The sequence below is a fragment of the Gallinula chloropus genome, assembly GCF_964237585.1.
Source record: "Gallinula chloropus genome assembly, chromosome: 1".
NCBI lineage: Eukaryota > Metazoa > Chordata > Aves > Gruiformes > Rallidae > Gallinula > Gallinula chloropus.
This window is the reverse complement of record NC_140085.1, coordinates 208,853,331-209,141,688: the sequence shown is the minus strand read 5'-3', so window position 1 is coordinate 209,141,688 and position 288,358 is coordinate 208,853,331. Positions and strand designations below refer to the sequence as shown.

The window sequence follows — 288,358 nt, the reverse complement described above, 5'->3', positions numbered from 1 at the left end:
CACTTTCCCTCCCTTTTATCCAAGTGCTGTTAAGCTGCACAGGAGCAGAGTATGGAAGAGCCTGACTTTGGCTTTCCTTCATTCCAGCATAACCACTTGGAGTCCTGCAGCCATCCAGAGGTGTGGTGAGCTCCCTGCCTTCCACACCACCAGCTCACTGATGGAAACATGCCACCAGGGCTGGTTCTGCCAGGGCAGGAAGGGGCTGGTTCACACATGCTTCCTCAGACACATTGGTGATGATGGCCTAATGCATTACCCCCAGGGTTCTGCCAACGCTGGCTTCTTCCCAGCTACAGCTAGACCTGCAATTCAGAGAACAGGTGATAAGTGTAGTTAAATTGCTTCTCCTTATTTCCTGAGAACTGAGTTTCTCTTGCTTCCAGCAGAGTTCCCTGCTAGAGGAGATGTCAGCTGAAATTGCAAATATTGATGCTATGGCTGAAAAGGTAAAAGAAATCATTGTGTGTTGGTATTGTCTTTCTGCCCTTGGGAACATGAGAACTTTTCAGTGCTGGCAGACCACTAAGGCTAAGCCTTATGGCATCCCAGCACATGCATCTGCATAAACTGAAGCCCGCAGTCAGTTTGTTTGTGTATGTATGTATGTTTTCCCTGCAAACCTACCTGCTCTCTCACCTGTACTACTCTGAGGAAAGCCTGTGCTTTTGCCTGAGTGCACTGGCTTTGGGTGATGCAGTCCTCCTGCTTGGTCGTGGGTTGGTCCTGCGTCCCAGACAACTCTTGCAGGGCATCTTCCTGTGGACAACCTGGCTTCGTGACGTGGGAAGGGTCCATAGCCCTTCCCAGTACAGCCACATGGAGAGGCATGGGCACCCAGCTCTGAGCCCACAGCGTCCCCCTCACTTCTTTGACAGGCTTATCACATCCACCATGTTCAGAGGTGGTGACTAGCATCTTACTTCATACTGAACACAATTTCTTTCCACCATGTTTGTAACTTCCTGCTGCCAGGAAATTTTGGAAACTTTATTTACTCCCCTGGAATAAATAATAAAACCAATCAGTCTCCATTAACATACAGCACTTCAACATCCTGACATTTATGAGCTCACAGTAGGAGTTTAATTAATTAGGGATGATTCTGCACTCTTCTCAAGGAAGATTGACTTTTTTTGTTTACATTGTCATAAAGAGTCTCATATGTTGGAACACTTGGGAAAATACCAAGGAAATACGCTTCCCTCCCACTTTGAAAATATTCTCCCTCAGCATTTTTGTGTGTTGTTTTTATTATCTTTGCCTCCAGCAAAAACCCTAAGATAGGCATGATTTTCAAGGAGAAGGCTTCTGTGCAAACAGCCTCCAGTGCAGGCTAACAGATTTAACAGAAGATTAAACAGAAGAACGCAATTAATAGGAAATATGAAAATAAAAACTAAGGCTAAATCAATCCTGCCAATATTCTTAGGTCCAAGTTTTAGTTTCCCTCACAGTAAAAGCCTATCTCCCTATGTGCTGCACCCTGACAAATAACTTCAGTCTTAAAAAGTATTCCGGTGTAAAAAAATATCCTGTTCAATACAAACATCACTGTCTTTGAGATTCTGTTTTAAAGAGGTGGGGTGACACTGAAAAGTATGCACTGCAGTTAAGATCAGCTCTGTAGGAGTGTGAGCAGGTCTCTGGTGACAGGAGAGAAAGAACAGGGTAGTGCAGAAAGAATTCAGATTCCTGTCAGCATCACAGTACTGGAGCAGAGCAGGAGCAAGGAGTGTGGGATTCTTCCCAAAGCCCAGACAGCCTTTCCAGATCCAGCCCAACCAACAAAGCCTCTTCTCTTCCTGCTCAGTGCAGTGGAGAGAAACCCTCCAGCCAAACGCAGGGAAGCTGTGGAGCCCTGTTGGGTGGCATTTCCCATCTACCTGCTTTTGTAACGTGTGTAACCCCCGCATGCAGTGCTGGATTAATCTGGCAGTTAAGGGGAAGTGTGAGGCAGTGAAGTGCAGGATGCTGCTGGTGTTCAAGAAATTTAGAAAGAAAAAAACAACCCTGAAAAGTGAAAGCACAGCTTCCAGTTTTTCAGAGAGTCACAACTCCATCTGTGTTTATGGGTATATATAGAAATCAGAGCAATAAGCAGCACCGTCTCCCAGCATAAGAAGTGTCCTGCCCACTGTGCCTCTGTCTATTCTTCCAATAGAGATCAAGAGGCTGATACTTGGAAAGATGCAAGGCTGGTGTGGAGGGGTGTTGGAGAAGTCCATGGACCATCTACTGTGTGCAAGGAGCATGACTGAGGAGCACAGTGGAGAGTGTGTCTCAGCAAGATAAATGGGCATGCCCTGAGCACTGTGCTGGCAGGAGGGCTGCTACCAGTACCTGCTCGAGCACATTTTAAGCTGGCTTAGACGTGTCCGAGCAACTCTGTAGTCAGTGCAACTGCACTGTTACCAGTGTTAAGCTGAGGCATGCACATTAGATTTATAGGCCTGAAATTTCTTTTTGATAGGAAACTCTGATACTGCAGCCTCTGTGTGCCCCTGAGCAAGCGAGTAGGAGCGTGACGTGACACCCCAGTAGCTACAGCACTTACCTCCAGAAAGGAGTTTGGGCATCAAGGTTATTTGTGGTTGTATTCCTTGAGCATCCAAAGCAAGTCATAGCCCATCCCAAGTGAAGGACCCAGGCTTCTGGCATCCCCTGGAGTAGCCCGCCTCAGGGATGCACAGGACACCCACAGACCTGCTCTCCTCCATGTCTCATGGCTTCTGAGGTCCCATCCTCCTACCTTCCTCTTCTGTAGCCTCATGGTTACGAGGCTTATATAGGAGATAGAACATGTGAATGTGAATTCTACTTAGCCAGGGGATGCAATTAGCTGTCTTGAACAATGAAGGTGAAAATGGTTTCAGGAGACATTCTGATCTAACAGATGAACACTGCTGAGAGGCAGAAGATAACCTGCTTCCACTAGTGGCTTTATGCCAAACCCAGCGATCATTGGGAAACCTGTGAACCCATAAACTCATTAATCTGTGAGATGAAACACCCTAGATTACTCCCTGCCAGATAAATGAATTGAATTGTCTGACAGACAGGTCTGAGAAATGGAGCTGGTGGAAAGGACCACCATGCACCTGAGAAGAGGGTGAAGACCTTCTCTTTCAGCAACAGTGGGTCGTTGGATTATCCCCACAGCTAAATCTCATATTTCTGAGGTATCCAGCAGCCACATCCATCCAGCACTGGCATCTGGAAAACTTTCAGGCTGAGCAGAAAGCTTAGTGTGGAACTGCTAAATAAAGATGCAGTTTTTTGGCCTCACATAATTAAATTTTGCCTACATCCCATTTTAGACATCAAAATAGGCTACATTTCTGCATTTGCTTAGTCTCAGATTTGAGACATTGATTCTTATGCTTTTGCTGCTAAATTACAGACTCCCCTAGTTCATGTATAACTACTTTTTGATAAACTGAATAATTTGATCCCTTAAAGTCTCTTACTGCAAGGCATTTTCTCTGATTCTTTTGAGGCTCTTCTCTTTTTGTGGCTTTTCCAATTCAGTATAATTTTCATCCTAAATCTGCTCGGGACAATTGCAGATTACATTTTTGTTCAGTAAAAATTCAGCCAAAACCTAGTGCATCCCTGGAGCAACTTGTTATTCTGTGACTGACAAGGGAGTAGTCTGAATCCACAGTATTTTCCTATTAAGCATATGCACAGTCTTCCTGTACCCGTGCCCCAGTACATATGAATAAGCCAGAAGTAAAACAGCAGTCTGGAAAAGTCTTTGCTTCACAGAGAGGATCTGGTATAAGTTCATACACATATTCTTTTACCAGGTGTTGCCTGGAAAGCTCCTTTTAAATATATTTTTGGGACAGGTGTTACTTTTGACTGTGGCAAATTTGTATAGTCAGACAAAATGATACATGCTCCTCCCAGATTAATAGCTGTGAAAAATCAGCATTTTACCTTTTATTCCTTATTGTCACTCAAGCCAAATTATTTTTCACAAAGTCTGTTTTCTTTAACGATCAAGATACTGCTATTAAAGAAAATGAAAAATGACACCATCATGACAGCAAACAGACATCTGTTCAAGCCAGTGACTCATATTTATGTATGAATGCCCTTATTGAGATAAAAACTGAAAGCATAGCACAAAACCTTGCAGCACAGACAGGATCCCATTCCCAGAAGATGCTGACAGTGTCTTGGCATTCCAGGAGCAAGCCCCATAAAGTAGAATTGATTGTTCTCATTCTTTTGCATTAAGGAGATGGACCAGTTGCTTTCACCCTCTTGTTTGCTGCTCCTTGGTATTTCCTTCCACTACAAGCATTATGTGATATGGTCAATTCTCACTATCTAAACTATGTTAAGCTTTTTATCATGCTCTGTTGGTCTTGTTTCAAGACAACATTCTGAGGCTTACACAAGTCTCTGGATACATTGCATTGCCATCACAGAGCTAGAAGCGGCTGCTCAACTGCAACAGAATTTCCCAAGTCCCCTGGGCTGGAGATGGTGACAGGGATTAAGTGTAATCCCTGCAGTTTTGGGAGAGTTTAGCTTCTACAGGCTGAACTGATTTACTGATGGCAGCTGCATATCTGGAATGAAATAAAACTTAGGGTTCTCTACCTGCCAGCAATGCCTCTGTTCTTGTTCCCCTTAGCTTTGGCTTACTGTCAGGTGTGATTTACACTGTGTACATGTAACCTATATAACCTCAGTGCTGATCAAAGTCAGAGGTAAGTGCCCTCTCTGTGGCCTGGCACATGCCAGGATGCCACGCTGCCCGCTGTGGCACTTCCCCAGTGCCATTACAGCACGGGTTTGACTGTGAATGTAGACAGATTGTTATGTGTGCGTTATCCCCAAGTCAGCTAAAATCCACACATATGTCCAAATCCATGCCAAGCCCTGCTTGGCTATCTCCATGCTAAACCTTTTGCCAGGTGAGAGGAACACATACTTGGTTGGTTTTGGTGTGGTCTGAGACCTGATTTGGTTTTGTACCTACTGCATCAAGGCACTTCACACTGGGAGTGTCGATGTGCTGAAAAGCCAAACCAGACACTTTTAGATGGAAGACTTACTACCTGGCAAAAACAAAGCTAGGCTGATCCCATTACCCTGTGCTCATTACCGCTCTCTCCTAACCCGAGCTGCATCTCATTTGGCCACAATCTGCCTACACACAGCGTGACCCTTATTTAAATTATTTACAGCTAGCCTGACAAATGAGAAATTCTGGCTCTATCTCAGTTATTCATCTGACCAGCAGGCCTCTCAAACCAGCTCTGCAAGCCAGCCAGCCATCTGGAACAGGCAAAGTTCATTTCTAAAGCGTGGGGACAGAGCAGCTTCCGAGCATGGGCTCTGGAGTGCTGGCTCACAGACAAGAACTTCCCTGTGTAAGGTGTTGCGAAATATTTGCAGTTCTGTACTGATTATTCCTTTTAGTCCTTTTTTCTCTCTGAAGTCCCAGTCAGCTACCTCCTTGGTTGGTGAGGATTCAGCCCACCTCTGTAGAACGTTAGTTACATGCAATAAAATGCTTATCTTCATTGCTTATCTGATACTGCTTGTCTTTTTACAAGATGAGTCCACCAGGAATCTATATCAACCCATTTACTGTCTGAAACAAACGTGCAGAATTGAGTAATTAAAATATTGAATGATTCTACTGTTCAGCACTATCAGAAGTATAATTGCAGCCAAGAGTAATTTTGTTCAGTATTTCTCTTGGTACATTTGCTGGGTTTTCTGCAGAGACTTGAAATATTAGCACCAAATTGTCTGAAGCATTTATCTCTTGCCAAGAACCCTATCTGTTCAGACCTAGTAAAACATGTTCCAACATAAGTACTGTGTACTTTATGAAGTCTAAATCAGGTTCTTTATGAAATCAGCATTGGTTATATAACTACTGTGCAGTTTCATTAAATATGGATTATTATAAAGAACATTCTTTTTGGAGAATTTTTCAGGCTCCTTTCCAAGGATAGCAGAGAAAATCTTTCAATCTGATGCATAGGAAGGAAGGAAGGAAGGAAGGAAGGAAGGAAGGAAGGAAGGAAGGAAGGAAGGAAGGAAGCAAGCAAGCAAGCAAGCAAGCAAGCAAGCAAGCAAGGAAGGAAGGAAGCAAGGAAGGAAGCAAGGAAGGAAGGAAGCAAGGAAGGAAGGAAGCAAGGAAGGAAGGAAGCAAGGAATGAAGGAAATATTTATTAATTTTTCATATTTACATGCAGTGCATTTCTGTTTGGGTCATTTGAACCTGCCTGTCTTCAGAGGATATTTGGAGAGGATACTTGGGGACAAGTTAATCTGAATATCCCATAAATGCATTTCTGGGCAGCTTTTTTAAAAGACTCCAATGAATCTGATTATTTTGCAGCTCTTTCTTAAGTTTCTGGGTGACATTTGTATAGTCTGGTCCCGGGTCTGTTCCTTGCAGTGCCAAAGGCTGTGTGCTCCAAGGTCACACATATAAAACAAAAAGTTTTTATAGTAAATAATTTAGTATGTTTTTTTTTCCTCCAAAACGCTCTCCAAACTTTTATGGTCTGACAATTCACACCCCCAATAGACAAATGACTTGTCTTCGCATTCTGTTCCATCTTCTGCTTGGTGGGTTTGTGTATTTGGTTTGTTGGTTTGGTTTTCTATGGCTGGATCTCTTATGCCATCTTCCTGAGACAGCTGATGCTGTGTTTATGATGCATTGGAGCAGCAAAGTATTTCCCTCATCATACTCTCCACTATCTTTCTTCCTTTTTCTCACTGTGGAGCAGGGAAACACTCATCTGGTTCCAGTGCTTGGGAGCTGGATGGATTCACCCACTAGAAGACTGTGTAGAATACTGTAGAAAAGTGTGTATGTATGGACTTGAAACAGGAATCCACAAAAAAATTAGGTTGTTTTCTCCTCCCCCAGCTCAGATCAGCTTCCTACCACTACTTTGAAATGCATTTGTAAAACAAAGTCCTTGAATATTTATGGCCCAAATGGACTAGCAGCCTCTATAAAAAGGTGTGTACAGAGGATACAGGGAGCAGGGCTATCAGGCTGCTTGATGTATAAGCTGTGCATCACTGAGGTATTGTGCATTTGCTACTAGAAGAATTCACATTGTATGGAGAATGTCATTTTTCCTTGTACACTCATTTCTGCCAAGGTCCAGCTTCACAGCAATAACCAGGTTTTAATATTGACTTTCCTGCCCTTAAAAGCCACCTTCTGCACAGCAGTGCAATGGTAGGAGTACTGTTAGGGGCTGATTGAAGGATTCCCAGCAGACTTGGCTTTGTAGGTCAAGACATGGCTATCCTAAATCCAGGTACAAGAAAACAAGAGAAAACAAGGCTAACGATGGTTTACATGATTATGACATCATAATGTCACTAAAGAGCTCACCAAGCTCAGCTCAGCATACAGATGAGGAAAGGAAGAAGGAAGATGTCTAAGGAAAAGAGGAGCTGTAACCTGAATTATAACAGCTCACTGGTTGTCCATAGGCACTAAATAATATCCTATTTACACTATCAGAACTTTAATAGCTGCTCCCTGTTTAAAACTTCTTTTCATGAGTAACTGACTTTTCTGGCTGCAGTAATGCTGAAGTAGAAGCACTTAGTCTGAGCACACTTCAGGTGTCATTTGATAACAAACAGCTAAAAGTATTTGTATCATAGAATCTCCTGGGTTGGAAGGGACACATAAGGATCATTGAGTCCAACTCCTGGCTCCACACAGGGCCAGACAAGTCAGAGCATGGGGCTGAGGGCATCGTCCAGATGCTTCTTGACCCCAGTCAAACTCAGTGCTGTGACCACTTCCCTGGGGAGCCTGTTCCAGTGTCTGACCAGTAAAGAGCCTCTTCCTAATATCAAACCTAAACCCACCCTGTTGCAGCTTCATGCCTCCCTCAGGTTCTATCACTGGTCACCACAGAGTTACTATGTTGTATTAAACCAATGATTCTCAAGGAACGGCAGCATCAAGGTATCAGTTCCAGAAATATATAAGACCTACCCACATAAATCAGATCAAACTTACAGCATATATCAGCATGTCTGGTGTAGCTATGCAGGTCAGAGTGGTGGTTTCCAATGTAAGCTTTCAGTTGGGACAGGAAGAGGTCAGAGTAAATCTCTAATTATTATTTTAGAAGTATCTCAAATAAACATATAATCCATTGTAGAACAACCACTCTACCTGTCATAAATGTGTTATCTCCATGAACATCTACTGATGAACTTAAAGGGTCAGGATTTTTTAAAAAGCATTATGGCAAGAATGAAGAAAAAAGGTATTTACCTACATGTGAGTAGGTATATAGTAAATAAGCAGTATAAGTGTGCTATAGCAAGTTACAAGAGATGGAAAACATAAGTGAAATATTGTTACAACAACAGGATCTTCAGCATGACACAAATAGCATTAAATCAAGAAGAAAACCCCTGCACATGCCCTGTACATACTCTTTCCTATGTGATGCTGTAGTCACTCTTAGTTACCTTAACCTGAAGACAGACTAACCTGTAAGATACAGGATAAAATAAGATCAAGTAAGATAAGGGCTGTTAGCCTGTATTCTGTGGTGCAGAGGGAGATCTGCTGTGGGCTGAGCATAACACAGGGCCATAATTTAATATTCCTCATGTTAATGAGAATATAGCCTGGTCTTCTCCAGAAAGCAAGTTTGCAAGAGATAGAATCATAGAATCATTGAATGTGTAAAGTTGGAAGGGACCTTTAGAGGTCATGTAGTCCCAACCCTCCTGCAGTAAGCAGGGACATCTTCATTAGATCAAGTCACTAAGAGCCCTGTCAAGGCTGACATTGAATATCCCCAGGGATGGGACCTCCATTATCTCTCTGGGCAACCTGTTCAGTGCCTCACCACCCTCACAGTGGTAAGGAATTTTTTCCTATTATCCAATCTAAATCTACCTTTTTCTAGTTTGAAACCATTATCCCTCATCCCAGTTCTCCATGTACTCATGAGCAGTTCTTTCCCAACTTTCTTATAGGCACCTTTCAGGCACTGGAAGGTTGCTATAAGGTCCCCTGGAGCCTTTTCCAGGCTGAACAAGCCCAACTCTCAGCCTACCTTCATAGGAGAGGTGCTCCATCCCTTTGATCATTTTTGTGGCCCTCCTCTGGACACACTCTGACAGGTCCATATCCTTGTGTTGAGGGCTCCAAAGCTGGACACAGTACTCCAGCTGAGATCTCACCAGAGCAGAGCAGAGGGGCAGAATCCCCTCTCTCGATCTGCTGGCCACACGTCTTTTAATGCAGCCCAGGATGCAGTTGGGCTTTTGAGCTGCAGATGCACATTGGTGGCTCATGTCCAGCTTCTCATCCATGAATACTCCCCAAGTCCTTTTCCTCAGGGCTGCTTTCCACCACATCATCTCCTAACCTGTATGGATAACAGGGACTGTCCTGACCCAAGTGCAGGACCCTTCACTTGGCTTTGACCTCATGAGGGTCACCTGGGTCCACTTCTCCAGCCTGTCCAGATCCCTCTGGATGCCTCTGGATGGCATTCTGTCCCTCTGGCACATTAACCTTACCACTCAGCTTGGTGTTATCAGCAAATTTGCTGAGGGTGCACTCATTCCCACTGTCAATATCATTAATAAAGATATTAAACAACACTGGTCCCAGCACAGACCCCTGAGGAGTTCTGCTTGTTACTGTCTTCCATCTGGACTTGGAGCCATTGACCACCACCCTCTGGATGTGACCATCCACCCAATTCCTTATCCACTGAACAGTCCACCCATCAAATCTATACCTCCCCAACTTAGAGAGAAGGATGTTGTTGGGGGCTGTGTCAAAGGCCTTGGAGAAATCCAGATAGATGACATCTGAAGCTCTTCCCTTGTGTACTGATGCAGTCACTCATTGTAGAAAGCCACTAGTTTGGTCAGGCAGGACTTGCCCCCAGTAAAGCCATGCTGGCTGTCTCAAATCACCTCCCTGTCCTCCATGTGCCTCAGCATTACTTCTAGGAGGATCTGATCCATGATCTTCCAGGCCCAGAGGTGAGGCTGACAGGTTGGTAGTTCATTCCTACCCTTTTTAAAAATGACCATGATGTTTTCTCTCTTCCAGTCACTAGGGACTACACCTGACCACCGTGACTTCAAATATCATGGAGAGTGGCTTGGCAACTACATCAGCCAATTCCTTCAGGTCTCTGGGATGCATCTCATCAGGTCCCATGGACTTGTGTACATTCAGGTTCCTCAGATGGTCACAAACCTTACCTTCAAGTACAGTGGGAGGGACTCTGTCTCCCCAGTCCCCATCTTGCAGACCACCACTTGAGAGTGATGAGGAGAGAGGTCACCAGTGAAGACTGAGGCAAAAAAGTTGTTGAGAACCTCAGCCTTTTCCTCATCTGTAGGCACCACTTCACCATCGTTGCTCATTAGGGGGTTACATTTTCTTTAACCTTCCTTATGATGTCATTTAGAAATGGATGGAGAGAGAGCAAAGAAACAGAGGCATTCCTAACTGTTTACAGAAAAGACTTTTACTTTCCTTTAGCAATATAAAGGGTCTTTAAGTAGTTCTAATGGTGATGAAAGGCAGTCTGGAAGTTGGAATAAATTATGCTGCAAACAACTCTTCCTGTAAATGACAATTATGACCTATGTTTTTTCAGCAGTGCTGAATCAGTGCTTCCAGGGCTTCCATGGGGTGTGACACTGACATACTGTGTAAGAAGAGCATGGTTTGCAAGGAAAGAACAAATAAAAATCTCAGAGGTGAGGGGTACCCTCATGATCACTAAATGATCTCCAGAGGTCCCTTCCAAACCCTATCATTCTGAGATTCTGTGATTAAAGAGCAAAAAGTGGAGGGGTCAGCCAGCGTTCGGGGAACAAAGAGGTTTTTCCTGTGTGGGAGGAAAAGAGAGGCCCCTTGGACTCACCAGTGCCTTTGCACTGTAACCCTGACTTTCCCATGTTTGATCCTTTCTCCTTGTGTGGGTTGAAAGCTATGGCAAGGTTGGTAACAAACACATCTCTTATTCTGCCATGCAGAACATTTCTGTCATAGAGCATCACAGTGACCCAAACTCAGCATAAAACAGAAATCAAAGCAAAGAATGATCAATTCTATTCTATACCTCTTTGTCCACACAAAAACCAGGGTGCAGCTCAACCCCTCTCAACCTCCTCCTAGCTTGGAGGTTGTTCAAATGGCAAACGAGCTTTTTAATTTTCACTCAAGCCACTGTTGATTTCCTACAGGTACAAAAGGAGACTCAAGACCTTGACATTTTCTGGAAGTAAAAAGCTGTTATTATCCAAACGAGATCTGTAGTCCCCCAAAATCCCCTGTGTACGTGGGTGAGCATTTCCACTCCTCTCTCCAATGCACAAATGCCCAAGACTTGAGAGTTCAGAAGTGAAAGTTTGCATCTCATTTCAAACATTCACAATTTGCAATGTTAGAAGTGGTCCTTCAGAGATGTTATGAAATAATAATTTGACATTTTCTCTACCCAGTATGCTGCTGGATGCAGACTTCTAATACTTAAGCCTTGCAAAGTCTTGGAACTGGCTTATTTGCCTTTTGGTCTACACTCTACTACTACCCTTTGAATGCTTACAATAAATTTTGTGAAGGGTGGGGAAGTTCTATTCAGGCCTGTGATACCATCACATGTTCTTTGCTGGCTAAACAAAGTGATATGTGCTGTTTGCTGATCTGGGATAAGGCTTACTGGCAGAATCATTGCTCTCTCGGGCTTTCAAGACCCTGATATACTTTCAGATTCTGCAGTGCTAGATTACTTTGGAGGATATTGCTGCTGAGAAGTGAGCATCTAATCTTGGAAAGTAAAGGGATATCACCAGGGAGATGTAAGATCTAGTGACTTTTGTGGCAATCTAAGGCCTATTTTGCATTTTTGCTACTGTAGCAGTAACATATTAGTTATGCTAGTTCTCTTAATTTCTTTTTTTTTGTTTAATACTGCAGACTTCCTGAGACAGGAGAAGGGTTAGTATAAAGGGGTCTTGGAAAGCCTCAATGTTTTCCACTGACAGTGCAGAGCCTTCTGTAAGGAACATATATGCAATTTCACATTAATCACATGTAACCTTCAGTAACTACAGACTTTCTTAAAACAGTCTAACCTTCCTCACACACCTTTCTTGTTCTTTTGCTCCACTTCCTGCTGTTTTTTTGGGTCAGATTTTAGAATTATAGAATGTGTAAGATTGGAAGGGACCTTTAGAGGTCATCAAGTCCAACCCCCTGCCCCCTTCCCTGCAGTAAGCAGGGACATCTTCACTAAATCAGGTTGCTCAGAGCCGCATCAAACCTCACCTTGAATATCTCCAGGGATGGGGCCTCCAATACCTCTCTGGGCAACCTGTTCCAGTGATCCACCCTTATGTTGAAGATATTTTTCCTAATATCCAACCTAATCTCCCTTTTTCTAGTTTAAAACCATTACCACTTGTCCTATTGCTACATGCCCTCGTGAACAGTTCTTCCCCAGCTTTCTTACAGGCACCTTTTCCATCACAAAGTGAATTTGCTTTCCAGTTGTTGGGAAAGTGAGCTGAAGTGACTTGCCCTAATAGCTCCCCAGTTAAGCGTCTGCTTCTAGCAACAGAAAGGCTGTGGAGATTGAGGCAGGGACATTCAGGCAGCCTGTTGTGGTTCACGGCCTTGGGATTGCCTTGGTTTGGTGTAACATGAGACACTCCCACAGCTGCCCTTTCCAAATTCTTTAGAAGTAGTCTCCTGATCTTCAGGGATGGGTAAACCACAGAGGAAAACCACTGCTTAACTAATCGGATTATCAGCTAGCTCACTTCCATGTAATACACATCTAATTTGAGATATTAATTACAGCCTGCACTGAAAGAATATGCATAAGTCTTTAATTACATGGAAGGATGTTAGATCTTCAAATTTGTGGCTGGAACTCTTGTTCCAAGGGCTTAAGAAGCTGGTAATTGCTTGTGATAACCACTTTACCCCGTAAATTGGCTTGGGCCATGTACTGGCAAAGTCCATGGGTGTATGTTGCCAAATGCCACCCAGACAGAACCCAGAAGAGACTAGAATTTTGTAAATTTAATATTTTCTCATAAAGCTTCAATGTTGTCCCAGTTGTTTGTTGTCTTGCACATCTGATTGGCTGTGAGTGAATTCACACAAAACTTTTGCTTTACTCTAAATTGTCTTTATTACAACATCATGTTGTGCACCCTATAATGTGAGTCACTTTATGTTCTGGGCTTAATCAACAAAGGACTATGCACATAAAATGCCAGCATGCTTAGTGCATAGCAAATAAACACTGTATGTCTCATGATTGTCGTCTTATCAAAACTGACAGTGATTTATTTACTAATCCTGTTCGTAACCCCATTATCTCTGAATGGATGCTAATACAATTCTGACGCATGAAAGTGCATTATTTTTAGAACAAATAGTGACAGTTTTGAGGGGAGTATCTGGAATTATTCCTTTGCTAGTTCCTGAATTAATTTGTCACATGGAGAGCTTGCACTTTTAGCAAAACTGGAAAGAAGGGTAGGGATTGAGACAGCTTTATAATGCATTTTTCTGTGCAGGATTGATCTCACTTTAAAGATCCTTAGATAAATCCTTAGAAGCTATTCAAAGAATATTATTTGGAGAGTGAGAAACTGAAAATTTCCCTTGGCATGAAATAATTTGAACAAGATTAAATCTTGCCTCTCAGCCTTTCCAAAGACTTTTTTTTGGCAGTTTGTTATATTAATTTGAAGAAAAAAATTAAATACCCTTAAAACTACTTAGAACTTCCTTGAAGGAAATTGTTGATACAGATCCAATGGGAAGCACACAAATGCAGAGGGCAGAGAGACAATCACAACCCTGAGTAAAGTTGTGCCTGGAGTCTGAAACCATTAGCAGGATGCATATTCTAAAATGAATCCGGTGAACCTCATGGTGAAGGGAGAGTGCCTACATAATTGCATTTTTTACATAGCTTTTCACAAAAGCTTTGCAGGAGGGACTTTTGTAGAAGGTTTCTTCACAAAAGAAGGTCATTCTGAAGTATATCTGATGCATTGCTGGTAGCTTCCCTATGGAGTTTATTCAGTTCTGTAAGTTTGTTCATGGAATTAGTAGTGAGCATCTGTAATAAATACAACGAAATTTTTCTCTCAGTTGCTTTCTAGTTTAAAACACCAGCCTATTTTGCTTCCACATTTGTGAATCTTCTGATTTCATTAGGATGTTGGATGAATTTGGTACTAATTCATGAAACTGATTAAAAAAAATTGAATCATGAATCTGATAATCTATAATAAATTTGATTAAAATTGATGTCACACAGCCTGCAGGTATATGAAAAACTGCAGCGCTCACAGAATATAAATCTGCTTTTAATGGCTGCCTGCAGTTGTCCAACCTTCATCAGTTTAGTCCGCCTAGATTATTATAAATATTTCACTGTTTACTGCTGCACTTCACTGTACTGCTCCAATATGCAACAACGTTCTATCAGCTGAGGAAAATCCCACAGTAAATGTCATACAAGTGACATTAAGACTTCTGGTTTATAGAATCATAGAATCATAGAATGGTCTGGGTTGGATGGGACCCCAAGGATCATAGAGCTCCAAACCCCCTGCCACAGGCAGGGACACCAACCTCCAGGCCTGGAGCTACACAAGGTTGCCCAAGGCCCCATCCAACCTGGCCTTGAACACTTCCAGGGATGAGGCATCCACCACCTCTCTGGGCAGCCTGTTCCAGCCCCTCACCACTCTGTAAAAAACTTCTCCCTAAGATCTAATCTAAACCTTCCCTCCTTTAGCTTTAGTCCATTCCCCCTTGTCCTGCCATTGTCTATCCTTTTAAAAAGTTGAATCCCCTCCTGTTTGTATGTTCCCTTGAGGGACTGGAAGGCTGCAATGAGGTCCCCCCACAAACTTCTCTTCTCCAGGCAGAACAAGCCCAGCTCCCCCAGCCTCTCTTCACAGGGGAGCTGCTCCAGCCCTCTAATCATCCTTGTGGCTCCTCTGAACCCTCTCCAACAGTTCCACATCTTTCTTGTATTGCACCTAATACCTAGACAATTTGAAAGTCCTAGTGAAAATAAAGAGTGTCCAATTTAAGTTACATACCCAAATATCTGCCTAAAAAATCTGCCTAAATAAAAAAAAAGTTATTATACGGAAAATCTTCTTAATTTCTTGAAACATTTCTTGAGACATCTGCCCAGCAACTGCACACCGAAGTTCTTTTCTCAATCCTGCTCTAGCCAAACATTGACCCATTCCTAATCTGCTTTACTGGCAGAAACCTCTCATCCCCATCAGAAACCTGGCGATGGGTGTTGTGTCTCTGACACATTATCTGTTCTACATCCTGCTGTTGGCACAGTACATCACTGTCTTGATCCGTGAGGCCAGAAGTGGCAAGCTCAGCAGAGGAGGAAGAATGAAACAGGTTTCTAGCAATAACCATAGAAAGTTTTCAGCCAATTCAAAATCTACAGAGAACTGTTTTTCTCTGAGTCAAGAAATAATTCGTTTCAGCCTTGTTATAAATACAGCACATTTTCAAAGAAGCAGGAGACCTTAAAATGAAGAGTCTACATTTACCATTAAGCCTTTTATCAGTAATGTGTGGCCATTTAAAAGTAGTTGGCTTCAGTCTCTAAGCCACCTTGTTTTGGTATAGTTTGTGCTTGCTGCCAGAAGTGAAACAAAGAGGAATGGAAATTAGCGTGTGTTACAATACCGCAATTAAATGGTTTCCAGGATCTGGTGTGGTTTCAGAGTAATGCAGATACTCCCACAGCCCCTGGGTCTTCTCATTGAGAGACTTTTGGGAAGCTTTCTTCCCATGGGGATGATTTGAACTGGATTGTTTCTACAGAATATAGGCTGGAAAGAAGGTCTGTACTACAACCTCCTCCTCAAAGCGTCTCCTATGAGAGCAGGTTCCTCGGGGCCTTGCCCTGCCAACCTTTGAATGTCTCTGATGATGGAGATTCTTCCACCTCTCAGTGCAACCACCATCTTCATTGTAAAGCAATTTCTCTGAATTGAGTCAGAATTTCTCATGTTATACCTTGTAGCCATTGCTTCTTGTCCTACTGTGCACCTTTGGGAAGAATCTGTCCCTGTCTTATCTACAGTTTCCCACCAGGCAGTTGAAGACAGCTCTAAGTACTCTTCTTAGCTGTGCCACAGAAAACAGACACAGCACTTCCCTTTTGGACTTCAAGAACCTTTAAGTCACCAATGTAGGGAGGCCGGGGTCAGCCTGAAGGTATTCAGAGACAGCCTCAATATGCTAGGATGTGGCCTGAGGTCAGATAGGAACGGGAATTGCTCTTCAGAGCTTCTACCCAACGTTAAAGCCATTGTGCCAAAAAGCCTGAAGATTTCAGCAACACAGAATAGGGAAAGAAGCAACAGGGAGCCTGCCTCTGTGACCCTTTTCCATTCTGTTTTTTTGCAGCTGGAATAGTTATGAATTTTGCATGGAAAAATTATGGTGTAAAATGCATTAGTACTCTTGGGAACAGAGATTTGTAATCTGTACAGTTGTTAAAACGTATGGTCAGGCTCCTTCCTTTTGCTCCTTCTCTGTGGCCCCATGAATCTTTCCAGCACTTCATGTCTTTGCGATGACCCTGCTATGGAAGGGAGCTAACCGCCGTGAAGTTGGTTGAAGTGTTTGCAAAAACATGTTGTTAAGAAAACATAACGGAGGCCCAGTTAATGTTTCACACACTGCTGTGTAACAGAAATGTGTTATTAATTATCTTTGTCGTGGGACTGATGAAACAGTGACCTTGAAGAACTGTTGTCGTGCTCAGCACTGTACAAACTGAGAGCGGCAGGCAGCTCTGCTCAACCTCATGGGTTTAGAAAAGGAATAGAGATTAAAGATAGGACTCATCTGGCCACTGGCAGATAGATAGATGACTGGTAGACATCATAAAAATTAATTCCCTGCTAGAAATGTCTTTTTCTCTCTAGTGACAGGGGACCTCAAATACTGACAGCTGAAATGAAGCTCGCACTGTGAGAGAGGCAGTATTACAGGGCAGAGCTTACAAGGAGTTTGCAGCAAAAGGCATCCATGTTGCCTTACTTAGGTGGGGGTAAAACACCTAGAAAGGTGAGTGAAAGAAGGAATAACATGGAGGGGGCCAGTACAGAGGAAAGAGAAGCTCTTGGAAGTGTAAAGAGAGGGAGGCTGTGATGGTGGGATGAGAGAGGAGAGGCAGAAAAGGACTAGCTGGTCAATGAAAGATGTAGAGAGCTCCCTGAACATCCAAGTATTTCTGCTTTGGGATTTTTGAGGCTGTCCCTTCAGCTTTGAACACAAAGCTTCCCATCAGTGCATGGAGAGCATTGCTCCAGTTCCCAGACCCCTCTCCCTGCATCTTTCTTTGCCATGTGGCAGTATCTTTGGCTGGGTCCATTCCTTTTCCCTGTTGCCTTGGCTGGTCCTGTAGCTGCCTGTGCCAGCTGCTGCATCATGCTCTTGCTTAGCACCTGTGACTCCATCAGATACCTGGTATCAGGTGTTTTCCTCTCACTGTGTTTTGGTAATAGTCTGCCTTCTGCCTGAGAAGAACAGGGACATGTCTCTTTAGGTTTAGCTGTTGCTTCCTGCATTTAGGTGCTGTAGTGCTGGCAGCACATGGGATTTCTCCCCTTACATCTTTTGTGTCTCCAGCCAGGTAGACTTCAGACAGGGATATCTAGTTCACCCAGTACTGAGGTATCATTAAATGACTCCTGGTTCAATGCACATATGACTTACAGCAATAGGATGGTTTGCTTTGAGACAAAATAGCAATTACTTTGAGCTGCCTGGAGGTACACACCATATCCAAACTAACATTTAAACCTTACCCAAGGAGGGAATTTAAAAACACATCAGTGCACTGTGTTTTAATTGAATCCCTGTGAAAGAAGCACTTGAAATATAGAGCTTGGTACTTAACCCTTGATACGCCAGACTCACAATGCTTCAATAAACCAGAAAACACAAGGAAAAAAGGTGATGGTCCATCCTGAATAAATGTAGCTGGTAGGCAAGGAGTAGGGGAGTAAATGGCTGTACCACAGGTGTAATGGGGCATCACTGCCTGGTCTTCCATCACTGAAGATGATGAAGAACCCAGCTGTGTTTCATGCTGTGTATATATCATTTAGATGCCTAGAGTCCCAAAGAAAGATCTGGGCTGCCTATTCTTCACTGTCTAATCCCTAGGGATCTCTCCAGGGTCTTAAAATTGTAAAATTGTAAAATTAGCCTGGAGAATTCAAGCTGAATGCACTGGATATATATATATATATAAATATATTGTCTTAAGAGAGCAAAGTCAGCCTTTGCTATGGCCAAATGTACACTTAGTTTTGGGAGGTTTGTTTAGAACAGTGGATTTGACAATGATGGATGTTATGTTTTTTCTCAAAGCCTTTGACAGTTCACTGTAAGCCTGGGAGTTTGCTTTACATAACCACAAGATGACTCAATAAATGCCAGCTAATTTCAGAATTAAATATTCACTTAAGGGGCTCAAGGGCACCAAAATCAGCAGCCCATTAGAGACCTTCACAGCAGGACATGTAACACTTTTTCCCTTGACTTTTGTTTTTTAGTAGATGGTCAGGCTGAACTTACTGTTTGCAATGGTGTACAGGGAAGGTGGGTCTGCCCTCCAGATTTGTATAATGCCCCTTCTCCTTATCTGTGCACCTTTTGGAGTTGTGGACTTTTGGTATGCTCTTCACCAGTCAGTTTGCATAACACATCTTTTCTATTGTGCCTTTTATTGTGGAATTGCAGGACTATAAACCACCCCAGAGGATCTGCTGTACCTAATGTGCTCAGAGTGAAACTCTGGTTTCCTACTCTGCTGCATCTATGCATTTATAGCTCCACCACAGTCTCTCCTGTCCTGTGGTCCTGCGTGCCAGATGCAGATGATCTGTGGTCCAACAACCTCTTGCCCAAGCCTCTTGCCCAAGAGGCACCAAGCAGCAGAGAGCCTGCTGAGTTGTGCCACGCTTTGGGATCTGCTCCTTGGTAGGGTGCCATGGTCTGCAGCTCAGAGACACAACCTGCAGGCTCTGTGCTGCTGTGTGACCAGCCTCCCATGCTCCCACCTTCACAGCTTTAGCAGGGACCTAACACGGAGCTGTTCTGGCTCTCTTAGGCCATAACATTCTTTTCCACTTGAGAAACAGAGAAAGACAAATAACACCAGTGAGGCTGAGCAACAGTGAAATACAAGTTCTAGAAGATTTATTTGCTATTTTGTTTTCTTTGGTAATTATAGTAATTACATTTCCCATGTCACATTGCCATCTCGGAGACAGTTCAGAAGACCTGAAATGTAGATCTGGCTGCATTTGAAATACTGCTACATGGGGATTAGGACCGTGTCCTGGAACGAACTTCCAATGGTACTGCTATTTATGCATGGTCCATAAAGGGAAGATGTTTGGAGGATGCTAATCTCTCCTCCCTCCCAGCTTGTTCTGAGCAGGGCTATAGCACAGGGGTGCAAAGTGCTTGTTATTGTCGATTAGCTAATGCTAAGCAGGCAAGTGGGGAACCTGTTCATCTGTAATCAAGCTCAGATGAAAAGCTCCCCGACCTGCAGATGTCTGAAGAAACAGTGTGTTCTCATTCCATGCTGTACCTTGCAGGTGGTTGTAATGCTCTGCCCAGCAGACTACTGCTGCATGGTGTATCATCAGGAATCTTCACTGAACTTGAATGAGACATTTAGAGTATCATCTGCCCTGGGCAGAGGCAAGAAGACCTTTATTACTTTTAATGGCTGGGTTACTATGTCTAACCAAAATATCTTTAATTGATTACATAATTTAAGTCGTCTTCAATGCAGAGTATGAAAGCCAGTTCTCCATACGTTAGCTTCCTACAATCCCTGCAGGGCCTTGATGTTGCATTTCTTTGTAGCCACTTTCCCTCTGGAAATGTAGGGTGTAACAAAGTGTTTTAAGAACAAGAAGGTTTATTTGCGTTTTCTCATACACCTTCACTTCCCACAGATGCAGCAGTTCCAGGCTGAAGTGGTTATGGAGAGACAAAGTAGTTATGGAGGGCCATAAATAACTGTGGTATGTTATCATTGTCTGTCAATATTATATCATGATCTGCCAGTGGATGTGAGGAATGCAAGTATTTTTGGCTCTTAGCTACTGATGCTTGGCTGGTGTCTATCCAGGCCCTGGGAGGGCTGTTCCTCATGTGATTGCTTTCTGCCTGGTTTGACATGACACTGGTCTGCCCAGCTGGGGCTCTCAGCCCCCTCTGGCAGCTCACAGTTCACATCTAGGGCCAGAGTGCAGCTTGCTCTGCCTAAGACATTGCAGGTGTTCCTCAAAATTTGCAGCTCCAGGGGCTGTGAATCAGACAGACTGGATTACAGAGTCCATGTGCCCTTTCCTCAGGATTTCCTCCATCACTGGGAGTAATAAGAACATAAAATCTAAAACAATCCACAAAGAGATGGATAACTAAAACAACATGGCATTACAGGACTGGATGTCTCAAGCTTGGGATAAAGCCAGCTCTCTGAGCAGAAGCCTTTTTCATACCTTTGCCTGGCTCCAGGGCAGAGGAAAAGATGCCTTTCAGTCCTTCCCTTTGACTTAGTTTCTTTTTTCTAGTTGCTACTGGATTTTGCATTTGCTTGAGATGATGATGAGTGTCACATCCCTGGGCTGTAGGCCCACAGTACACATTGAACACTTACACTTCAGCAGATGAGGTGGAAGTGCCACTGGTCATTGCAGAAAGCTGTCCGAGCGACAGGCCAGTGACATGTCATCTCAGCATCACTGAGCTTAGACATGGCCTTTCCAAGCCTGGCTGCCACCCCTGGGCGCCAGGGCTGTACTTGAGCTGCCACTACTGGCATTATTTTTGCTTTCAAGATAAGATAAATAGAGAATTTGACGCTCTGGCACAGTTAAGTCTGATACTTCTCACAAGTGCTAAATTCATTCATTATTTATTATTGTTGCTTATTATTTGTGACGAGCTGGCTTCATGCTCAGCATTTTAATGACTTCTGACTCCTGCCTGCATTGAGTCTTTCAGAAATATGACACAATGGAAAGCAAAGGGTTTTTTTGTTAGTGAGAATTAAAAGATGCTGTGAAGCGAAGATGAAAGGACTGTTGTCACCACCACTTCTGTTTAAAACATGTCCCTGGGTTTAAAATGTGCTGCCAAAGAAGTGTTTTCATTAGCATGAGTACCTGTTTAGGGGCAGTGCTGACTCTGCTACCTGGCAAGAAGGACCCAGCCAGGCAGTTGCAGGCACCTTGGAAATTTCTGATTGCCTGACCACCTCAGGGCACACAGATGAATTGTGAGCCCATTCCTCAAGTTGTAAGTAGGGGTCTGCTTCCCGTTTGCCCTGCTCCCTCATTTCCATTTCTTGATTCTGCAAGACCGCTGTTGTGGAAAATGAGGAGTGTGGATTCTAGGGCCACAAGACCAAGCTGATGGTGGCCTGTGACACTGCTCGTGCTTTCCAATGACAAAAGGCTTTCCTGTGAGCATACTATCAGTGTTGCTTACCCTCTGCAGCAGCCATGTTGCCTCTTCTGCCCTTCTTGGCTTATTACAACTCCCCCCTTGCCATTTTTGAAAGCATGACAGTTTTGCCCTATGAAGTAACATAAAGTGAGAAGATGCTATAGTGGCACATTTGCTTCAGCTCTATTCATGTCTTGTTGAATAGAAAATAATAGGGAAATTACTGATGAGGCACTGATTAGCTGTCTACACTTATTTTACTAATGCTGAGACTACTTTCTGCCTAGCTCCAGACTGTGGAGAAGAAAGGTGACTGTGGGACCCCAGATGGTTTCCAGCTCAAAGCCCTTTTTTGAGTCAGCTGTGGTCTTTTAGCACATCACCATCTAGATGCATCTAGACAAAAGGTTTTGCATCTTTAGTCCCTGTAAGCATAATTAGGCAGGCCTGGATTTACCAGAAATGCCAGAGGGATGTTAATACTCATTCTCTTGCTCCCACCTCTTGTGATTCCACTCCCAGAGCCCTGGACTGGGGACATGAGTGACACCCAGATGGGAACAGGTAGGATTTGAGAGTTCATAGTGAGCCTCCCTTTGTGTGACTAAGGCAATCTTCAGCAGCAATTCTATCTCCAGGACTGTAGCACAAACTAGAAACCAGAGACCCAAAGATAAGTGAGGTGTGTCTCCTGTGATGGGAGTGGATCAGTGCCCTGTGGTTTGGGATTTTGCTGGACTGCAAAGGAAAACTGGGATTCAGCTAACAGAGTCCCTGTCACATCCAGGACTTGAACATGCCTTGTCCCCACCATAGAATCCAGCAGATTCAGGGCAGCATCTGACACTCCTCATTGACCTGGCTGCTTTTCCTTTGTCTTCAGTGGATTTTTAGGTTCTGCCTCATTACACATCAAAAGACCTATATCATCCTTTCATTGACCCAGGCTTGCCCTCGTTCATCCAGGGGCCCTTTCCAAGAGTTTGGGGAAGGAAACCCATGCATGGGAGTTGATGTTTCCCTGTGGCTGAAGGCAGTATTGTCATAAATGTCTGTCCACAGCAAGCCAAATTTGTCTTTCATATTATTCTCTTTCTCTTCAGCGAAGTCCAGTGGTGTGTTCATGAAGAGTTTGAAGATGCTTTCAGCATGCTTTTCCTGACACTTCTTAGGAAACAGCAGGGTGCCAGAGCCCAGTTTCCAGAGAGGTAGCTGTGCTTGCAAAAGTGTCTTCCAATGGATGTCACTGTGTTGCTGTCATTGGAATGACTATTGGTGTTTATAACCAGAACTGAAGCATCTATCTATGCACTGATGTCAAAAAGTGGGGAGCAGTCTTACACTAGAGTATTTGCAAAAGGAATTAGCTCTGTGACTACCCTTCCATTGAGACACTGTACGCCCCCTGTTTTGACTGAGTACACTGCCCTGTGAGTGAGGGCAGGTGGGGGAAAAGCACATTCCAGGAATGGAGTGCTTTATGCCCGACAAATATTTTGTGGGGGCTTAAAAGGGAGGCATTGTCGGGAATTCTTCATCCCATAGAAAGACCTAGAGGTCCAGTCCAGCTCAGAGGTTTGGGTTTTATGCTAACAGGAAGGAGGTTAGCTGGCAAACCCCACACCATTTCCTTTTCTAGGCAGGACCACGTGTTGTCTTTTCTGAAATCAGCAAATACCAGCAAGAAATTCAGGCTATTTATGTCCAGTGTAATAAAATTTTATTTTGAAATGTGCCATTTGGCCTACTTCAAAAGAAGAAGGGGTATTTCTATTTTTAAAATAACTTTAATCTAGTTGTTTAATTTAGAACCTATGGAGTCTCAGAGGGTGATAATACAGTCCTTTCAAACTGGCCTTTTTCACGTCTCAGAGGAATCCTAGGCATATATATAACAGTTCTGTGTACTTTTACCTGAGTCATCATACTCCTACTTGTATTGCTATTTGTTTACTTACAACCAAAACACAAGTCTCTGGGGAAACCATTGCCATAAGCAAACTATGGGTGGTTTTATCTACATCATGATCACTTCTCTGAGGGGCCTGAGCGGTGTAAATTCTCATCCCTGCTGGTAAACACCCCAGGGTGTGCCAAGAAATCCAAAGTAAATGGCACTAAGTTTAGATTTCAAAACAAAGGTGCTTTTTCTCCCTTGTCAGTAGCTGTTTCCCAACCAAAATATTGCTTTCTCTGTGGTTCCCTGTGAATTACATAAAGCACATGCTGAGCTTTTTGTTCAGAACGCTGCCCTGCTACAAATGCTGAAAATGTTGCTTTGAGGAGGCTGAAGTCCTTTTTCAACTGACATTTGGCTGCTGGTTGTAGCACCAGCTTGATTATAACCCAACAGCCACTGTACTTGACTCACTGGCAACTAAATGTGTGGCCTGACGTGACCCACTCTGGGAGAACTGCTGCTGCTTAGCAAAATGGGGTGAAAATATTACTGGGGGCCCCTGCGGCTCAGAGAACGATTCAGGTAAGATTCTGGAGTGAGCTCTGTGAGGCTGAGCTGAGCTGTGGATTTTGTGAGCAGGGATAAGGAGAGAGGCAAGCAGTGCTGGCTGCTCATGGAAGGGAGGAAGATAAAACCCTGATGGGGTACGCCCCAGAGATCACAAGTGGGAGGATGCCCTGGCTTTGCTGACCTTATGGAGCTGTGGAGGACAAGTTTCCAGAGGACCAACTGAACAACAGCGCTGTCTTCACACTGGTGATGTTATCAAACTGCAGGGGTCATCCCCTCTACTAAACTTTTATGATCTGTAAGTGGTTCTGCTTCACCTTCCTTAATAGACTAACATTTCCATTGCACTCAACAAAGTAATTGACTGCCTCCACGTAGGAGTAAATATCTTCTAAATAACACAGGCAATTCAATTTGATTTTGGACTTGCTGAGTGCACTCACACAGCAGGATGTCAGTACAGGTAAGAATGTAAACACAACACCCACAGTGTGGCACCAGTGTCCAAATAAACAGGTTTCTCTTCTAACAAGAGACCACTCTGTTCCCCACACTTGCTCCTGCCCTCAAGTGCCAGCGGATGAGTTGTGGCCCTGTTCTGGGCTATCTGGTCATAGATGATGTTGCCTTGCCTTGCCTTGCCAAGCTCCAAGGGCAGACACCTTGGGAGGCCAGTTCCTCACCACCAACTGATGGCCAGGGGTGGAAAGGAAAATGTGACAGAGCCCATGCAGTAAACTCCAAAATAGCCAACAGTGAGAAGTTGTGTTGAGAATAACATAGCCCTGGCAATCCAGAACAAAAATAATAATCTCTCCTGATTTTCTTACCATCCTGCAGATGGAGTGGACAGCTGCAGTACAACACTGTTGTACTGAAGCTTTCCTGCAGCTCTGAGGTTCAAAGACTTCCCAGAGCAGGTCTAAACCGCTCTTCTCCTCTGGTCCCAGTAGGCTTCCAACCATCCGGGCTGCAGATCAGCCTATGAAGTACCATGCAAAAAGCTCTGTATTTCTTGCCATGGCAAACAGATGAGAGCAAAGGTCAGCAAACTCAGCTTCAGCTGAAGCAAGGAAAAGTGAATTCCAGCGCCATGGGCTCTCCTCTCGGTGCCCTGGCTCCAGCTGCCAGGCACTAAACCCACAGGCTGTGAGCAAGAGATGGCATGTAAAATATGAGAAGTGGCCAAGTTTATTTAATATGTTGGCTTTTCCACTGCTCTTAGCACTGTTATCAGAACACTTAATTTAGTTACATGGAGCAATGTGGAAAAACACCGACAAGCATAAAATAAAGAAGTCACTTCCAAGTAGCTTCCAAATAAACTATTAGTCCCTTTGCATGGCTGGAAATCTAATAAGACCCTGATTACATATAGGACTGATGAGTTTTAAAATATGCTTGGCTTCAGCTTTTATATACATATCACTCAAAAAGCCTTGGGATAGAAAAAATACGAAGTCATCTTGTTAGGACCTCAGTGCTGATACCACTGGGTCTTTGGAGCTGGCTACTCAAAGGTTTGCTCTCCATTCCTACATGGCAGACAAGAAATGGCCAACTCTGTGCTCAGGGGGGCATTTTTCTTGGTCATTCTTTTGGAATGGGACCACTGCAGCTGAAAGATGAATTAATGAGCCCTCCAGTATGCGATAACCCAGCTAATGGAAAATCCCAAATAAGACAAGTCATGTGGAAAGCCCTGGAGATTGTGACAGCAGCCACTGGCTAGGGTCTACAGAGCTCACCAGAGCTGCAGGCTCTACAAGGGTTTATTCTCCTGACTGACATTCCCAGGGGCAGGAGAACCAGGCTTGTCCACATGCTTTGCCAAAGAACAAGTCTTGCTGTGTAGGTGAGAGGACTTATTTAATGGGGACTTAGACAACTTAGCTATGCTTCCCAGAACCACACACCACCTCTGTTCCTCCTGTGGTTGCTTGAATAGTCAGTGCAGCATGACTGGAGAGCACTGGGGACTTGTGAGCTCATGCCAAAACAGCCGAGAACGTGAGAGTGAGCAACAGTCAACTCTTTGCTCTGGTGTTGGCTTGAACCTGAGTATAACCAGGGTGGGAAAGCAGCTGCTCACTGTGTCTCAGACCATAATAGCATTCTGTAGAGACAATGACACATTGTGATTTGCTACCTTCATCATATCTGTAGCTTTTAGACCCTTCATGCCCTAAATGATCTTTCATTGCTAAAACAGTGAAACCCAGCTTCTCCACCAGTCCCTCTCACCTCACCATGTATCCTTGCTGCTTTGTTGCCAGCTCTGGCACTGCTCCGATTACAGAAGAGGCTGATTCAACCCACTGAAACAGCAGAGAATGAAGTCAAGGAAAACAAATCAAGTAGGGAAAAAGAGGAACCTGCAGCTGGAAATCTGGTTGAAGGGAAGGGGAATCAGAGAGGAGAATAGCAAGATGTTAACTTGCTTCCTCTGGAGCAGCAGCAGCAGTCATGTTAGGCTTTTTTTGGGAGACTCTAGCATGGGTAAACCTAGCAGATTCTGGCACAACTCTTTCCAGAGGCTACTGGTGGAGTTGGTATCACAGCTTGGACTGCGTGCAGATACCTCACATGTTTAAAGAACAATGTTTGGGTTCTGATTGACTGATGGATACTGTGCCACAAGAAGCTTGAGCCTGGGGAAGCAGCCAGCTGTGCCTCTCAATACTTTTCATCCAGAAGATTCATGGCTAGAGGAGGAGATTCAAAACTATCTGGCAAGACAGCATGCAAACTGGTCCCTCAACTTGCTGGGCCAGCTGAGCAAGAGACTTGAACACTAGTATGTGAAGACCTTTGAAAGGACTTTTCTTTTTAGAAAGCAAACTACTTACCTCAAAAGGTTATTCCTTCCTGTAAAAAGGACATTTAGAAAGTAGTTTGAATTCACTCCCACAAGTGTTCATCCCTCTTTGAAGCATGACTGGCTACAGCAACCTGCACAGTGCAACAGCCAGCAAGAGAGGACGCAGCATGTCAGCCTGCAGGTATTAGCTACAAAGATAGAAGAGAAAAAGAACTGGCATTCCCAAAATGCTTCTGAAGTAAAGCCAGGGGTGACTGCACCAGCCTGCTGTGATATGCTGGCACTGAGACTGATGTTGGACACTCCCTGAGTTCCTTTCCTCTGCGCAGGAGTATTTCATCAGCCAGTGAGTGCCACCGGGGACGAGGAAGATGACATCAGCGTACCAGGGCTGGGGTGGGAGCTGGTGTAGGCTTGCAAGCAAAACAGGCAAAAGATCACAAGGTGACTTGGTAAATCAGAAGGTGGAATTTAATCTTCTGCTGGCTTTTTTTTTTCCTGATTTTTCTCCTACCAGAGTCCTCTGACAGTGTGTGTAGGCACAAGTATTGCATCATCGGAATACTTGTAGCTAAAAGCTCCCAGGGCCCTGGAGGGCAAAGGAGCTGCACAGGAGCTTTACACAAATTAACACTTTCATGGGAGTTGTTCCTGTCTATGCCAAGAAAGAGCTTCTCTTTGAGAGGAGATGAAAGGTCTCCAGCTTTGTTCAAACCATCCATCTATACTCACCAGGGCTTGTAAAGTATGTGCCGGGACAGATCGCAGGCTCTGCTAGGAAATAGCAATAATGGCTATTGTTAATGGGAGGCTGCAGCTGACCCACGTCAAGATGTTATTGTTCACTGAGCACTTCTTCCCTTTCTTTCCCATCAGGATTCACCCCAGCTCAAGCGTGGTCCCAGTTCATGACTGCACGTTGTGAATGCTCTGTCACTTCTGCGTGAGCCAGTTCATCTCACGGGCTGTAGAAAATTAAACGGGGGTGGGGGGAAGAGTACTCTTTTCTGTCAGTTTATCAAGCTCAGTTGGCTCATCAGATTGTCAGAGGAACAACAGAACTGGCATTTGGTGGAGGTGAGAACCACTGCCCAGAAGGGAGAAAGGAGACTCGCTGCCCAGTTTCAGTGGCAGTGAGCCATCACCTAAGGCACGCACCTTATGAAACCTCACCCACTGATGCAGTGATATAATTGCTCATTTTGTCACTCCCTGGCACAGTTCTGTGAAAATGATCTGAATTTGCCTCAGTTATTTTCATAGGAGATCTTTTCCAGATCGTTCTGAGACTGAGGAGAGAGAGGAGGGACGAAACGTGTGCCACCCTGTCCACAGATCTAAGGAGACAGCAATCATCAGGGAAGTGTGGGAGGTATAAAGTAATAAAAGAACCTCTTAACCCTGGTCATCTGTGGCCTGGACAACATCTCTGGCTGTGGCCAAAGGGTACAGCCAGGCAGTATATTTAAACTTGCTAAAAGATAACTACTGACAAAAACTGCCAGGCAGCCCCTCTCCCCTTCCCACTTGGGTGCCCTCCTGCCGTTTCCCTTGGAGCAGCACTGATGCTTGTCCTGACTCTGTGGCAAGCAGGTCAGGGAGTTAATACAGGGTAAAGCAATCCCACAAGAAGAAAATGAAGATTTTTCTGCTCACTGAGTAAGAAAAATCAACTGATGGTGGAATCAGGCACATGCCAGCTCCGGCATGAGGAGATGGGCTTGAGGACAGCCCTTTCACATGACAGTTGCTGTGGTGCAGCTTCATGATCAAGAGCAAAGACACTGCACTTGTGCTTGGGTTTGAAAACACAGCACCCTCCTCTTTAGACATGGCTTATCTGTTTGCTAAAACCGATACATCCACCACGGTGGTTTTTAGGGCCCAGTAACGTTCAGTAAGGTGATGCCAGGGGACTTCCCATACTGAACCGGGGTACATGTACCAAGTGTAGAAAGGCTGAGGAAGGGAAACAGCCGCAAAATGAGCTCAGTTCATTGCTACGGTTTGGGCAAGGGGCATCCCTTCCATGTGAACAGGCTAAAGACGTGTTTTGTTGTCTGTGTGCAGTCATCCTGGGTTTTGCCTTTGAAGTTTGCAGCCATGTTTTGCGGCCTTTTCTAGAGAAGGCCTCACGGGCCTCACCCTGCTGGTCTGAGCAGGATCCCAAGGAAATGATTCTGTAAACCCTGTTTAGTGCTCGGAGTGCCCAGGAAGACAGCCCTGAAATGGAGGGGAGTGCTCAGCCCCAGCTCTGACAGTCTGCTCTTCCCTCCAGACTCCTGAAATGCTATTTGAGAATCCCATTGGGTGCTGTAAGTCAGTATTACATTCTGTAGGATAGTTCAAGGGCACCTATAGGAAGTTCATGATTTGCATTAAGGGCTCTGTAGTTTCCTGTGTTCCCCCTGCTTTGTTTCGTTCCCTAAGGCTATTGCAGCACCCAAACTTCCCCACCCTACAGTGCAGCCCTTACCAAACAGGCCCACAGCAATGTAAATTGATGCCGAATACGTGGCCTGAATAATTCAGCTTTAAAAATCTAGTTGAAAATCCATTGTCACGCAAAATAGACCAAACAGATAAGAAGCAGGTAATGAGAACAGTCTGCACTTGACCATAAATGCTGGCCAGAATTCAGGGAGGATTAGGTGTTTCTACAGGAACCAGAGCATTTGCAAACATAGCACTAAGCAGCTGCTAATGCGTTGTGCTTGCAGCTCTGGACCAGAGCCTGTTTCTTGTGTTCCTTCACTCCTTCACTTTCTAAAACACCTTTACCAACGGCCACGGGACTTTTCTGCCACCTCTTCTGTAGAGTGGCTCATCTGCAATAGCAGCCCTAGTCAGTGTGTTTCTGCAACTTTGTGTTATCTCATGACATCCTGTGGATGATGTTGCCCAATTACTACTGATCTAAGTTATATTTGTATGATAAAGCAGTCTAATTCTGGTATCATTTCTGAGTAAACAGTCCAAGCAGAGTTTTTGACTCTTTGGTCAAAAACAGATCCAGAAAAAACAAGGTAACCAGTCTTAATACAAACTATATTGTGTATATTTACCAGGAAAGGTATTTCTAGAGTCTAAAAATAACTAAGGAGTCATTTCTAAAAATAACTTAAGAGGATATATACTACTGGTTTTGTGGTTTTGGCTTGGTTTGGGAGGTTTTTTTGGGTTTTTCATTTGTTTGTTTGTATGGTTTGGTTTTGTTGGGTTCTGTTTATGTTTTTTTTTCCCCCAGTTAATACCATATTTAGTGGAAACTGAACTCATTTTCCAAAGAGAGGAGAGACTTTAATACTTGTATTCTTGCTAATAGTGGAGTATTTGTTTTGTAGCTACAGTGTACAGCAATCTGTTTTGCTTCTTGTATGTTTTATGTTTTGTTTTTTTTTTTTACTACTTGGCAATATACTATTCAAAGATGAGTTTTTGAGTTTGTGACAAGTGATTTCATATACCATGTGTGGATGACCACAGGAACTTCAGTCAAGAGTCTTTGAGTTCAGCCAGCTGATACTCCCCAGGTACCAGAATGGCTGCGATGCAATAGCATTTCAGTGGCTTCCAATCTGTAGGACAAGGGAAGAGCATTGTCCCATTTGACTGAGAGAACACAGGCACAAAAAGACCTGGAAGGAAATTTAATATCATGCATCATCTAGAGGAAGCGGTGGCCGCAGTCCCACGGTGCTTCCCACCCATCCGCCTGCGCTCCCTGGCTCTGCCCCCAGCATTTGCACAACTGTAGCGAGGTCAGTTTAAGGAGCTGATGAAGTGACTCCCCTGGTGGCCCCAGGAGCAAGGCAAACAGATTGGCATTTCCACATCCTCTTTCCTTTCTCTCTTCTCTTCCCAAGAATTTTCCCCTTTAAATGACAGTTGAGGAAATGACAAATGACTCTCAGCTACACTCCAGCTCTTGGGGGCAAGGAAAAAGGTATTAAGTTAAGAGCTACTCTGGTTTTTTGGTTTGGGTTTGTTGGGTTTTGGGTGCTTTTCAGAGGGGGGAAGGAAGGAAGGAAGGAAGGAAGGAAGGAAGGAAGGAAGGAAGGAAGGAAGGAAGGAAGGAAGGAAGGAAGGAAGGAAGGAAGGAAGGAAGGAAGGAAGGAAGGAAGGAAGGAAGGAAGGAAGGAAGGAAGGAAGGAAGGAAGGAAGGAAGGAAGGAAGGAAGGAAGGAAGGAAGGAAGGAAGGAAGGAAGGAAGGAAGGAAGGAAGGAAGGAAGGGAGGGAGGGAGGGAGGGAGGGAGGGAGGGAGGGAGGGAGGGAGGGAGGGAGGGAGGGAGGGAGGGAGGGAGGGAGGGAGGGAGGCTGGTCTTTCCAAGCTTAACATAATTAACCCTGCTGAAAGACAAGTTTTCCATAGTAAATAATACACAATTAAGCCCCTTGAAGGGATTGGTGAATAAGGCAGTTTTTATAAGGCAACATGGAGTTAAAACACTAAAAGGTTGCTGGTAAAGCTCTTTTCAACTCCAAATATCAAGGTTTGGGTTTTGTTGCTTTACCCTCACTTCCAGCCGTTTGCAACTGGGGGTCAAAAAAGCCCTTGCAGGACAGCATGGGGTTGTATATGCTGCCACTCTGCTCCCATAGCTTAAATCACCAGCAAAAGGACTAGAAATCTGAATGCAGATCTGTGTCTGTGGCAGCAGTTTGGGTGAGGGGATGCATTAAAACCCATTAAACCCCATGTGATCCCGGCAACACAATTCTCTTTTATCATTCCCCTATCCACTGCCAGAGGGTAAAGAGCTCATCTGCATAGGGCTCATCTCCATAGGACTGGGGAAGCAGAGTCTTCCATAGGCTTTCTCCTTTCTGCCCTCTGCTAATTCTCCCACTATCTGTTGTGGCTTTAAAAACTTTTGTTTTTTTGGGGGAAAACTTTTAGCTTCAAGTGTCTTTGGAGGAATCTGATATGTGAACAAGAGAAAAACACAAAACATTTTGAGGCTGCCCTAAAAGTGCCGAAAGTTTTAGTTCACTTGCGCATTCGAAATGCTCGGTTACCTGAATAATGGATTTTCCCCTTTAACTTGGAAATGCGCTTCCTTCAAAGAACTGTGGAAGTCCTTAATATTAACTGCGGTAATGAAACAACCCCTTGGCCTGGGGTGTGGAGTCGCTAGTGCATAAACATTCACCCTCTTTTATTTCTTCCTTAGACAAATAAACCCCACATAAGCCAGCCTGCTGCAAGCTGGAGAAATCTTTCTCGTAATGAATTGTTTTATGCAAATAGCTTCCGACGGGGGGGGGGGGGGGGGGGGGCAAAAACTTAACATGTGGTTACTATGTCAACAAAGGGTTGGATTTAGGCATTTTTCTCAAGGACCTACGTCTGCAGAAGGCTGAGGGGGGAATTTATGGAGCGTGTTGTGCTGACACTCTTCCAGCTGTTCTTCCCCCTGAGCGCAGAGGAGGCACGGGAACGGCTCCGGGCTGCAGTGGCTCCTTCGGAGACCCCCCAAGTGCTTGGATTGGAGGAGCCGGGGGTCGGCGGGGGGCTGGGGCTGCTCGCAGAGGGAAACCTACGCTGCTCAGAGGGGGCTTGGGGTGTTTTGGGGGAGAACGAGAGCACCCCTGCTTTTCTTTCTGCTGAGCTGTGATCGTCATCTGGGGGTTTTCTTTTTGAGGGGGGGAAGATTTATACATGCAAGCGTCTGTTGTGCTTCCTGAGGAGTCTGCAGAGAGGTAAGAGCTATTTTCTCTAACGAGTTTCCTGCTCTTTCCCCCTCGCTCCCTAAGTTACAAGCCCTGGCCAGCATCCTGGTCCTGTTACATCCACAAGCCTTTGAGCGTGTCTTCCGTCGGGGCTGCTGTGTCCCAAGGTGGGGAAGGGTGGGTTGCATGTGAGGCACCCGGAGCGGTGGCTCTATGGGCAGGCAGACTCAGCCTCCCGAATCTGGAGCTGAGCAGCAGTGACAGGGGTGTTCAGCTCCAGGGTCCCGTGCCACTCCGGCCCTTGGAAATCTGAAAGATAATCCAGTCGAGTGATGCTATCCCCAGCTGGGGTGTCATGAGCACTTGTGGGGTTTGTAATTGCATGAGACAGGTCTTGTGTCTCCATGAGGTCAATCCTGTCTGTATTTGGTCTGGTAAATCAGTTCGGATGGGTGAGGAATGGTAGAAGTTGCTGAGGGGAGTTAGTTCAGTGCTGTCTGGGACATGAGGAGATGTGCAGGGAGCTGCCTGTGTGTAGCTGGAGTTGTTCTGTGTGGGTGCTCCACCACCCTTCTCCCGTGCAGCTGCCCATGTCTCACCCCTCCTTTTCAACACAGGTCTCACAATTCCCCTGCTCCATCCTCCTCTCGTTTGGGTTAGCTTGCTCATGGGATTTTGGAATTCATCGCACAAGCACATTTTTTTACAGTGAAAGTCAAGCCAGTGTGTAGCAGTTTCTGCTTCCTTTACACCCACAAACCCTGAGTCTTAAAAATCTGCTGCCTTCTCAACTCCTGTTACTGGCATCAACAAACTCACTTTAACAGAGACACACAGGGCCTCACGTATCAGACCACAGAAAATCCATCTTAGTGCTCCTGCAGGAAAAGAACAGCTGTGTGGAAAGATCAATAAACACAACCAGTTGCTCCAAGAGTCATAAAATGGAAAGACTCCACAAAATAAAGTGTGTGGCAGGGGACCCTGGCTCCAGACGCTGCAGGAGAAGTCCTGGGAAACACAGTAATTAATGGGAAGCCTCAGACTTGTTTTCTTTCGGTGGTTCCACGGATGAAAATATTTGTTTTAGGAAGGGAAATCACAGGGGTAGGAAGAAATACTTACCTATGCAAAAGAAAAGCTTGTTTACACTTAATGCATTGGAAAATCTGTTCGTGAATGGTTTATCTATGTGAAAATAAAACACAGTGGTGCCAAGGCCAGAGGGACCTCAGGTGAGCTGCATAATTGCTGGCTCCCTCTCTGAGGTCAAAGTGTCTGGGGCTGCATTGGATTTATTCACTCTTTATAATAGACAGGGGGAAAAAACCCAAACTGTGGAAAACTGTATGAAATTTACTGTTTCAGTGAATGTTTCTAATTTCCACCTGCCCTTTCCATGTTACTGTAGCTCTTTGCTCTTTTGTTTAATCTGCATATTTCCCCAAGTTTCCCCCCAGTGCTGAGGAGAGAGGAATCCCTTGGGAACACAAAGCTCCCACTTTCTGTCTCTCTCACCCCTCCATCACCACCCAGAGACCTAACTGCACTCTTGGCAGCTTTCGTCTCCCAACCCCTCCCTCTCCCTGACCTCTTCTGGTGTTGGAGTCCATCCCCATTGCTCTCAAACCTCCCCTAGCCTGGCCCACTCCTGCCCTCCTACCTGTATCCCACTGCTGCTTTCATCAGTGCTCAGGCTCACCAGCCTGCACCCCCTCCTCGCTCTGCCACCACTTTGGGGTCCATCATTTCCCCAGAACCTTCCCTGCACGTACCCCCATCATGACGAGTTTCCCAAGGGATGCCTCAGGCTCCACATGGATGTCATGTGAAAGGGAAAGAGCTACCTTGGATTGTATCTGAGCTCCAGGGCTGGATATGCAGGATTCAAGCAGAGCTCTGAGTGCATTTCATCCACGCAGGCTGCTGGAGACGTGGACAGTGGTTCCCTGCCTCTACAAAGCCTCTTCTCTTTGACATTTCTTCTTGGAGCTTTTTGACAGCTGTGTGCCCATGAACTCAGATCTGGAGGTGTGATTGATGAATTAATTATGCTTTCTAAATGGTTATAAAGCTAAATCCTAAAATTAGAATCATTTGTATTGCGTAGGGGCTTGTATACTTGTGAAAACCTATTGGTAAAATGCAGCAATTTGTACCTCTTCAACTCCAACAGGGATTTGCAAGGGGATTGGAGGGAACAGGTGAGAGCCCAGAGCCCCTCCAGTGCAGGTCACGCTCAGTGCTGTGCGCCAGGGCCAGCGGTCCCTCCTGCCCCTTCCAGCCCCAGCTGAGTGTCTGTGTTTAGGCCTCTCATGGAAACTTGTGGCCCAGCAAAGATGCCCATGTAGTGTGTTGTGTCACTGCAACTGCATTAATAGTTGAATGATCCTGGGTAACTTTCCTATCCTATCCTATCCAAAAGCCTGTGGTCTGCCTTGAGTCTCACTTCTGCAGCCCTTTGCTCACATAGGACCTCATCCAAAGCCCACTGAACCCTGTGTGCTTTGACCCCCAAATGTTTCTTTCCAGCAACACTTTGTGCTCACACACGTGGTCTCCTGAGAGACTGGTCCAGCCCGGTTTTGCTTAGAGAGCAGCATTCCTCTTTCCTCTTTGTATTAGATTTACTCTGCCATTGCCTAGATGCAGAGCAATCACATGAAGCTGTTGGTTAAGAACCGCCGCCACTGATGTCATTCATGGATGAAGACTCTGGTTTTGTGTTTAGTCAGATGTGGTAAGAAACACGGTAGGAACAGCCACTTTCAGTTGCAAATTGTTTTAAATTCTCTAAAGGGATTAGAGAGACAGGGTTGCTATTCAGCAGGGATTTGCAGCAACTGCACAAGGCCTCCTGCTCTGAGCATGGGTGTGACAGTCCTGAATCTGTAGGGAATTGAGTACAGAAATTTCGTTTCTAAGTCCTCAGACTCCAAGAATCCTGCTGCATTTGGGAATGATTTCGAAACTACTCAGGATCAGTTCTGTAAAACCCCACGGGGTAGACCCCAGCTTAGACAAAAGAGCCAAAATTCTCTCTTTAATTCCCTCTCTGATTCAAAGAAACAAAAGTGTTATTGAAAAAAGTCATAACATGCCCTACATGCACAGAATTGTCCTTTTATGTGCTCCTTTTTTTAAAAAAATGGGACTAGCATGGTCTTCACTTGTCAGGAAGCCACAGGCAGAGCAGAGCCCTCACCTTCCTTCCACAGGGAATGAAGCTACACCCTTCCCTTCTGATACTAGGCAGGACTCTAGCCTAAGGGAGGCAAGACAAACCTGAGGTCAGGGTACCTGATGTTAAATTGGAGCTTCTAAAAAGACGAAGAGATGAAGGTACTGATTTTCAGTTGGAGACACAACTGTATTTTAATTGATTGACTGATCTACAATTACAAAGCATCATGCTGTCACCTCATAGAAGCAGGGACACGTCTGTGTAGCATGTGTAACTAACAGTGACATTTTTGGACATTGGCCTATAGAACCCAGAACAGTGATGGAAACATCTGGACCTAACTGGAAAGATGAAAGTCACCAGCCTGTGGTTGTACTGAGTGGTGAAGACACTTACCACACTCTGATCAGGCTACCTTTCTGGGTGGAAAAATATACTATTTGAGCAGAGAGGGCTAATAAGGGAACTTAAAACCATGTTAGTGTTTCCTTCCCCTCCTCTTTCATGCCCTTGGGTGAAGCATATTGGTGGGCATAATTTCTGAAGACAGTTAGATGCCCAGCTTCTCAGGGTGAGCTGGATACCAAGATTTCCTCATAGCCTTTGTAAATCTTTTCCAAAGCCTTTTCCCTTTCAGTGGATTGGCACGATCTGCAAGCAAATCTCAAATGAATGAAGAGCAATCAGACATGCCAAAGTTGTGTGTGACTAATTGGTACTTGTCACAGCTCTTCCAATTTGCAGTTATCATTCCTGTTAGTAGCATTGAGTGTCATCTGTTCTCTGAGGGGCCACAAATCTTGCTGGAGAATCTTGTATTTAATTCCATGATTTTGTTTCCCCTCTCGTAGGAATACTGGCACGTTGCCCTAAGAGGTTTGAAAAGAACATCACCAGTTTACTGTATCTGTTAGCAGTCCCAGTTTCTTGTGCATTTTTTGTCATCTGAATATAACTGTCCCCTAGATTCCAATTCACAAGGAACAGTGTGATTTGCCAATCCTTGATGCCACTCTCTCTCTCTCCCTCTGCAGTTTTCACTTCCAGATCCCTGGAAGGACATGAATGGAACTCATTTCCAAGAGTTTCTGAAGCAGCTCTGATAAACTAACTCTGTTATTCAGATAGCATCTGTTATTCAGATGTTAGCATCTCTTAATGAGTTGGATGAAGAGTTTTCAGGTGGAATATTAAAAGGAAGGGAACAAAGGGAAATTATTTATGCTTCTTAGAACCATTTCACGCGACTATATCAGAAATATATACATTTTGTGACTCTTTCAAAATAGGGGTGCATTATTTTTGTTTGTTCTCTGCTCAATTAGTAAGTCCAAATCTTGGAATTCCTTTTTTTTTCTTTTTTTTCAATTTTTTAAGAAAATAATAGTGCTGCAATTGTGGATCAGCAGAAAGGTAGTCTAGTAGGTTTGTATTTCATGAAATAGTGACACTGCAGTCCATTCAAAGCAAAAATAAGCTTCAAAGACATGTATTTGTGGGAAGATGAAGTATCTAGGAGATGGATGATGTAAAGCTTTTCCCATCAGCTGTGATACAGAAGACTGTCACATCTATATGTGTCCCAGCTGAGGGGAAAAGGTCAAGGTCTGTGAGATGGACTTGAATAAAACCGTAGAGGTTTTTAATTAGAGGATTTTAACAAGCTTCCCAACTAGATGAGAATTACAGCTGTGGGTGAGCTCCTGTGGCAGAATAGGGTAGCAGCAGTTATCTTCATATGCTCCGTGGAGTGTGGACAGCTTTTGAATGGCAGTTGTGGAATGAATCGATTTAGCAGGCTCAACACCCTTTTCTGCAACTTGCAAAAGCAACATCATCTTCAAGGAAATTAGTGTGTACCCTGCACTGTTGGGGCCACAGCCAGCCAGCCTGCCCATAGAGAGGCCTTCAGTTTTATAAAGCAAAATATGCAACATTTAGCCAAGTAAATCCCCACCACATAAAACTAGTAGCCTGAATTGCACAACCCGAATGACTAAAATGCTATTTTAAGTCTTCTCAGTCTGATTTAAATGTGAGCAAAATACTTGACACATTCAACCTCTTAGTAAAGAGAAGCAAAAAGAAAAACCACATGAGTTCTAATCTGCTGATAAGGCTTTTTATTTCTAGACCCGACAGTTTTATCACTCCATGCAGAGCTTTAGTAGCTGGCACCACTCAGTAAAACAATATAGATTATTCTTTTATCCCTGCAGAAAACTGAAAGACAGTTCTCCCCTAGTATATTGTTGAGTTGCAAGATACTGAGACAAGGGTGGAGTCAAAGACTGGACCTGGCTGATGTCATGCATGCTTAGGTCTTACACTGCAATAATCTAAGAATGCTGTGGTGGATGATTATGTACAGACTGGTGCAAACACACATATGTGGTTTTAATGATGGACACCAGGTAGATATATGAGGTAGGTATTGTGAAGGGTATTGCAGTATTCTGGTTGTAAGCATAATATGAATTCCCTAATGGCAGAGTTTAAATAGCTCCTATGAGGGAAGCCCTGTGTGTCTGATTGTGGATCAGGGCATCAGGAGTGCCCCGTTGAGTGGGTCTGTGCTGGGCAAGGTGGAGGCTGGAACAGCAGAAGCTGTTTTGGCTTTTGGGCTGTATTTGCAACTTTTGCGACTTGATGATCTTTTGAGATCCCTTCCAAACCCTAACACTGATTTTTTTGGGACCATCAGCTGAGTCATATTGACCATCCAAGAAGAATGCATGAGGCAAAAGGGCTCAATGATTTTGGCCCTCCACACACAAAGAAAAAACTAAAAAAGAACCAGAGGGGAAATCCGTTTGCTTTGGAGATCTCACCTGAGATGGACATGCCAGGCTGAGAAGCTATAGTGCTAAGGATTATTACAAGTCTGTATCTGTAGAAGAGGTATCTGGTTGTGATGAGTGACTAGGTAACCTAAGGGAAAAAATCCACAGAGAAAAAAACCAGTGCAACATGCTGATTTCCCCCCAGCAGGGAACGGTCTGTCTAAGGAAGAAGCAGGGAGGTAAGTTCTTTGTGGCTCAGAAATCATTATCTCTAAAATGCTTTTTTCTATATTAAAAAAAATGTGCAATAAGGGTGTGTTCTGTCACTCCTGGTCAGAAGAGAGCTCTTAGACTGCGAGACGGGGAGGACTGTGGTGGGCTGACTCTGGCTGGACACCGGGTGCCCCCCAAAGCCACTCTCACTGCCCTCCTCAGCTGGACACAGGAGAGGAAACGTAACAAAAGGTTTCTGTGTTTTGGTTTAGCATAGGATGGGAATTGGTTTAGCATAGGATGGGAATGGTTGGACTTGATGATCTTCAAAGGTCTCTTCCAACCTTGTGATTCTGTGACTCTGTGATTCTGTGATAAGCACGGGGAGAGATCCTTCATCAATTACCATCATGGGCAAAACCGACTTGACTTGGGAATATTGATTTGATTTATTACTAATTAAATCAGTAGGATAATGATAAAGCCAAATTTTAAAAATTTTAAAAACACCTTCCTCCTACCACCCCCTTCTTCCAAGGCTCAACTTTATTCCTGATTTCTCTCCTTCCTCCCCCTGAGCAAATAAGGGGGATAGGGAATGGTTGTTTTTTTAAACCACTTTTTAAATATAAGCTTCTCATATTCTATTCTTCAGTCGTGTGGTATTAGACTGTATTTGAAACCCTCATTAATCATTCTTGCTATTGCATCTGAAAGATCTAATTTTCGTTAATACTCTGTTCTGGGGGAGAGATGATCTTCTGAGAATGTGGCTTTGCTGTTCTCAAAGTATTAACACTATGTATTTTTGTCGTACTGAAGGAGTCATTCCACATATATGAACTGGATTATTTTAAAGGGAAGGAAAACTGTTCCTGGGACTGAACCCCCATATCAGTCAAATACAGGAGTGTTTCAATGGGAGCACAAAACATGGTTTATTTTTGCTTCCCAGATTGTCAGTACATGAAGCCATGCTAGCAGGCAGTAATATGCATTATTGTGATAGGAAGAGTAACTTGCCACACAATTTAAAACCAGCTCCAAGCGATACCGGAATGCAAATTTCAACAGCCAGTTCCCTAAGTCTGGATGTACTTACACTGCTGGCACAGAGTGTTGAATGAATGAGGAAAAGGCCTACATCATTAGGAAGAATTATATGTCTGAGATGTTACTACATGTAAAATTCCTCTGTCTCTTTCCCTTCTTTGTCTTCCTTGTGGGGAACTGGAAGGGAAGAAGAATGCTATAACTCTTGCTAATGAAAAACATCAAAAAGTTTCTGAAAAGTCAGATTTGTCTAAGATTTTCATTCAGGACACCTGCTCTTTGAACCAGTGAGGTTTCTCAGTATTGCTCTCACCAAAGGTACCATAGCAACCTTTGATTTTCAATTGGAATACATTTTGAATGCATTTTATGGGAATATTTTGAATTTACGTAGGGTGACTATAAATGGAGATACAACTGCTTGATTAGTCATTTGGTCTAACAGACCTATGTTTGAAGGCAATAGAAGGTATCTTCATCCACCTACTGTAAGTGGAAATCCAGAGCATGTTTTGCTTTCTGTGCAGACCACGCTGCAGTGTCAGGAGAGAGGCAGCAAGAGAGAACTTTCTAGCAGAGGGGGATATGTGAAGGCCAAGTTTGGCAAGATAAATGAAAAGTTGCAGAAGACAAATCCCAGAAAGAGAAAGGACATGACTACTGAAAGCTAAATGGGAACTGTCCAAAATTACAAGTGGTATGACAGAGAAGACCAGAGCTTTTATGCTCTCCTGAAAGGTTTTGCCCCATTTTTGAATTCTCAAACCTGCTTTATCAAGGCACAGTGACACAGCATGCTTAATGCTCTCTAGGATTTACAGAGAAATAATTATTAAGTCATTAGTTAAATTAGACCCTGAATGCAGGGAGATACTAATAAAAAACAGATTAAACAAAGTATTGTTTTCTTCCCTTAGAGACATATTAATGTCAAACTATCATTAAACAGAAACCATTTTTTTTTCATGGCATTAAAGAAGTCACCAGAGAACTGGAAACTATACCACTCTTGTAAGTATGCATAGAAATTTGCACTTGGGAAGTAGCAAGTGAATTGCACAGTGAAAATGCACAAATTTACTCACATACTTGGTAGATACTTGGTAGATACATGGTATATTAGGGCATTGATCTTGCAGGAGGTTGGTCCTTATGCACAATCTCTTGCAAATCTATGTTCTAATGGTCTTTATAGAAACTGATATATCTATGAAATTTTATAGAATCATAAGATCATAGCATATCCTGAGCTGCAAGGGACCCATAAGGATCATCAAGTCCAACTCCTGGCTCCACACAGGGCCAGACAAGTCAGAGTGTGTAACTGGGGGCATCATCCAGAAGCTTCCTGACCCCAGTCAAGCTCAATGCTGTAACCACTTCTCTGGGGAGCCTGTTCCAGTGCCTGACTACCCTCTCAGTAAAGAATCACTTCCTAATATCCAACCTCAGCCTTCCCTGCCACAGCTTCATACCATTCTCTCAGGTTCTAACGCTGGTTGCCAAAGGCAGGAGATCAGTGCCTGCCCTTTCGCTCCCCCTTGTCAGGAAGCCATAGACCATGATGAGGTCTCCGCTCAACCTCCTCTTCTCCAGGCTGAACAAACCAAGAGATTTCAGCCTCTCCTCACAAGACTTCCCCTCCAGATCCTTCACCATGCTTGTTGCCCTCCTCTGGACACTCTCCAGTATTTTTGTGTCCCTCTTGTACTGTGGCGCCCAAAACTGCACCCAGTACCCGAGGTGAGGCAGCACCAGCGCAGTGTAGAGTGGGACAGTCACCCCCCTGGAATGATCTATAGGCAAAGTTGAAACATTCCAAGAAAATAGTTCCTTATGCTTCTTTCAAGAACAAGTAGAATATTCGACCTTAACTTCCAGTCACACATTATAGTAGTTTGGGGTTTTTTTCCTTAAATCCATCAAATTCAGGTCAAACCTTACTCCAAAATTTATGCAAAATAAAGTTTGCATGCAGGAAATATGAAATCAAGAGAGCTACTGGTTTTCTTATGAACCACTTTAAAAATTAGGAGGTCGGAAGGTATTTTCCCCCAGTAGTTTCTTTTTAATGGAATACATTTGCTTGCTGTATTTTACCAAACATATTTTATGTTATCTGATTATTTTATGCTTGCTAACAGATCTGCCTAGGTTTTTCCTTGTCCAGTTTGCTGAAGTGATTGAGTATGAGGTTCAGATGAAGAGATGAGGGGGTACTCAGCACACAGGAACTGCAGGGAAAGACTGATAGCTACAATGTTAGCAGCTTGTTTATCCTAAGTCCAACCAGCAACAAACCCGGTTACTGCTAGTGAGTATTGTTTCCTCCAAGCTGCCTGTTGGCTCTGAGCAAGAGGAGATGAGAGAATTAATGCTTGGACAATATCATTCGTGTCCAAGACGTCTCTCTCTGTGTTACATCTTTCCTCCATAGTTGAGTCAGTGGGGAATTGTCTGACCTGTGGTTTAATGGAGTCTGTGTGACCACTGTCACAGTCTTCAAGGCTAGACTCCTTGATCTCATCCTGGATTTTTCATGGACAGTTAGAATGTCGCATTTGGCATTTCTGTATTTTTTTTATATATATATCTTTGTGTTATGCAAATGCTTTATGGTCCCTGAAAACATGCTGAGTTTGGTTAACTATGGTAAACAACAAACTGAAGAGTGGTTTAACTACACTGTAACCTGACTTTGCTTCTACGCAGGGCCCGCCTTACATATGCTCCTGGCAGCCAGCACCATTTTTCAGAGGCAAATTTTCCTGCTGCTATGTGCACAGGTAGTGCCAAGAGTTAAAGTGCTTCATATAAAGCCAATTTATTTCTTTCATTCACCCAAAGCACACGACTGGACTAAACTGGTGAACTCCAGCTAGAAGTGACCTTGATTTGCCTACTAGTCATCAGCTGCATCCAGTTAGATTTAATAAGTACTTAATTCTTTATCTTGGTTGGCTTGCTTTATTTGTTTTCCTGATTAAATTAAGGAGTAGAGATTTTAATGAATTAATCATCCCAGTTGTTTCTGGTTTCCTTGAATTCTACGGCTATTGACTAAACTTCCCAGCACAGCTTACGCATTCCAAAGTTCTGCTCTTTCATATGTCCTCCATTTCCTAGGATGAGAAGATAAAGGTGGCTTTTAAGCATGTGGGGCAGTAGAAAATTAAGTCTGTTGAAATGTTCAAAGTTCAGTTGTTCAGCAGCTCACCCAGCTACCCACTTCGGGCGGGACAGATGTACTGCAGCAGCTGCTGAGCTTAACCCACATATTTCATCAGATGCTTCCTTCTTTCTAATGAAGGAAACTTCTCTACAAAAGCTCTTGGATTTATTTTTACCATGCTTAACATTTCCATGATGAGGAGAGTACTTCCTTATTCTTTTGGTTGTTTTTTGGCTAGCTCTTAATTATTGTAATTTCACATTCTGCTTGCATATGGAAGAACTGGAGCAAAGAGCTTCAAGTGAAGCCAGGACCTCTTCCTGCATTAATACTGTTGCAAAGACTGAATTACAACTGAAATGCTTTTTCTAAGAAGTAGATAACGCTGTCTCTGGGCAAAACACGTGAGTAAAATGTTTCTGCAAGTTAACAGACTAAATAAACCAGATCCAGACAATAATAATGATGACGATATGTTAGGTTGCACCAACTAGAAAAATAAAATCAATGCAAAAGTTCTAAAGACAAATCTTGTCCAGAAGACTTGTTTAATATTAAGTTCTTGCCTGATACTATCAATTTGGGGATTGGGTGACTAATAGGAAGAGTTTGTCTGTTTATGATACTAAAAAGTTAATGTTTGAAAGCTGGCTTTTATAAATTATTGGGTCGGTTGTAGGACTTCAAGTTCATTCAGAGCCGAAACATTTTTCCTTTTGTCTTCATCATTTGTCCTTGCTTATGACAAGGGTCAGCATTTTTAAGAACAATGATTTGGAACTGCTTGAAGTAAGCTATTGCCTTGTTCCAGTGTGTTAATCAGGACCTTGTAAATATAAGCAGACTCCCAACAATGAACCAAGGGCTCTGCAGCTCCTTTGGCACGCTGTGTGCTTTTTTGCCATGTTATTAAAACATTGTAATGTTACTGATAGAACAACTTAGCTATTCAGGCATATTGGCTAAATACCTTGTTATTACACTTGTGCAACACACTAGAGAAATGGTTAACATGGAATATGGTACTTCCTGGCCACTGAGAGAGGAACAGTGGATTTTGGGGAATTGGTGGCATTCATCAGTTGGGCTCTGGCTTTTCAGCTTGTAAAAAAGTGGAGTGAGTTAAATACAGAATCACAGAATCACTAAGTTGGAAAAAGACCTTTGAGATCATAGAGTCCAACCATACCTGTCCTCTACTAAACCATATCCCTTTTAAAGATATCTACCTGTCTTTTAAATACATCCAGGGTTGGTGATCCAACCACCTCCCTGGGAGGCCTGTTCCAATGCTCAATAACCCTTTCGGTGAAGAACTTTTTCCTAATGTGTAATCTAAACCTGCCCTGGTGCAGCTCTAGTCCATTCCACCTTGTTCTATCACCTGTCACTTGGGTGAAGAGACCAACACCCACCTCTCTGCAGCCTCCTTTCAGGTAATTGTAGGTGGTGAGAAGGTCTCCCCTCAGCCTCCTCTTCTCCAGGCTAAACATCCCAGTTCCCGCAGCTGCTCCTTGTATGCTACTTGAACTCTGAAAGAGAGCACAAAATATGAGTAGCTTGTGGAGAAGCTAGCAAAAGAGGACAAAACCAGCATGCTTTTAAGGAATGAATTATTTATTTATGATGTATATATTACAATAATTGAGATTCCTAAAAACCAGGAATCTCTGCCTAATGGCACAAGAAGCAAGTATGACCATCATTTAAATATTTGGGCAAATCTGGAAAACTAACTTGCATATCTATACATCCTCATGCCAAATGTGCTCTCCTTTCTTATTCTGTCCTGGAAACCCATCCTTCCTGTTTGTTACTTCACCTCTTTCAACACCTATGTCTGCGGGGCTGGAGGCACCCAGCTATCAGCACCTTTGGCAGGACTCGGTTTTCAAACACATGCAGCATCACCTGGGCAGGAGATTAAAATCAAACCAAAGGGTACACATTTCAAACAGGGTACCAATTAATGATGGTGATTCAGTGAAATATGAATATATGGAAGTCAAAGTATTAGTGAAAACGGAAAGGAAGCAGGAAAATTTATGGAAGAGTGCCCCAGCAGAGTTGGAAAACAGTGTATTCTGTATGCAGCCTTGGAAGGAAGACACTAAACTTCAGATTGCTAGAAGATGGGAAAATAAAAGAGAGGGAATTTTTCTTCTGTATTCATCTTGTTTCTTGTTCCTCCTTAAGCCACCTGGAGACAAGAGTTGGCCTTTTGGTCCAATCTAATGCAGCAGGTCCTACCTAACAACTTTCTCTTGAGAATGAAATTCAGAAATCTGGCTCAAAATCTTGTCCTTGATCTTGCATTGCTTTTTTCCAGTGTGTCTGGTTTTACTGTAAATATTGACATCTCATCTGGTATCTCTTAAAATAGATATATTTTAGTGTATTTTATCAGCTGCACTTTAACCTCAGTGTTAGAAATTCCCTGACCACTGATAGTACTAAAGAGATAATGTCCTTGATGAGGGTTTTAGTCTTCCTTATGAAACAGATTCTCATTATTAAAGACTGCACATTAACAGGTTTTGCTTTTATGGATGTAACCTGTTGCATGTTTTATGCATGACAGCACAATAAAGAGGGAGAGAGAAAATTGTAGGAACCTTTTCATCCTGTTGGGAAGAAATTGTACTTTCAGGGCAAAGGAGAGAGGTGTATTTTGCGTACTGACAGTATTGCTCCCAAGTCCCACAGAGAATATTCCTGTGCTGAGGACTATTAGTACACTGGTTTTACCTTAGCAGCACCAAGGTACTCAGCTCTTGGGCTGAGGAATTAATCTTCTCAAAGGTTTTAAAATATTGTTAAAAATAAACCAGGATCACTTGAAACATCTTTTCAGGTGGTGGCTGTTAATCTGCTCCCTGCTGTATCTAGTGTCCAGGCCTAATTGCCTTGTATGACCTGGTGATGAATTGGTCTTATGAATGGTGCTGTGCCTGGATTACTTTGCAATTGCTAACCTAAATATTTGCAGGGGGGATTACCCTTCTTACAGGGCCTGCTTTGTATTGTGTGGAGTTTAGAGTGACACAGTAACATATAGACATGCCTACTTTTTTCTTCTTTTTTTCAATTTCTTTCCTTGTTTTGGGTTTTTTGAGGGAGGTTTTGGGGGTGTGGGGGTTTTTTTCTTCTTTTTTTTCTTTTTTGTGTTCTGACTATAGCAGAAACTTTGGCATGAGCTGATGGCAAGTGAAGTGTTACTCCATTCTTCTGTATTTTCAATATAATTTCAAGCTAATGAAAAATAGTGGATGAACATCCCTGAAAGCCAACTCTTTCATTTACAGAAGATGTACAGCATGGCAAACATGAGTGAGTGTTCCCTGCATTGGTTTATTAAAACACCTTATAAACTCAGATCACCAGAATGAATTTATTACTCCTAGAAATGTGTTTAGTGTCCAAACCTTCTTATGTTCTTTGCATTGGTTGGGACTGCTTACAGTGGTTGTAAAACGTAGTTTCCATAGAGGGAATGGTCCTCTGAAAACAGATTTTCAGCTAGTAGCAATCAAGGGCAGAAATTTTGCAGCCACCATGAATTCTTCCAGATGCTAAACTATGATGATTGAAATCCTGGTTGCCATGGAGAACTTTAACCATTCCCATGCGTGCCAGAGGGACAACATAGCAGAGCAAAAGCAGTCCAGGAGGTTTCTGGAGTGCATTGAGGATGACTTCCTAATACTGGAAGCCAATGACAAAAGGCACTCTGCTGGAGCTTCTTGTCTTTACAACAAGAAAGGTCTGGTTGAGAATGTAAAGACTGGGAGCTGCTTTGGCTGCAGTGACCAACAGGGATGGAGTAAAGATCCTGAGAGGAACAAACTGGAGAAATAGCAGGATCACAACCCTGGGCTTCATGACAGTGACCTTGGCTTCTCCAGGAATCTACTTGGAAGAAAGCCACTGGAGAACATCCTGGAAAGAGGAGAGCTGGTTAACTTTTAAGAATCACCTCTTCCCCCAAGCTCAGAAACTGTCCAGTCCAACAAGCAGGAAATCAAGCAAAGATTGCAGGATGCCTGAGTGGATGAACAAGGAGCTCCTAACAGAACTCAAACATCAGATGGAAGCTTATGAGAGTGTATAGGCTTTACATTACAGAGTTTTGGCAGTGGGGTGGCTGAATGGCCAGAGAGGGTTCCAGCCAGTTCTACTATGGACTCATTGCAGGACACACCTGAGCCCATCAAGGAAGCTGGTGATGCTCCTGGGAAAACAGGAGCAATAATTATGAAAGGGGCAAAACACTGCACAGATAGTGAGGGAAAATGTGTGAAAAACAGTCCCATGAGCACCAAGGTAAGAGGAGGAAGTGGGGAAGGTGATGCTCCAGATCCCAGGGCAGACATTGCCCTGCGACCCATGGAGACATCATGGTGGAGCAGGTATCCACACTGCAGGCTGTGGAGAGGACCACCCTGGAGCAAGTGGATATTTTCTGGAGGAACTGTAACCCTTTGGGAGCTCACAGACCAAGCAGGTTCTCCTGGCAGGAAGTGTGGCTCGTGCAGGAGCCAATTTGGAGCAGAAGTAAGCCCATGGAGAGGAACCATACTGTAAGAGTTCTTGAAGGACTGCAGCATGGAAAGGGCTCATGCTAAAGCAGAGAAAAAAATGTGAGGAGGAAGGAGAGACAAACTGCAGTGGGCTGGCCAGAACTGACTGCAATCCCCACTTGGGTGAGGTGGGGTAGAAGAGTGGGCAGTGGGCCTACTGCTGAATTTAGCAGGGGACCTGGAGACAAAGGACTTGGAGAAGGCTGCAGTACTCAGTGCTTTCTTCATCTTGGTCTTAACTGGTAATACCAGCCTTCAGCAATGGCAGGTCCTGAGCAGGAATATTTGGAGAAAGGAAGGCTTATCCTCAGTGAGGATCAGTTCAGGGAATATTTAAAAAAAACTGAATGCATAAGTCCAGGGGGCCTGATGGGATGCATCTATAAGGGATGAGGGAGCTGGTTGAGGTCATTGCAAGGCCAGTCACAATGATCTTTGAAAGGTTGTGGTGTCTAGGAGACATTTCTGAGAACTGGAAGAAAGTAAATATCACTCCTGTCTTCAAGAAGGGCAACAAGGAGGATCTGGGGATGTACAGACTAATCAGCCTCAGCTCAGTCCCCAGGAAGGATGTGGATCAAACCCTCCTGGGAGCCATTTCCAAACATATGAAGGACAAGAAAGTGATTGGATGTGTGAAGAGAAAATTATGCCTTATCAACCTGATAGCCCTCTACAACAAAATCACCAGCTCAGTGAACAAGGGGAGAACAGTGAATGACTTTTGATAGCGTCTGTGATAACGTGTTTAGAGACAAACTGATGTAGTATGGACTAGATAAGTGGAAAGTTAGGTGGATTGAAAACTGGCTGAGCTACTGGGTCATAAGACTTGTAATCAGTGGCCTGAAGTCCATCTGGAAGCCGGTCATTAGTGATGTACCTATGAGGTCAGTACTGGGGCAATACTGTCTAATGTCTTCATTAATGACCTGGATGATGGGACAGAGTGCACCCTCAGAAAATCTGACGAGGATACAAAAGTGGGAGGAGTACCTGATACACCAACTAGAGCATCTGACATAGGGTGAGAGGCTGAGAAAGTTGGGACTGTTCATCCTGGTGAAGAGAATGTTCAGGGGGATCTTATTAATAGGTATAAACACCTGATTGGACTGTAGGGGTAAAGAGGATGATGGGACAGAGCCATACTCTTCTCAGTGGTATCTAGTAAAAAGACAAGAGGCAATAGGCACAAACTGAAATACAGGAATTTTCATGTAAGCTGAAGAAGTAATATTTTTTTATGGATAGAGTGGTCAAACACTAGAACAGGCTGCCCAGAGGGGCTGTGGAGTCTCCATCCTTGGAGAGCCAAAAAAGCTCTATTTAAATCCTGACAGGACACAGCATGCTCTAGCTGACCCTGCTTTGAGCAGGGAAGCTGAACTAGATGATCTCCAGAGGTGCATTCCAATGTAAACCCTTCTGTGAATAGCAGGTGCTCACATCTAGCATATAACTCTTGTAGACTCCACCCAGCTGAACATGTGTTCGGTTCCTGTGCTGAGATGTCAGTAATCCAGATATATCTATTTCTCTTGGTCATTATTTGAAACCACTTTGTCATATTTTCAGGCAGTAAGAATTGTTTTGGGGTAGAGAGGGTACTTTCCATTGAGAAGTATCTGCTTTATTTCTGCTTTGAGTTGAGTAGGTAACATACGTCCCAGAATCCCACTGATTTTGAAAAAAAAAGTGCTTTCATAGTTTATAGTATAAACCTGGATACAGCAGAAGAGATGTAGTTCAGTGCAGTACTGCACTTCTACAAATGAGGTGATTAAACCCAGACAGTTCTGATTTCATATAACAGTCTATTGTTCGCTAGGCAGGAACCTCATCAAGATACTTCAACTTCTGACTTGCCTAATTGGACTGGACTTTGATACTAGTCTTACCAGAAAGTTGTGTCATATAGTTCTCTAAACTTTGGTCTGTCTTCTGCGGCAGCATTTGATAGCCTGAGCATAAGGAAGGTTTCATGGACAGGAACACCAGAAACTGCAAGAAGAGACATTTATCATGTTTGTGTTTCTGTTACTTGTTACTTTTATTTTGCTTGTGGGATCTGAATCCTGATCCTTCCACTTGTGAAGCACCTGGAGAGACTTGTGCCACGTAGTGTTATTGGCATTTCAGTTGCTCCTAAAACTTCCAATCATGAAGCAAGATGTGCATTTTATCCTGTTGTTCACTTCACCCCTTCCCCCAGGACCGTGGCCGCAATCGACATTCATATGGCAACATCCTAGATGAGCGGTTGGAGATTAAGAAAATTACTTGGACAATCTTTGCGTAAAGCTTGATAGAAGCAGAGGAAAGTCCCCTTAACTTTAGTGGACCTTGTGTCTGACTCAGAAGGCTTAAAATGGAAAAACCCCAGCTTTGCATGAGAAACGCAGGGCAGTGAGGAGCTTGCTTTCTCCTTTTCATGGGAGGCTTTGAGTGTTAAGTTAAACATTGCAGAGTTGTAAGTTCTGTCCTTATACTCCTGTAGTTAATTTTCTTGACACTGGGATTCCAGCAGAGCTTTCAGCTAAAATGAATGTAACTAATAATTGGGAATTCAATAATATCTGAATTTCAAATTATTGCATGAGACAGATCTGAAGCCTCATACATCATTATAAATTATTAATTAGTTTTCAAAAATTATCTCGGATATGTAAATTTATTATTAAGTAAATTTGTTGGCATTTCTACTTTTCAGAAATTAAATATTTCCACTAAAAATTCTCTTTGTGATTATTCACAGAATGACTCCAAGAAATGTAAGACAGAAATTAATTTCTCTTTGAATTAATATTCTCTTGCATTTAGGATTGCAGTTATTCACCATGTCTTTCTAACTCTAATTCAGAAATAATTGGAGCAGGAAGTTACTATTTCTTCTGGGGAGGAAAAGAGAAGATAAATCACATTCTGGCAGATCTTCTGTTATGTATTACTTTGTCCTGTGTATGGGGATATACAGGAGGGAGCTGTACAAGTCCTACTGACTGGAGAGCCCAAAGCCAGGGGCTTTCCATGTTTTTGTAAGTGATAAATGTGGGTCTTTAGGAGAGTGCAGTTTCTCCCCCTGTACCCCAGACAGCAAAATCAGGGAAGCACGGGTCTGGCATGTATCTGGTTCTTCACAGTGTGTTGTTCAGCCGCTGGGATAACTCAGCTCCACACCCGAGGTGCCTCCTGCACACCCGGTTCCTTTCCCATGGCACTTTGCAGCTCTCAAAGACATAATTACACCTTTGATTTGCCCCTCTTATTTGTAAATGACCAGGCATGACCAGGTATGAGTTTGGCATTTGGTTCTGCTGCTGACACCTGCAAATACTAAAACGGGGTGGTAAAGTTTTGAGGTTGGCTGTTGTTTTCCTTCTTGCATGTGCTGTTCTGGGTGATCCGTTTTGTCCCAGCTGTCATGTGCAGTTTGCTCACAGTAGGCTCCAGCTGGTAATAACCAACTCGCAGTTTACGCAATGTTTAACAAGAAGTCTTTGGCTGCAGCTTTAGGTTATTTCTTCCTTGACTTCCTTTTCCTTTCACCAAAACACTCCCTGAACCTTGGCTTTCATATGGCAAATACGTAGGAATGCTGCCTATGAGACTATTTGGGACTAAGACTTTAATGAAACGCTCCTGTAAATACGCTTGTTTCCCTCTCTTTACACTTATTTTAAGTGTATGTTTAACTGGCTGATTTCACACACCGCTGTGCAGCCCTCTGTTATATATTAACTTGAGACCCTAATCCTGCAAGGTACTGGCTGCCTCTGCATCACACAGTGTCCCAGTGGCGTTTAAGGGCTTACAGGGTGCTCAGCACCTTGCAGGACTGAGCCCTGAACCTGGACAGCAACAGGCTCTTTCGAAAACCAAACAGGATTTCTGGAACAAGGTTCATACTGTACCTGGGCAGTATTTTGTGCTACGTCTTTTCATGCATTTAGATTAAATCTTATCCAGAACAGCAGATCTTGTAGTTAATGGCTGCTGGAAGACATAAACATTTAGGTAGGTATGGTGGCAATTAATTACATTTTACAATTATGGTTGTATTAGTTGTTCCAGTTAAGTGAAAAACCATGACTGAGACTAATATTTAATCTTTTGTGTGTTGGCTGCGGTGTGCTTTGCCCCTCTGTTAACCTGTATGTGGTCTTTAGAGCAGCAGCCAATCTGTGCAGCCCATCTAGCAAAGCCATGTGGGCATTATTCATCACTGCACTTTTTCTCTGAAGCTCCTTTCAGGAGAAGAGCGTGGCATTGGCCTGTGTTGTAAACTCAGGTTCATTTGATACAGAGAAAGTGCTGTAGTATGTTATTTCTAAACAGTTACTCTTGCTGGCTTCTATGCAGATGAAGACCATAATCTTCTGTTGTTTGCAAGGAAAAAGTCAGGACCTGAAAGCTCTAAGAAATGGGTTTGATTACATCTATCACAGAATCACAGAATCACAGAATCTTAGGGGTTGGAAGGGACCTCAAGAGATCATCGGGTCCAACCCCCCTGCCAAAGCAGGCTCGCTATCTCATATTACACAGATAGGCATCCAGACGAGACTTGAATATCTCCAGAGAAGGAGACTCAACCACCTCACTGGGCAGCCTATTCCACTGCTCCGTCACCCTCACTGTGAAAAAGTTCTTCCGCATGTTGGTGCGGAACTTCCTATGCTCCAGCTTACAGCCATTGCCCCTAGTCCTGTCCCCACAGACCACTGAAAAGGGGCTGGCCAAATCCCCCTGCGTCCCAAGTCTAAGATATTTATAAACACTAATTAGGTCTCCTCTAAGCCTTCTTTTCTCCAGGCTGAACAGACCCAGCTTACTCAGCCTTTCCTCATATGGGAGATGTTCCAGGCCCTTAATCATCTTCGTGGCCCTTCTCTGGACTCTCTCCAGGAGATCCCTGTCTTTTTTATACCATGGAGCCCAGAACTGGACACAGTACTCCAGGTGGGGCCTGACCAATGCAGAGTAGAGGGGGAGGATCACTTCCTTCGACCTGCTGGACATACTCTTCCTGATGCATCCCAGGATCCCATTGGCTCTCTTCGCCACCAGTGCGCACTGCTGGCTCATAGCCAACCTGTCATCAACCAGGACCCCCAGGTCCTTCTCCACAGAGCTCCTTTCCAGCAAGTCATCCCCCAGCCTGTACTGATACAGTCGGTTGTTCCTCCCCAGGTGCAAGACTTTACACTTGCTCTTGTTGAACCTCATCTGGTTTCTCCCAGCCCAGCTCTCCAGCCTGTCAAGGTCTCGCTGGATGGCAGCGCAGTGTCCTGCGTGTCAGCCAATCCTCCCAGCTTTGTATCATCGGCGTACTTGCTGAGGGTGGATGCTATACCCTATGATGCTATATCCTATGAGCAAGGAATATTGCTTCCAAAGAGGCATCCCTTTCCCTTCAACACCCAGACATGCCAGGCAAGCAAAGAGCTGCTCTTCAATTTTTGTCCTGGTGTCACCTGCAAAAGATGGTAATTAGGAGCTAAAAACTAAGCCTGAGTTTTGCTTTCAGACATATGCTTAAGGCTGGCCAGAAACCAAGGCACAGTTCTGTTCTAGGGACTCTTGGAGGAGTCTCACCTTAATTCAGGTACTCCTGTGTGTTAATAACTGTATCTTTTGAAAATCACCAATCACGGTGTTGGCCTTTACCCTCACCCCAAGAAGTGAACGAGCAGTGGTGTGGATTGTCACTTGAGGTCGGTGTGATTTTAAGCATGCAATAGCAAAGAATCACATATGTAAAATGTTTGCAGGGTCACAGGCCTGGCAATGTACTCTAACTGAAATTGGGATACGAAATCAGAGCATAAGTAGACTGAGGATTAAGCAACTCGCTGACTGCCACTTCTCTAAGACTAACGGCCATCAAGTTGGCTACTGAGCTTTTCTGGGAAATAAGCAAAAACCCAAACAAAAATGGAAGTTTGAGGAGTCTTTAGTATATTAGAGAGGTTTCTGTGTAATTTGAGTACAATTAGCTAAGCTAGGCACACTAAGTTCAGAGTTGTTTACCCATTAAAAGAAAGTGGGGAAGTAGGTAGAAGTTTATAGGCACAAAAGTGGACTGCTGATGCCAGTGTTTTCCATAACTTTCAGCAAAGGATGAAGGCACCACGTGATTCCATGTAGGAATATTGCAGCAGAAATTAGTCACCAGTACTCAATATCCTCCCTGGGAAAAGAGCTCCTGGTTTAGGGGGAAATGATGCTGGCGGTGGTTGTATGCTAATTCCCTTTCATTACTACGTGTTAGCAAAGCTGTTTAATACTTGCTGTAAAGCCTGGATTTCACTCTCATTTAATACCTGGTTAAATCTGGAATAATAAGCTCTCAAAAGCTTAGAGGTTCCAGTAAAATGAGATTTGGCTAAAAATTATATGTTGGTTTCTACGAGTAACGCTGTGTAGCTTTGGTGCCCTAAGCAAGCAGAGAAGCAAGAGTGGTGAGAGAAAAGAATATATTTTATTAGGATATTAATTATTTAGTGGAATTGTTGCCTCCTACTTCCAACCTTAGGAAAGGCTGCTTTCTCCAGAGACCTTGAACTCCACTTTGTCACCCTTTTCACAGAAGCACAGAATCATCTGGGCTGGAGGGACCTCAAAGTCCATCCAGTTCCAACCACCTACCATGGGCAGGGACACCCTCCACTAGACCAGGTTGCCCAAAGCCCCATCCAACCTGGCCTTGAACACTGCCAGGGAGGGGGCAGCCACAGCTTCTCTGGGCAGCCTGTGCCAGGGGCCTCACCACCCTCACAGGGAAAAATTCCCTCCTAGTGTCTTGTCTTAAATCACCCCTCTTTTAGTTTTCTTAGACTTCATTAGTAAATTTTGAATAATTTCCAGGTGTTTGCATGATGTATTTTGTTTAAATGTTGGAAAATCAAGATGTAGAATGTTGGGCGTGAAGCAGGGTGGCTGCTGCTCAGGCAGCAATAGCTGTGGCTCTGAGGGCTGAACACTGATGAGCAATTGTTTATCAGATGAATGATAGCAGGCTTTCTGATAAATTAAGCCTCTTCTCTTGGGCTGGTACAGCGATGTATAGAATTGACACTACAGTCAGCTGAGATTAGCTTGTGATAAAGGTGTGACTCTGACTTTTTGGCTAAAACAAATATTCTGGAATGCATTTGTCTGTCACTCTTCGGGACTGTCAGGGTTAAAGCTTTCATGTAAATCTTGTCCCCGATAGGAAAATTACCAGATGCTGACAGGGGGTGTCACCAGTGGCTCAGCTGAACATATGCTGCATATGGCTTGGCTGCAAGCGCTGGACAGGGAGGCCCTGCTCCCTGCTGCTCCAGGTGAAAACAGGGTTTTAAAGCAACTGATTTCAGCATAAGGCTAACGGTTAACCACTACACAGTGTTCAGCCTTCCAATAAGACTAAATATCTACTCAATCAGAGATTGCCCAGCCAAAATATACTCAGCATCAAAACTGAGTTAGATGGCATCCTTACTGAGTTATTTAACAAAAGGTGCTTTTTGAGGCACACAGCGATGCCAGTGGCCTCACACTGACATTACTTTTGGGTGTTTTTTGTGGTGAGGCTGGAATTGATGCCGAGTCAAAGCTTGACCATAAAGCAGACTAAAATCTTTATTTACCTTAATGATTGATTTTAATCGCTGAATTTGACACAACGGCACATCATTAAAAAAACCCAACCCAAACCAATTAACCATTTTCTGGAGAACTACTTTCCTTCTTTTTCCAGAGATTGTATTTCCTGTTTATTTCAGAGTGTTTCCTGTTCAGGGTGCTACCACAGAATTTTGCATTTCTTTGTGGCTGTTTAGCAAACCCTCTGCAGGCACCCACCCTGCACCACCAGCCGCACACCCTCCTTATAGAATCACAGAATCATAGAACTGTAGGGGTTGGAAGGGACCTCAAGAGATCATCAGGTCCAACCCCCCTGCCAAAGCAGCTCCCTAGGACATATCACTCAGACAGGCGTCCAGACAGGGCTGGAATATCTCCAGAGATGGAGACTCCACCACCTCCCTGGGCAGCCTGTCCCAGGGCTCTGGCACCCTCACTGGGGAAAAGTTCTTCCCCATGTTGGTGTGGAACTTCCTGGGCTCCAACTTGCAGCCATTGCCCCTTGTCCTGTCTCCACAGAGCACTGAAAAGGGGCTGGCTGATTCCCCCTGCATCCCCTGCTTAAGATAATTATAGACTTTAATTAGGTCCCCCCTTAGTCTTCTCTTCTCAAGGCTGAAGAGTCCCAGCTCACTCAGCGTTTCCTCATAGGGGAGATGCTCCAGGCCCTTAATCATCTTCGTGGCCCTTCTTTGGACTCTCTTCAGGAGATCCCTGTCCTTTTTAAACCAAGGAGCCCAGAACTGGACACAATACTGAAGGTGGGGCCTGACCAGGGCAGGGTAGAGGGGAGTACCACCTGGCACCCTATGGCTTTGAAACACAACACACAGGGAATAAGCTCAGGGCACTTCCACATTCTCCCAGCCCTTTACAATTCACAGTACTCCTGGGCAGCTCCTCAGACAAATTTTAAGTTTGGAGCCATTTCAGGAGTCCCATTGCTTGTGGAAGGAGGAGTTTCCATTCGCCTTCTGCACTTTCCTCCCTGCTTTTGGATGCTTACTTCCACCTCCTGCCCTGCAACAGCTCGGGTGCAGCCAGGGGAGCTGCTTCAAGTCACAGCCTGGCAGGAAAAAGCAGACAGCATGTCCAGTGTCTCTCCCTTCAGGTGATGGCATTCTCTGGGATTGGCTGGAGCCATCGCATCTACCTTCATCTGCAGAGGCCAGGTAGACTGAAGGAGATGATCTGAACAGGAGCAGGTGGTCTATGAGGAGTGACAGCATCTCCAGGTCAGTGTGTGATAACAGGAGAGAGCAAGGCAGCCATTCAGTCCTGGCACAGAAACAGCAAGTTTGCTGAATTGTGCCATGAAAAGCAAGAGGTGGGAAGAGACCTGACTCAGGTATTTAATACTGCCTAGGCAAAACACAACCCTAGGACAGAATTGATGCAAACTGCCTCTCTTTTCATGCTGCAGATAGAAATACAACTCATACCTCGAGCTTGGTATTTTCATTGTGTAGCCCTGCACCTTGAGGGAATGGCTGCTGAGGTTTTCCTTGTTAGATTTTCTTAACCTGAGGTTTAATGAGGTCTTCTTTAAAAGGGGCAGTGTGACTGTCAGAAACTGAAGTGTCCATTTTGCTGTTTGCCACATTTAGGTGAAGGCAGCTCACCAACACAAATTAACTTCTGTAGTAAGAAAATGTGTGATCTTTCGGGTTCAGAGCTATCCCGTGCTCTTGCAAGAGATAAATTATTAGCCAGATCTGCAAACCCCAGTCTAGAAGATTAATGGACCATCATCAAAATAGGCAATTGAGTCTTGAAACAGGCACTTCAGTCTGAACTCTTTTTAAAAAACCTGGACTTTAGGGTCTGTCCTCTGCATGGGTAGGTAATGAATTATTTTCTCAATGTGTATAATTTTTATAGCTCTCACCACTGTAAGCATCAATGTGCCAGAGAAGCATTGATGGATTTGTCCTTGCAGGCCCATAGGTTATAAGGTACTACTCCTATCATCACTTATTTTACACATATGGCACTTAAGCTGAGAAAAGTATGCTGAACTGCCAAGGTCAGAGAGAAACAAAACCCAGAATCCCTCTTCCCCAGCCTCAGTCATAAAGACATCTCTCCTGGCTTAGAAGTTTAATTTTTGGGGGTTTTTTTTCAGATGATTTACTATTACTTTCAGGGCTGGTAAAATCCAGTGGTGTTTAATGCCTTTTCAGAGGAATATTGGTGTATGAGCTGTAAAGGTCTCTTGGGCCACTGATCCCCATTGCAGACAATGATGCAATTTGGTACCTTAGATACAAGTAACTATTTCTCTGGCTAATTAAGTTAGGTTTTCTTCCACGCTGTTATAATAGGAAAACGGTTGCCCAGTTCCAATATTCTGATCTTTAAAAATCTTTTTCTGATTTCCCACCCAAATCTTTATAAAACATGTGTGGAAATACACTAGTAATAGGGAGGAGTATAGACCAGAAAGCACAAGAAATCTTTTCCTTCCTTTGCAGACAGACTGTCAGCTTTGCCACTTTGAAATAGTTTTTAAAAAAACAATAAACAACCCTAAAAAAAACCCCAAACCATCAGAAATCTAGACACAAATAGATGCCAGCCAGTGGAAACCTCTGCTAGCCCAGATGATCATACAATAACTGTTTTTTATAGCATGAATGAGCTGTGACAACTCACTCTATTGCACTCACACCTTTAGTGTGTCTGCATGGCTAACCTGTGCAGCTGCACTATCTTGTAAAGGCAGTCAAACCGTGTTATTTACACCGATTCCCAAAGCCAATTATAATATTATAGATGTCATATCAGGCTGCAAGAGATTTCCTTGGGTATCCTGTTGATAAAAGATCTAAGTTAGCATGTATTGCTCCTTTTAAAGGAATGCTAAGCTAGCCCAAAATGTATAAATTTGTGTGTGTCTGATTCCATGTGCAGACAAACAAGTTTTCAAGTGAGCATCATTGTTTTTTCTGCCTCTTTAAAATCAGGTAACTTATTTCCCTGCCAAAATAAACAGACAGTTTGCTTAAATTTGATCATCCATTCTTTAAAAAAAGTACTCTTGACTTTAGTGTTAATAAAGAAGCTGCTAGCTAGTAACTACAACACCAGGGAAAGAGAGGGAAGACTATTAGTTAAAGGCTTATCATTGCTTTGAAGTTTTCAGGCAGGCTGAATTCAGAGCACGTATTTTATTGAAAAACCCTGGCACGTAAATGTTGTAGCACTTCATTGGTATGCACTTGGTTCAAATTGTTTTCTTCTAGCTTTTCCATTCCACAGGATTCTTGATAAACTGAAAGAAAAAGTAGAAGTTATTGACAAACTAGAAGTAGAATTAGCAAGAAGATTTAAGATATATTTTTTTTTCCTTAAAAAGAAAGAGAAACATGGTGGAGATGGTAATTCAATCTTCTGGCACAAGAAATGTGCCCATGAATGTTAATTTAATTCAGACTGTAACAAAGACAGCAAGTTTGTCATTGTAAAAAGAGACTAAACAAAGAAAAGTATTGATACTAATTGAAAAAAAACAACTGTAAGGTTCTTGAAGCTCATGAATCAAGTCCGCCTAGAAACCTCCACTGATTAAAAGCAAAGCCCCGATGCTTCCCACCCCCCACCCCCAAATGGCCCCAGTTCCTCCTTTTTTAATCTTAGCATCATACTTGTGGCTCTGACCTCATGAACGTATCAAAAGCTGTAATTGTTTGGGGCTTTTTGCCCTGGCCAGCACAGAGTTAACGAAGGTGCCCAGCTGCGCTATCACCAGTTGGGTATTTCTGTTGCATCATGCTGGGACAATTAGTCTGAGACCTGTTATTTTATTATAATAAGCATTAGAAGCAAAATGATCTTATATAACTTCTCATAGCTTCTACTGATGTGGCATCATTCATAATGAAGTCCCCTACCTGCTTCTTTTTAAAAACATTTCCATCCTTTCTAATACCTGATGGACTCTGTACCTCTGTGTTTTCCTGCATCCCTGCTGCCTTCAGTGGAGACAAACAATTTAAGCGAGGGTTGGGTGCTGCCTGTGTTTCCCCCCTAAGCCTAAGGAGTAGAAATTAAATAAACCCATGCCCAGCCCCTCACTATGGCTCAGATGCAAGAATGATCCTCCCTGTCACTCCAGCCCCTGGCCTGAGCAGTGCAAACACTGCAGGTGGTCCTCAGCCCTCAAACTCCTCAAGGGCCTTTCTCTATGTATTTATCCTTACCTTGATTTATTTTGGCCTCCTGGTTGCATAACAAGGAACCTTCATATCCTCAGGTAATTTTGGAAAGACAGTTTTGAATAGAGAGGGTGGGATGGCGGGGTAATTAAGTGGGTGGGGAAGAAGATTGATAAAGAGGTCTTAATAATCACTTTAACATGCTATTATTTCAAGTAAGGAAAATAAATACAGAAGGGCTGTAGGGCCATCAGAGGCTGCAGCGCAGGGTGTGACATAGGAAAGGATGGCAGGTAGAGCAGAGAAGGAAGAGAAAACAAACGGCTGCAGAGTGGGACAATCCCAACTCCCTGAGACTGCACCCTTTCCCCCCAACTAGTCTGTACCACTTCAATGTACATCTATCTAACAGATAATCTAATCTAACAATTTCAAGGAAAAAAAAATACATGGTATAGAATTTTTTTTTGGAGTAATCTCATTTCCTTCCTGATTCTGCCTATTTTACATCTCCACGGTCCTTTTCCTTCCTACATCTTACACTTTGCAAGACCCAAAATAAAGGTGGAATTCAGCCTTCCTAATTGGTAACGGGAAGTCTTCTTTATGCTTAAACACAATGATCTGTTTATGGGAAGCTGCTTTTCTGTGGTACCAGCCATCTCTTCATGTCATGCTGTCTGAATAATGCCTCTTGAGGATGGGGAGAAAGAATAGCATCGCAGTTGGACCCCGTGGGGTTATAAATAGCATTCTAGCAGCCTGAAAGGCTGAAGCCATCATTAAGTTGCATGCAGCTGTAGTGGTGTAGGTGGGTGAGTAAGAGCAACTCGGAGATGGAATAATGGTAACCTGGTACACAAGGGTCATTTTTCATTGATGGCGTCACTCCATCGGGCTATTGTCTTCTCTCTAAATTAGGTCTCTGTGTTTAACAGAGCTGAGCAAGCTCAGCGAACAACTGGCAAAGCACATTCAAAAGAAGATTAGAGGGAGAAACAGTTCGTTGTGCATTGTGATTTAGACCAAATTGTGATAAAACTTTCCTCACTTTGGTCAGTAATTGCCTTTATCAGCAGCAAAGAAATGCAATAGGAACTGGCCTTTCCAAGTAGCATACCACCTTCCTACATAAAGGCAATGATGACTTTCACTGGCCAAATTATGGAGTTAATACAGCAATTTAACCCAAGCAGTCCTTTGAGTGTTTTCCTTAGCAACATGATTCATTCTCTGGAATGGATTTTTTCAGTGCCAAGAGGACAAAGGCTTTGAATTTGGAAATTCCCTTTCAAATTATTATTACTAATTTGTTTGCAGAGATACACAAACAGAAAATTCCTACATTAATTTCACACAGTTTACATATAAACAGATGAAAATAATTAGCAGCCCGCCTCAGTCTGAATTTGCATACACAAACACACTAACTCTTCCCTCATTTCTAAACTGAACAAATTGAGTTCTTGATCCTGCTCCCATGAAGTTGGTGGGGGAGTTGCCTTTAACTTCAATAGATACATGACTCAGCTTAATTCCTCCTGTGGGACCTGTCAATGCGTAAAGACTCCTTGGAGGTTAATTGCTTGCAGGAGAGTCTTTGCCTGGGATGTAAAAGGAAGGTGCAATTTTCAGAACCGGAGCATTAGCTATGTACTGCGGTCTGGAAAAGACACTGTAATTTAAAGCAAAGAGATCTCTTATTTCAGTAATCCTGCATCTTAATAATTAAATTTGGTCACTCATTAATTTAGAGCTTGTTTTAGAGATGCACTTCCTTTGCCATCTTGCCCAACAGCTGTTGAAGTAGGACAAAGGCTTTTATACTTTTTCTGAAATGATTCCTTTTGGCTCTTTTTCTGTACTTCTCTTAAGACCACCTGATTAAAAAAAATTCACTACTTTAAAACAGACTTTTAGAATGTATTTATAAAAGAACCAAGAAAGAAATAATAGAGGTGTGGGAGTGAAAGAAAGGATTTCTAATCTTAGAAAGAATCATTCTCCTTTCGACTTTTCAGATTTTAGTGAGTGACTTTATTACATAAATGTGCCTTTTGCTATTCTGAGAAAGCCAAGAGATGTATCCCTGCCTATTAAAGGTTGGGGTGTGTGTGTGTGTGTGTGTGTGTGTGAGAGAGAGAGAGAGAGAGACGTCCCTCCACCATTAAAACTCAATATTCTTTCTCCTATGCCACATTTTTTGTAATCCTTTCCCACCTGTATTACACTTGGAATAATCCTTCTCATTCCTTGTCACATGCTCATTAAACCTCTTTAAATTACAGACTTAGAGCTTCTAAAACAAGCATTTCATTTTGTTGGTGTGGTGGCCATTGTCAAATCACTATTAAAAATCTCATGCATATACCAATCTGGAATTTATTCTTGGAGTTCTTCTCTTCATAAATTGCTGTACTTGGTGGACTTTAACCATAATGCTGGCACTGCCTCTCAGCCGACTGCAGCCTTTGTTACTCATCTGGAGCCAAACTATATTCGCCTGTAAATAACACAGTGTATAGCTCAGGTTTTCAGAAATACCTATGAAATGGCTATGAGTTTGTTCTTATTTATACCTTTTTGAGTGTTCTCAATGTCAAAGAATACTAATCCTCTCTAGAAACAAACAAGCTGGGAAAACAGCCAGGAGTACCACTTCCAAAGCACCTTTTTTTAATCGGAAATTTGGATGACGTTTTGCTTTTTCAGGACTGTAGAAAAACATTTATATATGAAGAATTAATGTACTGAAACTTCAGTGTGTAACTTTGACAAAACAGTATGGCTTCTTTCTCTTCAAATATTGTAAAGAAACTGGGAAATGTTTGAGTTTATAGACAGAAGAATGATTTACCTTCTTTCTCATGGAAGTCCTGTTGATAAATTTTGCATTGCCTCATGTTACTAAACCTGAATACTACGTACATTTCCCAGCTTTTTTAAAAAAAGGAATAAATTCAGATTAAGAAAATATTTGGGTAATTATCGGTCTCCAATAGAAGAAGTTAATCCTGTTCTCAGACACTCTTTAGTGTGCTGCATCCATGCTTCACTAAATGAGTATGTGGATGCAGAAGGACAGAGTCTGACTCAATGAAACTAGAAGAGCTTGAAGGGGGTTTTACCACAGTACCAGTAGAAAATCTATGACACACACGTCTGGAAGATTAAAACTATAGGATCTAGTTTTAGAAAATTGACAGATGTGTACTTGGCTAAATACTGTTACCTCTGTAACTGCAATTTTCTAGGTATTTCCTTTATTAAATGTAATGGAGTTTAGGAAATACTACATACAGCAATACATTCACTTCATTATCTCAAATGATCTTTTTAGTGTGTCTTTCTAAGGAAATTAAATTCTTGTGAGCACATTGTTACTCTGTCAATACCTTCTTGTGTCATTTCTGCCTCCTCGAGTAGTTTTTAACCGGCTGATCAGCTTCAAATGTATTTTAAAGAAAGGCTCAGTTCTCCAAGTCATTGGAATTTCTTAAGTTTCAGAAACAGTGTTGGCTGGATAAAGGACAGACACAAATTAATGTCCCGGTTCAGCTCAATAGGTTTTTCTGATTTGTCTTTTTGTTCAGCTGGTAGGTGGAGGACATGGGAGGAACTGAGGATGCCCTTCTCTGAGGGGGCTTGTGGATTAAAAAGGATATTAAAAAAATAACATAGTGGATGTAGCTGGGATATTTACAGAAAGGAACATGCAGGAACATAGGAACTTAAATCCATTGAAATTCAGTTTGAATAGTTAGAGGTTTTTAAGCAAGCCCATAATGGTGCTGCTAAAGTCTTCTGGCCATTTCAGTGCCTTCACTGAGTCCCCTTTCAGAGACTTCCTTTTCCCATGGACTGAGGCAGATAATTCTTGTCTGTGCTGATTGGAGAGCTTCCCCCAATTAGTCACAAGCCAACATAGATCACCAGCAATGGTCCATGAGCACCTTCTCCACACTGTGTCAGTGTTTCCAGTCCTAATCTCCATTTCCTCTTTGCTTCCTAGGTCCAACACTATAAAGCAACTACTTTACCCTCTCATTTGAGTCATTCTTCAAACCTCACTCCTTCCACAGGACGTACCAGAAAGCTGAGGTCAGCAAGACCTGAGCTGGTGGCAGGCTGTGCCTGCTGCAGCTGACTGCCAGAGACCTGTGGTCACTCCCAGTGTTTTTTGCTGCCTCATGTGACCTATATCCCTTAAACCCATTTGTTTGCCTCACCCCCTAACTACACCTTGCCTTTGAGAGTATGTCTGCTCTGCTCTCCAGAGAAGTAATTACAGCTCGTACAGTCACACCAGTCTCAGAGGAGAGCCAGTGGGGCTGATGGCCTTCGCTGCTTCTTTAGTTCTGCCATCCACTGTGTGCTGTCCCATTTTTCATTTTGCCTCTTACCTGGGGTCCATTAAAGTGTCTGCAGCTGCAGTCCAAGTGCATTGTTTTTTTAGGCAATAAACTATGTGAGCAAGGACTACTGGGTGATGCAGGTCGTTGTCAGGAGCCATGACATGGGGCTGTAAGATGCCTCACAAAACCTTCCTTGCAGTGCATGAATAGGTTGTGCATACAGTGCTGTTAACTCTGAGGAACAGTGGCAAGCTCAGAAGTTCCCCAGTTTCGGGACTGAAAGCCATCCTGGGAATCAAACATGAGTATCTGGAAGAGCTTGCTGATGGCAAGAATTTCTTTTCCAGCATTTATGTCTTCAAGCTTAACAAAGCAAACCACGCTTAGGAAAACACGCTGATTTCTTCTGCAGTTAGAAATCTGCCCTCAGCCCCACAAGCACAACGGGACCCCAGCCCAATTTAAATACTAATGAAAACAGATTTCTAGGTTGCAGATTGTTTTGTTATGAAATAGACGGCTGGCTACTAAATAGAACTTTGTTGGGGTGAAAAAGAGTGACAGATGATCTGAGGTGGTTCCTCCTCACCCCTTCCCCTCTCCTCCCCCCAATTTCTTTGGGTTTATTAGGAGGATTATTGATGCCGTGTAAGGAAGTGAGTGCCTAACGCTTGAGAAGGGGTGAGAGCTGGTACCCGTGCCGGTACCCATGCCGGCCAGCCGGCAGGACCGTGCTTGTCCTCCGCCCGTGGCAGAAGCCGAGGGCAAGCGGAGCACACGTCTCCCCAAAGGCCGAGCGAGGGGCCAGGCCGGGACGGCACCCGTGAACGTTCTATAAACGGCACTAAACACCACCATCCTTTCCATCGGGGTATCGCCGGCCCGCACGGCAAATGGAAGGGAGGCTCCTTCCAGCAAGCGGCAGCGCTGGTCACACGCCGGGAGTCACTTCGGGGCGGGCAGAGCGGAGCGGAGCACAGCAGAGCAGACCCTGCCTGCGGTGGGTGTGGGGGTGAAAGCCGAGGCGCGGGGGGTTGCCTGAGGAGCCGGGGGATCCCGCTCCGCCCCGCCCCGCTCCGCCCCTCCGGGCCACCGCCCCCGGCCGGCGCTGCCCGTGTGCGCGGCGCTCCCTCCCCCCCCCCCGCCCCCTCTCGCCGCCCTCCGCCCCGCTGCGGTGGCCGCTGCCATAGCGATGCGGGAGCGGGCGGCGGCGGGGACGGGCTGCGGCGGCGGGGTCCCCCGGCTCCCCCCAGGTAAGGGCGCTGCTCCGCGAGTCGCCGCCCGGCAGCGGCGGCACCGCGGGGAAGTTGTAGACTCCGCGCTGGGAGCCGGCTTTGGAATTTCATGTCTTATTGTACTTGCTCTCCAGCCTCTCCCCGCTCCCTTTCTGCATGCTCAGGTGCAGTTTCTCCCGAAGCCGCTTATCTCTGGGGGCTTCTCACCCGAGAGCAGCGGCTTATTATTGTTATACATACATTTTTTTTAATTGTTTTTTTTTTTTTTTTCCCTGCGTGGAAGTCTGCGAGCGGCACAGGAGTACAAGGGGCGGGCCGAAGTTTCGGTGCCCGCCGGGGTTTTTGTGCGGCCCCGGCTGCTGCGGCGGCGGGGCCCGGCTCGGCTCGGCTCTGCCCGGCTCGGTTCTGCCCGGCTCGGCGCGGCCCGGCTCCGCCTTGCAGCCCGGCGGGCTCCCGCTGCGACCCTGTGAATGAAGGGGATTAGAAACAGCGGCGAGGGAGGTTTCAGGCGTCTCGGGGAAATACAGGAAAATCCTTTTATCCCCAGAGGGACAGAGGCTCGCAGAACTCCTTTTAAAGTGCGCTCGGGCGGCAGCAGCCTCCAAACCAGTGGATGCGAGCACCGAAGTTCCGGCGTTTCACCGGGTGGTTGGGGGTTGCCCCTGTGCAGGATCTGCAGCTGCTCCCGGGGCCCGCTCGTTGCTGCCTTACTGCTGTGAAAACCTCCGACAGGCTTTTGCATCTCCCGCAGGGCCTCAGCCGCTGGTCCCCCCGCCTCGCCCGGCCCTCGCCGCTTCCCAGGGGCCGCCCCCATCCATCCCCTCTGGCCTTTGGAACCCCCGCGGCCGCTTGGGTGGAAAGGAGACAAAGAAGGGACTGGGGATATCTCTCTCTCTCTCTCTCTCTCTCAAGCGCATTTTCTCTCCTCGTTTTGGGGGGAGGGTATTTCCCCCCACCCCAAGCAGTGGCAGAACTGTGAAGCCCCCACTGGCCCTTGCAAAGAGAACCGTGCCGTGACCTTCGTTGTAAGGTGGTGCCAGCATGGGACTGGGCATCCTGCTGTAGCATGGTGGTGCAACCACCTGCTTGCTTGGCAAAGACGCCCAGCTGGGGCAGGACAGGCATGGCCGGGGGTCCCCACACAGTTTTCCCAAGCACCAGGGTGTGGTTTGGGCTGCTGGGTCTCCCACACTCAGCTCAAGGGGACATCCCTTATACAGCACTATTCCAGTCAGGGAGGCTCCGATCACTTCCAAATTCAAGTTTTCATCGTGCTGTCAAGACAGCACAGGCACAGGCTGGCTTCTGGCTGTACCAACTTGTGAATCTGGGGAAAACCCCTTTGCTGTGCACTTAGTGTTACTCTTGAGTTTACCTGATCGGGGACAGACGAGACAGTCAAGTGTCATGCAGTCCTCTGTCAGGAGCCAGGGTAGGAAAAAATACATGTGTTTCTTTGCATGTTGCTCGAGGGTTAGGCTGCACTTGATGGACATGCTTATTTTTTGGATGAAAACTTCTTGTGTGTTGGGGCTGAGCAAGAGCTGTGAGGAAGGCAGACTGTATTGCTGCTGTTGGGGGGTTCTCTAAGTGTCTATGTGAATTATAGTTAGTGTTGTAAGTGTGGTAGTCATACTGAATTTATTAGCTCATTAAGCAGTAGAGAAACGAGCACATATATTCTGGTCACTTTAATTGCTAATGAATGCAATTATACATTGAGGGACTTAGGAATGTCTTCTCTGCACTGCAATACACCTTTGTTCGTTGAGAAAGGACTTCATTTCCTGGGTGCCTTTACTTCTTACATCGGGGCTCTTTTAGTTGGGGACTTTGTAAGGAAATGTCTCTCTAATGGTTGGGTTTGTTTTCCTGGTGCAGGCGGTGCAGCCTGAGGATCTCAGCTCACCCAGTGGATGTGAAAGCAAGACAAAACAAAGTGCAGCAGATGAAGGAGAGACAGAGAGGTCAGCTGGTGGAGACAGCAATGTCACTTTGAGCCAGCCCAGCCTCCATCTCCATGCGTACAGCGTCGAGAGTATGACAACGTTTCCCAATGGCTGTGGAAATGGCACCACTGTTACCTGTATAGTTATGGATAATAAAGAGCCCCAAAACCAGACTACCTGTGTCAGCCATAATGGGGGATACAGCACCAGCAACAGTCATGAGGAGGAAATTCAAGAGGATAAGCTTAGCCCTTCCAAAATCATGCGCTTTTTCACCACCCCTCGGAAACGGGCTAATTCCAGCTCCGACAGGCCCCGCTCTCTGGTTTTGATGGGCAACTCATCCACATGGAACGCTCTGTCTTCCATCAGAAAAATGGGATCTTTCAAGAAGTTGAAATCTTCAGTTCTTCAAGGAGTTCAAACGAGGGAATGCTCGGACATCGTAAACGAGAATGGCGTAGGCAAACATGGTTCAAACGGGACGGTGGTGAGAGTTCAGACCAACAGGTATTCCTATGCAGGGCCTCTACATGACTTCCAGAACGCAGTGGATGGTTTATCTTCTGACTGCTCTGATGCAGAGGAGGGCGATGAATCTTTCCTAAGGAACACTCATCGCTCACGCAGCATCAGGCGGGCTTACGGTGCTGGCCGCATAAACTTGCTAGACACGGATAAAGTTCACAACTGTACTAGGCCATCATCACCTGTCACTGCAGAGCCAAAGATCTGTGAAATTTTGGTGAAAGACTCTGAAAACAACAGGATCATTTATCGGAGAAGCAAAAGTTCAGATAACTTGAACTTTCTGAAAAAAAGCTCGTTCAAACGGAAGTCCACCTCAAATCTCACTGACCTCAAGGTTGCAAATGAAAAACAGATGCCAGCAAGGACTGTGAGCGTTACTTCTGCTGACTCAGACAAAACCAGTGGGAACCCTGAGAGGAGATCCAAGCGATGGAAGAGCCCTATCAGGGCAAAGGATTTTGACCGAGTTTTGAAGCTTGTCAGTAACGTTACAGATGCTGCATGGAAGAAGGATGACCCTAAGAGCTCCGCTCCTTCTCCCACTGAGCAGTCCCAGAGAACAAGGTCAAACAGCAGACTGCACGATGACTATTCCCGCAGGGTTTCCAGCAGCACGGATCATGACAGAAAGAGATGCACCACCCCAGTACCTAGTCCAGACTCTTCCTCGCCAGGAACACCTTGTCTGCAAAGCCCCACAGTTGCTCAGGATAAAGAGGCTGAAATGAATGTAGCTGTTGCCGAAGACAAAAGCCTCAGGATGTCATCGAGTATCCCAGACTCTGACAGCTTATCACCCACGCTGAATGACATTAGTCCAATTCCCAATGAAGTGTTTTATTCAGACTTAGATGAACCAAAAGCTACCCAGCAGTTTACACGTGAGGCTGAAAACCTTCACGTTCCGGTCAGGCCGACTACTCCAAAGCCTCAAAGTCCCACTGCAGAGAAGGTCAAGTGCAATATGAATTTCCAGTGCCCAAACCATCACAGCACGTGTTCGCTGAGCTCATCAGAGAGTGAGGAGAGAGCTGACGTACCAGCACTGAAGCTGGGCAGGAATCCTGTTTGCTTCCAGGACTCAGTGCAAACTGTGTACTATGATGATGGAAATGAAGACAGTGGCATAAGCAGTCACTCTCAGCTGAGCCTCAATTTAGCCTCTGGTGCTGAAGAGAAAAAAGAAGAGGTAAGAAAGCAAAATTCTTTAGAAGCTCTCTGTGTGTATACATATATATATATGTATTATGTATCAGGTTTTGTATTTATTAATGCAAAACAATGCAAAGTAACCTGAATACTAATAGCTATGGCAGCTTGTTATTGCTAAAATATGCTGACAGCAATTATTTCCTTTAATATATTCTCTCTGGATGTTGACATCAAATTATTTGTGCATTAATATCAAAGAAAGTTTTGGCAGCAAAGCTATTCATGTGCGTTTTCAAGGGCAGGTTATTGCACCCTGCAGATACACCACCTTGTCACGTGGTCTTGTCAGATTTTACCAGCCTAAGCAGGGTCTGGCTGTGTTTCCTTCCAAGCTTGAAAGGTCTGTAAAGACTCTGTATGGTTTAAAATAGTGTTGATTCAGTCTAAACCACTTTGCCTGTGGAAGCCTTGCAGGGTGTTTTGAGCTTCTCCGGGTGAGGCAGCAGAGAATGGTTTGCTGCTCATTGGGAGAGATACACCGGGGCCAAAATCCCTCTGGATCTGTATGAATATGGAGATCATTTACAAAATAAAGCTGACATATCTTCTAAGTCACCTCACTTGGACCAGAAGTATTTTATGCCTTAGGTATAAGACAGACAAAGGTAATTATTGCAGCCTTTCATGCTGTAAAGTCTTATGAAGTCTGTCAAGCCTCTTTTAAAAGCCTCCATGGTTTTTGCAAACCAACTGTAAATGGTTACAGAACTTCCCAACATTGTCCTTCTGCTGGAGAAAAGTGAGTTTGTTTACTGTGGTGCTTGCAGCTATGCTCAGATTAGAAAAATAAACCCACTGTGTATAAATGTTGGGACTCTGAGGTTATTCCTCTTCTGGAGTCCCTGAGTTGCCACAGTGTCCTGGTTTCAGCTAGGTTAGAGTCCATCCTTTCCAAAACTCCCTTAAGGGCATAGGCAAGGAGACGCTTTCACACTGCCAGAAAAGGAGGGAGCCCCAGCGTGGACGCATGTCAGCGCTATTTCTTGGGAAATTAATGCTGCTCACCTACCATCTAGTGGTGATCTGCCATCACGACCCAAGAGACATCCAGCTTCAGCCTGTCCCTCCCCTTGGCTCCCCACAAACCAGTGCAGTTTTCAAATGACTCTGCACGTTGGGTGGATAAAAGTTGCTGCAGTTGTAGTTTTAATGCCACATTCTGTTACTACATAGCATGCAATTTAAACTTTCTCTTCATACTATAACATAATGTAGGTTAATTGTGAGTGCCTTTTGGTGCTTGCTTCAGTTGTCTGAAATACGGAGTGGCAGCTGGAGGTTTGTGTGGTGGGGCAGACAGACAGCCTGCGATGGAGACCTGCAGGAGGTGATGGAGATGGTGGCCAGGGAATGGGCTCCTTGGGATGCTAGGGCCACAGCCCTCTCCTGAATGGCAGAATAACTGTGGCCACCCAAATAGTGCAGCTGCATACAGACCCTCTCTTCTGATCCAAAAAAACCCCAAAGGTTTTGGAGGTGGTAGCTGTTAATTGGAAGTAGGAGCAGTGCAGGACAGGGTTTACTTCAGTTTTACTATGCAAAGGGTGTAAACTCTGTCTTCTCTTTTTTCCACGCCTGCTACTTACCCCATACACAACCCTAAAGCTGTGGCACTCCAACTACAAAACAGGGTATGATGTCTCCCTGCCCTTTCTTTGGAGGGTTTCATGGCTCACTTCCTCCTCCTGTACAGCATGGTCCACCAGCATCGAGGAAGCTTGCTACCAAAGATACTCCTGCCAGGTTATTTTTATAATTGGAGTTTATTCAGCCTGCAGGCACTTTCATGAATGCCACATACTCACACAATGAGGTCAGCAGGGTTTGAACTTTTGACTACAATTCATTTTTAACTCTACCTTACACCTCAGCATTACAGAACTGCACCCACCCAGCAAGTGGTTCCTGTGAGAGGCAAGCGCTCAGTTCGTTCTCAGTGATCGGCTGAGATGTAATGCCAAGCCATGGAGATCCTGAGTTTCATGCAAAAGCCAGTGTGTGTTCCAGTACAGCCACCAAAATCTCTGTGGCTTGGAGATTTATTTCAGTACAAAGCTTACAAGGTGCTCAGTGGTCAAGGTCAAATGGCTTCTCCTTTCAGGGCTGGCTGCTGTAGCTGGAAGAAAGTCTATTTTATTCCCTTACCTGCTCATCTAGTAGATTAGCTGGTGAAGGAAGTTTGTGGAACTTGGTCCTTCCCTTTATTTTCCCAAATGTGGAAATGAAATAACTCTACCTTGCATTTCGGTGATGCTATAAAGCTGATTTTGCAGTATTCACACAAGGGTGTCTATCTGTTTACCTGGATTGATGGTTTGGGGACTTTTTTTCCCCATGTGGTTCTTGAGAACCTGTTGCTTCTGTCGCTTTGTTGGTTTCACCAAAATGCAAGATTTGGAGTGGAGCAAGGGGGATGTTGGCCTTCTCGGTTGTTGGTCCTGCCAGAGGTTGCTTCCCAGGGAAGAGCTAATTAAGTGCAGCCTGGCTTCATGCCTCAGCTATAGAGGCATGAGTCACCAAAGCTTGTCTGTGACAGCCCAGTCTCTGCTTTATGCCACTGTCACTTGTATTCAATATGTTGCTTTCAAACAGCATCAGTGGATGATTAAGTACAAGTCTGTGTTTGGACTGTTCTCTATAGTCCTTGTTTTCCTGAAGAAGAGCCCTATGTCACTGTAAATAACAGAAACTTAAACTCTTTGCTTTGGACAGGCACCCATCAGCCACTAAGGCTGCCTAAACAAAGCACAGCTCTCAGTTTGTTACAAAGAAGACAAAACAAATTATTTGATATTTTACCTAGTCTTCCACAAGCTCTTAGAGCACCCGATGGCATCTGGCATCACAGCACAACCAGACGTTTTATTACTTAACACCTTATCTGCATGACTGTAGGTGAATGCTCAGTTACAGTGAAGAGGTAACTCCGATGTAATTAGGGTTGAGTCACATTTTGTTTGCAGGCTGTATTTCAGGTGCTCTAAGGCCTGTTGACTCATTTATATTTGTGCCATGCAGAAGTCAGTGGTCCCAACTAATCCACACCGTGCAGTCCTCAGTGCTCAGCTGTAGAGCTGAACTGGTCTTTCCCATACGTGTCTCTGGGCTCCAAACATTGAGCACAGATGGTTAAACTGGGAGCTCTGTGGGTGGGAATAAAGAGAGGATTCAGCTCCATCCTTGCTGTTCATCTTCCTGATTTATTGCTTCATAATGTGTCCTCACTGTAAAGGACCAAAGAGGGATGGCTGGATGTGGTCTTGTTCAGTACCCACAAGGAGCATGCAGCAGCTAGGAGCTGATGATGGGCATCCTTGGTGTCTACCACAAGCACTGAGGATGGGCATCTTTGGTACCTACAGCAAGCTCTTGAGCACTGTGGGGCTCGGAGGTGGCTGGTTTCAAATCTCTGGACTCTTTGGATTTATTCTTCCCTGGTTCTTTTGCATAGAATTTTGAGTGTGGCTCAATTAGCATAATCCATGTAGCTAAAAATGTGCTGAACTGTGAGGAATGGTTAGATAAAGTAAATAAAAGTGGAACTTTAAAAACTAGCTTTACTCCCATGGGGCTTGTGATTTGGAATGAGGACCCAGACTGTAGTGGCACTCTGGTCTTGCTGGTGACAGAGCCTTGGGACAGAGCATGGTAACGGGCTGTCTCTGACAGCAGACTGAGGTTTTGATTAGACCGAGTGACATTGGATTTACACTAAACTCTCTGAACTGCCCTGCAGAAGTCAGGTTATGTTCACACAACATCTCCACCCTTCATAGTTGCTCAAAAACTGACTTTAAGAGTGCTTGCCCAGAGCTAAACTAGAAACCACTGTGCGTTACTACAAACCCAAATTGCAGAACTGATCATTGAAATGATGCAGAAGGCAGCCCTCAAAGAACACGAGTATCTTCCTGTCACAGTAAAAACTTTTCCAACTCTCTGCAGCAGAGTTGTCTGCCATTCAGTACAGTCTGTAATCACAGCTGGCTGTATTCTCTACAAGGAAGAAATAAAACATGGCACTGGTGACAGTAATCTGAATTCCGGGTCAGGTTAAATTTTAGACTGAGTAACTGCAGTGCTGAATAAAACCGACCATTCCTCAACCCCCCTCCCCCATTCCCGGGGTTATTGTCATCTCTTGAAAAGGGTCTGTGGATGCTGAAAGGGGGAGTTCAAAGGGGGACTCCACTGCAATTAGGCTGGGGCAAGCTGCTCCCTTTCCATACTACGTTTGTGCTGCTCTGTCTTTCCACAGTGTCTGATATTTAGTCTGCTGTAGCTCTTTTCTGACACCACAGTAATACCCAGGCTCTGTTCACCCAGGGACTGGGAGTAATGGTACCCCAGTGAGTGGACCATCACTTCTGGCCATGTGATTTTTTACACCGAGCATGGTGTTGCCAGCACTGAAAATCCTTCTCTGTGCTTGCGATGCCCAAATTAAGCACAGGCAGCTGCAGCATTTCCTCTGAGCCACCTGTGTTTCCCCTTTCTGGCATCCGGAGGCTGCTGGGATGCTGAACGAGTTACTGTGGTAGGGTGGGAGACTGGCTGAGCACTGGAGGAGATCAAGCACAGGAGCCTCAACTCTCCAAGCTGAACCACAGCAGCCTGGTCCTTACTCCATGCTTGAGGAAGTAGTGGTTTGCAGACGTAGAGTTGTTCAAGGCAGCTCCACCCCACACAGGCTCCAGTTTGTGACTATTGCTGGGATCTGGCGGTGGCTGGACATGGGTTTGGACTTGGGCAAGGCCATGAGGATTTAAGTGTGGAGGGGGTGGGACCCAGAGGACCTCTGCCTGGAGAGACACTGGAGAGACATGAGGGCCTATGGCTTTTTATGTTTTGCTTTGTTAGCGTAATATTCCACTCTCAGCCTGCAGTTACCATCTGGCTTTTGAGGTTCTCTAATGGATGGCAGGAAGACAGCCAGGAAGAAGTTTCTTGTTTTGCAAAAAAAAAAAAGATTTTTTTAGTTCTGTTACTTGATCTGGGGTGTTCTGAGTCAATCTAGAGATTGGTTAGAGATTTATTTAGGGATTTATAATGCCTATACCTCTTCTAAAAAGAAGTGGAGGATCTGAATACTCCTTTACTATATGCTCCATGCTTGCTGCTCCAGTTCAGATACCGAAATAAAGAAGGGACAGCGCTAGAACATCACCCAGCCAGCCCCAAGTATCAGTCACCAGGAAACTAGTGGAGACAGTTTTCTGGTTTTAGCACACTCACGTTTTTATGTGATTGATGAGATTATTTCTGCAAAGCAAATACATTGCCCTGCAAACTCTCCTATGCCAGTCGGAAATGTTAGCTGATTTGGTTTTGGAAATGAGTTAGAGAGGATGAAGGAAATCCTTGAGGCTGAAGAACAGATTCGGGAGTCATGAGATCCGCTTGTCATTTCCAGTTCAGCTTTATGCTTCCTCTGTGATTTACATGACTTAACTGCTTTGTGTCTGCTCCTTATCTGTGAAATGTGGATATTACGAAGGTGAACTCACTAATCTTGGCAAGGCACGTTGCTGAGAGGGAAAGCATTATGCTTGTTGATAACGATAAGCAGGCTTTCAAGGATCAGGTTAAATGAAGCAAACCTGTATTAACGATGCTGTAGAAATAACATGGCCAAATTTTGTAGGTGGCTCTATCTGTATAGCCTGACCTTTGAATGTGGTTTTTATAGGTGTATTTGTGAGTTAAAACACCACAACTGCTTTGGTGTCAACAGATCCCAAGAGTAGAATTATAGCATTTTTTTCCTGTTTCTAAAGCTTCCAAAGTGAGTGTTTACCACAGTAGTTTGTGTTGCTAATGGGGATTGATTTTGCTGGATTACAAGGCCCAGTAATGTAATTTTACTTTATGACGGTGCATAGTTTTTCCTGCATCCATTGTAGGACCTAGTACTGGCATAGTGCAGAGCTGTTCCTTTAGGGGCTCCCCCTTTGAGGCAGTGTTTTTCAGATTTTTACAGTGGGTCCACCCAATTTTGCAGGGGAGAAGGTAGAAGGAAAGGCAGATTGTCTTGCTAGAATATTTATCATTTCCAAGCACTTACAACTCATCTTAATTTTTTAAAAATATGGCTAAATTTGATGTCTTCTTCTTTCCTTGTTTGTATAGGTATAGATGTTTATGTTTTACATAGTTTTTTCACAGTTGCTTCACAGATCATGCTCTCCTGTCTTGCAAACCACAGGGCGAATAGCACTGTGCCTTCTAGGGATGGATAATCAATCAGTGCATTTAATTGGGGTCTTCTCAAAGGTTAACTAAAACGATGCTAGTGGCAGAGGAGGCAGAGGCATGTAAAGAAAAAACATATAGCACAATTTGCACTTAGTTAGAAAGGAATAGGTGGAAATGTTCTTCCTGTAAGGCAACTGTAGTTAGCAACCGGGCTGCTTTAATAGTTCTGGTTAGTTTGTAAGAGAAGCTGGACACACAGACCGAATGGGTGCTGCTTCCACTGGAAAAGCAATCATTTCCATGGGAACTGTTGCTGTGATGGTATCGCTGTTGGAAATTGTCAGCCTCTTGAATCAACAGGGAATCACTGGGCGCTCATAAAACTTCAGGATCATTTTATAAAATTTGGACAGAAAGCAATAAATATGAGGTTGTGTTGGATCTGGAGTCTCATAATCTCTGTGTCTGCCACAGCAGTTTGCAAATAAAAACACTGATCGTGTCCATGAAATGTAAAACAGGCTTTTGACCTCAGTTAGTAGTGATGATAAATGAACTTCAACTAATGTCGTGTCCGTCCCCCCCTGGTATTTAGCAAGAAGAAAGAGTGCAAAGGTTGCCTTTTATCAGGTGCCTGGATGGAGACACGTTGTCCGGACTTTCACTCCATTAAGTGAAGATGATAAAATAATTTATGACAACTCGGTCATGATCACTTGGCTAGCTTATATGAATTGAAAAATTACTTCTAATATTGCTACTGAGTTCCTAGCATTTGGCAGTTAATGTGTTTTACAGAAGTATCAGCTAATTAATAGTAACCAATTATAAAACTGGGGTATAGCTGTCATTGCCAGCATAAGAAGTTTGTACATTTTTATTTATACTGAGAAACGCACACAGAAATGTGTACTCATATGATCAATGCAGAGAGATATCTACAAGAAATAGCACAAATGCTGTGATTTTCCCCTATACATATTCCAGTTTCTGCTTTTAAGCCTTTTCATTTATGAATTACATAACTGGTTATTGATCACTGAAAATATGAAGTTCTGATGTTCTAAAACTTCACAGCCCACTCAGGATTTTTTTCTAATTTATTCTCAGCCAGAATTATTATCTGTTTCATTTATCACATCTTTGTATAAATTGCATTTGGAAATGAATATGCATTTCTTGCAAAGACCTTGCAAAGATTAGATTTCATCCCCTTTCTCCAGATAAGAAGGCAGCAGCTGTAGTTAAGGAGGTTGCATTTCAGCCAGGCCTCTCAAAAATGCAGAGATAGAAGGACAGAAAAGCAATGCAACTTACTCTGAAGCTAAATTTAAAAAAAAAAAAAAAGGCAGAAGGAGGCCAGTTGCTTTGGTGAAACACAGCTTATGAAATTCCCTTGAACATCAGCTTTCCCAGGGGTTCACGGGCAGCCACAGCAGCCTGCCTGTGTGGCCATGTGGCCCAGCTGCTGCTATGGGAGGGGGAAGGGGGGAGGATGTTCCTTCCCCTGCAGACCAACAAGGCTGGAGGTCCTTGTATCTACCTGTGACTTCCCAGCAGATTGCCAAGGTAAGGATAAAACTTGGGAGAGATTAAAGTGTCCCCTAGGATGAGTGGAAATGGTCTCAAGTTGTGTCAGGGCAGGTTTAGGTTGGATATTAGGAAAAATTTCTTCACCAAAAGAGTGGCCAGGCATTGGAACAGGCTGCCCAGGGAGATGGTGGAGTCACCATCCCTGAGGGTGTTCAAAAAACAGGTAGACATGACACTCCAGGACATGGTTTAATTGGCAGGGTGGTATTGGACTGATGGTTGGACTTGATGACCTTAGAGGTCTTTTCCAACCTTAAAGATTCTCTGATTATATGTAAAACTTCCATGCTCATCTAAATGTATGAAGCATTAATTGTGTCAGTACATTTAGAACATGCAAATGAAATTATAAAAAATCCAGATAGGTAAGGGCAGGGATAAAAATGCCTCAGCAGTGTACACAGGCACCAACGTGTTTATAGAGCAGTGATATCATTTTCTTTAGGGAGTTTGTTGCCATAAACACATTAATGAAATATCAGCCAGGGATTGTTTGACATCATGATGACAGCTGTATGTCAGCCCTCACACGTGTACCAACAGAAGCAAGCTGACCAGCAGCAGGCTGTGTTGGGTCAGATGTATAGTTTGGACATTTTCTGCAGTGGAGGATGTGGTCAGGTTTAGGATGCAGGGTTATTCATGGCTCATCCAACACTGCCAGAAAAAATCCTTCAATGTGATGTCAGGTAGTGGCATTTTTTTGCCATTTCCCTGATAAAATTGCACCCATGTTCCTGGAATGTCATATTCTCCTGGAACAGGCTGCCCAGAGAGGCTGTGGGGTCTCCTTCTCTGGAGACATTCAAAACCCACCTGGATGCATTCCTGTGCGATATAGTCTGGGTGATCCTGCTCTGGCAGGGGGGCTGGACTAGATCTTTCGAGATCCCTTCTAACTCCTAATGTTCTGTGGTTCTGTGATTCCTTGGGCAGTGCTTCCTCTGAAGACCATTTTGGGTGCTGAATTTATCAAATATACACTGTAGCCTGAGTAATACTTGCAGAACTTGGCTCTTGTCTGGCTGTCAAGGCTGAGATTTCAGTGGCTAACCACCTGATGCTGATGTTGCTTACATTGGCATTAATGAGTAACAGGGAATACCAACAGCAGTCATGTGCCATTAAATGTGGCAGGGCTGTATCAGTGCCAGGTGGAGTTGAGTGAGATCATGATCAAGTCCTTGAAGCTTCTGTGCTGGATTGTGAAATCAGCCTGGGCCCAGGGAGAGGAGAGATTTGGTCTGGCTGGACTCAGACTCCACGGTATAGTTGTCTGCCTGGGTTGCTATCCCACCATAGCCTGGTTGGTGTGGTCAGGGGGCCCTGGGGAGCACGTCCTGAACAGCACACCTGAAAGTGGCACCTACAGCTGACCTGAGTTACCTAAAAGTAGCTGTCAAGTGTAATGAGGGTCAGGCATCCACAACAGCTGTGCACAGCTGGGAAGTACCTTGCAGGAAAGCTGCACCTTGCTGGAGTGGGAGATGGGAACTAAGCAGGGTTCTCCACAGTGTCAGGGAACGTGGTTGTAGTCCACCTACTTCTTCTACCTGCAGTCTGGTTTGGCACCTGATTCCTTCCTGTAGTGCTCTGTAGGCTTGACTGACACTCTTTGTTTGGGGGTCTGAACTTGATTGCCTGGACATGAGCACCCAACACTGCTCAAGGTGCCTCAACTGGTGGCCCCTCATCTCCAGGGACTGCTTCTGGATAGCCCACATCTCCTATAGGTCCTGTGTCACACTTACATGATGCATGGTACGTGGAGATAGTTCAGACATTTGAAATGTCCCTGGATGCCTATGCTCAGGCAACACAACTTCACCCCAGATTTCTACAGGCTAAAATGACAGCTTTAGTGTCCAGCTGACATATGGACACCTGCATTAAAGACATCAAAATTCAGATGTGGGAATCTGGAGCTGAGTCCCACCCTAAGAGTGACGTATTACATGGGAACAATAGCAAATAAAACTTTAGCCTGGATCTAAGTAAATGTTTATTTAAAATGGTTGTATTTGTAGATATACTGCTGTCAGGAAAAAGGAAAAAAAATTAAATACACTAATGTACTTAATGTGCTGTTGTAGGAATTCAGCTGTCCAGATGAAGTTTGAATTAGTATAAATTAGTAGAGCTGTTTGTGTTTGCAGACTCAGAAGAAGACTAACCTAAGATGCAGCCTAAAAGACAGGATGAATCATGTTGATGGCTAGCATTGGTGAGCCTGTGCCATCGCTTGACCAGCAGGTGTGAATTTCAAAAAATCCAGCCTGGATTCATCTTAGATCTTTACTACTTGGGAATTGGTTATTGAAATTGTTGACCAGCACTTACAAAGCATGAGTCAGCGCATGACATTATGATTTTCATCTTAAATATCAAGTGCCATGTATATCTCTACTCATGTCTGTAGATGTTTCATGCCGGTAGATATTACCATCAATAACAGTGGAACATAAACCCGATTTCACTTACAATGATTAATTGTGAGGTTATTTGAGGTCATGGGTGGCGTGCCAGTATAAAGCCAATGACAAGTGGAATGAAATTATTTGCTAAGAATTTTTTCATTGATGTCAAGGATCACACTTATGCTTAAGTGACTGCAACACTGGAGCCTATGAGTTGTGTGCTGGATATTTTATTCCTACTAGAAAGTGGTCACTTGATCAAGTCCTGCTTGAGTAGATCACTTAGAGGAATGTGAGGTTATCTCTCTGGTTTCCTCTGATTTTTGCTATGAGAGGATTGCATTTTCTGGTTTTTTAGTATTCTTCAATGCAGTTTATAAATCTAAGCCTAAAAATACACATCCTTCAGCATTGTTTATTGCGCAGCAGAGATTAATCTTGGTGTCATTTGAGTCACTACTGTAGGTGGAGTGCTGCAGAAGCAGAGCAGTCCTCTCTTTGCAAACGTTATTGCTCAAGATAAGGGTGTAAAAAGCAGATTAGGAGATGACATGTGACGTGTCCTTCCCTCGGTCTAAAAGTACAGGAACATGGGGTGAACTTCGCCTGACTGGTTGTGCAGAGAGTGTGTTCACATTTGTAGCTCTGACAGTCAAGACTGCAAAACATGTAAAATGACTCTCATGAGCTCCTTTCTCAGCCACTGCATATGTGGAGACCCTTTACCTGTGTCTGATTCTGAGGTAAGAACCTTATTTAACCTGTGGTTTTGCTGCTCTGACCTTGGAGGGGTTGGTTTCAGGGACAGTTTTGTCAAAGCTGTGTTGGAGCTCCAGCCAGGGAGTCACTTTCTACTCAATTGCTTATACTACTAAATCTGGTGATGAGCTAAAATCTGCAGAGAAGCTGAAGCATGCCTGAGTGACAGGCTTGACACCATAGAAATCACAATTTATGCAAGTGCTTTATTTAGAACAGATTTCACGCTGCAAGTGAAATAATTGAATGTAGAGCAAGGTTGATAATTTTTCATACCTTAATTGCAGTAATCATGTTAAAATGCTGGCTGTTTAATAACTCTGCCTACCAGCTGAGGTGGTTTCACACAGTGAAATCTGTCTTAAGCTGCCTTTCAAATAAAAAGTGAAATCTGCCTACTGTATGAGGTGGCCTTCTAAAAAAGGCTCATTGGACTGGTACTGACCTGGTTGAAAATGTTAGGTAGAGAAGAAGGTGACAGAAGATTAGTCCTCTTTCATATGTGTCACTGTAAAAGGCTGATTCCAGGCTGTATATTTGCTCTGAATATACAATACCTGAAATGCCTTCAGCTAGTCTGAAACTGATGAACAAGATGTACCCAGAGGTAGACAAAATTATGCCTCTCTTTTTTAGAATATTTATTAGCTTTGAACATTGTCTGAAGTTCACTTGGGTAGTCTAAAGATGCCCTAATAAAGATGTAGGCTGACTGTTTTAACTCTACCCTCCCACCTCCAAAAAAAAAAAAAAAAAGGTCTGAGTTAGTCCCTAATTTTCCTAATTTTTATGAGAACTTGGGGCAGGGTTCACTTGCTCAGCAGTGCTGTGGAGTTTGCCATTCTCTCCATGTATACTGCTGTGCAACACAGAAACACCCATTTCCTCTCTCTGTTTCTTTTCTGTTCTTTCTTGAGGAGCAAAGAAAAGCAAAGGAAATGTTGAGAATTTGGAAATGTGATGGAAAAGTGAACATATTTTTATGTGCAATGTTTTTTCTTGAAAACTATTGGGGGGGGGGGGTGCTAGAAAAGTTTGCAGCAGTATTACACCAAATGCATTTAAATCCTTACAGATGTTCCCTCTAGCAAGTATTTCAGTTGAGACTGTATTATTTCCAAACTTGCAGTGCCACTGCAATTATGATACCTGTAGGCATTAATCTCCCAGAGCCAAGTGTGCTGTTACATACGAACAACATCCTCATTTTCCAAGCTTCCTCGCTGAAAAAAATCAGGTTTTCCTCTATTTGCAACTGTAACTTCCCTGAGCCTATAGAAAATTAGCTTCTGGCTTCCAAACTGGATGAGCTCACTCACTCCATTCACACATGGCTGCACAATCTCTGGATCTGACCCACCTCAGTGTGGGAGTGAATGCTGGGAGGGGATGCCACTGCCCCTTTTGGTATCGGTTTGCAGTTACATGGGATTGGCAAACAGTCACACAGCAGCCTTACTGTTTATTTTCATCACTCAGTAGAGGTAAAGCAGAGGGATATCATGGAGGCATACCATGGTTCAGGTTGGATGGGACCTCAAAGTCTATCCAGTTCCAACCCCCTGCCATGGGCAGGGACACCCTCCACTAGCCCAGGCTGCCCAAAGCCCCGTCCAACCTGGCCTTGAACACTGCCAGGGAGGGGGCAGCCACAGCTTCTCTGGGCAGCCTGTGCCAGGGCCTCACCACCCTCACAGGGAAGAATTTCTTCCTCATACCTAATCTAAATCTCCCCCCTTTCAGCTGAAGGCCATTACTCCGTGCCCTGTCATTAAAGGTTTTGGTAGAAAGTCCAGAAACAGTGTGCTGATTGAATTATTTTTAAGGGTGTTACATGTAGCATTTGTGAACAGGAACAAGTCCTGTGAGTGCCAGAGCTGTTTCAGCTGCCTTTCCAAGCCACCATTCAGTGAATTCCGTGTTTATGGTAGGGCCTGTCTACTCCTGAGGTAATAGGTGAGTTTTTAGTGGTATTATTCATGCTTGCCTAAGAGCTGCTTATGCTTGGGTGTTAATGTGACTCAACACAACCATCATGACGTCTTTCCTTTGCAGAGTTACTTTCTTCTGGAACTGTCAATTGCATTTTTTGTATTCATTATGGTAACACTTTCTTTTTAGCAATATTAAGTTGATCTGCCATGTGAAAAATTCAAAAATTGTCAGAAAATTCTGTGGCTTATTTGACTTGTTCACATTTAAAAAGGTTGTTTCCGATGACCACTGGAAGAGGTCCCCATCTCAGGATGAAGACAAGACAGACACACAAAAGGTCACACCAAGGAGGTGGGGCTCTGGAAAAAGGTCTCGTCCCAGGCCTCTCTCAGACTATGGGCAAATGTCGATCAGAAGTTTCTCCATACCAGAAGATGCAGTTGCTGTGGAGTCTCAGAAGACCGACTGCACGGATGGAGAAAATCAGCCAAGACTGGCTTCTGCTGGCTCTGTGATGCAAAGCAATACAGTAGGCTACCACAGAGGGCGAAAAAGAAGACCCATCTCTGTAATAGGTGGGGTCAATTTCTACGGAAGCGGTCCGGCGGAAGAGATAGAAGGTCTGCTGACACAAGTAAGATAAGAGATGTCCTCTCTGCAAACTGCAAAAGACCCTTTCACTTCCTTGTCTGTATCTTCAGCCTAGAAAATAGAATGGATGCTTCCTTCTCTTCCTTCCCTTTTGTCAAGCTGATGTCATGTACTTACAGTTCTGCTTTCCTGGTCACTAATTACTTTGTCTTGTTAAAAACCAAAATGGCATGGAATGAAACTGATACTGACTTCGGGATAATCTTTTTCATCTTGTAAATTAACCTTCTTTCTTTCTTGTAATGGTTGTTGTATCTCATGTTGGTGTTGTAAGAGCTGATTTGTGTGTAGTACTGCTGCGTGATTAGTCACCTTGGAAGGTGTAGGGCCTAAGGAACAAAGGAGTACAAACAATATGATAGTAACACATTATTTATTGATTGTTTCAAATTCTTCCAAAGCAGGTCTGTTCAAAACCTGTAGCATTAGCTGTAGTGTTTAAAATCTTGGTACTGGTATAGCAATGATACTTAAAACTAGTAAGTAGCTTTTGAAACTTGGTAAGAAATTAAGGAATTAATGAAATTAAGAAAGAGTCTTAGAAAACCGTGACTATGAAAAAAACCCACCCTACTCTGTTTATGTGCTACTAAATTGACCTGATGGAATGTAGGAAGCCTGTTAGAAAATAGCGAGCGGTTGAGTCAGTACTTGATCTGTACCTACACACTTACTTGCCATCTCTGTTGGCTTAGTTAAGAGACTGAAAAAACAATAACTTCTGAAAGATAAAAATAGCACCTTTTTCCTGGAGGTAGTCCTGAGCAGGTGCAATGTGTAGAGAAACTTACTGTTCTGGCAGTAGTAGTGGTCCCATCTTGTAGTTGGTTACAGACCTTCAGGCTCATGGGCTTTTGTAAGCACTGATCAGGTGCTTTCCACTTTCCAGAAGAGCTGAACAACTCCTGCCTAATGCAATTGTCATGCTGATAAAGCAACAGGAAAAAAAAAAAAAAGTATAGCATTTACATTCTCAAAAAAATATGATTTGGTGGTTATTAGTGGGATTTGAATCTTCTTAAATCTTTCTCGTGCTGCTGCTTGATATCTGCTGGGAAGTTCAATGCAGTATCATCCATGGCTACAATACTCACCCAATTGAAATCAAATGCTGAAACAGTGGCTCTCCTGTGAAGTGCAGTTGTTAACATGAACTTTGTTATTTTACAGTGCACATTTTTTTCTTTAGAATTCCCTGATGGAAACATGCATCTTGAAGCAAAACTCCAACTGAAGCCAATGAAGCTTTTAGCCAGGCAAAGACTAAAATAATTTAAAATAATTACATAATTTCAAACCCTATATAATTGGGATAATTTAAAATTAATGTTGTTGGTACTTAGCTTGGAGGAAAAGAGAAAATAAGAAAATTAGTTTTATAAATTTTAAGCATTCTTAGTCAAAAATAATAGATGGATTTCAAGGGATAGTAAGTATCAGCAGCCCACTCTTTGGTGTACCATGAAGTGATTCAGCACTCTCCAAACCCTTCATTTATCGCTGTGAACAAAATGGATCTCTCTTCACACCTTGCTCACATCAGTGTATTAATGATGGAACATGCATCAGGGCAAATATTTGGGTTGACTGCTGTGATGCTGCCATGGGAGCTGGATCTAAGCACTAGGCTGGATCACTGTGGTCAAGACCAAAACTATGGAGCATTCCCAATGGGAACACATTACTGACCGAAACAACAGCCTTCCCAGGCCTGCCACTGAGTAACACCACGTCTTCTGTCTGTCTGTCCAGGGAAGGGATCTGGACTGAAGCCTTACAAGAAAATTTTAGATGCCCAGAAATAAGCGGCTTTGTTGCTTAATCACCCAGTTATTTGCATATAGCAATTGCCAACACTTCTCTTACTTATTTGGTACAATGTCAGACTTACCCTTTGTGGTGTTATTCAGTGATAGGATCCTGATATATTGCTGAAGCACTGAAGAAGTTATTAGGTTGTAGTTGAATCATACTCAATACACACAGAGGGGTTTGGCCATCATATTACTAAATTTGTAGCTGATGTAAAAAAGGACTAATGAAGTAGGAATACACATGCTACAAGTATGTGAACTTCACCTTGCTGATTGTTTTTCTTAAAAGCTTTGAAAACCCAGGGGTATATTTGAAAAGAGCAACGCTAATTCCTGCTTTGTTGTGCTTTGTTTTGGTCTGACAGCTTAGGTGTGAGAAAAAAAATTTCATACAACACTGAACAATAGGTTTCACGATAAAGTGTCAAAGAGATCATAAAAACCCCAACCTGATCTTTCAGATTACTTGACAGAAGGGCCTACGAACAGTAACAAATTAAAGAGAGGATGTAATGACAAGTTTCTCTGAAGTTTGTGTGCTGAGGTCTGGCAATTTACTGTTAAATGTTTATACAAGGTCATTTAGCCTGGCTAATGTGGAGTTGTTCAGGGACAACATAAAATTAGTCTTGATTTGCAAATAAAACAGTTGTAAGTTCTCTAATTATAATTAAGCAAATGAACGATTTAACTGAAGAAGAGGGCTTCTAGATAAAGTTAGGAGTAAACTTAGTATTGCCTCTTTTTAATGAGACTCCTGGGAACTGCAGAGCAGAGGATCACTTAGACTACTCTTTTTGTCTTGTAAAATATGTTTATTTTAATTTAAAAGCAACACATTTATTTGAAGAAAGCAAATGTCTCAGGAAATGAACACAACTTCCAGCCGTAACCTTTCTCGTCATTCTTTCGCTTTGGGTTTCCCCTCAGAGGTGTGTTTACGATGCGGCCGGCATTGCGCAGGCTGTTCTCGCAGCAGTTAGATCCCAGGGCATTTGGGCATGGAGCATTGCAGAATGAAAATTACAGAGTATGCCTGGTCGTAACAGAAGGCTGAGGAGTTTCTAATGTAACAGAGGACTGTATCGTAATAAACTACTTTCTGTGATGCTGGTGGATATGGTATGCAGTGTTTAAGCAATGTCATTTCAAAGCAGGGGATTTTACTGCCCCTGTAATTAGCTGGACTATCTGAAGAAGCCTTACTTCATACCTGGGTTTTGCTGAGTTGGACTTGGAGCTTTACTAATACTGGATTTTCCTGTTTTTTCTGTAGCCTGTAACACGGCCACCCATTCCAGCGCACCAGGTCCCCCCTTATAAAGCTGTTTCGGCCAGGTTCCGGCCACTCACCTTTTCACAAAGTACCCCCATCGGCTTGGACCGGGTTGGACGAAGGCGGCAGATGAGAACATCTAATGGTAAGACGGGCACGTCTTTTTGACTTTCTGGATGTCAAATTCATAGCCCAGCTTGATCAGGAAGTAGTTAAAAATGTGGAACTCAAAACAGTGCAAATCAACGCAGTGACAATGTAGTACCCAGATAAGTTACTCTCTTTTGTGAATTTCTCATTAGTAGCTGCTGTGTTCATGTAAAACTTGTTTTTCACAGCTACTATTTGCCATTACTATGGTTTGTTCTTGTGTACGTCTTGCAGTGCTGTGTTTTCCACTCTCTATTCACATACTTGCCTGAAGATAATAATAGAATACAAAGGAAGTAAGATCTAACATGCCTGAGTTTGTACCCCAACTATAGCCACACCAAACATGTATTTTTAATTTTCTGTTTGCCATGCATTCAGCTTAACTACCCAGATAGGTGAGCCTTAAATAATTAAGCAGCTTGTTTCAGAGAACTGTATGCAGTTGCAGTTGCTTACTCAGTGGTGAGTGTAGCCCAACCAGGGTTCTGGGATGTGACTGACAGATTCTTGGAAGTGGTTGCCTTTTTGGAAGCAATATACTTTACCAGACTCTCTTATGTGCCCTGTGGTTTTTTTTCTGTGTTTACAAATAGCATGGAATGCTATCTTGAGTTAATAGAAAGTCCTTTCTAGTGTTAGTGGAATGTTTCTTGGCAGGTGGGCCCAGAAGAACCTGGATTTATTCATACCATTTGTGTTGTTTCAGATCACAGAGCACAATCTAAACAGTTATTCATGTTTCACTGGCAAGGGTGTGACATAAAAGCAAAACTTTCACTTTATATTCTTCAGTGTTAATAGTGAACACAACACTACTGGGAACCTTAACTCTGCCTTCTGTGGAGAGAGTAAGTACAGGTGTCTGGATCAGGGCCTGCAGGGACTGAAGTAGGAAAGTTAACAAATTGAACTTTCACTGTTTCTTTATTAAAACTGTACACTTGTTTCCAAGTCAGTACTTGGCTTTTATGGTTCTAAGTTAAGTTTTAGTTGAAATGACATCCAAATTCTGCTAAAAAAAATCCATAAACTTCTAATTAATTTATATAACACCATTTGCAAACTGCATTTTCCAGTATGACACCTTTCTTCAGAAGTTACTTTCCAAGGAATGGAGTTGAGAATTGTAGTTTTGTGTTACTGGGTTCTGGTGGAGGAGGTGGGTCGCAGGGGTGGCTCTGCAAGAAGCAGCTAGAAACTTTCAGCAGGCCCCACGGAGCAAACAGCAACTGACTCAAAGACTGGTGGTTTGGCTCTGGCTGGAGGCCAGATGCCCACCAAGTAGCTCTATCATTCCCCTTTTCAGCTGGACAGGGGAGAAAATATATAATGCGAGGCTTAGGGGTTGAAATAAGGACAGGGAGAGATCATTCCACAATCAGCATCACGGGCAAAACAGACTCAACACAGAATAAAGGAAAGAAAACTCTAATTGATGACACTGCACTGCACACCCAGTGGCACCAGAGTTGGGTAATGAGAAGTGTGACCACATCTTAAAGCACCTCCCCCACCCCTCCCTTCTTAGCAGACTGAGCTTTAGTCAGGATCTCACTCCCTTTTTTGAAAGAGGAAACTATGCATTGCAGAGTAGAGATTCCCTTTACATTTTTAGTTACCCTTTCCATTTCACATTTGGAAACCACACAAAATAATATCAGTTACTGCCAGAGACTAGTATCTTTCTAGGTATTTAGCTTTCCAGTACCTGGTCTCCTAAATATACTCAACAGGGTGACAAATAGACCAAGCAAGGTTTCTGCTACTTCTCAAGACAATGAAGGCAAAGCAATGTTGATTATGCTAGTTGTGACTTTTGTGACTCTGTTGAGCAGGAAAAGCTTCTGAAAACAAAGCCCTGAAGGCAAGTGGAGAATGTCATGGATTTCACAGTTTGAGAGCAGTTGCAAAGATCTGTTAAGTAGCTCCAGCAGAAAATAATGAAGCGACTAGTGTCACACATTCTGATCTCTTTCCTTTTTCTCTTAAATTCACAAGGCATTTCCTTGTCTTTGAACATGTGAGAGTTTTTTGTTTGCTCTTCTAGATTGAAATTCGATAGCACAAAAGCCCTTTATTACAGAAAGAAATTCTAAACCCAAGCACTGAAGACCAGTGGTGTCTTATTTGTTACTTGCTAAAGCCTAATACATTGCGTGTCTACTTTTATGACAATGTGAGTTAGAAAAGGAGAAGTATATTTTTAGAAGAAACAGCTGTTACAGGACAGTAATACATCATACTGTAGGAGACAGAGTAACAACCAGCCAACTCATAAGGGAAACTTCCCTTGAGACTTACATTGCTGCACTTGTGTTTAAAGGGTTAGAAAGATTAAATTATATTAAGGATATTATATTCTACTTTTTATCACAGTGGAACAATTATTGTAAGTATCTTAAAAACTAGCACATCTCTTTTGTATGCAGTGGTGTGTGGGACTTGAATTTGGCTAAATTAATTGGTGAACTCCTTTAGGCAGGCTTAGCTCTGAATAGGTAGGGTAGGCTTCAGCTAAAGTCACCTAAATTCAGTCTAAATGTAGGTACCTACATATGAGTTAAACATTTGAACACCCATTAAAGGCTGTGGGAGATCTAGGACTTGATACAGTTACCTGCCTCAGGGTCCAAATATGTGTGAGATAGCAGAGGACCTGCTAGAAACTGGCAGATATTACAAGGGACCTTTGGAATACCTATTCCTTTCTTCAGTTGGCAGCTGGAGGACAGTGGGATATCACAAAAAATATGTATAATGGTGCTAAGTATCTACATTTAAACAAGTGTTCTGAGGCTTTAGCCATTTCAGTCAATGACAGTTATAGTAGGAACTGCCTTTGGATTAGGTGGATTGCTCTCTCAGCTGCTTTAATTGTGAACCAAAACCTGCTGGTTTAGATGGTTTGTTCAAATGTGGATTCTGGCATCTAAATGAATAAATTCAAATGTCTTTAATTCAAGTAGTATCCTGTCCTGGATGTTTGACTACCATTTCAAAGTATTGTCAAGCTTTTCCCAGTTCATTGAGGTTGGGTAACCACATTGGTTTCAGCCTGTGTGAAGCAGGGATGTAAGCAAACTGGCTGTTGGGGAGACCTTTAGGTTCTCCATCCACAGCCTAAATAGATTATTGGCTGTGGGAGTGAACTAAACAAAGTTCTTAATCACTCCTTGAGAGAAAATGGTTCCCTGCTTGCTACCATCTCCTTCCTCCCATCCTTGCTCCCCTACCTGAAAAGAGCAAGGTGACCACACGGAGCTTACCTGAGCTCAAGAAGCATCTGGATGATGCACTCAGTCATGTGGTCTGACTTGGCTGGCCCTGTGTGGAGCCAGGAGTTGGCCTTGATGATCCTTATGGGTCCCTTCCAACCCAGGATATTCTATGATTCTATGTACATAGGACAATATGCAGGAAATGCAAATTCCTGGGTTGCTACACAGAGTGACATATTTGTGATAGCCAGGAGGTGGGTGGAATATGCCTGATGTTGCAAGCAGCTCAATGGCAGTTGCTGTATTCCATGACCCAAGTGCCTGAAAAGCTCAGGGAGGATGAAAAGCTATGGACAGGAGCTGAAGAAGCATTTTGAAACCCAGTACTGCAGACTAAGCAGTTCCAATGTTGCTGGGGACAGAGGAGCCTCTGGACCAGAGGTCAATGGCTATGTGATACTTTAAAGGATGGGACTCTTAACTGATGGGAAAAGATAGAAGCTATGGGATCATTAGTCGCATAGATAGCTGGGATTGATGATGCAAACAGGACCTAGCAGTGTGTTGGGAGCAGCTTTTAAGTCAGGTGAAGCACCTAGGCAATCCTAGGGGCTCCAGAGGGGAGGTGATAGCCCTGGGGCATGTGGGTGCCAGGGAGGAGAGTGTGATGGACAGGGAGCAAGTACTTAGAGGCAAAACCAAAGCTGTCAGGTAGGGGGATAAAAGCAGGGGGAGCCCAGCAGTAGAATTGTCCCAAGTGCTGGCAGTACCATGCTCAGTGTCAGACAGAGGGACCTTTCTACCTTCAGGCACCTTCATGCAGAAAGTTGTATTTAAAAGAGGGAGATTTAGATTATTTATGAATTGAGGAACATTTGAAATAAAAAAGATCCTTTGTTTTCTAAACCAAAACAAAAGCAGCCTGCTGACATGGAAATCAAGAGATTAGGGAGTAGTTTCTAAACAAAGAATTAGGGGAAAGTTGGCAAGATGAAATAATACACAGTGTAGGGCAGCATAGCCTTTACAGGGGATGTCATTGATCATTGCATCCTCAAATGAAGGATGGGGCAGAAGCTGACAAAACTGTAGCAGGAGATACTTGGTAACAGTAGAACCAGTGTTGTGTGAAGAGAATTTTGGAAAACAGATAACCCTGACAGTAACTGTGAAAGTTTAAAAAGATGAAGTAATAAATGTATTTTTAAAGAAGCTAGTTGGCCTATGTCAGAAACTTTGTTGAAGGGAGAGAACCAGTGGAGCATAACCAGTGTACCACCATTTGCAAGTTGTATAGGAATAACAGAGAAGATTTTACCAGTGAAGGAGGGGCTCTGGTGTCTTAAAGAAAACCAAGAGCCAAATCAGATAAACAAATTGACTCTGTCAAGTGTCACAGGACCTGTGGACTGGAATGACATGCCTAAACGGGGAAACAGGATTTCAACTGTGAACCACCTGAGATCACCAGGATGGTGACCGTAAATGTGACAAACCAAGGAAGGCAGAGAAGTGTCAAGGGTAGCAGGTACAGTCATAAAATGAGACCTAAGTTGCTGTCCTGTAGGTTAAGCATTGTAACGGGGCACAGTGCTATGTTTTTCAGCCTACCATAAATAACTGCAGTGCAGCAAAGCACGAGACCTACAGGAAAGGAAATGATTCTTGAACTATTCTCAAGCTGTGTGTGGGATCACACATAAGAGCTACTCAGTAAGGGTGTGATGTGTCTTGTCTAACTCTGTAGACTTCTGAGCTAAGCTAAATGATCTTGCCTGGAAGAAACAGATCATTTAGGGTGCTGTTCATTGACCAAATACAAACAGCTAATGAATCTTGCCCTCTGTGCCCATAATGAGCCAATATCCTTGCAGGGGTGAGAAAAGTAAAAAAAATCCAATAGAGTATGTAATTTAAATTAAAAGAAGGGAAGCAAATAAAAGTGAGAAGACATTTAGGTAACAAAGGAATTTAAAAGAGCAGAAAAAGGTGTTGAATTCTTGCCAGCAACATGAAGAGTGTTCAAGGCCAGCATATTACATGCTTAGAGCAAATTCATGTTACCTGTCAAAACAGAATTTGGAAACATTAGAAAAAGGTTCAGTCATTAAACACAGGGTAAGAGAAGCTGTCAGAAGAAGGAAAAAACCCAAACAAACTATCCTTCAGATTGTTGAATTGTATCCAAATAGAAACAAAATCCCAAACCTCTGGTAATTTTGATGTAAAACTACAGGAACGTAGAAAAAAATTGCTAAGGATATAAAACCTACACTGTTATATAAGAACCTGGTAGACTATCAGACAGTTTGTAGGCCATGTGTGTGACCAAGTAATAAAACCTGAGCTCAAATTAAATAAGGATCTGCCTGAAAATATCAGTAAAAGTTTTAGAGTAACTAAATGAATAGTAATCAATAGCTAGAACCAAGACTTCTAAAGGGATTTAAGAATGAAATTGCTGAGCTTCTGCCTCATCATGGAATTTACTCCTCAAAAATGGCCTTAGTATAAGGAAGAAGGCAACGATGGGATAACCATTTATAAAGAATCATAGAATCATTAAGATTGGAAAAGACCTCCAAAATCATCTAGTCCAACTGTCCCCCTACCACCTATATTACTTACTAAACCATGTCCCTAAGTACCTCATCCAGCCTTTGGTTAACACCCAGAGGGATGTTGACCCCACCACCTCCCTGGGCAACACGTTCTAGTGCCCAAACCACTCTTTCTGAGAAGACATTTCTCCTGATTTCTAACCTGAACTTCCTCTGGTGCAACTCACAGCCATTCCCTCTTGTCCTGTCACTGCTTATCTGCGAGAAGAGGCTGACCCCCAGCTCACCACAACCTCCTTTCAGGTAGCTGTAGACAGCAATAAAGTCTCCCCTGAGCCTCCTCCTCTCCAGACTAAACAGTCCGAGTTCCCTCAGGCACTCATAAGACTTGTGTGCCAGACCCTTCACCAGCTTCATTGCCCTTCTCTGGACATGCTCCAGGGCCTTGATGTCTTTCTTGCAGCGAGGGGCCCAAAACTGAACCCAGTATTCAAGGTGTGGCCTCACCAGAGCTGAGTACAAGGGGATGATCACCTCCCTGTAGAGGTATCAGGAGGAATCCAGTGAGCTGTAGATCAATGAGTCAGACATAATATTACATAGAATATATAAAGAATCTATTTACAACTTAAAAACTGTAACAGAGTGCCATCAACAGAGTGGTAGACTTTTATGATGAAGAAGAGCCCATGTGCCCTATGTAGTAGAAAACTGTGCCCCACAAATTAATTAGGTTTTCTGAAAAAAAATCCCTGATGATGTGACCAAAGGGATTCAGTAGGTATGGATAGGCTGCTTGGATCTCCAGAAGGCCTCTTAGAAATGTCTCTTAATAGAGGCCAGTCGGTTTCCTTAAGGAGAGAGCTCACAAGTGCAGTCAGATGTTCCGTGTCTTCACAAAAAATGTGGGAAGGGAGGTATAGAATAAAAGTATAATTGTTGAATTTCATAGAACAATAGAATCATAGAATGATAGAATGGTCTGGGTTGGAAGGGACCCCAAGGATCATAGAGCTCCAACCCCCCTGCTACAGGCAGGGACACCAACCTCCAGGCCTGGATCTACACAAGGCTGCCCAGGGCCCCATCCAACCTGGCCTTGAACACCTCAAGGGACGGGGAATCCACCACCTCTCTGGGCAGCCTGTTCCAGCACCTCACCACTCTTTCTGTAAAAAACTTCCCCCTAATATCTGATCTAAACCTTCCCTCCTTTAGCTTTAGTCCATTCCCCCTTGTCCTGCCATTATCTGCTCTTTTAAAAAGTCGAATCCCCTCCTGCTTATAAGCTCCCTTCAGGTACTGGAAGGCTGCAATGAGGTCCCCCCGCAGCCTTCTCTTCTCCAGGCTGAACAAGCCCAGTTCCCTCAGCCTTTCTTTGTAGGGCAGCTGCTCCAGCCCTCTAATCATCCTTGTGGCCCTCCTCTGAACCCTTTCCAACAGTTCCACATCCTTCTTGTATTGGGGGCCCCAGATCTGGACACAGGACTCCAGATGGGGCCTCCCGAGGGCAGAGTAGAGAGGGACAATCCCCTCCCTGTCCCTGCTGGCCACTCCTCTCCTGATGGAGCCCAGGATACCATTGGCCCAGGAGCTGCAAGAGCACACTGCTGGCTCATGTCAAGCTTCTCATCCACCACAATCCCCAAGTCCTTCTCAGCAGGGCTACTCTCAAGAAGCTCTTCTCCCAGTCTGTATCTGTGTCTGGGATTCTTCCGTCCCAAGTGCAACACCTGACACTTGGCAGTGTTGAACCTCATTAGGTTCCCCCGGGCCCATCTTTCCAGCCTGTCAAGATCCCTCTGGATAGCTTCCTTTCCTTCTGGAAAGGTTAAATTATTCCCAGCAGTAAAAACACAGGGTGTTTGGACAGAGTTGTGGAAGGATTTCACAACACTGAGACACAATGCACTGCGCTGGCAGCAGGTGAATTTGGTGATGATAAAGTCAAGGTAGAGCACGTGGAGGAACGCAAGCCTGGTTTGCTTGCAGAAGAATGGACTTTGAGCTGGATATTGACATTCAGGAAGAATTAAAGTGTCAGTTCAGTGCATAGTAACAGTCAAAACAGTAAATAAAGGGGCAGGAGTTTGTAGGATGGGAATAGAGAACAAAACAGAAAGCCCAATTGTGCCACTGGTGTGGTGTGTGGGGGCCATCTCCCTGTTGCTTTCTACCTCAAAAGGCATTTATTACAGCTGATGTTACCGAGAAAGCAAAAGGATGAGAAAACTTAACTCAGTGTTCCTGCAACTTGGGAGAAAAGCTCAATAGGAGAATTGAGCAACCTGGTCTAGTGGAGGGTGTCTAGTGGAACTGGATGATCTTTGAGGTCCCTTCCCACCCAAACTGCCCAAACCCTTCTGTGACTGTATAAAAGTCTGATTGGCACAGGAAAAATAAACAGATAATAGTTAATGTTTTTGATAATGTAAAAACTAAAGGGCACCAAATAAATCTTAGAATCATAGAATATACTGAGTTGGAAGGGACCTGTAAGGATCATCAAGTCCAACTCAAGTTGGATATCATCAAGTCCAATCCTCAGATAGCAAGTTCAAAATAAAACATAGTTTTCACACTCTATAAATTAAGCTGTGAAACTAATTACCACACATGATATTTCACATCCCAAAAGTTTACAGAAATTCAGAAAGTAGTTTGAATAATTCACTTCATTAAACACAAAGATATCACTTCTGCCCCAGGAGGGATCTGATGCTGATCTGCAGATAGCTGAAATTTAGGAAATTGCATCCAAAAAATGCCATTACATGTCTCATCTGTTTTTATGTTCTTCCCTGGGCACCTGCTACTGGCTGCTGTCAGAGCTATGGGCTGGGGGGACCTTTGGTCTGCCCCGAGGTGGAATGTCTGGTGAGGGGTATCTAGGACCGTATTTTCTTGAGGCGGATGAACGAGCTTTGAGCTTTAGTGTTTCTGTATGTGCTACCCACAGCCTTTTCAGAGTGCTGTGCATGTTGGGTAAGCCAGCTCAGCATGCGTTTTGAGAGCATCGCTGTGGACAGCCACTGCAAAAGACAGCCTGTTGCTGCCTGTTCCTGCTAGAAAACACCTGCTTGCAGCTCACCCCAAACGAGTACTTTTGTGGTGGTTTAGTTGGTGGCTGCTAGATGTTCTAGCAGTTGCTAGATGTGCCTGTGCAGAGGAGGGAGAACACTCCCCCCCCCCCCCCAGCAGCCAGCATCCCACGGTGGCCCTGGGTTAGTCATGGGGCAAAACCACGCCGTTTGTTCCATTCTGCAACAAATCAAACCAAGTGACTGTTTTTCAGAGGTCGGTTTTAATGTCTATTCTAGAAGATCCGTGGTGGGGTTTGATCTCATTTTCCTCTGCCTGCTGAGCTGTTTTTTCCCTGTGGGCAAGAGGGCTTTGACATGGCAGAGAGCTTGCACACTGGTGATTGAAAGCATGAAGTCTTAACTGGCAGGTCCCAGGATCATTGGTACTTTGGTGTCATTTCCGTTTGCTGTGCTGGTTTGGGGCTTTTTTGTAATGATTTGTGGCGAGAAAAGCGTGTGGGGCTGTGTGTAAACGTAATACATAGTAGCTTGTTCTTCCTGTGCTCCCCAACAAGTGTTCTTGCAACAAGAAATAATAGGGAAAGAAGTTTGAGGGTTCAAAAGAGAATTCCTATCGGTCTCCCATGCAGTGCAGCACAGATTTTGGTAGGAAGGCGGCATTAATATTGCAGGGCAATGTTTGGCCTTTCCTTTCCCGTCTGAGGCAGTTCTAGGGGAAACCATGTGATTTCGGTGGGTGTTGAGAGGTCTCTGTGTGCAGAAATGCCTGGGGGAGGCAGTCCCCGGTTTAAAGGAAAGGCTCAGCTGAGCCATGCATTTTGCAGGTAAAGAATGAGCTGTAAAAATTACAGAGCTTTCCAAACTGTAAGTGTAGTGCAGTGATGGGTGCGAGCACAGGTTGCAGCAGGCTGTGCGCTCTGCTGATGAGAGCAGCTCCTGCCTTCGCTTGCAGTGCCTGAACTGATCCAGCTCTAGTGCAGAATGATGCAGATTTAAAGGTGGTAAATGCTGGCCCATGGCTAGTGTATGAGGTAGTCCTCTTGCTGGGTCAGTCCCAGTGAAAACTGGACTGTTTGGGGTGTTTTCCTGCTTCGCTCCCTGTTTTCTGGAGGAGCTGAATTAAGTTTGTAGCATGAGTGACAAAATGTCTCTGTCCTCCCCTCTTTTCCTGGGAGCAGCCTGCGGCAGCCTTAACACTTCAGCTGCTTGTGCCCTAAATAATGATACAGCATTTTCCCCGTGAAGCAAGGGAAGTTTTAATAGCCATGCAAAAAATGCCCTCATTGTTTACTTCTGCTGGAATTTAACCCGTATAATAGAACAAAGATAGACGGCCGCTCCGAACAGTGTTGTAATACAAGGAACTCCCAGCTCCCGTCCAAATAGACTTTCCCTTTGAATTGCAGTCATTTGAATATAGATTGAAATCGCATTAAGCCGCTTTAATGAAAAACAAATGTACTCTTTGGCTTGCTGCGTTCGAGACGTTCGGGCACTTTGGGAGCAGTCTGGGCGGCGCAGGCGGCTGCAGGCACAGCCCGGCCGGGGCCAGGCAGCCAGGTTTTTGTTTCTTTTCTGGAACTTCCTCCCTAAGGGCACCCCATGATGTCAGCGAGCTGTGAGCCGTGAGCTCGCCGCGACCAGGCTGAGCGCGTTGCTGGCAGCTCCCTGCCAGGCTCGGCCTCCTCAGAGGCACAACCGGAGCTGGAGGCAGCGGAGAGGCTGGCGAAGAGGCTGTTTCTCAGCGCTGTGGGTTGCTCAGAGCCTCTTGTGATCCTCCACCAGCCCTTTAGGAGCGAGCATCACCTGTTAGAGGGCAGATCCTTGCCCTGGAGACAGGTCCGACAGCAGCATGGTAGCCAGGGGTGGAATGGCACGATTTTGGAGCCTGGAAAGCCTTCAGATGGGTACGTGTGAGTAGAACATGCTCTCTCTCGTGCTATTTTTTTACGGCGTTGCTAGATTGAACTGATAAACTGGCAGTCAGGGAGTCTGATTCTGATCGTGCTTATACTGTGTCATCCTGGGAACCTGCAGCCTTACACGGGTGACAAAGCTGCTGGAGATCAGAATCAGTCCCAGGCTGCCTTCTAAGTTTTTACCTCCCGTTGGAGCTATCAGGAAAGCCCACCCCTCCCTCTGATATTTCTCTCTGTAAACAACAGAGGAATCGATGAGGAATGCAAGCAACTGATTTTTGTTTGGGTCTAACTACGAAGCCAGTATAAGCTTGTTGCTTTGGGACGGAATATTGAACACTTACCAGTCCCAAAATTGCAGTCGTTTTTCATCTGGAGCCAAATTAATTAGGTTGTTTTGATGTGCCGCTGTTACTGGAACAGCGAACTGGCAGTACTGATCGTATACTGGAGATGTATAAAGGATCACTGGGAATAATTTCTTGGTGGTGCTTTATAAGCTACAGATTAGTTAATGAATTATGTATATGCAGATTTTTCTAATAAAGCAGTTTCAGTAAGTTTCACAAGAGGTATTTTAAAAGTTTATCAGTGCTCAGATTTAATGCTCTGTAAGGAGAAAAAGACTGTTTTTTTAAATAGGGATTCTGCATCCTCCCTGGTTAGGCAGATCGTACCATGAACGGGAGTGTATGGTTGAAATACTGGGGAGTAGAACAGAGCAGTTGAATAGCCATGCTGTGTTACATCGTGGCTATGGCATATTTTTCCACTTTTAAAGGAAAGAAAAAAACCTCTTCCAAGTTTTTTTTATTAATCTGTGCTGTAATCAGCTTTGATCTCTCTTGCAAATTGAAACCCAAATGACCAAAGATGCTAGTAATTGTATGAGCACCCACAAGGAGTGGCTTAAAGCATTTCTGCATGTAGGTTAAATAACAGAGGTGACAGCGTGTCTGTTAGTGCTGTCAGTGCGTGGAGTAAAACCAGGAGTCATCATTTTGTGACTTGTCACCTACCTGGAGCCCAGAGCCCGGCAAGCCTGCAGTACCCAGGCTTGGGGCAGGGCAGAGAAGAGGCAGGGCCAGGGTCCTGATGCTCCATGGAGGCAGCAGTAACTCATCTTAAAGGTCCCTTCCAGGCACTGGGGGGTGAGAGAGGTGCTCCACTGCCTGCAAGGCAACTTATCTGGGACACAGTTACCATTGAAAAAAGGAGTTCAGTGCTAGCAGCCTGTTCCAATTTTTATTTTTTATTGGCTTTTTGAGGACTGTATGTGCTTCAGACTCTCTAGTTATTCACAGCCTGGGCCTGCCGTAGGAATAAATCTTTAGGGATAAATTAACAAGGACCATAGCGTGCAGTGAAGGCTTCTTTATTACTAGCTCATCCCCTGGTCTGTTTTGGAGTCTGCAGTTGCTGGCTTGCAAAGGCAAATATAGTTTAAAGGGTCTAGCACTGAGCAGTGTGGATGTGAGTCTCACGCTATTACTTGTCCTGACATCAGACCCCAATCCTCTTCATGTGCCAGTACAGAAACAATCACTGAAAAGATCTGCCACCCAGTGACGTACCCCAAACAGGGTTTACAGTTTTGTACAGTAACTGCAGATTTATGTGTGCATGGTGACAGTTGCTTATCTGATGTTTCTCTTGGTTCATGTGGCTGTGTAACATGATGAAGCTCATCTTACTTCTGTCTTCTGTTTCTTTATGAAGCTGCCTCTTCAGTCAGAAAATGTACAATCCTCAAACCAAGAGGTATTTTGTAATTTGGGGCAATTACAACAGGTTTTTTCCCAGGCAGTTACACCATGCTCAGTCTGGATGCCTTGTCCTGGTGGGCTTCTCTGTGGGACTCTGGGCATCCAGAGCCTCCTCTGGCACATGAGAGAGGTGTTGGCAGCTGGCTCAGAGCAGGGGCTGTGTCATGGACTGTCCCCTCCCCTCTCAGGGGTGGGTGAGCATGGAGATATCTGGTTGTTACATCCCCGAGGAGGAAGTGATGATGTGATGGCAGCCAGCCTGGGACCGACAGTGGCCCCCTCTGACTGCGGGGAGCATGGGAGTTCTTTACTCTGTGACGTGGCGCTGAGGCCACCCTTCTGATTCAGGTCATTCAAGATTTCCTCCAGGTAAAAAATACATAAATAATGGTGCCACAAAAGGACAATTCCTCAGATTTGTCAGCTGCAAAGTGAAAACATTCTGAAGAAGAGTAAAAAGTATTTCAGGATGGAAAAGAGGATTTCCTGAGAGCTTTGCGGCCCGCCACTTCTGCTGTTATCGTTATATTCATGATAACAAAAGCAACTTCTCAATGATTCCTCTTGCATTGTTTTTTTGGGGGAATCTTAAAAATGATGAAGCAAACAGCTGTTGCACCTTTGTTTTAGTTGCTGCAGATGGTGGGACTGAATCTTCAGCCTTAGTGGATGACAATGGTAGTGAGGAAGATTACAGTTACGAGGAGCTCTGCCAAGCCACCCCCAGGTACCTGCAGCCAGGAGGTGAACAGCTAGCAATTAATGAGGTAATGTCCTGGGCTTTGCATTGCTCTAACGATGGAGGGGTGGGGGGTGGGGGATGTGGATGTTTTCCACAGCTCTGAGGTTTCATACTAATAAAAAAGTGCAATGGCAGTAGCCAGCATAGCGAAGAATCCAGCAGCCATGGTGTCCTGTCTCTGGCAGGACCCACAGGCAGATGCCAAGGGTAGAGCATAGAGCACAGGGACTAGTACTTCACTGGTAGGCTTGTTACCCTACATAACTGCTTTGGAGTAAGGTTCTTAATTGTTCTCCCTAGCAAACGTATGCAACAATGTCTGAAAATCCTCTATTGAGTTATTTTGATCTTTTGAGTTATGTACAAGTAGTTAATTGTTTATTCTTTATCCTTCACAACCTCATTTTCTTCCCATCTCAGCTGATAAGTGATGGCAGCATTGTCTATGCAGAAGCCCTCTGGGACCATGTGACTATGGATGATCAAGAGCTGGGCTTCAAAGCTGGAGATGTCATTAGAGTCCTAGAAGCTTCCAACAAAGACTGGTGGTGGGGAAGAAATGAAGACAAGGAAGCCTGGTTTCCAGCTAGCTTTGTCAGGGTGAGAACTCTTCCTTTTGCAACATGAGATTCCTGGCAGAGAGCAATACAGTGATGGTCATGGCATTAGATTTAAGTGAATTTTTGTATCTGAACAGCAGCAGTGTAACTCCTAATGATTTCACACAGCAAAAAGCAATAGAGAATCACACCCCAAGATCCTGTAGCTCCTGTAACACATTTTATTCTGGTCCCTTCCTTTGTGTGGTCTTTTTGTAACCAAAGGAACTTCTCAAGCAGAAGTGAGGACAAGCGGTATAATAGTCCATGTATATGGAGAGGATGCAGCAGTTTTCATGAGGGGGTGAGGAAAGGGATGCTGTGGGGATTTCTTGGTAAAATAGGGCTTCATTTATTAACACAACATTGTGTAGGAATCTGGTTCACAGTCCGAACTCCCAGTCAGATCTCAGCCAGATAATCATGACAGTATAACTCTCAAGTGGTATAAAATTGAACTATATTTTAAAAATTTTAATTTCAAGTACATCTTGAGAGACTAATAAGCTTGGGTCACACTGAAGTACCACACACAGTGCAAGAGGTGGTTCCTACCTTTGTCTAGATTTCCTGCCAAACATGGGCAATCAGACAAAAGTTGAAAAAGGAGGTGCTGTTGTTTAAAAGTGTTTGATTGGACTAGTTTTGTACTTTTTACTCATATGCTGTCTTGGAGAAAATAACAGATAAGCTATTAGTGAAAGTTAGAACTAAGCTTAAGTCTGAAAAATACACAGGCAATGCAATGTGGTAAATCTCAGATACTGTGAGGAAAAAAGCTATGTATTTAACCAGAAATCTTGATTCCAATATGCAGTGGGTACAATGAGATAAATCCTGTTGTGAAACCCTCTCTATAAGGTAAGAATGGGAACATTTCAGTAGCAAGTCATGGCTCAATGGCAAGAAGTTTGTAACAGTTTTACCACATTTTGTTAAAGTTTGTTGTTTTGTTTGTTCTGGCTGCAGCTGCGAGTTAATCAGGAAGAGGTGCCAGAAAACTGTAGCAGTATCCAGGATGAAGAGCAAGATGCAGATACTAGCAAGCATCGTCAGAAAATAGCTGAAAACAAGGATCAGATGCGAACCAATGTTATACAGGAAATTATGAACACAGAAAGAGTCTATATCAAGCATCTCAAGGACATCTGTGAGGTACATGTTTTAACCCAAGGGCATTCTGCTGACCTAATGTGAGGAAAACATCCTATATAAGTTGAGAACCAGAGTGGTTTCTCATATCAAAATATTCCCAATTGCACATCTGAGGCTGCCAGTCAGAACCTTCTTGTGTCCTCTTATGGCTTTCCTTTCTTCCAGCTGCCACAAGGCACCACTTCCTTAAAAAAAAAAAAAAAAATTCCACTTTTGACTTGGAAAAAGTGCTTTGCTTATCTGACTGCTATTTCCATAATGATGAGAGAAGGAAATTCAGCTTATTCGGAACATTTTAGCCCTTGGTTTAGATAGAAAACTTTCAGTAACTTTAATAAAATTAATGATAGTTTGGAGAAAAAACTTTTTAAATTTAACTTGCAAAGAGAATGTTTGCTGGGTGAGATTTTTTTGTGTTTTCTCTAACAAAGGGATTTTGGTGGATGCTTAGTGGCTATGAAGTCTTTAAAGGTGTTTTAGAACTACCTTGCTTGTAGAACTATAAAATGAGAGGGAGGGAGGAGACTTCTGATTTTTCTTCAAGTTTTGGTGGAGGCCCACACTTGGACAAGAAGCTTCTTAATACTTTTCACTGAAGTCTGCCTCATCTGTCAAGAAAGAGGGGGAAAAAATGTGGACTGTGCTGCATTTAAACTGTATTTGACTTGCATTTGTGGTTAGCATCTGGAAGGCTGCTAAGGATCCTAACCTTAGTTTGCTGCATCTGTCACTGTATTTGTCATATTGTCATCCTTTAGTCCACCACTCATCAGTAGATTTATTAATGGACAGCAATGCAGACAAGATAGCAGTGGGTTTGGGTGGTTTGGGTTTTTTTTTAGATCAGGACTTTTTAATGCATTTTGAAGAAAAAAAAGGGAAAACAAAACCACAAAAGTTGTTTGCTAATTGGCAAATGGTAGAATATTACATGTGAGTTTTGTCATGTAGATTCACTGTTTATTTATGTATGTTTGATTGTCTTCTTAAAAGGCCAAGGAGGAATTTGTACACACAGCTGTGTTACTGCTGTGGTTAGCTGAGTTCTAGGACATGACTTTCATATTTTACTGACCTATTAAGTCTTAGGCTGATAGTAATAAATACTTTTCTCTAATATATATATTCTATAAATCTTTTTAAAATCTCACTTACTTCTGAGTTAGTACAAGACAGCAAACTCCCATTTTCTGAGAGGAGAAGTGATGCTCCATACTCAACATACAGGGTAGAGATGGACTGCTTTCCTCAGAGTGAATCCACTGCATGGTGCAAGCAGGACATAAGGCTGAAAATATATTCAAATAAGACGAAGCCAGAAAAGCTACTGCAGATAATAATCCAAATTTGCAGGCTCTGCACTAGAATGAATTACTAGGGTTGGTGCAGTCATGAAGCTGGAGTATGCCCAGAAAAACATTTTATGTTTGAGAAGTGCCTGCAGTCCACATTACAGAAGCTGCACAGGAATTATTTTTCCTTGTCAGAGTTATACTCTTAACAGTAGTAAAATTGGTAGCTGGTTTGCAGCAGAACCACTGCACAGCTCTCAGAGCAGATGGTTGTAGAGGAGACAGGAATATTCATAACAGTGCCAGTAATATTCAGAGTTGCTTCCTGGTAAATCTCACTGGAGCAATTGCAAGGCTTTTTACAGCTGTCTGTTCCCAAAGTGATTTTGGGGAAACCTGCCTGAAAGCAGCCAGAGGAGCCTGGCAGATAACCCTTCTCGCACCAGTTAACCTTCACACTCATCCATACCCCTGAGCCATAGCTCATAGGAGAGTGTGAGCACAGCAGCTATTCCTGGATATTCAGACCCTGGACTGTATCCTCCTCAAAAAAAAAAAAAAAACCCAGAACAACTGGGAAAAAAAAAACCCAGCTGGGAAAGTGATTGTATTTTTGTGGGGGGTCTTTGAGTACTGTTACCTCCTGCCAATACTGACAGGAATTTTATCAAACAGCAGCTTTCTGAGTAGCTTCTCTGGCTTATGCTCTGGCCTACTTACCTACTGGTTAAGGAACCGGTTACTTTATCCCTGGTAAAAATTGTCTTAGGGTTTGTTCTTACCTGCATAGTGAAGAACTATTGTGGCACAGAGAAATTACTGTGGAAAAGCATGGCAGGTGAAGTCATGATATTCCTTCCCACTCTTTCACTGAGGTGGGTACAAAACCTGCATCTCCATCTAAGTTGTTTCTTGACATTAGGACACCTTTGTGGCAGGATTCCTTTTGTGGTTTGTTTTTTTTTTCCTCTTGATGATCAAGCCTTTCCTTCATAGTTTGGCCAAGTAACTGTATCTAACATGGGGCCTGACACAGGCCTCACCTGCAGCTTGGCGGGAGATACAAACGGCCTTTACATACTGGGCAGGTTTCTGGATCCCTGATCCATTTACAGTACTGTGAGACAGATGTTGGACCACAAGAACCAGTGTGTAAACATTTCTGATGCAGGTCTGAAATGGGATGTCTGTGTGTGTGTGTGTGGCTGGGGAACCGCTCACCTGCCTGCAGACCGCAGGGGTTTTGCCAGCTCAAGTGGGCCTGTTCAGGGTAGAACCTGTTTTCACGTCTTCATCCTAAAGAGGTTTTTCATTTCACTTCCAGGGTTACATTCGGCAGTGTCGCAAACATACAGGAATGTTCACCCCAGCTCAGCTAAGCACCATTTTTGGAAATATTGAAGATATTTACAAGTTCCAAAGGAAGTTTCTGAAGGATCTTGAGAAACAGTACAACAAAGAAGAACCTCATCTAAGTGAAATAGGGTCATGTTTTCTTCAACATGTATGTTGCCAAAGCCCATTTTGTTTATGAAATTAACAAAATATAATAAGAAAATGCTACATTCCCACCTTAGGAGGAAGTAACAAGTGCTTATCAAATACTAAACTTTGTATAGATTAGAATGAAAAATAATTTACAAATAAAGAATTATTTTAATGCTTTAGATTTCTCCTTGTCCTTAGAAAGCATGTAACTTTGCACACAATTTTAAGTTTCCTTTTCAAAACTAATGGTCACAGTCGAGCTGGATTATTTGCAGTGATCTCAAATAGGGCATCCAAAAACTTGCTAAAGAAAATAAGAAGGGGGGGTGGGGAAAGAGTCTGTGAGTTAACAATAGGCAGTCACTAAGTCTATAGCTGTCTTGCACAAAGAGAAGTGCTTCTTAAAAAGTGGCTTTGATTATCCTGGTTCATTGAAGTCCAGTGTCTATTTCTGTGTTCTTACAAAAAAAGTACATAGCTTTGACAGTTACAAAGTAGATTTCTGCGTAGTTTCAAGGCTGCTCAGCCTGAAAACAATATAGGAAATGGATTAATGAATCTAATTGGATATAATAAATGTTACTGAAATATCTCTCCTGTTTTATAGATATACAGCTTAGTTAAAGCTTTGACTTTTTTTTTTATTTACAGCAAGAAGGCTTTGCTATTTATTCAGAGTATTGTAACAATCATCCCAGTGCCTGCATTGAGCTTTCCAAACTAATGAAACAGGGCAAGTACCGTCACTTCTTTGAGGCGTGTCGCTTGCTTCAGCAGATGATTGACATTGCCATTGATGGTTTTCTTCTCACACCCGTCCAGAAAATCTGCAAATACCCTCTGCAGCTTGCAGAACTGCTCAAATACACCACTCAGGAGCACAGGTGAGAGAAAGAACCAGACAACTCTAATGGTAATAACACCTAGTTACTTAAGCGTTTTGGATGACACAGCACTGAGGCTTTTGAGATCAGGAGCAAAACTCTCAGTGGCTGCTATAGATGGGAGCTCCTTACTAGATGGGTAACTTATTATTAAGAAAAAAAGTATCTGAAATGTAGCACAGGGGGCTGACAGCATACAAGACAGAACAAGGAAAAAGTGGAAAAATGGAGGAGAAGGAAATCCACAGGAGATGGGGGAAGCTGCATAAATGTTATGGACACAAGAAAAGGTAAAGAAGGCCTTAGGAAAAAACCCAATCTGAGCAAGTTTAAAAGTTTGTGAGGGTTTTTTAGAAATGTATTAGTAACAAACATTGCCTTTGTTTGCCATGAAGTCCAGCCGTTTTATTTTTCAGCTGGGATAAATAAGAACTGAACCTGCAGGTTATTAGCCTTTCTGCTAGTATGCCACTGAGTTGATTAACTCTGATTAAATTAAGATTTTATCTTTAAATGCCTGCCTTTTTACCTCCTACAAGCCCAAGAAAAATGTTCCATTGTGACCCCTGTGTTCAGAGTCCAAGTGCAGCCCGAGGCATGCCTCCTGCCAAAGTCTGCACTTCAGCCTTGAGAAAACTCCCCTTGGAGATGAAGGGGTTTTGCCAGGAGATGGGAAGTGCTGACATTCAGGTGCACAATGCCTCCATTCAGAACTGGGAAGACGTGCAATAATAATAACAACAATAACAATTGGTAACATGGGTATCCTTTCAGCTACTGAACTATCATAGATGGAAGTGACAGGAAGGTCTTGCCACCTATTTTCCCTGGCACAGCATGCAGAGATGCCTGCAAACACAGGCAGGTACCTGGTGTACCAAGATGCTCTCAGACAAGCAGGCCTGCACAGAGCCTTGATAAAGATCCAGCCAACTTGGGGGTTTTTTGTTGTTTTGTTTTGGGTTGGTTTGGTTGGTTTTGTGGTAGCCTTTTGGATTTTTTTTCATAAGAAGTTTGAAATTTTGATCTGCACAGCCTGCTGTGAAGGGTACAGGTTATACAGCAAGTGAGGAATAACACAGAGAAAAAGGAACCAAGATAAGGGAGGGCAAGAGTCATAGCTTCGATAGCAGTCACCCTGTGGGACATCTCCCTGATGTTCCTAGGATCCTGTTATTGTTAATCCCATTTTTTGTATACAACGTGGCAGGAAAGAGTTTCCAGAGATATAAATAGAGGAGAGTAATGCACGTATTTAGAGGGGAAGCACATCCATCAGCAGCAGCTGATGAAAATAGGAACTGAGACAGAAGCAGATAAAAAGGACAGTGAGGCTGACCCCTTTGCAGGATTTATTTCTGGCTTGTGCTGTTTTCTACCTCTGGCTCCCTTTTCTGCAAGGGACATTTTGATAAAGGAGGGCAAAGCAGCTCCTCTGCTGGGACTCTAGGGCAGGAAATACTTCTCTCTCCTTCCCTCTTCTCAGAGACTCCATTTGAGGAAGGTGAAGGAGTGATGGGTGCTATACAAAGGGGAACCAAAACCCAATTACAGGTTGGGAAGATTCAGGGGTGCTCAATGAAAAGAGAGGAGCAGAGCAATGGAATGAGGACAGGAGGCTTGTATTTCACCTGGAGCAAGCAGGGGAAGGTGACACTCACACATTTGTTCCATGAAAACAGGCCACTTTGTCAGCATAGTCTCCTTTAATTCTTCACTGCCCGTGTGCCTGGGTCCCTCACTCTCCCTGTTTGAGGTTGCTTTCAGTCTTTTTTCCTACCCATAGAGCATTCTCTTTTTGCATTCATTGACCCAGCCATTGGGAAGAAGGAGAAAGTACAGTTGTTAAATACAATTAAAAGAATGACCTTCCCAAAAAAAATCCCACTAACAAAACCAAATTCCTTTGGTGAGGTGTGAGTACCACTGAGGTCAGCAGGACTTCTACCATTGTTTTCAGTCGAGAAGGTATATTCATTAATCTGCCTCCTCTGCCTCCTTTCACCAGTGTAGTAATTTGCTCCTGGACAAAGCCTAGCTGTGCAGCAGCACTGCTTTGTACATACCACTATGTGAAGTTTAGGAAAGCTGAGAATCAGGTTTTTTCTCCTACTTAACTACCCTGAGTAGAGGGGTAAATGGGTTATGTGGGCTAATGCTTCAAGCACTGTGTCACAGTTTGCCCTTGCATCATGTCCATTGTGTAAGTGATCTTTGAAATGTGCCTACATTTCACAGTGATTATAACAACATAAAAGCTGCATATGAGGCTATGAAGAACGTAGCATGCCTGATCAATGAGCGAAAAAGAAGATTAGAAAGCATAGACAAGATTGCACGTTGGCAAGTCTCTATCGTAGACTGGGAGGTAAGTGTCAGCCTGTCCCTTTCCTGAGCAAAGGTACTGTGTACAGTACTTCATGTCCTCTATGGGCTATGTCTTTCTGCATAGTAAGTAGTAAGTACTGATCGTTGCTCAGTTAAAAGTCCAATTGCTTCATTTGCAGTGATTCCGTTACTGGTTACCTTGTTTATTTGGCAGGAAGAGCAGCGTGTAGGTGACACTGGATTCAGATGACAAAGTGGATTTTGTAAAAATGGTGGACCTATAGAATCTCCTTTGGATTTTTGGTGTCAGAATTTGAACCTGCTTCACTGACTAATAAATTTTCTTCCTGATTTATGCATAAGTAGAGCAGAACCACATTAATTGAGTTTGCCTGATTAGCTACATTCTGTGACATTTTCAAATCTATTAATGAAAATACAAGAGAGATGAAGGAACTTAAGACTTGACTGTAAAATGAGATTGGTTAGGTACACAGTAAGATTTTAAAATATTATTTATTTACTATACATATTTATGTCTTCTTAGGGACTAGATGTGTTAGCCAGAAGCTCAGAACTGATCCACTCAGGAGAACTGACCAAAATATCAAAGCAAGGCAAAAGCCAGCAGAGGACTTTCTTCCTTTTTGACCATCAGCTTGTGTTCTGTAAGAAGGACTTGCTGAGAAGGGACATTTTGTATTATAAGGATCGTATTGACATGGATGAGATGGAAATTGTGGACACTGAAGATGGCAGAGACAAAGACTTTAACATTAATGTCAAGAATGCTTTTAAGATAGTAAACAGAGCAACAGAAGAGATTCACTTGTTCTGTGCGAAAAAACAGGAGGATAAAAAGAGGTGGATGGAGGCATGTGAAAGTGAAAGGAGAAGAGTTCAGGAAGACAAGGAAATGGGTGAGTGGAAGGATTTCCTCTTTAAAAGGTGTTAAAAACAAAGGGGGGGTGTTCTTTGCTTTTACACTTTATCTTTTGTGCAGATGTGTACTCTGTCTTCTGGGACTGTTGTCTCTTTCTTACCCAACATGACCTTTAGCTGTGTAAGTGAACCCTGTTCAGGTGTGTTTGCCCTATCCCTGTGGGCCAAAAGTCCAGGGCAGTTGGTCCATGACAAGATACACTTCACAAAGACCACTCAGTAATGAAAATCCATACAAAATCCCACACTTCTGTATGAATACTTGGCACAAAACGTCTATTCTTAGACAACATTTTTATTATAAAGCTAAGCAGCAGTAATTCTAGATTTTTACTCTCTGTCATACAATGGCACATCCCTTGTCTAGGAGACCTGTGTAATTGCATGGTATCATTAGTTACAGACCCAACAATCATCATCATAGAGTGCTTTGGGTTGGAAGGGACCTCAAAGATCATCTAGTTCTAACCCCCCTGCCATGGGCAGGGACACCCTCTTGCTTAAAGCCCCATCCAACCTGGCCTTGAACACTGCCAGGGAGGAGGCATTCAAAACCTCACTGGGCAACCTGTCCCAGTGCCTCACCACTCTCAAAAATAAAACTATTTCATTCTAGTATCTAATCTAAAACTCCCCTCTTTCAGCTTAAACATATTCCCCCTTGTCCTATAACTCCATGCTCTTGTAAACAGTCCCTCTCCAGATTTCTTTTAGGTCCCGTTTAGATACTCTAAAGGAGGGCTGCTCTAAGGCCTTTCTGGAGCCTTCTCTTCTCCAGGCTGAACAAGCCCAACTCTCTCAGCCTGTCTTCATAGGAGATGTGCTCCAGCCCTCTGATCATCCTTGTGGCCCTTCTCTGGACTCACTCCAACAGCTCCATGTCTTTCTTGTACTGGAGACCCCAGAGCTGGATGCAGTACTCCAGGTGGGGTCTCACTGGAGCGGAGCAGAGCAGAGGGACAGAATCACCTCCCTCAACCTGCAGCCCAGGACACAGTTGGCTATCTATATCACTGGGCAGTTTAGAGATAAATGAAGCCTAACCTTGAGTGATCAGGGAAAAGTTAGGACTTTGCAAATCCTAGGATCTGCTTTAGATCCAGAGCCTGTGGGATGGGTTAAGGACAGTGCCTTCTGTGTACCTTTAGGATTGTTTTGGAGGTTTTTTTTGTGTGTTGCATGGTTTCATCCTTTGCATAAGACCAGTGACAAAAGCTCCTGCACAGTTGCATTGGGAAAGCATACATGAAGACAGCAACACTAATAAGAAAAATTAAACTCTTTAATATTCTTAAAGAAATAATGGAACTACAGTGCATCCAAGTGTGCTGACTGCATGAGAGCTTCTCTTTATAACATTCTTCAGGCATTGGATGACAGCAGATACAAATTGGAAGTGCACTGAAGTGGATAATGCAACTCAGAAACAATTAAAATTTAAGTCAAGGTGCCAAAGCTTGTATTTCATGTCCACTTAAAGATCCAGTCAGAAGAATAGGACAGGAATAACCCTTAGATTACGAATGTAACCCTTTGCCTTGTTTGATACTGTTGTAAAGATGACAAAAACAAGGACTTCTCCAAATATATTTGAGATTGTCCATAAGCTAAAGAAAATACTTTGAAGTTTGCCAGTTCATACTCTAAAACCATTTTTAGCTCTTCCCCATTGCACCAACAGTTGCAATTACACCCATCTTCTCGACTCCAGAGTCAACAGTGAAGCAGCCTCTGCTGAACTTCCCTAAGCTTTCCTTAAGCTTTCTGGACTTTTCAAAGCTGCTGCTTCTCCTGTTCTGAACATTGTGGTGTGGCATTATGATGCTGTTCAGCACAACACTTAATGGCTTTCACAGGTTCCTCTGTGTAGAGCTTGTTCAGTCACCTTGTGCTCACGGTGCCTGCTGCCCTTGCTAATTCACCTAAACAGAACTCTAAAATAGAGTGGGTATTGCACAGGGGCAAGAGTGATTGGAAGGTAATAAAGCAGCGCAGAGGATGTGATGATAAGGATCCAAACAACCCCTCCTGTAACAAAGTAACTGAAAGCTTCAACTCCAGCATACAAGAATCACATGGTGCTGAGCACAGGGGTTGCAAGGGAGGGTGCATCGTACTGGCTGCTCTTAAGGTACTGCAATATAGGGAAAGAAATTCAGTGTAATGAGAAACCAAGTTTTTGATAAAGGCATTTGGAGCCATCTTCTGCCCATGTAACATCTAGCCTTTTGGAAACTTGTTTTGCAAATGTTGGAACTCATTATTCAGGTACCTTTTATGACATAGATCATGAACTAGAGGAAAAAGAGTTGAGTAGTAATAGCTAATGTCCATCTGGTCTTGTGAGTCACAGTGCCTTGATGTTTTCTCCATTACCCAGAGGACTGCTTCTTCACTAAAATTTCATTTTTTGGACATAATTGAACATTTCCTTTAGCCAAAACCAGTGGAAAGGCGCCAGTATTCTCAACCTCAAGTTTAAATTTATCTTGTTGATTTTGTAAGCTATCTTGCTGGACTTCACACAAAGCCTCTAATCTAACCACTCAGAGAACAAATACATGCTCTTCCAATTCAGAACTGCAAATGGCATTTTACTTCTATTTTCAAAGTCACTTTGGTGTGAGTCACTGTCTTCCAAACCATACCTAGCTTTTCTTAGCTTTTATGAATATATGGGAAGAAAGGAAATTGTTCTCCAAACCACTAATAGTAACCCTAAGAAAGTGGTCTGATCTCTGTTGGTGAAATGGCTTTCATTTTATAAAATCTGTTTCCTTGGTTCTATAAAGGAAAAAACCCGACAGGATAATCTTCTCCTACCCCAAAATTGTGGCTAACTGCTCTTGTATTGTAAGTTAATAGGTTGATTTGTAATAACTTCTTTATAAATTCAGGCTAAAAAAGTAAAGGGAGTTTTAAAAGTACTGTGGGAAGATGGAAAATGGGTCCAAACCAGATCACAGAATCACAGAATCACAAGGTTGGAAGAGACCTCTGAAGGTCATCAAGTCCAACCATTCCCATCCGAAGCTAAACCATATCCCTAAGTACCTCATCAACCCTTTTTTTAAACACATCCAGGGAAGGTGACTCAACCCCCTCCCTGGGCAGCCTGTTCCAGGCCCTGACAACTCTTGCAGTAAAAAATTTGTTTCTAATATCCAATCTGTCCCTGCCCTGGCACAGCTTCATGCCATTGCCCCTTGCCCTATCTCCTGTCACCTGGCTGAAGAGACCATCGCCCACCTCTCTACAACCTCCCTTCAGGTAGTTGTAGGTGGTGAGAAGGTCTCCCCTCAGCCTCCTCTTCTCCAGGCTAAACAGCCCCAGCTCCCTCAGCCGTTCCTCATAGGATTTGCCCTCCAGCCCCTTCCCCAGGTGGTTGCCCTTCTCTGCACAAGATGCTTCATTTTGACATTGAATTGCAACTTCTGTGCTTTTTATGTGCACGTGAGCGAAATGAGTGACAGCACGTGCACCCTGTTGTCTTCATGTGCCAACAGCGGTACCATTTCCATGTATCTCAGCTGCCTTGTACACAGAGAGGCAGCTAGAGTGCCTGTACAAGGGCTTCAGATGACAGTCACTGCTGTCACCATTCATAGCAGATGTCTGGCATCTCTACTCAGCACAGATCACTTATGTGCCTGTCACATGACAGTAAGTAGTCTAGGGGTGACTTAGGGTAGGTCATACAAGTGTGTGAACAAGTGCATGAGAAACCCAAGTGAGCAGATCCAGCCCCACTGTGATCCAGCCCGCTTCGGTGTCTGGCAGATTATGTGATACAGTCTCCTCTGAGTGCAGGGAAGGATACCCAAATTTGTACTATGGCAATACCAATGACTTCAATTTGTTATCCAAAGTTAGCTCAGAGTGAGTGAAAAAAGAAAGAGATTCTGGTTTTGTCTTGGTGGCTTGTACATTTCTGAAGTGTTAATTTACAGTTCTTTGTAATCTCTTGTTATTTGGATTTATCTATAAAAAGAACTTTTTGGGTGGTTACTTGCCCAGTGATTTGCAGGAACTGGAAAGCAGGTTTTCCCAGTAATCTAAAAGCTAATTAATGTTCCTATTGTTAATGCCAGTGAAAAACTATCTTTAAATTTTTTATGATAAAGTAAAACATACTTCTAAAAACTTCAGGTGTATTACTATTAAGACTTAATAAAAAATGCTTGAAATATAGTTTACTTGTTTGTTTTAATGTAATCAGTTATTATATGCAGTATTTTTAATACCAGTGCCTTAATTTGCACTTCGATGTAGGAATGGAAATCTCAGAGAACCAGAAGAAACAAGCCATGCAGAATGCCCGCAAGTCAAGGCATGGAAAAATTAAAGGTGGGTATTTAGAATTGCTTTACACCCTTCCTGTGTTCCAGGGTTCTTTATGTTAGGAAGTAACACAATCAGGCTACGGTTGGCTTCTTCAACCACTTAAAAAATGTTCATGGTGTAGAAGGAGATCAAATAATTTCTCTTAACCTCTTTTTTAATATCAAATTCCAATGCCTCTGTAAATTGTCTACTGAATCAGCTCCCCAGTGTCCTTCAGACAGGAAAGTCAGTATTATCTTTATTAAACAAGAAACTGAAGAGGTAAGGCAAGCAGTTTGTATAAGGATATTAGGTGCATGTGGAGATTAAATCAGAAATGAGGGCTGCTGATTCCTTCCTTTGCTTTTACTCAGACAGCTTGTTCTTCCTTAGCAATTCCATGCCTTGTTTAGAATATCCTAAAGTTCTTTTTGCAAGGCACATGTTGCTGTATTTATGATAACACACTATAAAATGGTTTCCTTCTGTCCTGGACTGGAAGGATGGATGGACTAGAAATGCTTTCTGGATACCTATAAAACCTGTCTGGATTTTTAGGGGAGTGGCTGAAAATTGCAATTCTGTTCAGAATGCACAAAAGTCAGTGGCTGAGATTTTATTATCCTGGAAAAATACTTTCTAAATTGAAGAAATAACATTTTTGTTAATAGCAGTATTTTACCCAGGCTTATTCTGAGAGTCGACTAAAACGCTGGCTGCTATGTGAACTCATTCCTTTCAAATACTAGAACTCACTTCTGTGAACAGTATAGCCAGGCTGTGTGAAACTGCAGCTTTTTTTCATTTGTAATTCTGCAGGGTTATTTTTTACTGGTGATATTCTCTTCTTAACACAGCAGTTAAAAAAGCCTAGGATCAGAAAAGGTAACCTTCAGTAGTGCTGAAGGCATGATCATGATCATGGCGAGATTCATACTGGCTGTATTGACCGTTGAATTTGTCCCATGGTCCTGTGCTTAAATTTTAGCAGTATTGGTTGCTGTGCTAACTGACTCATAACACTGTTTTCAACTGCTCTTTTACAGGTGTAAGCTATAATGGGTGTCCTGTGCCTCCTCCACACCAAAGCCTGCATCCTATTCATCAGCGCCACATCACTGTGCCTACCAGCATCCCGCAGCAGCAGGTTTTCGCCTTGGCAGAACCCAAGCGGAAGCCATCCCTCTTCTGGCACACCTTCAACAAACTCACCCCCTTCAAAAAATGAGGGGCCAAGGGTCTGGCAAGGGTGTCAACATGGAGGGAGACTTACTCCAGTGAAGGACCTTGGAGACAGAGTTAAGCTTTCTTGAGCTTAGCGAGTCTTCCAGTTTTGGAGGGAAAACCTCGAGCTGCCTTGAGCCAGAAATATACCACCTTTGTCCAGAAGAAGAATGAAGTTCCTCCACACTGCTCTGAAGTCACTGTTGCCAGGTGTCAGCATTGCTGATGAAGAGCAGTTTCCCTTCTGACAAAGACAACTTGCTGCTACTCTGAAGTAGCAGTATTTGATCTCTGTTTCTTTGTTATACTGAAGTAGCAATGGAACCATGCAGGTCATTGTAACATTTCATTTCTCTTAATCTTATATTGATGGCCAAATTTAGGATAGGGAGGAGTTTTTCCATAAGGGTAGGTATATCAGCAAGGAGAGTTTACTCCTTGGTTTTGGAGCACTGAGCAGAAACCGCCCATTAAAATCAGGTGGAGAAATCCCACAGGATTAACCTGCTGCTGCAGAGTTTGGTGCACCCTAGTCCTTCCTGTCTTTTTTCTATTAAATTGCCAAATGGCAGGAGAACGTCCCACAAGGCCTTACCATATTCCAGATTGGAACAGGAAAATTTTATTCTGTCATATAGAAACATGAACAGAGTGAAAAATGGACTATAAAGATATGTGCATTTGTTGCACACAAGTGGAAACAAGAGGAGCCCAGGGCATCTCAGATGGATTACTTTCAGTCGCAGCAATATCCTGCATGCATGTATGCTCTGCACCGTAGAGGTTTTATACCACTTTTTGTGCACTTCTTAGCCTGGGTGATGCTTCTTTATATTTCCAATATGCTTATTTCTCTGTGTAAAAAGTATTTTTTTATTTTTTAACAGAGATAATGTGAATGTACAAAGTCAGAGTTGAGACAGTATGTGCTGACTCCTGACTGCTGGCGATGTTACATAGTTCTCAAGCTTTGTATTCATATAGCTTGACTTAGAAACTGGGTGAATGGTAATGTAAATATATTAAAGTGGTCTGAATCCATGCTTCCTACACACAGTCAATTGACAATGGGTTTTGACCAATTATATCTTCACAAAGAAAGAGAAATCCATACTGGAAGAGACATTGTGTGGACCAGAGATGGATTTTTGTCTCAGTGTTGTCAGTCTATATTGGAAGGGGAACAGCCTGACAGCAGCACATGCAATATGTGATATGCATTGCTACGATTTGCCAATGACATGGACCTGATCTGGGAAAATAACTAAAAAAAAAAACCCACCAGGAAGAAACAGGATCTTGATATTTGCAGCACTGATCATTTCTGCTTGATAACTTTGACTAAGGATGACAAGACTTGGTAATATGGAAGGAAAGAAAGACTCCATATGTTTCAGAACTGATTTGTTATGAATGTCTTTATAATACTGTATCCTATGCTGCTGATTAGGGGCATTATCTGATGATGAGGATAGATCCAAGAGTACTCTTTGACAATGGACACAATCAGAATTGTCATGAATCTGTAGTATATGAAGAACAAGGGGCTAGAGGCCAGGCATCTTAACAGCAATGTAAAAAAAGCCTTATTTTAAACATTTGTTCCTACTACTATTGTTACCTCTGTACTTTTTATTTATCATCTGTGTTGTGAAGCCCACTAGTCACTAGATTATGTGATTTGATAACTTTGTGGCAACTTCAGCATAGCCCAGGTTTGTAGTGTTGATTTTAAATTACATCTTTTGAGAACTGTACATTTCAAATGCCTTGTGTATATAGCTCAGCAATAATGCAAAGTCTGGTGATGCTCAGCCACGTTGTTCACTGCAGAAGTCAACTTGTGTTTTCCCAGGTGAAAGATGACCTGAAACAGTTAAGAACTGGAAATAACACACTGACATTTCCACTGATCCAGCTTAAAGAAAATGCACGGGAAAGTTAGTGGAAAAAAAAACCCAACCCTAAACCAACTGGGTTGTGTTTTTCTTTTGATGTTTAAAACAACCCATCTCTTTTCAGATTTTTTTAAAAATAATTCTAAATTTAAACACAAGGAGCAGACTTCCAATTGCAGGCATGGATGCATGCCCTTCTCCTTAAATGAGCAACCCTTCTTTGTTCCTTATGTACCCATTTTCCTGGGTACTTGCCACGGTCAGGCCAGCAAACCGAAGTGGTGCACGTGCTGTGGAAGTGGAGATGATATTTTCATAATCATGTTTTCAAAGATTTGGTTTAGATGCAAAAAAAGTGGCTGAAGTTGTATAGCAGTGCTCAGCCAGAAACTTTCCCAGCTGGACTTTATGAGAACCACACTGGAATTAACATATTCATCTTTACTACAACCAGTTTCCATCCAGGGCTTAGTTCCTGTGTGGTGTTGGAAAAAAACAGGAGATTTTGGGAGGTGTCTTCTGACGTGTCAGTGCCCTTGAAGGCTCTTCCCACATAGTAGTACTGGTGCCTTAGCCCTCAAAGTGAACAGAAATGTTTGCATAAGGTTTTGGATGAAGCAGGGTTTTTTTCCCTCAAGTAGTGAATTTCAGAGAGGTAAAAAGCAAATGGTGCAGATTACTCAGGATAATTTTACATGTAGTACCCAACATATAGACATGGTTGGAGTACACTACTTCTGTGTCTTTCTTTGCAGTCTGACCTTGCAAAAGATTAAGATAAAATGTAACAAGACCTGCAAAATTTAGACTACACCACAATCTTGTAAACAAATTTTGTAATTACCTTATCCAACAGTTGAGACAGGTATTTACTTGGGGTTTGGCCTGACCTTAGCATCTGTGGGCAAAAAAGCTGCAATTAAAACGTACAAGTTCGTATTCCAGCAAGTCTTGCCTGGATCCTCCTCTTGGCTGGATCCTCCTCCTTAGACATGTCCAGAAAGGTGTGATGGCAACATTTGTTCCTTTGCTCTCACCTTCGCATGCTTTAAGTTACTATAAAAAGTTCTAGGGCAACTACTAAGCACTTTTGTGCCTCATTTAGATAAAAGCACAGCCAGAGCCTTCCCAGTGGCCTGCTGAGCAGATAACCTCAGACTTCATGCATGAGATGTGGTAAAATGTAATTGTCCTGAAATGTGTTCCCACTGAGTTAGGATAACGCCAAACCATAATTGCATCTAACTCAGAGCATTTGATGTATAAAATAATAAGATTGTTTTACAAGTGGCTTTTGCCATGCTAAATTTCACGTTGAGTTTTAGTGGTCAGTGTAGTAACGGAGTTCAAAGAGAGACTACTCAAATGTTCCACGTTTTAGTTGTCTTTTGAAAATAATTATAAGAGAGTCTTGGAGCCAAAGGTCTTTAGCCATAACTAACACAGGATCTTTCTTTGCCTTTCTGCTATTTTTCTCTCTGTGTGGCATTTGTATGTAGGAGATGCCTTCTGACTGGTCTCTAATTTAAACCTATTTGTTGTAAATACTAGGGATGACTTGTGTATGTATTTTATTTTGACAGGTGTTTTGTAACATTTTATCTTGTGTCCATTGCTTTTTGTGTCTTACCATCTGTGTGCTGTTACACATGTTGTGAATGAAGTGTCCTGGCTACAGAGCAGATGAATTGGCTGTTGACGGCTGGAGTACAATGTATAGGGCTGTGGTAGCTTGACGTGCATTTGTTCTGAAGTAATTGCATTACAAGGTTTATTTACACTTGGAACATTGTTTGTCAAATGAATCTATTTTCTGGAGATAAGTACAAACTCACATTCCCATTATTTTTCTCTTATTGTACATGTTTGGATTAAATAATGTACGGAGCTGAAGTTACTCAGCTGTGTCTCATAAAACTTTGTTGTGCAGTTTTAAAATTGTTGTGGTTTGGGTTTTTTATTGCCTACAAAATATCCTCTCTGATGCAAAAATGTGACAACTATTGTATTTATTTTACAATTGTAAAGCAAAAAAGCTCACACCCTCCTCTCCTGGTTTTCCACTAGCAGCTATAGTGCAGAATCACAGAATCACAAAGTTAGAAAAGACCTTTGAGATCATCGAGTCCAACTGTACCTGTCCTTTACTAAACCATATCCCTGAACACCTCATCTACCCATCTGTTAAATACATCCATAGTCAGTCACTCAACCACTTCCCTGGGCAGCCTGTTCCAGTGCCCAATAACCCTTTTGGTGAAGAATTTTTTCCTAATGTCTAATCTGAACCTGCCCTGGTGCAGCTCGAGGGGTTTTTTTTCTGTCTTCTTAAATGACAGAATGTGATTCCCAGAGGCGCTGTGACCATCGCTGATGGGCTCAGCCTTGGTCAGCAACGACTTCGGCCTTGAGCCAGCTGGTGTTTGCTCTGTGAGGCCTGCAGAGAGCTTCTGGCTGCTTCTTGCAGAAGCCACCCCTGCAGCCCCCTCCTTAACCAGAACCCAGACACACAAAACCAGGATGGTGACCTAAGTGCTGTAGTTTAGGTAAAGGAGGATTAAATTTTCTTTTCCTTGGAACCAAAGCAAAATCTTTGGGAAGATTTCCCCCAAAAGGCGTGTTCTGGCAGTGTGTGTGAACAGGCTGACCTCTTTTGCCTGTTGAGAGTGACAGGCAACGCTGCTGGGGATTCAGCTTGCGGCTCTGATTCAGGGAAGTTTTTTGTTTCTCATTATTCTGACAGAGCAGGGAACCACACCTCAAAGGTGAGTGTGTGTCCTGCCTGCTCAAGGCTGCATCAAAAATTACCTTAGGCTGAGGCAGATTATCTTTAACAAGGTAACACACTTTGCTGAAATCCTTGCATCAAAAATGTTTTGGTGGCTTCAGATGCTGTCAGAACAGTTAGGTTTGCCAGTTCCTTCCCCCTCTGTCCAGTGCACAAACTCTTACCTGTATTTCTCGATTAACCTCAAAGCTGAGAGCTTCCCAGCCCTCCCAAGTGCCGCTGCACCAGCGGGATGCGTGCGAGGTGCTCAGGTATCAAAGTGAAAGGCCAGGTCTGAGCAATTGGGTAGATCAGATGACTGAAAAGCAAACCTTGAGCAAACGCTGACTGCGGCATAGTGATCAACAGGCTTTCTCAGGAAATTTCATCTGCCTCTGGTGAGCTCATTTATGCATTTCATTTCGTGCTTTGGCACTTAGGCCAATCCTGCAGATCATTCCATACCACCACGTTACAAGTTCTCGGAGAGCTGATCTATCAGTTGGAGCTTTTAGTTAGCACAGAAATAGAATATAGTGCTTGGGGTTTGGTGGTTTTGTTTTCTTTGGGTTTGTTTTTTTTTTTTTTTTTTCTGGGGGGGGGAAGGGTGTGGTGTTTGTTTTGGGGTTTTTTGGGTTTTCTTTTTTCTCTTTGGGGTTTTTTTAGAGGGTGCATGATGACCTGTGCATGGTATCAAAGAGGCTTTTTTTTGTTACCATATCAAAGTAGAAATGAAAAAGTCAGCAATGGAAATCTGCGTATCATGTGGTTTGTAAGGAAAGCACACAAATATTTAGTGTTTTTCAGGATATTTTTCAAAATTAGGTTACTCTACCTAGCTGGAGAACATGTGATTGTGAGGAACTGCATGAACTGTCAGCACAAGTGGAGCTTTTTAAATCTTAGGTCTGTGTTAGGTTTAGTTCACTGCAGTCAGGACTGACTTCTGGTTGTCTAGGTGGGTACCTAGGGATGGGCAGCCTACAATTATTTAGGTTCTAGTTTAAGAAAAAAAATGATGTGCATGACTCTCTGTGTGTTTGTACATATATTTACAGCCCCTCCATCCCCACCCCCCATATAGCATCCCCAGATAATGTCTCTGCTGACCCCTACCTACAGCAGGTTGCACCAAGCAAGTGATCCACAGCTATCACACCCAATGACTGACAGATGATGGATAGGAGCACAGATGACAGCTGGACAAGGCTTTACCTGAGTCATTTAGTATTTTAAGCATTCAGAGTGGGCTGCCACAATGATGGACAAACCACTCTGCAGACAAGCGAAGGTTGGAAGATGTCTGTGTCACTGGCGAAGGGTGTCAGCAAAGTTCAGAAGGGCAAATCCAAGGAGGCAGAGGTTAGCAGAGCAAGGAGTACTGCTGCCCTTCAAAGGCTGAGTTTCACACAGAAAGGTAACTTAAGATGATGTAGGATTTATCGACTGTTACTCCTAGTGATTTTTTGAAAGATAAAACTGCCTTGAGCAGCAATTTCCAGACACTGGAGACTCAGAAAGGAGTAAAGAAGTGTCTAGAACGTGCTATACTATAGGCTAATAAGGTTGAGTGTATTTCCTTTTATTAACCGTACATCTCATGGTCATTACTGCCATATTCATCCCCTAACAGAGGTAATTAGGACAGTGATCCATCTAAAACAACCCCCTGCTTCTCCTGTAACTTTTTTTTTAGAGCAAATACTGAACTTACCCTCCTGAGTAATTATTTCCAGGGCATGATTCTGTGATGAGACAGGGCACACCAGAAAGCAGCTGATTGTACTGTTTGTCTTTAAGGGCATTCCTACAGCTCCCAGAAAATCCATCAAGGTAGAGGTAATTAATGAACGATGTCATTCTCACTTCAGGATTGGGATAGACAGTGACAGTTGTCATTGTTAAAATTCAGAGCTTCTTTTGGGCCGGTGTAAGGGTCCTGCTATCCTGGGAGTCCCCACCACCCGTATCATGTCCCCAGGAGCCCTCGCTGCCCCCACGGAGCCACCAGCTCTCCCAGCACCCTGCAGCCTGGAAGGTTTGTCAATAGATCCAGGTTTTCTGCATGGCAGGACAGATCACTCAGGGTGCAGCACTAAGCCAGCAGGATGTCCTATTTTTAATGACTTACATTTTTGAAGTGTGAGAAGAGGCTGAGGCTAAACAACCTTCGAAAATTTCAGATGGTGCCTAATGGGCAAAGAGAACGGGATTGCTTGTCATGGTTCTCATTTCTTCTTCTCAATTAGCAGAGCAGCGAGGCTAATTTGGCCACAGAAGTTAATTCAAGCAGAGCAGCTAATCGCTGCACCCTGTTCTTTCATAGGAAGTGTTGCACCAATATGCAGAAGAACTCTTTCACAGTGAGGGTGCCAGAGCCCTGGGACAGGCTGCCCAGGGAGGTGGTGGAGTCTCCATCTCTGAAGATATTCCAGCCCCGTCTGGACGCCTGTCTGTGCAATATGAGCTGGGGAGCTGCTTTGGCAGGGGGGGGTTGGACCCCATGATCTCTCGAGGTCCCTTCCAAACCCTACGATTCTGTGATTCTGTGATTCCTTTGCCTCGGAGAATGGCAAACGCCAGCCCGGGACACAAACCGGAGCAGCACAAGGCCTGCAATGCTTGTTTCTTACCACAGGGTGGTGGTGAAGACCTTAGTTTGGCACTCAGACCACCCGTGTCACATCTTTGCCGTGTGGGAGCCGCCTCAGACACAGTGTTTTCAGTCACTGGCACCAACGGGGGTGAGTTGAGGCCACTTCCCATAACACATTAACTCCTGTTTCACCCTTCACTGTTCACAGCCACCACCTGAGGGGCTGATGATCCGCTCCGCTGCTCTACTTCCACTAGTCCTTCGGCAGCAGCAGTTCCAGTAGTTCCAAGAAGACACAGTTCAGTAGCAAGTTATGGCTCCTTCAGATTTAGCTGCCGATAATATATAATTTAGTAGTGCAATAGCTTTGACTGAAGCTTCCATGGTGAGATGGGGACCCTGCTAATGACACAGGAAAAGCTCTGTAATTCATTTACTTAAATTCAACCTTCTTACTTCTCCATCATCACCTAATCTTTGTTCACAGCATTGTTACTTTTAGTTTCCATATTTTTTGTCCCCAATTCCATTGTAAATTGCTTGATGCAGACACTAAGCTTATGACATGCTTTTGCAGCACAGCAATGGTGTAAGACACCTTCCATCCTGCAACCCAACCACACTGTCAAAGGCTGGCTTTTGTATAATGTATTTGTATAATGGAACAGGCAAATCAAAGCCTTATTAATCCTTTTTAACAATATTCTTTCATGTAATTGTGGTAAAAGTCAAAGTACAGAGCACTTCAGCTTAATATTGGAATAAATAGGAAGATTCCAGTTTAAACCTCTGTTTTAATAATTGAACAGGTCTCAAAATTAAATGACTGACCTTTGAGAATTTAGTGACCAAGCAAGTGGCTGTCCTCAAGGCACACATCTGAAGCAAGCATTCCTTTATATGAAGCCTTTATACTACAGTTAAAGATGCCCAAGAACACTGCCGGTACAAGGTGAATGAGGTAAGACCAAAGATCCTATATTTGTGATGATGATGGTGATGTCGATATTGATTTTGTCAGCTTGTGGAGAGAAATGCATGTGCAGGGAGCAAACTGCCTATTCCTTAGGCAAGAAACACTCCCTTAGACAACTGGGAAGGGGGTTTTCCATCGATGGACAAGGTCGGTCAGACTTCTCCATGGGGTGCGTCATATTCTAACAGCATCATTCAAGAGCACTTCTTCCTTTTACACTCCTCCTTAGCCCATTGACTAAGGCAGTAAATGTTTATTTATGTAGCAAAAGTTTAATCTATTTTCAAATTTCTTTAGTGCCAACCAGCAGCAGGGGACAAAGTGGGGTTTTGGTGGTGGGTGGTCAAACATGTCCCTGTTGACCACTGGCAAAGGCACCATAAATCCCATTTTCATTAACTGTTGCAACACGGGGAACTTTCTGAAGACAGAATAAAAAGATTAAGGAACATGTCCCAGAATTAAGGTCTTTCTCTATAAATTAAAAGAATATTTAGACTGAATATTGCTATCAGGGTGTAATTATTCTTATTGAGAACAGACTAGTCTCTCCATGGTATTTGTGTGCATGGTTTTTTAAGACTGTGAAATGGTGGTGAAGAAATTAAACAGAAGATGTAATTTTTTTAGTCAGTGCTAGTTAATATTTCAAAAGGAATACTGACCTTAGAATTAAGTCCTCATTAATGAAAGTACCAATTCAAAGCCCCTTAGGTAGAATTTACTCATTCTGAATCTTGCTTTTACGTGTATAAATACTTAACCTATATAGACCAAGCTTCAGTGCATTAGGTATTTATGAATATTAATTCCAAATAAAACAGGCATTATTTTTGTTGCTATTTGATTTTTGTTCCTCAATCCAACCTCTTGCCATTAACTGTTCGTACACTGTATTTGGTGGGCCTATGCTAAAAGATATGAGATAGGAGGGAGACTCTAATAAAGGATAAATATAAACTCAACTTTTAAGTAACATAGTTACATGAGAGGGAAGAACCAGACTAAAGACTTGTTTTTGCCAAAAAACCTCTCTTATTTGATCCCTCACATCTTTGTCCTCATCTCACTCTGCCCTAGGTCTGACCCCATCTGAGGTCATTCAACTTATTAACCCAGAAGACAAGTAACTCCAGTGGAAAAAAAAAAAAAGAGAGAGAGAGAGAAAGAGAGAGGGGGAAAAACCTGATTACTTGTGCTTAATTAGGGGGTTGAATTTCCCCAGCTCACCTCCTGTTATCAGAGACAGCTCCTGGGAAACGAGAAGTACAACTATGCAGTCACAGGTAGATGCAGGAAGAAATGTGGATGAAGAAGTGGGCATTAAGGACTCTGCTTCTTCTGTTATGAGCTGTTTGACTGCTCAACTATATTATTTTTCCCTTAAGGAGATGTAAAATAGATACTGGGTTAGTAATGGTCAACACTGTCTGACAAAAAGTTGGAGATCAGTGAGACTCCAAATGCATAAAGTGCCATTTGGTGAAGTAGGAAAGAGGAAGCTGGAAGATGTAGACAGGCTTCTGCATGGCTCTGAAAGACAGCAATGGCCAGGAAACAGCTCCTCTTTGGGCACTGTTTGTGAACTCTAGAGGAGTTCACAAGAGATTTCCAAACAAGGAGAATGCCTGTATGTTATGTAAGCAAAACTACAGCTCAGAGAAACAGAACATTGTATGAATCCTTGTGAGCGAATGCAGGCTCACTGCTCCTACCTGAGACTTGAAAGTTTGACTGTCCACTTGTGTGTAGGGCAGCAACAACATTATTGTTAGACTTCCTTGTAGACTTGCCAGACACTGGGTTTTTCAGGATTTTGGTTGGAGTAAGACAGGACACTGGAAGTTCTTCAGCATATGGCTGCTGCAACTGTATATACCTTCCTGTAATTGGTGTGGGGGGGAAAACCCCATGTTTTCCCAAGTTGCCTTTTTATTATGATCTTGAAATTTGGGTTAAGTTCAGCCAATTCAATGAAATCTGGGCTTTGTCAATGCAGTCATGGTTCAAATAGAACAGAGTAAAACTCTGTGGGATGCACTGAGCTGTTTTCTTGTTTGTTGGCTGGATCCTGAGGACGTCAAGGGTAGCTCTAAACCTCTCCAGAGCTTTTGTGACTTTCAGCTGCTCACCGTCTACCTGCATCAAAATTTCCCTTTGCAGAGTCACTTACACAAGTAAGTGCATAAGAAAATATGGAATAGAACCTGATGCTCCAAATCACAGGGGATTAAGAAATATTTTATATTGTGTAAAGCTGAGTTAATGTTTCAAATGTATAATGATGCTATGGCTGATATTCCATAAATTATTATTTGAAATAGCACTCAGTAGTCTCCAGAACTGGATTTAATGCTATATACAGATCTATAAAAAGACCCAGAACAACAGACATGATGAAACACAATTTCCTTGTTTTCCTCTCTCCCCTACCCTGCATCCCCTTCTAAAGTAGACTTAGGCAGATGTACTTTTGCTTTCTTAAATCTTTCAGCCAAAATCACATCTCCTATCTAAAGAATGAAAAGCTGGATTATACTGCTGGCTATTGTAGTCAGCACAGAAGAAACACAAAAGCAGGACGTCTGTACCCAAGGCTATCCTGGCATCCCTGGCAATCCTGGGCACAACGGCATACCCGGTCGTGATGGACGTGATGGTTCCAAAGGCGACAAGGGAGATACAGGTACCATGTTCAGAATAAAAGGTTTCATGGATCAAATGCGATGCCATCAGTTTCCAGAGTTGTCTGTAGTCATTCCACAGTAAGGGGATTGTTCTTCACAGCCTTCAGAAAACATTTCAGACACTTGTAATTTCATAAAATCATAGAATCACAGAATGGCATGGGTTGGAAGGAACCCCAAGGATCAGAGAGCTCCAACTCCCCTGACACAGGCAGGGACACCAACCTCAGGCCTGGATCTACACAAGGTTGCCCAGGGTCCCATCCAACCTGAACATTTCCAGGGACAGGGCATCCACTCATTCTCTGGGCAGCCTGTTCCAGCACCTCAACACTCTTTCTGTAATAATATCTACCCTAATACCTAATCTAAACCCTCGCTCCTTTAGTTTTAATCCATTCCCCCTTGTCCTACCATTATCTACCTTTTTAAAAAGTTGAATCCCCTCCTGTTTCTCTGCTCCCTTCTGGTACTGGAAGGCTGCAATGAGGTCCCCCCGCAGCCTTCTCTTCTCCAGGCTGAACAAGCCCAGTTCCCCCAGCCTCTCTTCGTAGGGGAGCTGCTCCAGCCCTCTAATCATCTTTGTGGCTCCTCTGAACCCTCTCCAACAGTTCCCCACCTTTCTTGTATTGGGGGCCCCAGACCTGGACACAGGACCCCAGATGGGGCCTCACGAGGGCAGAGTAGAGAGGGACAATCCCCTCCCTGTCCCTGCTGCCACCCCTCTTCTGATGGAGTCCAGGATACCATTGGCCTTGCAAGCTGCAAGAGCCACTGCTGGCTCATGTGAAGTTTCTCATCTACCAGAATCCCCACGTCCTTCTCAGCAGGGCTACTCTCAAGAAGGTCTTCTCCCAGACTTGTTTGAAGAAGGCAATATAAATAACAACCTAATAATGGAAGCAAGGTAGCTAATACTATGGAGAGGTCAGGTCCATGGGATAAAAACAAAAGAAGAAAGCCTTTATCTTCTATTTTTTAAAAAAATATTTTCATGTCTATTTGAAAATTGTAAAGCCTGTAAACCTCCTCCTACAGGACTAGGATAGAAACCATATTTCTGTAAAGAGCTTCAAGCCCAGTACAAAGAACTGCAACTGATGACGTTTTTCAGTGTGACAAGAAGTGTGCACTAATAAGATTTCCCTTTCTTACCCAAATTTTACATTTGTAGGACATGCTTCTGAGTGTGCCTGCTTGCTGTAACTCAAGAGCCTCTAGAGGCAAGTTTAGGAGTGGAGACTATTGAAAAGCACTGTAGGATCCACGTCATAGAATCGTAGAATCAGTGCTGAACGGGTAGTTTGATGTGCAGTTCTTTGATGGCCATGCTGGCGCAGGCAGGATCCTCTACCACATCCTTTTCCTACCACTTGACTCTCCTATGCACCACAACCGTTATGTGGCTATACAGAAAAGTAGATCAGTTGAAAAATAAAAAGCACTTATAACTTGGGCAATGAAGAGTTACTCACTGCTCATGGCCTGCTCTGGACCACTGAAAGACAAGTCTACCCACTTAGGTAGCAACCTCAGTGGTTGCTAAAGACTTAATTTAAACTCTCTTGTTTATAAAATGATTTAGAGCTCTGTCAAGCAACCACATGACATGTTCCTGCTTTCAGCACCCTAGCCTGGCTAAAACCAAACCCTTCTAAAATCTAGAAAGAAAGAAACAAAAATTCCATTATCTTCTTAACAGGCACACAGAATTAACTGCCTTCTTTTCCTAGATGCAGGGGTTCAGGAAAGTCTGCAGAAATGGAAAATCTAGAGCTTTCTTATTTTCATTTATCTTCTAAAAGTCCTCACTTTACTCCAGTGAGTTATCACATGACATCACTGGTTTCTGATAAAGTCCCCAGCTTGCTTTTCTGAATTAAGCTATTATGGTGACTGTATTGACTATTCTTTGGACAAACTGGGGTGACTGTACTGTACTTTGTATTGTTTGTTTATATTGTACCTACAGACACCTTTTCAGTTAAATACATGAGACGTAGTTTTCTTCCTTACCAAGTCAATGAGATTTCAGAAGATGCTGGACTGTGCCCATTGTGCAGAAAACTGATGAAGAACTGTTCTCCAGTCTGCATGGCCAGAGAGCTACTCTTGGAATATGGTTACATCCAAACTGCCAACTCTTTTTTCTTCTGTTGTGTTGTTTCTGTGTTGTGTTCTGGATGCAAATCCAGGTATTTGATCACAGGGTCACCTGTGATGTTACAACAAAAAATACTTCCATAATTGCTCTTTTTAGAGCAGTGTAAAGCCTGTGTCATGCTAGATACAGGGACCAAGAGTGTGAATGCCTTCCTCAGATCTGCAGGCAATGATTTTTCCACAGTAGTTTCATTACCATTGGCCAAAACCCTTGCAGATGTCTCTTCCTGGGAAGGGAATTTACCATTGTTTCACTACTAGGCTTAATGTCCCTGCAAAGCTTCTTGCTAAATGTGACTTCCTTACTCTTTTTCCTGCTGGAATCTTCCATGGATGAAGGCAACTACAGGACAAGAGGTTTTCACATTGGTGGCCCTGACCAGGGTATACTCCTCTACCTATCTCAGTAACTGGCAGGGATTCCCTGTTTCCAAAAAAAAAGCACTGTCTTCAAGCAGAGTTTCTGTGGTCTCTGCATAAGATAAAAGTATCACCAGTGGCACCCACTAAAAGTCAGGAATAATATCATGTTACTGCTTATCCAGGCTTGTTGGAGAGGAAGCATTACAGAAGGATTCATCACAAATTTTCTGGTAATCTGTTTAATAAAAATCTGTTTTTCTCTTTTGCACTAGGAGAAGCAGGACTTCCTGGCAGGCCAGGAAAAGATGGTGCAAATGGAGAGAAAGGCGAACAAGGTCAGAGAAGAAATGTTTCACTTTATCATTTGTCTCTCAACTGCTGCCCTTGTGTTAGTGAGCACTGGACATGCTATACATTCTAGCTGTGTCAAAGTACCATAAAGGTTAAAAAGCCTTTTTCCTGAGGTAGTAGAGACTGCATACGTATGCTGGCAGTAAGGAGGAATTTGCCACCTCCAAATCTCTCTGCCTCTGATGCCCTACAACTTGTTCACTCAACCTGTTATCTTAATTTTCCCAGCTCTGATCTTTTTTGTCAGCTGCTGAGGAAGACATGGCATTTGCAGCTACCTCAGGAAAGTGAGGTGTGTACCTTCAGGGAAAAGGGCTTTTAAAAGAAATGATAGAAAGTACAAGTTATACACCTAAGAACACAGTAGATCTTGTACACTTCACCTGTTTGGCCAACCTGTGCATAGTCCCTGTGTCAGATGGATGTACATGTGCTGAGTGGCTTGTTCATAAGAGCTGGGAGTCAGCTATTGTGCAAGTGGCATCACATCATTTGGCAGTAACTCAGTAATTCAGTAACTCTGAGGTGCTGGACTCGTGCATACCTAGAATAATTGTACACAGGTAATGTATATATCCAAAAGAATGGAAGCCTCCCAGAGGCAGTGTCCAGGTTCTCCAAAATCCTGAAGCTGACACTGAGAAATAATGTACAGTGTGTGCATTGCATGGGAGCAATTACAAGCTGCTCTACATCTGTCAGACTTCCCTCCAGTCTATTAGAAGCAGTCCAGCCCTGGAAGGAGCATTAGACATGAGGCTACAAATGTTTACAATTACCAAAGCTACCTTCTTTTCCTGTGCCCTTGTCCTGATGGCCCCATGCTGCTTTTCTCAGAAGCTCACCATACAACCTCACCTGTTTTCAGTTCATTGCTGCTGTTAAATACTTCTAATTGTACATTGAGAACTGTAAACTGTAAATACAGCATTATTGCTCACATCAGAAGCATCTAATCTAAGTCTCCCCTGTTTAAAGCCATTACATCTTCCTTTCTTTGCGCTTATTTTACTGCTGTCAGCCAGGGCACCTGTTTTCTAACACAACAGCAGGTACTTGAGATGTTATGCTTATCCAGCACATAAATGTAGGAGAATTGGTATGTGAGCACAGCATGTAGAGTGGTGACACACAACTACACCTATGTCTTTGTGATGAAACTCCTGTTGTGCACCACTAGCCCAGTGGAAGGTCACAAGAGTCTTTTGTCTTTCTTTTTTTCCCCATATAGGAGCCAATGGGACTGTTGAAGAGAAGGGCAACAAAGGAGATAAAGGAGAAAGAGGGCATCCTGGGAAACTGGGACCAAAAGGAGTTGTAGGGTCAGTGGGTTACAAAGGTCAGAAGGGAGAGCTGGGACTGCAAGGACAAAAGGGTGTAAAAGGAGACATTGGGCCCATAGGTCCAAAAGGGACAAAAGGTGAAATTGGCTATCCTGGAAGAGTTGGTTTCCCAGGGCCAATCGGCCTGACTGGTAATCCAGGTCCTAAAGGCAATACTGGAGATCTGGGGCCACGGGGTAATCCAGGAGTTCAGGGGGAAAGAGGCTTGAAAGGAGACAGAGGAGATAAGGGGAATGTAGGTGCCCCAGGAGTCCTGCCAAAGAGTGCTTTCAGTGTTGGCCTTACAGTTGCCACCAAATTTCCCCCCCCAAATCGTCCGATCAAGTTTGACAAGGTGCTGTATAACAGTTTAAATGACTACAACTTGGACACTGGCAAATTCACCTGCAAATACCCTGGTGTTTACTATTTCACCTACCACATCACTGTCTACTCAAGAAATGTCCGAGTAGCTCTAGTTAAAAATGGCATCAAGATGCTGCACACAGTGGACAGGTACCAGAGTGGAGAGGATCAGGCCTCAGGAGCTGCCATCCTGGAGCTACAGGGAGGAGATGAGGTGTGGCTGCAGGCTCACCAAGGAGAGACTTTCAACGGGCTGTTTGCAGATGCTGATGATGATACCACCTTTTCTGGGTTCCTCCTGTTCAGCACCTCGGAGCTGGTGGGGCCTCTGCCATCCCCTGCTATGTAACTACTCGTTATCCGTGAATGCTGTACGTCTGTGTCCATCAGCCCTCCCTAATAAAGTTGTTACCTGCTGGCCAATTTCTACTGGATTCAACAGAAATCATCCAGTGAGGTATGTCAAGGACTGAAAGGGAGATGCAGGACTGCAGGCAGGTTTGCTCCAGCTTGGCATCTCCCTAAAAGTCAAGCTAGTTATTTTTACTGGAGTCATCACAGTGGGAAGGTGTAGGGTCCCACTACTTGTACCTGTAGCAAATCAGGCCTCATTGTGCACACATCTGCTCATTGCACAAGTTACTGTGCTGAAGTTTTCATAATCAGCCACTAAAACAGAGCTCAAGGCTTCAGCAGCCATGCTCAGAAGAGTTTAAATTGAATGCCTTCTTGTCCCAGACACAAGGTACCAGGTGTTTATTTGTTAAACTGTCCTAATCTACTATTTGTCTTTTAAAACTCAAAATAAAATTTCCTAATATTAATAAACTGTTTTGATGTCTGCAATTGCAGCACAGTTGATTACAGGAAAAGCTTCTGCACGAGGCAGGACAATTCTTATGAGTATACAGTGCTGCACTTGTAATGTTACTGGTTTGGTGACTTACTGCAGTTACACAGGGTTGTGAACACCAGTTCTGAAGGACTGTGGTGGGTTGACTGTGGCTGGAGGCCTGATGCCCACCAAAGCCATCCTATCACTGCCCTCCTAAGCTGGACAGGGAAGAAAACATGCGAGGCTCACTTGCAAGGCTTACCAGTCAAGATACAGACAGGGAGAGATCATTCAGCAATTGATGCCATGGGCAAAACAGGCTCAATAAGGAATAAAATGCATGTAATTTATTACCCAATCAAATCAGAGTAGGACAATGACAAAATAAAACCAAATCTTAAAACACCTCCCTCCACCCCTCCCTTCTTCCTGGGCTCAACTGTATTAATGATTTCTCTCCTTCTTCCCTCCAAGGAGCACAGGGGAACAAGGAATGGGAGTTGGGGTTAGTTCATCACACGTTGTCTCTGCTACTCCCTTCTCCTCAGTGGGACTCCTCACACTCCAGTGTGGGGGCATGGGATCCCACTCATGGGAGACGATACACCACAGACTTCTCCTACTTGAGTCCTTCTCATTTCTTCATGAACTGCCCCAATGTGGCTCCCATGGGGTGCAGGTCTTAAGGACCAGGCTGCTCCAGCTCAGTCCCCCACGGGGTCACAAGTCTCCCCAACAACTTGCTCTGGTGTGGGCTCCTCTTTCCACAGGCTGCAGGTCCTGCCAGGAACCTGCTGCAGGACGGGCTTCCCACTGGGTCACAGCACTCTTCAGGTGTCTCTACCTGCTGTACTGTGGGGTTCTCCATGAGCTGCAGCCGGGATCTTTACTCCCCATCATCCTCCACGGGCTGTAGAAGAATGTCTCCTCTGATACTTGGGGCACCTCCTCCCTCCTCCTTCTTCACTGACCTTGGTGCCTGCACAGTTTCTTCTTTCTTCTCACTCCCTTCTCTGTTGGCAAAAAGTTGCTGCTTGGGTTGGTTGGGTTTTTTTTTTCCCTTCTTAAATATGTCATCCCAGGGGGACTACCACCGTCACTGATGTGTTCAGCCTTGGTCAGTGGCAGGCCCGTCCTTGATCCAGCTGGCATTGGTTCTGTCAGACTGAGGGGAAGCTTCTAGCAGCTTCTTGCAGAAGGCACCCTTGCAGCAACACCCCTCCTCCCCCCAAAAAAACACAAACAACCCTTGCCATGTAAACCCAAAACAAGGACAAATGTTTTAAAAGAAGGTTGGACAAAATAGAGGATAACATTTCAAGTTCTGGAATTATGACATGTGGGTTGTTGCCATCACGTATAAGCATTAAGCAGCAGTTACTTCCATGACAGTTTATTTTTCTAGGTGGCATGTGCAGATGGACCTGAAACTTGGTTAGTTTGCATCCAACCATTTCAAAATGATTTTTAAACTAGGAACTAATGTAGTTTGGTACCTCCACGGGGGCTGCTTCCTCTGTGGCACAAGTGAGTTTGGCTGCAGTTGGGTGTATTTTACAGCTTTTAAATTTAGGTCTTTGCTCTCTGTGTGTCTGATGGTCTGAAATGGAGTGAAATGGAGTGATAAGAGGAAGTGGCATGTGGATTCTCAGATGTGGGCAGATATTCAGTGCTGGTGCAAAAATACCAGTGGTGCATAATGCCACTGTACTCCGGAATTAGCTGGTGCCCAACGAATTCTCACAAATGAAAGAGAACTTTTAGGCAACACTAAGGCAGACATACTGGAGAGCTGCACACATACTGGTGTTTCTTGTGCCATAAAACTTTAATTTCTGTGAATTTTTTCAGATTTTTCTTTTTTTCCCTTTTTCCTCCAAAACTCAAAATTATAACAAGAGGTGCCGGTAAGCCTCACTCCCTCCCCTTGAAAGAGAATAAAGCAGAGACGTCAATTGACAGGTCAGCAGCATGAAATTCAGCACAAATGCAAATCCCTAACGCTGCCAGGGTGCCAAGGAAACACGAGTGTCATCCCCACGGGTGTGGGACCCTGATCGTGGATCACAGACCCAAACAGAACCGGGCGAGGTGACTTTCTTCAGGAAGAACGGACGTGCTTCTCATGTCAGCTGAACTGGCGAAGGAGATACTGGGACACCAAGGCGCAGGAAAGGGTTATGTGGATTTTTCTGTAACAGGTTTTGTTACGTAAGCCACAGGCTGTATATTTGAGCCATTGAAGCATTTAAACCAAAAAAAAACCTGCCTTGGAGCGGGCTTAGGTTTAACTGATAAATATGTAGCAGAAAATTTGGCCGACCGAGGTTCCTCCTCTCACCGTGGTCTCCATTGCCCGTCAGGCTTCCGCAGGACCCAGGGAGAGCCCGGCCGGCCGGCCGGCCCGCCGAGGGAACCCTCCCTTCCTTGTAGCGCCGGGCCGGGCCGGGCCGGGCCGGGCCAGGCCAGGCCAAGCCGCAGCCGCTGGAGCGCGTCTCCACCCCGCAGCGGCGGAAGCCGGGCGGGCAGGCTCAGTGACAGCTGGGAATGGGGAGCTCCGCCTTCCTCCGCGATCTGTCCCCCGGCACTGCTGCTCCTCCCCTTCTGCCTGCCTCGCCTCCTCTCGGCCGAGAAGCGCGGAGGTCGCGGCCGACTCGGGAGTGCCTGGGCCTGGTGTTTCCTCCGCTGCACCATGCTGGCCGGCTGCCGGCGGGCGCTGCCGGCGGTGCTGGGCCGGGCGCTGCGGGGGCGGTCGGCGGGGCCGGGCCGCCGGGCCGTCAGCACCAGCTGGTGCCCGGTGGGCGCCGCGTTCGATGCGAAGCAGCAGCAGCAGCAGCAAACGCGCGGTGCCGCGGCGGGCAGGGAGACGGTGAGCGGCGGGAGGGGAAGGGCCTGCTGCGGGCAGGAGGCGGGCCTGGCTGCCGGCAGCATTGCGCTTTGCCTTCCTTCTGTGTAATTCTTTATCTTAAACCTTGTAAATCGCAGTGGCGGGGACAGCCGGGCTGCTACGACAGGCGGTTAGATCTTTATAAGGGTTTGGTTTGGGTCTAATAACCAAATAGGTGCTGCCTTCCCGACACACAAGAGCCAGAAAATCAGGGCGCCTGTTTATTGAGACGTTTGCTTGGGGTCTCAATGGACACCGCGTGTGTAGAAGTACACATTATCACTCCCACTCCCAGCTCTGACCTGTCCCGTTTATAACCTGTCCGTGCCGTGCCAGCACGCTTTGGCAGCGCTTCCAGGTCAGTGAGGCTGCTGACAGCCTCTTGTGGGGGGTAATTCTTGACATCCAGTTGCAAAAATAACCTTTATTTGCTGGGTGGGTGATGCTCAGGATTTTTGGGTTACTTTTTAGCATGAATCAGGTCTGTTTGTTAAGGAGAGTCCTGGGAATCTAAACAGAGTTCCTGGCCAGCACAAGGTGTGCTGTTTCGGTGACATTCTGCATGCAGGTATGCAGAGTACTTCACACTGGTAAAATCCAGGTGTTGGTAGGCTGGCTCAGCTATTCCTGCTGTGGTGTGAAGTTCTTGAACTCTGGGACTAAGGGATGCAGTGAGGACAGATCTCACCTGTGCTTGCAATCCAGCACTTGTTTGGGAAACTTTTCTTCTGGCTCTCCTGCCTCTGTGAACACACTGATGTAAGTCATGCTCCAGGAAATAATACAGTTCATTATTGTGCATTTGCCTCATCTGTGTTTACTAGGATATAGATTTCTTTGGGAACAGAGATTAATATTTCAGGTTTGCAAAGAGGCTGTGGCTGGTTAAGGTGTCGATGCAAAGAGAAGAATGCTGCAGCCTTGCAGCTACACCATTAAAGGACACAGAGATCTGTGGTAGCCTTTCTGTAATTTTTTTTTCTCATTTAATGTCAAACTCAGTGTCATATGGAAGAGGTGCTCAATTGCTCATTTATCTCTTAAGAGAAGATACCTCCTGTTCTCAGAGGACTCCATGTGCAGGAGGAGCTTGCTTGGGAGGCTGAACGGTGATGCAGGGCCAGGGGCTTTCTGGGACACTGCAGAACATAGCATCAGCTGGCTGAGGGCCTGAGTAAAGGGGCAGTCTTGAGTTTCTTACACAGCAAACATTATTATCATGTATGATACACGTATATTTATCTGCATGTGTTTATGTAAATGTGTGTATATGTATATAAATATAATTCAGTGTTTATTTTGGTCCAGTTCCTGTTGCCAAATTATAAATTAAAACATGGGAAGTGTGAGGAAAATGTTTCTGCCTTAGGGTGGCAGCTTTAGTAAGAGTATTAGGGGGAAAGAAAGGCTGTTTTCGTGATGGAAAAAAAATAGGAAAAGGAACTCAGTGTGTCCCAAATACTTCTTTTAGGTGAAGCTCTTGCTTCAGAGTATATACTTTTACAGACAAGCTGTTAATTTGCAGCTTTTCATTTTATTTGGATAAATACGTGTGAGCTACATGCAAACCTGCACCTGACTGCTATAACACAAAAGAATTTGCAGAACGTGCATTGTAAAGTGACTTGAAATCCAGGTTGTGATTTTTAGATGCTGAGGAAGTTGGAAGATTTGGGATATGTGAAATCATGTACTTTTTGCTGTCAGATGCTGTTGCTAGGAGGTAAGGAGATGCTCATGTTGCTGTTGGGTGGTTACAGAGGGAGTAGTCTATTGCTTGCAGTGGTGCTGTTTTGTCTTAAAGGATTTTTTTTTTACTGTTGTAAGTCTGTATTGTGGAACTTCTCTAGCAGGTAGAATTAGCAGTTTTGTTTGACCTGTAGTAGGATATCTTTAACTCTCTTCCACACACACAAAACAAACTGTTGGCTTGTGAATCGTGTGTTTACCCTGCCCTGTTGGACAAGGCCAGGCTTGGTAAAAGCTTCAGGAATAAAACTGTTCATACCATAACATTATTGAGTTGTTCTTCATCATTCCTTTGAGATCTGGTTCCAGTGTTTGGGGCTCATTTAGTGAGCCTGAGACTGCAGTCCTATTGCCTGCAGTCTGTAAATATATAGGGCTGCTGCCTACTCATTCGCTGTTGTGACACTCCTGTTAGTCCTCGCATTCCTTGGTCTCTTGTTTCAGATTGAAGATTTTTCCCCCATTTCAGAATGTAAATGGACTTTTTATGATTTCTCTGGTGCCTGTACTTGGAAACTGAGAGAAAAAAACGCTTTGAGAAAAGGATGGAGGTTATGGGGTGGAAGAGGAGAATTTGATCCCAAACTCTTTAAGGTTTGCTGAGAACAGTCCTGGCTAAAAGAACCTCAGTGAGGTTTTGCTGTGGATGTTTTTGTGTGATACCAGTGTCTTTGGCTGATATTGTGAAGTGCCACAATATGTTAGGTTGGGTCGTTCTGGTAAAATGTCATGGTGATAATTCCATCCTGAAACAAAGGGGCAGAAATTGAGGAGGACAGTAGTGATGTATTTTCATTGTGTTTTGCACTACAGGGTCTTTTTGGTGTTCCAGAACTGAGCTGTCCAGAAGGATTTCAGGAAGCACAGGACAAAGCACTGCAAGAATCAGAACAGCTAGTCCAGAAAGCCTGTTCAACACCACCTGGGCCAGAGACTGTAAAGATCTTTGATCAGCTTTCAGATGCCTTGTGCAGAGTAGCTGACTTGGTAAGTTACTTTTTTTGCTGTTACTTGAAGCAATTTCTTTTGAACTGATTGACTGAATAAACTTACACCTTGTTGTTCCATTTTATGATTTTCTGCATTGCAATGAAGAGTAGATCAGCTCTGTGAAATTTTGTGTTAAGATAGACAATTTAATTGTTTTAAAGTTAGTTACAAAGGCTTTTATAAAATGATGGGCAACTACAAATCCTGTCAAACTGTCCAGTTAAAGACAGATGTGAAAACAGTATACAGACCACAACAAGAAAAAATAACAATGAAATCAGAATTGTATTTCTGCTGTAATATTAATGCATAAGCTTTCCAGCATCACTTACTTTCTGGAAAACAGGGGATTGCTCTCAAAGTTAAAGTTGGAGTTGCAGTACATGTGTTTGTAAGTTCTGAAAGGCTATAGGAGAAGGTCCATAAAGAATTTAGAGATTAAAAGCAGCTGATTAAATGAAACAGTATAGCCTTTTATTAACACAGGAAAGAATGCAGGTATTTCCTGGACTGCAATTTCTGTGGTCCACAAAATAAGAGTACTTAATCTGATATTCTGTACCACAAAATTTTAATGTTAACACAGCACTTGGTATTGCTCTTTAGAAATTGTTTGCCCAAAGTATATCTTTTATCAAAGCATAACTCTTCCTCTGAAGGAATCAGACCCAACCATCGTACTGAAATCAGTTCTTAATGAATAGGTCACCACATTTTTTTTTACTTTGGTTTTCACACTTGAATTTCTCCATGTGTGTTTTCAGTTCTCAAATCTTGTTTCTTACTCTTGTCTAGATTCAAGTCAGATTTATGGTAGGCACTTTTTCCTTCTGAAAATACAGCCAGTTTCTGTCGAGCCACTAATTCTCCCTCTCTGTTATATTTCATAGGCTGTGCCTAATTCTTGTTAATCAATCAATATGTAACTAAAACAGTAATGTCAGAATTCACTGGTCATTTTTTTTCTATCAGTTGGAGTTAAAATTACCTCCTATCAAAAAAAACCCTTCAGGTTTGTATGTTCCAAGATGCAGAGCTTGCACAGCTCTGTCTAGAAGCAATTTGGTGATTGTTATCTGTTGGCAGAAGTTTTCAGATCTGCCATTCAGCACCTATTTTGTCAACATTATTCAGGATTTTAAACAGGGATTCTAAGCAATAAAAGTCTTAAGAGTATACCATTTGTAAGGTATATTTTCAATCAGACTGCCATCATACTGTTTGTAAGGGCATGTAGTGATAGGATGAGGGACAGTGGTTTTAAACTAGAGCAGAGTAGGTTTAGATTAGATGTTAGGAAGTAGTTCTTCACTGTGAAGGTGGTGAGGTGGTAGAGGCCCCATCCCTGGAAACATTCAATGTCAGGCTTGATGAAGCTCTGAGTGACCTGATCTAGTTTAAGGTGTCCCTGCTTACTGCAGGGGGTTGGACTAGGTGACCCGTAAAGGTTTCTTCTGACCTAATGTATGATTCTATGCTGTTAAACATTAAGTGAAGCTTGTTTCATGTACTTTATGTAAAATCATGCTGTATAGCTTCAATATATTCCTAGTCTTTAATTCTTTATCATTTCAATGCCAGAACCTCCTTGAATACGTATCAGCAGTCATGGAAGCCCCTAGCTCAGCCCTGCCCCTTTTTAGCATCCTTCTAGCCTTATCAAATCCCTGAACAATTTGGAGACTTACAAAAAATTACTAAGTCAAATAAACCCCTGTTCTGAATCCAAAAGAACTTTTGGGTTTTCTTTTTAAATGTTTTTACCTCCTAGATAATGATGTCAAAGCTGACTTGATTGTCTATACAGAAGAGTAAAAGGTTTGAAAACAAACCCCCTAAACACATTTGTTGGCATACTTTCCTCCCTGTGAGTTTTGGTTTTAAAAATCTTTTGTAATTCTCTTTAAATACCTTGGAGTATCTCTGTGTTGTAAGGACTCTAAGATACAGACCATATTAAAATATTTATAAGAAGTGCATGGATTAAATATGTTTTTTTGGAAAGGCACATTTGCTGCCTGGTGTAATATAGTTGTCAGCATGGTTTTCCAATAAGCTTTATTTTTTAGACAAACATGTAAATTCTGCTAATAGAGTGCACAGTACTGGAGAAATAAATGTCAGTGGAGCTGTTTAGGTGCAACTTTTGTTTATAATTCAGTATTTTTTTTAATTTGTCTTTCCTCCTCACTGTTTTCTTTTACTATGTCAGGCTGATTTTGTGAAAATTGCCCATCCTGACTTTGCATTCAGAGAGGCTGCTGAAGAAGCTTGCAGGACTATTGGTACAGTGGTAGAGAAGTATGTTTTAATAATTTTTTCAATGTATTTTCCCCTCCTTTTTTTTCTTCCTATTTCCATGTGCATCTTTCAAAATTATTGTATGGTTATCTGGCAGGAGAGCAATGAGCAAAAAATATGTAGGAAGGATTTGCAATAACATCACTATTGCTGTTACAGATTTTTAAGGATTTAGCTTTGCTGCAGTGTATCAGGAAAGGGTATTCTATTGTAGTTTCTATTTGTGTTCTGAACAGTTTTGAAGTTGTCAACTTACTCCATGTTACTGAAACCCATGGAAGATTTGAGATACATTTTTCTAGAACTTGTAACAGTAACTAGCTGTTGTAAAGCATATATACAAAATGTTAATTTGTTTTTAAGATTTAAGCTGTTATATTTCACAACACTTTTTCTCCTGGTTTGCTGACCCCTTGAATTCCAGCCAGTGAACAGGATATGTGAAAGAGGGAAGGACTGTCTTCTGTTAAAATGAATGGTCAGGGATGTGTCTGTCTGGGGCTGTGCTGTTTGCCTGGTCCACCCTGGCATGCTTGTGCTTTAAACACCCCATTTCTCAGAATGTATGTATCTGCTTTTAGCCACTTTTTGATAATGCTGTGCTTCTTAGCACCTTGTGTACAGAGCCTTTTCTGAAGTATCACAGAATCACAAGGTTGGAAAAGACCTTTGAAGATCATCAAGTCCAACCATTCCCATCCTAAGCTAAACCAGATCCCTAAGTACCTCATTTACCCTTTTTTTTGAACACATCCAGGAAAGGTGACTCAACCCCCTCCCTGGGCAGCCTGTTCCAGGCCCTGACAACTCTTTCAGTAAACTTTCTAATGTCCAATCTGTCCCTGCCCTGGCACAGCTTCATGCCATTTCCCCTTGTCCCATCTCCTGTCACCTGGCTGAAGAGACCATCGCCCACCTCTCTACAACCTCCCTTCAGGTAGTTGTAGGTGGGGAGAAGGTCTCCCCTCAGCCTCCTCTTCTCCAGGCTAAACAGCCCCAGCTCCCTCAGCCGCTCCTCAGAGGATTTGCCCTCCAGCCCCTTCCCCAGCCGGGTTGCCCTTCTCTGCACTCGCTCCAGGACCTCAATGTCCTTCTTATGGTGGGGAGCCCAGAACTGGACACAGCACTCGAGGTGTGGCCTCACCAATGCCCAGTACAGGGGCAAAGTACAGGAATGATGCAATGTCATCTTCTGTCTTTGAATTGAGTGTTGGTAATTATTAAGTTCATTTTACAAATGGGGCTGTGGAGGCTTCCTGCACCTCAGCTGATTTAAGAAGTTAGTGCTCAATATTGCCGGACTGGTGACTTCTGCCCACTGCAGCTATGCTGATGTAGGCATGTGTGTTTCATTTCCTACTGTGATTCCCACTCAATAATCCTGGTCAACGTGCATACTTCTTGCTAACATGTCAGCAGAAGTGATGGACAGAGTATTATCTGGCACAGGGACAGTAATGAGCATCTAGAAATGTTCTGGGGACATTAAGCTTTTACTCTAATTCAGTGGCAGCCAGCAGCACATTTATCTGATGACAAACTTGAGCACAGATTTTTCTTTAATGGAGTTGGAGTCCTTTCAAAGTAAGGATTAGAAAACAGCTCTTCCACCTATATGCTCTTGCCATGATTACATTATTTGTCCATAAAAAAACAACCCATCTGTCTGAGACTTGCTCATATTTGCCACAGAATGCTCCCCATCAGTGTTTCCTATTGAATGCACAACATGTGTTTCCATGCCAGTTTGTCCACACATCCTTTGTATACAAATTTTGTGGTATTTCAGTGTGGTTGTGAACCAGAAAGAATTTTGAAAATGTAGTCTTTGCTCTTTAATGGTGTTTCAGTAAATATTAAGCTCTGCCTTTGAGTAAGTAGTACCAAGAGACTGACATATTAGTGTTTGTTGCTAATGTCTGATTCTTTTACTCTGTATCTTTCCAGATTAAATACAGATGTTGAATTGTATCAGAGCTTGAGGCGTCTGCTAGCTGATGAAGTTGTTATGAGTTCCCTAGATCCAGAAACCAGGTACTTATTAATGCTTATAGATTCAATTTTTATATAATATATATCTTTCCTTATTTTGCTTATATTTTGTGTTTTGTTAAATTGATTAATACAACTGGAAAACATACCACATCTCTGTTATTAATTTATGTGTCACTATTACATTTCCTGCTACAGGAGTTGGGAATTTTGTAATTCTGTAGTCTTGGAGAATGTCTCTGACTAAAGCACAAGCTATATTCAAGACTAATAACTTTAGATTAGAGAGAACTTTAGATTTTTTTTCAATAATGAAATTTTGATTAAAATGAGATGCAGTGTTATGTATTTATCAGTGCTTTTAGCAATAAAAATAGGCAACAGACTATATAATTTGATTTCAGCTTATCTTTCAAAATCAGCTTATTTATTTAAAGCTTACTTTATGATTGCTGTAAAATGTTTATTAGCTGCTTATTCAGTTACAGTTTTGAATTCTTTCTTCACTGGCATGGACAGACAAGCTTAATGTTTGAGTAAAGTTACTTCCTCTTCTGTTCTTTCTCCACAATCAAGGATGTTAGAATTGAAGAGGTGTTTTTCTGATCTGCAGGAGTAAATGAAGTGTCAAACTAAAATGGTAACTTGCACAAAGTGGTTAAACATCCAGATTAATGTGGTGGAAATATATTGAAGGATATTTTCAATGCATATAACTAAAATAACTTTTAAAAAAAGGAAAATCCCATTTTCACTGAGTAAACTGTTAAGCACCTCAAACATAGGAAATCTGGGTCCATAATATCAATGCTCATATAACTGTAGTGGTATTCTCTGTAAAAGACATTGGACTTAAATAACTACTGTGGGTAAAATCTGTTAAGAAATTATGCTTGCCATCAAATGAGGTTGTTTTAACAGGGATTTACTGTATTTTTAGGCGAGTGGCAGAACTTTTTATGTTTGATTTTGAGATCAGTGGCATTCATTTGGATGAAGAAAAGGTAATTTTTGGCTACAATATGTGAACAGAAATTTGCCTGACTACCAAAGACCAGATAATGAAACATGTGGGACATGAATCATGTGGGTCTTGGGCCAGTTTGTTCTCCAAGATTCCCAGTGCCTTCTGTGGAATTTAATCTTCTCAGAAGTGGTTAGATTTGTCTATCTTAAATCACTTTGAAAGTGTGTTTTTTAATGTTGCCTTGATATTAGTTGGCTGTTCTTCCCAGTTTGTCCCTCATCATTCCTTTTTCTGCTCTGAAGAGTTCTAAGCAAGGCCTGGCATCCTGCTTCCTCTGATTAGTGTCTGCATCAGATATTTTAAATAAGTGTTTAGCTGTCTGAACAACTTACTTAGAGTGGGAAAAGCAGCACCCCCAGAATTGTGATAATAGGTTAATCAACTAGAACATGTTAGAAGGAATTAGGTGCATGTCCATGCTCTTCCCCTTTGCTCACATAATCAGAAGTTGTTAATTCTGTGCACAACTGGGCATGGTGTGATTATATCTCTTGGAGCTTTTCCATGCTTTTGCAGTAGTTTGTTTTGGCAAATCCATCACTATCAGCTTTAATCATGTTTTCTGGTATGTATGCACTGTTGGGTGTCTGTTCATAACTCGTGCCCCTATATAAAGTTAATACACTACTCATTTAAGTCATCTCCTCCAAAAGGATCTGTAGAAAGGCTATTTTATCAGATTTATGTGGTAAAATTACTCTGAAGATCATGGTCGTGATGGTATTTTGTGACTTGTAAAATGCTTCTAGAATATATTTTTACAATTACTTTGTACAAAGAACAACTCTGAAACTTGGACTCTGGGTTATTTCTGATTTGACTATCAGCTCTACAGAGCTTCATCCCCTTTCAGCGACAATTTCACTTGCTCCTTCTTTTTGCATGCTTTCCTCTTCCTCTCCTACCTATTTCACCTCTTTGCTTGCTGTTCAGTGTTTCTTTTCAATTGTCATTTCAGACTTTAGAAATCCTTCACTATGATAAGTTGAAATTTACTTCTACAAAGACTATTTGCTTTTTAAAATAAAATTAAAAGATGTGTTTTAAAGTGCACAGATTAAATGGGAGGACAGATACCTGCAAGTTTTGTCTTTGTCTGGACTCTACAAGTATGTAGTGTCTGTATCCTCAGTCTGTTCTTTTGAACTATGAACCCACAGGCAGCAGAAAGCATACTCTCAAGATCACTGAAGCAAATCTGTGTAAAGTTGAATGTGTGATGGTGATAAAACCCTATATCACAAACTCCTCGAGGAAAGGTATTTCCATAAATGCTGTGCAGTATCCCAAAAATACTGCAATACAATAAAAGAACTGTAATTCTGTATCTGTTTCAGGATGCTAGTAGGATTATCTGTCTTTATCTCTTTTTTCTCCTCTGTTTTACATAGTGATGATATTAGGCATAGGTTTAGAAATGCTTTCCAAGCAGCTAGAAAACTTATGTAAATTTTACCTAAACTCCACTGCAGATTTTCTTACTGCAGAAAGCATAGGGATGAAGGTTTTGTTGATGCTATAGGTATAATCTTAAATGTTGTATTTACCACTCCATTTCTGTAAGAGTCCTTTAGGTTTTAGAAACTTTTAAGTTCTGCTTGTGCTATGTCTGAAAATTGTGTATTCGTTTTCCTTCCAGCGTAAAAAGGCAGTCAACCTCAACGTCAGAATACTGGATTTATGCAATGAATTTCTGACTGGAGCTCACCTTCCCAACAGGATTGACAAACATGTTTTGCCAGAGCACATTCACTATAACTTTACAGCTGAAGGCAATTACTTGCAAGTTGCTGGTCTGCATGCCGATTGTCCTGATGATCTGGTGTGTATTCCTTGAGTTTGCTTTTTCATATAAGTTACTTGAATTAAACTACATGCATTCACTTCAGTAATATGATTATGATCTTAAAACTAACAGGGAAGAACTGTTTTAGAACCTAATCATCAATGTCACCATTGGCTGTAGCAGCTATGAAATAATGGAGATGAATATCTTGAATGGCATGGGGAAGAAGTGGGGCAGAATACAGACCCTGCATTTCAGGCAAGCAGACTTCAGCTTATTCAGTAACCTGGGAGTTGGGATCCCATGGGATGCAGCTCTGAAGGGTAAAGTAGCTCAAGAAAGCTGGCAGTTCTTTAGTGATCGTTTTCTTTAAGCACTCGATACTAATGCATCCTGGTAGTTATAAAGCCAAGCAGTTGTCATCAGGAGCCAGGCTTGGCAAGCAAGGAACTCAAGACAAAGCTTCATTTCCAGAAGGCATCAGGCAGGAAGTAAAAGCGAGTGCAAGGGGGGAGTTTAGAAATACACCCTGCTGAGAAGGACTTGGGGATTGTGGTGGATGAGAAGCTTGACATGAGCCAGCAGTGGCTCTTGCAGCTCGTAGGGCCAATGGTATCCTGGGCTCCGTCAGGAGAGGAGTGGCCAGGAGGGACAGGGAGGGGATTGTCCCTCTCTACTCTGCCCTTGTGAGGCCCCATCTGGAGTACTGTGTCCAGATCTGGGGCCCCCAATACAAGAAGGATGTGGAACTGTTGGAGAGGGTTCAGAGGAGCCACAAAGATGATTAGAGGGCTGGAGCACCTGCCCTACAAAGAGAGGCTGAGGGAACTGGGCTTGTTCAGCCTGGAGAAGAGAAGACTGCGGGGGGACCTCATTGCAGCCTTCCAGTACCTGAAGGGAGCTTATAAGCAGGAGGGGATTCGACTTTTTAAAAGAGCAGATAATGGCAGGACAAGGGGGAATGGACTAAAGCTAAAGGAGGGAAGGTTTAGATTAGATATTAGGGGCAAGTTTTTTACAGAAAGAGTGGTGAGGTGCTGGAACAGGCTGCCCAGAGAGGTAGTGGATTCCCCATCCCTGGAGGTGTTCAAGGCCAGGTTGGATGGGGCCCTGGGCAGCCTTGTGTAGATCCAGGCCTGGAGGTTGGTGTCCCTGCCTTAGTACTAAAGGGCTGGATAAGGTAAAGGTGGGCTCAGTGCTGAGAGTGACATAGTGGTAGCAGACACAGATAAGGCTGAGATGCTGATTGCTTTCTTTACCTCAGTGTGTACCAATGAGTTGTCCCAGCCCACTGTGCTTAGTGAAAGGGTTCAGAGAAAAGAACAATCAGCAGTATATTAGGACCCAGTTTGTGATCACTTGAGAGAACTCAACCTGTACAAATCCTTGGGACAAGATGGGCTGCATCCAAGGGTCCAGTGAGAACTGGCTATTGTTCTTGAAAGGCTTGCTGTCTTTGGTAGGCTGTGAAGATCAGGGAAGAACTCCAGTGAGTGGTGGAAATGTGTTCCACCCAACTTCAGAAAGGCCCAAAACCCCCAAGTTAGGGAATTACAGCAATTTAGCTTCACTCTGAGTCCTAGGAAGATTAATGGAGTAATCCAGGTTAGGAGATTACAGTCTGGATTGGTGGACAACCAGATTAAAACCCCTCTCATTTAATGATCAGACTCAGTGAGTAGTGATTGAAGTTGTATACCCTACTGGACGGCTGGTAATGAGAGATGTATTGCATGAGTGTGTCCTGGGACTTCTCCTGTTTAACATCTTTATCCGTGAAGCTGCAGGAATGGTGTAGTATGTACCTTATGTAATTGAAGGACAGATGTGAAGTCCTGCACCTGGAAAGGGAGATTTCCTGGCAATAGCACAGGCTGGGACTGCCTCTCTGGGTCTGATCTGTGGCAAAGGCCCTGAAGGTTGGTGGGGAGAAAAATGAGTGTGAACCAGCAGTGACCCTGGCAGCAAAGAAACCCAACAGCATCCTGAATTGCACGAAGCACGAACAGGGGCAGAACCAGAGACTGGAGGATGAGATTATAGCCCTTTACTCATAATTCTTTAGGAGTGACTTCAATGGGCACCACCAAGATGGCCAGGAACTAGGGTGCTTGTATTGTGAGGAGAGGCTGAGGGATCTGGGCTTCTTCACCCAGTAGCAAAGGTGGCTTTGGAGGACCCTGACAGCAGTCTGCCAGTACCTACAAGGATATCATGGAGGAGATAGAGCCAGGCTCTTCACAGTAGTGCATGGCAGAAGGAAAAGTGGCAACGGCACAAATTGAAGTGAAAAATGCCAATTGGAGAGATTTTTCCTGATGAGAATAACCAAGCAGTGAAACAGAGAGGTCACACTAACTGTCCATCTGTACAGGGTTTCAAGACCTGACAAAATGCTCTGTGCAACTTAATCTCATCTCATAGATGAACCTGCATTGTGCAGCGGATTGGATTGAAGACCTGAGGTCCCATCCAACCTGAATGATCCTGAATGATCTTATTTTGGTTTGACGCTTTTCTAAAAAGAGTTAAAATTTGTTTGGTTTTAAGTTTGTTTATAAATATAAAATTAATTTAATCTTTTTCAAATGAGTGGTTCCTTAGTCTCTTAGATATGACTCAAGTGTATTACAACACTCATGTGTTTGCTTTTCACTTACTATATCATTAATAATTGAGGTGACTTTGACATCTTGTTTGTCCCAAGCTGGGATTTTCTGTAAGAAATTAAAAATGAATTAAAATTATGGCACTGATCAGATGTAAACACAGAAATAAAAGTAATTTCATGTCTTCTATATGGTTGTGTCCTGAAAATAGAGTGAACTTGTAGAATTGCTACTGAAGCTATGAGTAATATATCAATTAAAGAATGCAGTTCTCCAAGTCAGATTTTTGGAGACACTCTTTGGAAATCATATAATTTAGGTTGGAAAGGACCTCTGGAGCTTGTGAGTTTGAGTCTAATCCTGTCCAGAGCAGGATTGAGTAGATCATGTTTCTCAATAATATGTCCCGTTGAGTTGTGGACACTTTGCAAGGATGGGGATTCCATTATAGGAATGTCCCGGGTAATCCAAATCTGGACATTGTACCTCAGTACATGTAGTCTGAGCAGTGCCAGGTAGAGGGAGCCAATCCCATCCATGGACCAGACGGGCTGTACTCTTTGGAGCAGAGCTCAGTATGCTGTTGGCCTGTGCTAGAAAGACACTGCTGAAACATTTTGAAGGAAGGGGAATCATCTCACATTCTTGCTGAATATATGATCCAAGAGAGAAGCATATTTCAAATGAAGACAAGCATAAGTTGTTGCTGGATTTCTTAAGTCCATTCCCTATGTACAAAATAAATACCTTCAATTGGTTTGTGAAACATCTAAAGAATTTAACCAAATTTTCTGAGACTTCAGGTGATTTTTTTGAGAGTTATAAAAAGCCCCAAACAAACTAGAAATAGGAAAAAGGACTGTTTGTCTGTGGGCAGATGGGTGGGCAGATGGGCAAAGTAATAACTTACTACTTCAAAATAAGTAAGAATAAGGCTTTTATCTTCCTCTTTCTTTTTTCTTTCCTCCCCTGACCCTGTCTCCGGTTCTTATCAGATCCTTCCATAAACCAGCTTAACTGATGTGCAGAGAACAATTTGGCTTTCTTTTGGCTTTATTTTCAGAACAACACAGACCACCACAGAGTGGTCTGAGGAGCATAGTAGTTGGCAGAAGGAAAGAGGCAATGAGTAGGGGGGATTGTCGACAGGAATAAAGAGGACCCCTTTTGGCACTCTTGATCTGTTATGTTGTCTCATTGCATTTCCTCATTCCATCTTTAATGGATAAGAAAGCAGTAATTGTCAGGCAGTCGTAATTGCTACTGTTAAAAGGCTTTAAGGCTTTTCCCAACAGTATGGGTGAAATACAGCTGTAATGCCAGATCTTCAGTCGTGTTGTTTCCCCTAACAATTGCACTGTAGTAATGTGACCTTTTACTCGTTACTATTTCTTTAATTAGGTCCGAGAAGCTGCTTACAAGATCTTTCTTTACCCGAACGCCGAGCAGCTGAGCCGTTTGGAAGAGCTGCTTGCTAGTCGGAACAGCCTGGCACAGCTGGTTGGGTATGACACTTTTGCCCACAGGGCTCTTCAGGGAACAATGGCCAAAAATCCAGGTATAAGGCATGTGTGGAAGGACATAATGAGAAACCAGATGCACTGTGTTAGGTATTAGGTCAAAAGTTGTTAGTTCCTTTAGCTAAGTTTACACATATTTCTTCCAGTGAAGTATCAGCATTTACCTTTTGCTGTGTGCAATATTCATGCTTTCTGTAAGGGCTACAAAGGTGATGAAGGGCCTGGAGCATCTCCCCTATGAGGAAAGGCTGAGTGAGCTGGGACTGTTCAGCCTAGAGGAAAGAAGACTAAGGGGGGACCTTATTAGTGTTTATAAATATCTTAAGCATGGGATGCAGGGGGAAATGGCCAGCCCCATTTCAGTGGTCTGTGGGGACAGGACAAGGGGCAGTGGCTGCAAGTTGGAGCACAGGAAGTTCTGCACCAACATGGGGAAGAACTTTTCCCCAGTGAGGGTGCCAGAGCCCTGGGACAAGCTGCCCAGGGAGGTGGTGGAGTCTCCATCTCTGGAGAGATTCCAGCCGCGTGTGGACGCCTGTCTGTGCAATATGAGCTGGGGAGCTGCTTTGGCAGGGGGGTTGGACCCTTTGATCTCTGGAGGTCCCTTCCAACCCCTATGATTCTGTGATTGTATGATTCTATGAAATGGCAATACTCAGAGTAGGAAGCAGTGTTTTTGTTCAGAATCATCACTCACTCCTTATGTTATCAAGTTGCCATTATCCCAACATGTAACAAAGTAAACATGGTACTAAATTCTGTTGAAATGATGGTGCAGTTGTTAATGGAGTAGTTTGTTGTTATAAAAATAACTTTTTTGTTCAAAGGGAGCTTATTTTGTTTGGATTTTTTAAATACAAACTTAAAATCTTTTAGTAGAAGAAACCACTTTCTTAATTTTTCCTCCCCTTTTATTTCTAGAGACAGTTACCCAGTTTCTGGAGAAGCTTTCGGACCAGCTGTCCAAAAGGTGTGTGTTTTTCACTGTTATTTTTCTCACCATACTCTTTTGTTTCAAGAGTAGAGGGACTTGTGCTCTAGTAAGTCAGTGCCGCTTATTATACGCTCTGATGAAAAAAAAGCAAGACTTAGAGTTTTGAGGGGAGCTGCTGGCTTAGGATATGTTCTGTGTCTTTGGTTCAGAGAACTGAACACTACAAGTGACGTGCCAAGAAATGCAGGCAGCAGCAAACAAGAATACCAAGTTTAAGTGTTGAAGAACACCTCTCTTGGTCTTCTCTGCACACACACCGCTCTATATATTTTTCTTCTATAAGCAAATTCCTCTGTTACTCCTTCTTGCCTCCAAGAGCACAAAGCAGTTTCACCACTGTACAGAGTGGGTGTATTGTGAGAAAGAAAATGCTTTGGAAGTGCACAACCAGAGTGAGAGGGACTTGATTTGAAGGTACCTGAATGACACAAGCAGAATGGAAAAGTTCTTTTACTGTGGTAGATGGGACTGTAATTTTATGGAGTACTCTATCTCAGATGACAGGCATTTTGTTTGGATGGAGTCTTATTGTGTACTATATTCCATTGCTCAAAAATCTTTCATTAACACTTTCATCATAAAAATATGTTTCAGAACTCAAAAAGATTTTGAAATGATGACAAAGATGAAAAAGAAGCTCAACCCCCAGAATTCAGTAAGTTAAATTTCCATAGTGGTATTCATTTTTCCATTTCTTTTTTCTTTTCCTCGTCTTTTTTCTTCTTTTCTTTTTTCCTTTTCTTCTTCTTTTAAATGCAGTATAGTTACCCTTGATCTACAAGGAAAAATAACTCTATTTTAGTGTACAAAATACACTGTAATTAAAAGAGGAATTTTGTCTCTTATGGCTTCAAATGCATTTGGACTGCTTATGTGCTATTTGTGTTAAAGCCAAGCACTGAGTGTGAGATAGCTGTTGGTTTATACAAAATGATAGAAAAATAACCAAAACATAAAGTGGTGAAAGTTAATATTACTTTATTTTGAACTGAATCATAAAAATAAAGGTGGTACCATATCATTGAATGTTTGGGTTGGAAGAGACCTTTAAGATCATCTAGTTCCAACCGCCCTGCTGTGGGCCCAAAGCCCCATCCAACCTGGCCTTGAGCAGTGCCAGGGAGGGGGAGCCATAACCTCAGTGGACAACCTGTTCCAGTGTCTCACCATCTTCATAGTGAAGAATTTCTTCCTAATATCTGATCTAAATCTCCCCTATTTCAGTTTAAACCCATTACCACTTGTCCAGTCACTGCATGTCCTTATAAACAGTCCCTCTCCAGTTTTCTTGTAGGCGCTCTTTAGATACTGGATGGCTACTTTAAGGTCTCCTTGGAGTCTTCTCCAGGCTGAACAACTCCAACTCCTTCAGCCTGTCCTTACAGAAGAGGTGCTGCAGCCCTCTGACCATTTCTGTCCTCTGGACTTGCTCTAACAGGTCCATGTCCTTCTTGTACCAGAGACTCTAGAGCTGGACTCAGTATTGCAGGTGGGGTCTCACCAGAGCAGAGCAGAGGAGCAGAATCACCTCCCTTGACCTGCTGGTCATCCTTCTTTTGATGCAGCCCAGGACACAGTTGGCTTTCTGGACTGCAAGTGCATTGCTGGGTCATGTTGAGACTTCAATCAGTCAACACCTCAACCTGTTCTCCACTCAGCCTGTAGTTGTGCTTGAAGTTGCCCCAACCCATGTGCAGGACCTTGGACCTGGCCTTGTTGAACTGCATAGAGTTTTATGGGCCCACCTCTCCAGCCAGTCAAGGTCCCTCTGGGCGCATCCCTTCCCTCCAGAGTTTAGATCACACCACACAGCTTGGATTGCTGTGTTGTGCTTCTAACAGATACCAGATATCAGGGTAGTTGAAGTTCTCCATGAAGACCAGGTTGTGAACATGAGGCTGCTCCTATATATAGATGCATGTCCAGTTTGCATGCTGTGTTTATGTAACTTAATTCTGTACATAACTAGGTTTATCTTTTTATTTAAATTGAGTATAATCCTTGAAATGTGGTATGAAGTCCCATTATATATTTCAAGAAGTACCATCTTCCAGCAACTGTTAATAAAAAGGTTTGAAGTTAAGATAGATGATGCTATTTCTGATTATTTTTTTAGTACTGAATGTTTCCCATTATGTTTTAAAGTTCCATGACTTGTCAAAACTGCAAAAAATATTCATAGGAAACAAGGCTTTTACTTTCAGTTCACTTGTTCATTATTGTAATTATAAGCTGGAATTCTCTTTCAGAAACTGATGCCGTGGGATCACCCTTACTACAGTGGTGTTCTTCGTGCTGAGAGGTAAGCTCCTTATGTTCACGATTGTAATGTAAATGAGTGTCTTTATTTCATTCCTTGCAATGAGAATAAAGAAATTTCTCAATGTAATCAGGATTTCCTTCTTTGAAGATGTACTTCCATGTGAAGAAATAAAAGAGTATCTGCTGGGGCAGTTGTTTGTAGCATTTCGTAGTTACTGCTGGGATTTCTGTAGAAGCTTTTGCCTCCTGTTATGGAATTATTGGCCCTCTTTGAAGATGTAAGAGGATGAATTGGTTTCAGTACAGCTGGAAAATCCTTGTTCTTGTTTTGCTTTTGGCTCTTAGCTAAGCTGCAGTAATGTTTAAAAATAATTTTTGATCACTGGATACAGTCCAGCTCTTCATTTTAACTGTATGGTACTACTGACTGAACATGCACCTATCTTCTGCTTCTACCAACTTGAAATAGCAACTTCTTGAGTAGATTTTCACTGTTTATGGATGCAGTTAATTCTCATCTCCCCCACAAAGGCTGGGAGGAGATAAATCCTTCTCACAGACTTAAAAAGTGCACAAGACCTTTGCACACAATGAGATGCCAGCTCTGAAAGATGTGAGCCCTGCGTGTTGCCTTTACTGGATCAGCAGCAGTAACCTTTTAGGTTTGTGTTGGAAATGGTAATTTAAAGCTGTGCTTCTCCCAGGGCTTTCCTGTATGTTGTTAACGAGGCAGTAGTTTTATGAACAGCTGTAATATTGGCCTTGTCTTCAACTGCTGCATGCTCAGATGGGAACCAAGCTGTGTATGTGCTGCAACGCTGATTGCGCAGGAGAGTGAGAGGGATGTGCAGCTGCTGTGTCTGCTCCCAGGAGCCAGTGCCAGAGAACCAGCATTCCACAGTGGGTGTCTGGGGCACGGCCTGTGAGTGGCTGCTTTTGTTTTAAACTGGACAGGCAGCAGGCATGGTTCTGTGAAAGTGGGAGTGAAGTAGTGGTTATAGCAGAGGAGAGTCTGTAGGTACAGTCCAAGACGGTCTCTTTGGTGGTTTTTGCTGTGTTTCTTGCTGCTTTTAATTTATTCAGGCAGCAAGGCTGGCTGCTGGATCAGTATGAAGCATCTCCTGAATCAGGGCCTCCCTGATTATGGTGCAGGATTGGGGCCCAACCTTTTCAGTCCTTTATGTTGGGCAGAAGTATATTTTTCTGGAAGTTACAGGAGCATCTACAAGACAGTGAAGTAGTGGAAAAGTAGTTTTCCACTCCATTGTATGTAGCAATCTTTCACTAAAAAAACCCAAGGCATTCAGGTCTCTCAGTGTCCCATTTTCTGTACAGTGGTCTGGTTTTGGGAAACCTTTTTTTTTTATCTGGCAGTGTCTTAACGATGCTTAATGTTCATTCTGCCCATATTGTAGTTAATTAGCAGGGTACTGGGCAATGAGTAATCAGCTCTGAAAAGTAAAACTTGCTTCTCCGCTGCAAAGTATCAGTGGCTGTGCTTTATGACTGGAACTGGACAGGAGTCAGAGGGTATTCATATAACAACCAGAGGACAGGAATATACATAGTCATATCTATGCCCTAAACATGTTCTGTTTGCTACTTAATATCTAGATAAATGTGAATCTGGCATCCTTTACCTTGTATTTCTACTTAACTCTCTTTGACTGCATCCTTTCTTGAATGCCCCTTGGATGCTATGGCATGTCCAGTTCAACACTTCTGTAACTGGAAGATGAGAACAAGATCTGTCACAAAGCTTCATGCTGGTGAGAGTTTGACTTCTGGCTGTTTGTTAGTGCTCTCTTTCTAACAGACAATTATCTCATAGGATTAAATCCTGTCTCTAAGGCAAAGTGATGTTGTTTTCCTTGGGTTTTTTTGTGGTGTTTTTTTTTCTTCCCCTGGGGAATATAATTTATACTTAAGAAAAAGTATTGTGTTTTATTTACTTACAAGAGAAATAAATAATTTAATTTTTTTTGATTATATCCTATTTTATTTTGTGTTTTTGCATTGTGGAATGACAAAACATGTTTTCAAACAAGGTACCTTTACCTGCCATGCATTTCTCTCATTCTTAGTATTCTTTGTTTAGTAGAGTAACTATTTTGTTCTTCGAGGGTTTCTTTATTTTTGAAGAAATTGACTCTTAGCTTTGTCTTTTACTGAAATTCCATGGTCTTATTTGCAATAGTGCTGTGCATGGCGCAGGGCTCACAGTTTTTGTCTGTCATATTTTGGGACTCAGTAGTAGTTTGTGTGGTGGGTTTTTCTGTATTGTTAGGAATTTCTTTCTTTTCTGCTTAGTTTTTGTTGAAAAGGGAGCAAGCTTATGCTTTTGGGTACTTCCTTTGGACTTCTTTTGTTATCACTGTAGCTGTTATCACTGTTAGCACTGTTTTGGATACTTCTTTTGTTATCACTGTGTCTCTGGCTGATGCACACAACTGTAGTTTCCTAGATTTCGCCAGGTACATAAGATGCAGATTCTTTTTACAAACCTAGGTGCAAAGCAAAAGACTGCAGGGTTTAGTTCTTCATTAAGTAACTTTGCAGCATTCTAGTTTGTCACACATGCACACCTGAGGCGTGCAAGGAATACTAGATGGGACCTTGTCTATGTCTCTTGAAAAAGGTTTACTGTTACCTGGTTTGGTCTGTACAACCACGTTTGCAAGCAGCAGTGTTGTGAGCAAACATTAGATAGTGTGATCCTGATGTGATCTTTTACTTTCTCTTTACTTCTCCAGGTTTTGTCCAGATTCATCAGTTTGTCTCAAATGACACTGAATCTCATGACATATATTTTAATGTGTCTGGTTTATATCTGCATGTTATATTTCAAAAATTTATTTATATACTTTAAATTCTAAATATATGTTTGTTCTATATTAGAACAGGATTAAGGAAACAAATCCTTTGTGAGATTCCTCATAATTAGTTTAAAGAGCTGGATATTAACTTCTGAAGAACGTAGGATATTCACATGCGTTTGGCCGACTGAATTATAATGTCACTTGCTGTTATTTCAGGTTGCACTGTTTGCTTCTAGTCGTTACTGACCGTTTCTGCTCTTTTGTAAGTTGAACAGCAGGAGGAGCTCCAGACTTAATTCACAGAGTCTGTTTTTCTGTCTGTAAACTTGCCCACAATAATTTTGTTTCTGCCAGCTTTCACCAAGTCTTTTCCTTGGAAACTTGATCCTACTTCAAAAGTGTAAGTCTCCTATTGATGGTAACAGGATCATTTACTCTTTTTTTCTTTGTTTCTTTTTTTTTTTTTAAATGTTAAGTAGCCTTTCTGGCTTCAAACACACACCACAGTGTAAAGTTTCTGTAGCTACAGTTTAAGTGGCAGAGAAAATAGATGTCACTATAAATGTACATTTAAGAGAAATTGGAGATGAAAGTCTGAAATCCATGGTAGTAGCATCTTGAATGAAGATAGAGTAATTAGAAGAACCTCAAGAATTTTGGCAGGGTAAGGGTAATAAAACTGTGAATGCTAGAACATGCTTCAGCCTCTAACAAGTAAGAAGATGTCTGATACCTATATTATAAAAATAATACTGTTGCATTTTAGTGCAGGCAAGTACCACAGTATTAATTAAATTCCATTACTTCTCAGTAAGTGCAGCTGTAGTTACAAGTAATTCTCAAGGCCCTGATTCTGCAAAGATGTAGTAGCCTTGCTGACTTCTTCTAGGTCATAAATAACCCCAAAACAAATGCTGGTAGAGACCTTTTGAGGTCGCCTGTTTGCCTTTAAGGTGGGATTGACTACACTTAAGCCACCTCTGACAGAGGCACAGAACTGTTTTTGAGAGCCATCAGTGGTGTGCTTAGTGTGTTTGGTGTAGACTCCTCTTTCCCAAACCTTAGTGCTTACCAGGCTGGGCTGACTTCACTGGCTTTAATTTGCTGTTGGGGTTCCTGCCAAAACGTCAAAGATTTTATTCAACTGCAGCTGGGATGTTGTACTGGCTATTGTACTCCCTGCTGGTCCATCACTTTGGGACTGCAGAAGTAAATGTCTGGCCTTGGGGATGAACAAATCCATGCCAAAATAAGCCAGTTGCATGCTGTGTAGGAAGGAGAACCCACCACAGCGACTGCAGGCGGTTTGGATCTTGGGGTGACCGATTGAGATGGTCACTAGGAATAACTCATCTCCTTTCTTGTTGGGACTGTACACAGGCTGCTGGCTTCAGGGGAGAGTGGGCAGCACATTTTGGTTTTTTCAGAGGGGCAGGAACAATAGCAAAGTTCTTAAACATGGCTTTTCTGAAGTTGCTAAAAGCTGCAACTAATGTTGAGGCTTGCAAGTTACTTGTAAACAAACTTGTTTATGGCTGCTTTTTGTTAAATTATTTTTAGTTTTACAGAAGAGTGTTCTGTGTTAGAAACAACATTTGGAAAAATAGCCCAGACCCTTTGTGGAATGTGTGAGAAAACTATCACTCTGCTCAAATTAAAAACTGAAGTGGAAAAAGAGTGAAAAAAAACCAAAACAAAACCAAAAAGGCCCCCCAAAAATATCAGGAAATCTTTCAAAGTGCTCATAGAGAAGGAAAATGTTCTGTAACTACAGCAGGAGAAGGCATCCCTTCTATTAAGTCAATTAATGTAGGTGCAAAAAAGACCATTTAACTTATAAGTCACTAAGCTAGTGGACTAAGCTTTTTGGAGCCCCTGAAGGTGATTGCAAGCCCTTTCTGTGAAGCAGAATTCACCTTTTCAAGAATTACTTATTTATTCAAAACAATGTGGAAGGACAAAGGAATTGTTGGTTTGGAAATAAAGTCAAATCTAAAAGTTGCATAGTGACTACACTAAACCAATACTCTGAATTACCCCCTGACCTCCTCCAAAGTAGAAGTACAATTAAGAGAAAGAAAAAAGGAATGTGAGTACAGGTGCTAGTTTATGGTTCATGAGAGCACAAAGGGTATCTATTATTATTATTATTACTTTTAAGAAATCCAGAGTCTCCTATAAATCATGGTTAAGAGTCTCCCTTCAGGTAAAGAATTAAATTTCATACTCTGGCACGTAATGAAAATTAGAAGGGGTTTTCCTTGTCTTGATGTTTTTAAGTTGACCTGAGGGGTTCATCTCACTTTTATCTTCCACTAACGAGATTTTTTTCAGGTTTCTTTGAAAGTTTGGAGAGAATCTATTTTATTAGAAATTGTTTGTGTTCTGTACTTTCATGCATGTCAACAGAATAAAAAATCAGGATATATCAGGGACTACATTTAATGGCCACCAATAGGAATTCTTTCCATGCAGCTAATTTGTAATTGTTAAAGAGCCTGAATGCTCATGTTCTAAAGAACAGTGATCCTTACTCAAATATCCCTAATGTCCAAGTTTATAAAAAGCATTCTTAATAGAATAGATGAAAGTCATGCTACACAAAACAGTCTTAGTTTCCTTCCAAATATACAGCTTAAATGAAAGTGATTTGAGAAGTCTGCATTTTATTTAGACTTGGTGAAGTCATACAAGCTTAAGAAATAATTATTTATAATGACAAACTACATCTTTGTTCTTCACAGGGACACAGCCTTTTTGTTTGAAGCCTGCTGTTCTTGAAGAATAACCAAACCTCATTGTGTCAGTTAACTTCTTTTTAAAATTGGTTTTTAAATTGGTTTGGCTACATTGCTTCTTTTAAAAATAGTGCTGGGCTGCATGCTGTAAAAGTAAGGTGTCTGGATTTTTTAACATAGATTATCCTTTAATATAAAGCAGGAATTTACATCAAAGTAACTACTGTTTTCTTTGATATTTCTACTTTCTTTAGGAGGTACTGAGATTTCTCTTCATAAAGTTTCTGAACTCGCATTCTGACATCAAGTACATAAGAAATTGTTCATTCTTTCCTGGGCTTTGTTAGAAATACAAATGCTTTGGTGTTGGAAAGCAGATGTTCAGGGTGAACTAAGTTGTTGGAGTATGTTTTAAGGCGAAAGCAGAATAAACTTCTTTTGTTCATTTTTGTGCTTCTTGGTCTCACAGTTTTGGACATTTAAGCATGTGAATTACCTGATTTTTACAAGAAAATAGTTTAAGGTTTGTTATTACAACAAAAGGGACTATTTTTTACTAATGATTTTTCTTTAAGTGAAGTTACCTAATCAAAAGTTTGAAATGAAGAAAAATATTAATTTCCACTGTACATGAGTTCATATATGTATTTGCAATGCTGTTTCTGATCTGTTCAGAGTGAGATTTATGTGCTGGTGTCCTTTATTTTTTAGATAAATGTGGTATAGTGTTGCCTACATTTAAACTAAAAGAAGTATTTTAGTATCTAGTCATGTAAAAATGCCTTCTTGATTTCAGAAAGTCATATTTTAGATTAATAATTGTGTTTTCTCATGTGTGTGTCTGTAGCGGATAGAAATTTTGGTATTTCCTTTTCCTGCTTTTCTAGAAGTGCCTTCATGTCCTTTAAGTTTCACATAAAGGTTTAGGAAAATTTATGTGGTCAAGGTCAAGCATAGTTAGGAAAGCTTTTTGTAGCCCTGTAACTTATCAAAAATCAATACATACATTTTGACCTCAGATACTGTGGAAGAAAGGTTCTGCAGTAAGAAATCTTTCTGATAGGAGCAGGTAGATCTCTGCAGTGTACTGTTGTAATTCATCAGACCTTTATTCTTCCATCTGCTTTGCCTGCATTTTCAAAGGTATCTTCCCATAGGAAGGCTATGCTGTTCATCCTTTTGGGATTTGGGTATACAACATGCTGTCCAGTCAGGGAACTTCCAAAGAGGAGCAAGACCTCATAGCTGAGCTCAAGACTTCTGCTCTAGCTGGTACCTTGCTAATTATATTTGTGTCTGCCTTTCACTGGTGACAGGCATTCTACAAGCCTGTTTGAAGCACTCTTTCTGGGGCCCAGAACTCACATTTGAAGTGAAAGGGTATACAGACAGGATGTTTGATTCTTGCCCTAGTCTACTTAGCTGACCTGAATCCATTTTGTTTCTTAGGAAGTGCTCGAACCATGTTTCCATGTAGTTGCCAGCTTTGGAAACAGCAGTACAATGTTCTACTAGGGACATGAGTGTGCCATGTGCAGCAGCATCTTCCCCATTGAATCCTGCCTGTCTGCTCAGCTGGTGCAGCAAGCCAGCTGCAGATTGCAGCATACAAGAAGATCTGTCTTCAGGCACTTCTCTGCAGTTGTTGTCACCAAGTGGAGCTCCAGTTGGTTTCCAGTGCCGATTTTGGCTGTCTCCAGAACATTAACCTTTCTTGCTAGTAGCAGTAACCCTTAGCAGAAATTTTACTGGTAGCAGAATGCCTGTTAGTGTAGTTCAGTGTGGGTCGTAGTAACTTCCTTTCTGATTTCTTTTCCCAAAAATACTTGAATGTATTTCCTGCTGGAGATAAAAAACTGTAACTTGGCTGAATTAATGTAGAGGCAGTTTGCCAAAGTGTGACCAGAAAGAGTGTGCTCATATTAAAGCAGCTGCTTCTTCCAGTTTTATTTGAAGTTTTTACTGTTTGTTTTAAGTAGAAGGAGAAAAGCCCACAGTTGATAACAGCTTGGAAATCATGCATAAAGTGATTCTTAGAATGGCTGCTACTTCAACATGTAATATAATAAACATAATTATATGCACAACAGGGTCATCAACATTTATTAACATGTAGATTATGAAGAATGCTTTGCTCTGACCGGTGAGCAGTTCAGGGGCAGGTTAAGCTGTAGCATCTTGGAAACTCTGTTCCTTTTCATACAGTCAGCCACTATCAGTGAATTCATGAACTAAAGCTTTTGTCCTTTCATTCCATCAGTAGAGAAGTAATGTGCAGTGGAATGCCCTGATCTGGTAGGGTTTTGTTGGGAGGCTTTTGTGTGCTTTTTCAAATACACTTGGTTTCACATTTGAAAAAAATTATCAAAGAAACACCATACACCTGGGATAGAAGATGAATTTCCCCTTTAGCTTCAGGAGAAATTCATTTAGCAGTCTTGGATCAGCCCTCAAAAAGGCTCTGCATCCTACACAGACAAGCTCTATCTTTGTTACAGGGCAGTCTAAAGTGCTGAAGGAGTGTACTGATAAAAGTCTTCTGCTTGGAATTTTCTGTGGTCTTTTAGACAGTCTGGCCCAGGTCAGAGAGTGTTTTGAAGATCCAATCTGAGACCCTTGAGCAGCATTAGAAATTTCATTCAAAGGGCTGAGGGAAGAGAGGCTTGGCTTGCTGTCACAATCACAGTCCCCGCTGCTGCCAAGAAGTTGCGCTGCAGTGGTTTGGATTAGCATGAATTTGAACACTGAAATACTGTGCCTGGGAAATGTTGTGTTCTTGCAGTTTCACTAAGGTGATGAAGCTGTGAATAACTGAGGTTGGGCAATCATTTGCTAGCAAACAGATGCTTTTTTCCTGTCATCTGGAAATGATGAAGTTGCTAATGGCTGCTACCGTTTGAGTGCCTGGAATCAAGCAAGAATCTTCAATAAGGGAGCATGTATTTTGTCAGTAAACTCTTCCAAATACTTTTCCACCCACACCCTCCAGCCAGACTTCACTTTTACAGATCTAGGAGAGATTGTAGGATTTCCTGTTCTGCTCATTGGACATTCTTTTTTTGGGGATTCAGGTCTTTTAAATCAATTTCTTTTTCCCCATTGTCCTCTAATGTTATCTAGTGTTACATGTACATTGTGCAGTGAGTAGCATTTAGTCTTGAAAGTGGTATCTTAGAAAAGTCAGTCATATTCTTGCTCTTGCCACTGAAAGGCAAGATCATCTACCAATAATGATTCCAGGAACTGAGTTCTTTGGTTGTAGGACATAAGTTTCAGATAGCTGAGGTTTTGGCTAATTTCTATTCCCAAACAAGCCTGAAGAGAAAGTTTTCCTGGAATCAGTACAAGTTTGGGGTTAGGCTTTATTCTATGATAGTTGGTCTTACTTGATTTGTGCAAAGAGAGTTCATGTATGAGGTAGGACCAAATTCAAAACTTGTGAATTAAACACGTATTTTGGTGTCTGGAATGGTTACTGCTTAGTGGGTATGGACTGGTATTAGGGACTTTTAAAGATGTAGTATACACTTCCTGGAACAGTAGCTTTTTTCCCAGTACCTGGTACTCATTTTGAAGTGTGTTACTGATTATTATAATGTGATTGTGATAATTGCTTTATATTATCATATTTGGACCACTTTCTTTGTAAGTTCTGTGACATTGCAGTGGCTAGCAAACAAACTATGCATGCCAGATAAGTTAAAATATAGTAATCACCACTGACTGCAGTAAGGATTGCCTAAAAGCAATTTAAATACAAATCTTGCATCATAAGACACTAATGCTGTTTGAAGATCTTTCAGTCTTTGATATTTGTACACTGGTGCAGTAGGCAAGCCAGAAATGGAGAAATGAAATCAGAAGTAGAAATGTTTGGGGTTTTTTCATTCTGTATAATAAAAAAAAGTTGGTTTTAAAAACCTTTTTTACGGTTTTCCCTTGGCAAGAGGAATATTAACACACATCTTTCATTAAATGTGGGAGAGGTTTTGATCCTGACAGCATTCTACCAGAAGCGACTGACATGAACTTTGTGTAGTATTTGTTAAAGTGGCTGTTTAATCAGGACCTCATTGTGCTCAAAATGTCACATTGTGACATCTTCAAACATTAGCTGGGGTAGGGGACTAGTTCTCCTGGGAAGTCTGCCTTGGGCCAGTATAGTCTGTTATTGCTGGTTTTATGTGTGGGTGGATAAGTACTGTGCTTTTCCAAAAGACAAAACTATTGCCAACTGTTGTTTTCCCCCCTTCCCCACTTTGGGTAGTGACAGAGTATTACAAAATACCTTGCAGAAAGCCTTCTCCCCATCCTCTTCATCATGGGCTAAGTTCGTGGGGATAATGAACATGTTGGAGGACTACTGAGGATGAGAAAGAAATAGGCACTTATCTTCCCACTCTAATATGTTAATGTCCCCTCTTCTATTCAGGAAGAAATATCACTGCTTTGTCCTAGTATGTATCTGTGTTGGACAGAAACGAAATGAAATGTAGTGTCAGAGTTCTTCCCTCTGCCTCTCCAGCAAGCACATTAATCCAGTATTTCTACTCATCTTGGTAATCCTTTGCAATTAGCATGAAATGTTGTCCTACTCTGATAAAGCTGGAATGTATCTCATACTGCAGCTGTGTGGTCTTAGTCCTGGGTCTGTATAACCTCTTCACAGCGTGATTGCAGTTGGAAGTGACCTCTAGATGTTGCCTGGTAAACAAGGCCACCTAGAGCTGGTTGCCCAGCATCATGGCCAGCCAGCTTTTGAATATCTCCAAGGATGAAGACTGTACAACCTCTCTGGATGACCTGTGCCAGTGCTCAGTTACCTTCACAGGAAGAAAGTGCTGAGGGAACCTCCTGTGTTTCCATTTGTGTCCATTGCCTCTAATCCTCTGAGAAGACCCTGGCTTTGTCCTCCTAAGCCTTTTGATCATAGGCCTTAACATAGCTCATTCTTATCTTTGCTGTTCAGCTATTGTAGTCTGTCTGATGTGTGTTTAAATTTCGGTGTCTAATTACCATGTCATTAAGAAGCAAAAGCACACAAGGATGAAAGAAGAGGTGGACTGTGATTCTCTTGAGTTTAACAGTCTTTACTCTGAGATCCCAGAAAATGGTAAAAATAAATTAACACTTGGACTTTGTATGTGAAACGAGGGGGCAAGAACATTTTTGCTACTTGAGGTGCATACGCATCTCCAAGCAGATTCCAGTTGTGATTTTGCTATCATCTCCAAAGACTTGTGTGGCCCTGAGCAGCTCATGGAAGGTCTAAGTTTGCAAAGCATTTGTTTGCTGGATACACTTGTTTACATTTTATGGTCAGAGTCTCAAAAATTTTGAGCCCATTATAGAATGCATACATCCCTGAACAACTTTCTGTTCATTCTCAGCTGGTGGGTGTACATGCAGGCACAGGGTGTCTTCCTCCCCGTGTGTCTGCTGTGCTGCAGTGTTATGATCATACTTGGGAAGCTCCACATCATGTACTAAAATCTTCCTGTGGCTCAAAGCTATAAGATACTTTCTACGTGGTTCAGAAAGTCCCCAGAGTTTGAGGTGTGATTCATGTGTGGGCGATGATTGCATCTCCTCAGTGTTTCTGTTGCTCCAGCAAAAGACAGCTCTGCAGAGTCAGCAGTGCTTACTGGTGAGTTTCCTGCCCTAGCTGAGAATTTGGCTTACACCACAGCCAGAGCCAGCTCCATTTCCTGATCAGCCTTGGTGTGGGAGTTGCACTTGAGTGCCTGTGTCCTCTTGAGGATCAGAAGCCAGAGCCTGGCCACCCATGGTGTTGCCATGGTCAGTTTGAGCTATGTGTTTGGCACATCTCTGGAAATCATAGCAATTATCTGCTGAAGTTGGTATCCAAATTTGAATATAAGAAAAATGGAGTTACTGGGAAACACTGTGCCATAACTGTTCTGTGACTTAGTTTCAGTCTTTGAAATATCAAACCAAATATGGTGAATAAGGGCCTTGTGAGGCTTATCTGTTACATGTAGTTGCATTGGAGGTGAGGACTGTAGTTTGTGTAGCAAAACTGATTATTCTGTGATGCTTATATTTCCATAGGTACAACATTGATCCTGGCCTGTACTGTCCTTTTTTCTCCCTTGGGGCATGCATGGAAGGTTTGAACTCTTTGTTCAGTCAGCTCCTAGGAATCTCCCTTTATGCTGAACAGACACAGAGAGGAGAGGTTTGGTCTGAAGATGTTCGAAAGCTGGTAAGTGTTCTTGTTCCCAGCATCACCAAAGGGAAGTTAGGCAAGCTGGTGTGTTCCTCTGAGCCATGAATCAGATTCTGTTTTGAAATGATTTGGGTACCTATGAAAAGGACAGACTACTCGTCTAATTTTGGTTGAAGTTAGACCTCAAGGATATCATACTCTCTCTAAATGCCTTTTTATGCTTGGTTTTTAATGGCCTTTATAATATGTCTCTGTGTGAAGGGTGCCTGAACCAGAATCAATTTCTCTGTACTGAGATTATTGTTGCACTTTTTGAGCCATCCTTCTGAACGAGCTCAGCTAAGGGTTTTTTTGTTTCAATTTGTAGATGACTAGATTTTTTTCAAGTATATATTCTAGCAGTCATGTCTTATCCTCATTTTAAAAAAAAAATTCTTTATGTCATCTTTACTTTGAGATTGGTTTTTATGTCTTCATTTTTCTGCCCTCTTATTACAGGAGGGTAGAAATACGAACTTGGGCAGTAGTGTGCTCATCAGGTTCCCAGGTTCCCCTGTTGTCCTCTCATCACATATTCACTGCAAGATTTTCACTGCTCTTCTACCTCCAGCAAGAGCTGCCGTTCTTTATATCCTCTGGGTCAATTTATAATTACTTACTCTTCCTGCTTTTCTCCATGGTAAATCAACTGTTAGTGTTGACTTCTCAGAAGTCATTTAGTAACAGTCATTAGTTACAGAGAGTGTTACTATTAATACTAATCTATGACTAGTTCTGAGTGAAATGCAGAGACAACTGCAGCTTGATTCCAACAGATTTTACATTAATTGTTCCCAGTTTGACATTTATTCCTTACAAATCTTTTCTTAGAATACTGCATCTTCAATATACGCATCAGTGTTTTCACTGTGGAAATTGCTTTTTGTCTTCAGGCTGTTGTTCATGAAACTGAAGGTTTGCTGGGATACATCTACTGTGACTTCTTTCAGAGACCTGACAAACCACACCAGGTAACATTTATGATCTGATCCCAGCATGGGTTTGAATAATGACTGTAGCATTAGGGCCATTTGCATTCAGTGTAAGTAAAAGATAACTTGATTTAAAATGAATGACTCTTAAAGCAGGAAAAATCTGTAACTTTGAATATAGTTTAGGTAAAATATTTTTGTGAGTAAACTTGAATTTAAAAAGTGTCACCTGGTAGATTGTTTCTTCTACAGGATGACAGGTGCCTGAAATGTTGTAGAACTCTAGAGAACTGTTTATAGGTTAAAACAATCTGAAACTTTAATACCCTCTAAAGGTGAAAGCTGATAATGGCAGCTAATTTTTATTCAAATTTCTACTTAAAACTGTAGATGGTTCCAACTTTTGTGGCTCACTCATGCTGCCCAGTGCCAGTATATTAACTATACAATGCAGTACAATAGACACTTAACTCTGTAGAAGAAGCATTTACAAATTACCACCTTTAGCGAGGTGGAAAGTGGACAACCTTTAAATCTGCATTAATGTAATAATATTACTGTTTTGCTAATATTTCATAATATACTAGGAGAGTTGTGCAGTTACTGATGGAGAATGAGGAGAGAACTTTATCTGTGAATTATGGATTTGGCACATCAGTAGATTTCTTTGACTTCATGCTATTTTTTAGGAAAGATTGAGAGGTTTTGGTAATTGTAAACAAAAAAATTTAAATTTTATTTTCAAAAAGCAACACAGTCTCTTCTTTGTGGAATCAAGTAGTTTCATTATGAATATAAGGCAAATAATAAAGATAGAGAAACAGTGTGCTGCTATTGAATGACACAATGATCCCCTAATTTAACTTGTGTAACTGGGTATACATTTAGGTTTGATTTAATAGTTTGTTTCATTTAATAATTTCATAATTGTCTTCATATCAATGATACAATGATGTTGGCTGTCCATATGTTTGCTTTTATCTTGAAAAGGATTGTCACTTCACAGTTCGTGGAGGCAGGCTAAGGGAAAATGGAGAGTATCAGCTGCCTGTGGTTGTTCTTATGCTTAGCCTGCCCCATTCAACAAGGGGTGCACCAACACTACTAAGTCCTGGTATGATGGAGAACCTCTTCCATGAAATGGGACATGCTATGCATTCTATGCTGGGAAGAACTAGGTACCAACATGTCACTGGTAAGAAAGTTAGAACAGTGATTTTTTTTTTATTTGTTTTAGTTAAATGATTCATTTCTAGATGAAGGGAATAGATAAAAAGAAAAAAAAGAAAAAAAGAAAGTAGGAAAAGAAGGTTAACCAAATATGGTTGAGTCTTGTTGATATTTGTACAACCTTGATGAACTGAAAATAAAATATCAGATCCCCAGATATTATGTAAAACTGAATCAAACAAGTTTTGAATATTCTCCTCCTAGGAAGAATCAGGCATTTGTTCCTCTTCTTTCTGTACTGCCATTCATTGTTCTAGTGCTGGTGTCCACTCTTGTAAGTTTACTTTATGTGTTTATAATAATGGGATAGTTAGAGGATTGAAAATAAATTGAACTAAACTTGTACCTAGGGTAAAAGCACAATAAATCCTGGGTTGGAAATGATTTAGGAAATTGAATTAAGGAAAATTAGTAAATTAGCTCTTGCAAAGAGCATACACTGGTAATGTGGAAAATCTGTGAAGCCAGCCCTTTTCTAGTTAGTTCTGATCAAAGCCAAGTTGATGAATTAAAAATATATTTTATTTGCAAGCACAATTAAGTGGTAGGCCTTTGTATCATATGTAAATGAACATGAATGAACACAGAGTCATAGCTCAGTGGATGCATAGAAGAGGAAAATTGCCTCCTTTCATTTAGTCCCTTTTTCCAAGCCGTGCCAATGAGCGTGTGGGCTAATGGCTCACAAGCTGCTGTGGCCTTTTGCAGTGGTGGCAAATGGGTCAGAGACGTGTTCTGGCCAAAGCTGCTCAGCATGCTACTTTCTTGTCTGGGGGCAGCTTGCTTGGTATATCCTCTTCTATGGCAGTGTGCTGGAAATCCCATTTGCAGTAGACATTCACTTATTTAAAAAACCAGCCACAAGCAGACAGATGAAATTGTTTGAAGGATTTTTTTTAATATTTTACTGGTTTTGTGTATGACACCAAGGGGAGTTACGTGTTGTCAACAGATACCTTGTCCCCAGTAACAAAATATGCTTTCTTAAATTATCCACTTAAACTGAAAATAGACTGAACTGTTCATAAGTGTGTCACTACTGGGCACTGTTAAAACAAATGAACACTGTATGTGCTCTTTCAGTATAAACTTTGTATACTCCTTGGGACAGTTAACTGCTTTCCCACATTCCTTCCACTCATATGGACTCGATCTTCTTGACCTCTGGGGGTACTTACATGCCCAAAGTAACTGCTTTGGTGGAGTTCACCTGTTGTCGTGGTGAATTGTATTCATCTGCATGTCAGAAAGTCTTGAAGGGGCAGGAAATAGCTAATTTTGAGGCTCAGACTTTCCATGAGCTGTATATGGTTTCAGTGTTGCCTTAGCTCCAGACAGTCTTGAATCCCAGGGGATTTCACTCCAGATCTTTGCAAAAGCAGCATTGGAGGTCATTTGTGTTGTTTCTGCAGAGAATATTTTTTTTTTTAGTGTTTGGAATGTGTGACAATCAAATGGCTCATCCCCAGGGACTCTGGTAGGAGCCATCAGCTCTCATAGGACACTAGGGTGGCAAAGTGTGGAAACCAGATGACTACAGGCTATTGTGAGAGCAAAAAGTCTGACATTCTGGTTGAGATGTACTGAGTATTTGGCTTTTCTGATTAACATTCCCAAGTATTCAGGAAACCGTTCTGCTGCTGATGGGCCCAGAACTTGGATGACACCACCTATGTGACTTAAGATGTGCTTTTTTTGAGCTTAATCTGACATTTCACTGGATGCATCTGTGGATTGTTTAATGGATATGTGTGTGTCCATAAGAATTTTTTGAAGCCCTAGCTTGCAGTCATTTTGGTTTATCATGCAGTAGAGATTTACCTGCACTTGTTTTACAGAGGATTAATTTATCCCAGATAACTACCCAACCTTTTACCTTTCTGACTTTCAGATAATGTAATTTTTCAGGATTCTTTTTAATGGTTATTAAAAGAATTCTCTCACTTTATTAAAGAGCACAGAGAAAACACAAACGGCAAGGGAAGCATCAGTGGAGTTCTGCCTTATTTTAGGCTTTTAAAAATGATTTTCAAATAGCAACCCCCCCTGTTTCACACTAATGAAATGTGATGGCACAAAAGAAGGATTTGGGATGTAAAAACTGAATGACTGGATACTGCACCGTTAGAAGTGAAGCGCAGTTCAGAGCTACACAGTGCAGACCTGGCATTTATAGAGTACAAAGAGAAGTTCTGCTATCAAGTGGGTATTCCAACAGTGGTGGAGGAAAATATTAATGTGTTAATGCAGAACTACAAATAGCTGATGTGTCTGTGAAAAGGGCAAACGTGTTTTGAAATTACATCAGAGGTGTATCTAACAGCAATAAGTATTAGAATGATAAAGAGAGATACTGGTGAAACCTCATGCAGTCCTTGGGCATGGCTTTGTGAGTCTTCTGAAGGTGAATTCAAATTGAAGCACTTGCAGAGAAGAGCTACAGGGGACAATCTTTTAGACTATCTTGCCTTAGGATAATGATGGCTGAGAGACTATAGTCTCTCTCAGTTTAGGAGGTAAAGACCTGTGTGGGAAATGCAATTTATACTAAAGAGCAGTATTGGCCTGAAAACATTGAGTGTAAACAGATTATGAGTTCAGATTAGAAGGCTGTGGGGGGACCTCATTGCAGCCTTCCAGTACCTGAAGGGAGCTTATAAGCAGGAGGGGATTCAACTTTTTAAAAGGATAGGCAATGGCAGGACAAGGGGGAGTGGATTAAAACTAAAGGAAGGAAGGTTTAGATTAGATCCTGGGGGAAGTTTTTTACAGAGAGAGTGGTGAGGTGCTGGAACAGGCTGCCCAGAGAGGTGGTGGATGCCCTGTCCCTGGAGGTGTTCAAGGCCAGGTTGGATGGGGCCCTGGTCAGCCTTGTGTAGCTCCAGGCCTGGAGGTTGGTGTCCCTGCCTGTGGCAGGGGGTTGGAGCTCTATGATCCTTGAAGTCCCTTCCAACCCAGACCATTCTATCATTCTATGATTCTATGATTTAAAAATTAGAGAAAGATTTGTAAAGATCAAAGGATTCAAGAAAGAATAGTCGAAGCAAAAACTGCACTTATATTTAAGAGTAATTTTGAACGCTGCTGTTTTTCTAGCAGATGGGGATAGAGGTGATGACCCAGTGGGAGCATTATTGAAGTCACAACTTCGTACGTCCCTACCTGTGACACAGAAATGAGAAGCGCAGCTTTGACTTTGTGATGTGTCATGCTACTTAACTTCCATTGTGTGACGTGCTGATAAAGATTAGAGTAAATAAAGTTTTAGGGAAAGTGCTTTCTGAAAGTACAAACTGCTGAGATGTTACCTCATCGCACTTACTGGGAACATGTCTTCAATCTGCAAGAGCATTCCTTGGATGAATGATGAGGTATTATGAAGCAAGGTTAATATAAAGCATAAGTAAGCTCAACAAACAGAGGGAAGCTAAAAATTGTTAACTGTGAATGGGATTAAGGCAGAGTTTTATTTACATTGCAGTTTGATTTAGATTTAGGACACTTAAGTAGATTTGGTGTTTCATGTAGGGCCAGTTTGGCTGCAGTCTGGTTTAGTTTAAAAAGGGTGTGATCCAGAGCTTTATAAGGTGCCTCACTCAGCTGTTCAAATATTTTTACTTTGTGATTTATAGTAAAATGTGTAGGATTATAATGAAGCTTTTCTGGCAAGATGCACAATAATGCTGTGGAAATAAAATATTGACTTAATAAATGAAAGAACATTAAAGTTCGCCAAAAGTCCAAACTGAAAGTTGCAAAACCTTTTGGGAAGAGTTAACTGTTTGTGTTAATGAAGATGGTAAATGCTAATGTGTCTAATTATTCTACCTCTAGGAACCAGATGTGCTACTGATTTTGCTGAAGTTCCTTCAATTCTGATGGAGTACTTTGCAAATGACTATCGAGTGGTTAACCAGTTTGCAAGGCATTATAAAACAGGACAGGTAGGGAAAATTAATGTGTAAAATATTGAAAATAGGAATTTGTACTCAGGGGAAGAAACACATTTTCATGTGGTGTTTATTAATAATGTTTAAAGTAAAACCAAAGAATTGATACAGATTATTTTAATATTATATTTTTAAGTTTTCAGAAAAAAATCTAATATTCTCATTGCAGAAAAGGTTAATCTGTAAGAGAATACCAGGTCCTTATAGCCAGGGTTCCAATTACATGTTTAAAACTTTCAGCCTATTTTTCCTTCCAAGGTCATGTAGTTTCAACACTACACAAACCTGGTGTTGTAGGTGAACAACTGTGTGAATCAAGTTATGTGGAATGTTTTAATTTAGTTACAGGTAAGCTATAACAAAATTTTCATCATCAACCTCTCTACAGTCTGTATTAAAATAAAGCTCAGCTATCAAATAATGGAAATAAATGAAATGATCTGCAGTGTTTAAAACTCCCATTTTTAGCACAGTGTAGGGTAGTGATTGAAATATTTTGTGATAAAAAGTGTACTGCTTCATTTGGGATTAGATTAAGATTAGATTTATTTAGATTCTGACGGTCATGAATTTCTGCATTAAAACTCAGATCTCTTTTTTTAATAAAGCTATTTTGTGCCATTCTAATGCAAGGTTCTACTTTTTATGGGAACTTTAGGAAACAGTGCTCTTTGGAACAAGGTGACTTTCAGTGGTTGCTTTCATGCATGCCAGTAGAACATGATTTATGTGTGTACAGCTATTTCAAAAATACAGCAAACAATAACCAAAGTTTTTTTTCCAGTGGTTTTCATTGTGACAAGTTTCAGTATATTCAGATGTGATGGCTGAAGAACAGATTACCCAGCAGTGCAAAACCAAGGAAGCCTCAAGTTGTGTAGTATTACACTTCACTGAAGCTTTTTATCCAATACTAAACATTCAGTATATTTCAGCATTATGAAAGTGGAACACTGAACACTTAGAAAAATACATTGCTTAACTTCTGTTTTACTAGATACTGTCTGAGAAATTGGCTCTGTAAATCTGTCTGGGTTTTGTTTTGGTTTGGTTTGGTTCTGTTTTTTTACAGAGCAATCATTTCTGCAGAATTTATTACACTAAGAAAGTCCCCTTGAAACCTGGGAGTGAAAAGTACTCAAGAGTGTTCATCATTTGTATGTTTGAGTCCACGTACCAAAATGCTGCTTTCTGGTGTTCTCTATAAAGTTCATGTAGTGTTTTAACAGCGTGGAGTTAATCTGATTGCATATGAGTTTGGAGAATGAGCTTGACTAAAACATCTGAAAGAGATTTGTGGAGCATTATTTATGGCTTTGTATTTTCAAAATGGCTTTAGCAAATCTAAACCATGTTTAGTTGCAAGGCAAAAGTTAAGAAGGAGGCAACTGTGTCCCATTTGGCATTTCCAAAAAGCTTCTTCTGTTTATCGGTGGTGAAATCTTGCCCTTTCAGAGAGCAATTGGGAGAGATTTGACATGGAAATTCCATCTTCAGGGGGGCAGGAACGGATTATGCTGGAAGATGAGAAAAAGAGCCTGAAACTGCTTTGTGGCTTTTGAAGGCTTTAGGCCACTTCCATTTATTTATTTATTTATCTATCTATCTATCTATTTGTTTATTTATTCTTTTAAAAACGTAGAATGTCTTTTTAAGCCTTTAGCCAACATATATAAATCTGCTTTTGCTTATGGTGGTTCATCTAGGCTGTTTTTATGGTTCTAATACCAGATTTCTGTATCTGTCTTTGAAATACAAATAGATTGAAGTGATCTTTTCTGGTCTTGAAATTCAGTGATACAGAAATGACTTTTATCTGTTGTGTTTATGTAACAAAGTACTTTGAATAGAAAATCCCAACTTTTGTATGTTTACAACTTCACAAAAACCTTTTGGGGGCTTATATACTTGGTGCTTGTTCCCTGACTAATTTTTTTGGTGTGCAAATGGAATTTGAATCAACTTATTCTTTTCCATTTTTTTTTTCTTTTGAAAGAAAAATGGATCCACCCTGCCTCCTTTTCAAGGGGAAGGCGGTTGAAGTAGTTGAAATGTGAAACTTGTAAAACCATTTCATCCAAATGCTGTTCCGTATGAGAACTTTCATTAAGTTTCTTCTCATGAATACAGACACCAAACTTTTTTGTGGGAAAAGGATCTTCTCTGCAACAACGTTATCAGTGTAGCTCTGTTGGAGGTCGACAGAGGGACAGTTTTTTGCTGACCTAGCATTTTGAGGAGGCAATACAGAAAAATTGAGCTGGGACTGTTCAGCCTGGAGAAAAGAAGACTAAGGGGGGACCTTATTAATGTTTATAAATATCTTAAATATGGGATGCAGGGGGAATCAGCCAGCCCCATTTCAGTGCTCTGTGGAGACAGGACAAGGGGCAGTGGCTGCAAGTTGGAGCACAGGAAGTTCCACAGCAACATGGGGAAGAACTTTTTCCTAGTGAGGGTGCCAGAGCCCTGGGACAGGCTGCCCAGGGAGGTGGTGGAGTCTCCATCTCTGGAGATATTCCAGCCCCGTCTGGACGCCTGTCTGTGCAATATGAGCTGGGGAGCTGCTTTGGCAGGGGGGTTGGACCCGATGATCTCTGGAGGTCCTTTCCAACTCCTGTGATTCTGTGATTGTGTGATTCTTTCAGCATTGCTGCCTCTGTGCCGTAGTTTTTGGATGTAAAACTTAAGTGGTGGAATGTTTAGCATTCCTACCCAGCACTACTGCATCAGAAGAACTTGGTAGCATCGTCTCAGGTTATGATTGCCTCTACCCTAAGAGCCAGTTGTAGAAGGACTGGTCCTGAGGATCCTCACTTAGGATTGGTGTTTATGTTATGAAGAGAAAGAGATGGTGTTTTGTTTATTAAAGCATATAATTGTTGAAGACTAGATTTTAGTAGCATTGCTGAAAAAAAGATTTGGTGCACAGGCTTTCAGAGATGAGAATGCATTATGCATATAGAGGTGGATCATGAGGATCTGGTCCAAAGTATCTTGAAGTTGTTAGAAAGGCTGTCTCTGCTTTCTGTGCATTTTGGATGGTTTTGCTATTGAGCACTGAGGAGTGAAAAAGTTTACAAACTCTTTTGGCAGAAGAAGTGAATCTTGTGAATTTAGTTCAATAAACTGGCCAGCACAAAAACATTTGTTCCAAGAAAGCAGCAAGCTTAGTTTTCATTTCATCTAAAGAGAACTTGAAACAGAAACTCCTTGAGGGGAAAAAAAAAGAACAGAGAGGGCGGTGTTAATTAGTTAATCAGATTAAATTACTCAGGTAAACTCATGAAGTCAAGCCATACCATCAGGAGGTTGTAACAGCGCTTAAGCAGACACTCTAGTGCATGTGTACCATTCTGTATCACTGTGTGCTTGTTTAATTTCATTTGCTAACTGAACAGATATGTGGTAGGTCTGTCGAGCTAAATAATTTTAAGCTTGTGTATCTTCAGAGGCTCCCTTAAACAAAGGCCAGTATTTCAACTGTTCAAATTTGGACTTCATTTTTCACAGAGATGGAATTACAAAGGCAGTATTGTGTTTGCATGATTACAGGAATAAGCCCACAGATAGTAAACAGTCATAATGTGTCATTTACTACACAGCGGTAAGGAGTTAAACATGCTTTGGGACGTAAAGATTTCTGTTCCTTCAGCCACCATGGCAAACATGCAGAAATATTCATGCCAAGATCTCAAATTTGCTTAATATAGAAGGATGGAAAAGTAGAACATGGAGTAAAGCATGTAGTGTTTAAACTTAAAAATGGGAATGGTTATTCAATTAAAATAGTTTTACCTAAAGCTCTGTGAAGTCTTTCTTTTAGAAAGAGGATGACAGTTTGATTCTTGTTTTATCAGTGAGCTCATCTTTCAGGATAAGTAAAATAATCCTGTTGATGCATTTTTTCTTCACTCAGCTGCTTATTAAGGGGCTATATGAGACTGTAATGGAGCAAGCAGAAGTTTCTATTGCCTGAAACAGTACATCTCCTTCCTTACATTCAAGATCCACACATATCTTTATGCCTGACATTCACAGAAACAAACTTTGTAGGGGAGTGGTGATCTCTGAAAGGCCCGAATTAGTCTAATTTTAGTTCCCTGAAATCTTAAATTTTAAAATACAAAAGATACTTTGGGAAAAATAAATGATCTCCTTTTTATCACTATTTCAATTTAATTTTGGCAATTTTTTTTCTGATGCCACATTCTCCTTGGCTTGTTGAATTAGGATCACAACACAACCTCTGAGCTGAATCAGTAGCACTGATAGATTTAAATAAAATAACATTTATGTGTTTTCTCCTATGCCTTTTTGCCAACAGGCATTGTCCTAAGAATGATTTGTAATTACCTGTTGATTTGTTCAAGCTCAAACATCAGAGCTAGATCTTCAGGGCAGAGATGTTGTTTGTTTGATATTCATATAACTGCAAAATGATAGAAAGATTTTCATGGAGGCTTCTGGTATTGCCTACATTTTACTTGGTCTCTGGAAGGTGGTGCTAAACATCTCCTGTGCAATGATATTTTAGTACTTTATTAATGAACGTGCTGTGGCTCCCCTCAGGTGCTTGATTAAGAACAGGGTAGGTGCTTGTAGCAGAACGCAAGGAAGAAGCAATGCCAATTAGAAAAGTCTTAGTGCCTTTTGCTCTGTTTATTTTGTATACCAGCTGCAAGCCTGTGCACTTCCTCTTACCATCATTTAATATAGCCAGAGTATAAAATTGAAAATCCATTATGTTGAAAGAGCTGGTTTGACCTTACTGGCTTTTGGCTTTCAACACTCTTAAATAATAACTGTGTAAGACATACTTACTCACTGCTGCCAATCTTTTGGATGTTCAGTTTTTTAAACAGTGACAAATTACAATTTATGAATTCCCATCCAGTTTTCTCATACTTTACTGTACTCAAAATGCAGGTGCCCCTAGAAGAAATCAGCTTTGTTTAATTCCATACTGCAGTACTTCACTAGAACATGCACGCCTCCAAAAAGCTGCTGAAACTTGCTGATGGGTTTGGTGCTTGATTTGTAACTGCACAAAATTGTAGAGGTTTCCTTGCACAAGGGTTTCTTGCATGACAACTGATATGGTGTTATTGCAATCCCACATGCACTTTAGTTCCAGGATGAAAAGTCATTGAAGCACATGCCTTGCTCTGTCTAAGAGAATGAGACAAGAGATGTTTACAGAGCCAGAAGAAAGATTGTCCAACCAAAATACTTTCTACCACTTTAATTTTATTTTTTACTGCTCTGCTCCTTGCCTTAACTTTCCTACATAATTAAATAGTATTTTGAACAATACTAAATTCAGTGTAGAACCTCAAAGTAGCCAGCTACTAACATCTTTATTACTGTGGATAACTGCTCATTTACTCTTACTCTAGTAGTCCAAAATCCTTGCGTAATTTGAAACAGAATTTTTGTATTTGGGAAGGGTAAATACTGGCCTAACAAGGATAGACTGTAGGGCTGACTTCATGTTCATCACTTTTCTGTGTTGAAATTTAACAGCTGTGGACATTTATGACAGGCAAAACAGTGGGTGTTGTTCTATCCCATGCTTGACCCAGCTAACATTTGTCTTGGAGAAGAGGTTACAAGCCTTGGCAAGCTACTGCATAAAACAGCTGTGCAACCTGAGTTTTTCTTATCTGCTCTAACTTCCAGATTCCACAGAGTTAATTGATAACATTTTCCTCACTTAAGTGTAACTTTTCTGGCATCAGGTTTTTATTCTGTGAACACAAACATGTTTGTCTGTAATGGCTCTGCCATCAGGATCTGACAACTTTCATGTATTATATCTCAAACACTTCAACACACTGTAGAAGTGTAGGTATGCTTGTACAGTTCAGTGTAATACCAAACATATGTATTACCTTGTTCAGCTTGTAGTAACTCTCTTGATATTTTAGCAAGAACCCAGTTATTTTAACCATATTTAATGTGTTCAGTTAATAAAACTGCTAGCAAAATGGAATATGCTAACTAGGAAAAACTTCTATTGAAAAGCTTCAGGAAGTAGTGGAAGAAGCTCAAGGTCAAGTGTTCATATACAGATATTATTAAAATCCAGCATCAAAAAGTCTTTGGCTGTAATTGTAGGTGCCCAGATAGGAGGTGAAAAAAGAATTTACTTAATGATTTGAAAAATGTCTCTGACTTTCAGCCTATGGTGGTGTGGATAACTTAATTGCCATAGATGTGGAATAACTTATATTTTGTTAAAAATGTCAAAGGGTATATTTACTGTTCAGTACAACCAGGTGTTTTTATGTGGGTAGGCCTGATGCTGTCCCAGTTGAAGTTAGGAAAACCTGGCCAGCCCAGTGGGAGTTATATGGGCCTCTCTGTAAATGTAAATGAACTATGCTCAAAGACCAACAGGAGAATCTGTTGTAGGATTTGCTTTTGAAGATCAGTCAGGATAACCTGGGAGGACTTTAACTGCCCCATCTGTTCCTTAACTCTGAAGGCAGTCATAATGTTTTTAACAGGCATATAAAGGAACATAAACCAATTTATAGAAAAACAATCCTTGAGACAGTGATTTCTTGATGGCTTTGTAAGTTACTGCTGCTATCTTAATTGCCCATTTAATACTTCGTTTAGCAAATGATATTTCCTTTTATTAATTCCTCAATGCATAGCATTTCAAATACAGTTTTATTACCACCACAAGTCTTTTTATTTTGTCTTCAGCCTTTTCTAACAGTAAGTGTACTATTTATAGATATACAACAGTTCTAAATATGTTTGGTGTTTTTTTTCTCCTTCAAGCCACTACCAAAAAACATGGTATCAAGACTATGTGAGTCCAAAAAGGTGTGTGCTGCAGCTGATATGCAACTCCAGGTATGTTCTTTTCATTCTAGTGTCTACTCTTGGTCAAGAATTTACAGGAATTAAAATCTGTTCTGTAACTTTACCAATTCTTTATTTTAATGTAAACATATGTAACTGTATGCAAACTAGTGAAAGGTAATTAATTTTTATGTTAACGTTCATGTTTGTTTATCTGTAGGAAAACGTCTTGAAAATCAGAGGTTTTGAAAATGGTTGTATCATCTTGGATTTTATCTTGGATTATCAGAATCCCCCCACCCCCAAAAAAACCCCAAAAAACAAAGCTTTAGCTGTCCTAACCTGATCCTTGGCTGCTTGACCAGTTTCTCTGTATTTCTCCCAGTTTTACCTGTCCTTCCTTCCAGTCTCTGTTGGCTTCCTTTTTGTGTTTGAGTTTGCCCAGGAGCTCCTTGTTGGCCTCTGGGCATTTTTGCCTGACTTCCTCTTTGCTGGGATACGTCACTCCTGAGCTTGGAGGAGGTGATCCTTGAGTAGTAACCAGGTTTTTTGGGTCCTCTTCCCTCCAGGGCTTTGTCCTATGGGAAAAATATGCTGGAGAGGCCAAAGTTTACTCTCCTGAAGTCATAGAATCATAGAATGCATTAGGTTGTAAGGGACCTTTGAAGGTCATTTAGTCCAGCCTCCCTGCAGTCCAGGGTAGGGAGCTTGCTGTGTGCCCTCCTCCCTTCCCTGAGGATCTTGAACTCCCCATTTCATCGTAATGGCAGCCAAGGCTGCCCTTGAGATTCACATTCTCCACCAGCCCCTCCTTGTTAGTGAGAACAAGGTCCAGCATGGCACTGCTGCTCCATGGCTCTTCTATCACTTGGAGAAGGAAGTTATCATCAACTCATTCCAGGAACCTCCCGGATTGCTCACGTCCTGCTGTATTATTTAGTAGGATATGATTTGAGCTCCTTGTTTGTTGCTCCTCCAGTAATACTGACAACCTGTCACTGCCATCAAAACTGGGAGCTGAGCTAGAAGGCTGTGAGACTTCTCTCTCACAGTATTAGAAGTGGTAATCAAATTCATAAACCTTTGCTTTCTGTGGGTAGATGTGATTGATCAGTCATTCCCATAAACAATCAGTGTTGCTTTTCTCCAAGTAAAGGAAATTGGGGTTCTATTTAAATGGGTATTTAGGTTTTTTAAGTCATGCAACAGCAGCTCCTGTGAACAGTAGCATTAGCATCCAGCCAAGGTTTTTGTTTTTTTACAGTGAGTATTTGGCTGTACTTAGTTTGCTACAATCTTCTTCTTTGTGAGTTTCATAATTTCATTTTCTTCTTTGTTTTGCCTTAAGCCAGAAGCATGTAGTTTTTCTTTTTACAGTTGACCCAGTGTTTAGGTGAGCTAATTCTGTTAGAACTTTAATAAAGGGTAGTCATTATCTTTGAGATGTTGAAAGAAACAAATTTAAAGATCAGATCTTTGTAGTTCTTCACTTTGAAAAGTGCCCAAATGACTGCAGCTCTGTCTGGAAACATGGCTTGCACTGGTTAACTGAAGTTGGTTTAAAAAAAGAAAAAGGAAAAGCTTAGCTTAGTTAAATATTTGCAGTTTGCTCTGTGCAGTTATTTAAAGTGATTTAAAGCTAATCAGAATACTGGACTGTGGACCTGTAAATGGGTGCATGTCAGTTAAACTAATCAAAACCTGACTTAACACTGTTTCCCCTGTATATATATATATATATACATATATATATATATTGCATTGGTTAAATGGAACAGATTTTTGAATTATGCTTTTGGTGCAGTGCTGGGTGTTGGTGGCCAGCATTGCGTGTGGAGGAGGTGTGAACAAGGAGGTTTCTACCTGTGGCTATACTTCTGTGACATGAAAATAACTGCACCCTCTCTGCAGGACTGATTTTGAAATGCATGCTCCTGGCTCCAAATGGTTCTAATGTAGAGATAGCTGAGAATCTGAAAAGAATGTGGGCAAGAACAGAATTATTTCATATAGGAGGGTTTAAAAAAACCCAAATAAACCACAAATAAAACAACTCTAAATTGAAATAAAGTTTATACAGAGAATGCTTTGTGGTGGATCTCTATTTATGTAGCCTCCCTACACAGAATAATTTGCCAGTGTAAGACTAGTAGCCACCAAAGTGATAATCAAAGGACCCTTTCTTTCCTGATGTGTCCAAACTAGCTATATATAGAGCTGACAGATTTCCTTTCTACTTTTCATATGCATTTGCTATAATCCTGTCAGGAGTTGAGACCAAATTGACAATGTGGGGGCTAAAATGGGCTTGGATACCCACCAGACTTGTAAGTCATTGGTGTATTAACAAGTGATGTGGCCTCCCTGTCCTGTTTCAGGGGACATGGTGGCTCCCTAAGTAAGTCAAGGAGGAGTCATTGCATCAGTCCTGTGGGATGTGCTGTGCAATGTCCCATGCTGCTGTTGGCCTTCAGCTGCTCCTAGGGTCTCTGTAGGGTCTGCCCTGGAGTGACCTCAGATCCCAAAGCTTTAAAACTGGGGAGAGAACACCCATTTCTGGTGGGCTCAGATTCCTGTGGGTGCCTAATGACTGACTGGTGCTGGCACTGATACAGTGATTAAACAAGCTGCTTGCCCTTGTAACTAAAGGTCAGCCAGTCTCAACCCATGCCAAATAACCAGTATGCCACACTGAATAATATTAGTCATTTCCTACTTGGAGCCCCATGCTTTTGGAGATTCTAATTGTAATGCCTGCAGAAGGATGATCTCAGTTCAGAGACTGGCTGGCAGAGCCATTCAGTTTATTACTTCAGAAAAAAATGTCCCAGAGAAGTTGATTGCACAGCAAATGTAAAGTTCACACATTCCTTTGTGGAAGTGTTTATTGTTACTCATGCAGATTTAAAAGTAAAATAATTCGTGGAAGAAAAATATACATTTCAATCTGCAGATGCCAAAGTATATATGTACTACTGATGAACATACCTGAAACAAACCTGTGAACAATGACTCTGATTCCTTTCCCTCAGACTTGGCAAAATGCTTATTCTATATTGGTGACTAGGCACTATGTAAGCCTTATTTGACCTTTAGAAAAGAAAGAAAAATGCTTACACATTTTTCCAGCAGTGGGGAAAATGCCTAAGGTTCTTTTTTGATCTGTTTGAAAAATGTCTCTCATTCTGTGGAAGTAAGGAAGGATGCTGGGGTCTGCTGCATTTTCTTTCATGTCATCAGTTACTCGGGAGGAAAGAGAGAAGAATCCATATACCTTCTCATAAGGCTTTTTCCATGCAGGTTAAATCCCAGAGTCTTTCAATCAGTAGTAACTTCACTGAAAAGTGCAGAACTGTTTGCATGTTAATGCTATTAAGCAGATGAGGAGCTAGAGAAAACAACTGGAACCAAGCAAAACTAGTAAATACCAATGTCAGTGTGAAATAGAAATATGAAGATAGAAAACTTTGATTGCCTTTTTATATTTTTAGGTCTTCTGGGAAATGTGTTTTACTGCAATTAGAAATAATCCTCTAGCTACTGCTGAAGTGTTAGTGTGTCCCTTAGCAGTATCACCTAAAATCCTGTGGTCCTGGGTTATGTCTCCTTTTCCCATAGCAAAGTTCTGTGTAAACATGCAGAACTGTAGTTTGTAGATGGGAATGCTTATGGATATAAAGATCATCCAATTTATTTTCAGGGATGGATTTTTTTTTAAACTATGCTCTCCAGGTGGCCTGGCTCAGAGCTTTCATATGCCAGGATCAGGGGAAAGCTTATAGCTGGCTTCAGTGGCTCATTTCTCTATCATGACATTGTTGTTCAGGCAGGCAAAAGCTCAGCTGACAACCAGTAAGCGAGGAAACAACAGGTGAAGGCAGCTATTGCTCCAACTCACCGACCACAAATTACTTGACTCCAAGTTTTACTTTGGGGAAGGTCCACTGCAGTCCAGTCTGCTCCATCTTGTGAAGAACACTGAAGAGCAACTGTGAACAGGTCACAACTAAGCTGGGAGATAGGAAATAGGAGGATTAAGGCTGCAATGAAGCACGATGCCAGAATCTGTTGCCAGATGCTGAAATTTCTGATGTTTGGTTTGGATTTTCTGGGAAGAAGAGGAAAGCTGGTGTGAAAAGACTCCTTCAGAGTCACAAAGGCCCAGGGTGACAGTAGAAAGTAAGTTTTCTAGGACTTCTGGTTCAAATAATTTCAAGATCTATTTATGATACTTACTGTTGGTTACACTCTCAGTCAACCTTGCTGCCTTAAAAGCCATAGCATTTGTTAAAATTTGTTAAAAAAAATGAACCAGGATTCTAAAGACCAGCTCTGAGGATGAAAAGAACAAGCAAAGGTATTGCCAAGCTACTTTCTCCTCTAAGATAAGAGTAAAAAATACTGTATTTTCTACAGTCTAGTATAGGATTTTATTTAGATATTTAGTGTTTTTAATGTTATCAACATAATGATGGAAAAAATTAAATACCCCTGGTTTGAAAAGATAAAGTACTCATTCCTGTTTGCCATTTGGTGCAGTGTCTTCACAGAGTTATCCTCTGAACAGATACTACTCTAGGTTTGTAGATTGGCAATGTTAAGAGCTTCCCATTTCTTGATCAATGTTTCTGTCCAGGACACAAAACTTGCAATGTTGTTACTGGCTGCTTCTGCAAGAGTAGGTCTCATTGTCTTCTCATTAGCCATGTAGAAAGTAAAGCAGGAAATTCAGGACCTGCTGCTGCAAGTCATGGCTTCTAAGCCCCTCTCCTTATAACCCTCAGTTTTTCTTTAAAAAAACAGTTGTCACATTTATCATTTTTGAAAACAGAGCCAAAGGATTTGTCAAGATTCTGTACATTAGAAGGTGGTTTGTTCAAACAGAAGGATTATGGCCCTTTAGAAACAGTCACATTTTTGGTGTGCTGTATCCAACCTCCCTTCCCCCCATGTTGAATTCTAGTAAATAATTAGTTAAAAATGTTTCTGTACCCAATTCATAATAAAGAATACTTTCATGTGTTGAGGGGGTTGTGTTTTCAGATTGCATTAAACATCCATTCTCCATGGCCAGGGATTGCCTCCAAACAGCCTTTTCTCCATAAAATTTCAGCATTTCCTGGTTATAATTCTTAAAACACTCTGTTTATCTCTTTGGGAATGGTATTGCAGTGTCCCTGGGAGTGTTGAATGGGCCCAAATTTCTAGCCAAATTATTTGCTTCATCTCTTGCACAAAGGTTTTTTGAGGCTACCCAAAGTCAACTTTCCTATGAAGTGTGCCTACTGCAGCATAGCCTGACCTGAACTCCTTGGCTTAAATGTCTGGATGCACCAAACTTCTTAAAAATACCCTGTGTTACACACCAGTGGATGTCTTCTGTCTTCTCTGCACTTCCACAGGATAGTAGTAAGGTAGATAGCATCTACCTTAGTTACTACAGCATTTGGGTGCTCTAGCAGAAACTCAGGAGCATCAGCAAGTCTGTGTGCAGCTTATTCTGTTCACAAGGGCAGGTAGCAATAGGATATGGGGTAATGGATTTAAACTAGAAAAAGTTAGATTTAGGTTGGATATTAAGAAAAGTTCTTCAATTTGAGGGTGGTGGGTCACTGGAACAGGTTGCCCAGAGAGGTAGTGGAGGCCCCATCCCTTTACATTTTCAAGGTCAGGTTTGATGGGGCTCTGAGCAACTGAGCAATCTGACCTAGTAAAGATGTCCCTGCTTACTGCAGGGGGGCTGGACTAGATGACCTTTAAAGATCCCTTCAACCCCATACATTCTATGATTCTTATATTCACTGCTTGGGTCCTAACTTGCTTCTGCAAGTCTTGAACTAGGTGGGAGGGGGTGTGTTTTGGTGTCCACTCAACTTCAAGTCTTTTTATTAAATCTGTTTAAAATATTATTTTTGAAAAGAGGAGTCACTGGAGGGGTCTAGGAACAGGTCTTAATTTTATTTAAAAATGCAGGTGGCTTGGTACTGCCAGTGTTCTCAGTGACCTAAACATGGATTTATGATGGGTCTTGATGGTGGTGATTGGTGTGTTCCAAGAACCTGTTGCTGTCCTTGTATGTTATACTAAAAAGAGATGTACAAAACTGTATGTCTTTAGACTCTCCCCTCTCCCTATTCTCTGTCTCTCTGGTTCTTTTCTATTTGTCTTTTCAGGTTATCAGATGTCAGCACTATGAGCCAAAGACAAGCATGTATTTTTTTTTGTTTTATTTTTAGGTCTTTTATGCTGCCTTGGACCAAATCTACCATGGGAAGCATCCTCTAAAAAAGTCAACCACAGAAATTTTAAAGGAAACACAGGAGAAAGTTTACGGATTGCCACATGTACCTAATACAGTGAGTAGAACCATACTGACCATATAACTAGACCTTTTGTTTGATAGCTTATTAATACCTCTACTTATACCTACCCCCCCCTACACACACTGACATCCTTATTGTTATACTACATTGGAAAAGGTTTCTTTCTTTCAGCCACTTTAGCCAGAGAGTTGGAAAGTTTCAGCTAAAAATCAAAATTTACTTAATGTACCTGGGTTTGTATAGGTATAGTCTTGTGCTAAATTTCATTATTTGTTTTCTCATCAAGAAACTATACATTGGAAAGAGGGTTTATTTTAGCATTCAAAAGGACTGTTTCTGAAAGGCAACAAACATTGTGCTGCATGTTGGTGTTTGCATACTGTGAATTTCAACATGTGGGAGCAAGTCAGTGTGACATAGGACTTGGGAGTTAATCCCACTGTATTGCTGTCACTTCTGTCACAATGTTTGGTTCTCTTTTCATGTTTTATCTGTAGCATGGGCTCAAAGAGAAGAACTCCAGACTTTAAAGAGCTACATGACTAAATGTGTATTTGGTTTGTACTTCATGTTACGTCTGAAGGTGCAGCTTTGCTTAGATAGTAGTCACTATATTTCCTGGCCTGTCTTGAGCTGAATTCCCAACCAGCACACAGCCTGAATCACTGTGTGATGCTTTGGTCAGAATACCCAGATTTTTGGACCAATGGGCAGAGGCAAATGGGATGAAGTTCAGCATGGCAAAGTGCCAAGTCCTGCACTTTGGTCATAACAACCCCAGGCAATGCTACAGCCTTGGGTCAGGGTGGCTGAAAAGCTGTACAGAGGAAAAGGATCTGGGGGTGTTGGTTGGTACACACTTGAACATGAGCCAGCAGTGTGCCCAGGTGGCCAAGAAGTGGCCAACAGCATCCTGGCCTGTATCAGGAATAGCGTGGCCAGCAGGACCAGAGAGGTGATTACCCCCCAGTAGTCAGCTCACCTCAAATACTGTGTTCAGTTTTGGGCCCCTCACTACAAGAGACATCAAGGCCCTGGAGCGTGTCCAGAAAAGGGCAGTGAAGCTGGTGAAGGGTCTGGAACACAAGTCTTACGAGGAGTGGCTGAGGGAACTGGGACTGTTCAGTCTGGAGAAGAGGAGGCTCTGGGGAGACCTTATCACTCTACAACTCCCTGAAAGGAGGTTGTGGTGAGCTGGGGGTCAGCCTCTTCTCACAGATAAGTAGCGATAGGACAAGAGGGAGTGACTGCAAGTTGCACCAGGGGAGGTTTAGGATAGAAATGAGGAGACATTTCTTCTCAGAAAGAGCAGTTGGGCATTGGAACAGGTCGCCCAGGGAGGTGGTGGAGTCACCATACCTTGAGGTGTTCAAGGAAAGGTTGGATGAGGTACTTAGGGACATGGTTTAGTGAGTAATATAGATGATGGTTGGGGGACAGTTGGACTAGATGATCTTGGAGGTCTTTTCCAACCTTAATGATTCCATGATTCTTTGATCCTTTCTCTGCTTTCTGCTTCTCAGGAAATCTGCTTTTCCCCTTACCAACAATGTCAGTCTCATTCTCTGAAAAGCATAAAGCATATGCTTCAGCCCTCATCAAAACTCTCCTACATCTGCTGGCCTGGCAAAGCCAGAGAAGCGTAAGCAACATTTCTTCAGAGTACAATTTCTGACTTCTTAGCATTTGGAGTGGTGTTTTACATCATTCCTCCACAAGTGTTACTTATCCAGTGAATAGAACAGATCTCTGCTCTGAAAGTTAGTCTACATTTTTGTTTCATCTAAAATATTTTTAATTTAACTGTTACCTTCAAAAGAGTAACATTTTATAGTGAATGCAGCCTCAGTATGAAGAGAAGCAGCAGGTTTTGACCTGGAACTTTATCCCAGAAAAAAATGCATTCTGAACTTCTGAACTGTCAGAAAGTTTATGTTCTTTACATTTCATGGAATGATTGAATGGTTTGGGCCAGAAGGGATTGTAAATACCATCTAGTTCCAACCTCCAGTTCAATAATTCTACATTATCAAATGTAGAATTAGTGTGTTTAGCCAAGAACTGCAATACAATTGAAAATTTGGTAAAACTTAGTGGAAAATTACATTAGAAGAATGTTAGTGCTCTGTCATTTGGCTTGCTGTCCTTCTCTGCTCTTTTTCTCAAACTTAAGACACATTTTCAGTTAAATTTTTAGTCCAGATAAAAAAATGTAGTAAAAGTGTGGGGTTTTTTTTGTTTTGTTTTGATTTGGGTTTTTTGGGGGAGTTAGGAAGCTTTTTTGGTTATGAAGGAGTATGTTCCTTTCATTTCATTTCAGAAGTTGAAATATGAGAAGAGACATCAGCTCCTATTTTCATGTGTACAGATATGGCTGGCAGACAAAGTGAAGTATTTGGATTAGTTTAATTTTATCTGGTTTCTATTGGTTTAGATTCAATTTTGAATTGTTGTGTTAGTCTTGTGTATCCTAAGTTAGTGGTGCTGAGTAGAAGTAATTGTTCCTTAGCAAAGATTTTACTGCATTCATGTGGTTTTCTATAGTAGCATTGTCTGTCAGGGCTGCCAAGCATCCCTTATTATCTCTTCCTGATAAACCTTAATTCCTTCTTACTGCTTTTTCAGGGGCAAGTATCCTCCCAGTGTACCTGGGCTTCAATCTCATTTTCTGAAATAGAGCTACAGCAGATATCTTTAGCAGATGAATTTCTGTCCTTCTGAGGGACAGCTCAGATAACCAGACTTCTGTGCAACCTTTTGTTACAGCATGTTCAAAGTGAGAAACACAAACTACCCCTAAGGAATAAATGCTGCTGTACCTATGTGGTGACAGCGTTTTCAAGGTAAACTAAAGCATGGTCCTCAGCAAATATCCTGCCTTATGTGCCAGCAGGAGGAGGGATAGTGGGAAGAAAATCCTATCAAAGTCTGTTTTTTGCCACTCAAATAGGTTTTACACACAGTGGGGCAGTTGGCACCGTGTCCAGTGGTATTTACGTTGGCCGCATTGACACAGGTGGTTGCAGAAGCCAGTGCTGCATGCAAGGCAGGAAGGAAAGATGGAGCAGAAACTGTAGATTAATAGGAAGCACAGAGAAACAGCAGTCCACAAGACTTTGTTTTTTCTGAAGAATGCAAATCTCAGTTTCTGGCTGGCCATTGTTTGTCTGTTCAAAAGTACACAAGGCTTGCTGCTGGCTCCTGGAGGATGAAATTCCACTGGGATTTCTTTGCTCTGTTACCAAATCCAGAAGCTGATGACTGCCAGGCAGGGGGCAAGGAAATGTATCTGCCTGTTTTTGTAGTGTCTGGAGGTTTTATTGCCAGAGGAGATCTGTGTTACTGCATTTGGAAAATGTATTCTTGAGTCATTATGAAGCCTTTAAAAAGCAATCGGTCTTCCTTTTGACTCTTCTAAGAAAGCAAGATAAACCAAATAATGATAACCACACATTTTCCTGCCATTTCTTCCTGAATATACTTGGTGTCAAAATACACGTGCTGCAGGGAATTCAGTAGTCTGCTTTTACTCCAGACTTTTCTTCAAATCATAGCTTATTTCCTATGTCCTGTGAAGCCGTTTCCCATTTACTTTGACCTTGCAATTGATTACACTGTCTGCTTTCAGAATATCTCTCCTGGTCTCTTCTAACTTTGTCTCTAGGATGCCCAGAGAGTCTTTAAAAAAAAAAAAAAAAAGTATCAGGTCACCCTTTGATCCACCTGAGATGTGATCAAAGTTTCTCCCCATGATCTGTTGCTTAGTCCCCTGCCTGTCCCCCAAGTTGAGACTTGAAAACTACTTTCCTTTGAGGCAGTCATCAAAACCTAATGATATGCCATTGTTAGTCCTGCGCCAAGCATAATAATTCCTAACTCCTGCTGTGGGCTTTTGTTCAGTATAGAAGCAAAAAAAGAGACACAGGGTAAACAAGTTCTGCATTGACCGTGGAGGTTGCAGCCTCCTGCAGTTACAGGAAAGAGCTCCCAATAATGAAGTGGTTTTACAATAAACACCAGCTGCCCAAATCATCATACTTTAATTTTCCTTGTGAAAAACTGAATTAGTATGATTAACTGATTTTTATTTAAAAAAAATGTGGATTTATGTATTAATTGTCTGTCCATCATAGTAACCTTCCTTCATTGTAATTGTAGAATCATAGAATCACAGAATCATAGGGGTTGGAAGGGACCTCGAGACATCATCGGGTCCAACCCCCCTGCCAAAGCAGCTCCTCAGCTCATATTGCACAGACAGGCGTCCAGACGGGGCTGGAATCTCTCCAGAGATGGAGACTCCACCACCTCCCTGGGCAGCCTGTCCCAGGGCTCTGGCACCCTCACTGGGGAAAAGTTCTTCCCCATGTTGGTGTGGAACTTCCTGTGCTCCAACTTGCAGCCATTGCCCCTTGTCCTGTCTCCACAGACCACTGAAAAGGGGCTGCCCATTCCCCCTGCCTCCCATATTTAAGATATTTATACACATTAATAAGGTCCCCCCTTAGTCTTCTTTTCTCCAGGCTGAACAGTCCCAGCTCACTCAGCCTTTCCTCATAGGGGAGATGCTCCAGGCCCTTCATCATCTTTGTAGCCTCCTCTGGACTCTCTCCAGGAGATCCCTGTCTTTTTTATACCAGGGACCCCAGATATGGACCCAATACTCCAGGTGGGGCCTGACCAGGGCAGAGTAGAGGGGGAGGATCACCTCCTTTGACCTGCTGGCCACACTCCTCCTGATGCACCCCAGGATCCCATTGGCTCTCTTAGCCACCAGGGCACACTGCTGGCTCAGAAGTAATCTGGAAGTTTGGTGGGAGATGCCAGTTTGACTTGTAACTGTGAAGACAAATGGTTTGAAAGAGTGAGGGACAGTGAATCTGGGTTCTTTTTTAGCTCACTGCCAAATAGTCCATTTTGCATTGTTAAAAATTACATGCTTTTCTTCCAGAAACAGAACTTCTTGACTACAAAGTGAAGTGTTGGAATTAACCCCCCCACATCTTTGTAGTTACATTTGAAGGAGGGAATGTGTTGCTCTGTGGGGAGTCTTGATATTTTTTTTGTGCACTAAATAATTTTCTATAGATCTTTTTGTTCTAGCATGTTAAGTAGATCTTAGTTCAGAATGATCACCTGTACTGGTGGCCCAGAATTTACACCAGGTTGCAGGCATAGTTATGGTTATGTACTTTTGTCCAGACTGCAGGTTTCTTTGGCAGTATGAGAACTTTTTAATGGGCTGTGGTTGCTAGTGGTTAGAGACCAAATACATTAGCCAGCCAAGTTTGCCAACAGAAAACAAGACGGGTTTTGTTACAGATATCCTAGAGGGAAGAAGGGTATGAAAAGAGGTGCATCACCAATGTGGTTGTTAGTCTTTATTCTTCCTGCAGCTGGGGGGACTTTGCCCAGACAGGGATCCTGACCTTGGAAGGCTCCATCTAAGTCTTTGTCTTAACTTGCTGGGATTTTGCCTGTCATGTTCCTGACAAAGGAAATCAATGGAAACATAACCTATCATTTGGAGTGCTTGCTCAGAGAGGCTGTCAAACACTGCAGGACGATGTGGCTTGCCATGGGTGCTGAGAGCACAAGGATTTAATTAATAGATCCATGTGAAGGCATCTAGGAGATTGGTCAGCTAAACAGGAGTTGGTGTCATGAGAGAGGGAGAACTAGCTTCTTGGCAAAGAGGTAGTTTCTGTGTCACACATTGTCACTATGTGCCTAAGTCCCCTTTTTATTTTGTTGAAGAACACCTGAGAACAAAAGAGCATCTCAGCTATATGCCTCTTTTACCTTCTTGGGAGCCTTTTCTTAGCAGTTTGAAGGTGACCTGACCTCACATTTAGTTGTGTTAGGTAAGCCAGAGGTCAAGAAATGGAGACAGTGTGGTTTCTGAAGTTCTGTATTGCAGTCTTGTACTGATCATGATCGCTCTCAATACTGGTGCTGCAGTGAAGAGGAGAGCATCATTTTTAACAGGCTTATTCCCCAGCCTACTGAGGGCTGGCAGTTTGAGTGAAGTATCTTGTTATTGAATCTGCTGCCCATGTCATTGTGGCTTCATCTTAAATTTCTTGTTAGGGCTTTGCAGTGACTAATAATGTGGGGTTATAATACTGTATAAAGAGGAGAGTCAGGCTGAGCAAGCAATGAGACAGCTGTTTCAAAATAAATAAGTGATAACCCTTAACCTCTGAAGGTAAAAGTGGTTCTGATTTCTGAAAAGCCGACTCAAGTGGTGAACATGAATCTTGAAATTATTGGTAAGGAAGGCAAAGTAGTAGCTGCCAATTATATTGTAAACTGTGATTTCACATCCTACTTATTTTATCTAAAATCTTCCCAAATTTGTCTTAATAAATCTAAGTTAAACTAATGTAATTGTACAACCTAAGCAGAACTGAAAGCTAGATTAAAGGTAATGTAAAAAGAAAGCTAAATGTGATTATTCAAAAGATTCTATGTAGTTATGAAAGAGGGTTGAGCCAAAGACACAAAACATCCATTTGCAAAGATTTGGGAATAAGGAACCAAGCCATTTAAAAGACCTTACTAAGATGAGCAGCCTGGTTTAGTGAGAGGTGTCCCTGCCCATGGCACAGGGGTTGGAACTTGATGATCTTTAAGGTCCCTTGCAACCATAACCATTCTATGATTCTATTAAAAAAAAAAGAGATAATGATATGACTGGATATAATTACTAAAGAATATTGAAAGAACTCAGAAGAAAGAAGGCTAGAAGTGCTAAGCTGCAAAATGCAAGCAGCAATCACAAATAAAGTTCCATAAATGATGAAGGATTCAGTGGGAGAAAGAACAACAAATGTCAGAGAAAGCAGAAGTATTCCACATTTTTGCCTTATTTAAAAAGAAGAGTTAATTTTGTTTGGGTAAGTAGAATTTAAGTGACTCAGAAAATTTTGATCCAAAGTACTTTGCATTAGGAAAGCAATTAAATGCATGAGTATTTCAAGAGTGTGGGTTGCTGTTAAAGAAACTCATATCTGGTTTTTTTAGAAATATATTTTAGTATTTGGTGTTGGGGGCTGAGCAGTGGGTAGTGTGTCCTGTCAATGAGTAGTGTGTCCTGTAGTTGGTGTCTAACTCTTAAAAATATGTAGAAAAACTGAAAGAAATACAGTGAAGCAGTTTGGGAAAGATAATAGGTTTGAAACATGACCTATGAGGAAAGCTGAGGAAATGGAGTTTATTTGGCTAGCAAAGAGAAAACGATGTAGGCACACACAAGTCTGCATGTTCTGGTATTGAAAGGTTTTTATGAAAAACAAAAAATTGGAATTGAGACTGAACATTTGTTTCTGACAAGTAAGCAGACAGTAGGAGGGAAAAACTGGTTTCATTTACAGCAAATGTGATTATGGTTGGTACCTAATATTTTAAAATCTTGCCAGTTTTTTCCCTTGTTTGTTGAAGAGGGAAGCAGATTCCCAGTAGGTCTAGGGTCTCCCTTATAGGGGGGTTTAAAGCAAACACTGTTGCAGATCATAGAGACACAGGGATTTCATATTACATTCAGAGAGCCTTCACAGAAGATTGGTTTTCCACTTTTTCTTTCTCTTCAGTTCTTTGAAGAGGCACTGATGTTGCTCGTATTCCACTTTTTGGAGTGTTTTGAAGAGAGAGAAGTCTTATGTCATTACTCAACCTCTTGAAGTTTGTGTAACCCCTTCAAAGTAATTTTTTACCTTCCCATGTTGGAAGGCAAAGTTGTTTACACAAAGTGCAAATCCCTGGATTAGTTTTCATATGAGCCTTCTTAAAAGTGTACTATAAAATCAAGTTGAAGAGTCTGGGTCTGAGGAAAAGATGAATAAAGGAGTGCACAGTGAACCCTGGGGAAGTGATAGTTCTAGAAATAATTAATAGCTAAAAGCAGTTTCAAACAGATTGGTGCCCTGCTGAGGTCAGTATTAAAGGAGACGCTGGGACTTTCAAAAGCTCTTAAAGTCACCCTTCAAGGTTTGTTTAGGTTTCTGTCTTTCTGGGGTTGAGTTCTTTTTATGATAAAGAAAACGCTGATAGCAAATAATTGCGAAGATTTGTTTTCTGGTGGTAACATGACACTATTCACTGGGCAACTATCTACAGCAGCAGAGTGTTTACAGATATCACGAGATATGAAGCACTTTTAAGGAAATTCTTTTTGCAAGTGTTAGCCCCATGAAACTCAAACATACTTTAGCGATAGTATTTGCATGTAGTAGAACATTTTAAGGAACAGTGCAGGAAGTGATTCAATAAATCTCATGGTAACACTGTGAAATAGCTATTTGTGCTTAAAAAGGAGGCACACACACATGTATGTGTGTATATATATGTGTAAAAGGAAATTGCTTTCTTCAGTTCTACATATTTCTGTTCTGACATCTCACCTTTTTTTTAATTCTCCCAATATTGCAGTACTGGAGCTGTATTTGATAGTGATAGATAGAACTTAATAGATTGAACTTAATATCATTGCCTTTCTAGAGGGCCTGAAATTAAATGCTTTTGAAACGTGGTAGGAGGTAGTCCTTTCTATGAAAACCTTGCAGGCAAAGCAGAAGAGAATGAGAGAGAGGAGGTATGGTCATCCTGGCTTAGCAGGAGGTGGCAGTTAGACTGAGAAGGTGGGGGGAGTGTAGTTTCTTCACATTCACACTCCAGTTTGTGGCATATTCAGGATTAGAATCATGGTTCCCTAAATCCTTGTCTCGAATGGCTCTAGCAAAGGATAGTAAATGAGTACTGTAATATAGTAGCTATTTCATCTTCCAGTATAAGTATAGATAATTTACGTGATTAAATTGTACTGGCAAATACATTTTACCAGTTATAGCATTGGTTAAAGCATTTCACAGTTTTTATAACAGCTTATCTGAAGTAGCATTTTGTTTAAAAATAATAGGTCAATACCTTAAATCTGGCTTTATTAGTAAAATAGAATGCAAACACTGGTCTTCAGCATGAGTCTGTACCCTAAAGGAAACCATCTGATCTGACTCTACATATCTCAGGCTTATGAATCTTTAGGCTTAGGCAGGAAGAGAAATTATTAATTGGTAAAAGAATGGGAATGCGTGTGTAGCATGTGCATGTATATGTGTATAGGGTTATGTTTTACAACACGAAGGACTTGTTTGGAAATTGCCTGGTTGTGTATCCATTTTTATATCTCTGTGTCTTTTAAGCATTGTAGATCAATGCAGATCATACATACAGCTTTTTGATGTTGGCATTCTTTGTTATTTCCCATGTCCCCCTTCCTTAAGTCCCTTTGTGGGGAGAAGTTGAAGAGTAAATAGTTTCAAATGGTTTTGCTATAAACAGATCAAATGTATTAATAGTTTATAAATAAAAATGAAATATTTTTCCTTAAGTAATTCACAGACCATATGGTACATATCTAGAATCACCTAAGTGGTTAATTGCATGTTAAATTCCTTTCCTCTCTCCTAGTGTAAACAACTGCAAAAATATTTACATTCCCTGCCTTGCTAGATTTATTTATAATTTTATAATAAAAACACAGAAGTGTTATAAATTGAAATCTTAATCTCTTGCTTGACTCACTTTCTAAAACGTCAGCGTTGTGTCTGGGGTTGGTTTACTTTGTGTGCTGTCCCACTCCTAACACAGAACTACACCACGCTGAACAACTGAAGACTATTGACGTTAAGCAAGTTAGGGGCGCAGCGTAAGATGTGGTTTCTTGAAATTAGCTTTCTGTTATTATAAACAAGATTAGAAACTGCAGCAAAGGAAGTGGCTTTAAAGCCCTTTATTGGATTTTTTTTATTACTGTGAAACTTCAGAACGATGATGATGTAATTCTATAAAACTTAGAGGGGCTCAGGCCAAAAATACAGCAAGTTGACCGAGCGAGCCGCTGCATACCTATGGAGAGAGTTGTTGCTGCCAGTCAGTGAGTGCTCGAGCTTTTCCCCAGAGTTAGCTACTGGCACAAACAGTTTGCAAACTCTGCACTCCAAAACTCATTAAACCATTTCTTCAAGTGAGAATGAATCAAGGACACCTTCAAAGCACGCTGTAAACTTACGTAAGAAACTGTGACAATAAGGAAAAAACCTGTACCTTTTGCTTCAGTGCAGAAGCATCAACTCTTTAGCTACAAAGTGTATGTGAAAAAACTTGTAGAGTAAATTAGTAGCTTAAATATAAAAGTGGCAGAACAAATTCTGCGGTGTGATGATTTGGCCTGCCTAAAATAAGTGCACCCAACAGCAGAGCCTGAGCTTCAGAGAGGGTAGCCACTGCCTGGGCTTTTGCCAAGCAGTGCTGGGCTGCTCGTCCCCATTACTGTGCAGTGGCAAGAACAAAAGAGGACCTTTACCAGGAAGCTTGTCAGCTCATCTGATGGCAGCCTCAGTTGTTTTGGGAAAGGGAGTATAGAAGATGTTCAGAGAAGGGCATTAGATAAGCACACTAATTCTGGGAGTAAATAAATGAATGAATGAGACTGAAATTTTCCGTATGTGATAACTGGATGTTGCAGTTGCTGTGAAATCTCTTGAGTGGCTTCCTTGAATATAGAGACAAGAGATATTGAACTTCCATCTGGGATAGAGAGAGCATGAAAATGCAAAGTGAAGTTAAAGGAAAAAAAATTTGTTCCTTTGCTGAATCCACTCTGACACTTTAAAATGATGCCTGCACAGCTGGTACATCAGAGCAAGAAACTTGCTAAAGCTAAATGTGGAACATCCCTCTGATCTGCAACCCACAATAAATTCACCATTCTTCTGTGCTGAAAAGTGGTATCATTGTTCTTGACCTGTAACCTGCAGCTGTTTGGGTTCCAGCTCCAGCTCATACAGCTGACACAAGTGGCTGACACAGTGCCAAGAAAACATTGCCTGCGCTAACTTTCAGCGTGCTTGTTTGCATGCCAAAGCAATGTTGTCCTGGAGTTCCACCAGCCCTGATAAACCTTGGTCTTTGCAGAGGGAAATGGGCTGTACTGATTTCCATGCAAATGACTGTTCTCTTCTGGCTCCCAAGTTACCGCAGCCTGGAGCTTCATGACTCTCAGGAGTTTTCCACTAGTGCTGATAGCTAAATTCAAGGGCATTAGGAGCAATAATACCAAGTTAGTGCCAGACCCAGGGGTTCTCCACCCAGTTGCCCCTGAAGGAGATAAGTTGGCTGCTTGTCTGTTGGGTTTCCTGCCAGAGTAAGAATTTAATTAAGAAGGGGAGGGCACCAAGTATCATCTCCATCAAATATTGTTTCTTGTGGAAACTATTCAACAACTTGTTCATTGATGTAATTACTGTAGCATTCATTTTGTAATTAGAAGACTTAAATGACAAAAACTTTTCTTAATTTAGTGTTGGGTCTTTTCAGGTTCTCATGTGTGCTTTTTGTCTGAAGTTGCAAAGAAAAACGGACTTATATACGCTTTGAAGTAACTGAAGTTACAGCAGGAACTGTTGGAATAGCATTTTGAAATGTCCAAACATTAGTCAAGATTTCTTTTTGTTTGGGGGGGGGGGATTTTTTGTTGTTGTTGTGTTTTTTTTCTTTCCAAAACTTGTAGTACGATTTTGTAGATTCCAAGTAAGTACTGTAGCTCTGTGGAACAGTGATTCCACACACTCAAACAAATGCTAGGTTAGTATATATTAATACCTGTAGTGTTTCTCTTTTGGTTTTGTCTTTTTTAGAGTCACATCTGATTTTTTATATCAGATTAATTTTGTGATAATCTTTGTAGATTTAGAATTCAAATAATTGAATCCTAAATTAATTCATGTAGTGCTCAAAGCAGTTAATCCTACTGTGTTGTTAAAATGAATGCACTGGCTTCACTTTTAATCAGAAGATAGGAGTTGTAGTAAATTATTCAGATTTCTCCTAGAGTAGTAGTCTTATGTTAACAGGAAAAATACTCCTGTCCTCTGACTACAGAGGAAGCCTACGTGACTAGTTTGGGCAAGACGTCTAGTTTAAGGTAGCTAAAGTAAAAGTAGAAACTGAATCTTACCCCAGGAATGTATTCCACAAGGACCTTTAAAAAAATTCCTTGTGAGGTTTGAGAATGTGAGGTATTTTTGTTTGTTACAGGCTGGGATGCAGCCATTGCACATGAAATTTTGGAAATATTTCAGACGTGGTTATAAGAGAAGAGTTGGTAATGTTGGTAGGAAAAAGGCCCCTTTAATAACTGCAGTGGATCAGTTGCACACCTTTATTTCAGCCTGTGTAATGTTTGATAAAAAGCAGGCATGAACATGACCTGTGGATGGCATATTATCATAACCCACAGGCTATGCTGTGAAATGCACTGGTTTATGAACTCCTGGAATGGGTTCATGCAACTTTTTGAAGTAAGTGATTATTCAGAGTCTTCATTAACTTACTAGCTGCTTACCAAAAATACAATATTTAATAAGGAGAGTGCCCTAGTTCTACATGTCTAGCCTTTGCCCTTTCCAAAAGGGAAAATCACAGGGTTTTGGTTTGGTTTTGTGTGGGGTTTTTTTTTTAGTTTCTTTTTAATATAGGGAAATCATTCAGCATTGGAAATAACCCAAGAAACCAAATCATTTTGCATCTACAGTACTTTTATTGATATGGAGTTTTATGTAAAAAGGTGAAACAGTTTTAAATACATTTACAGTAATGTGTTTCTTTTTTTATTGATCATAGAACTTTTTAAAGGAGTATTAGCTTATATATTCTTGGGCTTTTAAAAGTTTTATTGTCTAGATCATAATCTCATCTGAATAAAGTAGGAAGAGTCTTTTAATGCAGGCAGTTAGCTTCTTTTGTGTTAAGGTAGATGATGTGTCTTAATGTTTAAATATTTGTTTATAGGTAGCAAAGTCCAGTTTTGGAAAGTTATTTGTTAGAACAGCATAGAATTAGAAAATGTACTTGTAATAGGTATTGGGTAATTGGTGAAATAATGAAGATTGGAAATTCCTCATCAGAAACTTTGGGTGAGGACTGAGAAAAAAGTAGTGAGAAGGAGTGATGATATGCTAGGATTAGTCATACTCTAGTGCAGGGAAGATCTGTACTGGTTTAAAAAAATAAATCAAGTTGAGTGTAGGCTTCAAACTTCACTTGGGAATAACAGTGTTTATAATCAGCTTTCCTTGACTGTTTGCAATATGAAAACAATCTTAGCTGCAGTATGCCTTTGAGGATGGTAGTCAAATAACTTGAGCTATCTAAAAGTATGTTCCTTAGTCATCTGTACCTTATCTGTCTTAGGCATCTAACTTAAGATGGATTGACTCATCCTCTATTTTTGGTTCTTTTTTTGGATGCTGTCCTATTGCCAATGAATTTTTGAATTCTCAACTTCATCATATTTGAGAGCTTTCCCAAATGCAGGGAGAGGGATGAACAGTGTCCTATATATATCCTTTCTTTTTCCCTTTTGAAAGGAAGCAATGTGAATTTTCTTACTTTAAGTATACTAGCAAAGACAAGGTCAGACAAAATGTCTTATATTTGACTAGAGGGTACTGAGACATGTTTTAGGTGCAGTCTGAAACAACCTTTTAGTCTTGGTCAGGTTGCTGAGAAGATGTTCTGTTCTCTTCACTTGCTTGTGATAGAGAGTTTCAACAAACTTGATGAATGGAGTATTTGATCATCCTGGAAGTGAAGACAAGCTGGTTTAGATGCAGACCATTATATGCAAGAGTGTTTGATGGGAACAGCTTCATCTGAGCTGTTGAGGGAGACATACTGTCCAAGTTACAGCTTATGTGATGCAGTAAAAGAGTTCCTTTCTAATGGAAGAGGTAGAAATACTCTTCCCTATGTCAAGCACATAGCAATTACTTTTGTTTGTAGCAGAAAAAGCAACTTGGATTTGGAAATTATTTTAAATTTCTGAGTATGTGAAACCAATCCATCAGTAAAGCTCTCCACATTCCTGGGAGAGTTGTACTTTCAAGTTGAAACTTTTAATCCTGACTTTGAAAACTTACTATACAATAAAATAAAAACTGACTGACATGTTTTCCTCCTCAGTCTTCTAAAAAAATGTAGGCTCTGTGAGCTGTTTAAAAATGTGCTTTTAGTTTAGTGATTATGGTTATGATTAAGGGACTAGTTAGGAAAACTGTAGCTCTAAAGTATAAACACGGCAACCACAATACTTTTCAGAGCAAACTGGAGAATCTGTATCCCAGCTGAATGTTTTTACATACTTGCATTGCAATGAGATATGGTATAGTTGTGTTTACTTTAATGAAAAGCAAAAAAAAAAGGGTTAATTGTTCTTAAGAGTTTGCATCATGCTCAGGACTGAGAGGAAAATTGAGGGTAAAGAAATTTTTTCGTCTTCTCTCACTTTGCTGCTCCTCCTTTAAACTAGTTTTGTAGGCTGTCAGTGGAGGTCAGATTGCTCACCCATGGCAAATGACATCTGCTTTGGACACCATGTGTCTTAGGGTGGACGTCAAAGTATCTTTTGAATGGCTGAATTAGAGCTAACTTCAAGATATTGACTTAGAGGTGTTGCTCAGAAAAGGGAGCCAAGAGCTTTGTTTCTCATCAGCTGTTCACAGTAGTCTAGGTGATAGGCTACAGTCATTTATTTTAAGGTAAAAAGACTGATTAAAAGCCAAATACTTTACTTTTCCACACTCTCAATTGGTCTTTCTTTTTTTTTTTAACATGCACATATATCTTTGACTTGGCTAATGGAGAATAAGATGATGATCAGCACTTTCTTGAATAAAGAAACAGTTTATTTCAGCTGTCAAAAATGAGGAGGTTGTTGCTTACAGTGAGATAAAGAATCAGTCAAAGATAAATAGTTCTGGAAAATTGTTAATGCCCCTTCACTTTTCTATTTGGCTGCCTCAGAGTTTCAGCCATTGACTGTAGGATAAGAACAAGCGTCTGACAGCCCATGGGTTTAAATTTAAAACATCTGTTGTGCTACTTTATTGTTTATCTTCTAGCTCCTCTTTAAAGCTCTGTTTCCTGTAGTACCTACAAAAATCTTGACAACAGTCATATCACAAGAATGTTAAGAGCTTCAACTTTGGATATAAGGGCAAATAAGATAGGGGACTTGTCTCCCCTTTGGTTTCCTCAGAGAGCTGAAGAGGCAGAGTAAGTTTCTCACTCTTTCATCTCTATGTTCATCCATCTTCAGTTCAAAAAAACATACCTAAATCTGTTGGGAAACAAGGCCTTTTCAACTTGAACCTGTTTGTCTCTCCACATGGCATCAGAGAGCTGATGGAGATACTGAGACTTTGGACAGAGCCTTGAGAAACCTCGTCAAAGTTGGCTCTGCTTTGAACAAGGGTTGGACCAGATGACCTTCGGAGGTCTCAACCAATTGAAATTACTCCACTGGGGAAATTACTCATGGAAATAAAAGAAAAACCCCTTAATTTTATTTCTCTGGAAATGAGACTGTTACTTGTAAAGAGTCAATAACAAACAGCATTAAAAAAGGAGTCCACCATCACTGGAATGAGTCATAAAGTCAAGTAACAATATATATATGAATAGCAATATAATTACAGATGATAATCTGCTATATGCATACATTTAAGAATGTGCAGACAAATCTGTGAACAATGACATTGCGTGTGGATGTAATTTGTCTACCTGAGTTTTTTACATATGAGCAGCTGTGGGTTTTATGGTATTAAATGCAAGTCTCTACTATCATTTTGTTTGTGGCAAAAGTTTACAGATTGAACTTTCTTTCCCAGGTGTGACACTGAACTTACCCACATGGAACATGAAAAAATGTAGTGTTACTTGTAATAAAGTAATTGTAGTTTTCTTTCCAGAGCAGTAGAACAATTCAGCTATTATCGAATATCAATACTTCTTTTTACTGCTTGGTTTTCTCTCTTTCTCACCCTATTTATGTATAATTTCAGTCATAATTATCAGTATATTGGATATATAGTGTTTAGGTTGAAAATTGCTTTTTATAGTAAAGGATGTGGGATTTTTTCTTCCTGTATTTAATACTCTTTGTCATTAATAGTATCAGATTCCTTCCATCATACTTTAGAAAACACCGAACAATTTAAAGGATTTAAAAGATGACTTCTGTTCTGGTTTTTGTTTGTTTTCTCTTTACAGGCCTGGCAGCTTCGGTTCAGTCATCTTGTGGGCTATGGTGCCAAATATTACTCCTACCTCATGTCTAGGGCTGTTGCCTCCATGGTGTGGAAACAGTGTTTTGCTCAGGACCCATTTGATAGGTAAAAACAGAGATAGTATTAAGTAGAAACAACTGTCATGCTGCTTGCTTCTGCAAATTGTGAGACAAATGGGGATATGTAGGTTGATGGGCTTTTGAAATTGCAATTAGTTTTTTTTCTGTTTTCAATATTTTAAGAGGATTACAAAATAAGAAACAACCAGAAGTATGAAGTTTTTTCTGGGACATGTTCATTGGTGCAAACAAATTCACATTGGTGTTTTAAAATACAGGTGTGCCAGCTGGGAGGCACTGAAATCCATATTTATATATAATTAGAGAGCTTGATTTCCAGAGATGCCTAATTACTTGTAATTTTCTATTGAAATCAAAGCAACTCTGAGTTTTAAACAAGCTTCATGCCACCAACTTCAAAGCTAAGTATAGCTATACTATCCCATTTTGCTTAATGAAATGAAAAAGTACATTGTGAGATCACAAACTGTAAGTATTCTTACACCTTATGTGTCTGTTCAGAACATTGTAACAGAGCAGCTTTTGCCCCTTCAGCAATGAAGGTTGAAATATTGTTCTCAAACTAACTCTTGTAAACACCAACACATATTTGTATGTATAAAATTTCTTTAGTTCAGTTACTCGTCGTGTAATTTTAAATGCAATTTGAATTTGGAGTCAGCACTGAATCAAGGCAGTCATTGTTTCACGGTGGAAAATTTCATTTGATCTCTGTCTCTGAGTTCTGTAGACATCCTTGAAGCAAATCTGACTGAAAGCTGAACAGGTTGTATTTGCAGATGGCTCTAACATCTGTGTTTCTCCAGGGCAATGGGAGAACGTTATCGTAGAGAGATGCTGGCACACGGCGGTGGAAAAGAGCCCATACTTATGGTTGAAGGTACAAATGTTTTATTCCCTTGCTCAAGGAAGCAACAATGTGACTGCATTTCCAAGTTTGGTCTGTTTAGTTTAATTATGGCTTTCATTGGATTTATGAAAGAAAACTTCTTAATTTGTTTAGTTAAGTGGACAAGTCACCAACTTTATGTCATGGTCAGTAGAACTCCTTGTGATACACAGAATATAAACTCTACAGATATCTGGGGCTAGGTGCTGGAAGGGGTTTGTATTACAAGGTTATCTAAAGAATTCAGAATAAGAGTGTCACATACTTGAAGGTAGGTAGGTAGGTGAAGTATATACTAGAAGGAAGACAGATGACACCATTTTTGAATACAAAAAACAAGTAACTTTTACATACATGGATTTCATAATAGATCCAGTTATTCTGTATGCGAGAATTTGAGCTTATTTTGGTCACATCATTTCAGAATCAGCAGCATCATATTCCCCTCAGTCCCTTGTTTGCTTTTTGAATCTGAACAATAGCTTTTAAAAATCAGTAGTAGCCATAACAAAAATACTATGCTTTGTATATTAAAAAAATAAAATCAGGAGAATGCCACAAGTTTGAGAAAGTGCTGACTTCATCTCAAACTTTAAAATGAGATCAGGATAAAGACTTCCTTCTGTAACTTTGCAATATTCAAACCAAGTGTTTTTGCATTAGTGTTGCTGACACAGCAGTGTGCCCTGGTGGCTAAGAGAGCCAATGGGATCCTGGGCGGCATCAGGAGGAGTGTGGCCAGTAGTCAAAGGAAGTGATCCTCCCTGCCCTGGTTAGGCCCCACCTGGAGTATTGTGTCCATATCTGGGGTCCCTGGTACAAAAAAGACAGGGATCTCCTGGAGAGAGTCCAGAGGAGGCTACGAAGATGATGAAGGGCCTGGAGCATCTCCCCTATGAGGAAAGGCTGAGTGAGCTGGGACTGTTCAGCCTGGAGAAAAGAAGACTAAGGGGGGACCTTATTAATGTGTATAAATATCTTAAGTATGGGAGGCAGGGGGAATTGGGCAGCCCCTTTTCAGTGGTCTGTGGAGACAGGACAAGGGGCAATGGCTGCAAGTTGGAGCACAGGAAGTTCTGCACCAACATGCGGAAGAACTTTTCCCCAGTGAGGGTGCCAGAGCCCTGGGACAGGCTGCCCAGGGAGGTGGTGGAGTCTCCATCTCTGGAGATATTCCAGCCCCGTCTGGACGCCTGTCTGTGCAATATGAGCTGGGGAGCTGCTTTGGCAGGGGGGTTGGGCCCAATGATGTCTTTTGGTCCCTTCCAACCCCTATGATTCTATGATTCTGTGATTCTATGTTCCTGATAGGAGCACTCAGTAAGTACATCGTCTTATGGTGCATCTCTCAATTTGCTCTAAAATTTTTAATATTAAGGATGAATATCAATTGACTGGGCTCTGTTCACTCCAGTTTGGTAGACTGGAAGTTGTGGGGAATTTTCTTCAGATAATTAAGACAGTGGTAATGTGTCTGTATTTCATCATGGGATTGGCACAGTTTTGTAACTAGAATGTTTTGATTCTTTGACCCATCTGTTTATATTTGAGGCCATAACCTCTGCTCTCCTTAGACCCGTCATGTATTAAGCAACTATATATTCTCTAGATTAGTCTATTTATATTTCTGATCTACAGGGTTACTTTTCATTCAGTGTGGCCTTGCAACTGTGCCTTTCTTTACTGTTCTTAAAGAGTCTGCATTTTTAATCACACAAAACTATAGCCCAAAATTGTGGATTAAGTGGTTGCAAGGCAGGAATGTTGTATTGTAAGTCATATGGTAGAGAAAGAAGGAATGTTTTTTAAACACCTGCTTATCATCTCTTCTATTTCTGGGATGTATTTTTAATGTTACTGAACCTGGAATCTTCCTGGAATGTCCTAGAGGCTATGTTGTAGTTGCTGACTGTGTGCTCCCTTGAATCAAATATTATTTGAGTGAAATTTGCAAAATTAATCTGTGGATGCATTTACATAAAATCTGTGGAATTAGAACTGTCTTTCCCTCTTGCATATGAGAGAACAGTGGAACATGCTACAATCAGTTTGGGATTGAGTATGTGCATCGGTTGTTTGGGATAAAACCTCCTACTGAAATTAATCTGAAAACATGGCATTGAAGTCCAGGAAATTCCAAGTTTATTTTAAGTTTAAAGGAAATCAAAATATGATGAAGTCTGTGAAGCTACAGTGAAAGCACATGGACAAGTTTAAGTCTTGTAACACAGTAATCAGTTTTAAGCATTTCAATACTCAGAGTCCTCAGGCTTATAGTCCTCAATTCATTTAGTGCAGGTGAGTTGTCAGGACCTGTGGTGAAAAGTGGAATGGTGATAGCTGTGCAGCCTGGGGTACGAAGAGAGCAAGCTATGTTTAAGGAATAGATGTGCATACTGCAGGGCAGTAGGCATTGACATTAATGGTAGTGTAATGGGATTGTTTTATCATGTGACGAAAAAAATCTATGTATAAAAGAGATGTAGTTTGATTTTCTTTTTTTAAATTTAAATCAGTAAATCTGTAACCCACTTAACAGGACTGTGTGTCACTTGAAGGTCAGTATCTGTAGTGTGCTGGTGTGCTTGTTCATGCATAATAGGAGAAACAGACAGCATAATTCCTCTGTGTCTGCAGTACTGGTGATGAGAGCACAGACGATGATTTACAAAAACTGGCAGAAGTTTTCAAGATGTTTTCACAGAATTACAGAAGCACAGAATAGTTGAGGTTGGAAGGGACTTCTGGAGGTCATCTAGTCCACCAGGATCCCCAGGTCCTTTTCTGCAAAGCGGCTTTGTTGCTGGGTAGCTCCCAGCATATTCTGGTACCTGTGGTTGTTCTTCCACAGGTTCAGGACTTTGTACTTCTCTTTGTTGACCTCTGCCCTATCATCCAGATCACTAATGAATATGTTCAAAAGGACTGGACCCAGTATTGACCCCTGGGGTACACTGCTAGTTAGTGGCGCCCAACTAGACTTTGTGGTATTGATCACCTCCCTCTGGGCCCAGACATTCAGCAAGTTTTTAATCTACCTCCCTATCTGATCATCCAGCCCTTGCAGCAACAGATCCTCTGTGAGGATCTTAGAGGAGATAATGACCAAAATCTTGCTGAAGTCCAGGTAGATGATGTGCACTACTCTCCCCTCATCTACCAGGCCATGTGTTTCATCATATAATATTATAAAGTTGTTTAAGCATGACTTGACCTTAGTGACACCCTGCTGAGTGTTCCTGATAATTTTTTGTTGCTCATGAGCCTGGAAATGGTTTCTAGGATTAGCTGCTCCACCACCTTCCTAGGTATTGAGGTAATACTGACCAGCCATAGTTCCTTGGGTTCTCCTTCTTGCCTTTCTTAAAGAGAGGAGTTATATTTGGCACTTCTCCCATTTGCCATGACTGATCAAAGGTCACAGAATCACGGCGCAGTGCCATCTGCTCTCTCTCTCTCAACACTCATGGGTGCATCCCATCAGGGCCTGTGGGTTTATGTATGTCCAGTTGACTTAAGTGTTCTCTGGTGTGATCCTCTTCTGTCAAGGGTACATCATCCTTGCTTCAGATTGTCTCCCTGGCCACTTTTGTGTTCTGAATTTCACCTTTATACTATGTGTTTCTTTAGCATTACTTTAAACAGAAAATTTGAAAGATACTGAAGGTCATGAAAATACCCAGAATTCATCAGCAGATTATTGACTCTACACATTGTGGTGTTCATTGTAGACAGTGCAAAACTTAAACAACCATGCTTGAATGACTCCTTGCAAAATGAAATCGGGGTGACTCAGATCCTGTGACAAGTTGGTAATTTGATTGCTTGTCTGGGATTATTTGAGGTTAAATCACAGGACACACGATGGAAAAACCTTATATGTTTATACTTAATTGCTCTGTATTTATTACAAAAATTGAGAGTTTAAGGAGAGAAGTAGAAACAATTACTTGTTCTTCAATTTGTTTATATTCAATCAGCTTCTAACTCCTTTTGTTGCATTTTTTCCCTGTTCATTAAGGATGTTCCAGAAGACTTGATTACCGTCTTCTGTTGGTTTTCATCAGTTGCAAAACTGCGCTCGCGTAGCAGAGGACCAGACTCTTGATTAAAGACAGATTCCACCAAACTTAAAAGCTTGTTGATTTTACTCTTCTTCAGGGAAACAGTCCAGTTTCTCTGCTCACAAGTGCCGTGTTTCAAAAACCTGAAGTTCTGCGGGGGCTGGTCTGCAGGACTTTATTTTTTGAGAGATGTAAAGAAATGTGCTCACACAAGTCTGACTTCTGGATGCGTGTGCATAGCCTCACCCTTGAAGGGTTTCCATGTCTCATTGTGAAGTCAGCTGTGTTCATTGACTGCTTGCTAACAGATAACTTCACAAGTGCATTTCATTTATAACAGTTTCTTTGTTATGTTTTTCTTCTCAGAAGCTATCTATTCTCTTCCTTTTGTGTTTGGATATGACCTTAGCTTTTCATCTTTCTCCCATATGATTCCATAGATGTACTGATTATTGAGGATAAAGAATCTGGCCTGCCATCCAGTGGAATTACTGACAAGAATCCTGTTTGGACTAGTCTTTAATTAGAAAATGAAGTATACTTTTTTTCCCCCTTTGGATTTTATTCTCTTCACATTTGTTTCCATTAAAAAAACTCCAAACAAGTCCCCTCCCCCCCAATCCAAATGTCTCTCCTCCCCCCCAGTCCAAACATAAAGGCTTTGTGAAGCCCTTTTAAACATTTTCTGAAGAGACCCCTTTTATCTTACCCCTTTGATAATCTACCAAATACAGAAATAGTCACAAATATGGATATCGGGAGCAATTGAAAAATGAGTGAACACTGGTTTGTCCAAGAGGATTGCTCTTTTTTTTTTTTTTTCCCTTAGAGATAAAATACAGTTTGAGAAGAACTTGATTCCTCTGTCATTGTGGGGTGGCTGTATGGCTCTTGCAGACCGTCTCCTTCCCAGGACTACATGGGATTAGGGATTCCAAATTCCTTTAAAGATATGTAACCCAGGTGTCCCTTCCAGGTCCAGTTGTGTGCTGGTTGCAGGTCTGAACAAGATTCAGATGTGCCCCATCCCTCCCTCCCTCCCTTGGCACTCCCTGACTGGAAAGAAACCCAGGTGCATAGGCAGAAAGGGAACCGCAGTGTGAAAAGTACTGGCTCGGGAGATCTGGGAACTTAGAGCATGGAACATATCCTGGAGTGTGGCCCTGGTGCAGTTTTGATGCAGTCACATTGCCCTTTGGGTCTCCAAAGGAGGCCTGGTGCACACTGCATGTGGAGTTGTGTTCTTGATTTATTGGGGCTGGATTCTGGTGCAGACAGGCGTACGCCGCTCGCTGTGTTCATACCTGGCAGTCAGGCCAACTGAATTGGGAAATGGACGTGCATTTCCTCCAATGCAGTTTGACTTCTGTTTTCTCCTGTGCCTCAAGTTGTGCTTCATGGAATACTTAGGATTTGAAGAGGCTTTAAAAGTCTTCAGGTAGTGACTGTATGTCTCCTTGAAAGCATAAGAAACGTGCATAAATCCCAAGAGGCGATTTGAATGGCAACATATGTTAACTCAAACTATACGGACACAAAATAATTAGTGTTCCAAAGGGGCAGAGGCCAAATTTTGCCACAGGCTTTATTCTTCTCCCAATTTTCAGTGATTGTAGGTTACAGCTAACCATCTCTCAAAAGGGTGTGGTTAACCACAGTGCTGTAATGTGAAAGAAAACTTCAAAGCAGAGAAGATAAGCTATGCAGTTGCCTTAGGCTTGGGAGAGACTGAGCTGAAATAGGAGTAGGGCTGAACATATAAAATACACTCCTAGATTTTAAAACTGCAACCATCAGACCTTGTGGACATCTTACTAAATCATTTAGACTGAAGTGCTGAGTACTTACAATATATCAAAGCTCATCTTGCTTTGATATATTTTAATGGAGTTTCAAGGGAGACATGACCATTCTTAACACAACTGTGCAGAGTAAGAGGTTAAAACAGGGAAATACCATCAGTGTCTGTTTCTTTTGGAGTTGTCTACTATAAAATCTGTAGGTACTTATTTTGTAAGGGCATGATTGTTTTATTACAGAAGAAGTTCTTCAGCAATGGCTTCAGTTACTCTTCATCCTTCCCTTGCAACGGCAAATTCTCTGCTTTTGATGTCAGTGATGGGAAAATACCAATGCAGTAGATCACTAATGCAAGAAATCTGAAATCTGTTTGTAGGAACTACTGTGTAGGAGGTCATTTGACATCACTATTGCCAGAATGATTTGGAATTCTCCTACATATTTAAAACAAACAAACCATGTGGAGTCTTAAGTGAATGTAATGTATGACAAGTTTTGAGTGAGATTTGGTAAGATGGTATTCAGCTGCACTAAAATACATCCAAGTGTAATGTAGTGAATTAAGTTTCTTTTGTTCATTTTGGAATATCCAGGATTGGATTTTTTTTTGTTATGATTTGCTATTTTTGTGTAAGAGGGAAATTATGTCTACCTGAAGATAACCCCATCATCAGTGTACCTTTTTCCTCCTAAATATTGCAGTTAGCTTCTCTTCTCTTGCAACATACTGATAATCATAGTTTTAAGCATTGTCCACAGCAGAATGTATTTCAGTGTGTCAAAAGAATTCTTTAGACATTATTTGTGCTGGCTGGTTTTTATAATGTCAGTATTGGAAGGGGTGTTTGGTGTTTTGGAGCTCGGGGAATGGTGGTTGTGCCTGTTATGGCCATCTTTGTACACTGTCTGTGAGGCATTGCAGTCAACCCTCACATTGATATCTGATAGGAAAGGGCATATTTTCTATAGAAATTATAGAGGAGCAACTTAAAAAAAGGGAGGGAGGAAGGAGGGGAGGAAGGAAGGAAGGAAGGAGTGAATAATTTCACCCACTTGAACTTCTTATGCCTGAGCTAGTCATCCAGGTTTCCTTTCTGGGATACAGGGAAAAGTAGGTTCTTCATAGGCACGATTCATCATCATCATCAAGTAGACCTCTAAAACAGGTCAGATGAGTAGCACCCATGGAAGTCTTTCTATGTTCAGTCTCTAGAAACAGAACTAGTTAGTTCAGATGTAAATGTCTGAGGCAAAATGAGGCCAAAAAAAGAGCAAAATGAATTTGCACTGTTGAAACTGGACTGCTCAAATTGAGTTTGAGATGAAGCTCCAGCAGCCATGCACGACAGTACATGTTCCAGTGGTCTGCTGTCCATGTCACCTTGTTAAAACCTTCTCTCCACTTCTGAGAAAGCTGCAGGAAAATAATAGGAGTTTCAAAAGGAATTTTCCTGATATATGCATGTCCCCCAGCCAGCCCACTGAGGAGCCAGAGAGAGGGAGTCTGCAAGAGGCCACGGCTCTCTGGGGAGGTTCGATTAGTAGCTGGTGTCTGGACACATTTGTTTCTCAGCCCAGCATATAGCAAGCCGTTTTTCATTGTGAACTGGAGGTAGTTCCAGGGCAATTTTACTAACATTAGGATAGATGACAAGTTTACAAAATATTTGGAAATATTAATCCTGTTCTCTTTCATTGCAAAAACCAGCTTGATGCACATTTCATTTAACAGCATTTCAGTCAACCTATATATAGTGCAAGCTTTGTTTTCCTTTTAGTGCTCAGTATTAATTTACTGGGTCGTGGCAGTTTTTGTTGACACTTGCAACGTCTGTTTAAATCAGATTGAAATGGGATTCTGTGAGGTCTTAGCAAGAAAATTCTTTTTGGTTGCTTGCACAAAATTACCTTGAGCCAGTCTGTTTCCTGGTGGGTTTTGAATCATTGTGTTAGAGTAAAAGATTCCGGTCTTTTAGCAGCATGCAATTATAATTTCCACTGAAAGCAAATATTGTTGAGGATGTGAAAGAATATAAAATTATGTTCAGTTAGGTACGCTGATCAGAAAGGGTAGAACAAGGTTATATTTACATTGGCAGCTGTCAGAAAGAACAGATCACTTCAAAGAAGTACGAAGATTAAGTTTTACATAATTTGGCAGCTGTACTATTTATTTTTCTGGTACAAGTAATGCAATAAATTTCCATATATAATCTTGAAAATGTTAATAACAGTGAAAAGACCAACGTTAATGTTAAGTACAAAGAAACATCTGAAAATAATTTGCAGGACGTATTCTCATGCTTTCTGAAAAGTGGGATTCTGAGGAGGAAAGTGTGAGATTTCTAGCTGCCCTGCTTGTAGAATTACCTGACAAAGTACTTAAGCATGATTCTTCATTATGCTAATTTCCCTGTCTGGTACTCTGTAGCCGTGTGCTGCAGGTTACCATATGCACTGATTAAAATTCTTAATAAAAGGTAAGTCCTGGTACTCTTAAAAAGCAAAACTAAAACTGCAGTGAAAATGCATTTGGATGTTTTTGATGCCTTGCAATGCATTTCAGAGGCATTTTTACTCTAAATGCTAAATTAAATGTTTTTAAGGTGTGTAACACTGAGGAAAATATGTTGTTTTTTCTGGCTGTCAGACCTGAGGCTCAGCAGATAAGGACTGAGATACTCCCTCAATCACTGATTTATTCCAGTCATTTGGAAATGACTGACTCTATGGTTATATTGCTTTAAAAAGGATATAATTCCCTGCATAAGCAAGATTGTAATGATAAAAGTCAGTTAACAATCTTGAAACTTGTCAGTTCTGTGGTAACGAATAACAGGTAGCTTGAAGAAATGAAATAATCCCTATACACTAGAATTACATTTATTTCTTGATGAAGAAACATGATTTCCATTTCTGTTGTATTGTGACATTAAAAGTTAGCTATCAATAAGTGTTATTATTGACAAATCTTTCAAGGTCATAGTATTCTTGCTAAGAGTCTGCTGTCTTGGTTTTGTAGGTATGCTTCAGAAATCACCTTCAGTTGAAGATTTTGTGGATGCCCTTGTTTCAGACTTAGACCAGGACTTCGAAACATTTATCATGGACTCCTAAAACTGTTCAACAGAACGAAATACTTTTATGGCAGATTGCATACATCTTCATAATTATGGATAAAATATTGTTGTGAGTGCTTTTGCTTCTTGGTGAATGCTTCTAAAAGTTTGACTATTCATGTTGGTGGAACAGTAATAAATAATTTCCTTGGATGACCTGGTTTCATTTATGAAGATGATGGCTTTCTGTTGTGCAGGAGCTTGCATGGAATTTGCAAGAACAAATCCTCTAGCATGTACTGTTAGAAAATTCATCATGTTGGAACAGCTGGTAAAATGGGAACTGAACTCATCTTCAGAGTGAGTGAAGTGGTATGAATGGTCTTTTGGTATGCACACTGGATTCAGTATTAGAACAAACCTCTCGAGTGTCACGGCCCAGAACTGTTTGCAAAAAAATATGTACCCCACAAATGTTTCCTAGTGGAAGGTGCCATGGAAGGTAGCCATGCTTTTGTAGCTGCAATGATCCAGTGGTTACGTGTGTGACCGTGTCCGTAAGTACAAATAGTTTATTTTGTTATACAAAGCCACTGAGCGGGTCTTCAGGTTTGGGACAGAATGGCAGGCTTTAAAGCTTAACACAAAAGATGGACTGTCCATTGTATTGGGTGTGTAAAATGGCTGGAAAAAGGAATGGAATTTACAAGGTACCATAAAACTCTCCTTACTATTGAATTAGTAGATTTTAAAATATCCAGCAGAGGTAGAATTTTAGTTCCTAGGCTTATCTTTTGCAGCAATTTCACTGAGCTTCATTGTTCAGGGGTTGGCGGTTGTTTTCTGAGGAGTATCCTGCCATTAACTATGTCTTTTTGTCCTGTTATCTGTAGAATCATAGAATGTATTAGGTTGGGAGGGACCTTTAAAGTAAGCAGGGACCCCTTTAACTAGATCAGGTCGCTCAGAGCTTCATCAAGCCTGACCTTGAATGTCTCCAGGGATGGAGCCTCCACCAGCTCTTTGGGCAACCTGTTCCAGTGAAATCCAGCGAATCTGTGTGTGTTTGTTTTATTGTGTAGTGGTAGTTTAGTTTTGCCTACATTAGTTTAAGGGCTCTACTGGATGAAGTCCATCATGTTTCCATGAATATGACTTTGCAGGCATTCAGATGATTCCATTGCAGAGAACAGCTACTATGAAAAAATGTTGGCAACGACGCTGCATAGGCATGGCCTTAATCTGGTCCCTGCATCTTTGATCACATGAGGTTTCCTTTTAATGATGAGTGGATGAGTGTTGGGACACTGTATAATATAAGAGAGCAAGTATGGGGGACACACAAGACACAAAATATTTCAAAACAAAGATGTTTTTCCAGGATATGCTGGAGCAGTTTAAGGTTGCACATTATATTGTGGCTGATGAACAAAGGAAATAATAGTATCAGTTCGATTTTCTTTTTCTCTTAACCAGAAAAAGAGGATGTTTGGGAAGGGATACATAAGAGTTAGAGCTGACTGGATGATTGGGCCCTGGATTTTAGCAGAATTTGTACTACAGGGCATCTTTGGATATTTTACCCTATTTTTTCAGTGTGGTATTTTTTCAAGTGGGAATTTGTCTTGTATGAATAGCACTGCCATTCTACTAGAACTGGGTTTAGACATTTTTAGAAGTGAAATGGTTTGATTAAACAATAGCAGGCATATTTCCAGACATGTACCACAAGAAGGCTTCTTAGTCGCACATCTGACTGATCACATTCTGTAGCTGCAGTTGGCCCTTATGAGGAAAGAATGAATGGTGAGTATTTTGCTGTGAGTTACGTGATATAACCCCCCAAAAAAACTATAAAAAATTAAATTTAGGTGTGAGCAAAAGCACATTGTGAAGATGGGAAGTTCTTGAAAGGATACAAGAGCTCATGAATATACAAAGAGTATTTAATGGAAATATGTTTTAAAGAGAATTCAAGGGTCATGCTAAGTGAACTTTGTGGTGTTTGATGCTTGTTTTTGTGCTGGAGCAAGCTACCAATAATGTTTGTCTGAAGCTGGCACGTGTTGAAAGATTTCATTGTGACAAAAAGAACTTAGCAGAAGGAAATCCTAGTGCTGACACGGCCCTGGGAGCACTACAGTAAAGACAATAAAACATCATAATTGTCAGAATACTCAGAGATTATACAAATTTAATTTCTTTAAATATTTTAAAAATAGAATATTATTATAATATTAAATTTATTTAAATAAATTGCCCCTGGATTTGAATTTATAAGAAATTAAAATGATACTGGTTCTAGAGGGTAGATACTTTATCAACGTACAGGTAGCCGTCACACTGTTTTATGCCCGTGGCTGCTACTACTTCCTTAATTCACCATCTCATTTGATCCTTCTGTAAACAACAGTCTTTTCATGTTTTTATCGGAGTGGTGTCAAACAGCACCTTCCTATACTGAAAGGGGGTGCAGACAAAGAAAGGAAGAAAGCCCTGTCTTTTCCCAGCACAGTTTGGCTTCAGCTTATTGTCGCAGATTCTCAGCTCTTGGGACACTGGACAAAGATGGAAACTGGTAGAAAAATAAAGAGAATGGACAACGACAGCTGCATTTTTTTGTGTGAAGAAACTCTGTCGACTCTGCTAATTTTTTTGTTTTATGAAATAACCTTTGAGGATTGAACAGTAGACATGATTAAGCCTCTTGAGAATGTGTTATATCACCACTGTGATGCTTACTACAGAAAGGGAAATATTATTCTAAATGATTTTTTTTCTCTTTTTTGGTAGTTTCTAAAAATGCTTCCAGCTGTTCAAATGTCTGATGCTTTTTCCTTTCTTTTTCTTTTTTTTTTCTCTTTTTGAGGGACTTTTATTTTCCAGCAAATATGTGTACTTTCAGTAATGTGAGACCTCTCTTGTGACCAGCAGTGTAACTCTTCTTAAATGTAAAAACCACTGTAATCCTTTTCCAGCATTCCATATTTTCCCACTGGGGCTGCTGAACCAGCTTTCCAAAAGTTGGTTTTATAATATTGCAGCTCGGTGTGGTGCTTTTAATCTGAAATTGTACCATGTTTTGGATTTTAGCTGCTATAGAAAATAAGTAGCGAACATCCTCAGAAGAAATAATACCCTTATGCAATCCTGAAATAATGACACATAATTAAGACACATCAGAAGAACACACTTGGATTACGTTTGATACTCAGAGTTGTCAGCTCTGCTTTTTTTTTTCCATGTTTGATGTGTTTATTTTTCTGATTCATTTTAGATAGGCTGAAATATTGCTTAATAATTGCTTTCTGGTGACATAAACGCAGCCGGTGCTGCACGGAGTTCTCTGAACACCTTACCAACAAAGTTAAAGAGGAACAGAGGGTGGCAATTAAGTAAAGCAGGGAAGAGAAGGGAAATAGGGCAAGGAGGAACTTAATATGCATTAGAAACCAGGCTTGAGAAAGGGGTCGATACAGAAGCAAAATGACCTCTGAGTTAAAATTTAAGGAGGGTAAAGGAGAGTTTTCTTTCAAAGCAGTAAGTCTAAAATGGAAATTACACCCCTGTTAGAAAGGGCAGAGGGGTTTGAAAATATTTCTGCTTTGTCTTCAGCAGAAAGCCAGGTGGAAGGCTTCATATCTTGCACTGATAAAATACTTTCCTGTCTACAGATGTGAAATAACAGTGGGCCAGACTTCAATCCATGTGTGAAACTTAAAAATGAGTATTTTTAAGTTTGGAGCTTGGTATTGGAGAGGACACCAGCATGGAGATGAAGAGAACAGATGGTCGTAACACAGCGACATTGATGGCTCAGAAACCACGGGGTTCATTTCATCGGAAGATTGAAATATCCTCACTGTGATACACAAGCAGAAGCTTGAAAGGTTGAATGCTGGTCTGAAAGCACGAGTTTAAAAACAGCAGGTAGTTGAGAATTGACATGAGACAATTTTGCCCTTGATTTTTTATTTTTTGACAGCTGGGACAACTGAGCACTGTTTCATGTGTGAAGGGTGGTGCAGGGGCTGACTGATTGGCACTGGAAGTCTGCATCAAAACTGGATGATTTTCTTAAAAATATTCCCAAATTCAGATTAACAGGGAAGCGTGGTGGCCTCAGTTACACGAGGAGACAGTCATCATTCCTGGTCTTCTGAGCTGTGAACGAAGAGTGCCTGTGGAAGGAGGTTTTACCATGAGGGTGGCAAGTCCACGCTCGCTGGGTAACTGTCCTGCCAATGGCTTCACAGCTAGGGAAGAATTCACAAGTGGAGAGCTGGAAAAGCTGTGTGAGAGCCAAAATACCTCCTCTGCTTGTAGTTACGTGGGAGGCACTGCGCATCTGCTGGTTCAGGCGACTTCTGGGCAAAGTATCGGAGGTTTTCTGTTCCCAGAACCAGGGATTTATTTACGTGGTGTTGGGAACGTGTTCAAGTGAGTGCTTTACCCTGGCAGATTTGCAGTGTGCCAAAAGGAGAAAATTACCTTAAAATTAGAAAACTAGAAGAACTCGAGAGCTGTAAATACACAGAAATGGGAGCGTGTGGATTTCCCTGGGAGAAGGACCGTGGGAGAACAGCTAGTGTGCTCGGGGAGGAGAGGGAAGGAGATAAAAGATAAGGAAGTATAAATCATCGCCAGCAGGACTGCCTGTCGGCCCTTCTGATCTTCCCCAGGCTGAGATTTGTTTACCTTTTAAGTCGGCTGCGGCTGCTCTTCAACAAATGGCTCTTTAAATGGAGCGCCCCGGCATGCTGGAGCTGCTGGGTTGTAGGAAATCGTTACGGCTTGTTGTTCAGAGGAAGTATCAAAAAAACCTGTTAAAAATACTTAAACGAGAAGCAAAGTGCCGATAAAGATCGGACAGGATGACTGGTTGGTGATCTGCAGGTTTAAAAACACAAGGAAAGGGGCTGGGATGCCTCTTGCCCAGCAGTTGCCTATGAGCTTGTAGCCTTGAAGGCAACTTGTAGTTGGCGTAAGGTTGCCATCCCGGCTGCCTCCGCACTTGAACGGGTGCTTTCAAAATGGGGTGCATCCAACCTGTTGTAGAGTGGGATGAACCAGCTCTTTGCCTATTGTTGCTCTGTGAAACACAGAGGGAGCACCAGTGGCTGGAAGAGAAGTGTCAGGAGTCCTGTTTAAAATTCAGAATATCTCAAAACATCAAACTTACTCTTTTTTAGGTTGTTTTTTTTGTGTTACCGATTTTTATAGTCAAATGCCAACATCATTCACTTTTCCTGGCTGTCGTATATGACTGAGTTTATATATTAATGACAGTAGCACCATATAGCACCAGCCCTGTTCATCTTCCTCATAAAGTTAACTCACTTTGCACCCTCTGTAAGGAGCCAAATCCTCATCCAGGATAAATCTCCATTGCCCAAATGAAGCTGTTTATACCTGTTGAGCACTTCTCCCCGAGGTTGTTGACAGGCATCCCAGCTCCTGGTAGCTGAGCTGCAGCATCTGCAGGGAAGCAGCTTCTTCATGGCCTGGGAGGAAATGAGCATCTTCGGTTTGAAAGGCTGACAATGCGGGGGTCCAGAAGTGGTCGTGTTTCTTCACGTGTGTTTTAGAAATGAAAAAGGCAGCAAAGTTGCCTTGAATGTCTTGGCTTACGGTGCTTCTCTGGACACACAGCTGTGCTCCACTGCCTGCACTTTGATTCCCAGAATAATACAGTTGTAACAAAGTCATTTTATAAGAGGGCCCTGGGGGAATACGAGCGATACGGCAACTTTTATAGCACACTAAAACTTCAGTAAAACTAATTATACATGTTATCAAAATGATTCATGCTAGCCATAGGAAATCCCACTCATTACAGATGAGAGTTGAAATTACACTTCGCTCTCGCTCAACATCTGTGCAAACAGCACGTGCCGCCGCGATGGGCCTGGAAAAGGAATTCCCTGAGAACTGGAGCTGTGACTTCATGCTGCAGGAGAGAGGCAGTGCCACTGGCACCCATAACCCAACCTGGCTGTCAGAGAGCAGATAAATTCTGATCAGACCTGATTCCTCACCACCCTGTAGAAGTTTCTTCTTATTTTCCCCTAAGTTTAATTTGTTGCCTTGCCCCAGTGGTGCCCAACAAAGGTGTCCTTCATGCCTTGAGAAGTGTCTGTGTCTGCAGGCCTGGCCCTTGCTGAAACCATTTAACACTGAAGGCCTTTTGCAAAACAATGTGAATTGCTGGCAGAGTTTTCCCTCAATAGGGATTTAGATAACTTGTTCTACTTAATCAAATTAGTTATCTTTGATTCAATCTGGTGTTTAAGCCAAATTCTGAGGATGAGGTGGTTTTAGTAGTTTGTTCAGTTTATAATCTCTGTTTTGCAAGAAAATCTACTTTTTTTTTTCCTCCTCTCCTTGCTTTGGTTTCTGGTGATCTCAAATGTGTGTGAAAAATGATGTAGGCTGGCTGGGCACAGGGAAATAGCTAAATCAACATTCACCTTCTTACTTTGTGACCTATTCTTTTTTCTGTGCCTTCCCCTTGGTCTGTCAGTAGTATCTGTTGACCTGGTCTGAAACCTGTGCCTCACTGGCTTTGTACATGCTTTTTTATTTCTTCCCTGCTTCATGTTTGCTTCCAATCTCATTTTCCATTTCCAGCTTTATCATTTGGCAAAAAAGGCATTTCACAAAGCGCAGTGGTGGCCGATCCAGGTTTCTCCTTCCTGAAGCCCCAAGAAGGCAGGATTTTTCAGTTAAACTCTTAAACTCGTTCTTGGTGTGTCAGGACCCTTTGTGCCAACTGAAAACACTTCAAACCCCTGTCACAGCACCCTACGTGACAGTCACCTCAGCGTAACCCGTTCAGACGTGCAGGGCTTGTTTAAATAAACCAAACCCCTTAACTCTGCTCTAACTTTCTCATTATTCACCTAGGTTTTTAGGCTGGAGAGATGAGGCTGTGCACCTCTCATTGATGTCAGGAGTGGGGAACGTCCCTGTCTGAGCTCACATTAAAGTCCCCCAGGGGTACCTTTGGTCCTCCAGCTCGGGGTAGAAGATCCATCAGTGCTCTCGGTCAACTGAGGGACATACACCTGTATGTTTTATCAGCTCCAGTCCTCTGAAAAAGCATTTTAAGGGCCAAAGGTAGTGTGGTGCTTCTGCTGTTTCTTGAGAGGCTTTGTTAAACATGAGAGCTGCCCAGACAGCTTATCTACTTACCAAGACCTGAAACAACCGTGACATGTGGAAATGCGACACACAGGAGGGTGGGAGCTGGTGGTTTGGCTGACATCTTAGAATTTTGTCTCACCCTCAATGTTGGGGCAAACAATGGGGTGACTGAAAGTTTGGGTTTTCTGTGTACTGGAGAAAAGTCCTCGTTACACAAAATCATCTGAGCCAGCGTTGGGCCCTGCCTGTTAAAGTGCTGCTGCTGCTGCTCACCTGCCTCCCCTGCCCAGAAACCTGTGTTCTGTTGAGCTTTTAAGCTGGGTTTGAGTGGTTGCTCTTTGTTTTCTTTTGGGGAAGGACTTGATTTCTTCCCACCTGAATATAACCTGGTTGCAGGAAATCCCTTGGGTAAATCACCCCTGTTTTTGCTGACTCATACTACAAGGAAATCCCTTCAGGATTTGGGGTGTGGCTCTCCAGCCCCTCCATCAGAGACAAATGCTGGCACCTTTTATTTGCTTTTTTTCCTACCTATGCCATAAATCTCATGCCCTTTGGTGTCTTGCTATTTGTACAAATACTAAAAGAAGGGTGGCAGGGCCCATGTGCATCTGTCTGTTTCTCTTTCTCCATCACTACCACCCTAATGCTGTACACTCTATTTAAACAATTAAACAGGCCACGTGCAGAGTATCAGAGAGACTTTTTTATGCTCTTTGTTGGCATTTAACATTTTCTGCAGATTCCCTGCTGTGGCTGAAGCCCACCCAAAGCTGCAGACAGGGTGCAGTGGTGTTAGGGTGCTGGAGCTGCTCTATACCTGCTGGCTGCAGGGCTTAGACGATGGGCTATGCCAGCAGATGGCTGATTTATAGGAGCAGACACTGCCGAGTCCCAGCCAAAAGGCGTGATGGACCAGTTGAAGATGCACCACAAGCCAGGCTTGCCCCACAGGCTGTGAGGCCTCAAGAGGTGCTGCATCTCTCCTGCTTTGCCTGGCAGTTCCTTACATATGAATCTCCTGAATATAGAAAAGAAGGATGGGTAAGGATGCAGAGGATAAGGGTTGCGTGTGTGCTTTGCAGGTGCGTGCTGGGTGAGCAGCTCAGCTGGCCGCAGCACGCTGCGAGCCTGCTGCTGTGGTTCACATTAGACCATCCCAGAGCAGACTGGGAGTAGGACATGTTCCATCTGTTAGACAACGTGCACAGCAGATGAGTACAAATGTGTCTAGTAGGAGTATTTCTATAGTGGCAACACAGGCAGTGAAATGAGGTGGCCAATACAAGTTTCTCCTTCCTGAAGCCCCAAGAAGGCAGGATTTCACTGCAGACAGACCTACATGACTTGCCCAAGAGCTGGTTGCCAGCACCCTGCCAACGGGCCATTGGTGCCTGCCAGCGGGATTGAGAAGATGTGGTTACAGCTGTGGAGGCAGAAAACAAATTGCTGTCCATAGATGAATCTCTGAGCAATTGAATAAACCAGCTAGGAGTGGAAGGAGGCACTGGATCCTGGCAGTGACCACTGTTTGGAAAAGAGTAGGTGTTAATATGCCCAGAGGTCATTTGGGGCAATTAGTAGTCCTGTAACATCCCTTGGCAGGGCATGTGGCAGCCAAACTGGTAATTTCTTACTGTTCAGGAGCTCTGGGGTGTTTGGCAGCAGCTGTGGCCTCCATGTCTTGCTCCACTTTCAGGGTCATCACCTGGTGGAATGCCATCCCTACCACAGGGGCTGGAAGATGTTCTTGAGAAGCTGAGCAGTGGCAGCAGGGAGGTGACAAAGACATCAATAGTCGGTGGCTTTTCTAGGAGAGGGCTGTGCCTAGGGGCTCGGCCTAGCTCCTGCGTGGTGGAGGCAGGTCCTGCTCTCCCTGCTCAGCGTAGCTTCAGTGCCCCATCTTCATATGCATCTCACATGGCTTCTTCTATTGGCCTAAGTCTGGTCTGCTCTTCTCTGTCTCCCAAAATCCACTCAGAGGTCCTGCATGGGGTCTGCCTGCTTCAGGGCTTCCTGACCTCCTGGGTCCTGACCTGCAGCATCGGGCAGTCCTCCAAAACAGCCCTCTCCTGATCCTGTCTTCAGAGAGGGCACAGATGCTTTTGGAGGTCTTGTTGCTTGTTGGTCCAACATGACAGAAACCCAGGGGAGGAAATGGTGAAAGTCAGGAGTGAAAAAACAGCAGCTGGGGAGGCAGAGGGAAAGCAGCTGGAGCAGCACCATGCCAAAAGCCCTGGGCATCGTTGGGTGGATGTTTTAGGGCCAAATGGGTTAAACTAGGATGAGGGATTTGTTTTGCAGATGCTGTGTTCAAAAAGTTTCAAGCTGGTGTGGGAGGGAGGGGGCTGAGGGTTGGAGTATGGACAGAAAAGGAGAAGGGTGCACGAAATGCTCGTGTCATGGCATGGCCTTGAAATGAGAGCTAGAAAGGTGGGGTGAGCGTTGGAAACAAAACTAAGTACCGAGGGAGGGAGATCCACAAGAGTTCACAGAATTAGTAAGGACCTAAGAAATTACCCTCACTGGAGGGAATGAGAGTTATGGCCCCTTCACCCACTGCAAAATTTTGACAAACATCAACTAAATACTTACCAAAAATACAAAGAAGGGGGTTGGGGGCACACAGATGCCAGTGTAATACAGTATTGCTTCTGCTGCAGGAAAGGATGGAGGAGCCACTGTGTGCGATGGCCACAGCATTGCTCATGTGTTTGGCTAGATGCAGGTGAGGAGTGTCACACTGCACGGGGTTGGATTTGCCAGAGCCCAGCTGCAATGAAGAGCTGCAAGGGCTCTTGAAAACCCCTTGTGAGGTTAGCAATTGCTGGGAGGTTCAGGAGGTGAGGAACAGGTTACCCAGAGAGGTAGTGGAGGCACCATCCCTGGAGATATTCAAGGTCAGGCTTGATGGGGCTCTGAACTACCTGATCTAGTTAAAGGAGTCCCTGCAAGGGGGTTAGACTAGATGACCTTTAAAGATCCCTTCTAACCCACTATATTCTATGATTATATGATCCTGTGATTTGAGGTGGGAGTGACAGGCACTGGGCAGATGCTGGGAGGTGGTACACCCACCTGCTCCCCCCAGCATCTGCCCAGTGCCTGTGGGGACCATTGTCTGTTTCAGACCAACCTGTGTAGGATTCTTCATTCCACCTCTTCCATCTTGCTATTTGTAAGTTTTAAAGAGTTGGCTTTTTTAAAGAAAACCTGTTAAAATAATGTCTGTTGAACCAAACATAAACAAGTAACTTGTATGTCACTGGGGCTAATTCATAATTTAGCAGTTCTGAGTAGGAGCCCATGATTGTGTCTTCCTTTCAGCAGCTTTGCCATGCTGATACTGCCTTTCACCAGCCTAAGCACACAGCAGGGAATGCCCTTGGGTATCTCAATTTACAGGTCAGCCCAACCTGCTTCGGGATATTACGTCAAACACCAGGTCAGGAGCATGGAAAATAGAACTGAGGTGAATGATTGTTTATTTTGCTGTAATATCTTCTTGTAAGATTGTCTCGGTGAGAAGAAAATGACTGTTCCAGGCAAAAAAAGAAGGCAGGTTTTTGTTTCCAGTCAATGTGAGCCACCATAATTCCCAAGCACCCTGCCTGTGTTCTTTTCTTACAGAGATTTTTTTCTTTTACGGTGCACTATGGGGCAATTTTTACACACCCTGACACACAGCTCTGGCTCATCCTCTGCCGCAACCAATTCATTGTCTCTAGTTTTCACTGAGGGTTCTTGCAGAAAAACCCTGCTCAGGGCACGTGCATTGTTTTAAGCACTCAGCCATTAATACCCATTTTAGAAGCAGCTGTGCCCAGATAGAAATCCAACCAAGTAATTTCCTGGGTGCTCTGGCTTTGGATTTGAGCTCACTGCCTTTCTGAAAGTAAGTGTTGCCCAGTGTTGCATGGGCCAGCATTTGCTTTGTTTGCCTTTTATTTCCTTTGCTTTTATCTAAGAATGGAGCAAAGCCTTAGAGATGCTTGCCTAAGTTGCATTACATCTTCCAAGCTGGTGGAATTAAATCTGGAGTTCTTTCATGTGGCGCTGGGGAAGCAGACCAGTGGAGGCAGGAGAATGGGAAATGCTGGTCTGGAGAAAAGAAGGCAAAGAAATACCCTGGCGATGGTAAATAAGGCAGAATGGAAAGGAAGAGCCAAGAAATGAGGAAAAGCTGAGTGAACTGGGGCTGTTCAGCCTAGAGAAAAGAAGACTAAGAGGGGATCTTATTAAAGTTTATAAATATCTCAAATGCGGGACACAGGGGGAAATGGGAAGCCCCTTTTCAGTGCTCTGTGGAGACAGGACAAGGGGCAATGGCTGCAAGTTGGAGCACAGGAAGTTCTGCACCAACATGGGGAAGAACTTTTCCCCAGTGAGGGTGCCAGAGCCCTGGGACAGGCTGCCCAGGGAGGTGGTGGAGTCTCCATCTCTGGAGATATTCAAGAGTCGTCTGGATGCCGACCTGTGTGGTATGTCCTAAGAAACCTGCTTTAGCAGGCGGTTGGACCCGATGATCTCTGGAGGTCCCTTCCAGTCCCTACAATTCTGTGAATCGGTGAAACAGGAGATACAGACATCCCTTTCTGGATGGGAAAGAACCTCCAGTGCCAGTTGTGTGCTACTGTTCCTGACACAGTGCTGCATGCCTACTTCACAAAATCCAGTTTTTATGAAGACTAAGAAGATGAAATGCTCAAGGGACAGGGGACTGAAGATCGGAAGAGGTTTTCCTTCTTACTTGTCTTTCTGTGCAGCCCAAGATTATTTAGACAACCTTTTAATGCACACATGGGAACTCTGCTAAATGACTCTCCAATATGAACCTTCCTGCAGTTTTTTCCTCTTTTCTAATGTCTCTGCTGTCATTCATTCATTTGTTTGAACTACCCATAAAGTTCCTGGTGTGGGTTGGGGGTTGCTCTGGTCAAACAGGTGTTTTGATTTTATTCTGGCCTGCTTCCTGGTCTGGGGGACAGAGCAACCCCTAACAGCGTGATTCAGCACCTGGTTCCCGGGATGTCTTCTGGGAGGCACGAGGGTAACTGCATTTCTTTTTCCATGAGAAAATGAAATCACAGTCCTATTAAGTTCTTTACAAAGAGAGTGGTAAAGTGCTGCAACAGGCTGCCCAGAGAGGTGATGGATGCCCCATCCTTGGAGGTGTTCAAGGCCAGGTTGGATGGGGCCCTGGGCAACCTTGTGTAGCTCCAGGCCTGGAGGTTGGTGTCCCTGACTGTGGCAGGGGGTTGGAACTCTGTGATCCTTGGGGTCCCTTCCAAACCAGACTGTTCTGTGATTCTGTGATTTTGGGCAGCTCTTGAGTAATGCAGTTTCAGCAAAATTAGAACAGTCTTTTTTTGGCTCCAAAATATGAGGTAATCAGGAAAAGAACAGAGATTGTCAGGTGTTTCAACTCTCCTTCAGCCCTTTCAGCATGAAGTGTAACAAGCACAATCTGAAAGGTAATTGCTGCTAAGAGGTAAGATCGGTTAAGAGTTGCAAGAACATCCTCAGAGCTGCAAGACCTTTAACTAGACACAAAGTGTGCAGGAGAATATTAGTAGGCAGACCCAAGGAGGCCTTGAGCCCAAAATCTTAAGGTTATTTTGGGTTTGGGATTTTTTTTGCCCTTCAACCAACAGAAGACATTCATTTCTTCTTAAAGCTGTCAGCTTCTGCAGTTACAACACTGCTGCATCTGCAGAAGGTGCAGTGTCACATCTTTGGGGGCACGGAAGCTCCTGAGTGTGGTTAGTGTGAATCTTTGGGGAAACCAGCCGTACAGGCCGCAGCGTGTGCGGGATGGGGAAACCAGCCGTACAGGCCGCAGACATGTCAGCGTGGCCCCTGCTCTCCTCTGGCTTCTGCTTCCCCTCCGCCAGCAGTCCCCCCACTGCAGAAAGGCAACAAAAAGACATCTTCTTCAGGAAAAGAAGGCATCTGCCTGCAAATGCAACAAGAGGACCTCAGTGAAAGTCCACGTATTGGGAAACATCATCTGGCAGACAGATATTTTCGGGAATCCCTATGACAGCTCTTGCCAACACCTTGAGTAAACTCCAGTGCTCTCTATTTGTTGTTGAAAGCCACAGGAGATGTAATTTATGACATTCTTGAGCTCTTCCCTGCAGATCTCATAGCCTGATCTTCCCTGCAGTTCTCCTAGGAGGGCTGAACCCACATGGCTTGCTCCTTTTAAGTCATCAATAGAACAGGTATTTTATCATCTAAAGGATTAGAGTTTCTTATGCCTGAATCTGTCTGTCTTGTTACTCAAAAAACAGTGCATGAAAACACCCTTGAGGCAGTTCTTGCCCACACAAATGCACTAGTGTTCCTTGTGGAAATGACTAATCCTCCAAAATTTCAAATATATTTATGGATACAACGTATATTCATATTGAGGGTTCCAATTTATTGAGGGTGTAACTTTGAGGGTATCTGCACAAATCCTCCTGGAGAAAGTGCCCTATGCAAGATTTTACAGCGTTTTGTCATCGTAAGAATATTTTTTTCAAGCAAGAAATATTTTCTATCCATTATCAAAATGTGTCTATGTGGCACTTAAGGCATGGTTTAGTGGTGAACTTGGACTGGATGATCTTAAGGGTTTTTCCTAGTCCAAACAATTCTATGATTCTAGGAAAAAAAAGAGATTAATTTTGACAAAATGTCCTGCAGGTCTTATTTAGTGGCACATTATGGGCCTCTTTTGGTATCTCAGTAGGAAAGATAGTCTTGCTCTTGCACAAATGCGATGTCCCTTGAATTCATATTGTTGAACATCCTCAGGAATAAGGTTTAATAAAGCTGAAGCTGATAGTTACTAATGATAAATGAGTTACTAAGGATCTTTAAAGTCCCTTCCAGCCCAAAGCATCCTATGATAAAGGAACACAAATGTTGTTGGATCCAACAACATAAAATGGCATCAGGTTGGTCTTTTTTCCCTCAGAACAGAGTGAAGCAAATGGCCAAACTGACAGTGGCTGCTGAGTTTCCAAAGGTTGAGCTCAGCTACCACACGTAGCAGGAGTCAACATACCTACAAGAAAGCACATTTGCAATGTATGAACAAAGCTGCTGCAGTAAATGCTCTTATTCTGCTGATTCCAGATATTCCTTGTTTTGCTTTGGCCACAGGCAGAGTTAACAAGAGTTTAAGTGAAGTTAGAGAAGTTAGGTGGCTATAAGAGTAAATCTTTGTGTTGGCTTTTAAAAATAAGATTACTTTGCAACATAATGACTGGTTTTCCTCTTTTTTTTTTTTTGGTGTATTAAGAGCTAGATCTTTTCTCAGGATTATTTTTATTTTCATAATGAATAACCTTGACTGAGTGGCCAAGAAGGCCAATGGCACCCTGGCTTTTATCAGAAATAGTATGGCCAGCAGGTCCAGGGAAGTGATGGTGGCCATGCACTTGGCATTGGTGAGGTCACACCTCAAGTACTGTGTCCAGTTCTGGACTCCTCACTGTAAGAAAGACATTGAGGTCCTGGTCCATGTCCAGAGAAGGGCAACCAGGCTGGTGTAGGGTCTGGAGAGCAAATTTTATGAGAGGCGGCTGAAGGAACTGGGATGCTTAGCTTGAAGAAGAGGAGGCTGAGGGGAGACCTTATCACCACCTACAATTACCTGAAGGGAGGTTGTAAAGAGGTGGGTGTTGGTCTCTTCACCCAAGTGACAGGTGATGGGACGAGGGGTAATGGACTTGAGCTGTGCCAGGGCAGGTTTAGATGACAGAATCACAGAATGTTAGGAGTTGGAAGGGACCTCAAAAGATCATCTAGTCCAACCCCCCTGCCAGAGCAGGATCACCTAGACTAAATTGCACAGGAATGCATCCAGGTGGGTTTTGAATGTCTCCAGAGAAGGAAACTACACAACCTCTCTGGGCAGCCTGTCCCAGTGCTCTGTCACCCTCACAGGGAAAAAGTTCCTCTTTATATTCATATGGAACTTCCTGTGCTCCAGCTTGCACCCGTTGCCACTTGTCCTATCACTGAGAAGAGCCTGGCTCTGTCCTCCTGACTCTCACCCTTTACATATCTATAAACATTAATGAGATCACCCCTCAGTCTCCTCTTCTCCAAGCTAAAGAGGCCCAGCTCCCTCAGCCTGTCCTCATAAGGAAAGTGGTCCACTCAATCATCTTGGTGGTCCTGTGCTGGACTCTTTCAAGGAGTTCTATCACCGAAAAGGTTATTGGGCACTGGAACAGGCTGCCCAGGGAGGCGGTTGGGTCACCCCTTACAAAACACTCTGCTGCCATCCCCACCAGCTGAGAGGCATTAGAGCTGTTGCTTCGCTCGCAGCTCCTCGGGTGAGGCCAGCCAGGGCCTTCAGATCTTTCCAACCCTGGCAGAGACATTACGTTCACTCGCTGAATATTCCAGCATGGTGTTAACAAAGGGCAAGAAATTGCAGCCCTAAAATTCTTGGAGGAGAGCCACAGAGTACTGGTTTTAGGTCTAAATTGTTTATTCTATTGTTTATAGTAGTTTTAGTTTATTTTTTCTAAGGGTCCCATATTGACCTATGAAATGTCTATGGCACTTGGATTTCTGGCTTGAAAGGCACTTAAAGGAAGTTGCACTAGACCCTTTCTGATGTTTTTAAAGAAGTTCTCAATTCATTCTGTATCCCTGGCCACCTGCAGAATATGTGCTTGGGTGGTGTGAAGGTTACATCTGAACTGAGCCATAGTGTTCTGCAATTTTCTTGTGTTTAAGGCTTTAGGAATAAAATCACTGTAACTGGCCTGGACAGTGACCCACCTCAGATCACATGCAAGATGATTAGATGATTTAAAAAAAATAATTATTATTTTATTCTACTATATAATCTATCTTTATGTACATGTACTCATTCTGTATTTATGTATATTTATCATTATGGTCCACTGAACTGTCTGATACAGATCCTGGGTAAAACAGGCTGATTTCTTGAGTTCCAGTGGTTTCATTTTTTCCAGGCTTTAAATAAAAACTCTCCCTTAAACTGAGTGCACACTGGATCTAGGTACAGTGTCTCTTACACTATGGAGAATTTTTGCATGCTGAACAGCACATGAATTATCCATCCACAAACTGAAGCTGGGACCTGGGCAGGAGAAACTGAAAGCTCCACAAAGACTGAAGCTCAAAGAAAACACTTTCTAAAAGATACATTCTTTTTTGCATGATTTTCATCAACTCCTTGTTAGAAAAATCATAGAATTGTAGGGCTTGGAAGGGACCTCAAGAGATCATCGGGTCCAACCCCCCCTGCCAAAGCAGCTCCCTAGGACATATCACTCAGATAGGCATCCAGACGGGGCTGGAATATCTCCAGAGATGGAGACTCCACCACCTCCCTGGGCAGCCTGTCCCAGGGCTCTGGCACCCTCACTGGGGAAAAGTTCTTCCGCATGTTGGTGTGGAACTTCCTGGGCTCCAACTTGCAGCCATTGCCCCTTGTCCTGTCTCCACAGACCACTGAAAAGGGGCTGGCTGATTCCCCCTGCATCCTCTGCTTAAGATAATTATAAACTTTAATTAGGTCCCCCCTTAGTCTTCTCTTCTCAAGACTGAACAGTCCCAACTTACTCAGCCTATCCTCATAGGGGAGATGCTCCAGGCCCTTCATCATCTTTGTAGCCTCCTCTGGACTCTCTCCAGGAGATCCCTGTCCTTTTTAAACCAAGGAGCCCAGAACTGGACCCAATACTGCAGGTGGGGCCTGACCAGGGCAGAGTAGAGGGGGAGGATCACGTCCTTTGACCTGCTGGCTATACTCCTCCGGATGCAATGTCACTTATGACCTTTTGAACAAGCCAAATCTCCCTTTGGCTGGTCAATGGGGAAAAAAAAATGTTAAAACAAACCATAGTAAGGAAGAACTTCGAAAATCAAATGGTGGGAAAAAGAAATAAATCTCCATCTGACTCTGCTGACCCTGCTGTTGAAGCTGTGGCACTTGGTAGGAGCCTCAGCGTGCCCTCAACCAGCCCCCCCTCTCCGCCAGGACACTGGTAGAAAACATTTCCCCTAATCCCACCCTTCACTGCCGTTGTGGAAGCCAGCAGGCTCACGAGGAAATCCACCCACTGCTGGTTTTATCCTAGAGGAAGCCCTACCTTATCGGACAGAATCGAAACAGCTCATGGGCAACGTGAAGAGCAAGTGGGTTTTCCCAACACTCCTGCCAAAACTGAATGCGGATTAAGTTGCCCCCCTGCCAGCACAAAGTGTGCATTGTGCAGCCTTGCTTGGCACCACCCAGCCTCAGCTTGCTCCATGAAATGCTGCACAGTCCCTTCAATAGCCTTTTTTTTTTTTAGAAGGGCAAAACAAAGCAGCAGTGTCTGCCCTGGAATGTGCTGCAGGTAGCGATCTGAGCCTCCATCACCAAAGTCAGCGAGGGGATTAATTGAATGCATGAAGGTTGTTGCTTGGCGGGACTTCACAGGAATGCAAACCGAAGGACCTCAAAGAGCCCACAACAAAGGGAAAAGCCACACGATCCCACACTCATGGTAGGGTGAGGAGTGTTGGATTAAAAGCTTGGTCTGCGTTGGAGAAAAGGCAGGAAACGCTGTTGTACTGGAAAGCAGTGCAAGCAGGGAAAAGCTTTTGGGTTAGTGTTTCTCTATAGACTTCTTTCAGAAAGCCAGTTGGCTGGGAAGTTGCAGCCTTGCTAATGACATTTATGTAGAATCTGATATGATTGAGTGCACCCTCAGCAAGTTTGCCAACACACCAAGCTGTGTGGTGTGGTCAACATACTGGAAGGAAGGGATGCCATCCAGAGAGACCTTGACAGGCTGGAGAGATGTGCTGCTGCGACCTGCATGCAGTTCAACAGGGTCAAGTGCTGCCCAGAAAGCCAACCATGTTCTGGGCTGCATCAAAACCAGCATCACAGGCAGGTCAAGGGAGGAGATTCTGCTGCTCTACTCTGCTCTCAATTATAACCCACATGGAATACTCTATTCAGCTCTGAGGTCTCCAGTGCAAGAAAGACATGGAGCTGTTGATCAAGTCCAGAAGTGGCTATGAAGATGGCTGGAGCACTTCTGTGATGACAGCCTGAGAATGAGCATGCTCTATGAAGAGCAGCCTAATGGTACCTGAACGGGTCTACAAGGAAGCTAAAGAAACATTAACAGGGGCATCTAGTGATAGGAAAAGGAAGAATGGCCTTAAACTGAAAGAGAGGAGATTTAGATTAAACATTGGGAAGGAATTCTTCCTGTGAGGGTAGCGAGGCCCTGGCACAGGCTGCCCAGAGAAGCTGTGGCTGCCCCCTCCCTGGCAGGGTTCAAGGACAGGTTGGATGGGGCTTGGGGCAACCTGGTCTAGTGGAGGGTGTCTCTGCCCATAGCAGGTTCTTTAAGATCCATTCCAACCCAAAACATTTTGTGATTCTATGATCAACATCTATACAAGTTTTATGATCACATACGTAATGTGCTCCGAGTTGTATTTGGTTTGGGATAAAATAGGATCTATACCCGTGCTTCAATTCCAGATTTTTTTTCTTTTGTAAGTTTCTATTTTTAGCAGGGACACCCCCAGCATCACAAAGCCACCTTTATCCACACAAAGGGGAAGCAGCAAACTAGCAATAAGCCATGTGCTGCTTTTCCAACTTGGAAGCATTTAAATGAATGAGCTGGATGTTTATGTGGGCTGGGCATGTGGCTGCTGCCATTTGTAACAGCTTGGGCAGAAAAGGAGAAGACTACTCAGGAGTGCAGCACATGGGTATGGTCACATTAGAAGACCTTGCTGTTCTGCAAAGGTGTTCCTGGGCAAGCTCTGAATTCTGCATTTAAAAGACTGGGAAGGTAATAGCGACACAGAGAAAGGACCAATGTGAAACCTGCTGCATGGAACTCGAGACAGGGCAGAGTGGCTTTCATTTTCTTGAACTTTCCTGTAAAAACAATCATGCTATTAATTCTCCACCACAACCAGCTTGACTTTATGTTACCAACCATCCTTATCTGGAGTCAGTTACCAGTCACTGCTTCTTTACCACAACAAGTAACGTAGTTACCTATAATTATCAAATTACTCATTCTTCTCAGTCCTATACTCTTGTCAGTCAAGCCCTGCCATCCTTTTCTCAGTCAATTAAATTCTACAACATCCCATCTGAGTAACATCAACCTTCTGGACACAGTCCAAAAAATGGCCTGAAGAATCACAGGCAGTTGGTGTTCTTAGGTGGTGTTCTCCAGTTCCCTCTTTCTGCAGTCAAGGTCTGAGACCACTGCTGAGTGCAACCCAAATGCAGGCTCTGGTGGTGCTAATCAGGGACCATGATTAGGGCATCCTCTCATTATTTATGTATCTATCTTGTCTGAAACAGTCTACTGTGTGGAGTACTTGGTTTTCTTTTCTAAAGACATTATAGAGGGAGCCTGCCAGCTTTTTTACCTCCCTTTTTGTGAGCAGCAAAATTTTGAGAAGCCTTTGAAGCACTCTGATTTTAAGGATCAATTTAACTTACTGCTACTTCAAGGTCCCCCAGCTTGAAGAACGATGCTGTTGTTAAACAGCAAGCATCTCAAGACAAAGATGTGCCAAATCACATGGTAATTTTAAGACAATTAAACCATTAGGAATTCTAAAGATAATAAAAGACCTGATGGCTAATTTTGAATAGAATGCTATTGTTAATTTGAGACCAACAAACCGAGACTGGTTCACGTAACGTTTTATTCACAAGTAGAAAAAGTATTACAAAATGATTTATACAAGATTTTAATTTACATTCCTTAAAGGAGTATTTAAAACAGCCCTATAAGACCCGAGATGTGATACATGGGCAGTACAAATGCAGTGGTAGTGTATGTTTTCTATTGGCATGTACAACATTGCTTGCCACAGGCAATATAAAAAAGACCAATTTGGTTAAATTAAGGAAAAAAAAGTATATACACAATATACATATATATGTAAAAAGCACTCTAGTCATTTTTTTTCCTCCCAATGTGCTCTCAAGCTATCTGTCACTCATTTAAAGAAATGAGTATTTTTCTCTGGAGTTGCCGGACAAAAGCGATTCTCAAAGTGTAAATTCCAATGGGAAAACATACTTACTGTGGCAGATACTGGCAACACTTTTGAACACAGCATTTAAAAGAACTGCTATTAGTGAGAAGTTCAGTCTCCCTATGTTCTGAAATATCTCGCCCTATACTGAAATGCACGTTGGAATCTTTTCTATTTACAAAGTATATACAGAGGAGCACACACCTCTTCATGCACACGCAGAGAAAAAGAACATTTTGCCACTTCTTAAATGTATGAAAGTATCCAAAGAAAGTATTCAAAACTACTTTTATTTGAATATATAATTTAAAATATTTAGCTGAGTCCTCGTGCTCCCTGTGTATTAGCCTGTGAGTGACCAAAAGGTGATATTTGCTGCTTTAAAAAAACCCAAACAAAACACTTAGATGATTTCTTTACTTACTTTGCTTTGCATTTATAACTGTTATTCATGAATAACGTTGCTGGTCTCAGCCAAAACATCTTACTGCCTTGGCTTCAGCTATCCTTGTGCAGGTTCAACCTTCTACTGGGCGTTTCAAAGCAGAGATCTTTTTCCATTAGGGAACACGAGCACTGTCTCAACATTTCCATTGCCACGCAAAGCGTGTGTGGAAAGATGAGTAATATTTATTGCAGATTTGCATATGTTTTGCTGATTGCTTTGCTTCTGTCAAGGCACATTGGGTACTTGAAAGAATAATTGCTAGAGTTCATCACTGACAAGTTTGGGCCTGTGGTGAATCAGTAGAGGTTACTGGGATTACGCAGAGGAGTGAAAACTATTTTAGGGATAAAAATGGCTGCAGAACACAGGGTATGAGGGGATGAGGAACACATGGTATTATGGGATGTGGTGCAATGAACTGCAGATAAGAAAATCTTAAAAGAACTGCAATGAAGGCAGAGAGTTGATAATTTACTCGGTGTGCACACAACTCTGAGGATTCAATTCAGAGGGTTTGGGGGTTTCTTTTCCAAATTTTATGAACTGATTTTTATATTTTGTGTGGAAAAATTAGATTAGCCCAGTACTACAATGAGAAGGGCAGACTAACATGGATGAACTAATTAGGTCAACATGAAGCTTGACCCTTGGAAATAATATATATACTAAAAAACATTACTAACAGTGTGACTGTATGAATACTTTCATGGCACACCTATAGTTTGACATTTTGATGTGACAGTTGATTACATTTATTTCAACACCCAAACATTACATGCTATAACAACGACTGCTGTATTCCAATACTGTTACTAGCAACGACATCCCTACCTATATGGCTGACTTTCATTAAACTAAATCTAATTTAAAGCTAATCTCCTGCTACATTTAACAAAACAATGACCCCTCCCACAAATGTAATAACTGGATGGAGAGGACTTCAACCATATGTATTGTAACATGCAAATTCTTTCAACTTCCCAAACTAGCTTATTGACTATAACGTAATATATAATAAAAGCTTCAGTTTATCAATAGGTGATCCTTGCATAAATAGAAATGTGTATTGTTTTAAGTCCTTCAACAGCAGGAAACTGAGTTAAAATTAGAGACAACCAAAAAAATCCTAATGCACGCATAAATCTGCAAGCAGAATAACTGGCAAAGTCTTGTCCCACGCCTTCTGACATCTGTAGCTGTATTTAAGACACCCACCTAAACACACTGAAGTATTTCTTTTTCTTTCTGTATTTACACATACTTTCAAACTCACTCCATTAGGCTTTTTGAGAATCCAAGGGAATAGAAGATTCTTTTTAAAAAAGAGATGCAAAAGGTCACAAATCCACTTTCCCCACTCTCCCAGGATGCTCCTTGAAGTTTCACTTTACAGCTGTTATGGCTCCAACTGCTCAGAAGGTGTGAAATGATGCCATTTTTTCCCAGCTCAGTTGAAACCATGCAACGCTGAAGTCCAGGCTACGTTTGATGAGAATCAGCAGAGGAGCATTAGGGAAGGGCTCAGCTTTTGTGCTGAGAGAAATAGCTTGGCTTCCTAAAAGAGAAGAACAGTGGTTACCTAAACTCATAAAAAAACCTGTATGTACTTATATACTTGAATCAGCATTAAATATAATACAGCTATACTTAAAGCTTGCTGTAAAAGCTCCCCTAAACCTTAAAAAAAACCATTAAAAACTTACATTTTTTGCACAGAAATAAAAAGATCTACTTTTATTGTTATTATTTATTTTTCAATATAGAAGTATGGCACTATGCAAGGCTTTAATGCATCCACATGTACTAAAAGACTATCCTGCTCTCCAAATATTTTGAAATATGGAGAAAATGCACAAAATGAATCAGTGAACTTTGAAGTGAAGGAAAAACCCTTAACCCAGCCAAACTGCTTTGCTTATTCAGAATTGTACACAAACTCCCAAAGTGGTACACTCCTATCTAATCTAATAGATTTCTACATAAACATATGAATCAGTAAGAAAATTTACGATTTCTATATTGTAATAAACACAGTGAAATGTAAGTTAAGTTTTATAGTGATTATTTTCAAATTAATTTCTGATTTTTGAAAATCTTGTTAATATGGAAATGGAATCACAGAATGCTTTGGATTGGAAGGGACCTCCAAGATCATCTAGTTCCAACCCCCCTTGACATGGACAGGGACATCTCTCAGTAGATCAGGTTGCCCAAAGCCCCATCCAACCTGAGCTTGAATGCCTCCAGGGTTGGGGCTTCCACAGCCTCTCTGGGCAGCCTGTCCCAGTGCCTCAACACCCTCTGAGCAAAGAATTTCTTCCTAATGTCTAACTTGTATCTCCCCTCTTTCACCTTAAAGCCATTGCCCCTTGTCCTATCACTACCCTCTCTGGTGAACAGTCCTTCCCCTAAAACACTGAGAGATTCAAGTTCCATTGATAACCACTGAAAAACTGGAACTAGCAGAGTCGAGATTTGCACTCATAGCCCTACCTCTGTCCTTTCCCATATATACACCTAGAGAATACGACTATCACCTAAAGGTGCTCGGCATATACCAAAATGAAGCTATGCCAATTGGTACCTGGGCAGTTAGTGCCAGACATTAAGGGCTGCATCTTCCAGCATTACAGACAGACCTACATATAGTAAATAATGTTGAGAAAAATCTGTGCGTCCTAGATCAGGTTGAGGATTTTTAGTGACAGCAGTAGATTTTCAGGCTAATATGGCAAAAAATCTTGACTTAGCAGTCTGTTTACCTCCCTTTCCACTCTTGAAAACATCACCTAAAGAACTACAGCTCGATTCACAAAGAATTAACTACTGCACTTACACGTTTTCAGAATAGGCATATTTTTCTGTTAAAAACTAATTACTTTCTGCTTCTTATTTAAGAACAATACGAAAGTGGCATGCAAACCCAATGGAAGAGGATCAAAGGAAGGCAGTTTTATTTCTGCAGATGACCCAACATTTTCATAATTACAGATAGCACAATTTTCTTAATTAAGTTTGGTGGATTATTAATATTAGTGGCAACCGCTTCTGTTCCTGCCTCTGTGAACATGCACAAGGGACTATTTCAGCTTTCCAGCCACAGCCTGCATAATCCTTGAGTAACACCACCAGTACACATGCCATATTTCGGGATCCTTTCACATATGAGCTACTTGTTGCTCCAAGTTACTTTCAATGTACAGCACAGCTACTATTCAAAAAGATACGATGAAGAAGCAGCAGTGACATTTTGTGATGGTTACACTGTTATGTGTAGAGATGATTGTTTATCACCTCTTGTTCTGATCTCAGACTTGCATTTTCTCTGTGAATTAGAACACTGAGCTTTTACAGATTAAATTATATTTTATAGAAAAATTTATGGAATGTTTAATCTGATGACATGGGAATACAAACTACATTAAAAAGCTTTTTATAATCTTCTGTTTCTGCTACTGCTGTAGTAACTTCACAGAGAAGGCTCTGTAAATATATTTGGATGAACACTTGCATGTCTTTTATGCTTTGTTTACAATGAACAAAGACAGGTCCTCAGTTCCTCCCTCATAAACAAAGACTAGCCTCACATAATAGTTAATGAAAAAAAACCAAACCAGCATGATAAAAGCTGACCGGTGTACAGACTTGGTCCCTGTATTCTACTTCACATTATATCAACATTACCATTTGAGTAATTAATACCTTTCAAATTCAGCCAATGATTTAAAAATGTGAAAATGTTGGATCTCTTGTAGAGTTTTAACTTATTGCAGCAATAGTTAGGTGTAACCTGTGGACAAACATAACCCTACAACTTTTTACAATTCTGTTTTATCTAGCTCTATGTGCCTTGAGTACTCATTCTCACTCCTCTGTAGTTATGTTTTTTTACCTCTTTATCAGTCTGTAGAGTCATTTGCTGTTCCATTACGCTTTGTCTTTGGCTGAGTTTCAGCAGCCGCTGAGTCCTGAAGTGATGACACTTCTATGGACGTTCTATGTTTGGAGATTTCAAAGGACTTTGCAATGTTTCCATCAAGAGACTTAGCTGAAATAAGTACTTCACTTAGATCCTGGTTATTATCCGACTCAACAGTGGATACGTTTTCAGTCTCAGGACTGCAGGATTTTGCAGATCCTCCAGCCAGTTCTGAATATGATTCACAGAAGGAAATGCTGTCACAACAAGCTGAGTTTTGCATAAGAGGCCAAGCATCAGAAATGTCTCCACAGGTAGAGTGTGAAAGAGAACCAAGGAATGTAGGAATCATTTCTCCAACAGAATCAGAAGCCCTGCAAAAGGATAAAAGACAGATGGTTTCAAAAACACCCCAGAAAATATTATCAGTATTGTAATTACTGTTAATTACTATAGATATTTCAAGAAGGTTTATCGGGGTTATATTGTTAATACTCTAGAGGTATCCTGTACAAACAAATTATTTTGGAAAGGAGTAGACTTTATTCATCACAGGGAAATGCCTAGAGCTCCAGAGAACACTGCTAAAGGTAAAGAGGATGCTTAGAGCCCTTCACACTATGAATTCAGGGTTTTAGAAAACCTGAACCCCTATAGCTGAGTTTTTTTATAGTCTGAAGAACAGAAATATGATAAAAAAAATACTACAGTACTGTTCAGATACAAAGACTGTTTCAAAATGGAAGGAATTTATTTGTTCTCAGTGCATTGGGGGAATGCGTGTATTAAGACAAGATACAACAAGCTTAATTTGTAGCGAGGAAGATGTTTGGGAAGACTGGAATCTCCAACACTAGGGTTTTTTTCTCCCCCCCAAAAAAAACCCAGGCTAGACAAATACCTAGTGGAAGTGAAAGAAATGGGTTCAGACCGGGAGAAGGGAATATGCAATTGTGATGGCTTGAAAGTCCTTCTATCTGTGTGATTTGATACTGAACATGCATTCACTTTAGAATTTTCAGTTTCTTCTGTCTAGTCTTCAAAATATGAAAATAAAAGTTTTTCATCCATTCTCTTTCTCACAAAGCACATTTTTATTTTATGAGAAATGGAAGAAAGTGGAAGTAGAATCTCACTATTATCTATCTCAAGAGTATTTGAGGTGCACGATGATACCGACATGTCTGAGGGCACTATACATGCCTATCTCTGCTGAAAGCCCAGTAATGTTTATGCCTATGACATACCAAAATAAGGAGTAACAAAACCAAAAAGATATAGTGATAAATTTTCTTTCAAAAAACTGTCTCCAGATTTATAAAACTGTAACAACTCTATTAGGGCAAATATGCAGTAATATTTTATGTGACAAAACTCATCCCACACTAATGTTGCCTGTAACAGAGTTTAACCAGCCTTACTCATTTCCAAAACATGATGTTTTAATAGCTTAGATATACACTCAAGGCATTTTTTATAGATGAGGCCAAAAGTCAGCACTTTGCACCACAATTGAAGGAAATACATTATTTTGGCAAAGGAAATTGGAGCAAACCCCATTTCTACTGGAAGGAACCACGGGACCTTTGATGTCCGCACAGCATGGATATGAACTTTATTTTTAAAGCCTTAACCAAAAGATCCCTCACAAAGTACACAACTCTCAGTTTGTCAGCCTTGGTGGTACAAAAGGATGACTCAGGCTTGCTGGTATTTAAACAAGTTGTTGTGGAAAATTTAGGTTTTCTGCATCTTGTACTTAGGTCACCAAGTCACCTTGGATAAACAATACCTATGAAGAAGCTGCCTCTACATTTTTAGTTACATTTGGCCATAAGAACAAAACAGCTGGAGACCAACCTTATATGGAAAATTACTCAAACTAAAAGAAATAAATACATCCTGTGTTAAAATCTGTAACTAGGAAACTGAATGACACCATAAATTTCATATATTTAGCTCATGGCACTGCTGTAGCAGTAACAACTCTACTGCTGTATTTATATTCAACTGATGAGGAGAAAAGAATGTTTGCAATCTGGTGGAAATTCAGAAACACTAGGTATTTAAATTTCTCAGTTGTTATGAGTCTCTTAAAAAAAAAAAAGGAAAAGTGAAGAACTTCATGACACTTCTAAACTGTCCCTTGATCCCCCCAATTCACAGGTTTATGAAGCACCTTGCTAACCCACAGCAGAAGAGGGGGTCACCATAGTCTCTACAGTACCATAGAGTAAGAGGATGACTATCTGCTGTTATTGTTGTGATAAACCTCCTTTTGAACTAAATGGGAGGCTACAATTCATCACAATCACTTACTGCCCTCCAAACAGCTGTTGTATCTGATCAATATAAACATACACTACAAAATATTTCATGCTTAATCGACATTTGTAAAACCAAGTTACCTTTCATTAAGCGTAGTCTGTGAGTGGAAAGCACAACTGTGACTGCTGTGCTCCATGCTACAGGTTTCATCACAGCACAGTGATGGAATCAAGTGAACTGGTCCTAAGGAATGAAAATTAATTAAAGTTAAAAGTAATAAAACTCTGTATAAACTTAGTCTCAGTCTTCTTTCAAACTTAAGTATTAGTTTGCCCCTTCCCTTAGAACAGAGAAGAGATTTTTTTATTGCAAAAAACTTGTTTAAGAACAACCCTGAGGAGGACTTCAGAGTTTTGGTTGATGAGAAGTTCAACACGAGCAGTCAATGCATGCTTGCAACCCAGAAAGCCAACTGTATCCTGGGCTGCATCAAAACCAGCGTGACCAGTGGGTTCAGGGAGGTGACTATGCCCCTCTGCTCTGCTCTCTCTGCTCTGCTCTGCTCTGGTAAGACCCCACTTGGAGTTTTGCATCCAGCTCTAGCGTCCCCAGTACAAGACAGACGTGGAGTGAGTCCAGAGAAGGGCAACAAAGACAGTCAGAGGGCTGGAGCATGAAGATAGGCTGAGACACTTGGGGTTGTTCAACCTAGAGAACAGAAAGCTCCAGGGAGACCTTATTGCAGCCTTCCAGTACCTGAAGGGGCCTAGAAGAAATCTGGAGAAGGGCTATTGACAAGGTCATGGAGTGATTGGAGAAGGGGGAACAGCTTTTAAACTGTAAAAGGGTAGATCTAGATTAGATATTAGGAAAGAAATTCTTCCCTGTGAGGGTGATGAGTCCCTGGCACAGGCTGCCCAGAGAAGCTGTGGCTGCCCCCTCCCTGGCAGTGTTCAACGCCAGGTTGGAAGGGGCTTGGGGCAACCTCGGCTAGTGCAGGGTGTCCCTACCCATGGCAGGGGGTGCAACAACTGCATGATCTTTAAGGTCCCTTCCAATCCAAATCATTGTAGGATTCTATGATGAAAAATGGGTTCTTTAATTTATTACTTTAAAACCAAATAACTTATAAAAGTCAAGACCTTCTTTCAGCAGTAACTTAGATGCCAGCCACAGGTATCTACTTTTAAAATTAATTTGCTTTTCAGTTAGATATGTGTGAGAGGGAGAACCATGTTTTGAGTTAATGCATGAGGATATTGTTTAAACCTGTACTCGTATTAAATTATGTATTTGTTAATGTCATAAACGCATCTATTCTAATACAACATTGCAAAACCTCAGTGATGTGAATTGTTCAAGTTGTTAATGTCCTTTAGGGTTCTTATCACATTCTTATACACTGTCTGGTAAATCCTTCACACTAACTTAAGTCTTAAAGCCAGACATGGTGGTATGTTTATCAGAAAGAAATGAGATAGACATTTAAAGACTTTTTTTTTTTTTTTAAAGTGAATAGTCACTGGAATGAAAACAGAAGAAAAATCATAACCAAAGAGATACTGAAAAATTCTATCTGCTTATTGAGAAGGACAAAGGGCAGTTTGACAATGTTAGCTGTGCAGATAAACATCACAACTCGAGTCTTTGATAATGGTTAGATAAATGTTCCCCATGCCATAAAGTCAGCTTTAAGTAGACCTAACATACCACATGTCTGTGATGAGCTTCTCTGGCACTGGCAGCATGTTCTGTGGTCATATTCATTTAGCCGTGGTCTATCAAAACATGACAATTCAGAGCCATTGTAGTGAATGTCTTGTGATCTCAGAGACCCTTCAGACAAAATGAACAAAAATATGTATTAGTAAATGATACCCTTTTTCCTGTTCAGAGCCTCCTATCTTCATAGAATGCTTCAATGCCATACTATACAGTACTTCCATACATTTTCCAACTGAAAGATCCACAAAGACCATGTGGTTTCATATAACACAAACCACAGACTTAGTAACAAACCCTAGAACAGCTGGTTTAACTACAGCCTCTTCTAGGAAGACATCTGCTCTTATTTTGATGATTTGAAAGCACATCTTAATGTTAGATTTTCTCAGTGTTTAATGATTCACAGTGATTCCCATCTGAAATTTTCCACATTCAGCTTTCAGCCACTGGGATTTTGTTTATGTTATCTTAAGGAGCAGACTTCCTTTAATCTTTGCAATTGCAGGCCAAGGCAAATGAGTTACTAAACCTCACTAACTGAAGTCTGAATTCACAAAGTCTGAATTCCTCAAAACTTACACTGTAAAGCATCTTCTAGGTTCAGAACAATTCCTTCAATGCTTCTCTATACATTTTTATTTTTCCTTTTGCTGTAAGCAGTGAGTAAAACATTCGTTTTTCTTAGATATTGTTCTTGTTTGACATCCAGGGTTCACTAGGTGCTATAAACATATTTTAATAAAAGTTTCTTAATATGATAAATGGGAAATAGTGTGGTTATTACTTTTCTTAATTTAAATTTGGGAGCAGAAAAATTGATGAATGTTAAGGGTTTCTTGGGGTTTTTTTAAATACATATTAATCTGTCTGAGGCAATTTATCTTGACTATGCCCATAAACCCAGAATTGTTAATAACAAATTTGCTATCTACATTGGCCACATTCATTATCTTGATGAGCTAATCTGTGTTTCACAATAGCATGTGATGCACAGATCCTCCAAAGCTGGTATTTCCACACTGGCATTGCAACTCTATGGTGATGTCATAGCTTGAATCCCAAAATGTACAAATCTATCTGTGCAACATCTAACAGAGTATGGCATAAAACTAATGCAACTGGACTGTTTCTGGGTATTTTGTCAGTAGAATCTGGAACACCCACACTGAGCTTTGGACACACTGTAAACACTTCATTTTTTTACCTACAGAGAGATCTACCAAACTAACATGGGTATTTATGTGCATGTGTATGTAGATACAGAGAAAACAAAGAAAAAGTAGTAACTGGAAACTCACAGCTTGGTTTCTTCTCCATAAACTGCCTCTTACAATAGATGACACAAAGAATAAGAAGAGCTAAGAGCACTGTGGCAAGCGCACTGCATATAACAGCTGCTAGAGCAGTGTCTCGAGGGCTGGAAGCAGTTGAAGGGATCTTCACAAGGTTTACTTTGGTGGTACCTGCAATATAATTGAATAATAATTAAGGTGGACTGGTAAACGTTTCAGGAATACAATAATGGAAATGAAAGTCTAGGAAAAGAAGAGGTTTGCAGGACAGATAAAAGGATGTTCCATTTGCTAATGGATAAGCATTAGTTACACATAGATTACCAGCAACCACATTATTAAAATAATCTGAAAAATACATCACAAAAGGAGTGATAATGAGGGGACATGAACAAAAATATATTGACTGTCCACCATAATAAAATCAGATCTTCACCATGAAAACAAAGACCTCTCAGGTTTTTTAACTCAGCTGATTTAACATGGAGAACACCTCCTCGTGTCTAGCTGATAAAGGTATCCACTAGAGGGGGTCACAAATACATAAACTTCCCTTAAGGAGGAAACTCTCTGAGAACTGAGATACCATGGAAGTTCAAACACTGTCAAAAGTACCATTCTGTTTGGTTGCTTATGTCATGACACCATGATCATTTCCAGCACCAAAGGTAAGATTTCAATTGTGCTAACTTTTCTTCAATGATTGTTTTTTAATGCAGATAATACCTCTAGTAAAAGTTCAACAGATTGACTTCCTATACATAGTAGTAAAGACCTAAGCTATGTTTCTAGTTTTGACAGACATTGTTACTTTCAAGTGGAAAGTGCAAAAGCTTTTAAAAGTAGCAAAACTTTAACTATTGAAACTATCTTAAATTACAAACAGTCTTTTAAAGTTAATTTTTAACTTAGGAATTTTGATAGCTTATTTATTTCAATCTGCTTTAAAGTTAAAAACAATTTAATAATATTTTATGAGAAAGAGTAACATAATTTTTTCTGACAGCAATTTTAACAACACCTCACAAACAATATTTTACTAATTTGTAAATGTAAGTTAAATGTGCCTACGTACCCCAGAAAGTCTTTGTTTAAAACCTAAAGACTAGAATTTCCTAGGAAATGGTTCATGCAGTGATAAATTTAAATTGGGAGATAAATGTCTGCCAGAGTATCACTAATCAAATTGTATATATATGCAATTGTTTTCTATCTCAATGACAGCATAATAATAGCAGGAGAAAAGTTACTATCTTAACTAGCACAATCAATGGAATTGTATTACTCAAGAATAGTTTTCTGAAATGGTTATGGGATTTCCTCTACAAATGTCAACCGTAGGCACCAAAGCATTAAAAAAAACATATTGCTTTGTTATAATGGCCAGATTGCCAAAAAAACTAGGTATTTTGAAGGCCAACTTCACTCCATCCAATTCTAAGTTTTCAGACCACTTAACACTAAAGAAAATGCTAATTTCTAGGACAAAAAAAACCCCAAAAGACAAAAAAAAATCCAAACAAAGACACCCAACATATCAAATAAAAATAGTGTCTGTTGATTCTAGCATTATATTATTGCTGGTAACTGGAGGAACGTGAAAAGTGAGGAGGTCAAATCATGCCTATTCTTCAGAAGAAAGAACATTTAGTTGTTAATTTCCTGATTTCAAAGTGAAGAGAAACAAGTATTACTGTATTTGTATCTGCTCAAATATTTCTATTTAGCTTTGATTTGTACTATTATGTTCCCCTGCCACATCAGAAGTGTGAAGAGAAAATTTACAGCAGATCTTTTTATATCCTTTTAACTTGCCAAATTGGACAGAGTCGAGCTACTGGAGAGAGTCCAATAAAGGGCCACAAAAAATGACTGAGGAAATGGAGCTTCCACCCTATGAAGAAAGGCTGAGAGACCTGGAACTACTGCTCAGTCTGAAGAAGAGAGGGCTCAGGGGAATCTCATCAATGTGTATAAATCCTTAAAGGGAGGAGGCAAAGAGGACAGAACTAGGCTCTTTTCAGTGAGCCAAAGGCAATGGGCACCAAGTGAAACACAGAAGGTTCCCTCTGAACACTGGGAAACACTTTGTCAACTGTGAGGGTGACTGACCTCCCTCCTTGGAGATGCTCAGAAGCCATCTAGACATGGTCCTTCGCAACCAGCTCTAGATGACCCTGCACGAACCAAGGGGTTGAACCTGATGATCTCCAGAGGTCCCTTTCTACCTCAATCACTCTGTGAATCTGAGTTATTAAAATACATCATCAGATCTCAAAACTCAAGTCAATAAAGCAGCTGCAATCTCATACATGAAGTAGAAAAAAAATTGAAAATCTGCCCTTGTACTGAAATGTTATCATTTTCATTATCATAACAGATGGTCAATCTACTATTTGTGTTCCACATGACAGAATAATACTCCAGTTCAGGATCTCAGGTACTTCTTCTCTTGAATAATTACCACCTGTCTTCTCTTTATATTCTTCTATAATTCCTATTACTCATAGAGCTAAATTCTATGACCTCTTTTCCAGATCTTCATTGTTATTGGGAAGAAAAAGCATCCAGTGTCATAATCTTTTTGTCATAACTTGAATACTCTTGGCAGGAGCATTTTAATCTTCCACAGAGAAAACTTTTCACTCAGCTCAGATTCTTGCAGCTGTAGTTTTAAGTTTATAGTTTTAACAGACTGCAGGAATTTCTGCATGGTATGTAAAGTTCCAGGATAGAATTTTGTAGGAAGCAGTAAAACTGTATTAAAAAATATAAATGTCTATACAGCAACATGTATTGGCTTTGGTGTGAAAATCAAGGACCGTTCTTTGATACGAGGTTTTCAATTTAGTCAACTGCCTGATGTAGTCTTTATGAAGATTAAAGACAGTCTTGACAAGTATTTAAAAACAAGACAATAAAAACCTGATCAGAACATCTTAAAACGTTTTTCATATCCATATACTTAGTTGCATCAATGTAAGCATGTGAAAGCACTAAACAATTCTTAGAAATGAGTAGAAAGAATTGTTAATTTTGAAAGCAAAACCAGAACAAGAAAACTGGAGGTGGAAGTGATATATATATCTACTTACAAGTATAATTAACTGTTCTGGGAAATTACAAATTATACATATTTCTTTAGGGCCCATCAGTAACATCCAAACGGGAAATACAGTGATTCTATTTTAAATAGGGACGGCAAAAGTTTCTATTTATTTTAGGCATCTAGTTATTTAAGATTTATTTGCTTGATTTTTTTCTTTTTTAAACTTGAGAAACAAATTTTCTATTACTCAGAATGCCTACCACTCATCTTCACCTTCAAAGAACTTCTTGGAACAGCTACTGTGAGCAGTCCATTGTAGCGTAGCTCTAATTATAATGATAGTGATCTTCCCTGCAGAGACCAACATTGCAGAAGTGGATTGCTATTGTAGAAGTGGCCCGTTGGGCATTGCTGAACTCTGCTTACAGTGTTACTCAGATATGTATGCATTTTCCTAAACTCTCCCTTTCTTTTCAGGTTCACAGACCTAATGGTCCCATGTCACTAAAGCAAGTAGGTTCATTTGAAACTTTAAACTTGTACTTACGTTTATTAACTGATTACATTATTAAATTTAAATATGCAATTAAATACTTTGTGAATCAGATGTCACACATTAAGAAATGATGGAGGAGGATCACGCTGTTCTATGATTCTGGAAAGCATGTGCTTGTTATGCATCACAAAAATAAACTAAAAAAATCTTTTATTTAAGAAATAAGATTTCCTTTTCCGAGTCTTAGTTCCAATATATTCTGTAAAGGTGCTAGTGCTAAATTAAAATGACCCAAAACACCAAGCTGTCTGCTGCATAATTTTAAGCAATAGGCCTAAATACACTTTCTTCCCTTAATTAACCAATAGTACGTCATAATGTCAGTATATGCAAAGATGTGATTATTAAAAGCAAAGTTTCTATTAATCCAAGACACTCAAATAGCAGTAACCCAGCTAATACACAACATATGAACTCCAGCTGTATCACTGTAACTTCTGCCAGTAAACAGAACAGTTGAATTTTCAGCATATTATACCAAATAACCAGAGACAGGACAAAATGCAAAAAAAATGACCTTCCTTATCAATTACTGCATGTTTAATTGCTTTTTTATTTTTTATTTTTCAGAACTACACTAGTTGCACTCTCTACTGGAATCACCATGCCTAAAAGACAGCTCTCTGTAGTAGATTAACCAAGTGAAAACAGAATGGGCAAAATTTTTGATTCCTTCCATGGAAAAACTACTACTAATGCAATAATTATCAAAATTGAGGGAGAATATTGTGTTTAGTTTTCTTTCTTACCATGTTAAGTCAATGCTAACCCAAAGAGGCTTCACTCAATAAAACAACGCTAATGAGAACTTCACTTGATAGAGATAACATGGTAATGTTGGACAGAGTGCCCTCTTTTACAATCAGGATTGATGTTGTAAATTAAAATGTTAATTCCTGGAATGTGGGTATTTCTGCTCAAGTGAGGGGAAAACTGCATTTGCCTATTACAAAAAGTATTTGTCCATTTCCTTTACATTGTTTGGTCCAAGTCAGTGGTGTCAACCTTAATTTGACAAGAATAAAGGGCTCAGACATACCCTCAAGTTACAATAATTTAATGAGATACTGCCTGTCTGCTGAATTGCAGTGGCTATCTCCCACCCACAGAAAATATAAGGCAATGCTACTTATCTTGAAACTCCTTAATTTTGAAAAAAGATTAAAAGATGTTTATGTTCATTTAAAAGTACAAAGGCAGCATCTCTACCTAGTCCATGGATTATGTATGTGTTTATATCTGTACAGTACATGTGTAATATAAACTACTGAGCATTAACATCAATAGAAAGTTGTCCTGAATATATTTCTGAGTCTTCATAAAGCAGTAGATTGCCTTCCTTCTCCTGATCTTTTAGGCAGGAGGTAAGAAACTTTATTAAACATTACGTTGGAGACTGTGGTAAGCACTGGAGAGAGTCTCCCAACATCTGTAAAAGGACAACAATTTGCGTGCATGGCCTACACCCAAAAGTTCATCACATCAAACCACATTCTTCAAATGAACTCCAACTGCTGACTTCAAAGCCTTTAGTTTCCAAGTGCCCTACAACTTTTTTTGGTTTATTTTGCTAGTTTTGTCAATTTAAAAAAAAAAAAAAAGAAGCCCTAGGGAAGAAAATGACTATTCAAGTATTTACTCATTGTTTTGAAATCCTGAGAAATGTTCTCATAAATTAAATTATTTGGTATTTGATTTATTCATTTCCAAGACCATTTCTCTTGCACTGTGTATTTTCATAAGCTCCAACTGCTGTCAGCCTTTTATGGTTAAAATGGTAGAAGAATTATGCCATGTACATAAATTCAAAATATATATGAACTCCACAACACTGGATACACACCACTATGTCTGTAAGGCACAGTCAACCTCTGCAATATGTTCTTTTAGCAATTAAGAGATGTTAATTCTTGGTACAGCCATAGTCATCTACACTGAAGTGATATATGGGCACAAAAGTAACGTTTTTTCATGCACCTATGAGAACTGTTTAGCCATTTAAATTACTATTACAGGAGAGTAAAGCTTCAAATCACTGATACCCTCAAATAACCGGAAAAAAAACCTTGAGAATAAGAAAAAAAATCTAGAGGAAGTGGGATAAAATCTGTGTGACTGCTGAACTACATCTTTTCCTCCCTGCAACATAAGGTAATTGGTTATCACTGTGAAAAGACAGTATGTCTTTCCTCCAGAAATAGGAAATACGTAGCATGATCTGGTGGCACAAGGCTGTTATTATGAATGTGGTGGTGTCAGCAACTACCTGACTTATGTTTCTAGCAGCTCATTTTGCATCTCTGTCAGCTGAGGGTGTCTCACACCTATTTTGCAGAAAATGCCACTTTTTCCTCAGGTGTGAGATCATTAGGTACAGCAAAAGCTGATTTCCCCACTTCTAGCTTTTGCTTTTAAACACTTGAAACATAATTGAACATTGTGAAGCCACTTCATACTGGGATCTGTTCTAAAAGGTGCAAACAAGATCCCACAGTTGCTGTGTGATGAGCCTGTAGATTGATGCATGGATTGGTTTTCAGTATGAATTGAAACAAAGCAGTGTGGAAAGCTCCACCCTGTAACCATGACCAGAGAGGCAGGACTGAGGGCTGGTCAGGGCAGGGCAGCTACGACATTTTGCCCAGTTGTAAAGCTGCAGCAGAAGGAGTAGGGATCCTTCTTCACATGGCCAACAGTCACATGAAGCTTAGAATGCAGTAAAATGAAATCATAGAATCATAGAATGGTCTGGGTTGGAAGGGACCCCAAGGATCATAGAGCTCCAACCCCCCTGCCACAGGCAGGGACACCAACCTCCAGGCCTGGATCTACACAAGGCTGCCCAGGGCCCCATCCAACCTGGCCTTGAACACCTCCAGGGACGGGGAATCCACTACCTCTCTGGGCAGCCTGTTCCAGCAATAAACCATACTAAGGCTTGCTCACCATTTACTGTTTTTACTGTTTCTAATTATGTAAAATATCACTAATTTAGGTTAACTTCTTCAAGAAAGGTACTTCTGAACGTGGGGTGGGTGTTGGTTTGTGTGTGTGTGTTTCTTTTAACTTTCTTTTAAACTCTCAGCCATTTCCACATATTAGGGGGAAAATATGTCTGTACTGTAGAAAACACAGAGTGTGTTTATGCAATTAAGACTGTTTCATAACATTTACACACAACTGGGCTCAATTATGATTCTGAATTAAGGTGGCAGTTAAGACTTGCATAACCAACACTACTAGTATTTTCTAATTTCTTAGTGTTCAACTTTATAATCTCAGCACCTTTAAAAAATTATTTTTGGTAAGTAACCTGAAATACACCAGATTAAATAGAAATTTTTATAATTTTATTACATATAGCCTTAGCACCTTTAGAAGCTGGACATTTATCACCAGCTTATTGTAATGTCATGATTTACTACAGAGAAGGTTACCTACTGTGCAATAGTAACCATGCACATGAAAACTATACTACAGAAGAAAAAGCTGTAGCTTTGAAGTCAGAAATAATAATAGCTTATAAAAAAAGGGTTTTGCAGTTTTTTAATTCACTACTTAAAGCTTTGGGGATAAAGTCAAGTCATCCAGAACAAAAGGCTGCTGCTTGCTTTGTTATATTACCTAATCTGAAATGTGACATCTCCCCCTCTTTAACAGAAGTCCACAGGAATTAGTCATGGAATATAGAAGACAGTCTGAAAGATTATCTTTCAAAAGTCGAGCTCTACTGATGAGATTCATCTAACCAAAGCAAACATCTGCTTCTGAGGGAGTCACCTGAAATTTCTCTACACAGCAGTGGTGCAGAGGAAAAAAGCTCTTTTAGTGTCTAATTAACCTGATTTGCTTTAAATACCTCCCTTGATCATTTTGCTTCACCAAATATAGAATGAGCCTAAGGTGACCAGCTTATAGGTGTAGCCATTATTGACAGATATCCAGTCAAGAAGGAGACATCCCACTATTGGTCTGTCAAGTGTAAGGACAGAGAGTTTTGGATGCCTTTGTCTACTTTAACTTTAATTTCTGCTTCAGTTCTTTAACTGTAGAACAGATATTACACATGTAGAGATAAAAGTCAGTAGCAACTGCAAAATTTGTAACAACTGCTTTACAGTGGCAGAACCACATAAAAGCCCAGTGGTAATTAGTAACTCGCATTCTGCATGGAATACAGTGTGTGGCAAATATGGCCAGACATAGAATTATAGGTTTTGGCTATCCTGTGCTTTAAATGAACAAAGACACAGCAGAAAGCATCATATGCAACAATGTAGATACAGGCTTTATCAGAGAGATGATGTACAAAGGAATCTAATGACAGTTGCAGGCCTAGCACATTCTAAACTGGGCCAGTTTTCTTAGAATGGGGCCTTCAGATTGTAAGAAGCATTTCATCAAAGAATGAGTATTTTATTTTTATTTTTAATGCATGAATCAAAAATAATCAACACTCTACAAACTTAATTTTCCTCCTGAAGATTAATTAAGAAAAGTAAGAGGAATATCAGGTTTTAAGACGACTGATATGATCGTTCAATGTTCCATTTGCAGTTTTCATCTAACCTGATATTGGCACCTCGATGAAACTCTTACTTCAGAAGTCTAAAGGTCTAAAGACAAAGTCAGAGCCACTCACCTTAGGCTCTCTTTCTAAGAGAGACAGAAATAGACATCTCTAGAGAAGTAATTAATCTGAAATGGCTTGCAAGATTGCTCAGTGTTATCACTGACGCTCACCTTATCTGGCTTGCCTGAACACTTGAGGTACCTAATTCTGTCCACTGGTTATCAACGGGAGTCTGGGTTGACAACTTCAATGTTAAGCATTAACTTTTATATACCCAAATTAGGGTGCATTAATTCCAGCCTATATGTCCACATGCAGATATGGTAGTTATAAATTGCATTCAGTAGTATGCACATACAATTATACCACTGGACTTAAATGAAACTGTATTAAAACTGGTGGATATTATCCTTTATTTAAGACAGCTATAACAAAGAGCTCATCTTTATAAGAAACAGTCACAGCCTATTCCTCAAAGGCACATGTCACTGCCCAAAATAACACGTGAGATCATGCTATCATCTTTGTAAGAAGAAGTTGGCAGCAAATTGCTTTAACACAGATGAAACACTAACAGTAAGAATATGTGAGGGCTATCACCCAAAAATTAAGGGCAGCAAAATAGAGGACAACAACTAGAAGGATACAAGCCACCAGCAGGAACATTAAGTCTTTCTTCTATTATGTTGTCTCCAGCTTGTGGTGTGTTGGTTTATGATGAGTTACTACCACTAAGGTCCCTAGAGCACAACTCCTGTCTTAAAGCTATTGCATCTTACTCTATTTCCAATACATTCCAGTTCTCTGGGTAATTCCAGTCCTCTGGAGTGATATTTCAGTGTTCTTTTGCTTCACAATTGTTTTCTTAATAGAGAGTTGGCAATATGGGCAATTTCACACTATAAGGATTGCCTGTTTTCTACTCTTGGGTTTTTCTTTTTTTAAACAAGAAACTTAACAGAAACACATCTTAAGTATTTTGTAACCAAGCAGCATAGCCAATAGTATCTACTAGCACAAAGTAAAATAAAAAAACCTCAACATACTTATACATATTTTTAGCAGTGTTTTATATTGCCACAACTTGGATTCTGTCCCCAAAAGCCATAGCAGTCCAGCATGTATTTATACCAAAATTCAGTGCTGTTTAGGCACTGCTAATGCAACCATTCCCAGAATTAGTTCGGTCATTATATGACATAAATTTAACTAACATTTTCAGTTTGAAAGGAAAGTAAAGGCATGTTAATAAATCCATACTTTTAAAACAATCATATGCTTCTGTAACTGGAAAATGTTTATAAAAATAGCAGTACACAAGTTCCTGCAAACCTGTAACTTTTTTTTTCAGATTATCTTTGGACATAATAAAGTAAAAGTGAACTGAAAAAATGTTTTGCAGCTAAAGCTGCAAGGTATGCAATACTGGAATAATTCTGATCAACCTAATGTCCGAGTTAAATAAGAACTTTGCAAAGTCTCTCCATGCAACAGATAACTACTTATAGCCACTGCAAGACCAGGCTAAAGGGGTAGCCACGTTACTAGCTACACATAAGAAAAAATAACAACATAGGAAATAGTACTTATTCAGTATAGGTCAACGATTAGCCCCTTCTCTGTAACTCAGGAATTTCAAGTTCACTTTAATCTAGTGTAATTGAGCTAACCAGCTCTTACATTAAAAAGTAATGATTAAGTTAAATTTCTTGCAGACATTCTGTACCTAAAACAAACATGCAGTATGCCTCTGGCAAAGAAGGGTACTAATTATAGGATTGACTCATAAGATGAAAGGTTGCACAAGTTACTACTAGAAACAGAAGTATGGTAAACTGGCTTGAAAAAACATACTGAAATTCTCATACTCTGCACTTCAGATGAGAATTTAATTTTCTAACTGTACCTAACAGCGTCAAGAAGCAGAAATACACTTGCAAACTGCTCATTCGCATTTTAGATGAGCAAACTAGATGTGGATACTGCAATCACAATCTTCATCCTTCCATACACTAAAGAATTTTTTAATTTAATAATGAAGTCTCTACAGTGAATTTTTCCTACACAAAAAGATGCAAAAGTAGCATTTTAGTCACTGTCAGCTTTCTTTTTTTAATTTAAAAACATGGTCTTCAAATGGACATTTAAGGATTCATTGCATTATCAGGCAATGAATCCCTAACCTCACTCTTAATGCCACAATTATTCCCTGATTTAAAAGGAAAGATAAAAGAAACACATCATCAAGGCTTCAGACATCTGTGTGGAAGGATATACAAGTTCAGAAGTAGTTTTGTATTTCAAACTGAAGCTTTCACTGGGATTAGAAGACAGGGTTGCCAGCTGTGAGTGAGAACAAAGATAGGATATCTGCCCTATACGTTACCATGTGCTGATTTGCTATAACCTTCTGAATGCCAGATGGGCACCACTTATGTAAACTTCTATTAACACTTGCATGGACTTATGGTGTGAATTCATTAAATGAATGAAATTTGATTAAATTTATTTCAAAAAAAATCACAAGTTGACATTTTAATTTCAAGCTACACATTTTTCACCAGATTGCAGTAAGCAACAAGAAATGTATTTTCAAAGAGATTTACACAAAAATATTGTGATCTCTCCAAAATACACCAATACATGCTTTAGCAGATAAAAGTAGGTTACACACTATTAGTGCAATTCTCATGCTGAAACTAGAAAGCCAGTGCCTTTTGTTGCAATTCTGCTTGGTCAAATATCATCTCATTTCTATACCATCTACTTAAAACTCTACTGGATTATGATCATACATACTTCACACACTGAATTTCCAGAGATAATAAATAAATAGCATTGAAAAAAACCACTTCCATTCCTAATGTATTCTATCATTTCTATTTGTATGACAGAAGCCATTTACAATACATCTGCTAAGAGCTAAGTAGGGACTGTTAATAGTAAATTTTCTAGATTTTTTTATTAAAAGTAGGTGGATTTTTATTTTTTTTAAAGTTTCAAACTTCTAGTATTCAAATTTTCCTATTCTCCCCCCCCCCCCAAAAAAATGTGCACCTTAAAGAGGTCCACAAATTACCATGTGGTTTACATTCTTTTTCTTTCTGGAGATTTTCTGCTGTTGATGAATATGGTAAGAGATTATGCCACAACCTTCTCTGTAAGTACACTAATCTAGTTCCCTGCTCAGTCCTATATGACCTGTTTTCATAAAATCAGAAAATTCCATGTCTGAGGTACCTGTTGCTCTGTCAGCATGGATAGAAATTAGTCATCAGGGTCAAAAGGATTAAAAAAGGATAATAGATGACAACAATATTGCATATACTGTGTTTACTTAGGAAACCAAACTGAAGACAACCCAAATCTAACCTTATCATGTATCTTAAGAAGTTGGATGTTTTAAATATCATGACCTTTGCAATAGCACCTGAATTTACAATTCTGAAATTATTTTCAGCTGCCAGGAATTACATCTGTCACACCTATGGGCTATTGGCAACATTCAGAATGCTTCAAATATGTACTAATTAAAAAAACAATAAAAGATAAACTCCCTGTTCTCAGAAATCTGGCCTTCAGTGGACAGGAAGAAACAAGGAGTTTCCCCCAAAAGAATGCTAAGATGCCAGGAAGGAAAATCACAGATGCAGAGACTAATATGATGCAGGCATTAAAGAAATAATTCAGCGTGCTCAGTGATAACCACCAAACACTCTGATAGGTATTCAGCTAGCCAACCCAATTCAGCTCAACCCAGATGAATTTAGAATTTAAATTATAGGGAAGTGGAATGACAGCAAATGTTTGATTGTCAGTAAGAAAGCTCTTCCTATTGATAGCCTTTTACAGCCCTGGGCATGTCTGTCTGGGTCACTCTGCACAAGGGTGGAACACACCCCACTGATTCTGGAAGATGAAACCTTATGGCAGCATCTCATCTGTGTTAAATCAGAAGCTTTGCAGAAAGTAACAGCAGGGAAGAACTAGAAAGGGTTGGTTTGATATTTTTGCTCTGTTGGAAGAGCTACTGCATTCTTTCATTCTTCAGCTAGCAAGAGACGTACTCATCTTCACAGGTCTCTGCCATCAGAGAGACAGTAGCAAACCCAATCCTTAGAAAAGTACAAATGTCTTAATTGACATGTTAAGATAAATTGAGTGTTCTACCTCTTAATCGCTTACCAGCATCAACAGAATTCTGCATAAAATATAAAAGATATGTGACTGTCCCCTGAACAAAGGAAGAAGAATTATTTTCAGAGCCACACAAAAAGCCCAGTCTTCTGCCAAGACACAGTGACATTGGGACATTCTTTATTTATTGAAAGATGGATGGTTTTCACTGTCTACATATCAGTTTGGGCTTCCTACTTCCATTAAGTACCACCTCAGACAGATTTCACACACACACAACTCTCTGTAGTGAAACTTTCTAACTACATTTTGTTCCAAACTTTCACAATCCATCCGATGCAAAATTCTGGCAACACGTGTGAAATCAATCTAACAAACTACATTTTGCTGGAAGAAAATCCCTGCTATAGTTATCATATATAAAAGGAAAGGTTTAACAACTTCCTTGAAAAGTAACACAAGACAGGAGTCATAGCATCATAGAATCATGGGCTTTGGAAGGGACCTCGAGAGATCATCGGGTCCAACCTCCCTGCCAAAGCAGCTCCCTAGCTCAAAGCACATCTTTCTATAGTCTCCAGGAAGAAATACTACCAAGAAGTACACATTAAATCCAACTTTGTTTGGCTTTGCACTGCTACTGCAAAGGTTATGTTAGTAAAGCAGGTCTTTATCTAGCATATGCCACTGGAATATTTATCTGTATGTCAGGGATATTGTACATTTTTTAAAAGCTCAGAAAATATTTTCATCACAGACATACAAATACAATTACAATCAATCAAAGAATACTTTTCTAACTGAAAAGACTGAAAGCCCACATTCCCTGAATTTCCAGAATTACTTGTTATAGTGCATTAATTAGCGTGTTAAATTTTTTAATTTCATTAAATCGTAGTTGAACAAGAATTCCTGTTCTGGTTTTGGCTGAGATAATTTTCTTCCTTCCTAGCAGCTGGTATAGTGCTGTGTTTTGGCCTTAGGATGAGAATAACGTTGATAATACTGATGGGTTTAGCATAGACACTACAAATACCTAGCAACACCTAAGTCAAAAACTTTCCAACTTCACACGCCCTGCTGGGAGCGTAAGAAGCTGGGAGAGCTCAGCCAGGATCACTGACCCAAACTGGCCAGGGGGATATTCCATACCACAGGACATCATGCTCCCTATACAACTGGGGAAGTTAGCTGTGAGGCCAGATGTGAGGCTCAGAAACAGTCTGGGCATCAAGGTGTTTTCTGTGGGTTTTTTTCTTTTCCTTCTGCACGTGGTGAGCAAGTGCATTTGTGCATCACTTGTTTTATGAATAACTATTATGATCATTGTTTTCTTCCTTTGTTATCCTAATAAACTGTCCTTATCTCAACCTTCAAGTTTGTTTTCTATTCTCCCCACCCCTTAGGAGAGGGAGATGGGGACAGGTGACTAAGTGGCGCTTAGTTACTGGCTGGGGTTAAGCCATGGCAGTTCATTTTGCTCTGCTTGAATTTACAATTACCAAGTTTCCCATTACTCATAAATCCGTTTCTCAAAAACTGTCACAATTTCCTTCCTGTTGATCATGATTGGAAGTAAACCTTTTGCCTGTTTCTGTTGTTCTTCCTTTTTTTTTTTATATATATATATATGTACTGATTTAAGCACTTGCACAGTAGGTAGCTGTTGAGCAATTGTGGAGTCAAGATCCAATGCCTATTTGGCATACACCTTCAATACTCCTAAAAACCTGACAAGACTAATGCTGAATTATAGCCAACAGGAGTTGGTGAAAGGAAGTTGGAAATGCATATGTAGAACAGGGCTAATCTCTGACCTGGGCAAGGGACAATTTTGAAATACGATTAAACTATGCAATGAATCCAGTACCTGAGGGGAACATACAAACAGGAGGGGAATCAACTTTCTCAAAGGGTAGACAATGGCAGGACAAGGGGGATGGATTAAAACTAAAGAAGGTTTAGATTAGATCTTAGGGGGAAGTGTTTTACAGAGAGAGTGGTGAGGGACTGGAACAGGCTGCCCAGAGAGGTGGAGGATGCCCTATCCCTGGAGGTGTTTCAAGGCCAGGTTGGATGGGGCCCTGGGCAGCCTTGTGTAGCTCCAGGCCTGGAGGTTGGTGTCCCTGCCTGTGGCAGGGGGGTTGGAGCTCTATGATCCTTGGGGTCCCTTCCAACCCAGACCATTCTTTGATTCTATGAATCTAAATTTTGCCTCCATTAAACAACATTACAGAACATATATATACACCACTGATTTTAGTGGCATATTCTGTGATTAGAAGGAGGAAAAATCTGCCTCCTCTTTGTTTGTAATTTTTATTTTAGCAGGGGACCCCAGCATGTATATTCAGAACATGAAGAAAAGGAGCTCTTTGACTCCGTCGTACATGAATCTTTCCCCAGTGGGTCAGAAGCATCACAATTATCAAGGTCAAGGAACTTAAAACATAGAAGTTTTCTAAGTTAACTCTCTTTGTTCTGTGATGAGTGAAAAGAAATACAATTGTAATAAAAGTTTATAAGACATGAATACCAATTCTTGTATCTCTGAAACACCTAGTCAAATTTGTTTCAGACTTCCTGAAGTTACTCTACCATTAGGTCACATATGGAAAAAATCAGACTGGCTTATTAAAATTTTTACAGAAGTGCACATTTTGATTATGAGACAACAGAAAGCTAATCTCTCTGTAATAAAACATCATTGATATTTACAAGACAGTGATGCTATCGGCTGTACTGAAATAAGCTGTCACTCCTTATGACCTCTGAGAAAGTTTGATCCAATATTCTGGCTGCTTTCTAGCACAGTGTCCAAGATATCAAAGAGGATTAACCCAAAATCAGAAAAAATACTGAAATAAAATGGACATATATGTTGGATTAGAAGCAAATAGTTAAGACTTGTTTCAATTGTTACATACTTTCAGCTGTCTGTTGCTTCATATGCACACACAGCCTACCTTCAAAGGCTGCTCTGCATTAGTAATAGAAAGTTTACTGTATAAAGCAACCAAATAAAAGTTACAGAAAAACTTAATAGCTGTAAAAAAACTTTATCTGGAGTCTGACAGTTTTCAAATCACAAAATTCTGTAAACAGAAAGAAGAAAGTAAATACAATTAAATTAAAATTCCACTATGTAAACAGAGGAACTAATGTGGGATTGAATGTCATCCAAAATTTACTCTCAAGTTAAAATGCTGCATTTATGTTTAATGAAATAATGTAAAAAGTTCCAGCAGAGCTGAGACAGTGGGAATTTTTCTTTTACCGCTTGCAAAAGTATTTTACAGAATATATACATAGCTAGCAAGCTTCCAGCTCCCACTCCCTTTTAATCATGTATTTTGCCATCCTACAATCTTCCATGTAGACTGTAATATCTAGCTTTTTACCTTCCTTGTTCTGAAGTACAGTCCTCACATATCCCAAGTACCCATTACACTCACATTAAAGCTTACAAAATCACAGATGCTAACCTTGTGCATTTAAATAAGTAGACCAAATTTTACTTTTTCTATACTAGCTACTTTTAACAACAGGAAGAAGGAAATACAACCAGGTTTTATCCCTTAAACAGCACCTTTCCTCACAGAAACAACATACCTTGTAGATACAGAGTGAGCCTCAGCTGCAGTCGAGACACATATTTCATTCTCAAAAAAGTCTTGTAAACATACAGATGAAAATTAATTAAAAAAATCTACAGAAGAAAACTGTAAAGGAAGCTTTATGATCAATCTTAGTAGAAGTAGTCAAAGTGTTCTGGAAATTCCTTAAGGAAAGAAAATTTAAAGCAGATAAGATATGAATGCCTCACTTAAAAAATGTAATGTTTTCACTATGATCTGCTATATGTATTTTGTCTCAACAAGCTGTAGTCTTTACTTTTATTCCTCATCTTTGTTAAAACTGTTTGGTTTTTAGTTTGATATATTCTTCATAGTTGTAATGACTACCAGTGAAATCAGTATCTCAAAACATCACTCATGGCATAAAAAAGTAGCGATTTTAGACCCAACTGCAGGTTTGTTTCAAATGCACATGATGTTACAATCAAACTGTAGATATTTCCACTGCTGTGACTTATTCAATAAAACTTTTCTGCTTCATTGAAGCAAAGAATGCATTTATTTCCTGGAACATGTAGAGGCTAGTTTCCCAAGCTCCTTGTGGAATGGTATCCTGGCCCTGTCCTGTCTCACCCCAGCTTCCCAAGCTCCTTGCTTCATATCAAAGAGAGAAGCAGAAGTAGTCCTGGAGAAAGAAAAATGAGTTTGGCTGGACATACTGTGCTATTATTATATTTGAAATATGTAATAGTGCAGTTAATTACAAAAAAACAACCCACCAAAACGGACAAGGGTGTTCCCTCAGTGGTAAGTTTGGATGCAAAATGCTCTTGGCACCTGGGTTCATTTCCTCTCTACCCTGACTCCCACAACTTATTCACACTTAACTGTTTGTGCAGCCAAATTCTAGACTGAATTTGCACATACCACGGGAACATGACTGCCTGCAGATTGGTCCAGTAAGGAACAGTACTGTGGAAGTGCTAGGAACCATTTTTTTTAATACAGCTCAAAAAAGTTCAACGTCACAGGCTCTTCTGTTTAGTAGAAAGCCTGACCAGAGGCTAAAGGATTCTGGTGACTGATGCTGTTCTACATTTTAAACTGAACAACACAATAGGAACCACTTGTAGGAACACCTGACATAGTCAAGTTGGTAAAATAATTCTATTGCTTAGCTTTTTAATCTGCCATCTTCTTATAACCAAAAGAAGATGAGTATGGTTTCTAATGGGGGTGGGGGTGGTGTTTGTTTGCTAGGAAAGACTAACTGAAAACATAATGCTTGCTCAAAGAAAGCAAACATACCTTTGTAAAACCTTCTGCTCCTTACCCTAACATTTCTCTTACATCTCTCCTTCACTTGTGTCACCACAAGCTAACGAACTCATTACATTAAAAAATAACCTTAAGGAGATAGTTATTTTATAGTTATTTTATTTCACTGTATATCCATTGATAGATTCACAGTCTTGTTTACTGTAGAGTCCCATTGACAGTTTAAGATGAACCATCAGGGCAGCACAACGCTGGCCAGAGCAGACAGGAGAGTAAGAGGTGCTGAGAAAAAAAGAATAATTGAGCCATATTTATGTGACACTTTCTCTGCTAAACAAATAGGAATTTGGGATAGTCTATGCTACTTTCTACTTCATCTTCGATTAATTGGGTTTTCACTCTAGTTCCCAGTTCAAAGGACTCCTTTTCTGTAATTCAGTTGAGAAAAAAAGTCTTCAGTTTAGAATGTGAATATAAATAGTAATTTTAAAAACAGGCTTTCATGTCTAATCTAATGTTTAGATGCTGACCCTATATATAGGATTAGTATTTACAGTTTATTTACCTGAACTAAGATAATTAAAATATAACTATCATTGTGTATTTAATTTTCTGACATCCTAAAAACACACATAAGTCATTGTGTCCCCTTTAAGTTTACACAGAGGTGATAGCAATTCTCCTGGCCTCTAATACTCTCTTTACTTGTTCATTATAGAATCCTTTCAACTTTGCCTCTAGCAATTCACATACTCATTTTCTCATGAGTAAATATTTAAGCCAGATCTGTTTTAAAATGTCTACAGAAAGAAAGAAGATAAAAGCAAGTATTTAGATTTATAGCTAACCGGGTAATAATCAACTGCTACCAGTGCTGAAAGAACTTCATCCATGTCTCAGCTTAAGCATGAGCCTTTAGTCCAGGTAGGGGGCTCTGAGCCTTTGCGCCCTTATGGTAACGTTCTTAAGCAAACAAAAGATTGCTACACACCTCACAGGACAATTAATTCATTGAAACAGGACATTTAAACTTTTCCTTTTCATCTGTAATATAAGAGTTAGCTACACTAATATTTGACTTTCTGTTTCACAGTGGAAAGAAAGGATAAGAAAGGCAGAGAATTAGAACTTAGTTCTCTGATCTTTGAGAACTTGCCCCATGCACCTAATGGTCTGTCTACATTTAACTTCAAGTCATGCAGTCTTAACCATCTTAACTATCAAAATATATTTGTTATTGAAATAAACAGCCAGCAGGTTGAAAAAGCTTGCTTTCACACACCGTTATTTATGCTTTCTTTAGAATCATGTTTTGACTTAGCCTTAAAACTGAGATACTTTCACCTATTTCATCTTAGTTAAAACTCTAAACAGATTTCAGTTCATATATCTACTATTGTAGGAATAAACTCCTAGGCTGCTCTGAGGAAGGCATGTATACTTTCCTCAACAGACTGCTCATGTTCAATATGCAAACTCCAAACAAAACCCTTCTGAAAAAGTGACATACAGTAATCATCCTTCATAGTAGGATTTCTGTTATTTAAGATTTAAATGGCTAGTTAGTATGTAAATGAAGAAAATTTTAATGATTTCAAGTTTTTTATTATTGTTTCTGCAAAAGCTGAAAATAAATTATCACAACCTGACACCAGAAATATGAAAAACAACCCATTGTTAATGCCTCTCATGTTATTTAGAATTGCAGCACAGTTTAGGCTGGAAGAGACCTCAGAGACCACCCAGTTCCAAACTCCTGCCATGAGAAGGGACTAGCCCAGGTTGCCCAAAGCCCGATCCAACCTGGCCTTGAACACTGCCAGGGAGGGGGCAACCACAGCTTCTCTGGGCAGCCTGTGCCAGGGCCTCACCACCCTCACAGGTATTCTTCCTCATACCTAATCTAAATCTACCCCTTTACAGTTTAAAGCCATCATCCCTTGTCCTGTCACGGTAGTCCCCTGCAGACAGGGAGCCTTCCCGTAGGCCCCTTTAGGTACTGGAAGGCTGCAATAACATCTCACCCAGAGCCTTCTCCAGGCTGAACAAGCCCAACTCTCTCAGCCTGTCTTCATAGGAGAGGTGCTCCAGCTCAAGCCCTTCAGTCAAATGCCCTGTCACAGCCATGAAAAGTGTTTCAAATCTACATTTACCATTGCAGCTTGTGATAGAGAAAATGTTTTTCTCCATGGGGTTACCTGTTTCCCACTTGAGATTAGTAGTAGCTTCCTAACAATTCAATTTAGGATTCAAAATTAGACTCAAATGCAAAAGCCTAATCACTATAAAATAAACAATTAATTATTTCAGAAGACTTGGTATCCATTCATTCACCATCTCTAAAAAATAAATTAAAAAAAAAAAGTGAAAAAAGTGGTATTGGAAAAGATGAAAATACCCATGAGAGTCACTAGCTAGAGCTGAAGCAGAAAGATAAGGGAGGCAATTTCTTATTCCCTGTCTTTAATTGTGCCAGGGAGCAGAATTTATGTTTGAACAGCATGCTTCCTTAGAAGAAAGGAACAAAACAAAGTATAAAAGAGGAAAAAATGCATAAAATGAATTAATGAGTTAGAGATACTAGACTGGAATTTTGGATTTCACTAGCTTTCTTTTTTCAGAGATGAAAAAGAGTAAAAAAATAATTAAGGGAATAATACATGGGCAGGAGTTACTGCTGCAAACACTGTAACTTATTTGACTTATTCTTTTTTATAGACATCTCATTTAATTGTTTTCAATGTCACAATATTCCATAAGAACTAAATTATTCTGATTCAGGACTATGTAATGAATTCTGTCAAAGAGTAAGAGAAATGCATAGGAAGCCCCACTCATAAAAGTTTTTGCTATTAAAGATACTGCCTGAGAAACGGGTTTTGTAAGTTTATACCCCAAAAGGCACTAAAACTAGAATGGAAGCAAAACAAGGAAGTCTGGCTCATTTGAAAACAGCTAATCTTAAGCAATATATGCAATGATGAAGAATTCTTATTGCATTAAATTAAATACAATATAGAACAATTTAAATACATGATTTTAACATGCAATAGCATATACTTGGTTATATTTTAATTTAGCACAATTAAAAAGAATTATTATAAGAAACAGTGAATCCTTATTAAGGTAGCATGAAACATTTCAGGAACTTGGCAAATCAATCTTTCTATAAAAAATTGTGTCTGTTTGAAAAATGGGAAAAACCTCAGAAAACAACTTCACAGCTACAGAAACAAACAAGTAACCCCCGAGGTTTTCCACAGGATTATGGTTTATTTTTTTTTCATATTATAAAGCTGACATGAATAAATATAACAAGAATAATTCACTCCTTTTACTGAATTAAAAATTTAATGGGATGTAGACCATCAGTAGTCTTGGAAGAAGCAGTAAAAAGGCTTAAGTTGCAGAATAAAGAATTTCCTTTTAAAGAGATTCTAATCTTCTCATAGGCCAGAGACAAATAGAGAAACCAATTACTAATTTAATTCTTAATGTATAGAGTACTATAAAGATATTTATCTCTATTGTTCTCTCACACTGTAACCTTAGTAGTGAAATTGTCCACAAATTACTCCTCTTGGGTCTCATGAAAGAGTTCATACTCACATAAGCCTACCTGATCGTAGGCAGAGGGTCTAGAGAAACTGCCTTTCTTTTGGCATTAACACAAACCAGAAATGAAAATTAACATGACAACATCAGAAGTAGCCTTAAGATTCCCTAATCATGTGGTATGACAGGAATGTTTATCCTTGAGTGAGTGGTCATATGAGGAAACTTTGCAATGATAACACTGGACCTGATGACATGTATTAACAGAATCATTTACTAACAAGAAAACTAGACTTTAAACAAATTCTTCATAACTGTGACTGTATTTTTTTTGCCAAGCTTTCAAGTTAAAAGAGAAAATATTCTAATGCAAAAGAGTTAATCCCTCTCCAGCAGGAGCACTTACAGTGAGGTTCATAGGGAGGAGGAGGATCACCACAGGGAACACACTCCATGTCTTGAAAGCCTCCAAGTTTAGTCTTCCTATAAAATCTAGAAGATGAAGGAATGGAAAGAGTCAATCAAAATCAGTTATTTTTCCTCACAAAATTAATCTGGTGTTTTAACAAAAGAAAACAACACAACAACAAAAATAAAAATCAAACTACAAATTTTTGTCAATCTGTGTCCCAATGCAAACTATCAGGAAACAGAAGAAAATAAAAGTAAAAAAAAAAAAGTACAGTAGATCATGTAATCATAGAATCATAGGGGTTGGAAGGGACCTCGAGAGATCATCAGGTCCAACCCCCCTGCCAAAGCAGCTCCCCAGCTCATATTGCAAGATATTAATTAATAGAACAGCAGCAGATCTAAAGTAAATTGAGGAAAAATTCTAAAGCTGTTACTCCTTATGTGTAGTCACTATAATCTTATATTCATATAAGAAATACAGAATTCTGGAGATTTCAGACAGAAATCAATATCCATTTTCCACATAGATTACAATATACAAGAAAAGTATGATGAACTTCTATCATACAAGCTTATTTACATGTTTAAAAAACTAAAAGTGAGTAGATTAATCTACTTTGCTCTGTTAAAGATATTACAGGGTAGTTATCACCACTAAGAATAAATAATGGAGCAGACGTGGATGCTTTTTATTTAAAATCCCTAAGTTATCCCCTAGCTCAGAGAGGGGAAGGGGGGAAGTCACTTAAATTGATTCATTTATGTACTCGTATAGGATGGCATTCCCACTCCTGAAAAAAAATTTAACATGCTGTGTGACAAAATCTTCAGAAAACGAGATTACTCCAACTGTGGAACTGTGGAACAGCAAAACAATAAAAAATGGCTTTTCAAAACTATACTGTATCAAACCAACAATCCCACTTGGGCTCTTCCTTCTTCTCCAGGAAGATCTTCACCATCACCCAAAATTACATTGTGCATGGACTGTGAATGCAAATTAACGGAGTGGCTACATAAGTGTCAATGCACATTATCCAATTCTCCACTTTGCTTTTATATGCTCAAATGTATACTTTAAAAATTCTAGATAGCAAGCATTGCATGGTATGAAAAAATGGGTATTACAAAGAAATATCCATCAGAAGGTTTAGGTAAGTAATAACAGTGGGATACCACAAGCAGTAACAATTGAACAGTAAAATAAAACTTTAGAGCAAACTAAACAACTAGCTACTCATTCCTAAAGATATTATGCAAACAGCATTTAAAAAAAATAAAAAAAAGAAGGCTGTTGTACCCAAGGAGACATTCTACAGACATTTCAAGAACTCTACTATTGAGTTTCTGTTTGAAGAGCTTACTGTCCACAGTGACAGGCAGAAGCCTACCTTCCTAAACCAAGGAACAAGAGTAGAATCAAATGAAAAACCAGAATTTTCGTGCTGCATTTCAAATTTATATGAGAGCATGGCATCCTCTAAAGAGCTTGTTTAGAACAGTTCTCTAATCAAGTAGGTCTGTGTCTTTCAAACAGTCATTAGTACTACACTAGAATCAATAGCTGTGCTCCGTTGAAGATGAGTGTGTGAATTAAGTGTTTTCTGCAGTGGTAGTGGCACATTAAATAAAAGGTGCTAGCTCTACTGATGTTAAGTTACTAACACTGCAAATTAAAGTACAAAGACTGTATCAGCTAAAGCAAACAGCTTTCCAGTTGCTCAAGAAACTCCTGCTTTAACAATGTGAACAGAAAGAGATTCATAGGCTGTAAGACTGGAGGGGCCACTGTGATCATTTATTCTGACTGAAATGTGTTAATATTTGTTTTTAGCTGACATGCTCGCTGTAGTGTTTTGAAGCTGAACAATAGGGAATGGCATGTTGGAAACCCATGCAAAACAGAAATAAATATGATTGCTGAGAGGTAAAACATTAGCTAAACCATTTGGTTTGGCTAGTTTTATCCTCCATTCACTTAAGCAGCATCTAAACTGATAGACAGGTATAAGTGGGTGGCACATTCTACAGTTCTGTTCCACAAGACATCCAGAGCAGATGTCCTGTGACTCCTCTACTCCTAACTGACTCCCTCCTCATGTTTCCAGCTTTGCTGCCTGTACAACAGGTTGTGGAAACAGCTCTCATTTTAACACATACTCAACATATGTATCAAGAATACCCAGAAGCATTCCCAGGTTCCCCCAGTTTCGTTTTACTAGTAAGTCATGTTTTAGTCTGGCTTCTTTTTTTGTTCCTTTCTTTCTCATCTTCCAAAATTCAGCTTATATTGTTTACACTTTCTCCCTGCTAACAGCCAAATAAGCCCTACAATAGATATACATTAATATGCAATCAGAGCTTAAAATCAATCCAGCATGTGGCTCCAGGTACTATCAAAAGTGGCTGAGAATAACATCTAACACCTGGGCCTTCACTTCGTTATACTGAGACTTAAACCAGCATTAGTTAGCAAAGCTTTACCAAGTGTTTTTAAATGAAAAAACCTCACTTCTGGCTTGACAGGAATAACTGTAGGAGATTTGACAGTGCTCAAGTGTTTGATAGCTGGTATTAAAAAAAAACCCCAACACCCAAAGTGTATAAAAATAAAATTAAAAGGTTGAGATATATAAAGGAAACAAATGTATAAATTTTAAAGCATCTCTGAAGTAGATACCCTGAAAATCCAAAGCCTGTTACAACTGCAAATCAGTTCTAACCCAGTCCTATAAATCAAGCTAGCAATCCACAGTTCAAAAAAGCACTAGAAATACCCTTTAACAAATTCATTGCAGGTATTTATAATGGTGGGACTTGACACAATGTAAAGAATATCCTTTTACAGGTCTTCATACTACAAACAGGGAAGATTAGCAACAGAGATCTGTAGTAACTGGAAAACAAACTAAGCACAGGTCTTAATTTTCTAACAGCAGCTTCAGTGAGTCTCCACACCATCACAATTTGTTCCAAACCAATTCTTTCGGACACATTTATGTTCCTCAACCAGGATCCTGCTCTATGAATTTACCAACATGGTGAAGGAAATTCAGGAGCATAAACCCCAGTCACTATTTTTGACCTAAAAATACATGTGTGTATGAGAATTATTACACAACGACCTACAGGAGGGTGAAAAAAACGAAGCAAATAATGTGATCAGTCTTCAGGAAGGTAACCACATATTTCCAAATGTTTAGTTCTCCAGAAAAATGAACTAAGTCACCAATAACAGCATTTTGAAGGATTTTGTTCAGGTGCTGTATAAACAATACTATCATAGATCAGATAGGCAATTATGAAACCATTTTTATATAGGAAATAATTAAGACTGCAATTTGGACATTATGTGCTCTGATCATACAGCAAATTGTTAGCAAGGCCAGGATTAGAACTTGGGACCTTCCTAAAGGAAACAAACATTTATCTGGAAAAAATGAACAAGCAAATGGTAATGCCAATCAGTTTTGAATTTGTTCTAGTCTCATCTTCAGAAATGGACTTACCCTGGTAAACAGTCCCCACATAGTGCATTGCTGGTGGCAGAACAGTTGGCCTTCTGAAACCGGTTAACTAATGCACAATCCAGACAAGGCTTGCACTTCTGAAAGCCCCAGTCTTCCTTGAATCTGTTTGGCCTGCATGTCATACACTGTGCATCCTCCCCATATCCAAAGCCGCATTCCTGTAGGGATTAACAAGCAATAGCAAGCTATTCAGTCACTGAAAGAGTGAACAAGAAGAGAATGCTGGGATAAAACGAAGACCTAGTGTAATTATTACTGAGAGTAGGTCTTTCTAGAGACAAAAGCCACCCTTTCAGCAAGTTCAAATGTGTCTTCCACTGCTAATAATCTCCCTTACTTCTATAAGTAATACTTAGTCATCCACTTTATTCATGAAACCACTGTGCATTTGAATGATAAAGGGCTTCAAGGACTCCCACAGTTTCATTATTACTAGCTTATGGTAGAATTATTGAGCTGTCTGTTTTTTAATTAGGTCAGTCATGTGAAAGTGCAGAAACTGGGACAAGTGAAGTATAAAGGCACTTACTCAGTTACAAAACCAGCAAAGAAACACTTTGATATTAAGGTTCATAGCTAAGGTGAACAAAGTTAATTGCCGAAGAGAGTGCACTGATCTTCAAAGGCTTAGAATTTCTGTTACCAAATAAAACAGAGCTGGTTAATGACCATCAGCTAGGCATGAAACATTGCTTAGCTACGAAGAATTTCAGAAACTCAATCCACTCCAGTTCTAACAGTTCTTGAACTATTGGAAAAGTTTAATAGTTCTGGGGATCACAGGGACACATGGTATTTCACTGTACAAAGAATATTATTACGTTTGGTTATGTATCCCAAATTCATTTGTTTAAAGAAATTATTTCCATTCCTTTGTGAAAAAAACACCTAATACAACTGACAGGCTGCAAAAGAGAAACACTTCACCCAATAATTTGCAGTAGTTTGGGGGCTGAATTCTATGAACTGATTATCAAGCTATTAATCTGTTTGATTTTTACATCCCTATTTCTTAAGTTACTGAGAGTTACTACTCCCTTTTCTCATCTATGTGTCTTACTACTTTTTTTTCACTGTATTTTGGAGTTATAGCCAATGCATTAGTGACACACCACAAAACAGAAAGAGGAATACAACAAATTGTTAGAAAGGACTTATTGGGAAAGGGTAGGTAGGTAGGAAAGGCACAGTGTGGAGACCACCTTCCTCCGGTATGTTGTCTCAGCAGAAGAATAGGACAACTTCCTAGTGGGAAAACTGCAGAAAATCTTCACCTGGGGCAACTTAGGTGCAGGTTTCCAGAAGCTTCCTTCATAATACATGCATGTTAGATGCATATAAATAACTATTTCCAAAGTCACCCACCTAGGCAAATCTGCAGTAGAGCTCTGAAGCTTAGAAACACGTTCAGGTTTTTCCAAGATTCACAGTGGGAAAGCAGCTATGGAACAAGCTCTGTGACAGAGTTGTCCAATAGGTATTTTACAGTGCCTCTAATTTGCAAAGATAAACAACTTTGGATGCATTCTGCTTGACATTCTAGGAATTTTAAATTTTTCTTTACATTAAGAATCTCTGCTGTCCTCTGAAGAACAAGCACTGAAGCACACAGAAAATGAACAATTCTTAGGAAACCATTTGAAATGGGCATTAAAAATAATTTTAATTATTTTTGTTTGTTTTTAGCTGAAATGTAGTTTCTTACTATTGACTGCTGTTCAGATGAAGGGGCAGATAGATAAATCATTGCTGTTAGTAACAACAAGAAAAGCATACCACAGTTTCAGGCACTGTAAAGCATGCTTCTCCTGCAAGATACTGACCTTAATAAAACTGGTAAGCAAAAGGAGATAAAAACTTTTTTCTTTTTTAAAAACTTACTTCAGCACAGTGTTTGCTACCATTTCATTTCAAACCTACCAGTTTCTGCTAGGAATCAATGCAGTTCTATTTTATGCCACCTAAAAATATCCCACTACCATTCAGTTTTACACTCAAATTCACTTAGCTGTATACAAAGCCAGGGACTGGAACCAGATGAACTTTGGTAGGACATTTTGCTCTTCCTAAGAAGCTTTTTCATTGAATCTCATTATTTCTTAACACATTCTTTCTAAATACCTACTCTTTCTGTTTAGATCATCCAAACAGCAGTGTTACAGGGTAGATTATATAGTTCAGTCAAATCATGTATATTTGTACCTTTTGATAAATCGCTTGGAATCAGTCCCTCCCAAGTCCTAGTAAACTTTCAAATATAAGGCTTAAATTAACTTAATTATAAGTTCTGCTTTTCAGAATACCTTTGAAGTTTCTGATTAAAACCAAGCAAACACCAGGAACTTAGGTTAGAACTAAATGCCTTCTAACTTAAAAGTTAGAACTGAATGCCTTCAATTCACTGGCCCAAACTACCAAAGCTTGAGTAAATTGTTTCCAGCTCTATCAGATCTGCTTTGCTATAGTCAGATGTATGGAGACATCTTAGTGGTCCTTTGTAACATGGAATGTTTTACTTTAAAGCTATAAAATTGGTGGATGCAATATAAAGAAATCTTCTGCCCAAGGAATTTACAGACTCTGGTCTTTTCAAAGATGGCTTCTAAAACCTTGCCAGGAATTCTGTAGATATAATCCATAACAACTACAACTTTATGTATGTGCTTTTTATGTTCACATAATATTTGAGGTAGGTAACTGCCTGGCAGGGGAAAATAAATATTTAAGTTTGTAAACCAGGCAGAACTTCAAACAGATTTGTACTCATAATTAACCACATTCCCAAAATTGAAGGATATGATTTAGACTATGGATTCAAGCCCTTTGAAATCTTGGACTTTATAATTTAGCAGTCCAGCAAAGATACAATCAACTGTTCATCTTCTATCAGTACATGTGCACCAGTTTTCTTAGTGGTCTATTTATGAAGCTATCAAATTATATCGCTGATGTGATCTGAATAGTTCCAAACTCCCCTCATCCCTTCTATCCTCCCACTCATATTTTAAAAAGAGGGCTCATCTCTTGTGGCAGTTCACCTCAGGCCTGCAGAGAAGTGAAACTTGTAACCTTCATTAGCTAATTTATAAAAAAAACCCACCACTTTTTCTGTGCCAGAAAAAAAAAGGCAGGTAAATACACACTCTATTTCTTATATTGTGAAGTATACTTAACCCACTATTTCCTTTGCACATCCCCTTTTCAATGCTACAATGTTACGAGACAATATTAATTAAAAATTTCTCTCTCACAATACAAGCCATGAAAATCCAAATACTGATTTAGAAAACTGCATTGAAATTACTGAAAAAAACCATCAGAATTAAAATAATTTCTACTTTCTGGCTATTTATACAGCTTTGGGGAATGGACTAAAGCTAAAGGAGGGAAGATTTAGGTTAGATATTAGGGGGAAGTTCTTTACAGAAAGAGTGGTGAGGGGCTGGAACAGGCTGCCCAGAGAGGTGGTGGATGCCCCATCCCTGGAGGTGTTCAAGGCCAGGTTGGATGGGGCCCTGGGCAGCCTTGTGTAGCTCCAGGCCTGGAGGTTGGTGTCCCTGCCTGTGGCAGGGGGGTTGGAGCTCTATGATCCTTGAGGTCCCTTCCAACCCAGACCATTCTATGATTCTATGATTCTTTCACTATCACAGTATTGTGACATCTCATTACCTTTAATGTATGCATCCCCAGAACACTTTATTCAGCAGTAGGTTTCACTAAGATACAAGTGAGATGACTGGTCAAAGCCACCTAGGAATTTGTAGCAAACTAGTTAGCTAAACTCACAGCTTAGTTTCCAGCTAAAAATATTAAAAACATACAATAATAGAGACACCTCTTAAAGCACTACCTCAGCAGTGTTAACGTTTTCTGTCAGTATATACTACTACCCAACCACTGACTCAAGACAGACAGAATGACCAAAAGTACAGCAGACTATAAAGGGTAATGAGCTAAGTGGCATGGTTTTTCCCTAAAAGTTGAATGCAATGCAAAAAGTAAATGAAGAGTAAATTAGATTTTAAATATTCTTTCAATTATAACAACCTCAAATTTCATTTAAAAAAACTGCTTTCAGGCATTATTAAGATTGTAATCTCCAAGTGCATCTCAGAATTTGTTTCTAGTTCCACTGATTATCCACATCCTACGTAAGTCCCTAGACAGTAGAGCACAGAGAAGTTCCACTTAGGCCACGATGATTACAAGAATATTTGGGTATTCTCAAGAAAAAGCCTTCCAGTAATTAAGGCACTTTTAATTGCTGTCAGGTTGCAGCACAACACTGGTGCTATGAAATGAAGTTTTTAGTAATACCTTGGAGTATATGGCCTTCTTAAATAGAATACAGTTTTAGCTTCAAAAAAGCTCCTTAGGCTGTGGATCAGCCTCATCTAAAATCCAATAATGAGCTGTAGGTATCAGCAGAAGTCTCTAAGCAGGACAGACTGCAACAGTGTGCTGCCAACATGTCAGATTTAGGTGGTGTGGCAAAAGTTAGAAAAGTTTCATGCTCAGTAAGATTTGACATGCCGACACACAGCTTTTCCAGCTTCCAGAAGACCAACCCAGACATGTTAGCCTTTCCTGAGCTGAGGCAGGGCAGGCTTCCTCTCAGGCAGCTCTCTTGCTTTGAAGTTATGTGGTAGCAGCTGCTCAGTAACTTCACTGCGACAACTTGTCAGACATAGCACACCACATCTGATGCTCTGTAGCATGTACTGCTGTTACATTCAGGACTAGCTTCAAACAGCACCTTCCCATTTAATTCACAATCCCTTTTCTGAGCCAGCATACAGGTCTACTGTTCCTTCACCATATAGCTAGTGCAAGGAAGCAACTACCAAGCTGCCCCTGTCCCACAGGCTCTCTGTACAGCAGCAGTCTCTTGTTGACAATATTTATCGTTAAATATTTGGTGGCAGTGTTGGCTTAAGACACTCTCTCCCTTTCATCTCTGCCTTTTTCTTCCTTATCACACATTGTCCTCAACTGTACTGCTACAATAGACTATGAGACTGAGCTGTAAATCTGACCATTCAGTCATCTGTTCCATAGTACACCCTAAAAACCTACTGTGTCAGCATACCTGCACAGGCAGGGTGCTGTGGAAAGACTGTACTACTGCCAAAGCTGTCATTTCAGTGTTTCTGAACGACAATCTCAGATGTGATCTGTTGACAAAACAATCTAGAATTGCAGTTGAAGTTCTGAGTTGCAATACCAGGTTGATGTGACTGAGGTATGGGTTGCTTTGTTTTTATTTCTATATGCAAAAGTTACATGGAAGTTCCCCAGAATTATAGAACTTTTCCTTTTTTTTTTTTTAAAGCAAATTATGGTCAAGGGACTAGAAGGACTCTCATTTCTGTACTGAAATGTTTTCAGGAAAAGGCTAAAACCCAAACTAACATAATGTATTTTTTTTCTGCATTAATTATGACTTATACAAGTTTGAATCACATATACAGTTTGATTTATACAGAAAAAATATAAGAAAGATAGGATAAAAAAGGCTCTTACTATCAAGCCACACCAATGACTGGTCAGACACTGGCAACTTGACACCACGTAAAGAATGATATTAAACCACCTGGTTGACTATATGATGCCTCAGTTCCTACTAAACGAATGAGAAATGAAATAAAGCTGAGCCACATGAAGGAAACATGTCCTTCAGAACTGAAGTCTCCCATCCCATAAGAAAGCTAAAAAAACCCCAAACACCCCCAAAAAACACCACCCAAACAAAAAAAACCCCACACACTCAAAAGTAAGCTATTCTAGTGGTTCAAAAGCATCAAAAAAGCTACCAAGGACACTATGGTATATATATTTTTTTCTTTAAATTAACAAAGCAGCAAACAAAAAAGAGAAGCAGCTTTCAGTCCCTTCCTCATCAATACTGAACTGCTGATAATAACAAAGCTGGCTTGCTTATGATGGCAATATGTTAAAAGTACTTTATAAAAAATACAATCAACATGAAGTTATCAATGGATTCTAGTTTTCAGTTAATGTGACATCTGCAGCGCTACTGTTAGTACACAGGGAATCAGAAAGGAAAAGTTGATGGTGTACTATTTTTTCTTATTTTAAGGAAGCTAAACTGTGACAGCAAAAGCTGAAAGTAGCCTAGATTTGCAACTTGCTACATGAAATAAGGCTGGTTTATTTTGCCTATTTCATGCTATGAAGGGTGTCTGAAGGTCAATCTCAACAGATTGAACACTAGTTTGTAACTAAAATTTTAACACTCATCGTAGATTCATAGAACAGTCCAGGTTGGAAGGAACATCTGGTTCAACTTTTCGTGGGACTGGGAGCTGAGCTGATCTAGCACCTTGTCCAATTACATCCTAAAAACCTTCAGTGATTAGAACTCTACCATGTTCCTGTGGAGGCTGTTCCAGTGAATGACTGTTCTCACTGTAAAAAAAATACAAATCCTCTTACATAGAGGTAAAACCTCTCCCCTGGTACAACTTCTAACTGTCACTCCTTTTCTTGTCCATGTGGCACCTTGTGAAGGAAGAATCTCCATCTTGTTGTTCCACTCTGTAGCCTCTGTCTACTCTGTTCCATCAAGAACTTCCTGCATTACCACAGGCAAGTCGATTTCTGTGCTAGTCTCATGCATAAATTAAGGAAAAACAACAGGGTTTCCTTAACTTGGAAATGTATTATGAAATGCTCACAGAGTCACAAACGTCATGTAAATAAGTCAATATTTGTAAAACTAAGTAAATCTAGGCACATATGTATGTGCACATTTATCCATACTGTTGATGCAAGTCTGTAGTATATCTTGAGTATCTGGTGACATGTGAACAGACGAGAGAATTCAATTCGATTAGACTTTAATCAGACAGAATCACAAGGTTGGAAGAGACCTTTGAAGATCAAGTCCAACCATTCCCATCCTATGCTAAACCAGATCCCTAAGTACCTCATCTACCCTTTTTTTGAACACATCCAGGGAAGGTGACACAACCCCCTCCCTGGGCAGCCTGTTCCAGGCCCTGACAACTCTTTCAGGAAAAAATTGTTTTCTAACATCCAATCTGTCCCTGCCCTGGCACAGCTTCATGCCATTTCCCCTTGTCCCATCTTCTGTCCCCTGGCTGAAGAGACCATCGCCCACCTCTCTACAACCTCCCTTCAGGTAGTTGTAGGTGGGGAGAAGGTCTCCCCTCAGCCTCCTCTTCTCCAGGCTAAACAGCCCCAGGTCCCTCAGCTGCTCCTCACATGATTTGCCCTCCAGCCCCTTCCCCAGCCTGGTTGCCCTTCTCTGCACTTGCTCAAGGACCTCAATGTCCTTCTTATAGCGGGGAGCCCAGAACTGGACACAGTACTCAAGGTGTGGCCTCACCAATGCCCAGTACAGGGGCACAATTACCTACCTTGTCACCTGTGTGGCCTGTGTTAAGATTCTTAAGCCTGGTCATCAGGTATCACTGTCTCTTCCTTAAGTATAGGGACAACTAATGACTGTTGACATAACAGGGTTTTATCCACAATAAAAATCCCATTGAAGTTTAAAAATTAAACAGGTACCATAGTTAGAAAACAATGTATTAGCTGTGATTTCCATAAAATCACGTACTCAGTTTAACAAAGGCAAAAGGATAAAGTATATGCACAAGTGTACTTATGCTGTAAACAGTCTGCTGCTCAATTCAATGGCAATGTATTTAAATCATAGTACCCATCTGTACCATGGCAAATATCTTAATTTTTGTCTTGACAACTAAGGTTTTCCTTCATAGTGTTTAACCTAACTCTACTTGACTTTTAAAAGGAACACAGTTCCTATTTTTAGTCAGCAATAACAAGAATCAAACTAAATCTGTAGAGTTCTAACTAAAATGAAGTAGTTTCTCATAAATAAGAGTGAAGTGATGGCTCTGCAGTCTTAGGCAGTGGATCTGTCTGCTTCAGCCTCTTCAGCAGTAGAAGTTCTACCTGAACTGAGTTTCAAGGGAAGGAAATAGGGACATACATTACATCAACAGTTCACAGAGTTCACTGCTGCATGACCCAAGAGCTGGACCTTTGTATTTAACAACATACGCTGCAGGTTTTTGTCACTAATATAAAAAAGACACCTGCCAGGCATTTGCCTAAAATATGGGTGTTTTTTTTTTCTTTGGGAAGCTACCTCCCCCACCCCCTGATAATGTATTTTACTACATACTTAGACAGTCATGCCCATACATCAAAGCAATGTACCTAGTTCTATCCAGGAGCACTACATATTTGCTAGCAAAGCAGACACATAATTTGTTATTAAGAAACTGTTATTAAACTACAGCATAATTACATCATTGCTTTCTCACATGTAAAAAACTTGAGCAAACAGAACTCCCCCTGTGCTGCAAATTACTTCAAGTGTATCATTAAATCCCTTTTCCCTTTGCCTTCTGACCTCTGACTTAACTTTGTCGCTTCGAGCTGTAGTTCAGCAAGACTACTCTCAACTGTATTTAAGTAACAGCCACAGCACTGCACCCTTCACCACGACTCAGACAATTGGACCTCTATTTATAAAGCAAATTACGCTTCCATTCACATGTAGGTTTGAGCAGAATCTGCTTAGCCATTTCAGTTCTAGTGTGGGAGCAAAAAATAGTATTTGAAAGCTGTTGTAGGTCTGGGAGAAGTTATTGCTGACACACTGAAATTAGTAAATGTACTTTCAGAAAAACTAGTCCTAAGAATCAGAACTATCAGACTGTAAATAAAAATAGTTCAAGTACAAGTATAACTTGAATAATATACCACATTTCTATTTTACTTTAGCATTTTTAAATTGAAAGAAAAGTATAATTACTGGGAGAACTAGATTTTATGCTTTTTTTATTTGCCAACGAGATAAGCAAGCTACATCAACGCATACAATACTGCTTTAGTAGGACCACTGTTAAACAGAGCTATATTTACAAGTGCCTTTATAAATCAAAACACCCCCCAGAACATTTCAGTGCTTTTCAGTGCTTTGAGCATTTCAATGCTCAAATCTAAGGCCAATCTGAAAAACACAAAAAACACACACCAAACCAATAGAAAACCCAAACAAAACCACATCCATAACATTAGTCATCTTTAAATCTGTACTTCAGGAGCACTGTTTCTATGCCTAAACCTTAACTAATACTGCCCAACATAGAAAACAATCCTCACTGAAGTGTGAAACTAAGTATTTCTGTTAATGCACTGAACACTACCTACAAGGGCAGAGAGGTAGGGAAAAATGTGTCGCTCAATTTCAGTAAATCTCTTCAAACCACCCACAAACCACAATACTTAACTTGTGCTTTTTTTCAGAGCTGAATATAGTAAGAAATACAAAGCCACAAACTGAAAGCTTCTTTTTTTCCTGTTGTTTAAACACACATACACACCAGACTTGGTAATGTTTGCCCTTTTATATGCAAGGGCACTGGGCAGGGCAGCTACTTCTCTCTTGCTTCATGGTCCCACCTATCAGGTATCCATCAGGCTGCACTGTTATGTCAGCCATGGCTTTACACTCTAACAATGGGCAAAACGTGGGTATAGTAGCTGGGCACCAAAGAAAGAGCCTTTGGCATGAGACTTGACAAACCTGCAGACCCTTCATGATAGCCACTTGCACCCTGTCTTTTTTGCCTGACCGTATTCCCACCTCTAGCATGACATACCTGCTCCCCCAAAACATCCACTCTCCCCATGATTCCTAACTCATTCTGTTATTTCTCTCTCCTCCAGTGATCAAGTTAATGAATTCCACAATATCACTCGCTCCCTCTCGTTTCAGCTGCATCTTCCTTTGCTTGTTCTCTATCCTTACTCATACGTGGCACCTACTTTGTGTTGGAAGCAACTGAGACCCCCTCATGACTTGCATGCAGACTTGGAATTCTGCTGGAAATTCTGTCAAGTTAACTTTCTAGTTCTACTGAATCCCAGTTGCCATTTATCTCTGTTGATTTATTTCTACACTTCTAAATACCCTGCTAATTCAAAAACTTTCATGGGGATTTTCTTTTGAAAGAGATGCAGTTCTAAAAGAAAAAACATTCATAAGACTCTTGATAAAAATCTTTGTTTCTCTGTGATATTAACAAGGACTACTTCTGTTTATACATATTGCCATATATTTTTCTGGTCTGAGCCTTCTCAATTACTTTACAAAGCATAAAGATATGGATCAGGTAATAGACTTCTAAATAAGCTGTAAAGCAAAGAATTTGAGCTGCACTTGAATCTAGCTTCACCACACAAAGTGCTCCAACCATTAAGCTAGTAAAAACAGAATAATCACCTACCTCCCAGTTGTTCTAAGGAAATACAGGATATGTCTTAGTTCTCACTTGAATTCTATTCTGTATTTATGTGTTTATGCCCTTGTTTTTACTATGAAACGTTTTAAGTCAATTAGTTCTGTAGAAAATATTTAAGCATTAACTATAGTGGCAATTGACCTAAAATTGAGAACTGATTCTGAGAGTTGGCACTGCAAAAAAAAAGAATCATGTCATGTGTCATGTCCTGTCCTCCCCCCATTTCAGTGGTTTTGTACCAATCACTAGTCTGGAATTAATTTTTTGTGCTCTCCTCTACACAGTGAGGTTATTCAGTCTTAATTCCCTGTAGTCCCCCCCCACCTTGTACCACTAACTCACCATTAAAAAGAGTAATTTTAATTTGAGAGCCCATACCCAGGTGCTTTAATGGTACTGCCTATTTTGTTAATGGCATCATCATTTCCTCAACTGAGCACTGCATATAAAGAGAACCAAAAAAGATAGTACTTAAGAAAACTGTAAAATGTTCAAATACCAAAATAATAAAAATATCTTTCCACATAAATACTTATTATTTTAGCCACATACATAAATGCACTTACCAGAAACAAGTAAATTCAAGCAAGAATTCTCCGCTTACCTTTGAGAGTTCCATTCCAGGTCCACACTGCTTGCAGAGGATACAGTTCCCAGTGTGGTCCCTAAATTCTTGCTCTCTGCAATCTCCAGTCTCACAAATTACCCTACTTAGCTTAAAAAAAAAAAAAAAAAGTAAATTAAATAAAATACAATTAGACTGAGTTTAACACATACTTTATATACATTCTAAATCTGAGAATTACATTATTGGTTTTGTCTTAAAAATAGCTGTCTGCATTATCAAATATAGTTAAATATGGCAATGAAAATGTATAATCTAACTCCAAATATGGATAAGTGACCTGAATTTAAATGTCTCTCAGTACTTTGGGAATTTCAATAATTTTACAATTTTCATAAGATCTGCTTGATGTTTGGCACTTGTGTAACATCAAGACACTTAATTGTTTGAAGATGAGTTTAAGTTCCTCACCTTAGTCAACGTTATAAAAAAAATGCACATGACCAGTTCCTAAAGGTACAGTTTTCATGACAGTAAGTTACAGTGTATTACAGTGTATTGCTAGGTTACATTTATTTGTGATTTTTTTAATGCCACTATTAAAATGTAATAAAATCCCTAAAATCTCTTAATTTAAACAGAAATATTTTGAGATTTTAAAAGGTCACCGAAACCTTTTGGAAACTTAAACCACATCCCAAACCTGTATGAATACTAATTCTTCTAAACTTCACTGTCATTTTGTATTTCATGGGCCCAACAAGGGAGAGATTTCAATTTCTGCCTTCAAAAGCATTTGCATACGTTATCCGACCAAACATGAAACCAAGATTAGGTTATGAGAAATACCACAAGCAGTACTATCAGCCATGCAAAGTTTCAGTATAATCACTGGAATCCTACTCGGGAACATTAGCAAACCCTATGAGCTCTCGCAGTAGAACTTAAAATCAAATGCCGACATACAGTCTTCCATCACAGAAAGTGCTCTCCACAACTGCTACTGAATTCTTACTTTGTGTATTCATCCTTTCAGAAAGACCTAAGCCTTTCTGATAGCTATGAAGCCACAGATACCCTTAGTTCCTGAGCTTATCTCTGCTAGCTTAGTAGGCAATGAAACTGTGTGCCATGCTATGCTCCATGGATTAGCTGAATACTCCAAACTCCTAAACAATATATTAAGCACACTGTGCTAAGAAATGGCCACTGCAAATTGCCTAGAATTTCTTCTGTCTCTTTGAAGTGAAGCAGTATCACCTTCACAGCATTATATTCACTTGTATTTTCTGTTCTAGTTCAATCCTCCTTCCATGAAGGGGCTAACAAGGTAAAATCTTTTAATTGCATATATGAGGAATAGTAAGAAATTAAACAAATCAGTTCACCAAGCTCACTTCTAAATTGATAAAGAGCGTATGTAATTGTTTGCATAAATGTGTTTAAGACTTTTGATGGTAGCAGCAATGTGTTTAAAAAACCCCCAAACATTCCGATGTCCAACAATTTTTTCAATGTTTTCATCCTGGGGAAAATAGATATTAATTTTTAACTTACCAAATATGCTAGTAAAATTATGACCATTTTCAGTTTATCTTCTCCTTTTAATCCTATAGTGTCCATTTTTTACAATTAAAACTTTATCCCTAGAAGAAAAGGAAAAAAATCATATTTGACATGGTTGCTTAAATTGCAAAAGTCTCGTGTCCATAGAGCACTTCAAGTCCTTCAGCATGTCAAAATATGTATCCCTTAAAGCCATTAAACTATTTCAGATAGATTTCTGAAAGCTAAACAATGAACATGCTTTAAAAGTCATGCTCTTATTTTAGAAGAGGTGGCAATATACACAAAATTTCTATAGCCTTAATTCTCAAAGGAAGAGAGTGCTACCAGTCTTGATTAGATAATGTCAACATGCATAGAACTGGCATCCCTAACATTCCTTGTTAGATGCCCAACTAAGTACAGCACCAACACACAACAGTAACTTTCTTCAAATAAGTCACGTATCAGCCAAGGCATAGCTGATCACAAGAATGTTCCTTCTGTGTCGCAGTGTGGAGCAGAATGGGTTTGCTTAGTGGGCTACGAGAACCTCTTCTATTTCATTCTCCAATGAACTGGAGGCATACATGGGATCTATTTTTACTACTTACCTAAGGGTTATGAACTTCTTAAGATGTGTTAACATGATTGTTTATGATATGGTAGGCAAAGATTATTACAGAAAAGATTTTAAACAGCATAAACAAATCACACCCTTCCTGGAAAAATTTTTAATTAGAAAAAGAAGACAGAACAGTCCATAAAGTCTTGCTTGATTATTTTTAAGAAGCAGTAACAAACACACAACGAAACAAAGTGAAGGGGAACTATTTGCAGCCATCACAGAAGAGAAGTTCTAATGTAGGATTTGGTTTTCTATTATTAAAATCAACAAAGTGCACCTCCATAATCATTAAGAATATTGTGCTTGGCCAACGGAACATTTTCCCTCTGCTTACTTTCATTTTGTTTCTTTGGGTCTTTGTGTTAATTTCTGATTTTTTACTTTCTGGTTTTGTCAATAACCTGGATATGAAAGTGCAACTTTTAGTTCAAAAATCCCAACTATACAACAACGTAACAAGAAAAGAATAAATTCATCATACATAGCATGCAATTTGAATGTGATCTTAATTTGCATATTTACACAGCAGTAATATAAAGTCATTGCTTTCAGCTAGAAGCAAAAATGAATTTTTAACATTTCTGGTCTACTTCATAACTTAAGGAATTCTATTTTGTCTTTTAAACCAGCATAGGTAAACGAGTAAATTTTATCATTTAAGAGTAGAAGAGACTTACAAATGAAAGGATGGAACCCAAAACGCAAGTAGTACAGAAAAAGATTAAGAACAGCTGCAAACTGATCTACGACAGGAACTATAACAAGTATAATGCACTTCAAAAAACACAAAATCAGAATGAGCATAGACTCCAACGCAGAATTTCACGCTGTAGTCTACTAATAATACCCTAATTAATGAATTCTAATCAATAAGAAGAAAGTATGCTTCAGTAGCACTACTGATATCTTTTGAGAGAACTGCATTTTAAGGTATCTTCTGCTAGAAAGAACAGAAGGGGCAAAGCAGCGAGGTGTGGCAGGCAGCACTCTGCAGAAAGCCAGGACTGCATTTTTACAGTTAGTTCTCACTAAGTGATGGCAACAATCTTTGGGCCAACCATAATTATCAGATTATATGCATGTCAACATGGGTGACAAAGAAGACCTGCCGTCAGGTAATACAAATACCTACGGATATAGTATTTGACAGAGGTTGATTTTTTTAAGTTGGATGAAAGGAAAATATGCAAAGAAAAAGGAAACAGGAAATCTCAGAATGAATTCTAGATGACCTAAAAACACTGATTAGATGTAAAAAGTACTGTAGAACAAATGGAAAAGGAGAGACAACCGTGTTTAAAACGTATTCAGTGCGCAAGGTTAGCATGAGAAGTGGGCAGTGGTAATGCTGGGGAAAAAAAATGAGGTACATAAGAACAAAAGCATAGGAGAACAAAACTATTTCTGCTGAAAGTACAGAGAGTGGGCTGAGACAGTAAAACACTATCAAGAGAACCCAAGCTTCAAGAAATGTTTCTCGTCTATGGTTGGAAAGAAACAATATGGATAAACACACACATAATGTGTTTTCCGGTGGAACAGTAACTGAAGATGAGAAATTGTGAGACTTTGCACCTCAGAAACCTTGAAAAAACTATCAAGAAAGATTTAAGCCTGCTGCTGTCCAGTTTTATAGAGTCTGGAATGCTACAGAAGTTGCAGAGTGCTAATGTTATGAAAAGATTAAAAAATAACTAAGAATAGTAAATAATAAACCACTCTACACAGGATCACAGAAAAGCAGTCCTGCAAAACAATCTTGACTCACCTAGAGAAGACATAACAATAAAACAATATCATCTAGCTTTTAAATTTTTAAACTGATTAATTCCAATAATCATGCTGGAACAAAAGGGATTTGGGAGAAAAATCCCTGTTGACTTCTTGACTTCATATAATGCTGTTCAATGAAAAAAATTAAATTTTTCATATGCTTTCTTAATTGCTATAGGAGGCAAAACTTTAAGTGTGCAAGTTAAATAAATCTGTACATTTAACTGAGTTGCACAGAAATGAGTGGCAATGATTATTCCACGTCATATGAATTTATAGCCATTGTATTCCTTAATAGTATTATTGTTAAATAAAACAATATTGTTGAATAAAATACGACCATCTATATAACACTACTAACATTTTAAAAATAGGATTCTTTGTAATGTTAAAAGTATGCTTTATTTTATATTTTAAGATTTACTTACCCTTTAGAAAATAGATGTGTATTAAAAATGAAACAGACTATCATAAGAATGGCATATTTTTATGTCAAGCTTCAAGTAGAATTATCATTACAAACAATATTGGTGAGCTGAAGTAAGCCTAATGATCTAAAATACGAGCTGTGGCATAACCTAACCAGTCTATATTTTTTCTGAGTTGGTCACCTGAAGTATGGAAAAATAAAGAAAATTAAGAACAGGCTGATTAACTGGCCAGCAGATTCAGTACTTGCCATATTATTGCAATAAAACTTTATTAGGTTTTATGTAATGAAGCCATGTTAATTTTATTCATTTTTTCCAATATGGAATAACCTGAAAAATTTATATTGTAAAAAAGTTAGCATATCAATGATTTATTAAAATAATTATTGAAACAAAACAAGTGATGTATTTTTATGTTTTTAATATTCTGGAGTCACAACTGGATTTAAAACCCAAATGCCAGTTCTTCGCAGAAGTTAGTACAGAATAAAAAGCAGCCTCATTCTAAGTTGTTGGTCATGTTGACAGCTCATATTTCAGTTTTGCAGTTGCCATATGTGTTCTAAGATGGTCTTCCTATAGCATGGACCTCAAAGACAAAGCTGTACTAGAACATGTTTTGTTGACTTCGGTGTGGAAATTTCATTGCAACATGAAATATTTTCTATTTAAAAGACAATCTACTGCCTTCATAAAACTTGTCAAATCCAACACCTTCAAACATCAGGAGTTCCAGAACTCAGAATAAATCTCTAAAATCAAGTGGTTTAGAACTGGCATCAACTACCACAGACTTCTCAGACTTATCTACGCATTTTACTGAGCTTCAAATTTGTGGACTGATCATTAGAGGCACAACGCAAGCTCATAGCTTTGGGTCTGTGATAAAACATCTAGATAATTTATCTTTTACAATCATCAAATCTTCTAAAATGGGCTCACAGGTCTGTGAGCCTCAAACTACAGTACACTTCAGCAGGCTTAGAAGCACCAAAACATGTTCAGATCATTTCAGTAGACGTGCATGAATGCCTGTGGTACTGCATCATGCAATCATTGTGCTTACTGCCCCAGCTCCTACCAAAAAAGCCCCCAAGAATATATAACAGCTTATAACATATGAGAAAGAAATTAACTGGTGTACAATAACACCCCCCCATTGTTAAAAGCACAAAAAAAAAATAGTAGTTTCTTTTCATGACAAGATTTGGATAAAAATCACGCAAATGGTTAAGACACATTAATAACTTATTGTATTGAAAGTGAGTCCTGGGGGAGAAATAACCGTGCCAGCTGCTTGTTTCCTTTTTCTGTCTCCAGTTTGGTTAAGAGCGCCGCTTAAAAAGCAGACACTGCAGTACTTAATAATAGGTTGCCACTGGGCAAATTTGTTCTCTCTCGATATCAAGTGGCACTACACTGATGTCTGTTGGACACCAGCCATTCACCTCATCTGCATTCAAGGAAGCAGTAACTAAAAGATGGGTTTTGCCCCTAACATATGTGCGACCAAACAGAAGTTCAATAAACGTAAAGGGTATTTGTTCTTGCCGAGATACTGGTATTTACAGTGCTGAGTTCAGTTATCCTCTATTTTATTAAATGAAAGAAAACTGTGTCCACAGTTTTTGTGAACTCAGTAAATCATTCCCCATGCATCTTTTAGGGTTAAATTCATATGCTTGCCCAAAATACTCTGATAAGAGTAATCATCACCGGTAACGTACTGAACTCAAGACACAGAAATTCCACTATGGAATGCATTTTTAAGGTTGTGTGGAATCTATTGTGGGTATATATAGAAGGCAATATCAAACAATAAATTAGGAACATGTAATAAACATATGGTGAAAGTAAGAACTTTGAACCTCCCTCTGTCCTCCAAAATTTAGTCCTACATTTTACGGGCTTGCCTGAGCAGTAGTCATCATTCTATTTCAAAGTCAACCTGTCAGAAAAACATTGCTTCCTTCTCTCCAAAAAAAGAAAGTTTCACCACGAAAGACTCACCACCTCAAGACTCATGGCAGCATCATTAAATTATGGGCTACTAGCAGGTTTCTCATACATGTAGGGCATTGAAATGGAAGTTAACATCATCCATCTTCTAAGGGAAACTTTAGAAGAGGTGAAGGGTCCTAACACTGAATTCATTTAACATTCCTAGATCTTCTAAGCTTCCCATACTTGATTTGACATTCATACTCAACGACCATTTTTCATGCTCTAACACCAGCAAAGAGTACTCTCAGAAGTTCTGGGATGAAAATATAATCATCTTCCCAATAGAGGTCTCTGGTATCCAATGAATTAGGAGCTCAGCTCCCTCCTAACCACCTCCAGCTGTCAACTGCATCCAAGAAAAGGACAAGGAGTGGCAGATGGCTTTAGCAGAGTCAGCGCCCCACAGGCAAGAAACAAGAGAAGGGAAAGTACTTATGCTGCTGCAACGGTAAAGACAAAGGGAACAAGTTAGGGACAAGTACTTCCACTACAGAACTACACATTGTTATACTCTTTTGTACTTCTAGAGCACCTTCCTTTTACACCCTGCCCAGAACCCTTGTACTCTTCACTTTGTGAAGTAAATGAGGTCTCCTCAGACCACATCTTCTCCAACTGCTCTGAGAGGTCCCATATGGGGAAAAAATTGTAAATATACTGTCAGTTAGGAATCATTCATCACATTAAGCATTGTGTTGAACAAATCTGTATTTTTCAGAAGCTGCCACACATGACATTGTACAAGATTAAGCAGCCGTGAATTTATTTTGAGTTTTGTAAAGACAGAGATGTCAGAACATCGCAGGTGATAGAAAACATTTACATCTATTTTAAGGGGAGAAAGGAAGGAGGTTTTACATACAACCAAGAAGCATTTGTACTCCTGAATACCACCTGCTTTGAGTGATGTTAGGTGAAGTCCCCGACTTTACAAGGTGATGACAATTTAGCACCTGAAAGAAGGATCTCTACAGTGTCTTCACCATGACATACAACATTTACAGAATGCATTATATCCCAGTGTCTCAAAAAGATCAGAATCAGCAAAACTTGAGAGTGAACTACTGGATTCATCCATAGTTTTGCTACTTATAAACGACGTTCCAAAACCATGCTGGTAAAATTAGGTAACGTAGTTTATCAGTCACATTCGTCAACGTGACTATGCAGATTATCATTAGTTAGAAATTGAAGTAAAATACCATACCAAAGTTGGATACATGGTAACATTTTTCCTAAACAAAGCTTTTTAGATGATCAGAACGTGTGATTCACACAAGAACTCCTAATCCTATTGAAGCTGATGAGACTACTCTTAACTCATAGCAATAATGAGCAATTCTGTGCTCCAACATGAAATCTGTGGTAAAAAACCCCACCTCTTCTGTTTGATACATCCCATTCATCTCAACTTCTAGGAGACACTAGTTTGCTAGATGAAAACATCAACATACAGCTGTATTTGTATGTATCTGTACTTGTGTATGTATACAATGAAATGAGAACGCCAATATATTAATATTTCATTTATACAAAAGTATACCAATAGTTCTTTCTTAAAGTAATTTTAAATAATAATAAATTATAAAGCATCAGTCTGCTTAATACAGCAACTGTGGCAATGGTGCAGTGCCAAGGCATTACATTTATCAAGCCATCCCTCAGCATTTTGTATAGCACACAGCATCTTACAACGCACAGACCTGAGTCACTTCCATTCTCAGCATTCTCTTTCATTAGGGTTACGACTGCAACTTGTGGAAACTGAGAAAAAGTGATTTATTGCCTGCTTGAGAATTTAAACATCTTATTACTAAGCCAATTACTTACATTTTTAAAAAGAAAACCAACCCCAAACTCTTTGCATGTAGAGTAAAAAGCTTCCAGCTAATATACCTGTTTTACGTGTGATGGTGAAGGTGTGTTTGAAAGACATCATACAGTAAACAAGCCCACCTGCAGATTGAATCAATTGGTCACTTTTTTTCGTATTAAATGCTACTGGACCCCTCTGTTGGCTTGATAAAAGCCATCATTTAAAGCAGTTGGAAGTCTAAGGGCTGTAAATAAGTATCAAGACTTCACGAGTATCAGGCAAAGCTTTTAGTCCAAGGTCAGGTTAATGGAGACAGACATCGGGGAGGAAGTAAAACGATCAAAGGCTTTTCAGCAGAACCACAACTGTGGCTTCTCACCTCTTACCAGCCAAGAGAAAAAGTTACTAACTCCTGTTCTTTCAACTCCGGCTCCAAAATCGCTTGAAGCAAACAGCAGTTTATTCCCAGAAGACACGAAATAAAGCCCCTCGCGAACAAGAACGCCCGGCGCTCAAGGACTTTTGGCGGAGGAGCTACTCTAGGGCTGCAAAACCCAGCGACATTCAGCGCAGTGCCCTTCATACCCACCACGGGACGCCTCAGGCAGAGGGGCCGGTGAGAGAGCGGCAGAGCCGGAGCCATCTCGGCGAGGAGGAGATGCAGCGGAGCCCTCCCCTCCGCCCCGCAGCCTGAGCTTTCCGCGGGGCGTCATTCCCAGCATCTTCCCCCGCCGCGCTCCGCGGCGGGGAAGGGGAAGCGGGTCGGTGCCAGGCACTCGGCGGGGCTGCGGGCACCCGGCACTCTCGGGTCAGTTCTCAGCCAGGCCAGTGCCGCGGGGGGCTCAGCCTGCGCGGAGCCCCGGAGGCACTGCTTATTAGTCCCCGCGCACCCGCGGAGCCTCCCTGCCGCCCGCGGAAGGGGGCGAGAGGGCGCCTGTCTGAGTGGAGGGAGCTAAGGGGACCGAGCCCGGACGGATCTCCCACGTACCCACCTGCCACACCGCGACCTCCTCGGCCGCTGCGGCGGGTGCCAGACGACTGGCCGGCCACCCGCCCCCGAGGAGCTCTCGCCCCGCTCTCTCCTTCCTTCACCTCCTCTCGCTGCGGATCACCCCGGCAACGCCGCGCCGCTTCCCCCCCTCCCCTCCTCCTCCTCCTCCTCCTCCTTCGCCGGAGGGGCCGTGCTCAGGTGACCGGAGGCAGCCAATCAGCAGCCCCTCCGGCCCACGTGTCCCGTGGCGAGGAGGCGCGCGCTCGCGGAGGCAGCCGCGGGAGGGAGGGGTCGCTTGGGCGAGGCGGTGGCTGGGCGTCGCGCGGGCCCCGCGGCGGGAGCGGCCGTCAGCGGCCGTCGCCTGAGGGGACCCGCTCCCGCCTCGCCTCCCGCGGGGTGCTGCCTGCCTTCCCCTTAGGGCTCCTTCCTGCCGGGAGGTGTGTGCCTGGTGCTACGTGGTCTGGTGTGTCTTGTAACTGGCATTGCAGAGCCAGGGTGAAACCGCAAATGGTCCCCTTTATCCTACCAGGAGGGTGGCAGAGGCTCACCGAGTGCACCTAGGTGGTTCACTAGGGCTGCCAGCCTGCCTCGAGAGCCAGCACGGCCGCAGCCCTGCTGTGGCTGATCTCCTTTAGCAATAGCCCTGGCTTAGAAGTGCTGATGGCTGCCTGGACTGTTAGGTGGACTGGGAAGGTGAGTGTAAAAGGAGCCCTGGTAACTCACCAAAGGCCTTTCTGCTTGTCCCACCCAAGGAGCAGGATGGAGGCCCCCTGACAATACACTGCAGAGTTCTCTCCAAAGTACCTGAGTAGCTTTTCTCCCTGACATCTCAGAACCCAGAGTATTTTTTCTATTCTGCAAGTAACAAGTTACCCAGCTATGAGATGGCAGCCAACGCCAAATCTGAGCTCAGAAATCCAGCCCTTCACCAAGAATAAATTGCTCGCAGTCACTAGAAAGGGTGTACTTTACTGCTACTTATCATGATGTAAATTAGGAGCTTAGTTGAAGTTTGTGATGCTCCAACACTAGTGAAACCAATCCTGGAGACTGGTGAAAGAACTGCTACTGCAGGGATTTCAGGTCATTCGTTTTACTTCCAATGAAAAGGTTAATGACATGAGGACAGCCTGAACGAGTGTATGGATACACTGGGAACTGAGTTAGGTTCTGATCTAGTGGATACACTTGGCAGTAAGGCATTTTCAAATAAACAGAATTTTAGGGGGCTTCTCACAGAGACAAAATATTGGAGTTTGCCAGCCATGTGGACTAATACAAAGACAAGAAGCTCTTACAGCAAGTTGTCTTCAAAGAGATAAATGATTGCTGCAAAAGAAGTTATTTTCAATTAAAAAAACCCCATCAAACTAACTCAGGATTTATAGGGGGTTTACATTAATTATCTTAAACCGGACCTGCAAAGAAGCGTTTTGCTTCAGGACAATTGCCAGAAGGAGCTCTGCAAGAGGCTGGAATTTCTGTGAGGAATGGCACGCTACGGCACAACGAGGAGCATCTGTTGTGGATGGCAGCTGCTGCACAGCACTGGGCAGGCTACATCCTCTCGCTATTTACAGACAACTGTTCTGAGTGTTATCTGTTTTGTGTAGACACCAGTGAGATTTTCTTAGCACAGTTGTCATGTGAGCTTCAGATACTCATTTTAAAGTAATATAGTTCGACAAATGTATTGAAACGTCTCGGTGTTCTTAAAGTGTTGACTGAAGCCTGAGAATTACCATGTAAAGAAACATTATCATTAGGGGGGGACGGGACACTATGCTAAATGAATTAAGTGCAATGTGCAGTTTGTAACATTGAAACTTGTATCTTTAAGTCCCTGTTGTAGCATGTATAATATTTCCTCTAAAGGTAAAGTGGATGAGTTAATTCCATTCATCATCAGAAGATGTTGAAAATTGCAGGGTTTCTTTTGTTTTAAATCATGATGTTTCTCCTAAGGAAACGGAAGAAGTGAACTGTCAGAACAGCTACTACAGATGCAAGTACAGAGATTCTCATTACAGTAGAGAAAGCAGAAAAGAAATATTTGGAAAGTAATTTTAGCTGACCCCTTTGATAAGTCTAAGTTGCATGGCATATCTGATGTGGAAGCAGAAATTGTACAGCAATAGGAAGTTGTTATCTCCGTATCTCAAATGCTAACACGGTTCCCCCAGTCAACTGTGAGATAGATCTACTCTTGTTATGACAGCTGTTGGAAACTGATGTCAGTGTAACTGTGCAATGACTTTTGATAGTCTTAACTATTACAATCCTTAAATATGTTTATGATGTTATCTAAGACACACTGTTTGGAAATGGCTCTATTTATAATCAGAAATTGCTCAAGCTATTTTAATAAATAAATTCTATACTTGTGAGTTTCCTAGTCAGATTTGCTTGAAAAAACATTGTGAACTTTTCCTTTCTGAAGACTTAAGCCTGAGGATTAATTAATGTTTATACAGCACTTTGTAAAAGCAAAGTTGCAAGTGCCAAGAATTATTATTATTTAATCTTTAAAAGTCAGATCAGTGAAAGACTAAACTGTCAGAGAACTGCTATTTAAAATAACAAAAATGCTGAAAATCCTCTTCCCTCCCCCCCTTAAATATGTCCAACTGTGCATTCAATTCAGTCTCAAATACAGACAAGCAAAGATATTTTTCAGTGTAAATGGGTTAACACCCATCTGGGCTTAAATATGTTGGAAGATTGCCTAAAATCCTAGGGATGTTTTACAAAATGAAAAAAAATCTTTGTTTCTGAAATATATTTCTATGGCCTGAATATTGAAAATATTTATATATGTAAGTCCTACTCATTCCCACTTCACTGGTGTTAGAGATCCCTCACAGCTTAATTGTATTCGACTCACAAAACTATTTTGACTCCTGAGGAAAAAGAATCCTTACACTATTTTTTTAATTCACCTCTCTTTCTACTTCACAGCAGAGTTACGGTTTAGAAATTATTTTCCTCAGAAAATAAATGTATGTGATAGAAAACTAGCTGCAAACAAGAGGAGGCTGGAAAGGCAAAGAAGCTCATCAATGAAGTATAGAAGTAATAAATAATACCATCTTTTCAGGGTTACAGAAACATCTTTTAGGAAATCATTGTCATTTAAGGAAAAAATCTAAATTTGCTTTGGCTATGCCTTAAACAATATTCTTCCTTGACAGCCCTATGCACATTATTCATGCAGGGCTAATTACTTTCCTTATAATGTAATTGACTTGTTAAGTCAGAATATAAATTAATTGGTGGTATAGAAAACTAAATGATACCAAGTCAGGCCCAGTTAATCTGTGTCTGGCATATTATCTCCTGATATTCAGTAACGTTAACATATATACAAATATACTTTTAATTAGAAGAAACAAAGTTTGCAGACTGACTAGTGAAAGCTGACGACATTTATCTAGAAGTGGTGATAACTTAATCTTATTCAGACTGCTACAATTTAGGTTTGCATGTTACTATGGTGCATACTGAAGTATGAACATCTTGAGGGTCCCATGGACTGATAAACCTCTTAAAGAAGAGTTTTCTAACAATGCTTAGCAGCTACCAGTTACACTGACTTTTAGTTGCAATTTGTTTAATAAACAGATGTACTTGAGACTGATAGACAAAGACACGTTTAGGTTTAAGAATATACAGATTAAGTCAGTGTTTCAGAAGAACTCACTATCCACCATTAAGACTAGGTTTTCAAAGAGCTCAGCGTCTGGAATGTTGAACTTTGCAAGTCTGGCCCCAGTTATGCGTCTATGTTCTTCTGAAAATCTAAATTATATTTAAATACCTACAGAAGAAGCTTGAGTCTTATTTTAACACACTGGCTCCAGCTGCAGGCATGGAACACTCATGGATTTGGCCCAAACTCACTCAAAAATGGGTCCCTTTATAACTGCAAATGCATAGTGGATAATCCTGAATCTTCTAGTGATACTTCCTTTATAAGGAATTTCTGGAGTAGATGTCTTAAGTTTTCTTAAGCACAGTATGTGTTCATAAATTTGAATTTGAGGATCAGAAAACAACGTACTGTGACTGGAAATTGCTTCACTGAAATGGGAGCAAAACTTCCATGAAGTTCAGCAAAACCAGGTGTTTGCTCCAGATAAGCTTAAGATTTCTTTAATAACTTTAATAAAATGTCTTAAAGGAAGCTTCTGTCATCAGGTTAAAATATTGCTTTTATTATCAAGATTTTTTTTCACATGGCATAGCTGTACTATCTCTTCAATCTTGAAACAAAACCATTTCCCTTTTGTATATTTATAAATTGAGTTCTAATAACTTATGGAAAAGGACACTTTTTTCACCTCAAGTATGGAACTATTAGGATTAAAAGTGTTGCTTGAAGAAGTCACAGTTTAATAAATGCATTGAGAGTAAAATATACACAGTGAGGAGGAAACATGGTCGGTCTTTTCTTAGAAAATAAATACTCCCCTAAGTCATGTAATGCTTATATTCAGGTATAACTTTACAAAACCATAGCCAGTAGGAATGAGCAATACACAACAATATCTTTTGTATCCCAAAATATTGAACAAAATTTGATTTTACTTCAGTTTTCAACTGTCATTATATATTCTAGATAGTATATTCTCAATACAATTCTGCCCAAGATTTGCAAATAAAATTCTGCATAAATTATACGCACTCTCAAAATCTGTACACACAGCGGTGTGTAGTATTAGTATTTATGCAAACTTTGTCATTTTTAAAAATCTAGCCATACAAAACTACAGAAAAATACAAAATCCAGTACCTGTTATCTGATGAAGTCTTCCAGTGCCCAGGCTTTCTGCAGCCTAATTTCACACTGCCAGAGCTTCTGTATTAAATGCTTTTACCTCCTTTAAAAAAAAAAAAAAAAAAAAAAAGTATGTCAGCACAAGCCCAGACGAAACTCCAAATCCGGGAAAATAAAATTAACCATGCAGATCAAAGGCAGACGAGCACTGAGACCAAATGCCTGTAATCTGATCAGTGATCAGTTGCCATACATCAAAGGCAGTGCTTTGGAGAGGAAAAAAAAAGCTCCTTTTCCAGCAGGTAGTTGCGCTCTGAAATTCTGCCTTTCAATACTCCAGTTCTTTTGTTAAAAATCGATCAGTAGTTCCCCCCCCCACCACCCCACCCCCTCATCCACACCCCCCGCCTTTCCTTGCTTGTGCTGGGAGAATGCACACGATTCTGAAACGCTTGGAGTTGAGTGGCTGGATCTGTAGCCTTTGAGTTCCCAAGCTGTGTTGTGGATTGTGTGTTGGAAGCTTTCCCCAGTGCCAGCGGGTTCCGCTTTATCCCTTTCATCTCGCTGAGCTGCAGATCCCATGACATCATTCAATGCTGTGGGACTGGTTAGAGAGCTATAATACAGCCTGTGGGGGAATACAGCTAACGAGCAACAAGAGTTTGCATGATTCCTAATCAGGTTAGTCCATTGTAACAAACCCAAGGCTCACTTCAAAGTTTTTGTTGCATTAAAGTTCGCTCCCAAGAAGGGGGAATAGGGTAGCTGTACGATTTTCTTGAAAAGATGCTGTATAATTCTGTCTGCCACAGGAAGTTACAGTTTTTCCATGAAGTTCTGGAAGACAGACATGCAGGTCAGTTTGCTAGGCAGCTGTAGTACATGACTGAAAACTACTTTTGTTAGGCTCTTGAGGTTTGGAGAAGAGGAAACGGTGTATTTTGTGCACTGGAATTGTTTTTTTGCACTGCCAAAGCCAAGCACAATAGAGCATGGTCTCAGTCCCTGATTCACGTCCTGCCTGCTCCTCACTGTGTGGCCTTCTGCAAATCATTTTATTTGAGCCTGATTCATCTGTGGCTCATGATTCCTTTACGTAAATGAGCTGCAAAGCTGCTGTAAGTAACTCTCAGAAGCTTTTCAGTGTAAAGGGGTTCTTTTAGCCGGGCTTGATTCGAAGTGGTCACTATTGTGCTGTCAGCAGAGCAAGGTTTGAGGGGAGTAAAAGTTTATTGACAGACATTCTGTGTGCTGCTGCAGTCCGTGGACCCAGGAATTGTTGGAGGATACTGTGCAGCCCTGGACAGATGGGGAGTTCCCAAGGCTGCTGGGGCTCGCGCTGTTTTGGTACAGAGGAAATGCAGAAGAAATGTACAACCAAACTTCATTTTCTCAGATCTGAAGCAAGGTTGGCTTTTGGCACAGAGATTAATTCAGCCCTCTGTACTTCAGCTGTTCATAAACCATACAGATATCAAGCAGGATGGCCTTTAGGGTAATCAGCCGTATTGAAGGTATCGCCGAAGTTCTCATAATCCTATACCTCATGTTTTGGGTATACCACATGTGGAGATGAAAGGGATACAAGCACGTCACCCGCTAGCCATTGGTAGATTCCTGCAAATATTTGCACACTGAGTAACCGAGAATTCATTTAAAAGGCAAAAGTAAAAAGAGGAAACACGCTAGTCACGCTTGCCTTGAGCATCAAAACCAAAAGTAAACGATCAGCAGATCACGGGTACCGGATAGTCGAGAGCGAGAGAGATAAACTGAAGTGTCCTGCGGAGATCCCTCATCCTGCGCCCATCCCTCATCCTGCGCCCCCTTTGCAGGCTGCAGCCTTCTCCCTCTGGCCGCAGCCCCGCTGCCAGCCCCGGGACGCGCCCGCCCGGCTCCTGCCCCGTCCTCTGGCCGCAGGGCCGGTCCCAGGCTGCGGTACCCACCGCCCCCCGCACTCCCTCCGCCTGGGCCGCTCGGCCCCCGGCTGCTCGGGAGGTGGGTGCTCCGGCTGCACTCGGTAGCTTAGGGAGCCTTCTGCTGGTGGGATGATGTACTGAGGACAAGGACCCGGCCGGCAGTGAGCACTGTGCTTCGGAGTGATGGTAATTAACATTTCCAGAAAGCTTTGCGGTCCTTAAAGGGGATGCTGTGTAGTGCTGGTGTTAGTTGGACACAGTTTAAATACGGTTTTGGCTCACCTATCCAGGCAGGCCTCTGGGGGATGTTCTGGTAATTGAGATGGAGGAGAGGTGTTGCGAGTACAAAGGAGTATCGTGCAGGAAATGAATCCGACTTTCGGGAATACACTGCTGTAAAAATATGTAAACAAACCATAAATTTCTCTCTTTCTCTAATTTCCACTTCCATCTACTATAAATAAAAGAAAATTATCCGGGCTGCTTAATTCTATTTTAGCGTTAATTTGCACTCTTCTGACATACAACTTCCCCCCACTCACTGGAAGATTTTTTGATACCAGTCCATTTGTTGCTTTCATGGTAAAACTGTAAGTGCTTATGTTGAAAAAAAAAAAATATGGGAGAGCTGTACAGGACTGAGATAACCCTTTTCTGCTCATTTCAAAGGTGGTTTTCTTTATGAACA

At 41.4% G+C, this 288,358-nt stretch overlaps 4 protein-coding genes across 4 annotated transcripts; 3 read left to right on the top strand and 1 right to left on the bottom strand.

The window, feature by feature from the left end:
- Positions 1-81,867: 81,867 nt before the first annotated feature.
- Positions 81,868-112,916, top strand: SPATA13 (spermatogenesis associated 13). Its single transcript, XM_084279288.1, has 11 exons — positions 81,868-82,127; positions 85,235-85,379; positions 98,526-98,662; positions 99,058-99,237; positions 100,206-100,391; positions 103,008-103,187; positions 103,823-104,055; positions 106,294-106,423; positions 106,931-107,303; positions 111,598-111,672; positions 112,695-112,916. The coding sequence occupies exons 1-11, from the start codon at positions 81,897-81,899 to the stop codon at positions 112,874-112,876; spliced, it is 2,052 nt and encodes a 683-aa protein (XP_084135414.1). The 5' UTR covers positions 81,868-81,896; the 3' UTR covers positions 112,877-112,916.
- A 10,713-nt stretch (positions 112,917-123,629) lies between these two features.
- Positions 123,630-128,710, top strand: LOC311189039 (uncharacterized protein; the record flags this gene model as incomplete). Its single annotated transcript, XM_084260623.1, has 3 exons — positions 123,630-123,795; positions 126,595-126,657; positions 127,905-128,710. The coding sequence occupies 3 exons, from the start codon at positions 123,630-123,632 to the stop codon at positions 128,708-128,710; spliced, it is 1,035 nt and encodes a 344-aa protein (XP_084116749.1).
- Positions 128,711-131,870: 3,160 nt separating this feature from the next.
- On the top strand, positions 131,871-206,585 carry MIPEP (mitochondrial intermediate peptidase). The gene is made up of 19 exons (XM_084260804.1): positions 131,871-132,065; positions 134,646-134,819; positions 137,035-137,123; positions 139,071-139,157; positions 140,056-140,119; positions 141,782-141,964; positions 145,939-146,095; positions 146,979-147,027; positions 147,646-147,706; positions 149,301-149,353; positions 160,943-161,096; positions 161,993-162,070; positions 163,022-163,226; positions 167,096-167,205; positions 174,007-174,081; positions 180,267-180,386; positions 196,464-196,585; positions 197,367-197,440; positions 206,336-206,585. Exons 1-19 carry the CDS (start codon positions 131,889-131,891, stop codon positions 206,428-206,430), a joined length of 2,127 nt encoding a protein of 708 aa, XP_084116930.1. The 5' UTR covers positions 131,871-131,888; the 3' UTR covers positions 206,431-206,585.
- Positions 206,586-230,921: 24,336 nt separating this feature from the next.
- Positions 230,922-273,409, bottom strand: TNFRSF19 (TNF receptor superfamily member 19; the record flags this gene model as incomplete). The annotated part of the gene is made up of 8 exons (XM_084265420.1): positions 230,922-231,315; positions 233,350-233,452; positions 234,920-235,045; positions 236,233-236,397; positions 257,359-257,444; positions 260,876-261,054; positions 271,826-271,936; positions 273,344-273,409. 8 exons carry the CDS (start codon positions 273,407-273,409, stop codon positions 230,922-230,924), a joined length of 1,230 nt encoding a protein of 409 aa, XP_084121546.1.
- Between the last annotated feature and the right edge of the window lie 14,949 nt (positions 273,410-288,358).

What these genes read in the sequence shown, in the direction of transcription:
- MIPEP (XM_084260804.1), top strand. Translation starts at nt 131,889, where the DNA reads ATGCTGGCCGGCTGCCGGCGGGCGCTGCCGGCGGTGCTGGGCCGGGCG. An exon ending in GACCTGACAAACCACACCAG is followed by an intron (nt 162,071 to 163,021) that starts GTAACATTTATG and finishes TATCTTGAAAAG; the next exon opens with GATTGTCACTTCACAGTTCG. An exon ending in GGCATTATAAAACAGGACAG is followed by an intron (nt 167,206 to 174,006) that starts GTAGGGAAAATT and finishes TTCTCCTTCAAG; the next exon opens with CCACTACCAAAAAACATGGT.
- SPATA13 (XM_084279288.1), top strand. Translation starts at nt 81,897, where the DNA reads ATGTCGATCAGAAGTTTCTCCATACCAGAAGATGCAGTTGCTGTGGAG. An exon ending in GCAGATGAGAACATCTAATG is followed by an intron (nt 85,380 to 98,525) that starts GTAAGACGGGCA and finishes CCTTTGTTTTAG; the next exon opens with TTGCTGCAGATGGTGGGACT. An exon ending in AAGGCATGGAAAAATTAAAG is followed by an intron (nt 111,673 to 112,694) that starts GTGGGTATTTAG and finishes GCTCTTTTACAG; the next exon opens with GTGTAAGCTATAATGGGTGT.